The sequence below is a fragment of the Takifugu flavidus genome, chromosome 3 (genome assembly GCF_003711565.1).
Source record: "Takifugu flavidus isolate HTHZ2018 chromosome 3, ASM371156v2, whole genome shotgun sequence".
Taxonomy (NCBI): domain Eukaryota; kingdom Metazoa; phylum Chordata; class Actinopteri; order Tetraodontiformes; family Tetraodontidae; genus Takifugu; species Takifugu flavidus.
This window is the reverse complement of record NC_079522.1, coordinates 13239600-13496382: the sequence shown is the minus strand read 5'-3', so window position 1 is coordinate 13496382 and position 256783 is coordinate 13239600. Positions and strand designations below refer to the sequence as shown.

Genomic DNA, 256783 nt, shown 5'->3' with positions numbered 1-256783 from the left:
GCCATCAATGCAAATGCAAAACATGTAGATGATGTCAGCACTGCACCGTGGGGCATTTTGGGGCAATTTATATTTCACGTTCTTGCCTTTTAATGTGTGCAAATATAAGCACTACCTACACTTTTCCTAGCATGGTTAAAATAAAGGTTAAAACGACAGATGGTGTCAGGAAGGGACAAGGAAAGGAAAGAAGCAGAAAGAGGGAGGGTGAAAGAGGGAACGAGAAATGAAAGATGAGATGCAGTGGAGGGAAGTGGAAATCAGCGAAGAGAGAGATAAAGTTTTAAAAAAATGTTTGGTTATATTTGCTGTAGTCAGCATGCAAAAAAGCAAATGGGGGCTGACTTCAAGTCTGATTCACCATCCCTGAATCATCTGTGCTACGCTGTGGAGGTAACCATAACCAATCACAAATCAATCAACTACCACATCCACAGTGTTGGAGCTGCTTGTGCTGGTTCAAAGCTGTCATGGAAACGACTTTAGCACCATTATGATGTTGACAAACGCCCCGCAGCCGTAAAAACCATCCCGTCACACTGTTGCATTCCTCAGGGATCTGGGATTCATTTGGATTTTGCCTTCACATCGACCATCCCAATTCAGTCTTACTCGAGCAAGAAGTCGATAAAGAATTAGCTCTTCTCGGGGGATAAAACGTCCTGCCCCAGTGCCAAAATATTCTGGCATAACTTGCTAGCGCTGCCACAGCTTTGGCGGTAAATACCCCTGGGTCCTCTGAACAATCCTGGCAGCAGCGCTACAATCACCCATTCATGTAACATCTGTCCGTCGCCTCAGTGAAAACAGGAACACTTAAGCTGAAGGTCTGAAACACACGATCGCGCTGTTCGCTTCACGCCTTCACACATCAGATTAGTTCCCCCGCATCTGTCAGAACACAAGGAAACAGCTGGAGATTCCTTCCATCAGTCATCGATGTTGGAGGTCCTCCAAATGAGTAGAGTGGGGGTGGTGTCAGCAGGTCCAGGCCTGTCGGGAGCTCTCCGACTGCTCCATCACATACATCTCACCTTTTTAGACCTCACATGTTCATAGGCTCCAGAAAACTTCAACTGCATGCTTAGATTCCCTCTGAGGAACTCACCAGCCTGCTTAAATCCAGGCCCAGACCGCTGTGTTGTGGGCGGCATCTCAGCCTATTCATGTGACTATTTGCCTTGTGACCGGATTCCCTTTTTCCCCCCTACAAAGCTGCTCTGCGCTGTCACACGGATTAAGTGCTGTAGAACTTCGGAGTTCTCGTATCCGCGTCACAGTCGATCAGGCCAGCAGCTGCAGATGGGACACACAGTTGCATACACACAGTCATGACGCTCGCCTGTCTGCTAACCACCATTCAATGCAAAATTAAAGCCCAAGAAAGGAGGAGAAACCTTCACAATGACTGCATTCAGTGCAACAAACGGCAAAAAAGTCTCAAGACAAACGGTTCATCTGAAGGAGATTACCACATAATAGCAGTGGAACAGCGGTATTTAGGACAATTTTGCTCTTTTATGTCCACAAATAATTTAGGAGTTGTTTATTTTAAGCCGTCTTTCTTCCCCTAATGTAAGAGTGAAACTGCTTTGAAGAGACATGATTTGCATCCACCAAAAGGATTATGTGTGACTGGGCACATGCACAAACCTTTACCCACCAGGACACCAGCATGTGTGTGTTTGGCGAGTGGGAGATGTAGGTTCCAGGCTATTTGCGTCTGTCTGCCTGCCACATAAGTGAATGCCACATCATTTCCCATTCCTCATTCAGCCGCCACAAATAACGTGGGCGTCTCTGGGGCCTGAGCTCACTGAGAGATGGAGTCAGAGGGGAGAAGGCGAAGGAGCAGAAGCAAAGAGGCGGGGAAGACTGGACCCTGGAGGAAAACGCAGGGAGCAATAGTAGAGGATGGCAAAAATGAACAAGGCCACATGATTAACATTAGAAATGTAACCCTGAAGCCTCCAGGAGGGAGTGAAGGAGGAGAGAAAGATGAGGAGCTGACACAAAGAAAGGAGGTCAGAAGGTACGGTTCCTTGAAAGACAAGGCTCATTTAGGAGTTACTCAAAAGGAAGGGGCGGATCGATATGCTGATAAAGAAAGATGAGACTGGCAGCGTAAGGGCATCCACAGAGGCTTCTGCTTCATGGCCTCAAACCTGTGATGGCTGATTAGGGTCTGGAGCCAGAACTACCTTCCAGCTGCGCTCACTGATCAAACCCCAACAAACTGGTTGTCACAAGATTATCATATGTCTTTTCATAAAAGAAACCAAAAAAACAGGCTGTCAAATGCTAATTTGGGAGTTTTACAGATACATTTATTGTTTCTCACTGTTTTAGTCCATTGCTATGTTATATGGCGTAGACATGATAAAAATAAGAGACAAACGTGAGAAAATTAGAAAACGTTCGATTTTTATGAGCAGATTAGTCTGAGAAATCATTCCTCAAGGTCAAGTGAATGACAAATAAGCGAGTCGCTTCCTTTGTCCTCTGCAGTTTATTGTGCTTTGATTTTGTTTCATTTGGCGCCTCTTTCTTTAGACTCAAGAACAGCTACGCTTGTTTATGTGACTGAATGGGAAGCATAAAATCGGATTTGTAAGAAAACAATGGAAATAAAAGATGAGACGCTGAGGAAGATGGAAGGAGCAACAGGGAGGTGATGATGAAAAGAGGGAAAGCAGAGGAGGAATGCATGGAAGGAGGGACTGTGAGGCATTCACTGTGGGAATTAAGGAGAAGGCTGCCTTACAGTGGGAACACAGGGTTCTGAGCAGAGCATGTGACAGGTAAGGGCTCCCCTGATGTCTCTTCAGAAGGCAAATGCCCACTTTCTTCCTCTTAAACTGTGTCCCAGGACTGCGGGGCCTCTATGCAAAGCTGGCCGTCAGCTTATTGATGTTTCTGTTGCATCATCGATAACACGAATCTCTTCATCACTTCCACTGTGTGCCGAAGTGACAGCGTTCCATCCAGAGACAGCTGACAAATGCGAGACAGGCAATTCCCCCCCCCCCCCCCCCCTTGCTTTGTCTGTGGTTTCCAACAAAGCCTTAAAAAATGTCTCACGACTTGTTTAAATCACTGTTCTGCTTCCGGCTGCAAACTGTCTGTGGTGTGTGCTGAGCTGGAGGAGAGCTGCTGCTGCTAAGGAAACCAAGAAGATTAGATTTCTATTAATTATGCATTTTATTATAATTCAAATCTGTCATAGCAAAATTTTGATGAACCCCAAACTGACCAAATAATTTAACATTTTATCCCTCAGAATTCCACAAAGAACATTTGTTCTCGGTCCAGAAAAAAGACATGAAAGTAGCTTCAAAAGACATGTTGTTTCACTTTTAGATGTGACAACCACAACGGTAGCCAAATCCCTGAGCAAGGGAGCTCATACTCACGTCACCCCAGTTGGTGTTTACAACTATATTTCTGTTCCATCTTCTCTGGATGTGTATTTTCTCTCACGGTCCAGTTAATTAAAGGCCCTGCTGTGCGTGCCAAGCAGGACAGATTTCTTCCACTGATTGAGGTATTAAATGATCTGCCTCTGCATGCATTGCAGACATTTTCTGTTGTTGGGCTTCCAAGCAGTTTAACCCATGGACAACCATAACCGTCAAATCCCCCAGTCCTCAGTTAGTTTTGTGTCTGTATTTTAGGGGAATCATGACAGAAAGCTAGGCTGGTTACTACTGACATTTGATTGTCCACACAAATAACAAAAGATGCATCTAACAACTACAGGTCAGCTGAAAGCGGCTTTCACCGGGCCAGAACATGAAAAATGAGCCCACAAAATAGAATGATTTCAACAGCTGGCACACGTTAATCTGCAGATCTTGCATAAGTTGTAATACCTGTGATCTTACTGCGTACCTCAAGCATCGCTGAAGCATGAAAAGACAATTATGCAGCCGCGATCTCTTCAGTTTCACGTTATTGTTAAAAGAGAACCATCACAGTGAGAGAAAGGGATCAGCGAAATTAACAGAAACCACGGCTTTGGAGCGACTCCATTAAGTCCTGAAACGAGCCGAGGGAGCTGGCAGAGGCAGGGGAGTGGTTTATTTTAGGACTGGCAGTACGTGTCTGGGTCTGTCTGTATATGGAAGGCAACACACACACACACACACCACACACACACACACCACACACACACACACCTGTCGCGTGAGGACATCTAATTAGGAAGGAAGACTGGATGTGAAAGAAAGGTATGGCCATAAATTTTGCCATTGTGTGTGTGTGTGCCTGTGTGTGCCTGTGTGTGTAGTGAGGTGCAGCAGAGATGTAACAACAGAAAAATCAGAGTGTGACATAAAATATTCAGCTGGGCTTCAGAGGAGACTGTCCAGAAATAGGTCAGCTTGACGTGCTTGTCTCTTATTGGCACACAGACATGGCAATTTACACACACACGTACAGAGAGAGAGGTAGAGAGAGATTCCTTGCCTGTCACATATGTTTCAGACTCGAAATGATTGACAGATGTTCAGTAAAGACCACATCTCTCTTCAAGAGAAACACGAATGATCTCTGAGTTTCCTGGAAACCCAAGATTGATCGCTCCGCTCCAACGCTGCAAGCTCTCTGCAGAACATGACAACGGCCAAATGGAAGTTTGATGATAAGGAAGGAGGTACGGGTGGAGCTGGACAGAGCCAGCCTCTCTTTCTTCTCCTGCACCGTGATGGTAATTGGGCACATGTGGCAACACCCAGGAGAGTTGAAAGGCTATACTGTGAAGGCAGTGACAGTTCCTAGCATTAATAACCTAAAGAGTGATCATTTGCTGAAAATACTTCATTTTTTTTCTAAGCAACTACAAACAAAACCTAAGAAGCATTAATAAAAATTCAACAGCCACATTTTTGATGAGCCATTTCTAAATTCAAAGTTGCCAGATTCATTGTAAATGTGATTTTAAAATGTTTCTGTCTGTGAACAACACTGCAGGGTATATTTAAGCATACTAACAGTATTGAATGTTGAATATTTGAATCCTTACAAACTCCATAGCAGACACCATTGCTGACAAGACCTTCTGCATTTGTATGTATCCCTTGTTTATTCTTTTAATAACAGGCATCCTTCCGTATTGCTCACAAGCCTCCCTTTTTGTTTTTGCAAATGTTTCTGACATTTTCTTTGACGCCTGACTGGTGACACTTCATCTCCGCACGAATAACCTGGAAATCCCTAAAACGCAAAACCACTCATCAAGACAATCCTCCTGCCATGCTAAGATCATTGTCTGGGGGGGGATGCCACTTAGGAGATGAGGATTCCTCCCTTAACACTGAGTTTCAGCATCATTCACAAAGATTCTCCAGACGCGGCACCGCGCGTTAAGCGTCCCATGCGCCCCGGACATGGACTCAGTGGGACTCGTTACCTGATCCCAGAGTGCTGCTGCACTGCCAGCTCTCCGTGCTCGCCGGCTTCCAGCAGGACTCCCACAGGGACAGGTAGTACTGGTCGTCAGCAGTCACCCATGCCGGGCTCATCACGGCTCCCACATCCAGGCAGAGCGCCAAGAAGACGCACACCAGTCCGACCAGCTTCAGCGGTGTCAGCGGGGAGCTGCGCGCCGACTCTTCCGTCTCGGTGACAGCGGACATCATGGCGTGGACGGAGAAAAGGAGGAAGTGTGGAAAGCAGATCGGTGTCCTCCCTGCTGAAGGGAGCCTGACAGTGAAGCGAGAGCAGAGTTTTTGTTGTTGTTGCCGCTGCAGCCCACCGCGCTGAGACGCTTCGCCAGTGAGCAGCACCTCCGCCGCGCACCGGAGGTCTCCGCCGTTTACAGCGTTGACGTAAAGGCTCCAAAGGATCAGCGGGTGCCACAGGGTCCTAAAGAGAGAAAACAATCCAAACCTGCTCGCCCAGGTCCGTTGTTGAAAAGTGAAATTTAGGTCCCCCAAAAAACTGGTCTCAAATCCTTCCAAACCCTCATTGTGGAGATGTTTGACACAGCCATTCACACTGGTTCCATTCTCCAAAAAACAGTTATTAAACTTTCTTCTTCTGGAGTCATCAACATGAATCTTGTCATGCAGCCATCACATTTACAACCAAGAAGACTGAATGGAAAAGCCTTGGAGAAATGCTTAGGGCACGATAAAAAGATTCATCCGCATGCTAATGACAGCTCCATGGGAGCAGAGAGGACGCCCAGGCAGGAGGCCTCCACAGCAGAGGAAAGCAGTGCTGTCTGCATGTTTATTCAACCAGAAAGAAGGGAGGGATGGAGAGAATGATGGAAGGCTAATAATGAGCGATGAAGAGGGAGAGGCGGGAGGCAGCGTTGGAGCAGAGAGCTGATGAGGAGACAGAGGAAGGGCAACACACAAAGGTGAACGTGATGGAAGGATGGTGTTGGATCAAAGTTAATGAACAGGCTTGGAGCTGATCTGTCAGCTCCTCGTGGCTTAATAAGACAATGGTTTATAAGCCATTGTCCTATTATAATAATAATAATATAATAATAATAATAATAATAATAATAATAATAATAATAATAATAAAATAATAATAATAAGACAATACCTCCTGACAGAAGCATCATCAACATCTGGCTTTTATCTAATAAATGTCGATTAATCCCCAGTTTCAACTTTCTTCAACTACAGACTTATTAAAGCTGTAAATAAATTCCTAATTTCCTTATTTTAGCCTTTATCATTTTATCTCCCTATATCATTTCTTGCTCAGCTGTTTATGGTAACCCTAAGACTAAATTTACAATAAAGCTCTTAAACTTTAGTGCAATTGAAATCACAGTGTAACCTGATGACAGCATTCGAATGGGTTTCCTGCAACAAGACTCAGATTATCAAATTAGATTACCTGTAGTTAATTGCATTCATCTATAAAAGAACATCTTCCCAGACAGTGGCGTGTCGGGTGCTTCATCTCGACCATGTGATTCCCGTTAATGGTCAATGTGGATAACTGTGGGGTCAGGAGGTCCTGACTGCGGAGGAGATGGTGGCATGAGTGGTGAAAGAACAAATGAGGAGAGGATTAACATCTTGAACCATGGAAATAATCGTTGTGGGTGAGCGCACAGGGAGAAACACACTTACAGCAGTGTTCCTCACACAGACTGGGGGAGAAGCATTAAAAAAAAGGCTGAGTCAGCCGAAGGTCAGCGTGCACTCATCAGTCTCTCATACAGACGCAGCAGACGACAGAAACAAACCCAACCTGGCACAGACGTGGTGAAAAATCACCTTTAGTCCATCAGGAAGGGTTGGAGACAATTAGATAAAGGTGATTAACACCAGGATGAATTGACAGGTGAAGCAGAGGGGCCAGCCAGATCAGAGGGGAAGGAAAAAGAAATAGCTGTGTGAGCTACAGAAGATACATCCTAACATGGCTGAGGGTCACGGTTCCTCGCAGGCAAACTGGCTCAGGCAAAGGTGCTCTTGACAGCAAGGACGGCTCTGGTGGGACGGCACTCCCGGGTCAATGCTGCTCCAAGGACTGGTGTCATCCCAGTATGGCTTCGTCTCCCAGCAGGTGTGGTCATGAATCATCGCCGCGGTCGCGGCTCAGGGCGCAGAATGCCGACCAAGGGAGCGTGGGGGCCACAACCGCTGGGAGCAGCACTTACTTCCACACCAGGGCTGATCGACTGTGACGACTGCTCGATTGTTATCTCGCCTTTTATGGCCTGTTGTTAACATTCCAGATGGCGGCGTGATGCACATCGGTGTAATTAACGACTCTGATACAACCTAATGAGAGTGAATTATTCTTGAGAAGGAAAAGAAGAACCACAGTGCAAGACAAATATATTTTTCTGAGAGCTCCAAATGGCAAAACATAAAGGAGGAAAACGATGAGGGAAGTCTCTCACCTTCCAGCAGCTTCTTTGCATTTACAAATGTGCCGTTTGCAGCCTGCCGTGCTGTTTCCTCGCAGGTAAACGGAAGCAGATCGTTGTGGCATCAGCCAGCGCCCAAGTCGAAATGTTATGTGCGAGGCGCGTGGACGCAGATGCAGGCGTGACACGGCTCAGTGCACACAACCCAGATCGATCACGGTAAAAGACCAACAGCACACAATTAAGTGTGGAGCCTTGACGAGTGCTGCAGCGCCAAATAAATCCCAACAAAGTGGTGGAGGGACGCAACGTTACACTGGTGACAAAAACACTAAACGCCCTGCTTTGAAATGACCAATTAATGAGGACACACGGGACAATACTGAAAGGGCACCAAAGGGAACTTTGACTTCTCTTTGACCTTGGAAAACTCGTCCTTGTCCAAATCGCATCCGTCCATCATGGCATCACGATAATGTTTGAACTCACTTTGTCCAGTGGTCAAACGTGCACCTGTAGAAGATTGCAGGCACAACATATTGGTGCCATTTACAGTGACCATACACGTTTTCTTTGACCGAAGAGCTGTGAGTGACGGATCTGCCTGAGGGAGAAATGAGGGCGAACCAGTTAAGCAATCTTATGTGACCATTTTGTCAACATGTATGAGAACAAACTGAATCACGCTGAGCGGTGCGCATCGGATGTGGCAGCCTCTGGTTTGATTTATGCATTTGCAGTGAGAACCGGGGGGCTGTTATTTTGTTCGGATAATCCTTGAAGCTGAAGACTAAGTGTTATGTGTCCTACTCAGCTGAGGTAAAGAAAGAAATAAGGCGCAGCTGAATACAGAGTAGAAGATTTTGATGTCTTTCTCAAGGACAGGTAGCATTCTTAAGGCCGTGCTGCCGCACAGTTCCCTCACATAACCGATAATGAAATAATAAAGTATTGGACTTATATACAACAGCAAATAAATGTATGAAATGAAAGACTAAGTGCTCTGTGAGTCTTGTTATTCACGATGGTGTTTACCAGATTAAAAAAACAACACGCTTGAATGAAACTGACAGTGAAGAACGAGCCCTGGCTGCAGCTGCTGCCCAGTTTTTGTTTAACGGGAATTTAACTCTTCCATTGTCTTTGAAGGGACCACAACGCGGAGCCGCAGCGCTCCACTGAGCATCGATAATGAATCCGACGATTCTTCAAAAGAGGAAACGACTCTCTGGGGGTCTGCAGCAAATGATTTGCTTAATAGCGCCTTTTTTCATTTGGCACTAATTTAGCTCGATGCAAGAGTGCAGAGTATTTGTATGCTCGTTTTGTTTTCCAAGGATGTGATTGAAACTGCTGTAGTGGTGTATCAAATAAACTGCACACAGACAGCGACGGTCCCACAGGTGTTCTTCGATCCATTTTGGCCAGGCTGAAAGTCATTTAGGAAAACTTAATGGTTTATTTGTCTTTTGTTCGCGAGAAAGAGGCGTTCACTTCACCGAAAGTGGATTCAAAAATATATACATCTACTGTCGAACACAACAAAGAGGAACAAGGGAGTGGAAATGTTAACCTAAAGGCCAAGTGCAGTGTTCCACAACTAGAAGATGCAGCTGGTCAAAGCGAGGAAATGACAGCTGATGAGGAGCCCGCTCGGAAAACTGCAGCCTCAGTCTTGATTTCAGACCTTTTGACGCACGTTATGGGATTGCATTGGTTGACATATTCAAGTGAAGTTTTAGTCTTCAGGACCAGTGGACATTGCCGACTCCTCCGTGTGCTGGGCGTGATGCTTTTGCCAAAGATCCCAACATAAAGTGCTGCTTATCAACGCCCTCTTTTGCACTTCATAGGGCTCCGCTTGAACCCTACCTGCTCTGACCCCTCAGGCAGAACTCATGTTATTACGAAAACTTTGCAGACCACATTACTCTTAGGTCATTAGGACAAACCCCCAATCATGTGGTTCTTTCAGTGACCTTTAACTGTGCTGTTGAAAATTGAATTTGATGCATTCTATGACATCACGCCGTTGCCACAGCTCCCTGGTGAGTGACATTTGGAGAGGGTGGAAAGCAGTCCTGCTGTCCATACATATTCACAGAGAAATACAGGAAATTGAGGCAAAATCTGAGACAAGTTTGCAGGAGGGAGCACAAGGTTCACTTCGCAGGCAAGTTCAACCTCATTTATTTGGGAGGAGCGGAAAACCCAGCAGACTTCCTCCCTGTGCTTAACGATGCATGCTGTTTAAAAATAATGCAGGTTTTAAAGGTAATTTAAATCTTATCTAGGCTGATCGTAACAGCCTATGCATGAGGACAAATGCATGAGGACAAAAGCCTGTCAGCTGCATATTACTCCTCGCCGCTGGATCTGTGACACCATACCGGCGCCTCGTGCGCTGCGGGAAGAAGCCCAACACACCTGGTATATATCTCAAAACTATTGTTGATGTAATTCCAAAGAGTCGTTATGTGAGGGTCATGTTTACAGCCTGCCCTTAAACATAAATCACCAGTGACTGCAATAACTTGGTCCATGCTAATGTCCCTCAAAGGTCCCCTTTGTTCAGGCGGAGATCATTTAATTTTCGTTGGAAAAGACAAAAGCCTCTTTCAAATTTTCTCCTCTGCATGTGTGATGATGGGTTATTATTATTACAGCGGATCATTAGCATATTTCATATCCTGCTGCTGAGCGTTTCTAGCTCTGTATCTGTCTCCATCGGCAGTGGAGTCAACACGCAGGTGATGCAGCAGAAAAATGAATGCAAAACACACAAACAAACACACACGCACACAGTAACAGCAAACACTGAGACGACACTGGCTCGTCACTCCCTGACACGTGCGTGCAGCCATCAGTCGCTGTATAAGCTGCAAACTGAATAATAATGCATTTAAATGAAAGACACACGTGGGTGTGCACGCTCGCAGCAGGACAGGGGCTTGTACACAATCTGTCATGTCACCAAAGCTGCTTCCGACTCTGTCACAAAGCATTAACACAACCCAGACAAACACATCAAACAAATGCTCCTTTATTAAACACTCCAACGCAAGCACCAAGATAACTCTGAAAATCAGCAACATGAAATATACAACAATGTTTCTGACAAATTCAGGCGCGGGGACACACACACACGCACACACACACACGTGATGATTTTTCATGTGTCAGAGCTGGAGTTTTCCAGGCAGTTAAAAGGGGGAAAGATGAAAGCGGGGTTGAGCAGCTTGTTCTTTCTCCCCATCTCCTGTGTCATGTTCATCAGAGGGAGGTTTGATAGGTGTGCACAATCGCGTGCACTCAGAGGCACAAGTGGAGACACACACCCACCCACGCAATGTTAGGGGAGAAGCGCTGTGGCAATAATTAGATTTTACTTCAAAGAAGCGTAGGCTTGTTTCTGTGGGAGATGGGACTGATGCATGTAAGTCAAATTTATAGATGAGGGACCGAGGGTGGACCGTTCCCCTGAGTCTCAGTCTTCACAGTCTGGGTGCCTGCGTATCTGTCTAAAATTTTGACTGGCAAGTGAAATATCACTCATCAACAAGCAGGGGGAAAAAACAACAGTGCTCTCCTCTTGCCCCCCCCCCCCCCTCCCCATCAACCCTCATCACACACACACATATAGGGGGATCTGTGCATGTGTCAGACAGAAACAGCCCCGTTTAATTAGCGCCAAGCTAATTGAATCCCGGTGTGAGTGATGCACGGGGATAGGACCCGCCGTGAGAGAATAGAAATGAAACAGTATTAAGCAGCTGAGTAGCTAATCCATTTAAGAGTGTGTGAGAAATGAGAAGGATTAGATGCTGTGCCATATGGTCTGCCTGTCAAAGGACATCCAAGTTGTTTTAAAGCTAAAATAATTTCCGTCTTTGGCTGTTTCTAATTCTTCTACATTAATATTTTAGTCTCTAGCAAATGAAACAATACAGAGCACTGGAATGACTTGACCTGAGCTTTGCGAAGGCGGCCTTACAGCACAAACAAGCAATTTAAAGTACGAGCAGTCTGTTATAGATACAGAGTAGATAACACATTAGAGACCTGACACAACACGTACATTTAATTTGTATTATTTCTGATTCGCAGTGTTGCTCGGAAGTGCAAAGAAGCGTAGCCAGAGGTCGAATGGAAAATAGCGTCGTTTGACGGCTGTCAGTGTGGTGATGAAAAGCACTTTTCCTTTGTGGACAGGGAATAATTAACAACTCATTAGGATGGAGGACAGGTGATGGGAAATAGCCGAGTATGGCCTATTTCATTCAGTTTAGACCTGCCATTGTGTTTCCACCGTTGTGAGTCACCATTTTATAATGGTTCAAATCGTCTTACCTGCAGTGGGAGGCAACATGACAGACACCCGACTCCTGAACCCACTTCCTGCTCAACATCAAGACGAACACATGAGAAGAAAGCAAGTTCCTTCATCCTCAAACAAATACCCTCACGTTTTACACTTCTCCCATGTTTATTCAGCCCCCCCCCCACTATTTTCACTCCTTTCATCATCCAATCCTTCAACCACATCCTCTGCTTCCCTTTCCATGCCCTTCACTCTCCATCTCCTATCTTTTGCTGCCTTCCTCCAGTTTTCCTCTCTCGTGCCATCCTCCTGTACGCTCTTACCCCGGCAGGATGCAGCCGCTGCTTAATGGACGCTCCACTGAGTGTAACTGCTTTGTGAATAATTCCACAGGCACAAGGTGAGAGACAGGGCAGCTCTATAAGTGGACTTCCTGCCATCATATACCTGTGACTGTGCTCTTTCTTTCCACTTCTAAGTTATTTCTGTGGTTAACTGCTTTAGAGTTGGTCCATCTTCTGTTTTAAAACTGGTGATGTCGTCCTGTACTGGTGGAAACTGGTCTATATTATTGAGGTCCCATCACAGGCTGTGATGCCCAACAACATATAAATCTCGGCCATCAATCATGACATTTCACCCTGTTTATTCCCGTTAAAAAAATAGCAAGTAGCTAAAACTTTTTAGTTTTTTTTTTTTTTTTAAACTTTTGTGTAAATTTGATTTAATGTGATTCCTGACAGATTGCCCCAAGTACCAGGATCTTTCCTGAAATTCCTGTTTGGTCTTCTCCCACCGTGATGCTTGTGCCTTCTATAAAACAACGCGGAGGCTGTTCACAGATGACGGCACTGGAAACTAACTTATTTTGTGATTCACAGAAAGTCATTCGGACCAAATTGTTACTGCCTTAGTGTGGCAGAACAGGCAAACTCCCTTTTTTTAAAAAACAGGTGCTGTACATGTTTGAAAAGTGGGGACTCTCCTGAAACTTTAAACATCCACTGAGCCCGCTGATATTTCTCTTATAGCCACACGCATTTAGAGCTGGGATGTGTGGGCTACCTTTGCAGACACAGCAGCTCACAATGACAACCCTTTTAAGGCTCATGGGGTTTGATTTATTAAATGTAGTTTAGCAAGCTTTTCAGGAAGGTTGCTGTATATTTCAAGGTTGGTCCGGTTAGTGTTCTATTATGTGGAGCAGAGATTTAAGTGCAGCAGCACTTTGGATGGACCGAATTTATGAGCACATACTCTATAGCTCATATCAGAAGACCAGGGAACAGGGGATATTAATAAAATATAGTGGATTATATTTGACTCTAACTAGAATATAAGGCAATGCAGGGAGAGTAACCATTACAGGCATTTGTTACTTATACTGTATTTGATTTTTGCTGAATATGTAAATCTGGAGACACAGGTTCATGTTTCATGTCAAATTCATGCGGTGATCGCAGAAAACATCATTATCCTCGATGGCTTTTGCATAAAATGGATAGCGGATACAGAAAGGACAAGGAGATGAAGATGAAGGGGAATCAGCTGAGCTCCAGAGACGTCTGCATACAGCATTTAGAACTGACGTGTCGTTCAGTGACTCGACACAAAATGTATACACATCTGTCACATGTATGATAATAATACAGGACAAGAACTATGTAGTCAACAACAACTTTCCCTCAGTGGCCCTGTTTATCAGAGGACAAATTGGCTCAATACATGAAGACTACTGAGGAAAAATAAGTATTTTTAACATCAAAAGGAGAAACAATTCATTTTAATCTCATGAAGGTATTCAAGGTGACAGTGTATTGTAAACACTGCCAGATAATTTAGACAGCAAGACTAATGGTTCCAATACAAGAGCCAATTCTAAGAACCTTTTAGAGTGTAGCTTTTTACTCATACTTGCCCAATAACAGTAATAATCTAAGACACCTTTGATAATAAAACAATGAAGCAAATTGATGTTTTGACACCTATAAAAAAGGGGGTAATTGAATTAATTTTCAGCCACAACAGATCCAATTTAAATGATTAACAGTAACTATGTTATAAATAGTATGATTTATATTCACAGTAGAGAGCATAGAGCACCATAGTGTGACTTTACTGATGAACTATAGCATCTTTCCAGGAGGACCTACTCATTGTGGCTCGACAATGATTACCTATGGGGGAGGGTTTCCACTAGAGCTATCAGGGCCAGGAAGGTACTTTTTTCACATAATATTTAGTATTATTAATGTTACTGATGAGTCATGAGAGCATCAATTTGCCACGGTGATGCACGCTAACGGTGTCACGAGAGTATCGGACCGCTTTGTTGACGAAGGTCCCGCCCACCTCTGTTCTTTATCTGCGGAGTTTGAGTGGGGAGGAGTTAGCCAGGTTAGGAATCCGAAGATTCTGAACAACAAAGCTTTTCTTTTCTTTGCTTGGACGTGGGGCGTAAGTGTTGCCATTGTCCGATGTGATATAGATGGGTGGAGACTGTAGGACTGTCCCTTTCACCTCGAAGGTCTGCTGCATCAGTACTGCCTGGAACATAAGCGTGCCAATACTCAGTGAAAGGACCCATGGCCATGTGAGATGTATAACAGTGGCATGTTGTGATCAACCCCATAAAGATAAGAATCAAGAAGTGGATCAAAACAAAGGCGAGGAGACCAAATAATGAATCCTGTAAATACCTGGATGGTCAGTCTTGCTGTGTGCTTGCTATTTGCTGAGGTTGGTGTGAAGGACACAGTGATGAGTTTTCCTGCAGAGCCAACGGGGGGTAAAAACCCCGAGGACGGAGTCACTCTAAAGTCTCTGCTGCTCCCTGGAAGGAAGGCTGCTGAGAACTGCACTGACCTCCTGCACACAAAACATCAAATCCTACATTTTAAAGCTTCGCCTTGTTTCTTAAGGGCAAACTTCATGTTGAAGGCGTAATAGTGCAACTTTTATATCAATTATAAAGGAAACTTCAGAAGACAATAGAACAGACACAAACCTGGTGGTACTGGTGAGACGGATGCCCACAGCTGAAGTCTTTCCCACCTCAGTTGATTCAATAATGATAGCATTGTCCTTATGTGGTTCGGTGGCGATGAGATCGATGGGGCATTTCCAGATGGTGCCGGAAATGCAATGTACAACCAGAAAGACTGAGCGCCTAGATGGTGACACAAACTTAGTGTAATTTAGGCGGCATCATGTAAGCTTTTTTCAAAGATGTCATCTTTAAAAGAAGCAACAAAATAGACCACGTGTTAATCTTCATCGACTTCCTTTAAAAAAAAAAAAAAGCAGGTCACCATCTGTATTTTTAACTTGAAATTAGATTTTTTAATAGCTCTTGCAATCTTTTTATTGGAGTTGTTATACTCTCTTCTCTTGACCCCACACCAGAGAAAGAACATACAGATAATTAGGTCTATTAGCAGTGCCAAACCCCACTATCGTTTTCTAATGGAGACGTCATTAGCTCTGTGAGGTAGTGATTCTAGCAGGACACGCCTCATTAATGGACCACACAGATGAAGATGGTAGCAGATAAACGCACTCCCCACTCAGCAGGAAGCAACACACAGAGACGACAGATGATAAATGGGAAATTCTGACTTGTGTTGATGACTATTAACATTGACATTAAGCTCAGAAAAATACTTTGAGAAGATGTAAATGTGTTTTCTGTGTCTGTGTGTGTGTGTACACATACATACACACACACACACACACACACACACACATATATATATATATATATATATACACACACACAAACATATATACACACACACACACACAAACATATATATATATACACACACACACACCCACAAAAACACACACAATATGTTACACATATGTTTGTGTGTGTGTGTGTGTGTTTATATATATATATATATATATATATATATATTATATATATATATATATATATATATATCTCTCATGCAGCACAGAAAGCAATTAAAACAGGGAAAAAGGCAGTACTACAGAAAAGCAAGAGATAGGGGAATTCAGTGAGTTTGCAAGCAACAAACAGATGTGTTTGTGCACCTTCCTGCCTCCTTGCATCTGTGATCTGTGTACGTAAGGTGTCTGTGCTTGCTATTGTTTTTCAAGTTAGGATTGCCAATCTGGTACCCATCTCAGATGGCTTGCTACCGCCTGCCTGTATTTCTTGATGTTAAAGGAGATCTGGGACTCTCTTAGATTTATCATAGTCCTATTTTTATTTTTAGCAGTTTCCCATGTGGTGTGTGCTGACTTTAGTGAGCACCTGGTGTGCAGCTAGTGTTAAGAAAAGCAAAAAACCTGCCTGAAATGTGCATTACCTGCATGTCTTGAGGGGAGTGTAGACGATGTGAAGCGTGAGCGTTATGAGGCTGGTCTCAGGGTCCCTCCTTCCAGCCGTGACGGAGGCTGAGAGGCAGTCCTCCGTCTCTGCTTTGCTGTCTGATTGAACCGTGCACACAAAGTCTTCAGCTGACACCTGGAAGTCTAAACACAAGGGGGGGAGAAAAAAAAACAATATTGAGTTTGATTTATGATGTGAAAATCTGGGTGCATCACTGTGTGAAAAAGTAGAAATACTATTATATGATGCAACAGAAACTATCCTCAATGCCAGTTTGGTATACACTGGGACCTCTACTTACGAATTTAATTCGTTCCAGAAGTTGCTTCGTAACCTGAAAATTACGTAAGTAGAGATGTGTTTTCCACGTAAATGCCCTAATCTGTTCCAAGCCCCCAAAAATTCGGACATAATTTTTTTTATAAATCATAAAAATGCATCAAAACATGTAACAAATACATGTTACAATTAGATTACCGCACAATAAATGTAGGAATTCAGTGCAAGGCTTCTCCAGGAACAAAATGAACTTTATTACAGGCTAATCTTACATTAGCCGTCATTAGCAATGAACGTTAACACTTGTGGTAACACCGCCATCTAATAGACAAACATACGAACACACACAATAAATAAAATTGAAACGAAGGCGAAGCTGGGATACACACAAACTGATACAGACTGACGTCCCTCCTAGCCAATGGGATTACAGGAAGATGCTAGGCGATAGCCAATGGCAGAGCAGCTACAAGCACGTTTGTGTTCACTAAACTCCGCGAGCTGCGAGTAGCAGCGGTAGCGTATTTTTGCCTTTCGTATCCTGAAATTTCCTTCGTAACAAGAGGAAATATTTTCCCGTTGAGACGCTTCGTAAACTGAAAAATTCGCATGTAGAGACGTTCGTAAGTAGAGGTCCCATTGTATTTCGATACAAAACTGCACTTTTTTTGATAGTATCTGTGCTCACTTCCACAATGTGCACCAAGCAATAAGCTCCTAACGTAGCATGGCAACAACAGTCATTTATCATCACTGTTACATTGTGATTGGTCCTGTCTACTTGGAGAGAACAGAGCAGTGAGACTCATCTTTCCCTGCCCTCCACTCCCATCTCAGTCCCGTCCTGCCTCCTCACTGGTTCACAGGTACCACAAAGGTTTTACTTACTGTTATTAGTTATGCTGCTGATAAAAATTTAAAAAAAGACGATAGCTAGCTATCTAAACCATACGTGTCTGACAGTATTCATACATAATCTATGATGGCTAAAATCTGGTTATGGCTGGAAGGTCTTTGGCCTTTTAGTTTTACCCCAACTTACATATTTGTGCCACTTCAAATGCTCTGAATACAGTGAAGCCAACCGACATCAATCAATCACCTATTAAGTGAACTCAGACACATCTTATCACATTTTATACTGTTAGTAGTGAGAATTCAAATAAACTCTTCACTTTTTATCTTTATATATGGTTTTCGATCAATTCATGCAGTCAATTGATTACTTGATAAAACACATATATAAACACAAAATATTAACTTCAATAACTGAAAATTTAAAAGGCTTGCAGACACCTTCCTGTCCCATCTGTTTGCAGCTCCAAGGTATGTATCCAGCTAGCTGAATATCTACAGTCCTTTCCACTTTTTGACCTGCTTCACAACAGACCACCCCAAGTCTTGCAGTTTGATCCACAGGAATTCCAAACAAATGATAATTCCAGCAGACAGCTGTCAAATCCACCTCTGCCCTAAAATATGTAGAGAAAAGAGAGGTTTTATAAAAGCCGTGTTAATAAAACAGAAAACAGAATTTTTAAAAAGTATGAAGAAATAATTATATTGGGCTGAATAGAAGAACAGCAATTTGTATTGAGGCTATTATACAAAACAGTCAAGCCAAGACTATTTGAGGGCAAAGGGACAAAAGAAATAAATTGCTCTACGTTTTCTAGCATAGATGCCCTTCAGACTTTCTACAGTGCCAAAGAGGGTATAAGATGTTTCAAGATGTGAAAGCAAGTGTAAATGTGTCAGTACATAAAAGAAAAATGTGATAGACAACCTGTCCTAGATGTCCCATGTCAAAAGCCCAGTGACCCAACTATAGGAGGTATTTTATGTGGATGGACAATATCACATCACATCAGTGGCATGCAGACATTTTCTTCGGGAGGGTGGGGGGTCATGTGCACAATGAAACTTTAAAACGTTAAAACCTGGGTAATTCGCCTACATGACAGCAGGTGGCGCTGAGAGTCACTCTAAACCCTGCTATAAACTCATGTTTTATCTGGTTTGAACTACATGAACTGGGGGGTGCAGCAGGTGGTTCAGCAGGACGGCCTGGTCAAGCGAACCTTCTTGGGTCCTAATATGTAAGACAGTGAAAGCGTTAGTATCGGCGGAACCCAGCTCACGTAGATCATAAGTATAGGGCCACGTGCAGTACACTGGAAAGAAAAATAAAACTTTCAAAAGGGCCCTTGCTTGGTCCAGAGGGCAAAGGAGAGGTACTATAGCCCAACCTTGAGCCTATCGACGCACGTGAATACATCACATAATAGAAATACCATGTTTGGAAAATACTATTTTTGTCTCATTAGTAGCAGCAGGCTCTACAGAAAGCTCCCTGTACGTAGGCTATAATGGGCTTTGAATAGCTCAAGAATTTAACAATAAATAACAGTGCACCGAGTTTAAAACACATACCTCTCAGTCTCTGTACTGGCAAGACCGTTGCTGCAGACATGGGTCATAGTGACGCTGAGCCAGGCCTGTTTCAACACCGCATTGTTAGGTCGAAACACCACGGGTACATCAAAACTGCCCCCTTCACTGACCAGTATACCTGCAGCAAGACAGAGGGCAATGGCGTTATGCTTGAAATACAATATCTGCTGCTACCAGTCAGGGACAGGAAGCATTCGTTTCATTTGATTGGTTTTGTCTTTAGCACTACCAAACCCTGTTTGCTAAATTCGCCACTATATTCATGCACTGTCTGCAATTGTGAGCTGAGCAGTGTACACTGGATAGATCAGAGCTTTTTATTGTTCTCTAAAAATAGCTATTTTGCTTAGCAATATGACAATAATAAACTCTTCATTGCAATGGGGTGAATTTAACACACCGTCCATGTGACTTAATGGAATTGAGAAGACCTTGATGTCTGTTATGACCTGACTGCCAGCAGCTCCAGATGGGTCCTTATCTGAGACAGGGAAATAAAGAGTTTAAACATTTAAAACACACTTGAACACATCGAGTCGATGCGTCAGGAAGTGAGGGACTGCAGAATGACAAGAAGTTCATGTGACCTGTGAGTGTGACATCAACCATGACTGGGAGCTCAGTGGGGTTTGTGAAAGGAATAGTGATGGAAGTGCTGGAGCCCATCAGAGATGAGATGCTCACAGGCTCCATTCGCTCTGGATTGAGGCCACATCCAGTCAAAACCACACACCATTCCTGCAACTAAAGACAGAGACTGATTAATACATGCAAAATGTCCAGGAGGGAGAGAAAGAGAAAAAGGATTGTGAAAGGAGAAAAGATGAGACCAAATAAAGGTATAATGAAATAGGAAAATATGAAATTGTTCATTCTGTCTGTATCTATTCTAAATTGCATTGGTACTTGAAACTCCCCTTTAACTTATCTGATATATTTTCTCATCATTCTGGTCGCACTTTGGTGATAATTGATCTGATTAATTTATTCCATTTGGGTGATTGACAGTGATGATGTGGTAAATAAAAGAGCACCGGCTTAAATCACTTCAAAAGAAAGAGACACTCCAGTGCCTGCATGTGTGTTTGTATACACCTGAGGGCATGAAAAAGTCATCTTAGAGATGCGGTTCCCCTGTCCAATGGAAGATGGTCGAAAATGGACAGCAACCTGGGTGAAGGAGTGGGGCTCCAGGGTAAGCTGGAACACAAGGAAAAGCTTTCCTGTGAACTGTTCACATGACAAACACACACTCGCAATGGTACATTCTTTGAATTGCACCGCTATACAATCTATAGCAGTTCAGGGGAGCAAGGTTAAACCAGCTCTATCGTGACAGGTGAATTTAAATAAAAATACAGAAATAAAGGGGATGAGCTGATAAAACACAATCTGATACGAGGAGGAGAGGTTGTGTGCACATACAGTATTTTCTGAGTCCATTTCCACTGTGTAATTTCTGGGGTTGGTGTTTCTAACAAGCAGCTGTAGAGACTCAGCTGTCGGGTTAACAAAAGGAATAGTCTGTCTTGTCCATCTGGCAAAAAGGCATAAAGACAAATCTTAATTTTTGATAAACATTCTACTAAAAACACAATAAACATCTGCACTGCTACAGTAAGGTTAATTGTGCATCCAATAATGCATGCAAATAATCATTTGTTGGCCATTAGCTTATAATGTGTTAGCGTGTCTCCACCTACTTGCCCAGTGGACAGTAGATCTGAGGTAGAATGAGGACTGGAGGAGGAAGAGCATACAGGTGGAGTTGATACCAGAACTCTCCAACCAGCTTTGAACGGAACAAGACACTGGCAAAATAAATAAATATATATAAACATTCAAATGCTTTAAGGATACACAGTAAAAAAAAAAAGTTGGATAATGTCCACAACCAGGTATATTTGCATTAAAAGGCAAATTCTTTGTTCCCTATTATCCTTCAAAGGTCTTTGGAAATAATTTATTTACAACATCAACAGCACAGCCCTTCAGCTGTCAAACTTCAATGTTTTTTATGTCTGAACTCAATAAAGTTTCATTAGGTTTTCTTTGGGTGAAGACACACTGATGTTGGTTTATTTGAACATACTCATAAAAGTCAAACCTACCTGCCTGTCCACTTCCCCATACTAATGGGGGAGTACGTAGCTCTGTATATAAACGTATCCTGTGGAGAAATTAAAACCCAACTTTGCCCAGAAAGATCATCTCCTTCCAGGTACACGTTTAGTTTCAGAGCCTCTTTTCCTGGGTTACTGACAGGAATCTCAATGTCAACTGAGCTCTGGGGAGACAATGTTTTAAAAAAAAAAATAAAAATTCTTAAACCTTTGCTTCCAGTACTAGTACTTTCTATACAGCCGAGGTACGTGAGGTAAAAATTAGAGGTTAAGTTCTTCAGAAAGTAGTTGTGATTATTCACATCCAGTTAAGATTACCTCACTACTGAAAAGATTTGTCTTAGCTAAAATACAGTATTTGGTTTGTGTATAATTTATGTTCCACAGAAATGTGATGCAGACAAGGATGTTTTCAAGGCTTACCCCAGAAACACACTGCACATCTATTATTCTGACAGGTGCTGCAGGCTCACAAAATATTTCAACAAAGAAATACACCATGTAGTGTCCAAGAATATCTGCAGTAGGACAGGGACAAATGCAATAAAAATGCAACGCACACATGCACATTTACACAATAACACGTATCCCCCTGAAGAGTGTCACAGATTTTAAAGAAAAATCTGTGATACATGCTGCCCAGCTCACCAGTGTCTTTGTCTTCTTCTTGCATGTCATCAATTTGTTGAAACGACAGAAATCCTACAGGAACAAAAGAGGTATTGTGCCTTTAGAATCATTAGAATCATGCTGAACTGCGGGCATACACAAGATGTTCAAATCACACATAAGTAATATGTACATCAAATGACAAGCAAAATCATCCTTGCAGCATTGCTATAGACTAGTAAAAAGTGGTTTGTACATTTGACACAAAAATGAAGCAGGGTAAAAACACCTGTCTGTTTTCCTTGTTTCCATGGTGTGACAGACAGAACATATGGAGTGTTCTGTCCAGGGCCAAGTTCTAGGAATGGGGTGCCGCTGACAATAGGTAGGTCTGTCTCCACCTGCATATACAGACACACACAGGCAGAAGGAATGAATTCTCTTGAAAATACTTTTCTATGTTATAGAATTATTTTCAACTAGGAACATGGTGTTGTACTGTATATATCTTTTTTTTCCTGATCTCCAGCCTTTTCACTTCACAAATATTAAAAATCTTTAAAACCTAACCTCCGGAACATCCAAAAATCCTCTAAGAAAGAATCACAACAGTTCACCATTACTTGTGGCAATGATTTCCATCTGTGTATGTACCTTGACAGTGAGTTTTTTCTGGCTGTAGTTGGGGACATTCAGCTGTGTATGTGTAGTTTGACCAACAGGACAGTGCAACATAGCGTGGTCCTCAGGCAGGGGATGCTCACCCACTCCTCTTAGGATGAACACGCTGACATTTCCATTGCACTCATTATTTAAGGCCAATTTGCCCTGTGGAGGTAAGTACAAAGTTAAGAATTTTGACCATAAACATATTACGTAGAAAGAGTGTGTACGGGTGAACAAGCATAATCTCTACTGCAGTCAGATCTCATACTGCTACAAAGACGCTTTCAACATTGCACAGGTTCATCAAAAAATCTAGTTCAAGACAGATTTCATCATCAGAAGAGAAAAGGATGAAAGTTGAATTACAAAATAGATTTCTGTCAACATGTTTGACTATGCAACGCCTTCAATAATTATATTTTATATAATGCAACAGTTATCTGTCTTAAGGCAATCCTACACTTCTGCATGTATGCATTGGTGGTTCAGTGGCAGAATTCTCATCTGCCACTAGGAGGTGTTATGTGGAGCTGGATCTCAATGATAGCTAGTTAAGTTGCAGCTCCCTGGAGATTGCCCATAGTGCTCGACCACCACATGGATTCATTTTTTAGTAATAAAGAATGATCAGCTAGATCTTAGTTAAATTATTTGGAAAGAGGAAATGTGATTATGATTTGTTTTTCACCTTTTATTATATTGTATAATATAGTGTAGGGTCGGAGGGATCAGAATATTTCAATAATATTTCAATATTGCCAAATTTCCCCTGGGGACATATAAATTATTTTGGTTTTGATCTGATGAGATATAGTATTTTCAGTAATTAGGTACCTTAAGAGCCTAATAGGTAGTGTACACAAAAACATTATTTTAAAGATAATCAAGTGGTTTGATCAATTAACTGACTGTACCGTAATTTTCTTACTTTTCACTGCTCACTGTTCACAATACAAACAGTAACAACATATTCAGGCAGTACTGATTGAATATGTTGTACAACTATTTCAAAGTTTATGGAAAGTGAAGACCATAATGAGTTCCAACTAGACACAACCAGCTCCTGCAAGGCCAGGGTTCGATTCCAGGTCATTTTTAAAAGGGAAAAGCAACCCACAAAGTGTAAGGCAAAAATATTTTAGCATGATGAATAGTGGAGGAAAAAGTGTAATGGTAATGTTCCTTGACTTCTCCAATGCCATACGCCATAAGCCTCAACATAATGGAAGAAAAGCTGCCGCTGATGCAAATGCATCTTGGGTCATTGATCTCACTGGGCAGCTGCAGTATGTCACAAAACTTCCATTTTCCCATTTCTTTTTCTCTACATGTCAAAGAACTGAGTGGGTTGTAAAAATGCTGTGTCTCAAAAAGGGAAAAATGAATTGCAATAGATAAAAAAAAAATCTCTGCCGGGCTTCTTGCAAAAAGGGATTGATTGATGGCATTGTTGGCCACAAGAGAAACGTAGTTGGGCTGACTGTTCCCCGGGAGGTTAAATGAAAAAATGCAAGTGAGAACAAAGAAAAACTAAAATGAATATAACAGGAGAAGCTGGGGTTTCTGCAAAGTGCTGATTCTAAAACAAAATCAAGTTTTATACCAGACTTAAAGGTCTCCTAGAAAGTGTAAAACAGGAAGGGAAGCAATTAACCATAGTAGATATACATTACCATGACAACACACTGTGCAAGAGGATGAAAGGTGAGTGGGTAGAAGGTTTTTGTTCCAGACGGTACATTCACAAACTTTGGCCCAGAGAATCCTTCACCACACATTACAGCCTGGATTTTCCAGTCTCGCTGAGTCTCATTGCACTGTAAAAAGCACATGGGACCAGTCGTTTACAGCTAAGAATAAGTCTTTTTCAATTATTTTACAATAATTGCTTTTAGCTCAGCCAGTTCAGTGGCTGTTACACAAACTAAGACAGCGCTTTCTCGTCCCTCACCAGCGGTATGTCCTGTGTGACTGAGTGATGAACAGCTGAATTAAAGTTTAGATGGATAGTTTCTTTCTGTAAACATTAGATGACAGTAGAAGACAACATTGGCCACAAATTGAATGAACCATGAGCAAACAAGCAACTTAGCATTCACGCATGATTTTGTACCTGTGCAGTAACTATTGCCTCTATTTCATAGACCCTGATGTCAAAACAGGAGCTAAGAACCAGCTGACATCTAAACTGTCCAACACAGTCTGCCTGAAACTGCAACGGGATATCCACACAGCAACGGTCTGTCATGCAGAGAACATGAGTGAATCTATTACATTCTTATGACATATTTATTGACTTGGCAATGGTAAAACTGATCCAATAGCATTCTGAACAGCTGGCTGCCGATCGCATGACATTTGAAGCTATGGATGAACAAAAATCCATTATTTTCATACTAAGTATACAGTGAAGATATAAAAATGTGGTTTTCACTACCAATGAAATTATTTAAATCAAGAAAATAACTGTGGTTTCCTCATTTTGTTTTCTTTCTGCTAGTCTTCAGCATTCTGCTGCATGTAAGGACATTTGTATATATTAGCTGTGGTCTATTCCTACACACTTGTGTGCATCTGTACCTGCAAGACTCTGCTGTGGTATGCCGGTATCTTTGTTTACGGGAATGTAAACAACACTTGGCAAAACATAGTACTGAGGCAAAGAAACCTCAACTTTATATTCTATGCCATTTCTGAGCTCGTTTCTCAGAGATATGATCTATCAGAACCAGAGAAAAGAAACGGCATCATAGTGACAGAAAATGGAGAACAAATACCGGTAATCCTGGTGTGTGTCTTCATAAACAAAGATGTGCTTTGTTTCCCTGTTTTTACCTGTTTGAGGAGCTTGTGAGTAGCGGCTTTTGCTCTCACACTGCTACTGTCCAGAGAATGTGTCAGCGTTCGCCGCCTCTGTTCTTCAGCACTCATGCCATACTGACCCCAGATGGCTAAAGCGTTCTCCCATGCTGAGTTTATCTCTGGCACTTGGACCACCTCCTCACACACTTGTCCAATTTCACACTGGAGTCTGAACACTAAATCGCACACAGCAAAGTATAGTGTTGATCATATTTGATTACTAATATATGGATTTACTGGTATTTGAACCAAGACCAACTAGATACACGTAGGGTTTTTCCACTCTAATTAAATTTGATAAATTCCTTGATGAATAATATTTAAGTGACACTTTTCCTACCGGAGGTGCTGTCGACCATAAATATATTTTTACTGGGTCTGGCAGTGAGAGTGGAAGGAAGAGGCAACTCTCCTGTGGCCTTTATAACATAGACCATATCTCCAACCTAACAGAACACATAGACACAGGAAAAACTGTAAACAAATGAGAGTCAAGCTTTTGAATTGTTTTCAAAATAGGTATGTTATGATGTCAAATCTATGATGCAGCCAATAGATACACCTCTGGGCACACTAGCAGCACAGAGCAGTACTTGGTGCCTGGGAAGAAGGGAAGGTAGTGGATGTTCAGAGTGTCTTCCTGCTCTGATGTCAAAAAAATGCTTCTCACTGCACTGTGGAAATCACTGGCTTCATTACCTAAGTGAGCAAAATCAACAATGAAACAGAGAAGAATAAAGTTAATATACTACCTACTTCTACTTAGACAACAGGCCATGTACATTGTATGCATGTTTCCACTTACTAATAGCTGAGTTCTTATCGTCTATCTCCCTATAGCTCTTATCTGAAGCCATCTTCTCAATACTTGAGTGGGGAGATGAAGGAAAGGGCAATTTACAATAAGGTATATTAGAGAGAACAGGTGAATCAAGGACTTTATTCTACATGTATTATGTGTGCGTGTTACTTGGCTTTAAAGGTGACATCATGAACGCCAGGCTTCCTCTTCTCTATAGACTCCAGTGGGTTAAATTCAGATTCCACCAGCATGACCCTGTACATATTCATAGAATATTACATGGAAACTTTTTCCTGTGTGGAGGATTGAAAAAAACAGTCTGTGCACTAAAAAGAACAAATACAACTGACATTTACATGAGGGGATACATAATGTATGTATAAGTGGCGAAAAGCATACCTAAATGTGGCCTCTTTGTTTAGAGCGTTAGATATGGGCACTTGGATCACTTTCATTTGGTAGCACGACGACTTGCACTTGACAATGTTCTAAGAACATACAGTAAAAAGCAGTTAACTATGGTCTGTGGTTACCTGCAGCACACAAAGCATGCTTGGGAAAACATTTTCAGCAGCCAGCTTTATGGATAGTAAAGTAGAAATATTCGCCAGTTTTAACTATACTGACGGTGGATGTGATACGATTGATGCAGGTCGTCAGTTTGAATGCCAGAGTGCTTCCCTGTAGGCCAAAGGGAGAGCTGGACACAAGCAGTAGGTATGCCTCCTTTGGCTGTATGAAGGAACAGTGGTACAAGATGGTCAGCCCAGCACTTGACCTGTGAAAATAACCAACATTTATCTGATGAATTATTCTGAAGTACAGTAGCGTGAATGCTCACAATAACCAGCTGTCTTCATTTTGAGGTCACAGCCAATCAGAAGGTTGTTCAACTAAATATTGTTACTGAACTTCTTGCATCAAACATGAGTTGTCATTGATGGGCTAAATGATTTGTTTTATTTTGTTATACATGGCGCATGTTGACCAAAAACCGTCTTGTAATAACAACAGATGCAGCACATCTCTCTACTTAGAATAACAGCATTAAATGCACTCTGCACATAACAGTCCGCATATACAGTAGCTTGATACTGTAAAACATACGCTGAAGGAACGGTAACCAAAGGTCCATTAGGAAGGGAGAAAAGGTGGGCAGTCGCTCCAAAAAGGCAAGCCTGGTATTTGACAGGCTTAGGAGATGGATTTTCCAGACGCACCTACAACACCCACACACACAAAAAAGTGGCTGACACAAACAGAGAAAAGCTGCTGACAGAAAATACCTGAGTGAAAAGAAAAACACTTTCTACATGACTGATCAAATGAAATCAGCTTTTTATGGGACTTAAAGATGCTTAAGCTGACAGTGATAATGTTTATGTTTTCTTATCCTGTCAGAATGTGTAATCATACGGAATAATCCGATGTAATGTAAATCTGTCTGAAATTGTGTTAACGGGTACAATGCATGTTGCAGTGTCTGTGCCAAATACCAGCTTAATATTATTAATATAATCCAAATCATTCAACCACCTTAGTGCTAATAAATGTGACTTTCAAACAGAAACTACTTTCATTAGATAGCTGGAAAATATACAAATATCTGGACAAATTTTGTGGATATAATCCACACATAAGAAACAGAGCGATGGTGTGTGAGTCCATAATGACGCAATCACTCTCCTCTGGATGATACCCAAGCTGACAGGAGTTGAAGAGTTGTCCCATGGGGGAACAGTCAACTGTCTCGGTCTGTAAGACAATCTGAAAAACTGCCATTTCTCTTTCTCTCTGGTGTGCTGTGTGCGTGTGTGTCACCTGTTTGTAAAACGTGGTGTGCAGTCCTCCTGATAGCACTACAGTGTGCTGAGGGAAGTACTGAGGCAACCTCTCATGAAGGTGAACACACAGAATTAATATTTGCACAGGATTGGGGCTGCACAAATCTGTCAGCTAAGAACAAATATCAAACATATAAACGAAACTATTTACCTGTTAATATGTATTTTAAATGTTATTTCAGTTTCCTGCATAAGCAGTTTCACATGTGCTCTACCTGAATATCAAAGTTGAGATTTAGTGTGGTTAAAGCCTGACACACAATAATGTTGTTGTGTGTAGTCTGCTCGGTGCTGCTAGGTCTCATGTAAATCCTACGAAAGTGACTGTGCATCTAGAAAAAATGAGATAAACAAAGGTTTATTCCCCAAACCAAAATTTCAATTTAGCCTTACATGTACATGAATAAATTGGATTCAATTGGTATTTGTCACTGTACATCTTGCAGACATTAACATGAATCCATAATTACATCTCCAAATATTAATAAGGTCCACACAAGTCAAAATGAAAGAGCCACCAGTTCTCACCAGGTAAGGACAGTAGGCAGCGAGCAATGCAGCAAGCACCAGTCCATCTTTGAAATCAAGGTCAAAATTCACAATCCACCGTGCCAGTGGGCCACCATCTGAGAACCATTACAGCCAAAACCAGTCAGTAATAAATGCAAAATACATAGAAAAAAAACTGTATATATTTAAAACTTTTAACGGCTTTAAATAGAACACAAGCCAAGGTTAATGTCACAAACGTGATTAAATTACATTACCAATTTCCTCATAATTAGGAGGAAGAATTTCTTATAACAGTGACTATTATGTATTATGATAGTGCACATGATAATGAATGAAATATATTTTCCATAACAAGATTATTGAACTAATTTTCAACAATGAAGAGGTTACATTCAGACTAAATATTACTTTCTCCTCAATTAAATACATTTGTTAAAGAGAAAAGTAAGTGTACACTGTGACTCTGCATCATTACACCATTTTAATGTAATGAAATATGTGTGCATGCCGCGTGTCCTACCTTTTTTCCATAGAGTCTCCCTTGAACTTTGGTAGTGCATGTTGACCCATGAGAGTAGCTGTAGCTCTCTGCATGAATAAATGTTACTGGGCAATGATTGTGGGCTGAACTGGAGGATTTCATCTATGATTTTATGGTCAAAGCTATTGTTCATGTTGCTCTGTGACACACGCGACAACACCAGCACCTGGACATGTGCAGAGGAATAGTCAGTGGTGGGACTAAAAAATCAGTCGAAATGAGAGAGGACAGAGAATTTAAAATTTTCCACCTTGTAAATTTGCAGTAGGACATCAGTCCAAGATCGTTTGCTCAGAGACTCATAGTCAACACAGCTGTAATCGAAACTGTTTTCTTCCTCATTCAACTGTAAGAGCAGAAGAGTGTATAAATGTGTGGGTAAAGGGCATCCATTTATCCATTCAATTTCATTTGTATATAGCACAGATACATCACCAGTATTCAAGCTGTGAAGGACAAAACATACAAAACATAATGTAGTCTGAGCATGAAAAGCTCTACCTGCAGGGAACACCAGTGTTTAAACTCCTGGATGTCAAGCAAGAATGCTGGTCTGATGTGACAAAGGAACGCTCCTTGCACCCTGAACACATCATTGCAAATATTTTCTTCATTAGAATTAGCTTTTCATATAATCTCACTTTTAAAGTGACACTATTTTGCCATTTAGGCCATTAGTGTGTAAATCTGTTTATGTCAATTACAATTAAGGAGCCCCAACAAATGATGACTCATTTGCCTAATTTATCAAATTTGCAAGCTACAATTAGCATTTTCACATGCAAATTAACAGATATGGAAGTTACATTAATTGTTGAGAGGTGATATTGGTCTTAATGTGAAATTATTTTTATATGTAGCAACAGCTGGGTATAATAAAATATTTTAGAAAAGTTAGGTTTGGAGTAAAATGTCAGCATAGTCATTTTTTAAGGCCCACCTGAGAAATGTGAGCACAGCTTCATTTTGTTGCAGCAGCTCCCTGGTGCGCTCAGTTAAATCACAAGAAAAGGTCTGAAAGCGAGAAATTCCAGGGACCTGGTGGCCGGTCAGGTGGTGAACCATATTCAGTACAGATCTACAAAAAACAATAATCACGTCTTTTGTGAGAGGGGACGGGTTGGGTACCCCCACCGATCCGGGCTATTCTTACTAATACAGTACAGTATTGTCTACCGATACAAACCTGGTGTCTCTGCTTAGAGTGACTCGTTGACTCTGTTGACCTCCAATATTAACTTGTATTTTTGATACAACTCTGAAGGAAAACAAGAGAGCACAGTCACATGTTATAGAAAAATCCTTTTTCCAACCATCTTGGTTACCTTCTTAGCGTGTGTGGCACAGAGATTGGGTGTGGTCCACCGGGCCACCCAAAGAAGCTAAACCATCTCTTCATAGCCAGTAACACTTTCTCATAATATATTCCTTCCTCTGAATTTTCAGCAGGGAATGTTGGAAACCCAAGATTTTTTGAGGTGCTTGGAATTGTGTTCCTGCTTGTCCGGTTACTCAATCTGTCACTGTCAGAAGTATCTGAAGAACACCGAAACCCACACTATATCAGAGAGGTATACCAAAATAAGTTAATTAGAAATGCATATCTGCAATCCTGCAACATTTTTAAGACCTGAGACTGAGCTGCATGTTGAAATGCTGTGATCAAACAATGAGGATGACAGGCCAGAAACAGGTGTTGAGCGGTGCTGACTCTGGGGTACAACCTCAACAGCTGTGAGCCCTTAATATATGACACAGAAAGAAAATATTAAAACTTTATTCAAGCACAATAGGTTTTGCCATGTGTTAAATATGTTCAAGAATGTGAATAATCACACATTGTGAGTGAAAATAGCTGGAAAAATATGATCGTATAACTTAAAATTGTTGAACTTGCCCCAAATGTATCATGAACACATTGTGTAAGTTCGTTTTTATACATTACCAGGCTGAAAGACGATCTTTTGCTGAGAGTGATTCAGGGCCAAGAATGGCCAGACTGTCAGTAGACAGCTCTCAGTGTTAGCGCACAATCTAATTCTAAACCTGCGGTAGGAGAGAAAACAGGAAATATACCAAGCAATTTCATTTGCAAGAGTAAATCCACCTAAAAAAAATCATCCAAGAAAGATTATTACAACAAAAAGACTTCATGTGTCTGCTGATGAGACCAGCAAAGTTAGATTTCATATTTTAGTAGGTACCCCTTAATGATTAAAAAAATAAAAATGTTCCTAAATCTAATGTTCTCAATAGTATTGGTCAAAGTTGTATCCTAAATGCTTAACTGCCAAGACAAGTGTAAAAAACCAGACCTGTTTTGGAGGTGGTCGATGAAGGTGAGGTGAGTGCAGAGTGATAAAGGTTTGGAGGAGCAGAAGGTCACAGTGCAGATTAAGGAAGTCTCTCTGGGTCTCTCATTCCAAACACTGACTGGCTGTGACTATGGTTACAGAGATTAGTAAACTGTAATCATTTTACAGGTCATAGTGCTACTTTTTTAGTTCAGACTGCAGCAAATTGGAATTGTATTACAAGAACATGAATGTTGCTTTATCTTGTAAAAAAAAAAGTTGGACAGAGCAAGAATGTAGGGGCTAGGGCTTTATAGATAGGTTCCCAAGGCTGTACCTCATCCAGTGGTTTGGGAGGGATTATGTTTCCATTTGGGAAAACCACAGAAACAGGCTGGATTTTCATCCCATCCTCTCGTTCAACCTCATCCACTTCAGCTGATACGTTAGTTCCTCTGCTCACATTGACAAGATGGATCGATAAAAAAAACAGCTGATGGTTCTAATTTTCTTCACATTCTGAACTGTGTGACAGGAAAGTAAAAGTGGGATTGTGAAACTTTACACGCACACCAACCTTGGATATCCTGAGGCATGTAAAGTGAGTGTTGCAGTCACTTTGTTTTCCAGAGGTACAGGTATAAAGAGGATTTGAGGGGGTTGGAAGGTAATGAACGGACTCTGGAAGGTGATAGTGATGAACAGCTCTCTGTAAGGTTCATTTTCCTTCTCATCCATCCAATCACCTCCAATATATAAAGGGAGGGACAGTGTGGTTGTGGTCACTTGTCCTGTCCCTAGAGAAAATAAAACTCAAAATGAGGGCTCTAATTACAGTGGTGTGTTCCTGACATGAGACTCCGCATCAGGGATAGTGTCATCTTCATTACCTTGTACTTATTAAGTGGTGGTTGGTATGTTTTCTATAATTGCATCATTCTCTAATAGGAAGTAAGACTCCATCCTACCCAGACCCAGTTTTAACCAACAAAATCATTTTCATTCAGCTTTTTTTTTTTTTTTTTAACATTACAGCCATCTCCTTCTTAGAGTCACTTATATAAACTCATTAAGTTGACTAAGACCCAAGAAATCTAACGATTAACTACAAAAGCAATATCTTAGCTACTGAAAGATTTAATGTCCTTATAAAGTGTATATGATTCCATAGTTTCTCACTTTTTTTGAGAGCATTAGGTCTAACCCTAACTTCCAAGCAGATGGCCTGGCCACGCCTCAAACTGCCTGATGATGGAGACACTGTACAGAGGACCCCTTCTCGCTTGTCTTCTGTTGATACCGTTGGTGCAGGGCAGTTAAACCACCAGTTCACCTCCTTCAAACAACTATGCCAATACATACTCTCTTCACCAAGTGCTTTAAGAGTCACTGTCTGGAAAGGGAGACAGAAGAGACAGATGAGACAAACCACAGGATGTCAAGTGGGGTAGAGTGGAAATGTTGGTAGGCAGCAGAAGAGAACCTTTTTTATAATATAATCATCAGACTGCTTTGTCAAGTTTTCAATGTGGAATTCCAGTGTTGAGGGAGACATTTCCAATGGAGCGCACAGAGCTAAAAATAGCAAAAGAAGAACATTATGTGGCCAGTTTGATTGCAACAAAATGGAAGAAATTATTCAAAATATTAAATCACTATTTAATTCCACCTGTAGCCTGTATGCACGGTATCTGCAGAGTTGCCATAGTGATGGGCATATGTTTGACAACATGTATACTGCCTCGAGCTGACAGGGAGGCAGAGGTGGAGGAGGTGGATGGTGTTGAGGACAGAGAAGCAGCAGACCATCTCACTCCGCTGATTTTCATTGGCATTTCAAAGTCATATGTAGCAGCCTAAAACAGGAAACATCTTTGAATGTCCTTTAGTCTTATTTATGTAGCTACACTAACTATGTAAGTAGCACGATAGCACAACACAGGGTAGCTGGGAGTAGAATGATGAACCTAAAGTTTCAGTTTCTGTTGTTTCTCCAAATGGTCCAACCTCTTGGCCCTGATTTGACTCCATGTGATAATACATTAAAATAGAAACACGGGTCATTCTAAATTCAATGTTTGCAACCACAGATAAAACAAACAATATTTCCAACATTTTTCAATTTACGGTATAGAACATAAACAGTCAATTAATTTCTTGCACTCTTTACTTTTCTCTTGAATAGTACTGTTTCAAAAGGTCTGCTCTGCCAAATAATTGCCAGCAAAATTACTTTTAAAATCTTTTTGGAGTGGGGTTTACAGGAACGTTCTCTTGAAATTGGTCTGATCTGGAAACTGTATCTTCACTGAAACATAGTATTTGACTGAAACTTTACCTGGGTTGGGGAGAAGATAAGGAAACAATCCATCGTCTTCATGCTCTGGATCTCTATAACACTCAAACCTGGTTGTGTCACTGTTAATTAAATGTAAACAAATATCAAACAAGAGCAAATACAGGCTAAATCTTTAGTATTCAAATATAACATCCTAGCAACATAAACAGTGTGATAATGAAGTCACTACGATGTCTTATTATTGCCTAAATGTCAGCTCTGTACAAACCTGCAGAGGGCCGAGCCAGCTGCAGAGAGAAGTCTGTGTAGTCTGAAAAATCAAAAGTGACCTGGGTGGCAGCTGACGAGCCATTTGTCAAAGTGAATGGTATTGCTCTCCTCGAGCCAGCATGAACTCCATTAAACTGGAAATGGGACTGCAGAGAAAGAAAGATTCCATACAAGGAGATATAACAGATATGATCTGAAAGGCAGATAAATCAAATCCTGGAAAAATTTGCATGCATCATAAAAATGTAATGTATACGATGGATCAAGTTGAATGAAATGGTAAATGTCATTTTATCTATCTCGCTGAGACATCTAATAATTCAATGATTAAAACTTTGAATTAAAAATAAAAATAAAAAAATAAATAAACTGGACCTGATTCATTCTGCACCAAGAGTGAATCTAATTAAAATGTAAGAAACTCCTGAAACCATTTGACCTGTTATGGTAGAGCAGATAATTTATCGACAGTTTCCATTCTGGATATTTCAGAGAGAAATAATCATGTCTGAAGAACGTTATTTATATATTTTCCCCATCTCTTTGCTTCCTTGTATAAAAAGGGTTATCACCATCGGTATGGGGCCGAGTGATGATAAAACCGTGTAAATTATAAATTTACCACTTTAAACTCTGATGGTTTTCAACAACAACCAAAAGTTTAATGAAATCACTGAAGAAAAACATTTCTGTAGCCTTTTCATTTAAGCAATTAACTGTAGATTAGTTACACTTTGATTAACAAGGGACAGTTGAAATACACTCACCATACTGATATCTAATTTCGGAGGCTCCACTGATCCAACTACTCTAACCTCAATGGACTTCATGTTCCTCAGTGCTATCTGTAATAAACATGTTTCACTTACATCAACCTCTTTCTTTAAAGTTTAATGATGGTGTCCCTCATTTTTCCCTTCTATCTCATTCTCACCTCAATTCTGGTGTCAAATTTAATGACAGAGTCGGCTTTCAAATGAATACTGAGGGCAGCGTTCCCCCCACAGGGTATAACACCTTCTGATGGGCTCACCACCATGCCTGGCAGAGGGCAAACATCTGGCACCTGCAGGGATAATACAAAGTCTGGATACAAATGAACGATCTTTGCACATACATGTATATGTGTGTGCATGAGGCGGCACCTTGTAGTAAGTGTGGTTTGGTCCGGTGTTGTGTACCATTGCAATTTTAGTGAAATCCATATTCAGAGGCACTGACTTCATGGACATTTGTGTCTCTTCCAACTGGACAACTGTGGATGCAATCTGATACACAGAGAATCAGTCAGTGCCAAGTCCATTTAGAGCCATAAAAGCTTAACTGAAACATTCCAAATATGAAGGGCATGCATTTAAAAAGTGGGAGTGTGAAGACTCAAATAGTATTGAATAAATAATGTATTCATAAAAAGGACGATAGAGGCGAATGAGGTCAGCAGTGAGTTTTCATTTGCAGAGGTGAGTTTAAAAGTTGATGGAGGTTTGGAATCCTCAGTACTGAAATAAAAAGTACTCAATAGTGGAATAAACCTTATGGTTAAATAATCCATCCAACCAACAGTATTCAAAAAACAAAATGTCAGAGAATTATTTTTCAAAGCAACAAATAATAATGCAGCAGTTCATACAAAAATAATTTTATGATTGTCCTGCCTGACCTTAGCAACACAATGCAAATGCTGCGCTGTGCCCTCGTATACCCAGAGGTCAAAGTCTCCTTCTGGAGGGGCGGAGAAGGAGGGATGCCACACAACCTCACAGTCCAACTCACTGTATGGCTCCACTGTACCTGGAAAGGAGAGGACATGTTTTATTTGTGCACTGCTAAATAAAGATAATAAGTTGATAGTGAGGACTGCTTTAATCACATTACTGAGGGGAAGTGGAGGTAAATCCTTGACATGATGGATTTCTAAACAGCCATTGGAATCAATGGACACAAAAAAGCTGCAGATTTTGTACCTGTAGTTGGTTGCACTGAAAACAGATTGCGATTCCCTGTGACTATTCTCTTCCATGAGAACTCTGCAGCATGGTTGCGCTGGTTTCGGATAGTTATGAAGCTCCTGTATTCTGACGTTGCGAGCATAGTGGAAATGGGGAAGAGCACCAGTAAGGGAGTAGATAGCTCCAGAGCTAATGGGACCACCTGGGCCTGGACCACTATCTGTCCAAAGTGTTGCTTGTTTATAGTGTAACACATGGTTCTGCCGAAAGAAGCACGTTAATGTTGGACTTAAAAATATCTTGATATGAACGATCATTTTTTTTCCAATACTGCTTTCGGAATCAACCTGTAGAAGCGACCCAGTTTGCTGCTTTGAAACATCAGGAGTAAGGAGTTTTGGGAGTGGGGCGGCAGTACGTAGGAGAGGGGAGAAGAGACCTGTAGATCAGAACAGTCCACTTCCAACTGCACCCAGACAAACACTGATAGATTATTGGTCATCTCCACCTTCTGGTGACAAACTGACTGCAGACACACCTCCCCAAAGTCGACAAACAAGGGACCTAAGGAGGAAGAGGGAGATTTCTAGTGTAGTGTAGACATATTTAACAACCGCCATAACTAAATGGAAATATTTACCGATTACTTTCTTTTTGTGTGATAAGTGAAAAAAAGAACACCTCTAGAAATATATTTTCTGTTTTCTTTTTCTGTTTTAAACATGATAGTGACTTTACCCTTTATGAATGAAATGACTAACCGATGTCAACTTGGTAGAGCTCCTGAGGAGTCAGTGTCCTGCTGCAGTCTGCCACCTCCTGGCTACTAGAGGGAATGGCACTATTTTCTTTAGCGCTATGAAGCAACTGAAAAAAGGGGGCGAATCATGTGTTTTCATAAATTCTTTAAGCAGAATTCATCAAATCTTCATTCTGAGCTAAATACTGACTTTTGGGGTGACAGATGAGTCTTGAAAGCTTTTTCTGGTCCCTGAGAAGACAGTGCTGTGGCATTGCCTGGAATCTGAGAATTCATTGACTTGAATGTCTTTAATATGAAGTGTAGGCGGAACAAGTCCATAAGCAGGAATCATCCCAAGGTCCACATCAGTAATTTTATCCTGCTTGCTAAAAAAACAAACCACAACAAAACAGTGAGACAAATGTACACCTAGAATTTAGCCTTCAGGAGGTACAGAAGACACCAAACCTCTCTTTGATCTTCTGCAGATATGTCTGTCTACGCCGACTGAGAAAGTTCATGTATATCTGTTTATGCTGCTGTCTCTGCTTCTCCTCTTCCTCAGTGAAAGCAAAAGTGGTGTCTATATAGTGATATCGCCTTACACCAGTAAAGATTGTCCTGCATATAGAAAACCAAAAAACTAATAAACGTACCACATTTAACTGGCACATCGCTGTTGCAGAAAAAGAAAAAATATGCTCTTTGAAGCCGCTGAGCACACCTGTATTCTGTGTCTGCATCGGCAGGTCTAAGGCTTGTGGCTCGGTCATTAGGAAAAGCCAGAAACACCTTCTCGTTGGTATTCTGACTCTTCCTTTGATGTTCATGAAGTTGTGTTTTGTCAGCACGGAGAACTGCAGCGTGAACCATCGTGTAGCAGCGGGACAGCTCACTGTAGCAAACATTAGGTCGCTGGCCAGCTGGATTTGTAACTTGTGGTGTGAGGCCTGCCGAGCAACAGCAAAGGTTGGTCAAGCCAAAATATAAACAGCAAATGTACATATATGTTTGGTTTTTTTTTATTTTGTCTTAGTATCTTGTAGGATTTTTTCTTGAATATTTACACTACCAGGATTTAGTTTAGGTGGAAGCTGTACGGTCTGACTACAGCAGACTGCAGACAGGTTTAAAGTGATGGTATGAATACAGCCAAGCTTCAGTGGAGTAATATCTTCAGTCTGTTGATTGCCATCCCTTTGAACAAGACCTAAAACATCTAACTTCTGATGAACTTTCAGTCTCCCAGTTCGCCGTGCATCAAAAGACAACACTACATCCTGGGGAAGACAACAGAGTCAAAATGTGTCACTGCATGTACAGCTTCATCCATCACCACAGCACCAAACCATTAAATGGCTTTACCTGACATTGCCCAGGTGGGATTTTGCCCGTAGATGGTTCAGTGCTGAAATGTGCTAACTTTCGAAAGCGGAACTTGACGGGAAACAGAGGGCAGAAATTTTGCAGTACACAAGGCAAGTTCACTTGTTGGCCTTCGATACAGTGGCCAAAATCAAAATCATGAGAGGGGTGGGGCACTAGAACCACAGGAAGACCAGTTCCTGTGACTGCCAGCTCCACATTGCTTTTACCTGGAGACAAAAGACATTGAAACCTATAAAACGTGATTTGAGAGCAGCCAGTCCAAATGAGCAGCATTCCAGGACAGCTGAAGAAGCTGTCAATGGCTACAGAAACATAATACACTGATATTATGCGTTATGTAATGTGATCTGTAACGTGTATTGACTACCAATATGGTTGGTGAATCCATGTTTGCTTCCCACAGACTCAAACAGCAGAAACAGGCAGTAGTCTTGTCGAAAACCTGACTCTCCAGTTGAACTGAGAAAATTTAAGTCACAAAGTTGAACACAGATAACAATTCTTTCATTATCTTTAGACACACTTATTTTACAGAGCAAAAATGGACAATTTACCTGTTGGATAATGGACTGAAGCGTACCGCCACAGTGGTTTGTTCATATGGTGCAAGTCGTCCCTGCTCTGGGACACATAACAAGCACGGAAAGCTGTCTTGTGGGAATGAACTGCACTTTTCCATTTCCTCCAGCAGGGCAGCCTCTGTGCGCTTCTGGAGATCTGTTCCCTTCGGGGTCAAAGTAAGTTTTTACAGATTTCATTTAGAAAACCTGGCTTCCATCTTTACTAGCTTTTAATTACATTACTTACCACTTCAGTCCCAGCAGCATTAAGTTGTAGCACACATAGCCAGTCACATGCCAGAGGTCCACTGTTTCTCAAAACTACATTCTTAGTAGATGAGGTTCCAAAGTGCAAAGGTCCAAATGACAAATGGGATAATGGAGCTCCCTGTAAAAAAAATTCATCTCTTTATAATGAACATTTCGGATGGAGAAGCAGGACTGTTGTCGACTTTAAGAATAAACGTTGGGAAGGAAATTATGTCAACAATTTAACATACCTGCAGGTCAAATAACTCCAGGCACTGGTCCACCACCTCAGCCCTGATGCTAAGAACAGCAGGATGATTTTGTAGTTTTACTCTGGAACAAATATTAATTTTTTTTTAAAAAACAATTTTTGAGGTTAGTGGAATGGTAAATTGAGTTGAACCCTCCCAGGCATGTGATATGATTCACGAAAAATTATCAAAATGCATCAGTTAAATTCATGCAAAGCTTTCACAGTCCAGTCTTTCATAGATACAGTCTGCATTCCTGTTTACATAAACTGCTGTTGCAAACATTGCTCACATGGCTTTCTCAACTAAAAGCCTCGGTTTATCAGTGCAGAGTTCCACTTTTAACCACGTGGTGCCGCCAGGAAGAATAACTCCACTACAGGGTGAGATAGTGACAGATGGATCTCCGCTATATTGCACATGAAAATATCCTGTAAAGAGGAAACACAAATATACAGTGTGTAGCGATAGAACTGAATCACAGCAATACACAAAATGTGGGAGGATTGTGAGAATTAAACTCTCTAATAAAGATGATGCTGCTACATTAACAACTTTTGTAAAAAAAAAAATCCTAATTCTGATGAAAGAAATATACAAGCATTGTTGAGAATGCACAATACCTGGTAAGGAGCCCTCATTAGTTATAGCATGATGTCTGATGATAACCTGACTGTTGGCAGCAGTACAGCCAAAGTTGACTACCGAGTCCATTAGAAGGGAGCAAGCTTTGGGAATCCTAGTGCCAAACACACCCACACACACAATGTCTCCATCTGTCTATAATTAACATGTATGATATTGCCTTATAGCATATTTATACTCACCCCAGAAGTGGGATTTCAATTGTCTCTCTGTCATCTACATGAACATTGAGGCAATCTCTAACCTCTTCATTTTTCTCTGGGATAAACTCCAGCACTCCACCTACAGACAGACCAGGAGCCACCATCTCTGCTTTGCCAGATGGGAGCTTGAATAACTGCAAAAAATGAATAGAAAGTTGTCAAATATGTATGTATGTAAAACAAAACAAAACAAAAACTACTTTCAAGCTATTGCAGCATAATAAAAATGAACTAGACAATTCTGCAGAATCTTGTGTAAAGACGCACAGACTCCAGTATCTTTTTGTAAATACCTTACCTTGCATTTTTTATTTGCTTCCATAGATGACTGGTTTAATTTGATCGATTTAAGAGCGATTTATAGAGCGCTGCCGTGCAGCAGCGGTGATGGGGGATGTAGCTTTGACTCAAAGTTTCTTTGATCTTTGGTATCGACCATCAAATGCTTCTAGTGAATGTCTCTAATGCCCCCAAAACTCAGGCCAACTGGCACGACAGCCGGTGGGGGTTTGATTAAGCCAGTTCCGAGGCTACGTTTTAGTCTGAACTAGACTAGATGAACACAAGGGCCTGAGGGGCCTCGAACAAGGGTCAAACTGTTAGAGCAGCCTGTGGAAATTACAGAAATTGTGGTGATTATAGTCTTGTATTTGAGGCTCACAGAATGTGACCACAGGCGTACTGTATATCAGTGCCATGGACGGATCGAGGGAAGTTAGGTGGGTCAAAAGGTTAAAAAAACAAACAAACAAAAAACAACGATTTACTTAACAATTGACATAATTCCATTACTCTGTTCTCCCGGAGTATAGCGTACCTTTGATGCTGGCTTTTCCATTAAAATTTTCTTTGTGGTTTTCCCCACATTAGCTGCTGTGACTTTCATGCCGTAACGTTGGCCGACATTTATATCTTTGAACTTCACAACTGGTGGGTCCACGCGAACTGAATTTCTAGCCATGTTAGGATTTTATAATAGACCATTAAAAGACAAACATAATGTTCTTTTCTGACTCGTTTGACTTCGCCGCTTGATGGTTTCTATGGTGATTTGAAATCGACACCGCGTGACGTTGTGGAGGAAGTACGTGACGTCAGGTGAAGTACCGAAACTTCCGGGTTGTTTGAAAAGGAACCCCAGAACTCCGTGCAACGGCGACTTGGCGACAACTAGTGTCTAAATTCTGGGAAATTCTGATTTGCTCGAAAAAAAATACCCGCAAATCTGAGGTTTTTTCCTGAACCTCGTCTGTCAACTTTTTTTCCTTGGCCTTTATATGCAGCCATATATTCTCGTTATAAACGTCCTCTGGGGACGAGGAGCAAGGTAAAGATAAAAGGCTGTAAGATTGGTGGTCACCTTATTCACCTTCTTACACATGAACATGACACGTGCTCATAAACAGAACTCACATATTTCAGCACACTTATATATTCACGTCAAATTACATACCTGGCTGCTACTCAAACCCATAACACCTACAATTACAATGTAAATCACATATTTTTAGCATATCAATGAGGTGAGTTTATTTTAAACGGAATCTTTTTTTTTACATGGTTATAAAAATATACAAGAGTTTGTTATTCAAACTGGTCACATTATGAATTTGATGGTGAAAATATATAACAAATGAGAGTTGAAATTTCAGATTTCACACTGTAGCACCAGAACTCTCCCATACATCATCATCATAAATATTCAAGGAAACTTTATCTGTGGATGACAACTTAGGGCTTTGGTAGGCTTTGACATCAGTCTCTTCAGGATTTAGACTTTTTGCCTCCTCAATACTTGCTGGTGAGTCCACTAAGTCCCAGGCTTTTACCGGATATACATGATCAGGCTTTAAAGTTTGCTCCGAATACATTTCTTGAGAGGCAACACTTTCACGCTTTCTAATATCCTCCTGATTAACTTCTACAAGACTTTTCTTTCTCCACACCAGAGAACCAGACTGGGAGTTGACCCCATCGCCCTCTAAAAGTTGGCTCCCATCATTCTCTGTAGTTGTGGTAGTCAGTACAGGTCTGTTATCATTCCTCTCACCATCCAGGCCAAAGAAATTATTTCTAACAACATAGCGCACACACTGTAGGAGGACATTTCTCTCGTGGCGGATATCTGGAGCCAACAGCTAAAGAGAAGATAAAAAAAGAAGATTAAATATACTCATTCATCAGTGTTTCCACATAATTAACAATGAAAACTGATTTACACATTATAAAATGCAAATTTTTCATTTCTAAAGTGTGTGTGTGGGGGGGAGCTTTACCATCTCCAGCAGAGTCGGACGGCGTGATTGCGGCGTATCTTGGTGTCCCCCTCGACCGCCCCTTCTTCCCCTGCCTCTACCACCTCTTCTGTTTTGGGTTGTGTTCGGAAGTGCATTGTTCGGGTGAACTTGACGAGTGTCTGTCTTCTCTGAAAAGGGTTTGGTGTTCACAAAGAGACCCGTGTCTTTGTCGGTTGGTGGCACTGAATGTAGAAGAGCCTGATTTTCTTGCAGAAGCCCTTTGTTTCTTTTAATTGGGATGGCTGAAACATAAGAACAAAGATTCATGGGATTATAATGGAATGCAAAGGCAATCAGGTATTTTACCAAAATCAAAAAGGAAATCCAGTTCAACGAAGCCTTATGGATCGAGTCTAATTAAATATAGGTGAATCATTATCGTAATTTGGTTGAGAGTAGATGCAAATTTACCTTCAGGCTCATCATTGCTGTCACTCTCACTCATGGAGCCATAGTTAGCCAACAGAGAGCCCAGGGCCGAGCTCATCTGTTTAGGGGGCACAATCAGAACATCATCCTTGGACTCAGTAACTGCAGCTTTTCTGTCAGAATCTGGATGGGAAACACATGCATTATATTTCATTTTGAGTCTCTTTATTGAATACAAATTAATAACTGACCATGGTCACAGCTGGCAAGTGCTCCCAGTGGATCACCATCCCTGCAGTGCTGTTTCGGGAAAGGATATCTCTCCGAGGGGCTGCTTGATTGGTGAGCCCCTCTGGGGTGTCCGGCATGGAACCCACTGTAACCCCGTCCGCGACCTCGACCACGATTATGGCCTCGACCACGACCCCATCCCCTACCTCTGCCTCTCATTTGTCTGTAAAGTGATTTTTTTTTAAAAATAAAAATGCTGTGTTGCAGATGTGGCTCATTTGTGTAAAGGACACGTGAACTTATATTTACCCAAACTGAGCTGTATCTAGGACTGCTCCGGTCTCCTCTCGTAGCTCCATCACCTTTTTCTTCTTTTCGATATTCTGCAGCGTTGGATAGTGCCTTGGAAGCAAATTAAGGTTCACTTGCTACACAACTACAGCTGGACGTAGTTTAAAAGACATAACAATTTATGAATTAATACTGACTTTCTTCTCTCCTCTCTCCATTTTGCAATCTCCTCTGGTGTGTCAAGCTTGATTCTCTTTGCTCCAGATGCATGGTTCTGTAGTCAGGTTAAAAAAAAAATAAAGACGATAAAAGCAAAGGGAAATCCGAACAACTACATGTTCATGCACACATGGAGATAATCCACTTACATTTTTCCAGTGAATGTTGACTATTTTTTCGTGTGCCATGAAGTTGCAGTCTGGTACTGAACACTGAAAGGTAAGATTTAAAGGAGTCATACAGCAGAAATGATGTAGTACAACAAATGGCATGAAACACATACATTATCTTGTAGAGAGAACAGAATTACCTTTACATGCTGAGAGATATGCTCATCATATTTTTCTTGGTTTTTGAAGCCCCGATCACAGGTGTCACAAAAGTGGGAATACTCTGGTTCCTTTTTGTTTTTCTGTGGTAGGTTTTACATAGAACAATTAACTATGTGTCTATTAAAAACATATTGTTATTTTAACACACAAGGGCCAAGCCACAACCAAGTGTGATCCAACAGCTACCTTGTGCCCTTGATGGTTGCTCGGTCCATAGTTGTGTCTTCCCCCTCGATGTCCAGCAAAATGTTGACCTAAACACAAGATTGAAGATGCATGACAAAAAACAACAGATGGACACTGTCTATTAACAATCACACTAAATAGACAGATAAATAACATTTATAATATTTCAAGCAAATGATCCTGTAGCATTTGTGAGGTCTACTAGGCAATGCCACTTATAACTGCACAGCGTTATATTGCTGTGCAGATGTCTCTGTATAACTTACCGTATGGACGTCTTGGTGCATAGTGTCCACGGTTTGAACTGAAACCAATCCCAGCTCCTGCTCCCCCCTGCCAGCCGGCTCGGGCGCTGTCCCAGCCGGGCTCTCTCGGTGCGTCAGCCCAGCTCCACATGCTGGGCTGGAAGCTGCTTGTGCGGGGCTGCTGTTGCTGGTGGAATGGCTGAATAAAGTCTGGAGGGGGCCGGGTGAAGTCCGGCGGAGGATAATGCCTCGATTCGTTCATTTCGTACGTTCAAATTAACTTTTGTTCGACAACGACGTCTACCTGCAGTAAATTTGTGTTGTTGAGCATGCTGGTCTCACATGTCCGTGTTTTTCTACGTTCGCTACAAACGTTCGTCACTTCCGTTACAAGCGGAAAAAGTTTTTAAAAAAAACTGAAATAATTTTTAACGTTGTAAATCGTGTTCGACAGCAAAAGCGTTGTTTTAATTTTGATTTGTATCCAATTTGGAATATTGTTAAATGACCTTTGCGAAAGCCTTTTTTGGATGTGAATATAACGTAAAGTTTTGTGACGCTTTACTTGGGTTGCCAGGTTGAGGGTTTAAAGTCTTGTACTATGCAGAGGGAGAACAACGCACTACACACACACGCACACACGCATACATATTTGTGTGTGTGTGTGTGTGTGTGTGTGTGTGTTCTGTATAATATGACCAAAATCTATTTGACTCAATATAATTTTTAAATCATGTCTTCCGACACGTCATTTGGCTGACAATATTTGGCAACCCAGGAGTTTCCGGCTGCTGCTTCCCCCGCGTGGACCGGAATTCTCGTCCAGCAGCGTGGTGACTGGAGGAAAATCAGGAGCTCTCTAGTGAGAGAGCGATCAAATTCATAAAAACTATCGACACATCTGCAAACATGCTTGTTTTGTTTGAGACCGCTGCCGGATACGCAATATTCAAAGTAAGATTTATCTTTTCCTCTCATTTAGTGGAGCACGACCATACTTTTCTATAGCGTGCTAGCTTTAGCTACACAACTAGTTCATATCAGTACATACCCGTTTGGTGTAGGTAATAAGAAAAAAATAGATCTGTAAAAGTGTTTTTTTTTTCAAGATAACAAATGTGCTAAAAAAAACAAATGCGAAAACGTGTGGTAAGAAATGCTCGTGTAGACTCTAAGCTCGTTAGCCTTCAGCAGGCCTTGTAACCACGTGTACAAGTTCAGACTTTAGCATTTCAAACATTTGGGTGCTTGTGCATTAATTAAATGACATTTTGTTTGCTTTTCACCCCTTTATGTATACACCAAATATCACTGTAGTTTAGTATTTTACTTTAAGAGCATGCACGGTTATTCATATATATATATTCTGTATACTTGCAGGTTCTCGATGAATCCAAACTGCAACAGGTCGACAGCCTGCATAAAGAGTTTGAAACTCCTGAAAAGGCGAATAAAATGTAAGTGAAGTAAAGTACCAATATTTATTCCACTACTTAACCTTTTTTGAGCGGCTTTTTATGTACACTAATTGGCCGTCGTCATCGATTGTTCTCATTAAATGATTGCTGCTGTTTTTATTTTTTTTAGTGTGAAACTGAAGCACTTTGAGAAATTCCAGGACACAACAGAGGCATTAGCAGGTAATATACATTTTGTGCACTAATTCTGATATCTGTGTGGTCAATGAGGTATTTCATAGCACTCGTCACTACCACTGAGACTACATTATGTCAGTAGATAGTAAAGATAAAGAAAAAACTATTAATGATTTCTGCCCTTCAGTGTATTAAATACTGTAGCAGTTACAGGTTAATAGTATTATACAAATTCTGCAGTCATTTTCTGGCATTTTGTGAGATAATTCTTACATTTGTTGATAGCTGCCACTGCCCTCGTTGAGGGAAAAATTGGCAAGAACTTGAAGAAAGTGCTTAAGAAAATTGTTGCCAAGGAAGCTCATGAGCAGCTGGCCATCAGTGATGTGAAACTGGGTGGCGTTATAAAGGTAAGTGACACAACAGTTGTTGTTTTGTTTTTTTTAGTTATACACAGCTGCAAAGAATCATACCTCTAAATGCTACTGTTTTCAGGAAAAACTAGACCTGAGCTGTATTCACAGCCCAGCAGTCTGTGAACTAATGAGATGTATCAGGAGTCAGGTGGAGAGCCTCATCACTGGACTTCCTTCCAGAGAGATGGCTGCCATGTCTCTGGGACTTGCTCACAGGTAAATGACTCAAAAAAATGTGCTTTGTAGCATCCAACTGCCCATGATTACACTTGCTGTCTGAAACTTCCCTGTGGATTTATTTCAGCATTCGTCACTACCACTGAGGCAGTTGCTCTCACTACTGATTTGGAAATATCACTTTTGAGTGTGAAATGGCTCAATGACAATGAAATGTTCTTTGTGTTTACCAGTTTATCCCGCTACAAACTGAAGTTTAGCCCAGATAAAGTGGACACAATGATTGTCCAGGCCATCTGTAAGTCATTTTCCTCATGCTTACATCCATTTATCATGCTTGGTTTAACACTTGCAGAAATTAAGTTGTCTTTGTGGAATAAATATTTCAAACTGTTTAATCGTGAGTCCAAAATATACATTTTCAAGTCAGTAATATTGTGAAAATCTTGACGATTTGTTAACAGTGATTTTCCTTACTATTTATTGATCAAATCTGAAATCTTTGTCTGGCTTTCTTTGTTTTCTCAGCCCTTCTGGATGACCTGGATAAGGAACTTAACAATTACATTATGCGCTGCAGAGAGTGGTATGGTTGGCATTTTCCTGAGCTGGGGAAAATCATCACGGACAACCTGGCTTACTGCAAATCTGTCCGTCATGTCGGTAAAAACCTGTTTTACAATTGTAGTGATATGATTAACCCATTATCACATTATGGATAAGTTGTGAACTACTGTATGCCTTTTGACAAGAAAATTAAATATATAGATTAAGGGTATGGCTTTTTAAATAAAGTGTTTCTGGCTTTTAGGTGATCGCACAAATGTAGCTACGACCGACCTGTCGGAGATTCTGCCTGAGGAAATTGAGGCTGAGGTTAAATTGGCTGCTGAGATCTCCATGGGAACAGAGGTGTCAGAACAGGACATTAACAACATCATGCACCTGTGTGATCAGGTTTGTTTTATTAAACTTGTGGTTAAACTTAAGTGACAGTGGTGATGATGATGACATTTGTCTCTATCCTGAAAGCTAATGTGTAGGTTTTCAGTCACTACCTCATCTGAACTGTCTCAATATTTCAGGTTCATGTAAGAGCTTATTCCATCATTTATCCACACGATTTAATAAAACTGTCCATCTTCATCGTTTCCCCAGGTGATCGAGATTTCAGATTATCGCACTCAGCTGTATGACTACTTGAAGAACAGAATGATGGCGATAGCCCCTAACTTAACATTAATGGTGGGCGAGCTGGTTGGTGCCCGTCTCATTTCTCATGCAGGTAATTTGCAGATAGAGTTAATGGAGCTAAGACCCCTGCGGTGATGATGACGACATTTCTGTCTTTTTTCTGAAAATGATTGATGTTTTTAAGTCACTACCTCATCTGAGCTTGTATTCTTTAAACGTCACTCGGGTGGTGCTGATGAGACCATCATATTGACCTTTTCTATTTTACTTTTTAAGGCTCCCTTCTGAATCTGGCCAAGCATCCAGCCTCCACTGTGCAGATCCTCGGAGCAGAGAAGGCTCTGTTCAGAGCCCTGAAGACCCGCAAAGACACACCAAAGTATGGTCTCATCTACCACGCTTCCCTTGTTGGTCAGACTACTGCCAAGAATAAAGGCAAAGTAAGTACAGGAACAGTGGTGACCATTTTAGCTAATGCCCATCTAATCAGAAAATAAACAAAAATTATCTTATTTTTGCTGTGACCTTTAAGATCTCCAGAATGCTAGCGGCTAAAGCGGCACTAGCTATTCGCTATGATGCCCTAGGAGAGGACACCAATGCAGAGATGGGAGCAGAGAACCGTGCTAAACTGGAGGCCAGACTTCGCCAGCTGGAAGAGAGAGGAGTAAGTAAAACTAAATATTGTTAAGCAGTGCCCAAACCTCACTTAAATTATCCGTATAAAGTTCATATTTATCTATTTTGCAATTTCATTTGAATTTGATGTTACATTTCATAAAGCTCAACAGACTGGTGCATATAATACACACCCCTGACAGACTACACTTGACTTTACTTTGAAGCTGTTGTGACGTTCTCTTGCCTTTTGATTTTGAAACACGATTCCTCCAGAACTCATTTTTCCCCTCCTTTCAGATTAGAAGAATAAGTGGAACAGGCAAAGCCATGGCAAAGGCAGACAAGTATCAGCACAAGAGGTGAGATCATACACTGAAATCCGGTCATCATAATGAGCTTAAACCTGTGCTTTTTAGTTAAATTTCTTTTCTCTCTACAGTGAAGTCAAAATTTATGATCCGTCTGGTGATTCCACTATTCCGTCCACTTCGAAGAAACGGAAGTTTGAAGAGGTAGCAGAAGATGAGCCAGAAACACCAGCCGCCAAGATCAAAAAGCCCAAAAAAGAACCTGTAGAAGGTGTGTGTAATGGGGGGGACCTCAATATTTAATGCAGTTTGTGATGCTAAAATTCTCTGTATTTTGAAGAAGAGGAATCAGCTGCACCAGCGGTGGAGACTCCAAAGAAGAAAAAGAAAAAGGAAAAGAGAGCAGCTGAAGCTGAGGAACCAGAAGAAGAGTCAACCGTCACAGAGGTGATTTCTGGTTCTTTTTTTTTAAAAAAAAGACACTTGTCTTTTTAAAAAAACATTTTGAGGTGCTCATTAATCCTTTCTCTGCAGTCAACAGAAAAGAAGAAAAAGAAGAAGAAAAAGGTCAAGGTTGAAGAAAATGATGAATGAAGGAGTGAAACTTGTATATATTTTCGGTTTTAGTTTTTATGTAATTTTAGTTATCTATCATTCTGGATCAGAAGTCATTGGATCTGCTATTATTGCTAAATATGTGGTCTCCACACCCTCTATATTACCAGTCCTATATGATTTCATGTTAAATTCTGTTTTCTTTTTAATGTGTGTAAAACATTATCTACAACTATCCATTAACATGAGGTTCATATGAAAGAATCTTAAGTCTTTTGTTCCTGGCTGGTGCCCCTTGATAAAATAAACACATCTAACAGTAATTAGTTTAAGGCTGGTTTTTATAGACACATTTACAGTCTGTTGTTAAGATGCTGTGCATGCTTTGTGCCAATGGTAGTATCGCCCTGGGTGGTGTACAACCAGTGTCCCCACATTGTTTAAAAAGATGAGATAGCTGGACCATAATCATTTGAAAGCCTAGTTTTAATAAACAATTGCTTGTAATGCTAGGTATTACAATTTAATGAAGTTAAATTTGGATAGGCTGACAAAGTCCTAATTTTGTGCCTTTTGTGATTGTGTACACCTAAAATTAAAGTCCTGTTAGTGCACAAGTATAGCTTGTGTATAACGCACATGCAGGAGTCCGTTTACTTAAAGTAAATGGGCCTCTCAAATATTCAAAACTGAATACAGTAGTACCTAATTCGAGATGGATATAAATTTTTGCATTAAGATTTCTATTCCCTTACATAAGAATTGCAAAGGTGAGGACTTAAAAATGGTAAATTTGGTTGTGATTAACGTGCCCAATTGCAAAGGTAATTCTTGTATAAAACTATTATGATTGTCAGTGTTTCGAAATACGTTTTTAGACCCACCTCTCGCCCTAAATAAATCGACTAATTCCAGATTCAGAAATAACGTGCTGGTGCAGACAGACATTACTAATAGAGCACAGATGCTCACATCGCTTGGCTGGATGCATCTGAACTCGATTAGTTTGCCTTTATTTCGCACCACATGGCATGAGCAAGCGACGTGAGATTTAGACGTGTTCAAGAAGGAACAGACTCTTTACTTTTAGCACAAAATATCTTAGATTCGCGATATTAGTCGTTAGTAGAAATATACCCGTGAAAATGTCGCAGTTACAAGTGAGATTCTTCACTGAGAACAAAAGGTGGGTTATTTGTGAACAACTGATAAAATTGGTGACCTGGAAAACAATCATAAACTTGGTTCAACGTACAGTAAACGCCACATTATTATGGCTGAGGGCACCTTTTGTGACAATTTGAGAAAACGTATCTTTGTAGCTACTATTTTTAGGAAGTGTCTTTATCCTGCTAATGCTAGCATTGCTCATGACGGACTCCCCCAGTCCTGATATTCACCATGTGTTTATCTTGGGCTTTAGGTTTTATGTTAAATTATAGATCTTCTATACATGTATTTGGTGGAATCAGTGGATGCATTGCGGTGGCACACACGAAATAAATGTGTTTTACTTCTACAGGTATGTTGTTGATGATGTGCCGTTCTCCATCCCTGCTGGGTCGGAAGTGCAAGACCTCAGCAATGTCGTCAACAAACTGCTGGAAGCTAAAAATGGTAATAATTAACCAACAAAAACACATACATATATTGTTAAGATAAATATTTCAACTAGTATTATCACGTAATGGTTTCCACTCATTTGTAAAATGCTCCATATACACGCAAATTAGCTATCTGACAATGCTTAAGAAAATATTGCTTTTCAGTGTTATTGTGGTTTTCTGTGCTTCTTATTATATACAATAATGTATAGATTTCTTCCTGTGCCACACAATTGGATTCATTTTCCTCCCACAGCTTCTCACAGCAAAGTTGACTTTGACTTCCTGATCAGGGGCCAGTTCTTGCGAATGCCACTGTCCAGACACATGGAAAATGAAGGCATATCAACGGTATGAAAACAAACTTTTCTACTTGAAACTTCCCAGGAATTTTACCATCTGATTTTTCTCACACCATGGCGAGTGATTGGCTTATCGAAGACCATGAATATCAACTCACCCATCAGTATTACCGTGTGTGTTTCAGGAAGAAGTGGTGGAGATAGAATATGTAGAGCGAATCACAGCCCCAGAGCCTGAGGAGTGTATGATGCATGATGACTGGATTAGTTCAGTCGCTGGAGATGCTGAATGGTAAGATGGTGACACGGATTTTTAGCAGCATTTATCATATAGCATTTTTTTTAAATCACAATGCAGGTCAGTGATTCTGTGATCAAAGCAAGTCAAACATTTAATTGGCTTCATTAATGAGAAGAAATTCATCAAATTCATCATTGAGACGATAATTTTGTTGTGCTGCTGAAGGGCACGAACAAACTTTAATCATATTGTCAGGAGTTGGCTCCAGATGTGCATATTTTCCCATTTACATGTTCAATTGAACCCTGTTATGCTTCCTGGTCAGCTATCAATTTTATTTAATGTTTTGTTGTTTTGTTTTTCAGGATCTTAACTGGATCATATGACAAGACAGCCAGGATCTGGTCAGTAGAGGGAAAGGCGGTTATGACAGTGGCAGGACACACAGATGTAGTTAAAGATGTAGCCTGGGTTAAAAGAGGTAAGCTGGTTTTAACAGTAGACAACTGCTCTGCTAATCAGGACAAGGATCTTTTATAAACCATTGATACTGTATCTGTGCAGATGGGCTGACCTCTCTGCTTCTGACGGCTTCTCTGGACCAAACCATCCTGCTGTGGGAGTGGAACTCAGAGAGGAACAAGGTGAAAGCTAAACACTGTTGTCGGGGGCACACAGCGAGTGTTGACTCTGTTTCTGCAGATCCCAGTGGCTCAAAGGTACGAAAAAGGATTTACTGTTGATCAGGACTGGCAGTTGATAAGTTTGGGTAGCATCAAATTTAATTTATTTCTGTTATTTCTACACAGTTCTGCAGTGGATCATGGGATAGAATGTTAAAGATCTGGTCAGCAGGTAGGCTGTCAACCAAATTCTTTCTTTAAAAAAAGTGAATCTCTCAAAAGTTGCAACCCCTATTTGTGTTGTCAGTGCCCACAGATGAGGCCGATGAAATAGAGGAAGCTGCTGACAGACCACGGAAGAAACAGAAGACTCAGCAGCTTGGCCTCACCAGGGTGAATGTTTAACATGATCTGCTGCAAACACAGATGCTATCAAAGCCACAGCGAACGTTAAAAGGATGATGAAATTGTTATTCTCTGACACTGACTCAGACTCCGCTCATGACATTATCTGGACACAATGAGGCTGTATCCTCCGTCCTTTGGTGTGACAGTGATGAAGTATGCAGTGCATCTTGGGACCACACAATTCGCTTATGGGATGTCGAGACAGGAGCAATGAAGACTACACTGGTGAGGGAAACACAATGCAGAACTTAATGCAGAACTTTACAGTAGTACACTTTATTTTCTCTGAGTTATATCTCGTCCTACGTTTGAACCACCTGTTATTCTGTTTACCACAGACTGGCACGAAGGTGTTTAACTCTATTTCCTACTCGCCCCTGTGTCGACGCCTGGCCTCGGGGAGCTCAGATAGACACATCAGGTTGTGGGACCCTCGCACCAAAGGTACCACCATCCTTTAGCATATCACAAGATGGGGTTTATATTTCTTTTTTGTCTTATGTCCTCATAAACCGCCCACTCTTATTTCCTCACTGCCCAGATGGCTCACTGGTGCTGCTGTCTCTTACCTCCCACACTGGCTGGGTCACTGCTGTGAAGTGGGCCCCATCACACGAATACCTGTTGGTCTCTGGTTCTCTGGACAATCTGGTGAAACTGTGGGACACCAGAAGGTCTGTGAACTACATAAATGCATTTTTTTACTTAATTTCTATCCATCATTAAGTGCTTAAATTCTAACTTTATCTGGGTTGTTACTATTTCAAAAAGGTCACTTGGGCAGGCAGTTTCAGTACATGTCATTTCTGTATTTTTGGCTTTAAAATGTCTGCATATTCTTCTGTCACAGCTGTAAGGCCCCTCTATATGACCTGGCTGCCCATGAGGACAAAGTGTTCTGTGTAGACTGGACAGAAAATGGGGTAAGATTATTTCATTCATTTTTTTCATATATAACATAGTTCTAAATACTTCATCATTTAGACTTAGTTGTATTTAAGTGGATATTTAAGAGCGTATGCCAGTATAATTGTTTATCATTGCAGCGTCTTATTTTTCCAGTCTGCCTTCCTAATAGTGCCTTTTCCATAGCCCTTAAATCTACGTGACTGCTAGCTTTTTCTAATTTCTTCAGCAAAAAAAATTTCAAGACTGCTTTTGATGCATTTAGATAGACTTAAGATTTAAATCTTTCTGAGCTATGGTTTTTCTACAGATGTCAACATATAACTTGTCCTGTTTATGCATTTGTTTTCAGCTGATGTTGAGTGGAGGCGCCGATAATAAACTGTACACCTACAGATACTCAGCCCATCAGACGAATGCAGAGGCATAGGAGCTATTGCCAACTCAATCCTTCACAACAAATGCATATATAGTATACATATACAAAGAAGAAGACAGCAGTGAATTTTGTACAAAACTTTGTTCACTTTGTTTGCTGTGTCCTATTTTTTCAAACACAACTTCTATTTTTTACAGACTTTTTTCCTCGGCGACATCTCTTGTTTCTTTGTTTTCCAGAAACATAAATTAATTTCACCCCTTTATCTGTAGACCAGAAAATAACTATCTTACAAACTATAATAAAGGCTTATTATTGTGGTTCTTTAATTAATGCATTTTAACTATATTATTGGTATACATACATACATATGCATATATATCTGCTTAAAAGTAATTCTGTTATTAGATTACAATGTTTTTAGAATATATATTTTTCAACTTTATGATTTTTTTCCCTGTTCTGGTTTCACAGATTTTAAACTAGCTATGATTGTACTTCTTTGCTGTTGGAACTGTCTTAACCAGGACATTCCAAATAATTGGCAATCAAGAAATCTTTTGGACTATTCTTTCAGCTTATTTCACAGTAAATTAATCAACCAGCTCACGGGTATCATAATCTTTTTTTCTAAATTGCCACGACACATTTTAAAAAATTCTTCAAAATTACTTTTGCAGACGTTTCAAATCATTTGTTTAATGGACGATCTTTGGGGGGGAGGGGGTGGCTCATTTGTTTAATGGACGATCTTTGGGGGGAGGGGGGTTCTGGAAACAACAGCGCCCCCTCGCGTCCAAGTGGCGCCACAACTGCTTTGCATATCCTGTTTCTCTGACTCACTTTAGGATGACGGCGATCTGGACAGGAGGCTAAACTGGACTGCACTTCGCAGATGCTCGAACTGTCCATCTAAACTAAAGCCAAGGTAAAGACACACGAAATATTTTGACCTATAGTCCGAAAATATTTAAAAGAAAGTCGCCCTTTGGAAGGTTGACATTTTTCCTGGCCTCGACTCTCCAGGCTAGCACAGTTGCGGTTAGCACACCAGCTTCCTCCGTCGACTACTGTCATGTTTTGGTAGTTTCTCCTTACATATCATATCACTTGTCACCGTATTAATAAATATCAGTCGGCATCCTGGGCTTTATTTCCATTTCCGTGTCACTGAGGCGGCTTTCGCGGTTGCTGAGCACCTGCTGGGCAGACAGCTGGCTGTCAGGTCTCGCCTCACAGGAGTGGCAGGTGTCTGATCCCTGCTCCCAGAACCATATTAGATTAGTTAGCTTTATGGCCTCTAGCATCTCCGGGGCTGGTCCTGCACATGAGAAGCGATCCGCCTGTACCTGTTGTAGTCCAGTATGGGGGGTGTTGCTGCTATACGTGTCGATGCCTACGCTAGATCACTCACGTAAATATTTCCATCTCTTTTCATTCGTTTTTTAGACAAGAGTTTCTCTTCATTGTATTGTGCTGGCAAAACGTGAGATCCAGGCGATAGTCCCGAGTTTCCCCACTTTTTTTATTATTTACAGATCGAAAACAGTGCTATCCAACGATGGACGGGTATGTATACATTTCATTGTCGATCAAACATCCATCATCCACGTGTGGCTACGGTAACCTGGCACTACCCACTGTGGGCCAACAGTTTTGGGGGGGACATGCTGAGTGGCAGCCGGGCCCTGCTTGGTGAGGACAGCTCAGTCATGGCTCGGATGCAGAAGAAATTCTGGAAGACCAAGCAGGTCCTCATCAAAGCCACGGGCAAGAAGGAGGATGAGTACGTGGTGGCCTCTGACGCTGACCTGGACGCGAAGCTGGAGGTGGGAGACCTTACGCATGCCAGTTATCTGTCATTTGTCCGTCCTGTCGTGGGATATCCTGCCCCATCCTTCCATTCAAATGAGCACGTGGAACAAATGATGTGGGAGATTTCTACTCCGATTCTATTCAGAACGTGTGACTGTGTTTTGCATTGACCTCCAGCATCTCCTCGCTGCCCTAAAACAACATGTCAGGTGACGTAAGCGTCACCGTTTTGGGTGGGGGTTGGGGATTGTGTTATTTTTGCTCAAGAATGCCGAGTGACACATTTCCGTGTGATGGTATGATGCAGCCAAGACAAGAAGACTTTGTCTGTTTATTTTAGATCGTGTAAACACCATATGGCTTTAAAATAAAGAGAGAGATCTGTCATACTCATGTATATTTGTGTACATTGTGTTTTAAAACCATAATTGTTGACTCAAGGTACATGGCTAAATACTGTAGCGAAGGCTGTGAGATGACACGGTGGTTTGTATTGGACAGATCTGTCTGGTAGAGTCGTTGTAACAGGTTTGGTATAGTGAGAATTCTGTCACGATAGCAGACACCGCGGACTGGCAGGATCCTGGCTGACGTTTAGCTGTGACACTCTGTCTGTTGGAGGGAAAACACTGAGCAGCCATTGTTTGCTGTGGAACAGGATCAGTCCACTGCTCATCTTCTGCGTCCATTTAGGGAAAGGAGATGAGGAAGAGACTCGATGGATGAAACGAGAACGTTTTCCTGTGTTCTCACACTCCTTTTGGAGGCCTCTCTGGGCATATTAGATTAGGCTACTAATGAACCAATCTGGATGAGATATTTCTGCGTGTGTCCTTCGTGTCTGATGAGATTCTGTCCAGATACATTTGAAACAGACATTGGTCCACGTAGATACTGTGTTTTATTTGTTTTCATCCTAAATGGCTTAAAAGTCTGTATGTTTTTGCCGTATTACTGTAGCTCAATTGGCTCGTTTGCTTAGATTAACACTAATTTGATAATCACAGAATGAACAGAGACCAAACAACAAAGAGATGCCCGTATGGGAGCCAGTGGCTCTTTATAAATAGTATAAATATATAGCATATAGCATATAAATAGTAACCTCTTCACTGTGGTGCTTTTGAAAAATAATTTACATCCACTACTGTATTCAGGGAATTGTGGGTAATGAGAAACATTATTGTTGTTTTAAAATCTTTGTCTAATTAAACCCATCAATGAATCATGGGGGGGAAACGTGTCATTTGTGTGTTTTGTCTCCAGTTTTTTCGCTCAGTTCAGTTGACTTGCACAGACCTGCTGAAGGTGATCGAGAAGTACCAGCAGAGGATCATACGTGAGTCCAAAACCTCCGTACAGGAGCTCTTTGTCGTTCAGTTCCTGCCAAATATTTGATCTGAACAGAGCTGAAATGAACTATTTAAAAAGGTCAAAGAAGAGACTTGACTTGAGTAACTTGATGCCGTTGAAGGTCATTGGAGCCCTGTTTCAATGGCACGAGGACCTCACGCGACCTCACCTTTCTGACTTGTGTGAAATTGATTGTGTTTCAAGCCCATTTGATCCCCTTTTAAATGAATCTGCTGCCTGTCCTCCAGGCCTGTCACAGGAGGAGAATGAGCTCGGCCTCTTCCTGCGCTTCCAGGCGGAACACGATCGCTCAAAGGCCGGTGACATGATGGACGCCACCAGCAAGGCCCTGTGCACCTCAGCCAAGCAGAGGTCAAGCAACGGAAAATCACTTTTAAGTGTTGCGTGATCCTAAAGCCAAATTGTACTCAACATCTGGTGCATTGCAGGATGGCTCTCTGTACGCCACTGCACCGCTTGCACCAGGAAGTGGAGACATTCCGAAGGCGGGCCATAGCTGACACTTTTCTGACGGTCAGCCGGATGGAGAAGGCTCGCACCGAGTATCGAGGAGCTCTGCTCTGGATGAAGGACGTATCCCAAGAACTGGACCCAGATACCTACAAACAGCTGGAAAAGTTCCGCAAGGTGGAGGGAGGCTTTTATAGGTTGATCTTGGTAGATAAAAGAGGATGTCACAAAGAGGATCTTAGTGAGAAATCTATTTACATCATAGGGTTTTGTTTTTCTCTTTGGTATCTGAAGCAGCGGGTGGGGAGGGGCTTGTTGTCTTACTGGAGTCGGCCAACAGGGGGTGGTAAAGAGCTGCTGTGTGCTGGTGTACTCTGGGAAAGATCATCTCCCGATCTTCACGGTCTTTCTAATTCCAGGTCCAAGCTCAAGTCAGAGGGACGAAGGGCCAGTTTGAGAAGCTCAAAAACGACGTGTGTCAGAAGGTCGACATGTTGGGTGCGAGTCGCTGCAACATGCTGTCGCACTCGCTCTGTAACTATCAGGTCTGCCTCTGTCCGTCTTCATTTTTCAAATCAAAAATGCGCATGCGTCTCTATGCCAGTGCGCCTGAACACATGTTTGTTTCCAATCAATGTTCCAGACTACTCTACTGCACTATTGGGAGAAGACAGCTAACACCATGTCAGGGATCCAGACAACGTTCCAGGGACACGTCCAGTATCAGTTCACCACACTAAAAGTAGTGGAAACCGCACAGTGAGAATAACACGGATGTGTTTTATTTGATTTAACTCTTTGCTTCGACCTCTCCAGGACCTGCGAGATCCGTTGGAGGAAATAGCAGACTTAACAAAACAAGAGAAAACGAAGGAGAACTCTGCGAGCAACACAGACAGGTAGTAGAATCAGGTGCTGTGCTCCATGTGTTGCTCCGTGCTTGAGAGAGTGAAGCTCTAAACTGCATCCTCTCGGCTGCACTTTGGCTAAAAATAGCCTGTAGTCTTGCCAACTAGATAACCTTTGTTTTTTCTCTTCTTCCACAGCCTGGTGTCCTTGGATGATGACAAACATGCTGACGCAGGTGTGTACCAGTACTTCCTCTCTAGGCCGAAGTCTAAATTCAATTTGGAATTAAATTCTCTGCCACCCGATGGGTTGAATGTAATTGTCATGCTTCTCCTTCTTCTCTTTTCCAGAGCCAGCCAGCAACAGGGATGGACAGAATGACACCCGTGGTAGGTCTTCCTGTTTTTAGTGTCTACATCCATGGGTGTTTCCTGCTGTCAGTATTTGTGTCAATAGTGCCAGTGTTTAATGGTTTGCTGTTGCTGACTGTGGACTGGCTGTTCACTTTATGAACCCAGCCCATGAAAGCATTGCCGCTCCTCCAGCAGCAATGGGCAGCAACGATGACCTAATGCTCATGGACTGTGACGTACCACAGTTCCCACAGCCAGTGAACGCCCCCCTGCTGCCCCAGCTCCCACTTCCTCCTCCTGCTGGTGACCCCACAGAGTCCCGGGGCTTCGAAAGCCTCCCGTCCAGCCTTCCACCACTGCCTGGTAAACTGGCTGACCCTCTCCCATTTCTGCCACTGGAGAAGTCCTAACTTCCAACTACCTTGCTCTCTTTCTTAGCTTTCTGATCTGCTTGGTTGCGGCAGGCGTTTCACATTTCGGCTTTTTTCACTTTCCTGAGCCACTGTTTTCACTCTTTGTAAGTCTGTGTTTTTCTTTCTTTGTGACTTTCCGCTATTTTCCTTTCAGGACCTTCCTTAAGTACTGGAACAATGCTGCAGATGGAGGAGGATGTTGAACGAGGTGAAATGGCCTTTCTCAAGGACCTCCTCAGCCCAGGCGTGGGGGCCAATGATGGGTTCAGCAGAGAGTGGCAGGATGCTTTTGGAGTTTTTGAACCTTCCAACACTCCTCAGTCGACTACTGAATCATTAAATAGTGGGGCTACAGCAAATCCTCCTTCTTCCAGCCCCACAGGCTTCCTGCCATCCCAGCTGCTAGACCACAGTCTCAGTTCTTCAGGTCAGCAACAGCGCGCCCTGTTGGAGAACTATGGCATTGCATTATTCATACAGCGACATTAGAATTGAGGGAACATATTTAATAGTATGTTCTCCTTTCTCCTTTTAGGCTGGTCCACTCCACCAATGTTTCAGGCTCTGCCCCTGCAGCCTCCTTCTGGTCAAAACCCATCGGCTGAGCTGGCTTCAGGTTCAACAGCTAATGGTGAGCAAAAATGAGTCGATATATAATTATGAATAAAAATACCCATAGAGGTCAACGGTGAGATGCAATGGGACAGAACATGGTAGAAGAAGGAGGTGCTAGGACACTCTTAGAGCACTGCTGAGGTACCCTTGAGCAAGGTAGTGAACATGCTCACATAGGGTCCTGCAATGAGCCGGGCGCCTCGGGGTGTATCCAGGCTCCAGCTCCTGTTGTTCAGGAAAAAGCCGGGGGGGGAAGAAGAAATGCTCCATATTTGCAAATAATGTTACTTTTAGCTAATGTTAATTTGAGAATTTTTTGTCTCCATAGAGGTTTATGTTGCGACTTCTTTAGGCATGACATGACTTGTCTTGTGTGTATTTATAGCTCCTCCAGGTGGATCTAAAGACATGTCTGCCTGGTTCAACCTGTTTGCTGATTTGGATCCTCTCTCCAATCCTGACGCTATAGGACGCTCTGCAGATGAGCTGCTAAATGCCTAATTGTGTGTGTGTGTGTGTGTGTGTGTGTGTGTGTGTGTGCGTGTGTAAGTTTTGGAGAATTTTTGTTTTTTCAAACAGGCAAGTAAAATAAGAAATATTAATCTTCATTTTTGGTGTTTGAAATTATTTGACGGCATTATTTTATTGTGAGGGACGTGTTTGTTACACTGGAAGAAGCCAGCAGGTCATTGTGCTTGGCCTCCTCTGTCAGCAGCTGTACATGACTGTTAAGACACAGCAAAGCTGCATTGTGTGTTACCGTTTTTGTTGATTCAGCTCCAGACAAGCAGAGAAATGTTGGTATCGTGTGTATTTATGTCTTTTTATTCATGTTTGCCTTGTATGGGTGTGTTACAGTTTGTCGTGTGTGTGCACAATAAGGGATCCAGGATGTTAAAATATCTATATTTACTATTGCAATATTTTGGACTTATGATGAGAAACCCTGAATTTTTAATGAATAGCATAGTTAAAGATGAGCGGTTGTAGTTGGACAGGTAGATGGCAGTGTTATCTGGCTTAGTCAGGAATAATGAAGCACGTGTCAATTCTTAATCTTTTTAATATCACTATCATTTAACTACATCATGCAATTACTGATTTCTAATTGTATTGTGGCAAATACGGCCATTGTTTGGGAAACACATCTCGTATGATGTAAAGTCTCCTTTTTTTTTGTTCATATGCAAATTCTATGAAACGGTAATAACACGGCGCTTTATTGAGCTCTGGATTCTGTTGGACCGGACGATGAGCTGCTGTCCAGTCACCCGGCAGGACTCGGAGCATCACTATGACGACCTGAACGCCCTTCTGGCTCCTAAAAGCATCCTCGCGTTTGAATTGGATGTTTGTTTTGGTGTCTCGAGCAGAAGGCCAAGAAAAACAAATGTGAAAAAGGGAAATCGAATGGTCTCTGAAAGGCTGAAGGCCACTGAATTCTGTTTAGCAGCGCACCTGTCGACACTAAAATGTACCTGTACAGTATATAAGCTTTTCTTTTGCTTCTTTTTTAAAAACTATTGACTCCTACTGTATGTTGTTACCTGTTATCATACAATGGCTTTATTCAGGTGTCGATTGTTTAAGGAGGGAAGACGAGACCAGGACTGACATTTATATATTTACTGTTTGACAACTTAAGAATGATATCAGCATCTTTGGCGGCAGCCAAGTGCATCAACTGAAACCAAATCCGCAGTTATGACATTTGTGTGCCTGAGAGAGACTTTATACAAGCTGCACATATTTCTTCTGCTTGTGTGCAGTGGTCACAAGAGAAACTGCATTGCTGTATTTATAGTTAATCAAATAAGAATGTACTTATCAAGTCAATCACAGATGCTTTATTTAATTTAACTATGCCTTTTTATTTCACTTGGGTTTAATAGATGAAAACTTGGAATAAACTGGACAAGCAAATGTGTGTGTGGAGCCTCATACCAAAATGCTAAAAAAAAAAAATAAGTGGGGAAGGGGTATTTGTTGTTTACACCTAATCTGAAACAAATGTGGGATTGATTGTGATGAAGCAACCAGACCAGATGCTTCATTTGGAACAGAACTTGTTTTCTTTTTTACAAATCGGGTCATTTTGAACATTCATTTTCTCTAAAGTTTCCAATCTTTTTTCTGAAAATGGAAAGTCTCTGCAGACGCGACGGCACTCCTAATAAATAAATACAGCGTTGTTATTCACAATGATGAGAGGAATTCACAGTAGTCGGCGGATAAAAAGCTGGAGGAGGAAGGGGTTAAACAATTACTGGCTCATTCAGATACATAATTGTAGTCAGCCTATATTACAAACACGGTACCTCTTGTATTTACAGGTCCAGTACATTCTTATCCCACCACTGCAGGCACAGTCGAGCAATAACGACACATACTGGAGGATTGGCCCTGGGCATGGCGAGGCTGAGGCCCACACGCTCCACTCGCAGATCCCAGAGGCGGAATGTCGCTGAGCACATTTCCTCAAGTCCTTGAGAGTTTCCATGTTCTTCAACATTGAACTTCCGTCGCTCTACGTTTTGGAGGCAGATTTTATTTCCATGTGCTTTTGGGAACTTCCAGAACCTGAAAACTGGTCAGCGTTGTGTTTGGGGCGTGGTCAGACCTCTCCATGCTCAGAGGGAGCGTGAGCCTTCAGGACGAGGCCCCTCTGCACACGTTTCACGAGAACATTGAGCAAGACACGGGAGATCTGCAGTTACAGTGGGGGGGGGGGGATAAGATGGTGAAGGGACGTGAGGTGGTGCAGCGTTCTGAGGAAAAGGCTGGCGCTTAAGGGAAGGAGGAGGTGCAGGCGGACACGGGTTGAACACGCTGGACACATCGTAGCCCTGGCCTGTGTGTACATACGCACCGCGGAGCGGGGATCCAGGTCCCACCTCTCGGTGTGTATCTACGGCCATCATAGTGCAAACACCAGGTCTCCCTCGGGGAACAAGATCTGAGCACTATGCTGGTGGAGCGACACTGAGCGGTCTGAAAGATCAGGCACATTTCTTGAATTCTCCTTGTGAAGACCGTTCAAGCGTTTCCACAAAATTCATTCTCAGCACCAAAATTAGCATCTGTGGTCAAACTCTTGGTCACCAAGGAAACCAGCAGCCTTTTTTTTTTTTTCTTTAATGGAAGGCATATCTGATATCAAGAGAAATAACTAGAAAAAGAGATGTCCTTGGAAGGCGCCATGGTACATAGATGATCAAATCAAAAAGTTATTTTTTTCCCTTTTCCTCCATAAAAACAGGAACCTAACCAGAACTAAAGGTAGATAGAAAGCAGTGAAATGTTAGCTGCAAATATCCCGCTGTGGGCTGCAGGGTGCTCATATTGTCATCATCTGAGGAGAGGCAGTGGGAAGAGCTTTTTCACCAAGATAAGGACATCAGAGAGCTTAGCTGGCATGCTGAAGGCATGATCTTGTTTCCGATGTTTTCTCTTTTTTGATTTGCTTTTTTGTGGTAATTTGAAGTGAGGGGGGACGTGGTTACTAAAAGCCTTTGGGGATTATCAGAAGCTCTCGGGCTCCTCCACGAGGCATGGTTGGGTGGACAGAGGCACCAGGGACGGGGACAGGCTGCGGAGGCCGACCCCGGGGCGAAAGCTGAGGTCAGGGGCGGGCAGTAAGGGCTTGAGAATGCTGACAAAGCAGAAGGCAGAGCCGCTGTTGGGGATGAAGTTGACCTTGTTGCGGTCGGGACACAAGAAGGGGGGGATCTCCTGCAGAGGCTTGGGCCTGGAAACACAACCAAGAATATAATTATTCTTCATTTCAAACGCACCAATACTGACTCAGTTGGTTTACATCCTCTTAGCATATTTCAAGTACTATACTATATTTACTTCTCAGTCTCCACATCGGAATCATCGGCTTTCTTACTGGGTGACTTCAAATTCTGTTGGGGGTGCGGAGAGTATTTATACGAGGCTTCGCCTCGGTTCAGGTTAAACCAGTCTAATTAAACTCTTATTAAACCCCCTTTAACCTTTAAGTCCCTAAGAAAATTGATGGGAGTTCACCCTTTTGAGTCCACGCACTTTGTTACTTCCACTCTGATAAATCATTTAATTGAACTTTGCTCCAGATTAAAGCTTCAGTAAAAAAAAAAAATCAATAGACTCACATGCCCTCCTCGAAGACTTTGACCTTCTCACAGCCCTCTGGAGGTTCTCTCTTGAACATGTAGCTGTTGTTTGGTCTGGGAGAGGCAGCATATTTAGGCAGTGGGGAGTAGGGGCCCAGCTCTGACAACAGGGACAGACGGGAGGTCAAAGGTCAGCATCATCAACAGATTGACTCAGTCAGGCTTTGGCGCGTGTGCAACGCGGATGTCGGTCACCTTTGTCCTCGTACGGGCTGCCTCCCCCCATGTCATTGACTACAGTGAGGTAGGAGGGCGAGATGGAGTCGGGGCGGCTGCTGCAGTTACTGTGGCTCCCGCTCAGGCCGCCCCCCGAGGGAGTCTGCGTGTCGATGCTGCGGGTGCTGCTGCTGCGCTGCGGAGGGACGGGCGGGGGCGCGCGGTGCCCATCTGGGACGTCCTGTGGCTGCACACACACACGAAAGAGGTCAGAAACACAGGGGGCTTAATCCCCGAGCGGCGCGCGTCAGACGACTCACAACAATGGCGTCGTCCTTTTCCGTGGAGTCCTGGATGGTGATGCGCTCGATCTCCTGATTCAGGCCCTCCACGCTGTTGCGGAATCGAGGAGCCGATGACTTCGAAATGGGGATGGGAATCAAAATGGTTTTGGGCATAGGCGACTACAGAAAACACAGGCGGACGCCAGCGGTCAGTGTTTATGCCGCACACGCGGACGTGCACAGAGTTTTCGCTGTTGTCAAGAGTATTTTATTCACCGACAGAGACTAAAGAACTGAAGACACAATGACTTCAGAGCAACCTTTGCAATTACAGGAAGAGTCTTTTGGATTTAACTCGCTGTGTGAAACCTACAGCTACACGGGGACGGCGAGCGTAAGCTCCCCCACATGCGTTCCCTGTCCAGCTAAGATCACCTGGGACTGGATGATGGTGTGACTGCCATTGAACGGGGACTTGCGGTCCTTATCCCTCCGGTGGCGGCTGCTGCGTTTGCTGCGCTGAAGCTGCTGACGCAATTTCGCAATCTGTTTCACAGGCACATGCGACGCAGATGTTACTGATGTTAGCGAAAGCGTTGGAGAGAGGAGCTCACGCTTCAACAAGTTCGGACTTTGGACGGATCCAAGATGTGTGGCTGCAGGCGAGGAACTGACCTCCTTGAGCTGGTCGGTGCTCCCACAGGAGGCCGAGCGTTTATGAGAGCCTCTCCTCCTCTCATCTGCCCAGGCCCTGGGGGTCTGGTACAAACACATGCTGGTTAAAGCTACAGTCCGCACACAGACAACTATCTCAATAATGATCTTAATAAAATGGCATAAATTAGGGATGAAGGCATCTGCTTTCATTAGTCTGTGTCTTGTGGCAGATGCACCTGTAATTTCTGTTGTGCTTTTGGTTCCTGGCTTAATTTTTTGTCAAAGCCCTGTTTAAAATGCATAGAAATAATTCATTACTGAATTATAAAAAAGAATTGCAAGCTTATGTTTGTTTCTGTAACGCTGCCCTTGAATAAGCAGAGCCGAACCCACGCCCGGGGCTGTTTCTCCAGTCTGTTTACCCGCCTGAGATGACCTGCTCTTAGAGAAATGACATGTGACGGCACTGAAATGATGCAACGGGCTGCAAATTCCTCCCAACCTTCAGCACCAGAGGGGCCCATGTGTCCAGACTCTTAAAAAAAGTTTTATTTTGATTTGTTTGCTTCATTTACAATGTTTGTTTTATTGAAACCAGTTAAATGTCACAGTTCTCCCCCCCCACACACACACACACACAGAGCACTCACCTGTGTCGCTTTGTCCCTCATGTAGGGAACGTGTTGCTGCTGGCTGTCGTCCTGAGGCCCGGGACCTGTCAGGTGAGCGCCAGCGTGCGCACCCTGTGAGGGCCACAGCTGGACGCAATGCTGGGGGCCGAACAGGAGAATGAGGAGCAGGAGCGCTCAGGCAGAGAGGAGGAGGAGGAGGACGGTGGCGTGACAGAGGAGAACCAAAGGGGTGCGGACGTAAGGCCACGGTGCAGTCTGGGGAGGAAACAGTCGGTAAACGGGTTAGGCATCAACAACGCGATGAAATGTGATACGTCAGCAGCCCCCGGCGGGCGGCAGGATCAACACATGGCTGCTCTGTTCCGCACGTCTCGGCGTGCGCATGTGTCTGCGGGTCGTGTGTGGGTTTCCACTTTGATGTTAATCCGTCCTGCAACGAGCCAAGCGGATGTTCCCTCCCCCCAAACCTCACACAGTACCTTTAATGGCATTATGGCAGCTTAAAGGGATGATGGGGGAGGTGGGGGTGAGTCGTTGGAGTGAGTAAAGATGCTGCTTCTGCCCCACTGACCCTGATTCTGTGCTAGGGCCACGGGACACCCCTGCGCCCCCGAACAATGGAAAACAAATACAGCAATCTTAATTTCATTCGAAATGATAAACATGATATTCCTCTTATTTCCTCTTATTTATTTTCATGTCTAAGTTATTAATATTCATATAAAGAGGGCTTTCTTGTGGACAGTGATGAATGTAAAAACACTTCATTTCCAGGGGTGTGATCACAGGTCACACATGCCCCTCACAAGCATCTAAATGAAGGCAAAGTAAAGCCATAATAACACTTCAATATCTAATCACCGACAGTCCAAAAAATTCTGAATGGCAGGCACCGCCGACCCTCGGGCTAAATCTGGAAGAGATCTTCTTCAATGGTGCACATTGCTGTTGCTAGGGAACGGAGGCTGGCTGATCCTCACACATTTATGCATGAATGTGCATGTGTGTAAACAAGGGTTTGGACTCCACTAGACCAACAACATCATGTTTGTTTTTTCTTTTTTTACTGCTACTTTTAGAGCCTCATTTCAAACACATCAGCAGCCCATTCTGCATCACCACCACTAATACTAGGAGTACTACTATTATTATTAGTGGTGGAGCAGTTAGGCCTGTTTCTGTCATAACAAACACTCACTCGGTTGTTTTCCTACGCATGCTTATGGCACAATCTAATGTTTGTCTTGAGCATGAAGTGGAACTTTGCAGGAGAAATCTGGCCACCGGAGGCCACTTTAAAGGAAAGCTCACGACACGTCACGATCAGCGAGGGCAAAAGGGTGCACAGACAGCATTCAACAACGTATACATCTTCAACTTTTGGGCGTGTAAATGTGTTTACAAATACAAGAATTGCATATTAGTGTTAGCTCCGAAGGATGATGTGACACTTGCCTCCTGCAAAGTCCAAAATTAAATGAACAGAAAATCCCAAAACAACAACAGCAAACAATAATCACCATGACCAACAACTGCTGTATGTAAATCCATGTTATTCAATTTATACTGATTAGAAAGACTCTGGAATTTGCATTGTTCACACGTAAAATACATTTTGGGCACAAGCATCCTTAACTACACATTTGTTTATTTATTTATTAAAAAATGACGACTGTGCATGAATGGCCTGCACAGTGTAATATATAATTTGTTTACAAGGAGAAAGCAGGAGCTTTTCCGCATGCATTTGGAGATTTTAAATGGCATGGAAGGGCGAGAACGCTCACCTGCAGAAATGTGGCCGGGGCGCGCTGCGTGCAAGGCGGCATGGAGCGATCAACCCTTGTTCAGATGGAATCGAAGATGCCGACGAGGCGACGGGAGAATGTAAGAAGACAGCTCACAGCAGCGATTAGGAACGTCGTTTGAAGCAAGCAGACGTAGAAAAATATGCTAAAGCTTCTTCGTGAGCACCGTGGTGATACAGCAGGTGTCAAAATGGGCGTTGCTGTATTTTCTCCCTGCCTTCTGGTCGTCGTGGATGGTTGTTTTTCATTTCTCTTCTAATGCGACACGACGGCTTGACTAAACGTGAGGAATACTCCTCCGATGGACGAAGAAAATGTATTATTTAAAAGGAAAATGTGTTGTGCGCCCAGATTAATTGGCCAGATTTGTAAAAATGGGGAAAAAATGACCGAAAGGAAGGACACAACATACAGAAGGGATAGAAAGAAGAATACTGTGTAGCTAGCGGGGATTAACAATACAATTTCCGGGAACGGCTTTCAACGTAAAACATATTTGTGTACACTTTCGCCCAAACCTCCTCGAATATAACGGCTGGGACAGGTAACATTTTAGCAAACAATTCATTTGGCATCATGTAGTTGTTGCTACACGATTCTGTTGTTAATTACTTGCGACAGAATTGCCACAATAATGTTATTGGTTGCTACCAGAGGTTCAGTACCGTTTCATGAGTGCGAAAAACATGCACGTTCAGTCGATTTGAGGAACGTAAGATGTGTTCTTCTCTCTTGATCAATGACTGTGACCCCAGCCGACAATAACCGAGAAAAGATAATCTAGTGATACGCGCGGACGTTTTATCGCGCGCTTTAATTTGAAATTAAAACCGGCCAATTTCCGGTGATGCCATCCCAACTATAATCAACTTGACGAAGCCAATGGGGCACTGTGACGTAGCGTACCAGCGCGTGCTACTCGCGCTGATGCTGCAGTTGCTAGGGCGCGCGGAGCAGACGATGGAGAGGAGTGAGGTAAACAAGTGGAGAAGGAAGGGCTCCGCCTAGTGGCCACGGACGCGAACTCCAACCAAAAACAAACCAATTTCTTTTTTAATTACTTTTGTTTAAATACCGATAAACTCCTGCCGGTTTCCTACGCATATAATAGACACAACTTTGAAATAAGCCGCGACTTGTGAATCACTTTTATTCGCAGCACCTGTATTTACCAGATTTTATCGCTTCATCATGTGTAGTTTGGCGTTACTGTCTACTTTTACAGTACTAAAAGACACAAGCAACAAGCATTTGATACATTTATTGGGAACTTTTTCTTTTTTTTCTCATATTGACCAAAAAAATGTCTACAGGAACTGTACCGGGCAGACGGATAGCTATGGAATCAAAGGCCATGTCCATTTAATGCAAAACAGAACTCAATCAAAATGATGTAAATTTCAATGCAATACACATACATTGTTTGTTTGTTTTTTTAATACAAATTACAGATTACAAAAACATAAATGAGAACTTTTCATATGCCCTGAAGCAGCACTGAAAATACATGACTACAGTGGTTTTCAGCACGCCTGTACAGCAGTAGGCCCCAACCATTCTGATGCTGGCTGACAGAAAGAAACACAGTACATGCACACGCACGCACGCACACACACACACACGCACACACCCACAATCAGTCAGGTGAACACCTAAAGATGAGACGAAATGAAACAATATCCAGCGTGCTTCAGGGAGGTTGAGGGATTTATATAAGAGTTATTTCTTTTTTGTAGTGTTTCTGCTCTTTGAGTTATATATATATATATATAACAGCCCACAGAAAGCTCAAGGGATGGTGGCACAATGGCTGCCCACTGTAACAGATCCCTCCGTGATTAATATTTGTGATTGCAGGGTTTTAAAAGGAAAATTAGTTGTTCCTGTTGAAGTTGTGCAAGCAGAGGAGTTCCAAGAGAACCTGGAGATGATTGGTACATCCAGAAAAAGCCAGGATCACCATCCGGTTTCTCCTCTTCGCTCAAAGGTTGATAGTGTTTGCGGTGGATTGTTGAGGAAAAAAACGATTGTGATTACTTATAAGTGCAACAGAGATTAACATAGCAAAATAATAACCAAGCCAAAGGAAACAAAGTGATAAAAACATCAAAAGCGTCTAAAAGCTAACTCCTATTGCACAATTAATAATTATGATACAAAACTGATGGATACATTGTCAAAAAACAGACAGAAATTTATATTGCATAAAAAGGGGAATAAAAAAAATAAAAATAAAAAGTTAAAGTAGTCGGTTTTGCCTTTTAAGACTGTCAAATCTTTTTTTGGAGCACACTATTGATAGTACAAGGAAAGAATGCTCTAAGTGTTGATTGTTTTTCATCGCTTTCGTTTAGAGACCATCGTGGTGGTCGGGACAGGCAGGACTTTTCAAACACTGATTTCAAAAGGACTTAAAAGTGCACAGAGGACTGGAAAATAAAAGGGGAGAAGAACAGACGCATGTTACGGTGACATGTTACAGTCACGAGGATGGAACGTGAAAGAGAGGAAAGTGAGATTACTAAAACACGGGAACAGAAGCGGACGCGAATGCTGCATAGCTGGATTCCATTTAAAGCAATGCCATCATCATAAAGACAGAGGAGCGAGATGGATCTAATTACTGTACACGGTCATTCTCGACTGTTCACGAGACACTCCGTAGCTTCCTGTTGCTGATTCAGACCAGAGAGGCAGGAACCCGATCCGTCTCTGGCATTTCATCTTTTTGGATTCGTCTCGAGGATCCGAGTTCAGACCTGCGTGTCGCTGGGCTCGTTGGCCAAGCTCCCTCCACGGAGATACACGGCCGAGGTGGACTTGGGCCGGTTGTGACTGTGACCGTGGGCAGAGCCGTTGTTGTTGACCTCTGGCCCCCTGGCGTCTGTGGAGATGACCCACGTGGTGGGCCGCCACTTCTTCAGGGAATATGGAGTTTTTACTCGCTTCTTGATCTTTTCTCCTGCGCCTTCCAGGACTGCATCAGGCTGCACTCCTGGGAGGCAGGAAAGAACCTTGATAAGAATCACATTCCTCACAAACTATTCATCAAGTATCAACAGAACTCTCTGGAACCCTTAAGAGACTCATACAATAACGTATGCTGATGACATCAGTTCGGACGTAGTTTTAATCCACATCAAATTTATATTTTTTCTTAAAACAGGGTTGAACAAAGACGGTGTGCAAGAAAGTAGCAGCGAAACTGCTCGTTTAAACAAATACTTTTGCCTGTCAAGTCCCTGAATGATCATCGTCTCCTGTCGCAGGGCGCCGTTGTTGCTCGCCAATGACAAAAAGCACATGTAGAGTGTTGGTGTTACACCTCCGAGAGCACACGAGGGATGCAATAGTTAGGACGGGAAGGTGCCATTCGTGACACACGGGGGGCAACCAAGCCAAAAACCTTTGGCTGTAAAGAGATTAGCCTGTTTGTGTGGCGTTTGGGGGCGCGCTCTGCTATCCTGAATGGAGATCATGATTTAAAGTCTGACTCTTTCTGCCGTTCTTATTGTTGTTGGATCCAGTGGATCCAATTCTTTCTCGATGAAATGGCTCGTTCCACACAGAACGCTCGCAGGACACAAGTCACCGCGAGCTGACGTGCATTTTGTGATGTAATTACATGGTTTAGGCTGCTGTGACACACTTCAAAGACTGACAGACTTCCTGCTGGCTCACACGCACGCACACTCACACACACACACACACATTTTTCCTCAACTTCATAAACACTTGCGTGCTGTTGTGTTGCATGCTATACTCTGAAAATGCCTAATAAATCCATTATTTGCTCATATTTGATAAATGTCTGATAAAACCAGAACATGTCTTGAATTAATGTTTGCTTTGACCTTACGTGCTGCTAAATTTTGATCAATGTCGGTACGTGACCACCCCCCCATCCCCCCACGGGCGGTGTAAGACGTTACCTAGTGAAGCCAGGTCCTGTGTAGTGAACGACAGGTCCAGCGAGTTGGGCCTCTCAGGCCGGCGTGCTCTGGGCTGTCTGAGGAGGGCCTCGCCTCTCATAACGACCAAGGTTTCGCCCTGGGAGTCAGCGGGGGCCGATCCTGACCCCGAGCTTTCTCCTGCAGACGCCGTGCCTTCCCTGCTTCCTCCTTCTCCTCTGCCCTCGTCCTCTCCATTGTCACTCTCCCCCCCACTCTCCCCACCCCCCTGGCCATGGCCAGTGTTGCTGTTATTATTGTTAGTGTTGGGCCGGGCGGAGCGGAGAGCGGCGACGCTCGACGGCGCGTCCCTCCGATCCAGTTGTTCTCGCTCGCGGCTCAGGAGCGGCTCATGTTCGTCGGGGCTGGCGGTGATGGTACCGAGGCTCAGGTGGCCGTCGTCTGTCCTGGACGACGCGGGGTCGCTCTGCGCCGTGCCGGTTCCTCCAAAGCTCGCCATTCCACCCGAAGGCATCGGTGGGACGCCTGCGTTGGCGTGCCCATTGACGACACCATTAATATTACCATTGAGGTGGACTTCACGCAGAGCGGGCGTGTTGTTTGTGCTTGAGCTCTCCTGAGCATCGGCAGCCACGTTTGTTCCGGCTCCTGAGCCAATGTTGATCTTTGATCCCTCCACCTGCCGCAGGTTGGACTTCCCCGAACGTCCAAATTTGAACCTGAGAGACGATGATGACGACTCCTTCTTGGTCGGCTTGGTGCGCAGTTGCAGACTAGACGGCCTTTTGGGTAGGTTCTGCTGCTTAGGCAGGGGGAAGATGGTGGCGGGCATGGAAGCGGCAGGGTCCGACACGCCCGAGGCCTCGGTGGCCATCTTGATGAGAGGGTAAAGGAGGCTGGAGCTGCCAGGGCTCAGTGGATCAGGGGAGCAGAACTGCTTCTGTGAGTGTTCCATCAGGTTTTCATCTGAGCTCTCCTTCAGATTCTTGTCCACTTCTTTCGGGTCAAGCTTGGTAGTCTCCAGGTCTTCCTGGGTGAGGTGGAGGCAGGCAGGCACTGTGGCGACCCCCACTGGACCCTCGGACTCAGAGATGATAGTGGTAGTGGTGGTGGAGGTCGAGGGGCTCCCCCTAAGGCCCATGCTAGTGCTGCTGCCCTCTGGGCTGGGGAGGCGGGCATTGGCTTGCTGCTGCCGCTCCTGGTTGATGGAGTTCCTGTTTCTTTCCCCAGTGCCAGTCCCAGCACGACCAGTGACAGAGCTAGTGTTGTCACCCTGCGCGTTCTTCGCCACGCCGTCATGCTCTTCGATGTAGGTGGAAGGATGGTCCGTGTAGGTGCCGGTCTTTGGCGTCATCCGATTTCTGGCAACAAGCAGAAATAGGAAACAGTTTGTAAAAACGCAATGTCTCTATAGATTTGAATAAGCGTTGCATGTTGGTGTCCACCTTTCATTGTGCAGGGTGGTGGACATGGGGTTAAGCGTGGGGCTGACGGACTTGGATCGGTCCCATATGAGGAGCAGCTCTGCGAGACGCTCCTCGGCACACTGAGCCGTGAGGCGGGCCTCTGCATCCTGGTCCCAGCAGTCCTCCATCGTCTCTTTTAGAGAGCGCACCGCCTGCCAGGACAGTCACCGTGTCAAAGCTCATACATCTGGAACATCTGAAACATCTGGAACCATCTCGTTCAATACTAAAGCACCGGGTTATTTCACGGGAGCTGAACAAATGATACGTGACGTGAAACATGAGCCGTCGGATCAGATGGGAACTTCCTATAATCATTTTCTTTTTATATGGTTCAGGGAATTATCACACTGGGAAAAACATGTCTGGAGTCTGTCTAGTTGATTTCTGTAAATTGCAGTGAAATTACAACTCCCTAAAGTAATTTTCATACGATTGCCTTTTGAGATGTGAAAATCAATTACAGCCTGTAGACCATTTCAAAGCACCTTAAAAAATACAGGAAGTGTTACACTTTTAAGCCCGCTATATTCCTATTTTTGCCTGGACCGTGACTGATTCAGGCAAAAATAACCCAAAACACTTTTTGAAAGGACAAAAATAAATGCAAGACGTCTCTCCGATAATTGAAAATAACTTGATTTATAAGGGACAACACAAGCGCCGTGTTTATCTTTAGCCACTCACACTCAAACGTACCAAACTGTTCTCTTTCCAGGCCTCTGGGAATTTGGGCCGTTGCTTCTCTCTGGATACAAGGACCTGCATATCCTCAAATGTGGGGTGGTTCCCTGCCTCTGTCTCTGCCTGGAAGGCCATCTGGTACTCTGGCACGGCCTCTCCTAGAGGTAGGACAGGAGGAGGGACAAGGTGGAGCAGAATGAGTCATTTAACTAATAAATGCACTTCCCTGCTTCCCATTATGATTCCAGTAAAAATCCAAAGAGCATTTTCCTTTTAGATGTAGTCCTTTAAACAGTCCTTGTTTGTCTTACCTGGGAAAAGGTCAGTGCACCTCATGAAGGTCTCCCAGTAGAGCAGGCCCAGAGCGTACATATCCACCTGCTTCAGGGCAGACTCACAGTCCCTCAGGTTCACCGCCCCCTCCAGCACCTCTGGAGCCATGTAGCGGATGGTTCCCACCTGGTGGGAAGGCGGGGCCGGAATCATTTGGTGCATAATCTCAAAGCACGTCTAGAATGAAAACTTTACACAGAACTGTGGCCCTGACTGGACTGTTCTAAGCAAACTCTGTGTTCTGATATGCTAATTGAATAACCTTATTAATTAATAATAACCACCATAATAACTTATTTCAAGGCAAGAAACGCCAGTCAAGATTTTCGTGGCTGATCAGAGATGACCTAGACATTAACATTTTTAGACCAGTGACTAGAAGGAATGTAAAGAACTGTGTGATCTCACAATGGTGAACCCTTGGAATATTCATTTCAGTTCAGCCAAATTCCCATTAGACTGAGGAACGTGTCCATCAGATGGCAGATCAAAGGAGGAATTAAAGGAGTGTTCCAGTTCTAGTTCTTTTCTGAATCCTCACCTCACTTATAGCAGCGTTCTCTTCTTCTCCGTGACGCGCGGGCCTATTTCCCGTCAGCTTCATGGACAAGCCAAAATCAATGATGACGCAAGTGCCGTCAGCTTTGACCAGAACATTTCGGCTGTTCAGATCTCGGTGTGAAACGGCGGGCTTGTACAGGTCTAGGTGAAAAGGGAGAGGATGGCGACAAAGAATCAGGAGAGTCGAGCGGGGAAGAAAATCTGAAATTATTATCAAACATTAAAGCCTGTGCAGCACTGCCAGAATTTCAGAAATGACACACTTCTCACGTGGTATCGTCAAATAGATGATAATAACCAGGAAATCCCTTAATATTAATTTTCCATCCCCTCGTTTATCATTGTTCGGGAAATGAAGCTACACTGTCAACAGACAACTACATCATCTAATCTTATCGACCGCAATGGGATTAGCAACAAATCAGTCTGGCCTCTGGCTGAAGCTTCTGACCAACCACCAGAGGGTGCAGTGAGGTGAAGGGGCAGCTGCCAGTTTATTATTTTATCTTAGTACTTTTTATTTAGTGTTGCCTTCAGGAGGACAAGGACAGCTTCAAGGACAGGGATTCTGTTAGCATCACGGGCTGAGTGCCCGCCCAGCTCCTTTTATACCAACAGTGAGACAAACCGAAGGAGACACTGTGTTTATCACAGGCTTATTCAAAGAGAATTCTTTTAATTCTTGGAGCTAACTTTCTACGCTCCGCATTCTGCAGTTTTCTCTATTCCGATGCTTGTTTGAGGCTTATCCGCACTGATGAAGGAAGAACAGTGACAGGCCCTACCACCGAGGTCGACTCCAGTTGTCACTTCTGCCTCTTATGACTGATTTTATTAAGCCACAGGCACCGTCACATGCCTTTGGAATCCCTTTATAGTCCCCTGTTTATATCCACCATAAATAAATGCAACTTGGCTGGGCGAGCGTCAAAAAAGTGACGATGTGCAAAGTGCTCCAGGGAAAACAGCCACGTGAAGCTCCAATTTTGTTCCCATTAAAAAGCACTAAGTGCTCAGAAGAAAGATGTTGAGCCCCGGTAAAATGTGAGAAGTGATGTGACGTCTGTCAGCTCACTGGGCTTTACGCACTTTACGATTTTTGGACCAATCAACTCGTGGGAGAGCAATAAAATTTAAAAAGAAAAATCAAAACCATAAAAAGAAAAGATCTGTAAAAGAGCGCAGCAGTTATGAAGGCAATAAGAGTTAACATTTAAAGACCTGTTCCCAGTCTTTGCTTTAGCTGCCTGTGTCAATAAGTACACAGTTTCTTGTCAAATTAGCATTTTAAAAAGTCTTTTGTGCAACATAAAAGAAGAATTTGTGAGAAGAATTTTTCTGCCTACATTTCTGATTATTGATGGCTTTCAAAACAAAAAAAAAACCCTCTGAAAGCAGAGAATTGTTTTGTCTGTAAGGCTCCGAGATTCGCCACATCCAACCTCTTTTTCTGAGTCTGATGGGAAAGAACCAGTGCCTGCGTCTGATAAGGCACAAGGACAACATGCTGAATTTAACTTCTCTCTGAAAAGGGATCGACCCATTCTGAAATGCAGTTCTCATCAGTGTTTCAGCCTTGGTGCATCTATTCCAAGGGGAAATTTAAGCTCTTATCCAAAGTGTTCTTTTATTGTATACCCTTTTGTAACGTTTACCAAGTATTTTCTTAGGCCTTTTTTTTGTCAATGGTTGACTATTTTTTCCTTAAACTGACTGAAAATGTTAGTGACCTGCAGAGGGCTCATTTCTACTTTCATTTGACTCCTTATTTCAGACTCCAGGGTCCACAGCAAATTAAATGTTAAGATGGAATAAGTACATTTTTTCTAAAAAGATATCTCAATATTCAACACAGGCCTGATAAAACCTGGGATAAGAAATAATAGGCGCTACAAGTTAACCTGCTATAACTACAATGCAATGAAATTATTCTTGCTTTTGTTTGTATCCATCATATTGAAGATTCAAAAAACTTTATCTATCATAGACTGACAAGGCTTAAAACAAATGCCACAAAGACATTAAAAAAACATATTCAAAACAATGACACACATCTAGTTTGCTTTGTTTAAAGCCCCCCCCCCCAAAAAAAACATGTTTTATTGGTTTGAATGTGTGTTTTATGTCTCTGTTGCGCAATAATAATGTGACAAACATAAATCTTTAGCTAGCAACGTCGTCACTAGCGAAAAAATATGTTGAAACTTCTTTGAAGGAGAAGGGGCAGACAAAACACAAGACATCTGTGATGTATTCAGAGAATCCGCAAAAAGTTCCCAAAAAGATGCCGTCATTGATCCGCCCCGTGAATTAAGACATTAGGGAGCGGTCACAAAAATGGAACAAAATGGAAACTATCAGCCAGCTCGGCAGAAAGCCAACAGCTCACCTCCTTTAAAGAGCTCCGTGTGCAGGTACGCCAGGCCGCGGGTAACAGAGTGAGCAAGCCGGCAGCTGCTGACCCAGTCGTTGGTCTGGACGCTCAGGTAACGATTGAGCGACCCCTGAGAGGGATTGATAATGGGTTAAGAGAATCGAGAGGAGAAAAAGGAGTGACATAAAAGCAGCAAGATTCGGGGTTAACAGAAAACCAGAGAAAAGATGGGAGACCAGATATTGGGCAGCATCACGTAAAGCTTCAGCAACATACTGTAGACTGCTGCATTTTACGAACAGACCAGAGCAACTAACAAAACTCTTATTTCCTCAATCAAAATGAGGATATATTTATATTTAATGTAAAAAAAGCCTTATCAGGGATCTCGACGGCTTCAAGGCAACAAACAAATCGGATCGATGTTGTGTTGCAGTTGTCCCCATCAGCCTGGAGTTCATTAGAAACGCAGCCCTGATGCATCCACTCACAAACACACGTTCACTGCTAGTTTTTTTTCCTTACATAATCAATCAGAAAGCAATTTGTGCATCCTCTACACAAGAAAATTGCATTACATCTATTTGTTTTAAATAAATTACATTATTGTTTATGTGAATGCATTAGGTGTTCTAGACCCCTGTCCTCACTTGCATTATGTTTCCATGGCGATGCCTAGTCGGACAGGGATTAGGATGTACAAAAGGCACATTTAATAGGCTGGGTTGGGGTCAGCTGACACGTAACTGTGCGGTTCATGGATTTGACAGTAAACATTAAGTTTTATGGTGGGTCCACCTGAATATTGACGAGCTCCTGAAGGGCCGTCTCAACCCCAGCGGCACGGCCATTTATCCAAAGGAAAACGGAGATACAAACTAATACTGCACATACCAGGGTCCACCCTTCCTGCACTACACTCAAATATGCTTTGACAATGAAATGAAGTAATGCAGTTTAAAATGTCCGATGGACATCCGCTTCCCCGTTTAATTGTTTCCACATCCTTTAGTTGTACTTTAGGATCTACTCGTTCCAGGCCCATCACGTTGGGCCCTATCCATTGGTAACTCACGTGTGGGTAGTACTCCATCACCAGCAGGTACTCGGTGCGCCCCTCTGAGCCCGTCCTCTCGTCAGCAGCAACAAACCTGGCGATGTTGTCATGCTCCAGCAGCGGCAGCCGGTATATGGAGCATTCGTTAAGAAAATTCTGCCGGTTGGTTGCCGTGAACACTTTCACAGCTACTGGCCGTTCATCCAGAGAGCCACAGTAGACGGTGCCGTATCGGCCCCGGCCGATGAGCTGAAGCAGTTATGGGAGGACAGAAAATCAGATTAGACCTTTGTTTTTAAATAGCTTGTCAAAAAAATGGAAAAAAATTAAAATTAAACTTGAAGATTTACAACGGCAGCACATTTGTTATAAAAGAATTGAGTTAACATTTAAACACCCGTTTCCAGTCTTTCCTTAAGCAGCCCGAATCAATAAGTACAAACTGTGGTATTGTTGTCAAAAATCATTTCAAAAAGTCATTTGTGTGACTTTGAGGGGGGGGGAATGTAGCGTTTTTCAGTTTCGTCTTCCGGCTACGTTTCTGCCTATCGACGGCTATTTTACAAAAACAAACCAAGGAAAGCAGAACGTTTATTTTGTCTGTAAGGCTCCATGATTCACCACATCCCACCCCTTTTTTCGCGGAGTCTGATGAGAAAGAACGTGTGCCCGCGTTTGATAAGGCCCAAGGACAACAAGCTGAATTCAACTCTGAAAAAGCTACCACTCCAAACATTTGCAACTCCAGAACCTTTTCAGTAAAATAGTCAAACAAATACCAAAATCCCAAGGTGATCTGATACTTTATTTCAATGTAGAAAAGTATTCAGACCATCATAAAGAATAGCATTGAGGAGGAAAGACTAAAGTAAACAAAGCATAGCAAAAAGTAAGAAAAGCAAATTCAATCATTTCCCTCTTATTCAAGGAAACAGACAGAAGTGCTTCAAGCACCCACATAAATGTTTTGAAGCAGATGTCTGCGTAGATTCTCAATCATCCAGGTCCTAGTTATTCAAGTTAGGTTTTCTGTGTCACCAGGACTGTTTTGCTTCTCTTGAAGATGTTTCACCTTCTCTCCAAAAGGCTTCTTCAGTTCTGAACTGAAGAAGTGGATGTTTTGAAGCCCATTGTCTACTAAATTTGAAGAAGAACACACTGAACCACTAACTCCCAAATGTTTAAGTAGAGTGGCTGCAAAACATGTCTAATAAACTAATTCTGATACTTTTATGAGGCTTCCAATTATAACTGAGTATGGGGATTTTGATTAAACGACTAATTATTTTGGCAGGAAAGCAACCTTTAAAGCATAAAGATGGTTATTAAATGGGGTCCTAAAGTGATGTTGCTCATTGGGCCATAGAGGGAGGAATAAGTGGTGTCAATTATTTACGTGAATTAGATATTTTCAGAGGGTAATCGTGCCGGATCTCCTCTAGCGCCACTCTGAAAGCTCCAGTTTCAGCTCCAGTCAGTGTTACTTGTTCTTGCCTCGTCCTACTTTTATTGTCACTCAGGATGAATATCGACTCCACTGACAATATCAACGCTTCATCCTCCATATCGGTTATTATAATCATCTGTCAGTGTAAGCAAAATCCTATTTTTGTGCACCCTGACCCGTCATTTGATGTGTTGCTCTGAGAGAGGATGATAAAGGTCACTTTGAAATAACAGAGGAAACCAGAAACCTTGATGTATTTCGGGCATCCTTTTTGCCTTGGTTTGTCCTTTGTCTTAGTTTTTTCTTTTCTTTTTTGAATGCAGAGACACTCAAACCCTTTATAAGCCAAAGGTATAAATCTGCATTTTTTTTTTAGAGTTTAGAAAAGTACATCACCAAAAACATAAGACAGGTCAATCGATAACAATAAAGCAAAAATGCTTCGGGTGACTGAAATGTTACAACACTGTATAAAATGAGCTCTCTGTCACTGACACATGGTTAAAACTGACCTCCAGCAGCTTTAGATTGTCCAGATCCAGAGAGCTCTCGGATCCGGCAGCCTCCATCATGTTCAGATTGTGGAGACCTTGCTTACCGTCACCTGAAAAACACACACAGCAACACACAAAGTGCTCAGACACTTAACAAATACACAGAAGCGTTAGCACAGAAAACAACTCTGACTCCATCTAGCAAATTGCTTAAAATCATTCCAAAAACATTTCACAACCTTGAATAATGGATGTTCTTTATCACAGCGTGGAGCCATGGTAACTCACCGTGCATCATGCGGTAACCAAAGAAGGCTGCTACAGCGAGCACGGCCAGCACGGATACTGTTGCTACGGTGATAATTACTGTCTCTTCGTAGCCAAGTGTCCGAGAGTCTGTGGAGAGAAGGAAGAAGTACAACACAGAGGTATAATAAAAGTGAGCTGTTTATGTGGGAAGAGCAAATGAGTGAAGTGAAGCTCCGGCTCCTGATTGGTGGAGTCAGAGGCCTACGCTCACAGTGCCGCTGCCTTTGAGCAAACTGATAAAATACTTTAGTCTAAATATCAATTTGTAGGACCCTGTCTCAAAGGTCTGATGCGACTCAACGCTTTGGATTCTTTTTTCAACCAATGAATTATTTTTATTTTATTTTTTTAACTTTAAGACAATATGAGTGTTGGTTCAAATTAAACAGAGTAATAAACACAGAAGAACCAGAAATGACGTAATTGTGTTTTACACACTTGCATTTGTTTTGCACCTGGCTCAGAGTGGAAAAGAAAGGCTTTTGGTAAACAGAAATGGGTTTCCACTAAGCTGAATCCTTCGCAGGTCTCCAGCAAAAAAGACCGCCATTTACTTTGGGTGTGTGGTGTCTTTTTTGTGGATCATCAAGCAAGCTGTGAAGAGCAGGAGGGGGAAAAATGACACGAATGAATGCAACTGAAGCGCAGTCAATGGACTGGAAAACGCTAACGCAGGGGGAAATAAGCAGGAAGTAATAAACTGGAAGTGTGGGAAACAGTAAATGTTGGAAGAATAAGAGAGAGAACAGAACTGGTCAGGTGGAAGGAGGCTACTTATACCTGTATGTGATGGAGGAAAGCACGAGTTAGAAAAAAACACACACTCAAATGCAGTTTGTCCCGCATTGTTAGACCCGTCAACACCCCAATGCTACCACGAGACACCAGCTCTACCTAGAACTGATAGCTTTGACTGATATGCTTCTGTACACAGTCCTGATCCACTAAAAGTGCACAAGCTGATCTGCTAACAGTGTCCAACACACGCTGTCCTTTAGCATCTCTGCCCAGGTGAGCAAAATACTGGGAGGAGCAAATGCAGATTAGAACTAGGCAGTATGATTTACTAAACCTGGTAGTGCGTACGGTGGCACAACGGCTGCTGTCTTTCATCAGGAGAAACAAGAACAATGAACAAAGATGTGTTCTCATCAGAATGTTTGGAATGACAGAAGAAAACCTTATTTCCTAACCAGCCATGCCATCCTGGATCTGCTTGGAGGGTCTCAGATGTATTAAATGTTGTGATACGCAGAACAGGCGGGTACAGAAAAGTTCCATCCACCTGGGGAGCACTGAAGGAACCAAACACAGGTTCTGTGCTGCTGCTGTCTTCCAAGACTAATGGGCACAGTTGACGAGGCCAGACATGGTGCTGATCAGCTGTGTGGTGGGTGCAGCAGTGGCCCGAGTGTCCTGCCGTAGTGCACGGGCCATGTTGGACACTGTTCGCACCTCCCATGCAATGGATGATAGCCCATGATTGAGGGCTGCAGGCTGCTTTTTTTCGTTCAGCCAGCACCTTGGTGTCAGGAGGGTTTTTCCTTTGTTCTTTGCCTCACCGTCCTCCTTTTTACCTCGAGACTGTTTTCTTTGTTTTTCTGACGGCGTTTACTTTGGCACAGATGTGGCGCCATATCAGATTTCTTTTTGTGATGTTTAGATTTCCCTTTTGGTAATGGTTTTGCTGTTTGTCTCCTCTACACGCACCTCCCTCTCAGTTGAATAGAAATTCTTTCTGAGTTTTCGCTCTTCCTCTACACTCGCCATGGTGGGAAAAAACATCAGTTTTCATTTAAATACTGCTTTTGTATCATTTGTCTAAGTAGCTCACCCGCAAAACACACACACAAACCAAGCACGCAGAATGCAATTTTCGTGTTCCTTATCGGACATCTTAGAAATTCGGGCCCTTATATTAACACAACTGGTGGATAGCAGACTGCCGCCCCATAGGCTAAAATTAGCGGGTTCATAATCAACAAGAATGCTGCACAGGAAACAGCCTGACAAACACAGGCTGTGGGTGCACAAACAGAAACACCCAAATATGTCAAAAAGACATTTAAATTCTCCATAAATCAGCCATGCTGGCTATTCAAAATATTTAAAATACTTGAGAGTTTGTCCCGATAAATCAAAGATGTGTGGTTAAATAAACACCTTCAGATCTATTTGTGAGAGGTTTATACTGTTCAGACGAACTAACGGAGTGTGCACAAATCAGGGTCACATTCTAAATCTTAATTCATGTATCCTATCAATGATGTTATTGTCATTTTGAAACTTTTTGTGGATTCTCCCGTTTCCCCCGTCTCCCGGGGTTTTTTTCACTAGTGACATTGTTGCTAGTCAAAAGACTTTATATTAAGAAACAGGCTAACAACAACATAAATGTCACAAAGACATAAAACACACATTTAATACAATGAGACAATGCTTTAAATAAACCAAAAAAGGTACACATCATTCTCATTGGTTTAAATGAATTGGGGGATTTTATGTCTTTGAGATCGGCCCTAAAAATCCTGATCGCGTAAAAGCTCATAGAATCTAACTGTTAAACTTTTTTGTACCCACATAGAACTGCCACATGTCTTATCTGTGTTCACACACTGTCAACAAGTTATTTGGGACATTCAAAATGGAGAGATTTTGTCAGTAGCTTCTATAAATCTGTAAGAATGTTTCTACACTAGGGCACGCTTACTTAACTAAATAACTGGAGGGCTTCTTCTACCATCAAACCCTGTTTGTCTTCATCAGTGGCTGTTGGCTTCAGATCACTCAGACAGCCAAATGACTGTTTCCTTCCCTTAATAACGCTAGAATAAATCTGCCCGGGCATGTTTGGAATTAACTGTGAAAAACACTCACCGTCCAAGTTACAACACAAGCTAAACACCTACCATCTAATTCAACACATCTGTCCAATGCCAAATGGTTATTTTTGCCCCCAAAACTCAACCTGTTACAAACCGTTTGATGGCAGAACAGTTTCTGGCACACCTGTAGCCATACAGATAGAGCAGACACTCTGTAATCTGGAGAATGCAGAATGACGGCACGGTAGTGTGTATGCATTTGTGTTTATGCCTGAGAGACAATGAGCCGCCGTCATCCTCCCCCCACCTTTCCTCTACCTGAGCTATGCTCAGAATTTGGTCCTTGTCCAAGAGAAGGTCAAATAACGTACAGGAGCATGGCCTCCTCCTCAACACTAGGTGGCGATATGCCTCGTTTCAGCAGGTTAATGTGGCCCTCTTTCCGGTTGACCTATTATGTCTCATAATAAACAACTGAAGTCAGATGGCAGACTGGCAAAAGGAAGATGGATAATCTTGCAGATTTTTTCATATCTTACACAATATATGTTTTAATTATTGTGCAGATAAGGTGCAGATTTTGCCTGTCTGGGATTAATGTTGACTTTGAGAGGCCGACAAGTACGCCCCATGCTACTGCTGGCTTTCTTGATTGTTTGTGTTCCGGGGTCATGCAGCATGATCGATCTCTCATCGCATTATCTTTGCTTCTTACTCGGACAGCAAACGCACCAATGTCAGTCAGACTAACTTGTTTACATGCACTTCCGTTGTCCAGATACCTTTGGATTGAGGCAATAATTCATTTTTTAGCATCATGTAAGTGTCATGTAAACATACCACGTCACACCAGTTGTCATGGTTTTTCAGACCCAATCTATTACAGTTCTGGGTAAAGATGCTACGAAGCTATTTCATCACCAAAACAGTCACGATTCCAAAATGAACAAACAATCAGAGCGCCAAGATTCCAACTGTTGTGAAATAATGAAGAGGACGAGAACACAGAAGTAGCAACATGTGGGTGTAGGTATAACAACTCTGGACGCTCTCAGCCATCCTTGTATACTTACTGGTTGTATTTACCAGCTCTATGTGGGCTTGATTTGTTCCGCCCGTTAGTCATGTTTCTTTCAATCACCTCCTTTTATCATTGCGTAAGAGACTTTTTTTTGTTTTGTTTTGTTTTTTTTACAGCATATGAATTCTGGAGGCAAACAAAACCTCTTAAAATAGACAAGGCTGAAAAAAAGAAGAGTTTGCAGTGGTAGTGGCTTCTATTCAAGTTGACTTTTAGATCCTGCCGTTCATTTTGTAACAATAACTGAGCCACTGATTCCGAACCATAATGCTTAAAAAAAAAAAAAAAAGCTTCTTACGCTCAGACACATCCTTGCGAAATAATGAGTTACATATTCTTTCCAGACTGATAACAGATCTGACTGTACTGCAGTGGACGTGTAGCAAATATCAGATGAGTGAATCCCATAGACTCACTTTAAAACAAATGTTTACGCTTCAAGTTTTGAAATCTGAGGAGATCTCTGTATGCCTTTGCTGTGGGGTTGGGCATCGAGTACAGGGCTCTTGAAAGCTGCTTTACATTAATACTCTCTGGACTAGAAATTAGCATAATTTTATGTAATGTTTTATTTAGTAACCAGCAGGACCTGACTGCATGTACTTCATCCTAATGCAGTGGTTAGCGAGCCGCGTTCTTTATTCATAAGGTGTCTGTGCTCACTTACAGATGGGCTGAGCCGTGGTGGGGCTGGGCTGCGGGAAGTCCTCCGTGAAGTTGACGTTGCACATGTCGCTGCCACAGCAGCAAAAATGGTACGTCCCATTTTGGATCTGCGGAGGGAGGTTCGTCACAACGCAGCGGTCATCGCGGCAACCCTGGTGGTCACCCAGGTGGGTCCAGCAACCTGAAAAAGAGGCCCCAGAACAAATCACGTATTTAATCACTGCATCCTCACTGTGCACACCCGCTAGGAAAAAGCTAATAACTGATGCATTTTCACCTACAACACTCCCGTTCGCAATGGTCACGTCAAAGGTCTCATACCTTGTTTCACGAGTCGCACCTCGCCTGGGGGGCTTTTCTCCCACAGACCAAAGCAGTGGCTGCCCTTGCCACATCTGACAGTGGTGTTCTCCGGTGAGATCCGACCTTCACCCCCTGCCATTCGCTCCACCTCCCACTGCTGCTGCTGGTCTGTGAAGGCACATTCACGTTCCTCACCCTGGGCTGCTGGAAAGACAGAGATTTGCGCAGAACTTCAGTTTATCTGGAAAAAAGAGCACTTCGCTTAAAAAAAACAAGCTCTTTATGCGTGATAAAGCAGCTATTGTTGTGCTGCATGAATGTTTTGAGAGATTTAAAAAAAATTGCAGCTATAAAACCATCTACCTTATTCAAATCTAGCCCGAAGGACAGAACCAAGGCACACAGAGGCAGATTTGTGCATTTAGGAATTCAAAAGAACCCTCTTTATTTTTTTAAAACCAAAATCAGCTATTTAAAGTGCAGAGAAAATGAAATGTCAGGAGATGACAGATGGACATCAAATATGATCAAATATCACACCCCGTGCCTTCATGAAAACAACTGATTTGTGGCCCCTGGTGTGTGCCTTGCATGTTTTTCCCATCCTCGACTTATAGCACACATAAAGAAACGGAGACGCAAAATGTGTTGCTTATGAAATGCCAGGCTGCGTGCCTTTTGACCTTGCAGTTGGGGGGAGCAACCCTGGCCAATGTCAGAGCCTTTGTGTGCATAGCTTGTGTTGTGGGTCATTTCAGATAACAGAAACATGATGTGGCAGTTTGTTTCCCTCTGACTCGCAGCTCCTCCCTTTCCTGCTTCATGGGAAGACTGGGGGTGGGATTTCTCGGGAAGGGGGGGGCGGTATGATGGCACAAACTGAGCTTTACTCTCTCTTGCTCTTATCTGCAGCTACCAACTACCAAACTACCAACCCTGGGCTCCTGTTCTACTGTTCTGTGGGTCTGTGTGTGTGTTTTGTGAGCTCTATGATTAATCCAGAAAATTACTGGTGCAATGGACATTTCATATCTTTTAAATTACTGCAAGGGGACAAAAAGCTTTGAATTTACATTTAAATTAAAATAACCTCTGTTTACTGAACAGTTTTGTAAATGTTGCAGAGCATAAGCACATGTCTGAGTGCTCCCTTTATTTTCTCTACTTTCTATCATAAAGCCTGTTTTTCCTGTCAACAGCAACAATATTCCATTATGACATTAAGTTAACATCTGCCCACTGAAGATGCGAATTATGCTTTAGATGCAAAGAAGACAGATAACATTGGTTATATCAGACTAGCCGCCTGTGTAATATAGGGTCCATTTGAACTAAAAGAAATCTGACCCAGTTATCATTGGAGGGTGAAAGGATAAGCTTTAAATTATGGATAATGTTAACAACCTTTCACTATTATTTCTGTTTTAAAATTTTCAAGGGAGTGGGTGATGGATGTGTGAAACTGTAGTAAAAACTGGGAAATCATAAAGGAACAGTTGGAGGAAGTGCCTCACCAGTGAAAACACCCAGTTTCCAACCAGGATTCAGGAAAGAAAAAAAAAAGGAGCAAAACAAAAAATCCATAATGCAGAATATCTTATTTCATTCTCCAGAGCAGACATTTTATCCAACATTAATAATTAACATTCTTGCTATAAGTCAAACAGGCGAAATTAATACCTGATAACTGACCGAGAGGTCTGAGAAAAAAAGGGAAATGGTTTTAACAGCTTACAGACCAACTACGAGGTGTAGTTAAAATGATACATACACATTCTTACAGGGCAAATTAAAACTAAGAACAATAGTTTTGTCTCAATAGGATTAAGAGTGTGAATCTATGGATTCAGGTGAATCACACTAATCATCATCATCGTTTCTAATTTCTTGAATTTATTTTAAAGATCCAACACACTGATAAATGAAATGTAACTAGAAAAATGGCAGAGTGGCGTGGAGACGATGCTCGGCCCCATGTAGTCACAACAAGGCTGGGCTCATTCAGTCTGAGCCATGGGAGCGCTCCTGCACCCAGACTTCATTGGCCCGTCTGCTGGGCAGTGGTTGCTCCTGTGACTGAGAGCTTTCTTCCTGGATGCCAATCTGGGTGTTCATCTCTGATTGGCCCAGATGGGCCCTGTCACTGGTTCTGCTCCGTGGAGCTTGCTATGTAATTCTGGCTTGCGCTGCAGCGCTGGATTGTGGGCTGAGCGTGCAGGCATGGCCAGTGGAGCGAGGAAGATGTGAGGGAGAAAGCAAGTGAGAGAGGGGGAATGTATGAAAAGAACTCAGTGGATTTCTGTTACGAGCCTGTTCATTGGATGGTGACGAGCGACGCTGTGTGTTTACCCATGGCCCAGTTTCTTTCTAATCCCCCCCCCCCTTTCGAACCCTCCTCTTCCGAACGGCCTTCAGTGCACCCTCCTGCCCTCCCCGGGCCACCCTCATCCCCTCAGCCTCGCTGGTAAAAACAAGAGCGATCTAATCTGGCTCTCTCCTTCCTACTGCCAAGGCCTACTGGAGCAATGCAAGACAAGACAGTCCAGGACTTGATTAGAATTCACTGTGTGGTGCAGTGTGGTGTTGAGTTTGCACTGGTTCCAAGTTCACATTTGAAAATGAAGGCAAAAACTTGGGGTGTGGGTGCAGAAAAAGGGAGGAGCCACTGTAAAGTTAAGGCTTTCTGTCTTATGCCCCTTGGTCTCGTCTCTACTGCATTCATGGATGAACAGCTCTCAACCACTGCGACACGTCAATTAAGCCCTGGCTAGTGTCTGCATGAGTAGCCTTGCTGTAGCCTGCACATGGGATTTCATTGTATTATTCACATAAATCCAAGTATTTATCTGGAGCCCTTGTCTCTGTGCTTCAACTGGACATGCAGACCCTTTAAACCACTACCTGCCGGTGGAAGTAAAACATTAAAATTAATGGATTGGTCAGGGAAATAGCAGACAATTTATCTGTGCCACAACCAATGGAGGTTGTGAGGGACTGCTCACTGTTTCTTGCAGCTTTAGCTATTCTTGAAACAACAGTCTGCTGAAATACCATTTTTGTCACAAAACAGCAAGTACTGGTTGCCCGAGTTGCCGCAGCGCACTCATGCACTCAGAGAATTGTGCTGGGTGATTGTTACTCACGTGGTGAACCATGTTTGTCATGTTGAAGGCCTGAGGGCACCTTGTATTGCATTTCATACTCCTGTACTTTTCCTAGGTGATTGTCAGCCCCTCCACAGGGATAGTCTCTATTGAATTTAGATACTTGAGTGCTTTATTCTTGGTTTAAACATTGTTGTCTACTGTCCTATTGTCCTAAGTGTTCTGCTTGAGCTCTTGCAAATCCTATTTTGATGCAGTACCTCTTCTGCTAACAAACTGACTGTGAGCACTCTTCCTCCCTAATCATACCTGCTGCTGTTTGGGTGCACGCGTGATGCTGAGGTAGGACAGAGGGGTCTCGAAGGTATTTGCCAGCACCCCCAATTTTCCAATTCTCTGCTTAAGTTTAAAGACATGGGGTAAGGGTGGGCTTTAATCTGTCCCATCTGTTGCCTTGGGACTACCCACCCCCTCAAAAAAACACCACTACTCAGCTTGTGTCTGTCTGTGTCTGGTACAGTTATGCTAATCCTCGGGCTTATACTGCCCCGAAAGCTTAGAGGTCTCCATTATTGACCACAATGCCTTTTTACCTAAATTTGCCCCACCCATACCTTAACTTTCCCAAATATGTGACAAACAGATGACAATGACCATGTGTTTATTGTCACACCACAGGGGGTTCTAATCTCAGCTTGTTTATGAAACAGCAAAAGTTTATGAATGGGCTTCATATTTAGTCTGGGATTTCTATAACATATTTCCTTGTTCAGCAAACAGCAGCTATATAAATGATGGACCATGTGCTTGTATAGAAGGTTAAATTTCCCCTACCTGCACAGAAACCTGCGATTATATGGTGTTCAAGGAAGTCCTCTTTAAAAAAAATTCAATCCATTTAAGTGATTATTGAGGTCTTTTTTAAAAGCTAGAAAAAAAAAACACCCAGTTCTGAGTTCCAGGTTCTGAAAAGTGATGTTTTCTTGCTTTTACACTGTGTTGGAACAATAAAACCATCAGATATCTGAAGGTCTAAGCAGGCAAAACATGAGGCACAAGCTCCATTGCTATTTTCATATCTTTAAGAACCCTAATGATTAATGACTTGTAACTGGAAATGATTAGGAGATCATATATCATAAAAATTAAAGTTCAGCATTATCATTAAGCAGATGAAGAATTGAACACCAAGCTGACATACGTACTGCAGCGTACATGACAGTGACTGCTGGACAGATAACACACCGGAGATTAAAAAGTGCTTCCCCGAATCCCATTAGAAAACCCAAAGCAAAATCAACATTGTGAAACTTGGTATCGAGTCCCCCCCAACACATTTACACAAATGAATGCAGTTATAACACATTAGACTTATAGTCTACTGCTTAAGGAGAATATTTAGTTGTCACTCTGTGTTACCATCTGCATCTTTTCTTTTCAGAAACATCCACTAATTTCTTTTTGCCAACAGAGAACACTCTTCTATGGTATCTTGCTTTGCACTTTTACCAACTCTCAGAACTGTAAGATACTAAGTGCATTTACAGGCACGCGAGTAAACTGAATTCCTGCGGTAGTTTGATGACACAAAATGATTGTGGACGCCACAGCTCAACTAGAATTGGCCCATATGAATGTAGCCGCACTACAACGCGCATAGCTTGGTTGTGAGCCGACTCATGAGTTCATGTGAACAGTGAACCAGCCTACATGATCCGCGCACGCACTACATTTTGCTTACCGGTATATGTTGTTGATCTGGAAGCAGAAGCATCCCACCGAGTTGTTTACAGTCTGCTGTTCACGGTAGCATCCGACTCAGAACCTAGTGAGGCCTCACCAAATACTGAAAATAGTACAGCGCTGCTGTTGTTTTAGCCCTAGCTGCTACCTCGCTGGCTAACTACTCAATGGATTATCATGGTCTCAGGTTAAAAAAAAAAAAAAAAAAAGTGAAACAGGGTGACCAAACAACAAAATAAAACAGTGCAAATCACCACCTAATCTGACAACTGCAAATTTGTCTGTAGACAAAAAGTCCCATTGCATAAAATATTCTCCCCAAACCCGAGTGAAACGTGTAGTGTGATTGTGATGCACGTATAAACTGGGAAACAACAACCCTGCAGCTAATACACAGCATCTTGAGAAACAGAAAGACCTTCCTCCCTTTCCTTCAGAAGTTGCAAGCTGATCTCCAAGAGTCTCCTCTTTTCACTCAAATTAGCAACGTGGAAGACAGCAATTTATATGAAATGTTTGTATTGTGGGAAAATAAGCCCTCGCAATATTTTCTCCATTTTGGCTTTGAGGAAACCTAACAACTAACTAATACCTAGTAAGAAATTCAGAGATGTTGCGAAAACCTAGGTGTTGACTCAGAAGACAGCTGCTGCTCGCGTCTTAATTTGGAGCCATTTTGTTAAGCAAACCCAATTTCACATTTTATGATTCATTGAAAACCAATAGCATAAAAATGTAATGCACATTGATCTACAGACTTGTTGGTCACTCCTGTTGTAGGGGAGCTGGTTTAAGAGGCTGTTTTCCTTCCACTTCAATTTTAAAAAATAAAGAAAAATGGCAGTAATAATTAGACTAAGGACACATGCATACATTCAGGATCGCCTTCACAGGAGGAAAAATGTACTGTTGTCCTTTTCACTGGGTAAAAACACAACAATTATACTTCACTGACAAATTAATTTTCTCCATCACAGATTGGATCATGTGAACCGGGTGCATCCGCTCCAATAGGAGACAACCATCTTGGTTAAAAAGCCGTCTCCCCAGTATTCTGGATGAATGGTACCACTTCAGCCGTGCATTAAACACCAGGACTGACAGCAGTGTTTGTGCCTGCCTCGCCAATTCCCCTGTGCAACAACAAGAGCCACCCTGCAGCTTAAATGTGCCCTCGGCCATTCATAGCAGGTGCAATCTCGGACCAAAAGCTCCACTTTGCACTCATCCTCTGACGTGACCACAGAACCAACAGTTTCTGGGCTCCCCCCACGCCAGAAAGGATGGATGGATGCGAGCATGGTTAAAGAACAGTGGGCCTGTCAGAGCCGCAGTATGGGGCTGGAGAAACACAGCTTCAAAAGGTGGACGAGCGAGCAAATGCCTCTTTAATAATACAGTTGAATAGGTCTTGGCTAATCCTACTGTGGAGCTGTACTGATCTGCCTCACCTGCAGCAACAATAAAATGGTCTGAACGCCAGGGTTGGCACGAATTATCAGCACACATGCGTAAGCAGAATCTTATTTTGGGTTGAAGTGTGCCCCAATCTAGCGGTGCCACTAAAGAACACCTGCGGTTACTCAGCACAGGTAGTGCCTGTGGGCTTGTTGGGAACGGATTCTACTCCAGATTTTGGAGCAGCAGGCATACACCCACACTGATTACCCACAAGGGACGGGGAACGGAACCATGACCCGAGCACGGCTGCAAACGCGGCATATGGAAGGAAATGAACAGTCATTTGGAAAAGGAATTCGAGAGTTGTAGGAGGCAAGCTGGGAATAGAGGGACTCAGAAGAGTAGCTGGAGCTGAGGCAGAGGGGCCAAGGGGGAAGGATGGGTCGGAGATGAACACTCATTATGATCATTACAAGTATCATCCTAAGAAGCAGACATTGGGGAGTCTGCTGAACCAGCAGCAAAGACTGTCTCATGTCTCTACATTTATTAGTCAGACTGCAGGCCTATTTCATTTTACTCCCTGCACCCATTTAAATTTATGAGATGTTTACATGGCACGTACGCATGTAAGAGACCATTAATCGTCCTTGGGCCGGTTATTGAGCGAATATGTCAATCCCCTTCCAGTTAGTGTATCATTAAGCAGCTCCTGGGAGCAGTCGTTTACATGTCCTATTCCATAAAGGTGAGCTTTATCAAAGTAACGACGCTTCGCAACGACGACAATCCCTCAGCAGGACTGATGAAATCAGACCTTACATCTTTAGAGAGACGCTGCCGAAGACTCCGGATTTGTGATGAAAAGTGCACCCACCCCCAGCTCACAGCGAGCGTACGTCACGACCTGACAACCCATCCTTCAGTAAATGCTTTATATCCTCCCCTCTCCCCCTCTCCTAACTTCAAATCTGAAGCAGCAAGCATTTTGCTTGTTTTGCCAGTCCAAGACCACAAAAACGGAGGATTACAGAAATGCTACAAATTCCACAGAATTTTAAAAAGAGGCCTGTAGAGACAGCTAGGGGGGGGGGGGGAATAACCAGACGTGAGCCTGGATTTGGAAGCATCGAGATTTGCACTGTAAGAGCGTCTGTAGAATGCAGCTATTATTGTTTTAAACAAAGGGGAAAGGAAAGGTGTAACTGTGGTGTGTTGGAATGTTGACAGGCGTAGATTCAATCTAAGCCTTCCTTGTTTTGTCACTGAAGACAATCAGATGGCCTTTTCCTTGGCTGGATGCAAGGGTAAAATATATTTTTTTTAAAACAATAAGAAAACAGACATCCCCTCTCTAGGCTGCTGTAAAATGACGAGTATATGCTCAAATTGGATTCCACACTCACCTATTTCCTCCCGAAACAGTAGTTATTACCGTAAACTTGTGATAATACCCCGTCTATAAATGGATAAAGGAGCCTCAGCAATAACACACACGGCTGAAATGATAACACATTACCAGAGCTAAGAAGTAGTTTATACCGTCACACCCACACATTCGGCTGCAACAACGGATGTGAGAGACCACCTACTTCCTAAAGCCAAAGCACCAAAGTTGAACATTTATGTCCTAAACTACCCATCTTGTGAAATCTCGTCCTCGGCTTCCCACACATCCCCCCCCCCCCCCCCCCCCCCCCCCCCCACATGCACCGTTTCTCCATCTCCGTGCAGCCCAGCCACTATCTTATCATGCTCAAGGTCTTACAGAAGCCTGGCTTCAGCCCAAAGTCTTGAACAGGGGGCACAACTTGGCAGACAAGGACTGCAGTATGTTTGGCAGTGTTTTTCCAGGGCTTTGTACACAGTGATTAAAGGGGGGGTAGGGTTGCAGTGGCTCCTCTGTTTAATAGTAGATATCTTAAAGTTTTGAGACGGGTCACATAGATCAGCCACCAAAGGAGTGGACAGACAGCCAGATCCAAGGGCAGATAAGACAAGCCAGCATATTTGACAGATACAGAGAGAATAGGATGACTTAAGGGTTGTGTCTGAAGTCCATCAAAAAGAGCGTGTGTATCAGGGATATAAAACTAAAAAACACTGGATCTATTCGCGTCCAAAACACAGGAATTGGGTGGAGGCTAAAATAGCTTATTACTATATTCAGGCGACCACATCTGCGCCAAAATTGCCTGTGTGGGGCAGATACAGAGGGCAGACAATGGTTAAATATTTAACGAATGCACATTTCCGTCATTTGACAAATCAATCTCTGACAGCCACTTACCAGCCACGGAAGTGAAGAGAATCGCCATGCAAAACCCAAATTTGGCGAGTGATTTCATCGAGATTCGGGTCACAGCCATGACTGTGCGTCGACTCTGCTCCCGTGATTCTGATCTCCTCCGAGCCTCGGCTCGCTTCTTCTGTTCCGCTATCGCACAAACTACTTTGTTTTCGTCCTCTTTCCCTCCTCACGTCAGATCAATACATTGAAATGATCTACTCGAGCATATTGATAGACGACCGAGGGGGAAAGGGGGGCTCTAATTTTGAGGCTGGATGGGGTGATTTGACAACCAACATCCACTGCAAATAACACTTAACTTTAGTTCTGCTTGCACGTAAAGCAAGCAGCTAACTTGTTAGGTGCGTCTGCCACCTATAACCAGCCTGGGAACAACGTCCATATGTGCTAGCTAACATGTTAGCTGCCCGGGGCGACTGTCTGGTCCTAGAAAACTTGGAAAAAGTAAAACAATACAAAAAGAACGAGTCACTACAGAACCAGTTCCAGCTGCTCGCTATGCGTAAACATCCGGCATTTCGACGAAAAAGGCAGTAATTTGGTAATAATCGGTGAATAATGGTCAGCCAGTAATCTCAGTCTCACGCCGATCGACATTAGCCAACAGCTAGCCAGTTAGTCCTCCGCGTCCCCCTCTCATTTCGCGATCTTAGTTGAAGAAGGGGGGGTAAAAAATCTCCAAATCGACGGCGGCTTCAGTCAGCCTGGTTTACAACAGACGACTCTTATTGCTCCCGTGTAGACAGACGGCTGGATGGAAGGAATGGGCTGACTGATCTTCCCCGAGGCGGTCTGCAGCGTTTGGCATTGACGGTCTGAAGCTCCGCTCGGCAGACAGACAGACAGGGCGGCTAGGAACGCCTCGTTTGCAGGCTTGTCTGGACCGCTCGTCTCCGGTATCAGGTTGCTGAGGGTTGGTGTTGTTGGGTGGTGGATGTTGGTCTTGCGGAGTCCACAGAGCGCCACCGCGCCGCAGACTGTGGGTATAACACCTTGGGAACTTGCTGCATTCAGGTTCCCCTGCAAATGTCCGACTGCGAAGCCTCGACGTGCGTAAACACTGAACGCACATGGGCGCAGCGCCTGCTCCTCGCCCCTGCTTGGAAGTTTGTAGCATCACACCGATTGCTACTGTAATATTTGTGTTTGCTCGCGACCTTTCAGTGGCTGTGTAAATAACCGTACGCGGACTTTACAACGCCGCACGGTGGATGGATGAGAGACTGACAATTCCAGCAGGTGGCGATGTTATCCTGTGCTTTTGAGTAACGCTTTTGTGGCATTTTATTGTGTCGTCATATAACGTCAAGGTAGTATACTGTTATCTGGTACGTTTTACGCCTGTATTGGTGCGACAATCAGGTATGGTACAATAGCGATTACGTAATGATGGCAATCATAGCGGCTAACCCTAACCAGAATAATGTGTGAACACTATCAAGTGGCTGTGGGCGACAAAAACCACAAATAAGATAAGAATCTTATATACAAAAGCCCACACGCTGTTTTTTTAGATACTATTACCGCATCGACGGAGGGGGCGTGTCTGTTGCGAAAGGGCCCCGCACAGACGGGACAGCGTATTCCGGGCTTTGGAAGAATTCGACCAAGATGTTCTCCTCCCGAACCTCTGTTTTTGAGTATTATTAAAGAAAAGTGATTGGAAGTAACAGACTCTTAATGGCAGCGTAACCTGCGCCAGCGTGCGTTTTTACGCACACCGGACGACCCGGGGCGAACCGAACTTCATCCTTTTCATCACCGCTTTGACTGTCAACTTGTCATCTCGGTCTTTTCGGAAGGAGGCTATCCAATGAAAGGTGGACTCCACCATGGCTTGCGCTCCACCCGAAGCGAGGAAGTTTGCCCGGGGTCTCAACAAACCAGGCACCGCCGCAGAGCTGAGGCAGAGCGTCTCGGAAGCTGTCAGGACGTCTGTGATGGTGGTATGGGAAATATGCTGATTTGCTTGTGCCGCTCATAACCACTGAATGACAGCATACCACTGACAATAGTTTTAGTTTTAACTTCCCTTAATTCAGAAGAAAAATTTGCCTCGGTCCGTGCAGATGCATGCTGACAGCCTCATTCATGATTTATTTGAAAATGGTGGCATTTCCATAATAGTAGTCTGTCGCGTCGTTTGTTGTGTGTCTATGCTTACAACTTTCTTAGAGGGGTTGCCAGGTAACTGAAACATACACCCTCAGCTCATTACACCACAAAGAAAGACCTCATGCACAAGGATCAGCACACTTCTGTCGTTGATGCTGTCACATGATCCAGGCTGGTGCACCTTCCAACCAGATAGGTTACAAACAACAGCTGACAAATAACATTGCTACAGCCTATCAATTATTTTATTTTATTTATTTTCAGAACAACACACATGATGTATATGTGGGTCATGGTTGGATTGTGTTTGGCCATCTTTGCTGATTGATGGGATGTTTATCGTCATTCTAATCTATCTAACCCAGCCTGTTGTTACATAATAATCATCAATAGAACATTTTTGTGCCACTAATGGCTTCCGCTGTCAGCTATGGCCAATTCTTTTACAATCCATCAGTGTGATTACAGGTCTTGTAATAGATTCACATTAATAAAAGCCTTAACTCGTTGTGCTAAGTTAATACATATTGATGATTAATAGCGCACCAAAGGAATTTTATCTGTTAACATTTGAAAGGATTAAGTGGACTCAGTATTATAATGTACAGTATGTATTTGTTCTGTTGGTGCATGATAGGAGAAGCTCAGGCATTCTGTAGATAGAATGGTGACCCTTAACTTACTGTGTTTGCTCTGAGGTTGATCGAGGGCCATTACCAAACAATGTAACAGTACAGCTGCTGCATAGTTGACCTGACAGAGCACAGACTGGAATTCAAGCGAAACAATTCAACCAGACAGTAAACGCGACAAACTTGACATAAGCAACCAACAACAGTATAAATCAGACATTTTCTTTTTTCATTTTCTTCAACTTGACAAACCTGCCCATGAACCAGTTCACACAGGCTGATGACTGAGTTTGGGTATGCTGTGCATTTGGTTCCAATTATGTGCACATAGTACGTCTGCAAATAGCATACTTCTCTTGAACCTCTATTTTTGACCACTTAAGGCGCAGCTGTTCCCCTCCACCGTGGAGACTGGCATGCTTTCATGGTAGAGCTAAACATCCACTATATATACTCAACATCAGAGACTTTCCGCCACAGCCCAGCAGAAAGCATGCACACTGGCCTTGGAAAGTGGTAACTCTGATGTGATCAGCTTGATTGTTGGGCCAGAACGTATTCTGCTGCTGTGCAGACATAAAGCATCACTGTAGCACACATGAATGTCCATTATCCAGATATTTACTTCACATTCATTCCGCAGCAGCCTTTTCATTGTTGTCTTACCCACAGTGGGTCGGATCGGATCTCGGGGCTGGAGTTAATATTGAATGAGATGATGGTAGGTGTCCCAGCTATTTTTAAACTGCCCTCTCTCTCCTCTGTCACACCAGAACCCCCGAGGGACCATCAATTATGAATAATTGCATATGTGGTAAATCATCTTAAGGCCAGACTGACACCATATTAATGACTGAGTTGTTCACTTGAGCATACTCATGACAGTTCCTTTGGCTGGCTGGAAGCTCAGTCATAGTTAACAGTGAAGGCTGAGCAGTAAAGACAGCCCCTGAAGTTTTAATAATCACTTCCAACTGTGGGAAATGCTTGCTCAGACAGTTTGTTACCTCTTTTGCTGTATGAGGGAATTTGGTGCACCTTCACAGACGCTATTTAAAATACCTTAAACCTAAGTTTTTCTGCCTTTCACCTTCAGCATGCACATTGACTCTCCTCAGGAGGATTTGGTGTGTTGTCTCTGTTGATCAGGAAAAAACTCTGGCCCAGATAAATTGCAGATTTGTAGTTGATCCTGCGCTGCCGACACATATCGGCCTCATGATGGGGCAGAGATGATGGTGGACCGCCATGGTTGTGGTCGAGTTGTAACTCCTGAGCCACTGCCTCTGATAGCTGAAGAGGGCTTTTCTGTCTGTGCGGTTTCTAGTTCTTCTTTATTTAGCCTGCCTCATTCTCTGTGCCATTACCACCCTTACATTTAAGTAAACACCCCCTCTGTTTTTGGTTCAATGACCAGTCTAGCATGTGAGTGTATACAGGCGGATGCTTTCCTGACAGTTTTGAATTTCTTTTCTTTTTTTAACATGGCTGTGAAGCAGTCTCTGTCCATTGTCAGTTTTGCCATATTCAATAAGCAAAGACAGCTACAATATACTACAATATCATTTTTATCCACAGAAAATATGCTGTTTTTGTGTGAATGCCACACCATTTTTATTGGAGACGAGACTCAGATTGATTCCTCTACAAGCTATATTATTAATGTGACTGCATAATACAATTTCAGGGATGCAAATGAGCACTTCAAATGTGCTTATACTGCCTGAGATGTGCTGTAAAGTCTGTGCACTGCCCCAGCATAATGTTAAAACCATGCCATTGATTTATGGTGACCCTGGCCTTAATTTCTGCCTGATTAACAAAACAGTTGCCATTTCATTCAGAAATGTAGCAGGCCTTGTCTGCAGAAATTGGGTAGTGACCATAAAGCAAATTTTCTGACCCATTTGACACAACTGCACATCCAATTCTCTGTAGTATCTGTACAATATAGCAATCAACCTGCAGGATGGAAATCCTGGTTCCTCAAGAATGCTTCCACATGAAAGGTTAGCCTCATATATACAGTAGTTACAATTGCTAAACTTAAGGGAAAAAAAGACAAAGGCACTGTCAGAGTCCCAGTTTTGGTCATTATTGTTTTTATTAGCCTTTGAGAGTATTGAATGTAGTCCAAACCTCATGCTGGGACACTGAGATCCTGTTCTAGTCTGCCAAACTACCTGCAGGCCTTTCGTGAAACACTCAAATCAGAATCCAAATCACACGAGACCATCCCAGATTGAACTGTTCCATTCATTATTATTATCTTAAATTTAGCTCCCAAATGAAACTACTGATCTATTTGCCAAGATGAAGAAAAATCAGTCGCACATTTAAATCCATTATGGGGACATGAGGGACACTTGTGAAGGACACGTCCATCAATCTCTGCTGACACGCACCGTTACACTGTTTAATGAGTGATTTAATCCATCTTTCATGCCTAAAAATTACAGCAGTCAGTAGACTCGTGATAGGTTGGTGCTGCATTTCTGTGACAGACCATATTTGTTACTGGCAGACAGATGCAGCAACAGAACGAGATTTGAGAGATTGCTATCAAAGTTTGGGAAAAGATGCTACCTGAGGTAATTTATGTACACTGAGATTTATTCACTGATGAGCTAAACCAAACCCACAAAAAAGGGCTTACAATGAGAGGAAATTGAACAGAACAAGTCACCACTAAATGAGAAATTTCAGACTTTTGAAGATAGTAGTGTAATTCCAGAAGTCCTGAACCACTTCCTGAAGAAACCCTCTAATTATGCTGTATACAAGTTCCTCCCCTTTATTTAAATAGCTGCACAGCACCCGAATTGCTTAACATTTATTGCTCAGTTTTCCAAAGGTTTTGTAGAAGAATATATATATATATATGTTCCCCACCTGTACTCCAATGTTACCATTGGAATGAATGAGCAGAGATTTAGAGAAGCATGAATTTGTATTCTTCTAAATGTAAAGTTGAGGATCTCATTCACATAATTAAAATTAGTCAAAATTGCCAGTTTAAATGTGTTTCATGGCAATTCTCTCACTGTCTGCAAAACATTTTCCTCTGCTACTTTTCATTAAACAAATAAATCTTGGCTGTCATGCAATCGCTTGAAACCTTTCCTTGCTGCACATGTTCTCCAGGTCATGTCACAGTATGTGTTTGGCAAAGCTTCCACAGTCACCCCCTCCCTGGGCATTTGCACAGGCTTGCAGCTTGCATGACATCATTTTGTTGTGATTTAATGTTGTGGACCTCAATTTAAAAAAAAATAAAAATAAAAAAAACATGCTGTAAGAGGAATTTTCTGGCTCCTTTTCTAATGAGTCATCGCGCCTCAGTGTTGTTGCAGTAACAAGAGTGACCTGTGGGGGGCAGTAGTTTTGCACAACGATAAGAATTGTTTTTGAGCCCAGAAATGTTCAGAAATCTTCTACTTAGAATGTAACTGGAGTAAACACGCCATAATTGCTTTGGCTTCCAACACTTTCAGTGTTTGTACTTTAGAAAGACTCTTTAATTGCATTATGGAAAATTGATCTGATGATTCTCTTTGCTCTTTCTTGCTGCAGCATCAATTTAAAAAATCTAATTTCCTCAACTGCTGGTCGAGTATGAACACCAGACTTGTGCAGAACCTGAAGCAACTTCTCTGAATAATTTGGATGAATAATTTTATGGATGTAAATCAGCTCACATCTATGCTTCAGCCAAAAGGATCTGAGGATGTTTAAATGAGCTGATGTTTTACAGCATTTGTCCTGGTTGTCCTATGAGGACATGTCACATGACTGATCAGTCCAATGGGTTAAGAGCTTTGGGCAAGCCACAGCAGGTCAAGACAAGTTAAATTATTCCTTTTAATGTCGTGTAAGTGACATCAGCAGAATGACTGCAGAGAGGGAGAGAGAGAGAGAGTGTGTGTGTGTGTGTGTGTGTGTGTGTGTGTGTGCCCGGCTGGTTTTACTGTTGACAAAGCCCATTCAGAGAAATGACTAAGCTGTAAGGTAAGGGAGGGAGAGAAAGTGAAGGGGATAGGAAGGAGAGAGTGATGGAGCGAGGCTGAGAAAAGAGGGAGGGGGAGAAAGAGAAAGAGAAGGAGGGGGAGAGGGGAGCGCCTCAGCATCCTTCAACGGAAAGAAGTAGGAAAGAAGAGTCAGAGAGTCGACGCCCAGCTCTGAATGAGCAGCTTCTCTGTGCTCGCTCATCCCTTCAGAGGACACGACTCAGCTGTCTTTGCTGAAGATAGCGGCTGTGATTTAAGGGGACCGTCGGCGATATGGGAGATTAGAGACCTGGAAAGACCTCTTTCTTTATGTGGAAGAGGTCGAGGTTGAGGGATCAAGAGTAATCAAGGTGGTTTGTACTTGGGCTCTTTTCTCCTGTCGCCGGCACAATGGGATGCACCACTAGCATGGTACTGTTGGAGGGGTTGCGCTCCATCCTTGAGAGAAACTGTGGCTACATTAAGGGGGCGGCGATAGAGCATGGCGCTCTGGAAGAGGAAGAGGAAATACTGAGTCTGAGGGGATCACAGCTCTGGATTCCCACCACTGCTCTGGTAAACCCATTTTGACATTTACGTCCTTACTCCCACATGTTTGAGGAATTTGAAACAAGCTTCCACTTATTTAAACTGAGATTGTATACCTTTAGTTGCATTTCTAATTTAAACCCACAAAACAATTCAGGATATACAGCATTGTTCATACTAGAGCTGTAAAGTAAATAGCGTAAAGAATCGTCAGATAAAACTTGTGTTGCTATAAGTTTCAGCAGAATTTTTCAGCTAACAAGCTCCCCGAGGAACTAAATTGATTATATCCTGCAGTAACTCCTGATCACATGATTACCAGGGTAGCATATCAAAAGCATGTCTAAAACATTGGGCCGTGAAGGAATGTGAAATTACAGCTCAGGCTTTGCAAGTTTACTTTTGCTGAGCATGGAAAAGTGTAATCCTTGTCTTGGAAATTTCCCTTGCCCATTTTGTCATGCTGTCTTGCAATTTCACTCTGCAAGGCTACACTGAGCTAATTACACTGGGTCGGCTCCATTAGCCCACAAGTTGTTATGTTATGTGAGAAATTTAGTGGGCAATCAATAACAAGGATGTTAATTTGGATAGTGAACACTGAGTCAAGGACGGTCAATGCAGCCATTAACACTTGTGAACACAGCATTTCCTCTACAACCCTCAAGCTTTGGTTGGCCTCTAACACAATAAGGTACCTGTGCAGTAGCATTTCCTTCAGTAGATGTATGTAAGTGTTGATTGTGGTATTTACGTGTGCAACTCGTGATAACAAACTGCTTTGGTTTATTTTTTAAACCCTTTACACTATTATACCCATACCAGAGGTTTTGTAAATCACTCAAACGCAGATAAAAGGTTCTGAATCAGAAGAAGTAGGACTGTTTTCCCTCTTTGGGTTCAACATTTTACTCACCATTCTGAGGAGTCAATCTGAAAACAAACTCACAAGTCACTTTTTCCAGCCTGTTTTGTTTCTCTTGAATGTGGAAAAAGTTGATCCCACCTGGTTTAAGAGGATTTTGCATTACGCAGCCTTTAGTGCCCTTGAGAGTTCTTGCATCATAACGAAATGTGTCTTTCATGTCAGATTTGTTTCCTCTTTATTACCTGTAGCACCAGCATAATGTAATTGAGAGCAGAGCAGTGAAATGAATTCTTTGATTCAAAGAAATTCTCCTTTCTTATTGGGAACATTGACTCCAGAACTACTTGTACCTTACATCTTCTAATATAACAAATGGGGAAAAAATATGTTGATACATCCAGTAAACCATTTTTTCTATCTATTCCTAGACAGAGGGAGGAAGAGGGAACTAATGTAAGGGGGAAGTTTCTTTCTTCATTTCGGGCAACACCCTCACACTTTCTGTCCCCTGGGTTCCTGCAGCAATCATCAGCCCCCAAAAATGACATCAACAGGCTCTTACGCAAGTCTCTGAAGGTTGTGTGACGCGCTAGATGTATGTATGTGTGTCCCCTGAGAAGGGCGTGGACAGCACACGTGTCCTAATTGGTTCAAGCTGTGTAAAAACAAATGGATGCTGTAATTCTTTCCCCTCCTACTCCCACTCACCCGATGTAAAACGGGGTTTTCTGCATGTCAGGCTCTGGAGCAGATCCCCCCTGCAAACTCGTTAACTGTCCCATCACCCCATACAGACACATACAAAGTCACACAACCTCGTGGTGCACTTGGCATGGCATCGGGGATAGCTCGAGGAAGCGTGAGTGCTGAGAGTGAATGAAGCAGAATGACCTCAGTGCAGCCTCCCTGGGCCTTTGACAAGAGGATGATTATCACGCCGAGCTGGTGACGCTGTCACTGAGGCCTCTGCAGGACTGCAGGGAGACGGTCCACTCAGCAGTCCGTTACAGAATAAGGCCAGCTGAAGGACAGGAGCCTCATATATTGGACTCCTTCACCCATAGGCTTCTTCTGTAGACTTTAAATGTGAAGAGATATTAGAAGAAACCAAAGAAAGTCCAGACTTTTTGAAGCCAAGAGTTCTCTTCGACCTGAATGGCGGAGAACATTCATCGCTATTTTGGCTCAAGTCCAAATGTTCAAGACCTGGAATCTTAAAAGGTAGCTGACTCCTGTATATATTACAGAAGATCAGTTTAACCTGCAGTCCATCCTTTTCAGTGTCACAGCCTCTGCACAGCTTCCTGTGTTTGTAGAAGAAGTTCTCTCTCTGAATGGTGCATTTCAGCTCGATCCTTTGAAGAGAGTACAGTTAAAACATTATGCTAATTAAGAACAGTGCCTCACACATCAGAGAACCCTGCCGTGTTAGAATGAAACACACACAGACACACACGTCCTTTGTGAGAGTGATGGCCCTGAACGAGACGCAGTGGCCTTTGAAGTCCTCGCTTCCCTGACGTCGCAGCATCCCCCTTTATTCTGTGCGAGAGAGCCCAGCCTCGATTCCTATGGATCTAATTGGATGAGTTTTAATCGCGCTTGTTGATTCAGCATCTCGTAAACATCTGTGTTGTTTGCAAGTTGTGTATAATGTAGCATTAGAGAGGGGGAAAACCTTCCCAAAAACAAGGATTTGCATTAATTTGCCCACAGTAATTCCAGACTGGAAAACTTTAAATGTCATCATTCTGAAATGCACTCTCAGATATGAAACAGCTGAGCCAAGGCGTCTTCTCTGCTTAAAGATTAAAGGCTGGTAATTCTCTGTAGGGACCGACTCTAAATAGATGGAGAAATGAAAGCAACACAAACTGTCCCAAAGCAGCAGGAGTGTGTGTGTGTGTGTGTGTGTGTGTGTGTGTGTGTGTGTGTGTGTGTGTGTGTGTGTGTGTGTGTGTAGAGCTCAATAAGGGGAATTTGTGTGTTTTATCTGACCTGCTGTGGTTGTTGCTGCAGTGCAGGAAGAGTTCAAAGACCAGTCGATGTGGAATAGAACTTCGACGCAGATCAAGTCTTCTCAACGTGGCCAGTACACTTTCCTGTTAATACAGTTTTTGGACACATTAGGAGACACCTCTCAGTAGAAAATCCATAAATTGTAACATTCAGCATTACAGTGCGGGAAAAATATAGGTTCTTTGTATGTTACAGTCTTTTTGGGTTACAGGGATAAGTCACCTTTCCTCTGAGAGTTAAGGCAGTTCAGTTCCATTTTGTCTCCTGGTCCAGATTTGGGGGTTTTGTAGCAATTGCAGCAAAGACAAATAGTTGGGAAAACGTTTTAGTGTAATTTCATATCAGTCACGTTGATGATGGATGAGGTATCAGTAAAAACTGATCCTGGTGTGCAGACATCCACACCCTGTGTCTGCACTGGGCTTACCTGGAATCCAGTGGAACAACACTTTCATGTTTGAAGGTGTGTTCATCTTAGATGATCCAAGTCCAAGGGGAGTTCAGAAAGAATTGCCAGGGTTAGTTTAGGATGAGTTTCCTTTAAAAGCAAAGAAACTGAAATGTGCTTTCAAAAATGTTTGGAGATACCTGCTGCATCGATTTCTTTGCAGTATGGTGACAGAATATTTTCCCTAAATACAGAGACCAATTTTTGACCTGTGGGCTCCCATTTGGTCCTATTTTCATTAGGCAGGTGGAGCAGGCACATTAAATCATGATCACTGGGCCTCTTTTACATTTTTAATGTGGGAGTGGTTGGTTTCATCTCCCCTCCTCTTTGTGCAGAGCACATTCTGTATTGTACATGAAAAAACATCCACACACTCCACAGCTGCACAGCTGCGAGGGTGGGAGGGGCCCCATGCGTCTGATGAGACACGGAGGCAGCAGAGAGGGATCTATTGTGAGGGGATCTCACCGGAGGCTCAGCAGAGCCCTCTTACCATTCACGCTCTGTGGTGTCATGGCAGCTCGGTAGTTGGGAGGTTCACACCTGGTCGACAGGTCAGACAGGCAAGACGGATGACCATGCAGGGCCGCGCGGGCAAGGCTCCCAAGAGGGAGATGGTGATTGAGTCCCCGCAGCAGTACAAGTGCCTGGCTGAGATTGAGGCAGAGGTGGAACCTGGGTCGCAGGTGGCAGGGGTAAGTGAAGAAGTATATCTGAAAACTCCAGTCCAACAAATGTTGGCTGGAGGGTTTTGTGAGTGGATTTAATAGAAATAGCGACTTCAGGGTAGACATCTCCAGGGGACTGCATGCTGATTGTTGTCAGGAAAGTGAAAGACTTGTGGCTCCTGCTGATTATTGACTGCTGCTGGGCATGTCTGCCAGACTGCTAATCTGACTGCACATGGAATCTTCACAGTGACAAAGATGTAATGGCTTGGAATTTCAGAGCAACACTGTCATTTTTATTTATTTGTTTTGCTCGGCCTCTGTGACCTTTCCTTGAAAGTCACCCTCTTCTTTATCAGCCGTGAATGTTAAACTTTCAATAGTTTTTGCGTTTCTCCAACAACGTGGAATAATAATATCCCATCCTGCTCATTATCTTCTCTCTGAATCATCCATTTGCAAACCTGGACTGACCCTTTTCTACTTATCAGATGATCTTTACGTCCAAAAGGCTGAGCGAGATGGAGGGATATTTTCATTACATCATCGGGGGGATTGGCTTGGACCAATGAAAACGTAAATCTGTGTTTTGACATCTGTTTAATTGGCCCGAGTTTATTATGTGTTCACTGGAATCAGACCAAGAGGCTAATCCAAATAATCAGGATCACAGGGCCATGCGTGGTAGACACATTCAGACATGGGAACTAAGACATGCACTGACGAATGGGTGCACACTTTTTATAAGCGAATAAAATCTAGGAATTTGAGCTCAGAGAATTGTTCCCTCAATCTTTCAAAATGTCTATTTTACCAACAATTAAGTGAATTTTCTTCGGTAATTTTGTGTGTTGGCTGGGAACATGCAAGTATGCTGTACTGAAGAACAACAGGACTCTGCTAAAGCTTCGCTTCAAATGGATCAAAGTGTTCACTACTTACTTCACACCAGAATTTCTTGACACGTGTTTGTCATATGTGAAGAAGCAGCTTCAGATATCACAGCCACGGTTGTTTGGGGAGGAATCCCTCAGGTCTTTCCTGTGGAATGTTGGAGCTGACATCTGCTGAGCCGGTGGATTTTATCATGAGCTGGGATCCACTATCTTTCCTTGGGCTGAGAATTAATTCTTACAACGCCCTCTCTGTAAGAATGTAGCCTGAGAAGGAACCACAGGATCCACGTCTGGATGTTATATCCTCCAAGTTTTTACTTTGGAGTTTGTAACTCATGAGATCATGACAGGGTGACTGGTACCAGTGCGTGCACACACTCAAACATGCACGCACTTGTGCATGCATTGAGCGTTATCTCCTCATCTAGTGTCTGCTTGTCTTAATCCACATTCATCTCGGTCTCGGTGCCTGAACCTCGTACTGGTGTGAATAGACAATAGCAACTCATTGTCTGTGTGGTCACTTCCACCCTTTCACTGATACTATTATTAATAGTGCAGCTCCAGTCGATCAACAAGTACACTAGCTATCAGTTCACCTCACCGCAAGAGGTTGATCCCATGTTCTCACCTTTTATTGGAGGTCAAGCCGAAGATCATAGAACCTCTGGACTACGAGAATGTGATTCTTCAGAGGAAGACTCAGATCATCAGCGACGCTCTCCGGGACATGCTGCAGTTCCCCAACGATGACTTCCAGGTAAGATGTGCAGATAATAAGCTTTTACGCCTTAGCTATAAATTATTTTTCCTCTTATGGGTAAAAATTGGACTGTTTTCTTCATCATAACACGATGACCTTTACTTCTGTTCATGTGGAGAAATCATTGCATCAGGACATACTTTTCAGCAGCTTTAAATCCTTGTTCTCGCCCATAGTCACAACTCGTTTCAGTCACATAAACATTTTTAAGTAGGGAAACACTCGGTCGCACAGCGACCTCCAGTTTCCAACTCCTCCCACATGAGCAGATTCAAACACCACATGTTCTCAGTGGGTTGTTCACACTACAGTTGTAATTCTGAGAAATATATAAAGTGGGTGAGATAGAAGTAGGAGGGATGATGAATACTTCTCAGATGGTCTGATGAGGTAGGAGTTAAACCTTATGCTATAAAAGGAGATTTTGGGTTGTCATGATCTGTACCAAGTGGTGCAGCTGAACTGGAGGAGGAATCGCCCATTCTGTCCTGTTGTACCAAAACATCCCAACACACACACACAATGATTTAGTCAAAGGTCATGCAAGCAACAGTGGAGGTTGAAGGCCCCCCCCCAATGGTTTCCATGGGAGCTGCTCAGTTGGATAGTGATAAATGAGAATGGCTGAAGTGACCTAAACTAGAACTTGGCTCAGTTAAATGACACAGCCCAGATTCAAGTGCCTGTTTGTTAATTGTTGGGGGCTAAACCTGTCATGTGTTGATGATTTGGAATCACGGTGGATTATCTTCAGTGGTCTGCAGTAATGCTAGTTCATTGCATGTGCAAGTGCTGCAGCCTCATTGAGCTGATTAATGAGGGTTATATTATAGACACAGATGTCTGTCATCAACACTAATGTTTTAATGTTGACTCGTGCACCGACTGTATGTTATCTTTAGCCCATTGGCTAATAAACACCAATATGCTGTTTCTGTTCGAAGAAATTGAAAGACTTTGTAAACATTGCAGCTCCTTGGTTGACAGATATCATAGGGCTCCACTCGCCTTTGAGAACAGCAGTGAAAATACCAAAAGGCTTGCTTTCATCTTGTTTTTCATCAATTTTACGTAAATTTGGATAAATTTGAAGTGTATTTTGAAATTTTGTGTCATTAACTGTACAAAAGCCAACATATCTCAGCCGCCCTCTAGTGGCTGACTTTGGTACACGTAATTAGCTCCTCCTGTACCATTTTAATAGCAATTTTTAATCAATATCACGTCATAATTGATGGAAGCTCCTCCAACACACAGTTGACAATCACCAGTACAAATGAAAATACCCTTTTTTCCTCCTGTTGTATCCACTTGAAGCCCTCACAGATCAGTATATTTCATACCACTTTTTTATTAAATTTGGGCCAGACTGTGGTGGGAAATCTCCCCATGTACAGTCAAGTTCTCAACTATTTCCCAATCCTTCAATGATGAGTGAGTGGTTTCCTTTGCAGGGTTGTCTGCAGTGCACAGCTATTAGTGAATGTGCATGTGCTCAGGAGACCTAGCCCTTCAATTTGTCTGACCAGCCACATGTTTTACATCATTGAGGTTTGAGAAAAAGGGAGGGGGGATCTGTCCAGACTGGAGAGTCTAGCATGTATGTTTCCTGGACGCACAGTCACACACATTGTGCGTGAAACCTTAAAATACCTCTCTTTTGGGAAGAAAAAGTGATAGCTTAAAGCACCTCATTAAATTAACTTACCCAGCGTACAGATTCATCATTGGACATTGGGATTTAACTTTGATCAGTGTATCTAAAGAGATTTTGATTCACCACAGATCCTACAATTTTTATACATTGTACACATGTAATCATGGAGCGTTTTTAATGTCCTCTCTGCAGGCATACATTCATCCTATCTTCCCTGCGGTGTGCAAACTCCAGTCTTTTTAGAACTGATGGAAATCATTTTAATTGGCAGGCAGCAATTTTTAACTATTAACTGACAGTGGTGGCATGCGAGTGGCTGTTTAAATCTGCATGTTGTCCATATAGACCATTTGCCTTGTGCACCACACAAATGCTTAAGCTGAGGGGAGATTTTGTTGCCGAAGCCTTTGCATTGTAAACCAAAGTGACCTTATTTTACATGAGTTTAATTTCATCTTGACACAGATTATATGACTGAAGTCTGGGCTTCTGGGATACTTTTGCTCCGCTGCACACTGAGTTACAGCAGACAACTAAAGGCAGAGGTCCACTGACTACTCATTAGTGTAAGAGTAGGAGTTTTCTCACTAAACTAGGTCGCTGTGCCGCTGTTTCTAGTCGCTTTTTTGGGTTAAGTTGAAGAAGAGAACTGTGGAGTGGTGCAATAGCTTCTGCAACATTCCATAGCCTGATTGGTTTGCCAGTCTTGATGCCCCGGGGCACATTTGCTCTTCAGTTATGGATATTCAATCTCTTCGTTCTACTTCCATTCTTTTAATAAGGCTAGCAGTAGCAAGATTTTGAACCCAAAAATGACTTTTTCTCTGTAGCACTTTTAATCGTTTTATTTTCACGGTTTAATGTCATTTAAAAGAACCACAGTAGCAATGTTATGTGTGATAACAGTGAATAAAAGTTAATATGGTAAGACTCTTGATGCAGTAGAATTATTTTCTTTGTGGCTTAAACTGCATAGGCTATCCAACTGAGACCTGATGGAAAGATAATGTGACATGAAAACTAGTAATATAAGTGTAGTTCATCAGGAACCGTGCCTCTTTTAAACATGTCAGACAGGGAATTAGTACAAATCATTACTATTGTCATTGATTTTTAAGCTGTATCATTATATGATGTTTGAGCATTTTTCCTTTCTCTTCTCAGATCTCGACACTCAGGCGCCAGGGCCGGACTCTGTTCTCCACTGTGCCAGAGACAGCTGGGAAAGAAGCGCATTCCCTGTTTGTCCAAGAGGTAAAACTAATATATACCTGGCCATAAGCCTGCTATGTCCATTCTTCCCCCATCTAAGGCTCTCTGCAGTGACTGAAGCCCCTCTTTATCCTTTTGTTAGGAGCACGGCCACGTTTGCTCTCCTTTCACCCAACTGGTGCTGCGCCTCGCACAGCCCAAATACCCACCAAAAATGAGAGGAGCCAAGCTAAGAATGGCTTTTTTGTCCACAGATAAAACAAAGTTGATAAGATTTAAGAAAAGGCTTTAGCAGAAAAATGTTTTCACCGCTCTCCTGAGATGGAGATTAAGGAAAATCAATATGTTTTTATACCAAATCATTGCTCTTAGCCCTTAGATGAACCCACGTTTGCGTCCTCCGCCCTCCCTGTTTCCTGACAACGCAGACAAATCGGCCACAGATGGAATCTGCAGTTCATTGGTGGTTCACATCATGTTGTTTCAGAGGAGCGGCGTGCAGGGGTGTTTTAGGAGCTGCTTGATCAAACCTGATAGGGGATAGTCCCCTTTGACTGCAGCCAGGAATTACGTCATCGCTACAGCACATCTGGAGCTGCTGCCTACCAATGAAAATGTATCTTATTTAAATTTACTTGAACACTATTCATCGGCTGTCTAAGCACACACATCTGAAACCTCTGTGGTATTGATTTGACCCACAAACCAAGTATTACGGCTGTCAAACACTATTCCTGCTGATGAGAACATTCAAATCAATTGAAGTCCACAGAAGCCCATTCTCAGAAAAAAAAGAGGCCCTGGATGCAAATCAAATATTCATCCTTTTTTTTTTCAGGTTATACGAGTAACCTGAGTCTGCGTATCTGGAGAATGTACTTAAATACAAGCCTGAATGAGCTGCTGTTAAAATGACCCCCCACACGCTCTCCACCGTCTGTTTCTGCAGTGCATCAAAACCTACAAATCTGACTGGCATGTGGTCAATTACAAGTACGAGGAATATTCTGGAGACTTCCGCCAGCTCCCAAAGTAAGTGCATTATCAACTGTTGTGCTGAAACAACTCTTACTGGCTGCTTCCTGTTGATCCTAAATGTCTTATTGTTCTTTTTCCTTAATCTGTTATTCATAATTGAACCTGATCGTAACCCTTCGCACCCTAAAAAAATCAAGTTCGCTAAATTTAAATGGGGATGATTTGAATTTCATTTTACAATGATGTGTTTTATCTGCCACAAAAAGTCATGGAAAGGACATTTTGAGTCTCACTGTTGTGCACTGCCAGCAGCCTTTGTTTATAGTGGAGAGGCTGCTTTACTCAGATCTCTAGAAAGACGGAAATTTGCAGCTCGGAGCTCTTCCATGACAACAATAGGAGACTTCCTATGTTTTTCCACCGAGGACAAGCGCAGCTATTCTGGTTCGGCTCTTGATTGACGCCATTTAAGTTCAAAGGATATCCCACAATGCCTTGTGTGTCCTCAGTGGAGCGCTTTCCTTGAGGACAGGAATGCTCTTCACAGATGTTGAACCTCATGCTAAAACACTGTTGAGTAAAAACTGTAGACAGGATCTGGCCCTGACCTTGACCCAGTATATCCTGGAAGCAACCCAGAACAAGCTGGGGCTTGTCAAGTTAACAGGCAAAAAGTCAGTCAGAAATAATCCGGAAATCTTTTTTTTGTTTTTACAGATTAAGGCTGTTAAGGAGCTAAATCATTACACATGTTTTCGTAGCATTGTGGGATGTTAATATTGCTCTTCTCGAGTTCAGCGTAATATTGAAATGTGTCTTTTAATTGGCTAAAAACAGACTGCAGTTGTAGCATTAATCAAACAAGGGATAAGCTGATTTCTGTAAATAATCAATGCTTCACTCTCTCTGTGCTTTCAGCAAGGTGTTGAGACCAGAGAAACTGGCTGCTCACCTCTTTGAGGTGGATGAAGATGTGGAGAAGGATGAGGTCAGTCAGCTGATTAGAAACAAGCTAACCTCTAAATTGAGTATTCCCTGCACAGGTATTTTCACTACATAGTCAGGTCCATTAATGCTACAGGCATCCATTTAGCTACAGGCTGGTGAATTTAATGGACACCATCCTGACTGAATATGGGCAGGGTTGGTCATAATTAGGAGCCTTCTTCTCAGGATTCAGCTGAAAGTCAACAAATTCTCATCTGTACACAACAGATTTAAAAGCTCCCAACAAAAACATGTTTGTAATAAAATGTGATATTTTTTCCGCCCCATAGGACACAGCGTCCCTCGGATCTCAGAAGGGAGGAGTGTCCAAACATGGCTGGCTCTACAAGGGCAACATGAACAGTGCAATTAGTGTTACCATGCGGGTAGGTGCACCTGTCAAACTGAAAGAAACCTACACGGCTGCTTTCTCAACATTGTTAACCGTTAGTGACTCTAAATGTGACATCAACTAGTGCAAAAACACAATTTGAATTCGTGTTTGCACGAGAAGTGTCCTTGGGCCTGTGAAAACAATTTCATCCATCCTCTCCGTAGCTGGAAAAGTAACACAAGATGCCGCTAGTTTTATGTAGCGTAGGACTTTTGGACAACTTAGAGGTGGTATCCTTTTGATTTTTCTCCTTTACTTGTGTAATTAAGATAAGATTTTAGGGACGGGAGCACATAAACATATGCTTTCACATGCTCTGGCATTATGGTATTTTTAGAATCAAAGAGTCCTGTTGGAATGTTAACACCCTCTAATTTGAACATCTAGTCCTTCAAAAGAAGATACTTCTATTTGACCCAGCTGGGAGATGGATCCTACAACCTCAACTTCTACAAGGATGAGAACACATCCAAGGAACCCAAAGGAACTATCTTCCTCGACTCGTGCATGGGTGTTGTTCAGGTAAAGGACCTTAAACATGAGCGTGGAAGCCGTTAAAGCTTTAAAAACCAATGTTTGCTTGCCTCCTCTTTCAGAACAGCAAAGTGCGCCGGTTTGCCTTTGAGCTGAAGATGCAGGATAAGAGCACGTTCCTGCTGGCTGCAGACAGTGAAGCAGAAATGGAGGAGTGGATCGGCACACTCAACAAGATTCTCCACAGTAGCTTTGAACAAGCCATGCAAGAGAAGAGGAACGGAGACCTGCACGATGGTGTGTCTCCACCCGGATTTTTCTTTGACAGCGTGCACCTGCCTTGGCAGATCAAGTCTTTTGTGTGCATCGGTTCATGTACCTCACCGCATTCTCGGATGCTTACTGCACCTGCAGGCTTTACAGAGACTGAGGCTAACACATCATTATGTTGTAACACAATTACCTTAGCTAACAGAGCTCATGGTAATCTCTCCAGCAGATGAAGAACATGGAAAAACAGACCCCTCGTCTGGAACTTTTCAAGACAGCTTTCAGGTTGCCTGCTTTTTTCCCTCTTGTTACACTGCAACATGTGAGACCCCAGTTTGACCACACAACAAGCTGCACTTAAGGGATAAATCCAGACGCTTTGCATGTCTGAAGGTGTGACAAGCCATAGGGGGAGTATAAAGTAACTGGAGCTAATCAGACATGTACCCCGCAGCTATGTTTTCCTCTTATTTTAACACATGCAAACATCTGGCATAGTTCGTTTTGTCTCCAAGACTATAGGCCAGATGAGGCTAGCACTTAACAGGAGTCTGGCCGGTAGCCTAAAAACAAACAAATAGAGGTGTGGCCCGTGATTCGCTGGATTTAGCAATCCAACATCAACACAAAGTCTCCCTCGTCAATCATTTTTTAGTGAAAATAGATTCAAAGTGTTTATCATGAACTGGCTGACACACAAACATAGATGGTTACTCACATGACCAATATATTCAGTTGTGTTGCAATTTTAACTTTTAATGTTAATATTGTGTTTTCCAGAGATTCTTAGGAAATAAAGCAAAAGGGAAGTTGTCAGTAGAGTTAACCACATGACTGGATGTGGGTTTATGTCTTTCTATTGGCCTGACCCCTCCTCAGATTGTAGCCGTCACATCTTTAGTTTGTTACAGTGCCACCCAATGGCCACACAGGGCATAACATGAATAAGAACGCAGCTCGTCTTTTGTGCTTCATTGTTTTCCAGACTGCCAGAGATATCGAGTCCAAATTGAGGAGTGAAGCACGCCTGAAACTCTTCATGTTGGATCCAGACACACAGGTGATGATGTCATGTAAAGTCATTTTTGATGATTGATTATACTTTCAGGTACTTCTGCACTTAATTTGTCCATGATATCAGTAGCTTGGAGTGACTGTTAAAGCTTTCCTTGTAAATCATTTCACAGAAATTGGATTTTTCTGGCATTGAGCCCGACGTGCGCCAGTTTGAGGAAAAGTTCGGGAAGAGGGTCCTGGTCAGCTGTAACGACCTCTCATTTAACCTGCAGGGCTGCATTGCAGAGAACGAAGAGGGACCCACCACTAATGTACGCATCATAAATTCATTACAGACTACCTACATCATTTAAAAAAAAAAAAAACAACCAAAAAAAGCAAAATAAAAGGCAAAGTCGCAGTCAGTTAAGACTTTGGCAGAGTTTCACAGTTAAAAGTAAATACTTGGCTGCCCCATCAAAACTAGTGTTGCTGGCAAGAGTGAAGTCCGCCACCATGGCAACCAGTCTGGGTCTTTCAGCATGTATTAGCACCAGTCTGGGGCTGGTTTCCTGCCGTCACTCTCCAAGGTTTCTCTCTCTGTAAACGACTCCTCATACACCCAGCACTCTACTGGGAAACCACAGCTATTAGCTCCACTACGCACACACACACACACACACACACACACACACACACACACACGGAGACAAAAGTACAGACAAATGGGTTTGTGTAATGGAATCCACAGTGAAAAACATCGAGGGAAGTTGAATTATATCAAAGCTGGAAAATTGGAAAATAATAAAGAGTCCATTAGAAAGAGCAGTTATCCCTTTACTTTGTTTTTCTCTCACTTTCCATGATCCATTTCAAACGTTTTCCCTTCCTCTGCTCTGTCATCACAGGTTGAACCGTTCTATGTGGTTCTGTCCCTATTCGATGTCCAAAACAGCAGGAAGATCTCAGCTGACTTCCACGTGGATCTAAACCACCCTCTTGTTCTAAAGATGACATCAGGCTCAAATGGTGGACAGGACTTGCGTATCAATGGCGGCGACGGCAGTCCCCTTGCCAGCCACAAACAGCGTATTGGGCTTCTGGAAGGCGCTCTGCAGTATCCCAGACAAGGGGTGTTTTCAGTCACCTGCCCTCATCCAGAAATCTTTCTTGTAGCCAGGATTGAAAAGGTCCTGCAGGGTGGCATTACGCACTGCACCGAGCCCTACATGAAGAGTTCAGACTCTGCAAAGGTACAGAGCTCTCATCGGCATCTACGGAAAAGATAATGGTGTAATGTATGCAAAGAAGGAGAAGTAAATCCCCCTTTTTCCTGCCTTTATCTAGATAGCACAAAAAGTGTTGAAAAATGCAAAGACAGCCTGCAGCAGACTTGGAAAGTACAGGATGCCATTTGCCTGGGCTGCAAGGTATTTTATTTTTGTGGTTTAACTCTCCAGGACATCTACTGTCATTAACAACAACCTTCTCATCATCAGCAGCATTGATAATACTCAAAAGCTTGTTCCCAAGGTGGTTTTGCAAAACAGTTCTAGCAGACAGCCCTAAACTTTCCCTATGCACTCTACTTATGTGGATATTCTCTGATACAATGGCTCCATACAATGGCTATACAATTGGATATACATCACAACAGTTGCTATAGAAAAGCCAGCCTCAAATGAGTCATATACGCAGTATAGTGGAGCAAAAGTCCTTCAAAGGCAGCCTTTTTAAAAAACTTTACTGTCTCTGCAGGCCTGTGTTCAAAGATGCGTCTGGAACATTGGATAAAGGCGCTCGCTTCTCAGCTCTTTACAGACAGGACAGCAGCAAGCTGTCAGATGAGGACATGTTCAAGCTGCTAACTGACTTTAGAAAGTATGTTTTGTTTATTCTGCACCCTTCAAAATCCCACTGTAATTGATTCGGTATGTATTTGTAAATGCAGCCTGTCTGTCTGGTTTTCCCAACAGACCAGAGAAAATGGCCAAACTCCCTGTGCTCCTAGGCAACCTCGATGTAACTATTGACAATGTGGCCCCGGATGTACCCCGTAAATTCACAATAATATTTGCTGTAAAGTCCTTGCCTGTCTTCATCAGGCATTCCCCCTAATTGGTTGCATTTCCTATCCAACAGATTGCATCACTTCCTCCTACATCCCTGTTAGGAACTTTGAAGGCAACGGGCCTGGCAGTGCTCTCCTGGAGGTGGAGGAGTTTGTGCCCTGCATCGCAAAGTGCTCCCAACCATTTACCATCTATAACAACCACCTCTATGTCTACCCAAAACACCTCAAGTATGATGGACAGAAATGTTTTGCTAAGGTACAAATAACTTCACTGAATTCATCGTCATCATCACCATCCTTGTTTTATTATTCAGCTTAAGTCTCAACTGGCCACTAAGCATTGCAGTGGAATCTGATTAGAATATTAATACTCTTAATGGTCAGCATGATAACAGGAAAGCAAACTCAGTATTGTGTCTGAAGTGCTTGGTTATGCCTTTTTAAAGACAACAAACATTCATTTGCACCATTTCAGGCCAGAAATATTGCTGTCTGCATTGAATTCAAGGATTCAGATGAGGATGGAGCCCGTCCGCTGAGGGTGCGTAAGCACACCAGGGGAACACGTTTAGTTTTTTATTACATCATGTAAAATTTCAGTAAAACACATGGTTTAAGTCAGGCCAGTTTAGTGTTATTTACAGATGGGTTTGAAACACACCCTCTTCAGGCTGTTACAGTGTGAGCTGTGGGTGACGTGAGGGGAAAAAATGTACCATAAAAATCCCCTTTTAACGTGGAAAAATAACCTTGACTTAAATGCATTTACTGGCCTCTGCAGTGCATTTATGGTCATCCAGGAGGGCCTCTGTTCACCAAGCAGGCGTACGCAGCCGTCCTGCACCACCAGCAGAACCCTGAGTTCTATGATGAGGTATATCTGCGTTTGCATTACTTCTCCATAAAACTAGATTGTTTATCGTGCTTATAATTAATATAATTCTATGAAAAGAAGTTGCAGGAAATAACAGGATGCGCTGTATATTTTAGAAAGCATTGACTTTTCCATGCAGAGTTCAGTCCTCACTGGAAATGGTCCACAGGCCTATTTTCACCTTCCTCTGCAAACTTCATTCTGTCTTAGGAAAACATCCATACGCACATGTTTATTTCCTCTCCTCAGATCAAGATAGAGCTACCTACTCAGCTGCATGGGAAGCACCACCTCCTGTTTACCTTCTATCACGTCAGCTGTGACAGCAACAGCAAGAAGAAGGACCCAGTTGAGACTCCAGGTAGACTGCAGCCTTTCACTTTCACTAGATCAGTGTGTGTCTAACCCCTGTTTGCTCCTGCACTTCTCCCACAGTGGGTTCAGCGTGGTTGCCCCTGCTGAGGGATGGCAGGGTCGTCATGAACGAGCAGCACCTCCCCGTAGCTGCCAACCTTCCTGCCAGGTACCTCAGCTCCCAGGATGGTGTCAACAAGGTAAAGGATTAGGAGTGGAGCAGCTTGCTCCAAACTCACCCACACACAACAATTCACAGTTTTAAATCCAAGTAAAATTCCAAAACAGAATTCAGCAAATGCGAGGCATGATTGTATCTCATGGAAATCTTATTAAATCATTGCATTCGATGATTTGGGGAAATCTATCCTCCATAGATGTATTAAGTACCCCCCTCAAACCAATAGGGGCAGCCTTGCCCGTGCAGTGACTCGCTGAACCTCCAGGGGTCAGTGATTGACAGTTGGGCATCACATGAGTCAAATCTGAACTGCAGGGCTTTAGGAGGCCTTAAAGAGGATTGTGCAATTTCTTGTTGTTTAAGAAGGGATTTGTGCAGCATCCACATCAGGCTGTGCTTAATGGATGAAGGTCTTGCTCGCTGCAAACAGGATGAGGCCTCACAGGGGTCTCACAAGCTTCCGTATCAAATGACTGTGAAATGTGATCAGCACCGAAAAGTAATCCATCAGGAAAATCAATGTCGTTTCAGTGAGCTCAGCCTGTGCTGGCGTACATTATTCAGCTAATGGTTTTAGTGTAGAGTTCATTGAAGCTGTTGCGGTTTTGTATTTATAGGACTTTGTTTTGATTTAAGTTTCTGAAAGAGAAGAAGCCTTCTCGAAATAAGCATCTAGCCTGTAAGCAGAGCGGTTTGGCGGGATATCTTTTGTTACACCAGCCACACATAACCTGTCATTTATGTTTTGAACTCTTTCTTACAAAACAACCCTTTGCAAAGGTTGTTCCTTGGCAAACACATGCAGTTTTTATTCAGAATCCAGTGCAGTAATTGTTCCCTACTTGCCATTGCAGCAATTGGGCTCAGAGATTAAATGGGTTGATGGTGGGAAACCCCTGTTCAGACTCTCAACTCATCTGGTTTCTACAGTTTACACGCAGGTATGCACTCCTTTGGTTTATTATTGTCCATGCGCATGCACGTCTACACTAAATGCCCATGGAAGATGAAAATAAAATTCGAAATGACACGTCTCCTTCAGGATCAGCACTTGCACAACTTCTTCCAGCACTGTCAAAACATGGAAATGTCTGAACAGGCTTCAGAGGGGGAGCTGGTTAAATACCTTAAGGTACTGAAAGCTACATTTATTTGAAATGCCCTGAGGAAATCGCAACACACCCTGTTATTCATGTCTTATCAAATACATTCGAGCATCGTGCCCAAGTGTTGCACGCTTTTGTATGTGGCATTATCCATTTTTTTGTACGCTAAACTGTCAACAAATCTCCTTAGCTGCTTCATGAGCACCTCTTGAGTGTTTTAGATGCGATATCTGTAAACATCTAACAGGATCCATGGAAATAATATAACTCTATTTCCTTCTTAGAGCCTTCATGCCATGGAGGGTCATGTGATGGTCAATTTTCTGCCCACCGTCCTCAACCAGCTGTTTTGTGTCCTAACTAGAGCCACACATGAGGATGTGGCTGTCAACGTGACAAGGCAAGCCACACACACTTGCCCACAGATGCACACTTAACCACATGTGCATTAAATTCCTGCTTTCCAGCCACAGCGAGGCATGCATTTTAGCATACTTGAAAACACAACATGTAGAAAATTAGAAAAAAGTCACTTAAAATTAGCCTTTATTTCCAAGTGCTTCCCCATGTTTCAACATAACTCATGCATATGTTAATGTATGGACAGAAGCTGTATAACTGTGTTAGTTTATTCACGTATTTAATGTATCGTTGCTGTCTGTTTGTTAGGGTGATGGTTCACGTTGTTGCACAGTGTCATGAAGAAGGTCTTGAACATTACTTGAGATCCTATGTTAAGGTAAAGTGTGGTTCCAGAAATGCAGATAATGGGTTTGTATGTTCTTATATATTAACGTGCTAATATTTCCCCCCTTCTCTACTCTCAGTTTGTCTTTAAACCAGAGTCTTATTCCTCCACTAATGTGAAAACAGTCCACGAAGAGCTGGCTAAAGCCATGACAGCGATCCTCAAGCCTTCCACAGACTTTTTAACCAGCAACAAACTGTTGAAGGTAACGTACATTTTTTACTTCAGAGAGAAAGAACTTTTGTCTTCATGTTCACCATGCCATCATGCTTTCAGCTGCTAACATACAGCTCTAGTGTTTTGCAGAACATTCTGTAGGGCCCAGTGTTTTTGGACTGTACCAGTGACTTTGTCTTCATGTTGTAGCACTCGTGGTACTTCTTTGAAGCTCTCGTGAAGTCAATGGCTCACTATCTCATAGAGTGTTCTAGAGTCAAAGTAAGTTGTTTTTTGCCCTTCTTTTCTAAACTTCAAGCGCTTTCTTCTGAGTGTAAATCCCAACCCCCTCATTTTTCATCTTGTTTGTGTCTCCCAGCTCACCAGGAACCAGCGTTTCTCTGCATCGTTCCAACACGCAGTGGAGACTCTGGTTAACATGCTGATGCCGCACATCACCCAGAAATACAAGGACAACCTGGATGCAGCTCGCAACGCCAACCACAGTTTGGCCGTTTTCATTAAGGTCGGCGCTCATTTTTACGTCGCAATGGTAGACTCGACTTTAACATGTAGTTCATAATAAAGTGTGTTTAATGTTCTCAGCGCTGCTTCACCTTCATGGACAGAGGCTTCGTGTTCAAGCAGATCAACAGCTACATGAACTGTTTTGTTCCTGGAGACCCCAAGGTTAAACTCACATGCGGCAACATTTGCACTGCTTTAATCAAAAATAGTAAATCTCTGTAAATTCCTTTTGAATATTTTCTGTTGCGTTCCAAACAGACTTTGTACGAGTTCAAGTTTGAGTTCCTGCGGGTTGTTTGCAACCACGAGCATTTTGTCCCTCTTAACCTGCCCATGCCATTTGGGAAAGGAAGAATTCAGCGGTTTCAAGGCAAGTGGCACATTTTACCCGACTGTTTGCTGTTTGTTACTCTCCCCTGACTGATGCGTGCGGCTGCTGCTCCAGATCTACAGCTGGATTATTCTCTCACTGATGACTTCTGCCGAAACCACTTCCTGGTGGGCCTGCTGCTTAGGGAAGTGGGCGGGGCTCTTCAGGAGTCCAGAGAGATCCGTCAAATCGCCATCCAGGTGCTGAAGGGGCTGATGATCAAACATACATTTGATGACCGCTATGTTGCCAAAGTGAGTTTTACGACTGTCTAATTTTAATTTTTAGATCAAGTAGTCAGGCTTTTTATTAATAAGCACACATGATGTCATTGTAGAGCCAGCAGGCCAGACTTGCCACCCTCTACCTCCCACTCTTTGGCCTGCTTCAGGAAAATGTCTGCAGACTTCACGTCAAGGAATCTTCGGTGCCAAGCCACAATGTAAGACCGACACCTAGTGGTGACTACATATATAGCAGTTTGTGTTTATTTCCCGTTGTAACCGAAACTGATTATAGATTTCCATCGTTATGTCTCTAATTATTTTTATTTTGCAGCATGCCAGAGAAGAATCATTGGTTACTCCCCACAAATCTGGTGGCTGCATCGAAAATGCTCTCCACAAAGATGTGTTTGGGGTCATCTCTGGAACAGGTAAAGCATCGCTCTGCTTTCTGACTAATGATAGTACTCGGAGAAGGTGGAATTATAATTTATATTTGCTGTATTTGTTCTGGTAAGCAATATTTTCTTTTTCGGTGAAGCTTCCCCACACACCTCCACTCCCAACGTCTGCTCAGTTCACCATGCAGACTCCAGAGGCTCTCTGGTCTCCACCGACTCTGGAAACAGCCTGCTGGACAAGAATAGTGACAAGACCAATTCTCTGGAGAAGGTAGCCACTTATATAAATCATAATTCACCTCCGCAAAATGGCTGTGTCGCTCCACAAGTGCTGACTAAGCGTATTTTCATTTTCTGTCTGTCATTTTTTTGTTTTTGCTCTCTTGTGCGTTTTCATTGATTCGGGGTTTTTTGACCTGCTTGTGATCCAGTAATGCATTGATTGAGAGGTTACCATGACAACCGGATTAGGTTGCCTGCTGGTGACAGTTCCGGTTCCTTGAGAGCATGAATGTTGAACAAACTCGGTTAAATTTGATTTAGTTTGACGGTATCTCGAAAACCATTGCTCTCCTCCTCCAGAACTCCTCCACCCCCTCTCCTTCTGTAACTTCCCAAAAGGAGAGATTTACCAGAAGGCACACAGTTAATGTGCCCCCTCTCCCTCTGGTTCCCGAGGACCGACTCCAACCTCCCATCCGCATCAGCCAGCGTGTCACCATGGACTTTTCCCTCCTCTCTGTGCCACTGCCTGACCTGCTGCGGGGCAGCGATAATCACAGACCTGCTGCAGGACGGAGGCTGGTGGGAAATGAGGAGGAAAATATACAAGTATTCAGCGTGACACTTTGTGACTGCAACGCTTTGCTTCCAGTTGTACAGATTTCAGCATACTTGCCATTCACAGATGTGGTTACATTTGAAGGACACTGGAGATGCAGAAGTCTGTACAATATGTTCAAAATCCTCCCAAAGTCTTTTTCTGAGTGTCCCAAATGAGGGAGTGTGCGTGCTTTTACCAACAGGGAGGCTGAGTTGACCTTTACCCACTCATTTCCTCTGATGCTGTAACATCACTGTAGCCACTGCGATCTAAAAATGAAGAACTGCTGCCCTGAATCCTCCCTCTGAGGAATATTCTTGACATTTCTCTCCTCTCTGAAGTTTGGGTCATTTTAATGACGTCTTTTAACAAATATTCCCTGTGTACCTGATAACTCAAACTGTCTCTTAAACTGGTTTTCTGTCTCTTCAGAACCATCACGCAGCCGCTCCTGGCAGCAGCGTGCTGCGCTGCGACAAACTAGACCGGGACGAGATCAAAAATATCCTTATGTGTTTTCTGCATATCCTCAAGAGCATGTCCGAGGGTAGGGAAGCCTAGCTCAGTCACTGCACCTCTGCCAACCTCTTCATCTTATTTACATACGTTTTGTCACCACAGAGGCCCTGTTTGCATACTGGAACAAAGCAGCTCCCTCAGAACTAATGGACTTCTTTACCTTAATAGAGTAAGTAGAGAGCTTTACATATGGAGTAAATGATATGAGTTTAATTCAGAATTAAGTTTTGCAGTGGTACCGTTGCAATTCGTTGAGCCTCACTGTGCTTTGTCCATGTGACAGAGTCTGCCTTCATCAGTTCAGATACATGGGGAAGAGATTCATTGCCAGGTAGCGTTCACACCACTTTTCAATATACGCTATCTGACATATTTACTATAAAACCTAATTATCTTCCTTCTTTGCTTTAATGCTATAATAAGACTGACACCTGTGGCCACACTTACAAATTCTTACTGAATTATTTAACCCTCTGCTTTGGTGTGTTCTCATTTGTAACACTGCTGGGAAGTTATTTTGCTGTCATTGTGACGGCCCCTGGCCCCTCCTGCACGGGTAAGAATTTGCTATTCTTACTCTGCTCCATAACAGGCATGACACTGCCATTAATCATTCTGCTTACAGGCATACAGTAGCCAACCCTTCCCCATTTCCTGCGTGTGCATCTCATTCTACCATATGAATACAGTTAATCTGACCACCACACATACAAGTGACTATGTTTGTTCTCTCCCAACAGGAGCCAGGAGTCTGCGGGGCCTGTAGCTCCAGACAGAAAGTCCCTAACTATGCCTGTTTCTCGTAACAGAGCAGGGATCCTGCATGCCCGTCTTCAACAACTGGGAACTCTGGAAAATCCTCACACCTTCAACAGTAGTATGCCCTCCTTCTGTCCTCAAATTAATACTTCACCCTCCTACAAATTGCACAAGTTGTTCATCCATATTATGCCTCCAATATAATTCAGTAATAATATGTGCATGAACTTGAAAACAATTACTCAACAAGTAATTGTTTCCATCTACCATCTCTTAGCAGAAAGGAAAACCTATTCCAATATTTATGCCCTGTCTTTTTGCCAATGTCTCTATTGCCACCATGAGTAAGTCATTTTCTGTATGTGTTTTGTCTTATTCCTTCTTCTCAGTGTACTCTCATACAGAAGCAGACGTAAGCAGTCAGTGTCTTCTGGAGGCAAACGTGTCTACAGAGGTCTGTCTGACTGTTCTGGACACACTGAGCATCTTCATCATGGGATTCAAGGTAGCAAAAAGGACAATTGATAATAAATAACACCGTTACAAAGCCATTTACATTTGACAGTGCGGCACCTTTCTCTCAGATCCAGCTGACTTCAGATCTTGGTCACAACCCCTTGATGAAAAAGGTTTTCCAGGTCCATCTGTGCTTTCTGCAGATCCCTCAATCTGAAGCTGCCCTCAAACAGGTCTTCACCTCTCTCAGGACCTTCATTTACAAGGTGAAAGCTCTGAAAGCCTATGGCAATGACACCATTTGTTTCAGAGCTTTTTTGTCCTGACGCGTGACACATTTCCTGCCGAATCCTGCAGTTTCCCTGTACATTCTTCGATGGCCGGGCCGACATGTGCGCCTCATTATGCTACGAAATCCTCAAGTGCTGTAACTCCAAGCTTAGCTCTATCCGCAGTGATGCCGCCCATCTCCTCTACTTCCTCATGAAAAGCAACTTTGACTATACAGGACGCAAGTCTTTCGTCCGAACCCACCTGCAGGTGTGTGCTGACTGGCTTTAGCTGTAGTTTTTAGATTTGTTTTCTGATGTGGCTAAACAGGTTGTACATTTGTGTTAACTCCTCTCTATTTGTCTAGGTGGTCATTGCTGTCAGTCAGCTAATTGCTGATGTCATTGGTATTGGTAGTACCCGTTTTCAGCAGTCTCTCTCCATCATTAACAACTGTGCCAACAGCGACAAGACCATCAAGGTGGGTGGGGCTATGGTAAATGGTATGGGGCATATCTTGTCAAGAGTCTAATTTGCTATTATTGTAGCACACGGCGTTCCCCTCAGACGTAAAGGATCTGACAAAGCGCATCAGGACTGTGCTGATGGCCACCGAGCAGATGAAGGAGCATGAGAATGATCCAGAAATGCTGGTGGACCTCCAGTACAGCCTGGCCAAATCCTACACCAGCACTCCAGAGCTCCGCAAGACCTGGCTGGACAGCATGGCTCGCATCCACAACAAGAACGGGGACCTTTCAGAGGTATTCTTGGAATATAACCCCTTTTTAAATGTAGGTTTTGCAGGACCTTGTAGATGTTAAGGACAGTTTGACTTCTTCTGCTGCAGGCTGCCATGTGTTATGTGCATGTTGCTGCTTTGGTGGCTGAATACTTGTGGAGAAAAGGTGAGTCGGTGATATTGGCATCATACTCATTTGCTTCTATTTGCTCATAATATAATATTTTATTTTATGGTTTTTCTAACCATTTGCATCATCTAGTATTTAGAGAGAGATGACAACCACATTTTATGACTAAAATGTTTCCTTATTAGTTTCTAATGCACATTATTGAGGATATACTGGGCTAAATCCAACAATACCAATAAAACAATTAGAGAATAAATGCCCCCCTTTTATTTTATATTTTAAATGGTTTCTCTCACTTTTTTTCTGTTACTTTATACTCCATTCCTTCCTTAGAGGGAGCCTAACACAAAAAGCTTAGTCATTGTGTTATTACATAATTTTCACATTCTAGTTGTGAATTGAGGATCTGCATCTGTCATTTAAAGAAACCGCCACTATCCTTCTCTGAGTAATCCAGGTTCCACTATTTAGGTGTTAAAGAAGAGTTTCAGATAAGAACCCCCCCTTACTGACTGCATTTTCCTGTTTAACAAATTAGATAGACTTTGAATTCAGTTATGTGGCGTGCAGTATATTTATCATACTTTATTTATTGTTCAGTCAGGTGTGTTTGAGAGTTGATCAGTCTCCCCTTAAAATGCTTTTTACTTGCAGCATTAGGTCACCAGATGTGCTCTTTTCTTGGATTTGTATGTTTTTAGTGGAATGGAGAAATTGAGTGTGAGGTCACATTTTAAACTGATATAATATGTCAAATATCCTAAACAACTGTCTATAGACTACCTACAGTTTCCATTACAAATACTCAGAGCCTGCTTCTTCCACCTGTATGTGAAGGTATGTTCAGGCAGGGCTGCTCAGCTTTCCGAATCATCACTCCAAACATCGATGAAGAGGCAGCCATGATGGAGGATGTGGGGATGCAGGATGTTCATTTCAATGAGGTAAAAACAAGAATGTAGTGGTCATACAGTGCTTTACATTATCCCCGATAGACACAGTTTCTTAGTCTAGCATTCAGGATGTTTGTCTCACTGTTATCCCTTCATATAATCTAGAGGAGCTCTTATCAGTGTTCCCAGTATCAGCTGCTTATTCCAGGAGAAATGGTGGAGACTTTGAACCAGGGCTTGGTCCATGTCTTACTTGGACTTACCTGTAAGCTGGGAGATGGGAGGGAAGTGTAAGAGTCAGACTTTCTGATAAGCCCCGCGCTCCTCTGCCACCTGATTCATTAGCAGGATAATGCTAAAGGTGACATCCTTTTGCCTGTTGCAGGCATGTGATGAAGATTTGGTCTGCATGTGCAGACAGTTAAAAGCAGGTGAACCCTGTACCAACTCTGAAAGTCTTTTTGTCTTGATGATCTCTCTCGCCCGTCGGAGCCATTTCCACCCACAGCATCTGCCTCTGAAGGGGAGCAGAGTTTGCATTTCTCCTCCTGTGTGTGTTCAGGAGGTGTTGATGGAGCTGTTGGAGGAATGCGCTGAAGGCCTGTGGAAGGCAGAGCGGTATGAGCTCATCGCTGACGTGTACAGACTCATCATCCCCATTTATGAACAGCGCAGAGACTTCGAGGTAAAGTGCTGCCATCTGGAAAGTTAAACAAAGAAGATCCTCGTTCTCATCATTTACTGATGCAATCATTTGCGTCAGCCTGCGGGCCCAACGCAAATAGACTGATGATAGAGCTGTTGCCATATCCTGATCTTGGCTTACTAGATTGTCAAGGTAGCTAATGTTGGCAAACGCAAGCCTCCCTGGCCTGTTTCACTCAGCTCAGCCTTGTTGTACAAATGATGGATTCGTGCGTGGAATTCACTCGCATAATGTCTCATTAATGTCAAAGTGGTAATACCCCCGGAAACCTCACCTCTCCAAGACCTTAAAGCCAGTGAAATTAATGCCATTTGTTGTCTTTGCAAAACAGAAACTGACACACTTGTACGACACTTTGCACCGTGCCTACACCAAAGTGATGGAAGTGATGCATACTGGCAAAAGGCTGCTGGGAACATACTTCCGAGTGGCCTTCTTCGGACAGGTGAGCATAAACAGAACAATCGGGCAGATTGCAGGAGCATCTTACTGCTGTTTTTGCATAGCATGACTGCTAAATCTTACCAAGAGTTTGAAAAACCTTTTAAACAGCATTTAACGGGGGTGTCTCTCTTTTTCTCCCTGCCTCTCTAAGGCTGCGGTAAGTGTGGAGAGCATTGGCCTCTTGATGCCCTCTTCCACCTCCTCTTATAGTTTTGTTATTGTAGCTGGATGTTCTTTAGAATTAGAGTCACAGGCTAGTAGCAAAAGTCTGTAAAACACACACACAGGCACACACACACAAACGTTCTCTGGTGCACACACACACATGCAAACATTTTAAATTAGCGAGAAAGCATTAAAGAAGCAGCAGCAGAGTTCATGACTTCCTGATTCGCCTCTGCAGGGCTTCTTTGAGGATGAAGATGGAAAGGAGTACATCTACAAGGAGCCCAAGTTCACTCCGCTGTCTGAGATCTCCCAGAGGCTTCTCAAACTCTACTCTGACAAATTTGGACAGGAGAATGTCAAGATCATCCAGGACTCTGGGAGGGTGAGGTCATAAATCTTCCTTTTTATGCCTCTGACGGTAAATGGTGTTACATGGCAGCTGTGCTGTGATGTCATTAGTCCCTTTTCCACTAGAGGGACTTTTGACATTCCTACAACCAAAGTTTCCTATAACCTTTCTCCTTTGCATTCAGACTGGATGGATGTTTTAGTTCCTATGACCACAGTCCCTATAGCTCTTTTAGCTCCTACCTTAGAGCAGGATCTCCGTCCTTCGCCTCCTCTCAAGGTTAAATAATCAAGCGGGATCCTTAAATACCACCATTCTAACACCATTTGCCCAATTAAGCATCTACACTGTAGCAACACGATATTTGACCAGAATTTCAACCATTTCTCCGGTAAATTGAAAATCTGCCAGACACATTGTAGTGCCATTATTTTTTAGTGGAAACCCTGATGGCTACACCGGTCCTGAACAATTCCTACCACTTACTCTAGAACTCTGGAAGTGTTCTGGTGGACTGGTGTGGTTGCGAAATGTCACGCAACAATCAGATGGTTTAAATACGGTCAGTTTCTGAATGATTGCCTTTGGTGTAGCTTATCTCATCTCAGGGTTTATCAGATTTCGTACAGCAGCTGCCATTTATCGGACAAACTGTCTCCTGTTTGCACAGGTAAATCCCAAGGACCTAGACTCCAAGTATGCCTACATCCAGGTGACCCACGTCACACCTTACCTGGATGATAAGGAGCAGGAGGACCGCAAGACCGACTTTGAAAAGAGTCACAATATTCGCCGCTTCGTCTTTGAGACGCCATTCACAGTGTCGGGCAAGAAGCAGGGCGGGGTGGAGGAGCAGTGCAAACGGCGCACCATCCTCACAAGTAAGTGATAAAGAGTGGGTAAATAAAGGCCTTCCCAGGCAGCCTTATCGTGTTAACGAGCTGCTTATTAGGCTTTGCTGTTATTTACTCCTGACGCAGTCATCAGCTCAGAGCAGGTGGAAGAGCACGCACCTCCGTCAGCTTTATCACAAAGTTCAGTCCTTATCTCACGCTGATAATCACTCAAACGACAGATAATGTGCCCGCGTGTGCGTGTCTGGGGGGGGGGCACATTGGCAGCAGACACACTGGCAGCAGCCACACTGGCAGCAGACACACTGGCAGCAGACACACTGGCAGCAGACACACTGGCAGCAGCCACACTGGCAGCAGACACACGTGCGTAAGGCGAATTCCGATTGATGGGGGGAGACCGACGACGCCCCGTGACAAGAGAAAGGTCCTCAACGACTTTTGGTTTTCTCTGTGAAAACATCCCCTGTTGTTCATCTTGTATCAACCAGTTAATGATCAACAATGGGACAGTTTTTACACACTGATAATCTTTCCGAGCAACTCCTAATTAGCCGTTTAATCATCGTTGCTCTGGGACCAGCACACGTTTCAAAGACTCCCGTCAGAGGTAATATCCACACAGATTGTTCCCATGGCAACCCCATTAGATCCATTACAGCCTGTTTGCATCAAAATCAAATCATCTTTACTTATATAGCGTCTGTTGCAATCAGAATTGTCTCTAGGCGCCACCCAGGGCCTGACCCGCACCAAGCATTATGGGATGTTTACATGCCTCGTTGTCCCCTGGTTGTTGCGGCTGCTTTTGTGTAATTTATGTGACGTAAAAATGAACATTTGTCCGGTCTGTTGCCCTTCAGCCACCCACTGTTTCCCATACGTGAAGAAGCGAATAGCCGTCATGTACCAACACCAGACCGACCTGAGCCCCATCGAGGTGGCCATCGACGAGATGAGCGCCAAGGTGGCCGAGCTGCGGCTCCTCTGCTCGGCCACGGAGGTGGACATGATCCGCCTGCAGCTCAAACTGCAGGGCAGCGTCAGCGTTCAGGTACGAACCGCTGTGGCCTGAGAAACAAAAATCCCGTGGCGGTGTTTGAAATCCACCTCTGTGCCGCCGCAGGTCAATGCCGGGCCCCTCACTTACGCCAGAGCCTTCCTCAACGACAGCGGTGCCAAAAAGTTCCCCGACAACAAGGTCAAGCAGCTTAAAGAGGTGTTCAGGTACTGAGGATTCCATCCTTGTCCCGGTTTGCTACTCCAGGAGCAACCTTTGGGCCTTTGGCTCAAACCGCCTGTTTTTTCTGTGCCTGTTTTCCCGTCTGCAGGCAGTTCGCGGACTCTTGCGGCCAGGCACTGGCGGTGAACGAGCGTCTGATAAAGGAGGACCAGCACGAGTATCATGATGAGATGAAGGCCAACTACAGGGACCTGACGCGGGAGCTGTCCAGCATAATGCATGAGCAGGTAGTTAGATAGTTGTTGTGATCAGTGTGTTGGGCACACGTGTAGACAGATATATAACATTTATGGGTTGTTTCTCCGCTGCTGCTCTATTACTAACCCCATCCCCTCTCTCCTGCTCTCTCTCTCTCTGCTGACCTGAGCAGATTGGATGGTAATGCTCATTCCACAGTTGAATGTTTCATTCTTACGCATTTATGTGTGAGTTTCAGGCAGGTCATTAAGCCGATTTTGAAAGTATCAGACTCCCCATCTTCCTGTTTTGTTTTTCTCAGATAAACCCTGTGGAAGACAGTCCCAGGAGCCCCCTGTCTGACTCAGTGGGAATCTTCCATGCCATCAGTGGCACTCCAACCAGCACCTCCACCACCATCGTCTGATACAGATGACCCGGTCCTGCCCTTATCCCCCTCTTATGGTTGTATCTGCACACCCCAGGACTGGAAATAAATGATGTGGGCTTCTTGTTCCTGTTTCCTATGGAGACTCCCATCATAAGAAGAGTGCTCATACATTCTAAATCTGTTTTTATTGCTTATTTTATATGTATGATAAGGGAAGCACATGATCTGACTAAGCAAGTATCTAATCTAATAATGTGACATGACGTTATCTCGATTGTTCTGGGCTCTTTTTTGAAATGAGATAAAACAAATAGGAGGGATTTCAGTATGTAAATTAGACCAGTTTTTCCAGTTTTTTAGCTGTAGAACTCCAATAGTATGTACAGTGTTTGCACAAAGTTTGGAATTGCATATTTAGTGGCTACTTTTTCCATCACAACAGAAGAATCAGAGTTTATTTTCCCTCTATTTTAGATCAACATACGTGTATAGAATCTGTCTGAAGCCAAGTGGACTACGGTGTTTCAGCCTGTTAATAAAGAAACGTGCAATATTTTCTATCGTAACAACCTACTGCACAGTTGCCAAAGAAATTCTTAAGAAAGTGTGCAATGGGACTCGATGCATGTGAGTTCATGGGTTTGTAATTTAGCCACTTTGTTTACTTTTTGTCACATAGGTGCATTTTTACAAAAAAGTACTTGTGTAAATATGTTTATGCTACATCCATATAATAAAAACTGTAATGCTGTTACACCTTATTTTTTATTTAGTTATGCCCTTTTTTTTATCAAAATCTGATACGACACGCCCAAAATGTTTGCATATGAAAATGTGTCAGTTACTCAGTGTTTCGACAACTGTTCACATCCATGTGACTAAGCTGTGAATATCTGAGAGTCTCACAGCAGAGGTGACATTTATTCTTTTCTTGCATGTTTTGGATTATTTTTCTCCGGCTCTGCAAATGTCAGTTATATGTAATGAATAATCTGTATTTGCATGAGTAAATGTGGAGAAGCCAAACACTCCAACTGCCTGGTCCAACTGGAGTGCACACAAGCTGGCAGCTACAGGTAGGTTGCTAATGCTAACCTGCTTTTAAAGTCCAAAATGAACGTTCAGCTTTAGTTAGCGCGGTGTTTTCAGTTAACCAGTTTATTTTGTTGCATGATTTTATCTTTCTCCAAGTGTTTAATTCTTATGCAGGTCAGGCGGCACCTTAACTTGATGGACAGCTGACAAACATCTCGTTGGTGTCTAACATTTGGTAGCAGCTATGGATTTAATTTATGAATATTAGTCTTTTTGTGTGTATTTTGGCATTTTGTAAAAATTTCTGCTTGGCATTAGTCATGTAAGCATTAGGATTGAAGAAAAAAAACATCTGATTAATCTTCTGATTAATCTTAAAAAAAACACACACAATGTGCTAACATACTAGTTATGTAGTTCTGTAAAATGTTTAATCTAGATATTTCATTTTATCCATATTATTTGATGTCAATAGCATTTTTAATACTATCCCATATGTATTTATTATTTATTTATCAAATATTTATTTAGTTAGTTGTTTGTTTGTTGTTTTGTTTTTAAAAAGCTAAGAGCTAAATCATCCTATCTGGTAGCTTCAGCTAAAAGTAGTGAGTAAGCTGTCAACATCCATTTAAAAAAGCTAAAGACTTGTTATTTTGAGTTGATAAGAAATCAAATTGAAATCCACTCTTAAGTAAATAAAAGCAACAAAAGGTAGTATAAACATGATAATGTTGTTACAAAAGACAAGCTGTGGTGGTGTGTTTGACAGCCAACGTGTCACTATCACAGGGACGCGAGCCAGGCATCCATTGAGGGGGATGGAGTGAATTTGGGATGCTGACGGCTGTAAAATCCCCAGGTCCTGCAAAAGACCAGCTAATCCCATAAGTCCCACATCCACAAACACAGGCTGTCACTGCACATCAGGGATTTGGGCTGCTAAATATAATTTGTCTTGCGTGAGTCACCTCATATTTCATGCTACATGTTTGTTTTTTAAATTCATTATTTGCTATGACACCCTAGGAGCCAGGATTTATGCAAGTGTAATCTCGAGTTTGTCATGTTATACATGAAAAGTTAACGCAGCACTGATATGCAGGTGTGTTCTTTGCACATAAAACGACTTTGATATTACCTTTTTTCAATAATTGTGTAAAACTGGATAAACAGATCTACCTTTTTTGTTCTGTAATGTTAGGACAGCAATGGCTCTAACAACAAAACCCCACAAAATACTGCAGGGACCAAATATGTCATGGTGTACCTCTACCGTCCCCACTGAGCTGTTGGAACTTCCTGTTCTAAGTGGGAAAGTTCCTGGAGTTATAAAATAATTCCTGTCATGGTTGGAGGAGTAAATAATTATAAGAATATTGGGAGGTGACTGTGTAGGTGGGTGGCTGAGGGGTTGACTGGAGGTTACATAAGACACTGCAGTTCCCTTATCAGCCCAGTCTTCGTGTTGTGGATGTGGACTGTCACCACTTCTGATCTTGTGTGTATTACTTGAAGGATTCTGTTCAGAAGAGCAGCCGCAGGTGACGCGCAGCAGCCATGGGTAAGTTCCTGTGACACTCTGAGGACGCTCCTTTTTTGTGCTTTTCTTAAACGTTCCATTAATTTATCTCAAAATATGTGACTTTCCACAGACAAAGAGACAAAGAAACCTAAGTCTGTAAGTTTGCCATCGCGCTTTTCCCTTCACATTTGCACAGGAAGTGAAGTCCACTCTTTTATTAAAGAAAAGATGCTCGGCAGCTGAATAAGTGCTGATGTTTTCCCTCCCTGCAGCAGAAGACACTGTTGGGTTACCCAATAAGCATCTTCTTCATCGTGGTGAATGAGTTCTGTGAGCGGTTCTCCTACTATGGAATGCGAAGTGAGTTGATTTGTTCCAGATGAACTTCTGACCTTTGTGAAGGACAGAGCTCGGCGTGCATATCTGACCGCACAAAATGAGCACACACAGCCTCAACAACTAGAACGCTGCGGCTTCCTTTTGTGAAGGGCTTCACTCAGGTTCTCAGAGTCAGAAACAAAAGAGGTGAAGCAGCTTTCAGCTACTTTGCTCCTCACTTGTGGAACAAACATCCTGGTTGCTGAAGACAGCTCTCACACTCAGTGCTTTCAATCAGGCCTTAAAACATTTAAAATCAGGCTTAATATAGCTCTTATGATCTATTTCTAATTGACTCTGTTTTAATGTACCTGTTTTTTAATGTGATGCCTTTAAAGCACTATGAAAGCTGTATCTTGTTATTATCAATAGTGTCGTTTACACAGTGACCCCCCCCATCCCACCACCACATTAACCTTGTGCCCCCCTCCCACTCCGCAGCCGTGCTGGTGCTTTACCTGAATTACTTCCTGAACTTTGATGATGATTTCGCCACCACCATCTACCACACGTTTGTGGCGCTGTGCTACCTGACGCCCATCCTGGGGGCCATCATAGCCGATTCCTGGCTCGGCAAGTACAAGTGAGGCTTCTCTCCCTTTTCATCTGCAGACAAATATTCTTTGGTGGTCAAAAGCGGACGCGTCGATGATATCTCACCTCGAATTCTCCCCCCCTTGATCGCAGGACTATCGTTTACCTGTCCATCGTTTACACGGTGGGTCAGGTTGTCCTGGCGGTGAGCGCCATTCATGACATCACGGACGCCAACAGGGATGGCATCCCCGACAACATGACCTTCCACATGTGAGTCGAACACGCTCAGGATGGAGGATGAGAGACGTACGACACGGATGTGTGTGATCCAGTGTGTGTGTCTCTCCAGAGCACTGTCCATGCTGGGGTTGATTCTCATCGCCCTGGGAACAGGAGGCATCAAGCCCTGCGTGGCCGCCTTCGGTGGGGACCAGTTTGAAGAGCACCAGGTTAGACGCACGTCCGTATCAATTGGATTGCCTCCCTGGCATCTGCCAGCATGAACGTTCCAGGCTGATGAATCTGTGAGAGGGATGCGTGGCTGCCATGACCCCATTGCCACGCGTGCGTGCACACGGCACATGGTCAAGGCCCACACGGCAATTATCAGCATGACATACACAGTTATCAGCAGTTCCTGTATCTCTGTTTTATTCCACTGAGTTGTTAATTACCTAATAAAAGTAGGTCCGTATGTGCGTTCAAGGCCGGGGTTAAAGGGCGATGCGTGTAAATGACGTCGCCGCCTGTCATGTTTATCTCTATTCTCTCTGCGCAGGACAAGCAGAGAAGCACCTTCTTCTCCATCTTCTACCTCTCCATCAATGCCGGCAGCCTGCTGTCCACTCTCATCACCCCCATCCTGAAAGGTTCGCTGAGGCCGAACACGCAACCGAAACTTTGTAGTGTAGCATCACACACTGATTGAATATGTGTGTGTTGCTCCGTGTGTGTGTGTGTGTGTGTGTGTGTGTGTGTGTGTGTATGGGGGGGTTACAGCTCAGGAGTGTGGGATTCACACCCATCAGCAGTGCTACCCTCTGGCCTTTGGCGTCCCTGCTGCTCTCATGTTTGTCGCTCTGGGTAAGTCCGCACACAATCACTGCACTTATTAATACAGCAAAGAGGTTTCCCAATATGAAGCTACAGCATTTTGACATTGGCCTTCTCTGTGCAGCGGTGTTCATCGTTGGAAGTCCTCTGTACACCAAGACGGCCCCTCAAGGCAACATCATGGTGAAAGTCTGCAAGTGCATCGGCGTAAGTGTCTCCTGGTGACAGCGTCTAAGGTCGTGAAGCATCCCAGTAGTGGTGGAGAACCAGCAGTATATCAGCGTCCTTTCTGCCTTCTCTAGTTTGCCATCAAGAACCGCTTCAGGCACCGGGCTTCTCATTACCCGAAGAGAGCTCACTGGATGGACTGGGCTGAGGAGAAGTATGATGTAAGTGTTGCTACCGCTCGCGGACGAGCACGCCAGGCAGCTGGTAACCTCCTTCTCTTCTATTCTTTCCTCCAAGAAACTTCTGATCGCGCAGGTCAAGATGGTCCTCAAGGTTCTGTTCCTCTTCATTCCTCTGCCCATGTTCTGGGCGCTCTTCGATCAGCAGGTAACCACCAAGGTTCTCTTTGGTTTCTGAGCTTGTAACAGCAAACGGTAAAAGAAGGCTGTGCTTCCTGCAGGGCTCCAGGTGGACGCTGCAGGCGACCACCATGGATGGCAACTTTGTAAGCCCCCGGCACCGTTCTCTGTCACTCCTTCAGAACTGGAGTGTTAGAATCAACCTTCACACTGTCTTTCTCCTCCTCTTTTGTAACAGGGTTCACTGGAAATCCAGCCTGAACAGATGCAGGTGAGACCCTCTGTTGCTAACGTCTTCATCTCTTTGTTGCACGCGTCTGTGAAAGCGTGTTTGTTGCTGACTGGGCATTTTCCCACCAGATCGTCAACCCTATTCTGATCCTGATTTTGGTGCCGATCATGGACAGTATTGTCTACCCGCTGATCAACAAGTGCAAGTTGAACTTCTCGTAAGTTCTTTTGCTTGTGTACGTGCTACTGGAAAGCAGAGGACCAGCAGACTGACTGGTATGTTGTGTGTTTCTGCAGCCCGGTGAAAAGGATGACCGTGGGCATGTTCCTGGCTGCTATGGCCTTCGTGGCTGCTGCTTTGGTCCAGTTGCAGATCGATGTGAGAACAACAACAATAGTGTCACTGTTTGTGCTTTATAGTTGCGCCTTTCACTAAAATGCCACCGTATGTCTTCTAGAGTACGCTGCCAAATTTCCCAAAAGGCCAGGAAAGCCAAGTGAAGTTCATCAACATGCTGAACACAAAAATTGATTTCACGGCTGGAAATAAGCCCTTCTCCATGGAGCCATTCACGGTACACCTTGAGAGTTATGCTATCGCTCTAATGGAGCAAAGGTTCGTGCAGTTTGGAGGAGGCACTGATAATATGTCTTCTTCTCCAGGGCAGAGACAATTATACAAGCTTTACCGAACCCTTTCGGCTGGATCTGGGGCCCAGCGCCTCAGAGGTGGTCACTTTAGAAAATGCCACCCGCAACACCTTGGTGATCATTCAGGAGTGGGCAGCACCGGCGTATATAACGGTGCGTGTAGCATGTGGAGTGACACATGCAACAGCTCTTTGGGCCAGGATTGATTGAACTCTAGATTATGTTTTTATCCCCAGTTTAAGGACATCAATGAAAAGCCAGCAAAGGCTGCTAATGCTATCAGGTATGTTTGAAGTTAATGCAGAGATGACGGGTTTCCTAAAGAAAAAAGAGGTTGCTCATTTACAGCTGCACATTTGAGTATTTTATTATATGTTACAGCGGTTCTGCTAGACAGATGCACAACGCATACATTTGAAACTCTAAAGATGTCCTCTCCTTTCCCAGAATTTTTAACGGCTTTAACCAGACTATTAACGTGACATCGGGTGAACTCGACTTTGGCTACTCTGTCCCCAACAACATGTCAGAATATAGGCTGTTACATTCTGGACAGTAAGTGGATATTTCCTCCGTCTGTGAGACAGTGCACATATGAAACTGCTTTATTTTGATGGCGGTTTGTTTGTGATGGCAGCGTAAACTATAAGATCATGACAATGGATGGAAGTTCCTGTCTATTCAGTCAAACACTCAAGTATGGCAGCTCTTACACATTGGTCGTCCAGCCAAACATAACATTTGAAGAGCAGGTAACTGTGTGTAATAACATTTTTAAAAATGAATAAATAAAAATAATAAAATTGTGGTGCCAGTTGTAATTGTGCAGAGTGTGTCTTGCAGTGCTCCAACATCCTTGTGTTGATGGACATCAGTCCCAACACCCTCAGCCTGGCCTTGCAGATCCCTCAGTATTTCCTGATCACTGCAGGAGAGGTGGTGTTCTCGGTCACCGGCCTGGAGTTCGCTTACTCACAGGTAGAGGGCGCTTCACCCACACGTCCAAGATGACAGACAGTTTAGAAACAACAGAAAATAACAAAATGGCTTCCTGTGCAATTACACAGGGCCTACATTTTAATATGTCACCAGTGAAAAATGCGAGTAAAAGAATAACACTAAGCAATATTGTACATTCCGTGTAAAAATGTCTGTCTGATAAATACAAGAAGATCCCATTGAAAACGATAACCGATAAGTTTGTCTCCACCAAATGATGAGAAAAACTTGAAATCGGAGGACTGAAGTTTGTGTCTTTGTGCTCTCCAAGTCACCAAGCAACATGAAGTCCGTGCTGCAGGCTGGCTGGCTGCTCACTGTTGCTGTCGGCAACATAATCGTGCTCATAATCTCCCAGGCCGCTAGGCTCGAGGAAAAGGTGGGTGGATTCTATTAGTAGGAGCAGCCTCACTGAATGGAAACGCTGTCGAGCACATTTGTCCACTAATCAAACTGGGTGTGTTTTTGTTTACAAGTGGGCGGAGTACATCCTGTTTGCCGCGTTGCTGGTGGTGGTCTGCGTCATCTTTGCCCTCATGGGCTACTTCTACACCTACATAGACCCGGTCAAGATAGAATCCCAGTTTAGCCAGTCTGAGTCTGAAGAGGAGAAGAGGAAAAGTTTGGAGATGGACCACAAGGACAGGTTCGGCCGCCGAAACGAGGTCCGGGAGAGATCCAACTCACGCTTGGATGAGAAGAACACCAAGGAAACACGGATGTAACCCAGCCGCGGACTGGTTCTGATTCAAATGGTGACGTGTCTCTGCTGCGCTGCAGATGAATAGAAGAAGTGTGTGAGGTGGCGCCGGGACACATCATTGGTTCCGCTTCTGATGGACAGCGAGTTGGATCTAAAGATGAGTAGACAGGTATAATCAAAACCCTCCTTCCAAACCCACGTGATTAAATGATCCGGACGTCTGTTGGTTAGTCAAGTGCACTTCAGCTGTCGGGAGACACTTGATTTACAATAATTTATTTTGCACTGTGTAGCAACTCATTTCTATAATTTTGTTTTCGTGTGCCTTTGTATTTTGTACTGTTGCCAGTATTGGAGCGTGCATGTCTTCACATGCGCTCTGGGTTTAAAACTCATCTCGCGAGAACGCTGGTCAGTGATGCTAGCAACTCATTTTTGTCTATAAAAATAAATCATGTCAATTTCTAAAAGGATGAACGCTACCAAAGGTACCTGTGTGGTTAGGAGTGAGTGAGTGGTGACGCACAGCTGTTAGCATTAGATCTTTATTTCTCATGTCACTTTGAAAGCTTACATTTTACTTGAGAATTCTCAAATGACACAAGCAAAGATTATATACAGTACTATAAACTGTCAGCTATGATAAAGGAGACCAAATGTACACATTTTGTATTTCTTTCTGCAGCATGTTTTTTTCTGTAAGGTATAATTTTGCCAGAGGCAGGTGCCCATACTCATAAAGCATTCCATATTTCCATACATAACTCTTTGCAGTTATAAAAATATCACATTTCTTAATTTCTTTCAATCCCTGTGTTGACAAGTGATGCAACTCCTCAACATTATTGCTGCATTAGCACAGTAGTAAATTCTGTAACTCTTTAAGTAAACATATAGTAAAACATGGCTATCAGCAACTTTTTTTTTCTTTTTTTATCCTCTTACAAGTTTCTTTTAAATACTTGAAACACTTTCAAACTGCAAAAAAAAAAAAAAAAAAAAAAAGAAATTGGGGAGGGGGGTTGCAAATCATACTACAAACATGTAGTAAAAGTGTAATAGAGGACATGGCACTTCTGCTTGCATGGAGAGGAGGCGAGAACAGAAATGTTGGTATTCTGCAGCATGGCTCGTCCTGATCTGCGGAATACTGTCAGAGAATGTGGCGTTGAATGATTGCCCCGGGGGGGGGTCATCAGCTTTCATAGGTCTGCTTGCCAGAACCCCCGAAAATAAAACTTGAAATGGAGCCCCAACTGTCCTCATCTCCACGCCATCTTTTAGATCCATGGCCATCCTCACCCAACCGATTTTAAAATTGTCTAAACACGCGTACGGGAGGCAGATTCTCACACCCCCCGACTACAAAAACGAAGGGGAAGCTTCTGCCTCTACACAAAATAAGCTTAGCATCAGAGTTAGTTCTGTGATTCAGCAGGTGATTGAAACGGAAGATTGAGGTTCAGTCAAGGGAGCGACAAATAAAAAATGGAGGAATATTGAAATTCACCTACCGACGAATAAAAGAGAACGTACGGAACGTCTGGATGGAACACCAGAACAGATGTGTGTGTGTGTGTGTCTCGAAAAAGGCAAGGCATTTTCTGTTCTTTCTGTTCTGTTTCTGAACCTTTTTTCCCCCTCTTTTTTTTTTTGAAATCTTTAAATATCTACTTTTTGAACATCATCAGTATCTACAAAATGCACGTGACCATTTTGTACACAGTGATTTGTTTCCTGCAAACTCAAAAATCACGTGCAGCCCCCCCTCCCCCTTCCTCGAAGTCCACTTAAAGCGCTTTACCTGAGGGTTTCATTAAGAATGCTGCAGTTTGCCTTAACAGGGAGGACACGCATGCTCGCAGCCTGGACACGTCCGTGCTCGTGAGCACGCACACACGCAGCTAGCACGCCAACATAAAATCCCTGCAGGTTCATCAAGCATGCCGTCAGTGGTTCTGGGAATATGACACCTGCATTGAGGGGGGACTGAAGTCTTTTTCCGTGGTGTTGGGGGGAGGGGGGGGTCTGGTTCAGGCTCCTGGTTGAACGTATTCAAAGCAGAAATGGTCACAAACAGTCCGGAGTCTGACTTTTTTTTGTCTTGTTCGAGCTTCTTCTGCCGGGGAAAGAAACCAGCTCCGCAGTCTTTATTATCCTCCACTGGGGAGTTCAGTCATTTTTACAGGACTAGGTTGGACTCGCCCCATACGCCCGGCCCAACGTGGTCAGCTGGTTTTGAAGGTCTCGACCCTTGGCTTTTGAACTCCTGGCCTGGATGCTGCTGTTGAAAGTGGGCGACAGGGAGCTGGCTGAGCGTCTAGGGGGAGGAGGACGAGGACGACGTCCTGGTCGTGGAGAAGCTGGAACAAAACCGGAGATTCGTTCAAAATCTGCAGCGCCGAAAAACGGACCGGCCGGTGCGACTGCGCGTCAGCTCGGGCGGTACCTCTGCAGCCTGTGGACCATGTGAGCCACCAGGGAGTCGGAGATGCCCGGGAAGGCCTCCTCTGCCAGCAGGATGGCTGTCCTCAGCTCGTCCAGGACCAAGGGGTTCCCGTTCACCTGCTCCTGTCTCGCTTTGAGCTGGAAACACGAGGAAAGAGAGGCCAGGTGAGCAACAGAGACCGTCTAATATTCAAAGCTGAACTGCTGATAAAAACATTTTAATATGCAAACTATCAGCAGGTGGCGTCCCCCTACCTCAGCTAACGCAGGAGAGATGACTGTGGCCAGGCTCTGTGAATAAGGCCTCTTTGGAATGTCTTTCGTCTGTGGAACGAGACCAGGGACGTGATACACAAGCTAAGATCTCCCATTTCCACTGAGAGGTTACAGTCCCACCTGCTCCGCTCCCGACTGCCCCTCTCCGTTCTGCAGCTTCTTGGGGTCCTTCTCCCGGATGGTGAAGATCCAATCGTCGCTGCCGAAGTCGTTGCCGCCCGACGCCTGCCCGTCCTGTTCTCTGATTGGACAAATTTGAAGAGACTTTACGGCTGTGTATTGTCGTATCCACCCCCCAGCGATGCTGCGGGTCTTACGCAACATTTAATAAAAAAGGAAATAGAGGCTGATCTTACGAGTCGGACTCGTCAGAACTGGAGTCGTTGGTTCTGGACTGCTCTGCCTTCCACCTCTTGTACTTGTCCACCAGCTCGGTTAAGTAGGAGGTCTTCTTCGCATGGCGAACAATCAGCTTATGCTTCAGCAGCTCTTTAGCGGTCGGCCTCTGTGGGGAGTCGAGCATGCGACACGGACAGGTGAACGGGGAGTCTGGGGGGGGGGGGGGGTCACAGATGTCTGTCAGTGCAGGACTCTTCTTACAAAACTGGGCTCCTTGTTGAGACAGGCCTCCACAAACTCCTTGAGCGGTTTGCTGTAGTTGCCCTCCAGCGTGGGCGGGTTGTTCTTTGGGATGAGGAATAAAACCTTCATGGGGTGCAGCTCAGAGTGGGGAGGCTCTCCTTTCGCCAGCTCGATGGCTGTGATGCCCAGAGACCAGATATCCGCCTGGGATGGTTGCGGATGGAAAGAACGGCTTTAATTGAGTTGCACGTATTTCACAGTCTGTTAGCATTAGCAGCTAGCAACGTCAGAGATTAGCCCGATGACGAAGCCTCGGTGAAGTGCACAGTGAGGTCACCTTTGAGTCGTAGGCCGACTGCTTGATGACCTCGGGGGCCATCCAGAAGGGCGTGCCAACAAAGGTGTTTCGCTTGATCTGAGTGTCGGTGAGTTGTCCCGCCACGCCGAAGTCTGCCAGCTTCACCTCTCCCTGCTCGGACAGCAGCACATTGGCAGCTGCGGAGGAGAGAGACTTATGAGCATCAGCTATTTATATTATAATAAAAGCTTTTAACGGCTTCATCTTCCAGATCGCTCCCTCACCAGGATAGATGGAGCAGGAAACTGATATCAACACTTAAGGAGCAGCCTGATATTTGCATGCGTCACCTTTGATGTCTCTGTGGATTTTCTTCTCCGAGTGCAGATACTCCAGGCCCTTGAGGATCTCTCTCAGGATCGTGGCGATTTGGGTCTCGTCCAGAGCTCCGGGCTCCATCTTTAGAAAAATCAAAAACAAAATGCGAGTAAAGAAGCAGCGGATTGTCAGCTTAGCGTCCATGTTGATAATGACTAATTCTACAGGGCTGACAGCAGATAAACGAGTTAAGGCTAAGTGACACATCTGAGTCACATTTGGAAGCTGAAAATAGACAAAATTGCATTCAAAAACTCTCGTTCTAAATGTCACTGCCTTCTTTGGAATCAGTGTTGCGGCGCGTGCGTGCACTTCCTGTTTACAGCATTCAAGTGCTGGTGCGCTGTGTTTGTTTCTGACAGGCAAGGCTGCAGTATCGTGAAGGAAGCAGCGATTTTATCCTCTTCCTACGCGATCACGGCGAGACCGTGGCTTCAGCTGGAGGCAGCGGTAACTTACCAGATCTAACGCAGAGCCCCCACCTAAGTACTCCATGATGATCCATAACTTGGTGCCCTAGAAGAATCGAGGCAGGTGTTAAAAAGCCGTTTAGAGTTTATGGTGCGTTTCAGAGGGCCCGCTGAAGTTTTAAACAAGCCTGGATGGGAGTCATCAAGGCTCGCGGGCGTCTGTAGACATCTGGGGCTAATCCACTTTTAATTTGGGATTACTCAGAGGGGGGGAAAGTGAGCAGAGGAAGAAAAATCCTTTTATGGCATTCAGTCTAGTGAAGGGTTCATTTACGGGGGCACAAAAATGCTACGCTCCAGATTCTCAGTGCGCACAATGTGGCTAGAACGGTGACGAACCTTCAGGTACGAGCCGTAGTATTTGGTAATAAAGGGGCTGTCACACTGGCTCAGCACCGTGATCTCCTGCTGAATGTCTTCTATCTCATCCTCCGCCTCCTCCAGGTCGATGATCTTGATGGCCACCACCTTCTGCGTGCGATTATCGATGCCTTTGAAGACCTCGCCGAACGAACCCTTGCCGATGCGCTCCAGCTTGGTGAACAGCTCCTCCGGGTCAGCTTTGCAATTCTGCACGTGGCGGAAAAGGTGGAGGGGGGGGCACAGCACAGGAGGAAAAGAAATGTGGGTTTTAAAGAAACAAAGCAAAGGGGGGAGCGTCTGTAACACAGCAACACATCTTATTTGTGTACTTGGAGAGAGGTGTGCTTATAAGGATTTATTCGTTTTACTATATTTCCAAGTTAGACCCAAGTCAACGCGACAGAAAATGACATAAATTAAAGCCTCCAGAGGCTGTTAGATGTGAAAACCAGAGGCAGGTGGACGTGAAAGCAACTTGCAATTTTTCTGAAAGCGGGTGAAGGAAAGTCCTGCACACACGGTCTGACAGAAATTCCAAGAGAGGAGATCAGTCAGGGATATTTAATTCCAAGATATGCTGGGTGGCTTCCGAACAGATAGGGATGAACTGCGATTTACTGATTTGCTGCAGGACTCGCAGCTCTCCGACAGCTTCACGCTGTAAGTTATCGCTGCAAAGTGTAAAACATGCACGATCTGAATCTGCCTCCATTTAATTCCACGCCACAGTTGTGTTGTGCTGCACGGGGCCATAACACACGGAGAGTAGACATCTCCTCTAGATACCTACCCAACACAGCTATCCTAAAGATAGCAGCAGAGGAACTGCGTTTGCATAGTCGGGATCTGGGATCTGGGATCTGTTGCTCACCCCGCAGCTCGGACCTGATTCGGTGTGGATCTCTGCGGAGATGTGGCGTTCAATGACAGAAGGTCAGCGCGACACCAGCATCCGTACATCACACGACAGCGACGCGGTTCGAACCCCCGGGGCGCTCTCGGTCGCTCTCACGCCACCGACCCGCTTCTGCTGCGGCCTCGCGTGAGTTAGAAAGCGTTTCGATAAAGTTTGGGAGCGACGCGGGTGATGCGCCACGGACATCGCTCCGAAATTCGGATGCGCCCTGAAGCCCCTCTTCGGAGCGCGAGCCCTCAGCAGGAAGTCAGAGGCTGCGTCTTATAGTCCGGTTGCGACTTTAGTGTATTAGTGTAAAGCTGATTCATGTGACTCACCTGCATCCCCGGTAGGTTCCCCTGAACAGGAGAATGAGCCATGGCGTAGCTGAGCAGATCAGAGCGCCGTCCAACAACGCAGAGATGAGGTCTCGTCGGCTTGACTTATGTTTACAGCCCTGGCTGCGGTGCAGGTTCGCGCTAGTACACCTCCGGGACACCGAGACCGAGGGGGCCCGACCGCAACAGCCACGGCGAATTTAACGTGGCAAGGAGAAAAATGTCATTCCGCACACGCTGGTGTCACAAGCTCAAGTCATCCAAAAACAGCTGAGCAAGCTAACAGACGTAGGCTAATGCTAACTCCGAAGCTGCAAACAAGAAATCCGCAGTTAGTTCATTAGCCAAACTTACAGGCGTCAGATTGAGCGTTAAGTCCCAACATCCATCAATGTGAGAGTTTGAAAGCTCGGAGAAATGAAGCGAGGCCGTACCGACAACAATTTGTTTTGTTGTTTAAAAAAGAAAAATCACCCAACTGTCACTTTCTTAAAGCGTATCCTCTCGCTAACGGTGTTGTCAGCTAGCTAACATGGTTAGCCCGTTAGCTAGCTAGCCAACAGAGAGCCTGACAGCGAGCTGGCTTCGACCACCATTTGACCGCATTCCGCAGATGTCACTCGTGGAGCGAACTTTAGAACGAACCGATCACCCAGCTTTTATCCTTTCCTGTCCCCAACGGCCGCGCAGGTCTGGCATCTGTGGCAAAGATTGTGTTTTTGTTTCCTCCCTTACTTTCGCCCGACACTCTCGGCCATCTTGTCCGTGCTCTGACGCCTCGCTGGGCGGATCCGTATCGACAACAACATCCTGGCGGCCGCCCCTCGCTCCAGGTGTCGGTACCAGGTGGAGCGATGCTCTCCGCCTTTAGTTTGCTTTGGATCGGGTAAATCGGGTAAATCGGAAAAATATCCCCCCATCTCACCTTTAAACCCTAAACCGCGCTGTCTGTGGAAGTTTCATCCGAGTTTTCATTCCACATGGTTACGCGAATTAATTCTGTGTATTACCATTTCTTTACCCAACACTCTTTATATGAGGCTCTTGATAGCCGTCAGTACTGATGAACTATATTTTATACTTTTTTATCTGTGCGTGATGGATAAGGAGGGAGGGTCGACGTTATTTCAGCTGGACATGTGTGAGTTTCGTTTGCCGCATAAAAAATCTGGACATTTAAAGATTTAGAAGAGTGCACACTCCATTGGGCGCAATGTAGATAAATTGTTCACACAAACTGAATTTGAGGGAAATTCAATTTTAAGCCAGTTCAGCCATTCAGCAAAAGCGGTCACTTCCGAGTTTGACCAGACGGGGGCGCCAGTGTGCCACCGTGAGCGCCCTTGCGTAAGCTGGAGGCCGGCGCAACATCGGCTGATACGGATGGAAACAGAGGCATAAAAAAGACGACCCGGGGCTTTAACACAGCTCGTGATTTATTGCTTGTAATATCAGATAAACCCATATTTGTTCAAATGTTGGTGAAAGGGCCGACAGCCATTTTACTGTCGTGTGCGCAGCTGCTTCACCTGCTCCCGTCGCGGGCCTGCATGGCGCAGGCTGACAATTTCCACCTGGCTCGTTCAAATAAGGCACCTTAGGGAATATAACAAGGTTGAGGCAACAGAGCATTGTCACCTGTTTCCCTAATTTAGCGGATTTCAGTTTTAGGACGGCTCAAATCAGTATAAAGTCAACTGCCAAATCAATAAGGTTGATCTAAAAGAGCTGATCCGCGTCCGCACAACATATTCCCGAGAGCGCACACATCCATGTAGCTTTTAAAATGATCATCCGATGACGGGAGCACACGGAGCCGCCATGTGTGCCTGGAGCGCCCCTGAAACGCGTGTGAAGGGAAGCGCTACCTCCCTTCTTCGTGCGTAAATTATGTAGGGCAGGAACGGGAACGCTGTGCTACCTCCATTTGAGAAAACCCGGCCGGTGAATTGGAAAGGAGGGGAGGGAACTGAGCGAGGGGAGGAAAAATCACATAAGCCAACCTCATCTTCAACCTGTGTTTGACAGAAGCGCAGCGGCGCATCTCGACTCGTCCTCTGAAGCCAAGGAGAAGAGAAGATGGACATCACCGATCAAGGAGCTCAAATGGAGCCGCTTTTGCCGACGGTAAGACCAGGCAGTCGCGCTGCTGTCGCTCTCACGTGCACATGCATTTCTAGTGACCAAATTTGCACTGGTGGGAAGAAACTGCGCTGCATTATGTAATTTCTTTTTATTCTGAACCAGGCGATTTGGGGAGAAACGTCCCGTCAGTGCGCTTCCCTGGATATCACGACAAACATGGATGCTGCGCACTCGAAATTGGCAAACTGACCCTGTCGCCGCTAATATTTCACCGTCTTCGTCCTCCGGTGCGCTGTGCGCATTAAAATGATGCGCATTCCCCGCGCTAGACCTATTTTTCTCTCAGTCTATCATCCAAACCTGTTCACACGCTGCTGCAGGCCTGACATGACAGCGTCGTGCGAGAAGACCTTGACGTGGATGTGCTCAACAAGCACCCTTTCAGTCATGACCTTCAACAAATGAATTGCTTTTAACGCAGCGTAAAACAGAGAGAGTCCGTGCGGGATTCTGAAAAACCTGGGATATAATTCACCAGTTCTATCGCCTATTGGGGGCCGAATTTCGCTTCTTTTCCCAGCAGATCTCAGTGAAACTCCCCTTGGCTGAATATTAAATGTCTCAGGCGTAACACACACCTGACGCCAGACTCCGCCAGCAGCATGCCCTCATTAGTATTCAGGTGAGACAGTGGAGACGGATGTAGATCATATTCTGCTTTGGGCTCACCTGCATCCAAAAGCAGCATTTGCTCGAGAGGCAGATCGACAGTCTCCCTGTTTACTGTATCTGTGGTCGTGTTACACAAGGACCCAGTTTGGTTGGTGTCTGATGTGGCGTGGGACAGCTCCACGCTTTCCCCTGCAGTCTCAATGCAGTGTGGCTGCTTATCCAGTTACCCAAGGCTGCCCCCCCCCTCCCCACTTCTCCTACACAGCGAGCAAATGCATTGTCATGGTTTCACCAGGATATGTGCAGGAATTTGTAGGTGGTCGTGTGGCGACACCCCTCACTGCTCGTCAGTAAATAAATGGGCCGGCTGTAGTCGGGCGTAGCGGGTTGCCAGGTTCAGCCACCAAAGCGTCTGCAGGCTGGCAGGCTGCGTCCGAAGGGGTGACAGTAATAGGTTTACTGCAAGCCTCCTCCGCAGAGCATCTGGAGCGACTGTAAAATGTCCTCCGGCCTTGCTTTTACCACGTGACTAATTTTTCTTTTTCTTTGGTGTTTGTCTTTGCAGCAACAGAGCACCCAAGAAAATAAAGATGTGGTGAGTACATCTCTCATGTCCTACATAGGAGACACAGACAGAAACACAGACAGAAACACAGCAGTCACATCAAAACGTTAAAACCCGGATCACATGAAGTGTTATAAGCTGAAAATGATTACACGGCTCAGCAGCTTTGAGATTTTAGCCACAAAGATATTTTTGCCCTCTAAGCATCTCACATGGTTTCACTCCTCCTGAATTCGATGATCTGAGATACTAAATGGCCAAATCTTCCACTGTATTACAATGAAAACTTACCGAGCTAATAATGCCAGGGTTCTAGTTTCCTGATTCCAGTGACATTAATGTGATTGCATTTTACTCTTAATCCACCCTTTCAGTAAGCGCTGGCCTGTTATGAACAGCTGCATTAGGCTCGTGTCTTTAATTAGCCCGCTCGGTTAGCAGAGACCGTGTATTTTTAGATCCCAATTGTCAAACATGTCCATTTGCATCCTGTGGCCTCTGAAGACCGAGGTAAATAGTAATAGATAACAGGAAGTACGGCCCGTAGGCTCCAAAGAAAGCATCAGAGGGGCAGTTGAACAGCGTGCGGGGCAGAGTTTTGATGCATGTATGTCATCTAGTCTAACAAAGTATTGCTTATGCAACTTCAGGCCGGGAGCCAGGCTGACTACAAGGCTGAGTACAAAGTTTCTCCCAGGGGCCCAAACTGTGAAGCTTCCATTTACTGCAGCCAGGGGCTCCCGACTCCTCAAATATGATGAGGTGGAACGGATATTTGGTGTGGTTTGATCGTCTCTGCCACTTTTATTCCTGAGAGTAGAAGAATGGAGGGGGCGGGGGGGGGGGGGGGGGGGGGGGGGGGGGGTGGGGTTGTGTTGTGTGATAAGAGGAAAATCTGAAACAAATCTGTCACGGGTAAAATTTTGATTGAAAGAAAAGACTCAATTCAGTTGTATCTCGTGTTCAATGTGACCGTCTTCACGTGGGTCTTACACAGCTCCACTCGGTCACTCTCCCAAAGGGACGAAGCGCTAAGGGTTTACGAGTTTGTTTTGGTTCGTGGGTCCGTGTGACATCACTTGTGTTCCGTTTGAGTGAGCAGGTAAAACATTAAGCTTTCTTATCGTTGCCACGGTGAAGCAGCAGTTTAATACTTTGAGCATTGATGCGCTGTGATTAAAATGCCGACTGTACACACACACACTGTTTGAATAGCCCCATGCATGATTCTAATGAACACCCGATGCTATCGTCTGTTGCTATAGAGTTCCACTGGAGTGGACCTGCTACTGGAGTTGACTTGGTTCTGGCTGGTGTGCTCCTAATTACCACCCTGATGTAACTGCAGGCCCTCTGCCAGGCTGTCTAGTTAGGGCTGTTTGACTGGATGGGTTTGGCGAAGACGCTGAGGACAGATGGAGAAAGCCTGCTCGCGCGATCTGGGATCACTGCGAAAGCTCTGTTTGACTTAGTGATCCAACTGTGCAAACCCGGCAGGCTGGAAGTCTCCCCACTTGGCCGTTCGGATGCCTTGAGCGGCTGTGCTCCTTTTCCTGGTTGATAGTAGCAGCACGGGTGGACAGGTGGATGGCGAGGCCACCGGGATACCTGCAGTGTGGGGAGAAGATACAGACTGATACACAAACTGTTCCTTGGCTGCCTCTCATGAGTTTTGACTATTACAAAGGGATTTTAGGTAAAAGCAGCTAGCATAAGGTAGACCACCCAACACGCCATCTCTCTGTTAAAGTTTTGCTGACACTAGCTCAACCACATAGCAGCATCCTTCACTCTGGTCTGCATGGGAACGCACACACTGTACCTAAAGATGTGCATATGATCAGGCTGCTTCCTGTTCGCTCTGCTGGGCGTATCGGGCAGCTGCGGTATGCTCAGCTCGGACCGCTAGAATCCCCTCGTGCACAATGGTGCTATTTGACTCCTTGCAACCTAAAGCTCGTCTTAGGTAACCGAGCTACAGAGCTCGGAGGCTTAGCGGAGCATCACTGTGCACAGCAGCAGTGATGTCAGAGCGCTAATCTCTCTGGGGGATTGGCGGATGGACGTTTGTCAGAAACATTTGATGCTACCCTGGATCAAATCCGTTGGAGGCAGAGACAGAGTCGGAGCTGTGCGGTTCTCTCTGCTTTAGTTTCCCTGTCGCGTTTGGGACTTTGTGCAGTGTTCAGCCATATTCCGACATGGGGAGAGCGGCTGACAAGAGCGGCTGAGGAGAGGAGAGGAGAGGGTTGGACCTAAAGCCCAACAGAGGCACCGAGTCGGACTTTGTTGGCTATTTTCTCGGACTCTCGCATAGAATCAACCACCATTACTCTGAGTTCAGAGTGGGGCTCTGGCCCTGAGCCTTAGCCTCGTGTCTGAGCGTTGTCGCAAGCACAAGGGGAGTTAGCGGGCATCCTGCATCTGTGCAGGACAGGCAACATGCTCTCTGTGGACCACACTAAAGGATTTATGTATCAGGTAGGTGACACTGAGTATCTATTGTCCTTGGGGAGATTGCCTATACTGTTAGCCATACGTAATGTTTTTGATCAGGAAAAAATGAATCATTAGGTCATTGTGGAAATATATTAGATCGGTGTTGTGTTATGAATGGCACACTGTGAACACATTATGCTGCAGAAAGCTTGTGTCTGAGCTGCAAAAGAAAAGTGCAAACTGAGCTGATGTGCATGTGAACGGTCCAGGAAAGGTTTGCTGACAGATGGACCGTCATTCTGGGTCGAGAGAGGAGCTTATTCTCAAAGTACTGACCCTGTTAATTGTTTGTGGAGAATCTCCATTAGTTTTCACTACAGTAGAGACTACTCTTCCTCAGGTTCAACAGCACACTGCATACATACATACAAAATAACACAAATTTGATCAAATTATATGTATTTATATTTATATAACAACTGTGATGATGTTTAAGCTAACCGATTAGAAAAATATTAAAAACAATGTTTTCTTTTTATCATCAGCATTTTATCGTCATTTTGCTTTTAAGTGCATGTATAATGCCATAAGCAGCCGTTAATTTAAATCAGGGTCACAGGGTGACGATGTAGCAATGTTTTCATTATATTTCACATATTCTCTCTTGTGATGCTGATCATGCTGCCACGGTAACCAGGCCATCTGTAGGAATGAAAACCATGACAACAGACTACCCAACAGCCAATCACAAAGCATGTAAATTTGTTGCTAATCCATTCCGTTATCAGCTTTAAGCCTTCGCTAGCTTAAGCTGTCGAATACTTCTGGCTCACTGCAAATGAAATGTGCAAATATGTACCATTACAGTAAGTCGAACTTTAGACATACAAACCAAAGCTCTGGGATATTGCTCAAAAAGTGGAGAATGGATTTAAATAAACATATATGATTTCTGAAGTACAGCTCCTGGTCTAGTTCAACGGATGAAATCATGTGAAGATGATGGCGTTTCTGCCTCTGGAGAACCCAGAAATGAGGTCACATCATTTGCTTCTATATCTGTTGGCAATATGATTACAGGCAGGTTCCTGGAAAGAAAACTGTGTTCATCATTGAGAATCAATAGGTCTGTAATTTACTGCGTGGCCGCTAAAGAAAATAGAAAAAAGCAGCAAAGCACCTTTTGACTCTGGAAGACTTCCTTTCTTATATGTCTGGAACTCGCCATCTGTTCATGCTCAGGTATTGTTGCTTTCCCCTACATAAGCCATCATTGAAAATCCTGAACACTGAATAACCTGAAACACAACAGACTTAGCATCCATTCCCACCATCTGGAGTTCAGCAGACCTGGCTCCAAAATGGGAGTCCGACTCTTTAATTTTATATTGATAGGCATCATTTTTGACTTTATCTGGGACCTAGCAGACACAACAGCACAGCTTCTACGGTCGCCAGGGCACTCCATCCCCTTCTCTCCACACCTTTCCAAAAGGTCATTATTCAGCCTGCTTGTACTGCAGCTTCTCTTTAAGGATGACATCATCAGAGTTTAACATTCCTGTTAGAGCAAGGGCAGCTATTCTGGTTGCACTGGGTGGGGATAAAATCCATGGCGTGATAATATGAGTAAGCGTGCACACTCCACCATGTGTAGCCAGACAGAGTATTATTCAGCATCATCGGGCTCTCATTGATCCTGACTCCAGCGGCCTCGGGCCGCTCTCAGTGATGACAGTTTTACATTGGCCAGCCTGGCATTCGTCTCTTCCTGCAATCCTCACAAGAGGTCAAATTCACAGGGAAAAGAGGTATGTTGTCAAGGATGCTTAGAGGCTGCTGACCAGCTGAGGTTTTGAGGCTTATGTTTGGATCCTATCCGTTGAAAATAAGAAACAAAGGATTTTTATTTAAATTAATGCAGTTGGTTATTCTTGTAAAAGAGGCCTGGTTCAAATGCACTCATTAGTTAACTTTCCCACCATTTTCTTTTACCAGTGGTCACCAGATGTGTTAATCTGGTGACCACTAAAGTGATGGCACTGGGATACCTGGGCTTTGTTGGTCTTTCAGGTCAATAACGCGATCCTCCAAAGGCACAGCGAAACAATGTCAGGCATGAAACTCATCATGAAGAGTGGCCGGGGTTGAACAGCCTGTGGTATGTAATCAGGTTTGAAAGGTGGCAGATAAATTGGTTTAGAAATGCCTCCAGTGTGCGTGGGTGGCCAGTGTCAAACAAAAAAATGTATTTTAAAGTGTAAATCGATTTTGTGATTTTAAGTACCGGTACAGTTGGTTTGAATGTGTGTGAGTTGACTCCCCTGATACATCAAGGCTGTTAGGGACCTATGTATCTCTCTACCCAAAAGCTTGTGAGAAATCAGACAATATACATATATTAAAAACAAGATGTCATCATCACCATCATATTTGACAGGCTCAGAGGTGTTGAGATAACAGTGGCTAATGTAGCATGGGATAATTAACAGCTAATCGTACTATGCTACAATGTCAATTCAGTCTCCTAAAGTACAAGATCATCTTTGCGGCGTTGAGGATTAGGTTGCCTCGACTCCAGCTCCCCAAGTTCTTGACTTCTGCTCTGTAGGCTGACTCGTAGTTTCTGCGGAATCTGCCCACCACAATGGTGTCACCTGCACACATGATGATGGCCTTGGCATCACAGGAGGGTTTGCAGTCGTGTGTAGAGGGACAAGAGGAGGGGGCTCAGCACACACCTCTGCGGTGCTCCGCTGTGGATTGTGATGGAGGGGGAGATGAGCTTTGTCATGAGCACAGACTGTCGTCTTCGGGGGGGGGGGGGGGGGGGTTGTGCACCCAGTTATACAGGTGTGTGAAGGCCCAGGAGGTTCATCTTTTTGGGCAGTGTTACTATGGGGATGGTGGAAGAAGCGGAGTTCTAATCTATAAATAGCATCTGTATATAGCTGTCACATTGGTCCAGGTGTGTCAATGTGGTGTGGACGGTCGGGGACACAGCCAGTGTTTTGTCTTCCTGGACAGATTAATCAAAGCTTTATTCATAGATGGTTTGTGGTTGGGTGGGCTTGCTTACTTTTTCTGTGGTGCCAGTGTCTACACAGAGAAGGTGTAGATGTTTAAGTCTGTGTGATTATTGTGTGTGGCGTTCTGTTTAAAAATGTCCCAGTCTGTCTCTTCAAAGCAGTCTGGGAGTCTGGCCAGATCCTGAAGGTTCAGACTTTAGGTTTGATCCTTGCAATGAGATGCTTGTATGCAGGGGTAGGAAACAGGCAGACACGATCAGACCGGCTGAGCTGGAGGGGCAGGAATCGCTTTGTCACCCCTCGCTATGCTGCAGTAAATATGGTCCAACGTGCTCTTTCCTTTTTAAAGTTAAAGGCTGAATCAATGCTCAGATTTAGGCTTAATTCTCTCAAAATATCCTTGCGTTCCAGTAGGGGGTTCCAGTTTTGAGTATTGAACTTGGCAATTTACTGCCTCTGACCTGTGGATGTAGACTCTTGTGTTTGACCTACTGCCTTGCCTGGCTGGCTTCAGGTTGGGAGCTGCCAGCACAGCTGTTATCAGGGCTGGGCTTAATCTGGATTGGATCTGCACCTGATTTGTGCCTCTCTTTAACAAAGACACATCCCCTTTTCTCTTGATTTTCTGTCCCTATGCAAAGTGAGACTGTTGGGTCGCATGTTGAGATTGTGCTGTGGTGCAAGAATGTTTTTGGACAAGATAAGACTCCCTGCTCATGGCAGGACTATTGAATATCAATTGGATGATGTCATGTTTTTTGATTTGCTCTTCAGTTTTGAGCACGTTCACTATTTGTTTATATTGATAATGTGGAGAGCCGCCATATTGCAATTGTGAAGAATTCAGTTATGTTCATGGTTCTTGTGAAGAATAAACAAGAGAGTACGGTATTATTTGTATTTGTTTGTTTCCTTCTAATGCAGCCGCACCTTTTGAAACACAAAACCCTTTTTCCACATATATTTTATATCCACCAATGAGGTACTGTAACAACATGTGGTTGTTTGTTTATTTGTTTGATTGACTATTAGCAAAATAACTCTTTTTTAAATAAAAGGAAATGTTGGTAATGGCCAAGGAAGGTCTGATTGATTTAAATCTTGTATTAAGGCTGCTTAAGTTTACTATACTAGGGATGTAAATCACAATAGGCACAGAAATGACCTGCTTGGCTTTGTTGAACGACCTCCAGTAAAAGAAGACAATTCATAATCTGCCACCTCAGTGAGCAATCCTTTCACCGAGGCTAACCCTCAGATACAAGATGAGCCACATATGAGGGCAAACAAATTCACTGAAGGTATTCCACTTAATTAGAGTATTCGTTTTTATACTGTAGTGATGTTTGAGTAGCAGTACTCACTGTTGAGTCCGCACCCTTATGATGTATATATCTCAATACATCAGGATTTTTGGAGCTGAGAACCAAGTTCAAATAAAATGTTAACTGATTAGGCGAGAGAACAATTTGTCTATTTAAATAACTTGTTTATTTACTGTTTACACTTGTTCATTGTTTACCGAGTATCAAAAAAAATATCTTTAGGCATTGTTTGACAATTTTGTTTTTCTTTCTTTCTTCACCACTTTTTTCCTTTCCAAGGTCACGGGAGGGTACTGGCAACTTTCATTTGCAGAAATTTACTCACACAATTGCAGGACGAATCCATTTCTACATCTTTTCCTCTCTGTACATGCAGTGAAATGGTCACCAGTTTGAAACTCACCAGGAAGCCACTTTAATTTTAATGTCAGGATGGAAGTGTTGACTTGAGCCGCACTGAACAACTACTTAACAGATGTTTAGTGTGTATTTATCATCTTTTTTTGATTCCCTCTCATGATTGCCTACGTAGTTGCCTGGCTGTCAATCATCTGGAGTGGCACCTGAGATGTCCAATCAGGTTACAGAGGTGGCCCGCGCTACCTCGGTCACCCCTGTAGCTCCATCCCTGTATTTATCAGTGTGCACACGTATACACGAATGCACTCATTTACATGCTGCAGTCTGCAGTCTTTCAGGGCCTGCAGCCATTTTCTCCTGTGCCCATGCATCCCTGGTGCGCCCCATCACATTACTCCCAACAAAGGCACCATATGCATTAGCAGACACATATATGATGTTTGCACAACATGCGACAGCAGGCTCAGCTTTTGAGTGTTTAGAATGCTATAAAATGGAGGAAATCGAGCAAATATAACTTCGTAATAGTCATAGTCTTTCCATATTCGCCATGCCTCGTCACATGTGTGCCCCTCCTCCACCTACCCGTCCTGAATCCCCTGGTGTCTTGGTCACGTGCTCTCTACTCTCATTTCCTTGCCAAAGCTTGCCTCAACAGAGAAATGCCTGGTGTAATTTTTTTCACCATGCAAGGCCCTACATCACTGATGCAGTGGTCAGAGACAAGGTTTTATCCTACCTTAGAGGCCGGCAGATTAACTTGAGTGCAGACTGTTGAGCAGTGATGCAACTCTCTGGGCTGGTTAGGGTCCAGCATCATGCAGTAGAGAGACCAGCATCTAAAAATAGAAGCCAGGACCTGCGGGGAGTAGATTCTAGCTCGTCTGTCATAATGACCAGAGTAAAGCTTTTTTGGGGGCATAGCATTGTTTAGCTGCACATCAGTCAGAACATGGCAAAGCTTTCACCTCAGTTGCCTTTGGTTGTCAGCTACAAGCTTCTGGCTCAATTTGTAATCCCTCCTCCTGAGAGACTGACTTCACATCAGCTAAATTTGTAGTGTACATATACAGTTTTTCTAGTATTGTACTTGTTCCCAAATTTCACCATTCTAATGTATTTGCTCAAACCTCTTCTGTTCCCCTATGATCCAGCCTTTTGGCTGAGAACTTTAGGTTGCCCAAAGAATTTAGGACAAATCATCCTTCGCTATTCTGACTCTGCAGATTAGTCCCACAATCTAATGCTCTGCAGAAAATAAAACACAATTATGAAGGGTGGTTTATTTCTTACCTTCAGTTCTAATGAATTTTCTTTCAAGTACCACAGAATGCTTCAGACTCCAATTAAAATGATTTAGCAAATATAAGTGAGAAAAGCTTTAAATCCCTTTGAGCAGAACAGACAGGTCTGTCTTCATTCCAATGATGGTTTCCCGATAACATTTATTTAAATCACTCTTTATTGTCTCTGAAATATTACGTCACTTTCAATTAGACAACATAGCATCCAGGATAAGATGTATACAATATAGAAAACTCAGTGAAAAGACTTAAAGAGCCCTAAAGCAGCATTATGATGCTCACTGAAATCAATAATAGAGCTTCAGCCAACCTGTAATATAGCATACTGCAGTGACCACTGCAGAACTGATGCAGAGGAGATGCGGGGTAGATACGGGCGGCCTTGAGAGATTTCTATTACAGTGTTTATTAGCCACGTGTTGGCTGAGATGCAGTGCTCAGGTTGCGCAGCATTGAAATGCTATAGTTGTATGTATGTACAGTATCTAGCACTAAAAAGTCAAGGATGGGGAGAAACAGTGTGTTGCCAGGGCTGAAGAATTTCCCCTAAGGAGCTGCAGGGCCAACCAGCAGAGCCATCCCCCAACTCTGCTGCCAGGCTTGTCAGGAACATTTACTTCTCTGCTGTTGTTGTCAGCTAGAGGACAAGAAAGGAGGAAATTAAGCAGTCAAAGTTCTACTTAGCTGATGATTTATTTTCTTAGATGTCATATAATTGAAATATTATGTCTCGGTTCTGTGAGAAGAATTATTGTTATTGTTCTTATTAGTATTATCTTTAAATGCTATTGTATGTAGATTTTGAGTGTTTGAGGAATGTTGATAAGAAAAGAAGAACATGAGGGTGTTTCGTAAAGGTGCTGAAGTTGCTGACAACCAAGCCCAGCACCCAGATGTATCCTGTTGGTCAAGATTAGAGAAGTTTGTAAAGATGTCAGAAGACAATGAGTTACGAGATCCTGTTTAGACACCCATTCTGTTTGCACCAATAAAAGAGGTGAGCGAGCAGCAGATGAACGGAGTTGACAGAGGAAGCTTGAACTGCTGCTCGGCTCCCCCTTGCAAGGAACTCTTGTTGTTTGCGTGGTTACTCTGAGTCTAGTGAACGAACAGCGCGGGTGATCAAAACTTCATCCTCACAATTCTGAATGGAGATGGCATGATTTGATGCACGGCCCCTATAATATGAGTGGAGATTGTGGAGGGTTCGGATCACCACAAATTAGAATGCAGAGACATGTACGAGGATGTAAATAATGCACTGAGTACAACGTCCTTAACACCAAGTCAAGGGAACTCTTGATAACAACCTCCATCTGGGCCTGTGTACACTCTGAGTTTGCGTGTCTCACTCCACCGTACAGTAATGTCATCATATCAGCTCCCAGCAGCTGTCCACACCCTCCTTTAAAGCTTTGGCCTGTTTGTCACATGGTGGCCCATGTGCATGTGCGTGCATGTGTTGCTTTTACTTAATCTACCAGGATCAGAGATTGATGGCTCGGCATCAGGCACCTTCATCTTCTCACATCACTGTATATATTCCACCACATATATACCACGTTGCAGTTTAGCTTATTTCTTTTCTTAGAACAGGACCTTATAGATTTTTTTTCATAATCTGGCTTTTGCACGTGTTTGTCACATGGATATGGAATTGTAGGTGTTTTATAGCACTGACACATTAGAGCTCAATTAGCTCTAATGTGAAGGTGATTAATCAGCAGTGGGTACTTGAAAGTGAGGGTACATCCAAAGGACTTCATTTAGCAACAAGGTTGGTCCGACCGTGTTTAAAATAGGCTCTTCACCATCAATCACAACCTAATGCAAGACAGACATACTGATAAATGCAAATTCATAGAGGATGTATAGAGGACAGGACAGGAAACGATGGTTTGATGCTTTATCTTGAGAGTAAAATTGAGTCTTATTGTTTGTTTTGTTGTTTTTCTGTTTTAAATGTAATAACATATTAAAAAGCAGAGTAAGCACCCGTGCCCTCTTTTTTTAGGTCAGGGCCATTTATAGCAACAAATCTATTAGCGGCAGTTCCTCCTTCACACTTTCGCAGCCGTTTACTCCAGTGGCTGTGAAATTCGTCTCGCTACTTTGTAGGCTGCTGCGGCGTTCACGTGGTTCAAGGCACGACAGTGCACTCGTGTCAAAGCGGTGACTCAAAAAAGGTGTAATCCTGCACTCAGCAGATGTGTATGGGGGCTCCTTGTTGCTACGGTGACATTTGGGGGGAGCTAGACTTACGTTGAGTTTCTCTTTGTGCTCCTGTTTTCTTAATTGAGGACACATCCTCCCACCGTGCATGGCGGGGGTGCATGCTCTTAATATGCTCTTACATAACAGTAGTAGAAATTAGATGAAATATAAAAATATTTTTTTGCCTGGGAAAGGACTTTGTAAAATGACTTATAAATATCATGTGGTAGCTTTATATCTTCCATGTGTTGTATATGTGTATGAGACTTGTAAATTCTCTTCATCTCCACGTTCTCTTTTAGAGAACCGATGAGGAGGCAGTGGTGGACCGCGGTGGCACACGCTCCATGCTCAACACCAACTTTGAGAAGGAAGAACTAGAAGGTAATTAGCATTTGTATTCTCATCAATACACATGAGAACAGATTCAAATCTTAGACTAAAATATAAACATATGACAATAATGACAGCAGTAATAGCACAGGTGCTGTATATGTGCATGTGTTTGCCTGTGTTAAACATCACAAATGTATGTGTTTGTATGTAATGTTTTATTCAGTATAAGGAGAATGAAAATAAATGTTTGAGCGCATGATTAATTTATAAAGTGCTTTTATTATACCGACTAAAATAGAAGAAAGCACTTGTAACAGAGTGCGCTCTGGTGTCTCCTCTTGCCAGTCCTCTGTGTTACAGTCACTGCTGTTGCTGTCCCCATCTACACGTGCAGCTGCATCAAGGTGAACTTAAGGCACATTGCCTCTGTGTTTCTGTACCGAGGGAAACAGACAGAGGGTTTGTTTCCTATAAAAGGGCTGTTATGATAGAAGCATAACAGAGGCCTGGCTCCTCCTCCATCTGCATCCATGTTTATGTTGCCAAGCAACGTTTGCTCCAGCATAGATGTCAGTTTTTGTGTCTGAGGCTCTGCTGATGAGCCATTTCTTTCATCTGAAGGACCCTCTTCCTCAAAGGATGATTGCTGTAATGGCTAGTTCTCTGCAGCATCACAGACACTGCCTCAGCACCACACAGGAACATATAACTCACACTCTTTTTGACAAATTAAATGTAATACTTTATATCGTTTGGAAGATTTCATCGCGTTCTATACTTGTTGTTTTTTCATGTGTTACAAAGCCATTCTATCTTTTTGTTTCCAATTCTTTTTTAACTTACCATTTCTAATCCACTTATATATTTATATGCTATTAATTAGTTATATATATATTTTAGCTATATATATTTGCATAGCGGTGTTGGATAATCTGTGGAGAACAGTATGTAATATGCACTGTGTTCTACATCATTGCTGAAATGATTTAATCCTTATAGCCAGTACTGTGTGTATTATGATTCATCTGCACCACAGAGCAACATTGTTGTCCGGATACACTCGAGAGACTTTCTACATTAGCACAAACCCACACACTTTTTTCACTCAGTCATGCAAACGGTTGTGCCGCTGCTCAGAACACTCTAACTGAGGATTAATCCACTGCAGAAAGCAGATCCCAACGAATGTGGGTCTCTATTTTTAAGAAACACAATGATATACACTGACCTCCTATTGTATGGAACTCTTGTATTGTCAAAAATCAGACTACAGTATATATTTTGGAGGGATAAGCTTGATATTTAATAGAAGCTTTGTATGTAGAGGTCATCGCTCCTTTCCTGCAGCTACGAGGATTAATCATGACAGTTTAGCGAGTCATACAAAATGATTGCACAAGCTTCAACCAATGAAAAAGCAGTACTTGCAAAATACACACAGAAAGACTCCAGGTTATAGAACACCAGAACACAAAATGTCACACGCTCTGCCGTGTGAATTCAAGGCACTAGAGTCACTGAGATGTTGCGGCATCAGTAGAGAGGAGGATCGACATTCGGTGACGTCAGCAGTAGTTTAGGCCTAGGAGCACAGAGCTATTTTTAATAAGGCCTCCACTCGTGAGTCAAGCCCATCCACTCAAGTCCTGACTCAGGAGCTCTGAAGCTCTCATGCGCAGTGTTCTTTACAGGCCTCACTGTGCAGGTTAGTCTCTGCTCTGCCTTGCAGATGCATAATTTATAGGAATGCTAACAGCAATTTGTTCCGGATGAAAACATTTACAGCCCTGGCGATTAAATCCAAGCCGATACAGTTTTTTTAATACATTTAGTTTCCTTATTATCTTGTTTAAGAGCCCCCTGAACCCCTGCGTGGGAGGTGCTCTTTTTACAAATGGCAGTGTACCCTTAGATGACTCATGCTATGTCTGTGCTTTGCTTAAATCTGATTATTTCTCTATAAAGTGATTAGTTGGAAAAAGCGTCATGGAAAAAGCGAAAGCACTTCAAGGAATTCATGTGGGAAAGACAAAATGAAAATATTCTCATTACAGCCTGCCAATAAATTTACGTCTGAATCTGCACAAAAGGCTTTACGTGAGCTTAGATTTGAGGTGGTAATGCGGTTCCCTGAAGGCTTTCTGGTGCAGATTAGATTAGTTCTGGTTGTAGGAGAGTGTAACTGATGTAACTGTGAAAGGTGTGCGCCCTGTGATGTCCTGGTAACCTGCGCAGGTTGTATCCTTTTTTCTGCTTGTTTTTGCTCAGAGGGCTAACATATAGCTATAATAAAACACTATAATAGCTATAATTAAACACTATATAGTAAAATATTGGTTATGGATGAATAATCCATAATTTGCAATAATAGCAGCAAGTTGTCAGTGTACTTACTCTGTTGTAAAGAGAAGAGGTAATGTATGCGAGATCCAATTTGTTTGTGCAGTCATAGATCAGTTTTTGTAGCTCACTATTATTAAGTTGCCACATTACATTAGGATGGACGCCATGGTGCCTCACACTGTGCTGCCCAATGTTCTTGTCATATCTGGAAGGAAGCAGCTTGTCCGCGCATTACAGGAGACGGTCAGCTCAGATTATCTTCATGCTCCTGCCCCGTGGATACGTGCCCTGCACAGTGGCCCTGCCGCTTCTTTATTGCTCTAAAAAGAAAAACACTGCAAATGCAGGAATACGTAAGCCGTGAGGGAGATTGGTGATTTTTCTGTTTCCACTTTAAAGCACATGCTACCTGTGTTTCAATAGTCATTGTCCTGCTTTGTTTTAGTGAACAGACTCAAACATTCCTACTAGCTCTGAAATGTTATTCCCGGTTTGTTGACCTCATATCGCAGACAGGGGATGAGGTCAGGATTCTATAGTATGTAGCCATCCCGCACTGACCGGCTCACACCTTTCAAGAGGATGTCTTATATTTATTTTTCTTTTGGTTTGTTCAAAGTTGTTGGATTTATCTTGAATGCAGCCTGATAAATGACACCCTGGGGAACAAAGACATCATTAAACTGAAGTTAAAGGAGAAACAGGAAAATCTGATGGAGCCTTTTGCCTGATGTCTTCAGGTCACCGCACTCTCTACATCGGGGTTCATGTCCCTCTGGGCAGGAGGTCACACAGACGTCACCGTCACCACGGACACAGACACAGGAAGAGGTCCAAGGAGAGGGACTCCACAGCTGAAGATGGAAGAGAATCCCCCTCACACAGTAAGATCCAAAACGAATAAAAGCACGATGATGGGGCATTTTATGTTGTTAATATTTGGTTGATTTTGCCTTTTTTTTTTATATAATTCATTTGCTGCAGCAGATACCCCAGCTCAGAGGGTGCAGTTTCTGTTAGGGACAGAAGACGGTGATGAGGAACACATTCCTCATGCCTTGTTTACTGAGCTGGATGAAATCTGCCTCAGGGAGGGGGAAGATGCCGAATGGAAAGAGACAGCCAGGTACACCGCCAGCCACATGGGCTGGGTCTGGCTCTCTGTCACACTTGTGTGTTTCATTTTGTCTGGCTGTAGTTTTATTACAAACCTGATGCTTCAGGGCTGTGCTGTGTAAGATCAGTTTTATATTAAATTACAGAAGTAAATGAAATAGTTAAAGATTGGAACCCTCCTTTAGGTTATGAAATAATACGTTTGGTGCAACTGTCTATGTTTATTGATGATTTGTCTGGATTATTTCTGTTTTCATATGTGCAGGTGGTTGAAGTTTGAGGAGGATGTTGAGGATGGTGGTGAGCGATGGAGTAAACCCTACGTAGCCACTCTGTCTCTACACAGTCTGTTCGAGCTGCGCAGCTGCATCATGAACGGTACCGTGATGCTGGATATGAGGGCCAGCTCGCTGGAGGAGATTGCAGGTGAACATCAGATATAAACAACATACAAATAAAACGGCACATAAACTACACAATTATAAAGTTAGTTTCACAGACTCAAGCCAGTGAGTCTCAGTTTCAAACTAAGATTCATAAAATAGTTCTGGGAAATGTAAATAACGCTTAAAGAAACATATATTTTATTTTTCTAAAAGTTGAGAAAAAACATGTATGGAATAAACATAGAAAAAGATGAGAATGATGAGAATATCTTTGTGTTTTTAATCAGAAATGGTTTTGGATCAGCACGAGCTGTCCGGTCCTCTGGGTCAGGATGCCAGGAAGAGGATCCGCGAGGCTTTGCTCAAACAGCACCACCACCAAAACCACAAGAAACTGGCCAATCGCATTCCTATTGTACGCTCATTCGCTGATATTGGAAAGAAACAGTCAGAACCGCACTCCATGGACAAGAATGGTGAGCAAAGGGTTTGAAAACACATGCCTGCGCACCTCTTTTCTGTCATTTAACGGCTCTAATGTCTTGCAGGGTGAATATTGGTACACATACTGTATTTTATTCCCAGCGATCATAGAATTCTTTGCATGCTTTTTCCATTGTGTCCATCTGTGACGATTATTGCTGTTTGATATTTCATTGTCTCTTCTTCTTTGTGTTTTTTTCTGTGTTTGTGTATGTTCTCTGTGTTACTGTCACATTGCACATGCATGTCATACACCTAACCAGTAAATATGCTTTTTTGTCAAACCATGAAACCTATCAAGCCTAAAAATAAATTCCTCAAGAGCTTTCCTTCCAGCAAGATCCCTTCCTTTTTGGCATGGCCACGGTGTTTCTGTTGCATGACATGTCCCTCCACCCCTCCATCACCTCCAAGTTCCTCCCTGAGTGGCGGCCGCATGACCACAGACGTGTCAAGTACCAAACGTCTAAGTGTGCTTCAGGCAGTGGCCCAAGGCTACTGCCCCATGATGCAGAAGGATACTGAGCAGGAATTCTGCAAAGGCAACCAAAACTCTGACACTTTTACTAAGTTTTAAAAGCAATTAGATTGTAGCTGTGACACTAAGAGATTAAATATTTAATGAGGAGAGCATTATTATTAAGGATTGGAAATGGGTTCAATTAGAAAACATTTTAAAGTTCCTATTAGAACAAAACTGCAAACTGAACCGGTTCCTGTATTTGCGAGTCTAAAAGTGGGATATTAAAAAGACAATTCGGTAAGTTTTAAGATATTTTATGATAATGCTGTCTTCTAGTTGTCACCATTAGAAACCACTGAGATTCTAGTTGATCTAGAGCTCTTACTCTAAGCCTAAACAGCAACTCGTCGCTGTAGCATTGTAGATTTTGTTCATGGTGAGTTGCCTGAAAGGAGCAGTATGTAAGACCTAATCCTAAAATGGCCTGTGGTCCAGCCAGAATGTTCTCATTTTCGGAGCAAAGTGTCAGCCTGTAAATAATTTTGGTGTTTTGGTCTGTTGCTCCGCCCTCCACCGATCTACCAATCATCAAGTCAGTAGTGTCTCGGCATCCAGGTTGCCAGTTCACGCTGAACTTCTGCTACGACTGTTGCAAATCACAAATGTCTCATGTTCATAAATCTAAAAGACCTCGTTATAATTCCCAACATCCGGAGAAATCCAGGAATAAAACAAGCATCTGTGTAGGAGATGCCTTTAAAAGGTGGAGATGGCTGAAAGATAACAAAGTTGCTAATTTTCTCCAGTAATTTTCTCCTTTAGTGAACTATGGCTAACGTAATTCTAGAGGAGGCGGAGAGATGCTACGCTCCACAGTATTTTGATTGTCACTGCTCTACCAGCTTTGGCCACAAACTTACATTCTGCTCCTTTATATCTGTCTTAATTTTTATATATGTGGGAATTGTCCATTTCCCATGATGTTGAACATTTAATTTGACACTTGGAACTTTCACTCACACAAGACATCTTCCTTCAGTATATGTTGCTACCAAGTGCTGTCACATACTGTACATTAGTACAGAATGCCTTGAAGATACTAAAGGAACAATCTTGAACATACTTTGAACTCAAAGTAAAAACAAAACGTTCCAAATTTAAATAGATGAGTTGTTTCACTTTGAAAAACAAATTGAATCTCGCCCTTCTTTGGGATTACTTTGTAAAGTTGAAGATTGTTATGAACAGCACCTGTTGTTGCGTTTTCGGAGAACATAACCACACGCTAAAATAACTCACTGGAGAACTCTGCCGTGTGGGAAAGTAGATTTCTGATCACGAAAACTCTGCTCTGCCTGACAGGCCAAACGGTTTCGCCTCAGTCCCAGCCAGCTAACACTGAAGGCAAACAGGACGTCAGCCGAGAAAACAGCGCGGTGGACTTCAGCAAGGTGAGCAGCCGGACCCACCGCTGATTCCGGTGTTTGCCTCTGAGTGTGGAGAGCAGGACGCATCACCAAAGCTGTATATTTACCCAAGATTTGGTTACACCTCAAGTGTTCACGAGTATACTCTTACACTGGGAAACTGACTCGAATGTGTGTCTTCTGTGTTTCATGCGCCTGATTAGAGTCAGATAGAGGTTTTGTTGATTGTTATTAGGATGGTTTGCTGTAAAAATAATTTAATAAATCACATCCAGTGTGTCTGCATCAATTTTTTTTCTTTTTGTGCATATGTACCAGATTGATCTCCACTTCATGAAGAAGATTCCTCCCGGTGCTGAGGCCTCTAACGTCCTGGTGGGGGAGCTTGAATTCCTGGATCGCCCCGTGGTGGCATTTGTCCGCCTGGCACCTGCTGTGCTCCTGAACGGCCTGGCTGAGGTGCCAATCACCACCAGGTAATAAGGGTTATTGAAAAAACTGACCCGGGAATTCCACAAATGTTTCAAACCCTTGTTCTTTGTGCTGCAGGTTTCTTTTCATCCTGCTCGGTCCTCTGGGCAAAGGACCACAGTATCATGAAATTGGACGATCTATTGCTACCCTAATGACTGATGAGGTGAAGTGCAACATTTATATTGACACAGTGCAGCTAAATTCTCACCACATTTTTTAATGATCCAGAGCTGACCCCTAAATTTGCAAAAATATGATAAAGCTGGAAAACATGACTCAGCAACCAATAAATATCTACTAAGTTTGTAAGAAACAGTCAGGAAACCTTTTGGCAGCAGATTAAAAGAGTGGGAAATTTATCAGGGTGAGAGACTTTAGTGTGATAAAAGGAATCAGTCTCAACATACTTAATCAAGTTTTAGACTGCCTTATCTGCATGACCCTAAATCTTTTTATCTGCACATACAAGATGACACGGAATGAAAAAAATACTAAAACATTTATTTTATCCCAAATACAATCTCTGACGAGCCATCTTATTGTTCATTTTATTAGTTTTTTTTATGCTTATATATGGAAATAAGTTTGCCTGGGGAGAAGGAAACCACCCCGAATTAGTCCACCTAAACCTATTACTCCACTGGAAGGCCACTCTTAGCTCACTTTTCCATGATTGTCCTAGACTTTGACCTCAGGGGAAGTCTTATGGGATTGGCGACTGAGACATTCAAAACTGTGACAGGATTTCTCACAGGGCAGCTATGAGCTGATGTTAGTGCCCATCACAGCAAACAGATGTGCTTTGCTTCTCTTGTAGCTGGTAGTTGTCCTCTGGGATGGGTGAAAATAGAAGCACGGGGATTGTCAGTCTACATCATCATACATGGGAAATGATTTCAAACACCATCAGACATGCCTTTCAGTGACTCCGTCCAAGAATAATTTTCCCTTTTCGGAGACTTTTTATAATGACTGTAGCTGAAAATGGATGTTGAGGCTGGAGACTTCAAATGACGTATATGTGACATAATAATGGGTCCGATATTTGTTTCACCACTCCCAGGTTTTCCATGATGTGGCATACAAGGCCAAAGACCGTAATGACTTGGTGGCTGGCATCGATGAGTTTCTGGACCAGGTGACAGTATTACCTCCTGGGGAGTGGGACCCCTCCATCCGGATAGAGCCTCCCAAAAATGTGCCCTCTCAGGTAAAGCAAATCTTTCTTGTGCTGTTGTTGTGCGTTGATGCCTTTTCCGAGGTTTCTGTCTAATCCCCTCCAACACATTGGCAGTTTTTCCCCTTCATTGTTTATTTTGATCAACTTTGAACAGCCATTTTGAATAAATCAACCCATTTTCATTTAAGGATTTGGTTTGATTTGTCAGAAGCGACACTCCTGTTTTTCTCAAGATGCCATCTAATGACTGTGATTTCAACATCACAGGAAAAGAGGAAGATTCCCCCAGTTCCCAATGGAGTAACAGATCTGGGAGAGTCAGAAGCACACGGAGGGCACGGTGGCCCTGAGCTGCAGCGCACTGGGAGGTAAGTGTGAGAGAGCAATGGCGCAATTGGGATGAGCAGCCCTGAGATCTCTAAGCTCCTCTTTGTGCCTCCTGTCGCATGTTTTCCTCCCACTGAGCTTTAAATTTAGTTCTTTAAGAACGCAGACTGCCCTACTGGTCCATCATTCCTCACACTTTAGCACCACAACGACTTTTGCTCTGAATTTACACTGTATCTCCCTCATGACACGCTCCATTCTTTAGAGCAGCAAGTCAGTATTAATTTTGACTGACAGTTGCATGTAGTGTCCTTCACTCTTGTTCTGCAGTAGTTTAACAACACCTGATGTGGAGAAATAGCTCCACCTACTGTTTATCATAATGTGCCCAAATTACCTCAAGCTGGTGACCCTTGCAATAGTCAACAACCCATATAGAGATTCTGAGGCTGAAGTGAGTTAAAAGTCACATTTTAGCAAAAGCGTGTCAGAATCTTGTTTTGAGTTGTCTTATTGTGCATGTTATCACATTTACGATGCTCACAAAATGAGTTCGATAAGACAAAATCCTTTCTTCGTAGCCACTCCCGATCATCATATTTTCATAACTCAGTAGCCACGCAGGCTTGAAAGTCTAGTGTCAGATATCAGCTTTCTCTTCCCTCACATCTCCTCCTCAACCACCACCTCCACACTGCCAGCCATGGTATAACCAGCCTGCTCAAAGTATGATGTCCTCCTGCCGTTGCCTTAGAAACCACCTCCTGCTATTCAGTATGGTCCATGTTTTTTTCATAGGAGTGAGTCAAGGATGGTGTGCATGAGTCAACAAAATCCATAAATGTATTTCTGCTCACTAAGACTCAAATGTATCGATGTATGAAGATCCCAGCTGCAGTACTTCAATCGTCCTCTACTTCACTGCAGGTTCTTTGGAGGGTTCATTTTGGACATCAAGAGAAAGGCTCCTCATTACCTTTCCGACTACACAGATGCCATCAGTCTGCAGTGTCTGGCCTCTTTCCTGTTCCTCTACTGTGCCTGCATGTCACCTGTCATCACCTTTGGTGGGCTACTGGGTGAAGCCACAGAGGGGAGAGTGGTAAGGGGTCATAATTGCTCCCAGTGATTACATGTAAGTTTTAGTTTCGTCCCTAGCTTTAACACTAGCACCCGTTTGTTTGTTTCCCACTTTTAGTTCAGCAGTTGGAAATTAAACCAGCATTTTATCTTAGTCACGTTCATTCAGGACCTTATTTCCTGTGTTTCCAGAGCGCTATTGAGTCTCTATTTGGAGCTTCAATGACTGGAATAGCCTACTCTCTTTTTGCTGGTCAGCCGCTCACCATCCTGGGCAGCACAGGGCCGGTTCTTGTCTTTGAGAAAATCCTGTTCAAGTTCTGCAAGTATGCTGTTGTGACGCGTTACCTGACATGCTCCTGGGTTCCTGGGCTGTCTGCGCCTGTGTTTTGATTAAACAGGGGTGCTTACTGCCACACTCCTGTTTGTTTTGGTGTGTCCCTGCGTTCCTTTCAGGGAGTACGGCCTCTCCTACCTCTCCCTGAGGGCCTGCATCGGCCTGTGGACGGCCTTCTTCTGTCTCCTGCTGGTGGCCACAGACGCCAGCTCGCTGGTGTGTTACATCACTCGCTTCACCGAGGAAGCTTTCGCCTCCCTGATCTGCATCATCTTCATCTACGAGGCCCTGGAGAAGCTGATCCACCTGGGTGTCCACTACCCCATCAACAAAAACAACAACTTACAGAAACTTACGCAGTACTCGTGAGTACTTCTTTGCCCCTTTAAAGTACTTAAATCCACTTCTAATCTTTACACATTTAACAACTGAACAAATGTCTTAATGTTTTTTTCCACGTTGGTTATATCATTTATGCAAGTGGACATTATGAAATCAGATATTTTTAAAAGACTCATGTATACACTGTTAAACAACCTTTACTAGTTATGTACTGGCAGCTAGTTTTTAAACCACCCCACTAAAACCCATGATAAGCATGTTTGTGTACACGTGTCCAGCCACTTTAGCTGCATTATCATGTACATTTTAACTGCAACATCTTTTGTTTGGCGTTAGGTAATCCTTTTGTCAGGAGCATTGTGCATCTTCTTGCACTGTTTTTGTTGGTGGTTGTGTGAAGCGCTCCTTCTGTGATGTTCTGTCCTGATAAAGTGGACAGCAGGGGATGCTGGCATTCCACTTCATAAGATGCCATCAGAACAAGCCTTTTCATGCAGATAGTTTGAAGTGTAGAAAGTGCCTTCACAGAAATGCAGCTATTGTGTGTCGTGCCTATCAATGAGAAGAAAAATCAAAAAACAGCTTTAATTCCAAAGAGCTCATCTTGAAGGACATCTCTCCTCCAGGTGTGCATGTGTGGAACCCCAGAACCCCAACAATGAGACTATTCAGTTCTGGGAAGACAGAAACGTGACGCCCTCCCAGGTTAACTGGACTGCGCTGGAGGTCGCGGTAAGCATTCCTTGCCTTTTGAAGTCTAGTCAATGCTGCATCTGTAGCCTTACATGTGCTTAAAACTCTTGTGATTGCTATAGAAGCTCTGACAACAATCAGTAAATTGTTATATTCTGGCATTTAGATTTTTTTGAGAAGCAGCTTGAGTCCAGCCAGGGATTAGGGACGTGTGGGCAGGATTTCACAGGATTTAAGCGTGCAGATTGAGCATGCCGATTCCGTTTGGGGAGAAGATTCTCTCGCTGTCAGACACAAATCAGTACTGGCAGAGGTGGCGGGCTGTGACACTCCCACGCACGCTTGTTAAACAGGGAGGCTTGGTTCAGATCCAGATAGATATTCCATGGAGTGTGTAGATATTTTAAGCACCCTCTAGTTTAGTTTTTTTTAAATTCATCACTGACATTTATCACTGCCACTGCCTCTATTGTCCCTCTTATCACTATCTTCATCCTTCACGCATCACCCTCCTCATCATAACTGCGTGTCAGTAGGAGTGTGAGAAGTTGCATGGGGACTTTGTGGGCAGTGCTTGTGGCCCCCATGGCCCCTACATCCCGGATGTCCTGTTCTGGTGTGTGGTCCTTTTCTTCTCCACCGTCTTCATGTCAGCCTTCCTCAAGGAGTTCAAGACGAGCCGCTACTTTCCCACCAAGGCATGTATAGAGTCCCACAGAAGTAACACAGTAACACAGAAACATTTCTTTGTGCAGAGTTTGCAGACAATACAAGGAAATTGAGTCTGCCTCATTTGTTATAGGCTCCTTTTACTTCTCAATTTACCATAATTCTGTTGCAACAAATTATTTTCAGTCTCTTGACTTTTCTTTCTGACAGTTTAACAAATACTGCCATCTGCTGGTGGATCTAACCCAAGGCGAACGCACTGCAGTGATCCCACATGTACTTTATCATTGGGACGGTTCTTAACGAGGGTTTAAACGTCTGTGTGACGCGGCGGCTGAACAGTGGTGTCGTACCGCCATCTAGTGCTACAAAATAATAATGCAGCCTTCTGTCGGGCAGACAATATGATTTCTACATGATAAAAGAACAATGAAGATTAGATGTGGTACATATACGTTTGCAGATATGTTGTACTCGACTTTTTTTTGTGTATGGTCTGGAAAGTATGACCACCTTTATTCCCTGTAGGTACGGGCCATCATCAGTGACTTTGCTGTCTTCATCACCATCCTCACCATGGTTTTGGTCGATTATGCATTGGGCATCCCCTCCCCTAAACTACAGGTTCCAAACAAATTCAAAGTAAGTCTGGTTGAAGAGCTGGAAATAAAAGGACGCCCCCCCCATTGAAAAATATCTACTGCTTTTTCCTTTCTTGTCTTGTCCTTCACCATTTGCAGCCAACCAGGGATGATCGTGGCTGGATTATAAACCCAGTGGGGCCCAACCCCTGGTGGACCACCATCATCACCTTCATCCCCTCTCTGCTCTGTACCATTCTCATCTTCATGGACCAGCAAATCACGGCGGTCATCATCAACAGGAAGGAGCACAAACTGAAGGTTGAGAAATCGTCTTTTTTCAATAACACAAAGATGTCGAGGGTTTGTGAAACCGATGGTGTCATCGACCCCCACTCTGCAGAAAGGCTGTGGCTACCACCTGGACCTGTTTGTGGTGGGCGTGATGCTGGGCGTGTGCTCGGTGATGGGGCTGCCGTGGTTCGTGGCGGCCACCGTGCTCTCCATCTCCCACGTGAACAGCCTGAAGCTGGAGTCAGAGTGCTCGGCCCCGGGGGAGCAGCCCAAGTTCCTGGGCATCCGAGAGCAGCGCTTCACGGGCCTCATGATCTTTACCCTGATGGGCTGTTCCGTGTTTATGACATCCGTTTTGAAGGTCAGGGAGGATGGTTACGTGTTTCTTTTCAATAAAACAAAAAATAAACAGTCTTCATTTTAATCTTAAGACCAAATATTTGTTTCCAGTTTATCCCCATGCCTGTGCTGTATGGAGTCTTTCTCTACATGGGAGCGTCCTCACTCCGAGGCATTCAGGTAAAAAGCTTCCTCCTCTTCCTCCCCTTCATTATTTTCCTTATGACTGGTTAGTGGATGCTTCTTAAACCTCTTCCTGTCCAGTTTTTCGACCGCCTAAAGCTGTTCAGCATGCCAGCCAAACATCAGCCGGACTTCATTTACCTTCGCCACGTCCCTCTGAGGAAGGTGCACCTCTTCACCATCGTCCAGCTCAGCTGCTTGGTTCTGCTGTGGGTCATCAAGACTTCCAAGGCAGCCATTGTGTTTCCAATGATGGTAACTGCAGTGCTGGAGTGTGACTGCATGTACTGTTTAACAGGCGTCTCGTTGGCTGACAGAAGCACTTCCTCTCTATCAGGTCTTGGCCTTGGTGTTCATCCGTAAGCTGCTGGATTTCATCTTCACCAAACGAGAACTGAGCTGGCTGGATGACTTGATGCCAGAGTGGAAGAAGAAAAAACTGGAGGACGCACAACAAGAGGTGCCACAGAAGTATTCAGCATGAGCCAGCTGACAGTAACTTTGCCACCGCTGTGACAAACCTTCAACAGTTTGGTGTCTTCCCTCAGGAGGAGCACAGTATTATCGCCGAGGAGGAAGGCATCGTGCAGGTGCCAATGGAGGGAAACTACAAGTAAATGACGCCGATCTCAAATCATTCCCAGTCATTTCTTCACAAAGTGTCATGTGGTTGTGGCCTGTTGAGCCCTAGTGTTGATATTACTAGTCTCCCAATATTTATGTTGTAGTGCTGTGGAATTCCTCATCTAATTTAACAACCCCAACTGTTTACTCCGACCTGCGGCATCAGCTTTGATCTTTCTGCGTGTCGCAAAGGTTGGCATGGAAAGAAAAGCAATCGTTGTGTTTTGTCTGTCTGCGTGTGTTTGTAAAGGAGCGACCCGGCGACGGTGAACATCACAGACGAGATGTCTAAAGGATCTTTTGGAAACGTGTGGAAGAGCGTCAACCCGGCCGAGCCCACCAAGAAGGAACCGAACGCTAAAAGGTTAGCCTTCCCTCATCCTATAGCTTTAATGTGTTTGGAAAGGAAGTGTTTATTATTGAAAGGTTCTATGGAAGTTACATGTTTTTCCAGGAAACTGAGGAGCTGGCGTGTTTAGACAAAAGCAGCCCTGCCCTCTTTGATATCCCACAGTGTAGACTAACATGCTGTCTCCTCCTTGCCTCTCTCATTCCATTCCACCCCTTAGCTCCCCTTCCTAACCTCTTAGAAGCTGATTTCCCAAAGGTAAGTTGTTCCCATTACCCTTCAGCAGCATGGAGATTCTGGCCCTGTAGTTGGCTGGTTGATGGTCCCGCTTGATTATGGCATTAAACAGGGAAAAAAGTGCTTATCCTGCATCAATGATGTTAGATAAATCAGCATGTCCTGTGTGTGCATGTATGCTTTTTGAATGCGTGTTACTGGACACTTAATCACTTTTAATACCATAAAAGATGTGGAAACAGAAAAATATTGGGATTCCTAAAAACAACAACAATTTGCATGCTGTGTAATTTAGCTGTACGGATCGTTCACGAGTTCCAGTGCACGTGCAGGTTTTATTTCATTTAACATCCAAAAATGTCTTCTGTTTCTGCAGTAATTCTGGTGGCAGTGAAAAGCGACACAAGCGCCGGAGGCATGAGAAAAGTTTGGACAGGGAGACGAGTTTGTGATGACACATACTGGTGGTGCCACTGTGCTGTCAATCACTGCATAAAAAAAATCTCTAAAAATTGCTATACCGTGCCACACGCCACCACCTTTGTACTGTGCTACACTGTGTTTTTTGTCATGTACGTCTGTGTGCAAACTGTGTAGAACTAGAAACATTGTTAGAACAGTATTAACACCAGAAAATGAGACACATCTGCGTTCCTCTTTGTATGGAATTCTGCATTCGGTGATACCAGCAACAGAAGGAAGCCACAGTCACACGATGACAAGGTAACTGCTGTTTTAATGGGCCAATGAAAACCATTTTATGGATTTTTTAAATACACTTTATTTGTATTTTATATGTTTTTTGTATTTTTCCAACAAATACTGCAAGTTTGTCCTTTTAAATCCTCCCACAAAAGTGTGGGTTTAGCACGCGGTATTTAATGCTGCTATTAGACTTTAAAAAAAAACCTGAAGTACATATTTGCCAATAATAATAATATTATAATAATAATAATGATGATAATAATAATTTGTCCACAGGTGTCTAATGGGATTTCACTTCTTTTGAAAGTATTCAATTTTATATATTCTGTACATTTAAATGTTTATGTGACAGTGAAAGCTCACATCACTCCAGAGTCGTGTCCATTACATTTTTACGAATAAAGGTCCGGAATGGTTGTAAGAAATAGTCTGGAATTTTGGGAAATGCAGTTGTAGGTGAGAAAAATGCTAACGCTAATGTTAGCAACCTGCTAACTTCAGCCGAGCACAAAGATGAAAAACGGCTGATCAGAGGTCAGTTAGTGGTGGAAACCTTGATCTTGTACATTTTGAGGGAAACCGTATAGAAACACAATTTTAAAATGTCAGCCATGTCGTGGTTGAAAGCTAGTGACACCTTTAACCTCATCACTTAGATGTAATAGGTATTCATCATCACATTTTAGTATCACCAAGAAATTTAACATTATTTTTCCTAAAATGCACTATTCTTTTGTGGAAAAACTACTACTAAAGCTTTGGGGTTCAAGTTAGCATGTTGGCATATTTCAGTTACATTATGTATCTGCAGCTGCTTGGCTTTAAAAAATAAAACAAATGCAAATCCCGGGTTTAAGGTGACTGTACAGAAGGTTGTATGTTTTCCACTTTCATACTCTTGTCAGTAAGTGTCATCCGTCAATATCTGCTCTCCTATCCGAATAACCCTCAATGTGCTAGCATCAGAAGCTAATTGTTTCTAAAACTCCTGCATGATGGTGGAACAGACGTGGCTGTCTGGCTGCAGGGACATGGTTACTTCTAGAGATGCAATAAAACCCCTTTTCTGGGAAGGGCAACATGTAATAAATGGTAAAGAGTCTTAACAATGTATAATACATAGTATATTTTATTCATGTAAAATGTTACTAATATATTGCTAATATAAAATCAGTGTTTAAGGCAGTTTTTTTTGTTGTAGATGTTATTTTCCCATTGTCTAATGGATGGTTCCTAGTTGATTACAAAACTATTACCTGGGTCAAACGTATATCAATATCAAATATTTTGACCACTTCTGTGTGGAATTCTGCCTTAAAGTTGGTAGTGATAGCTGTACACTTTCTGTTCAATAATTTAAGTCACCTGTAAAGAGAATTCTCAGTTCAGATCTGTTGTTATGTGACTTGTTTCATGAGAGAGAGAGAGAGAGCATAAATAAAGATGTTCAACAAAATCCTGCTTTACTCATTCCTATACTCACTCTTGGCCACACAGAGGTCAGAGTTCAGGGCTCTACAAATGCTCCTACTGTGTATTGGATATACTGTATTTCCCATCTTATTGCATCTATTCCATGGCAGACATTGTAGTCCGTGTTCTTTCCCCAGAAACACATATATACATTGAATAATCTGCTCTATTGCCTCTATAGCAGATGTAATTCACGACCAAATAATTAACGTTTGAGTAAAAACCCCGGAAGAACTTCCGAATATCCAAGTCAACTTGAACGCACCACGACCCCTTCACCTCTTTCTTCTGGACAGGCGTCATCGCTACAAACCACACAGGCTAACAAGCTAATTAGCTGGGGGAACTGGCTGCGACCTGCTTTTGAAGCTACCAATTACAAAAAAATTAGAGAATTAAAATGTCTATGAAGTCAGCTTGTTTGTGTGTGTGTGTCCTTTTTCTTGATTCTCTTGTTTTTATCCTTTGTGCTACCTAGTGTATGAAAAGTGCCATATAAATAAAGATTGAATTGAAAATAGTCGACCCTAACGACGAAAGGGAAACAACACGTTGCCTCCACGTTAGCGTCAGCGTAGGTTCGTTTATATTTTGACCAGAGCAGCAACTTCCAATATTTCCGCATTTAATTCTATTTTAACTTCAAAAAGGGCGACCCGCAGCTATTATAATTATTCTTTATTTTCAGTCCGTCAGCAAATCACACTTGGGTCGTAATTAAGGGCTAAAGGCTTCAGGAAATGCGACGTTTATGACGTAGCTGATGACGCAGTTGTTTACTTTTGTCGTTGGAAAGTTTGTTTGTTTGTTTCCTTTTGTTTCGACGTCACATGTCAAACTTTCCTGGCAACTTTGTCTTTGTTAAACTTGGTCCTTTAATAATGCCCGCAACATTTTTGCACAGTGGATTAATAATATTCTATCTCATTATTTCTTACCTATTCCTATATTTTTAACTTTTGAAATTTTTGAGTATGTTTTGTCTTTAGAAAACATCGAAAATTCCTTGATTTAAAAAAAAAAAACTTCCCTCACTTGCACTGTAAAAACTGGAAGAGTCGCTTTTTTTTGGTATTTTTATAAAGCGGTAAGTAAAAAAGACATTTCAACACACATTGCAGTATGGCTTTATACTCCTGTGTATGGCTTTATACTCCTGTGTATGGCTTTTGTATGCAGCACTCAACGGAAGGCCTTGGGGATTGTTTTATTGGTCAGCTTGTCTTTTCTTCCTGCAAAAGAAAGAGAGAAATCAGGTCTTTTGTGGGAACAGAGGGATCAGATTTATCACGGCGTCTTGCTTTACCTCTCCCCCGAAGGTTTGGAGGCCATCACCCACAGTAAATATTCTTTGGCCGCCATGGAGTCCAGCACCTTGTTCACGTCGCTGGTGAAGGTTCCATCTACATGCCTCCTGTTGAATGCTTCCACTCTCCTGTTTGTCTCAGATCTGAGTCTGTATGATATAACGGGCCATTTAAACCAGTGTCTGACCCCCACCCCCACAGAACCAAGTGATTGTGTCTCCGTGATCATTTCGTGATCGGTTGAAATGCTTGTAAAAAAAAAATAAAAAAAGAATAATCATCTCACGCAATCATCACATATCAATCAACAATTTAAGGGGATTTATTTCAACACAGCCACCAGAAACATCAAGAAAGTTAGCAAAGAAAGGAGGGAAAAAGAAGTTATGAGGGGATGGAGTTGATTAGGTCTTTGACCCCAGATCTCTCTGGTCATGGTGGAATCAGGGTTTCAGGAACGGCACCGGAGGGAGGAGAACGGAGAAGGAACAGCCTACTCTCTTCGAACTTGTCCAGCTTTGAGCCTGGCCACAAAGTCTTTGATTGCCTGGTCCTTGAGGTAGGAGCTCACGTCACTGGTGAAGGTCCCGTCAGCGTGACGCTTTTCTGCTGTGCTGAAACTACAGAGTCACACCCACTGAGCACCATGCTCTTTTTTTCTCATCAAAGCAGTCAGTAGATCAACAACAGATTTTTTTATAAAACGTAAACCCCCCCCCGCCCCATGGGGTTGCTAAAAAAAAACAGATCAATCAATGCCATCCATGCGCCTATGTTATCAATAACCACATAACAGCCAACTTTAGAGAATAATGCCACACCAGAGACTTTTGGCTTTAGGTGGTGTAATGAACAACAGGAATGAAACACCACTGACCCGCTCCTCTTGTTGTTCATCAGCCATCGGACAAAGTCCTGCGCCTTCCTGTCCTCCAGATATTTGCTGTAGTCGTTGGAGAAAGTCCCCTCCGAGTGCCTCTTCATGTTCGACAGTTCCCTGGAATCATCCTGTAATGTGTCATCAGCAGCCAGACTGCCAGAACAAGAACGGGAGTTATTTCTCCGCAGAAATACACACTTTAATTCTCAATTGTTCTCATGAAAGTTTAAAGTGTGTTACACAAAAGGTGCACACCTGCACCTCCGCAGCACAACTGTTGACTTTTCAGAAAACTACAGCATCATGTTCCCACACACACACATGATATTGTGTTTTAAACGTCATATCAACCTGGTTCGCTCAGATATTCTGTTTTGACGAGTCTAACCTCGAGCTGTCGCCGGTCTCGAGCAGGGGAACCTGCCAGCTGTTCTGAATAAAGCCAAGAAGCAGGAGGATACCAGCCAGGGAGCTTCTCATGATTAAAACCTGCAGTCTAGGCATCAGGGTTTGAAAATCAATTAAAAAATAAGGTAAATCTGTCGTAAACTCTTCGGTAAAAGAGAACTTACGGTCCTTGTTCCGTCCCAAAGAAAGATGCTGTTAGTTCCACCGCGTCTGCATCTGTGGGCTCTCCTCTGAGGTCTTTTATACGGCCATCGGAGAGGGACGGGACCGGTCAGGTGGGTCTCTTTTACCACTCCACCAGACCCACCTGTTACTCTCGACCCATTAGTCGCTGCCACTGGCCAAATCAACACCAGCCGCATTTGTCCAGAAAGGGAAGAGTTCATTCATGTGTGATGCCAGCTGGTACTTAGGTGTCAAGATCAAACAACCGTGGCTCATCCTGTTAAACAGAGAGCAGGGAAGATGCTCTAATGTGCTACTGTGTCATCACGATGGCCAGTGACCCGGGGGCCGTGCAGCACTGCAAGGGACTATTGAAGGATTCTTTCTGATGACGTTTAGACAGTGGGAAAAATTGGCAGTGTTTAATTTTCACCCTTTTACCTGGGTCTCAGATCAGTTGTGTTGGTGCAGGACTAATGCAGTCGGAGCAAACAACTACCAGAAACTCTAATATTGGCATGTTCACATATCCAAAAATAACAATTATTTTCATATAATTTCCATCAATAAGCTGTTTTCTTGTTTCTGTTATTTCCATTATTATGTATAATTATAAAAATCAATTACTTTCAAGTCATTTTTTAATAGTAGTGACAAAGTTAAATGATTAACAAATTGCAGAAAAAAGCTACATTGCTTTCGCTAATCATTAGCAACGAGCTAACCTTTTAGGCAGGATGATTGAGCATTATCACCACTACACATAACAATAATAAGGGACTCATTTCAAATAATAAATTCAGATATTTTATTTTACAAAGCCATCATCATGTCAAATCTTCAACACACAAAATCAGGGACACACTTTGTCAGAAAGCATAATTATGTACAGTTGCGTCACAAGTACCGGTAGTCTAAATCACATTTGCTTGAATCTTCACATTATGACATACATTCTTTCATGTAAAAACTGAAAAGTTCTCTGGCAGACGCAGAGCGACGCGCCCGCTCTCCCACAGATGATGTTCGGACATTTGAAGCCGTGCATTTCCTTTCCAAAGCCTTTGCCTTCGTAGGACTCCAGAGCGGCTCTCATGCAAAGCACCTCAGTAGGAAGTGAGTCATGTGGGTGTAGACGTGTTGATAAGCAGAGTCGGACAGCGCATGATCCTTGTCTGTGTACCACTGACGGCAGAAGGGTAAAAATAGGAGTGCATCTTCACGCACATGTACTGTCTTATCAGATCAAACTGTAAAAAGCGATTTTACAGACGTCTTACCATCGCTTCAAAGTCCACCTGCTCCTCCACCAGTGCCTCGGAGATCTCAGCTGCTTGTTGGAAGTGCACATTATCTACGAAACAGTTGGGAAAACGTTTAATAACGCAACGTTGAAATACTGTTACTGTTGGCCCACGTTAGAAAACTCACCATCGGCTGTTCCGTGTACTAAGAGATACTTGACTGAATGGAAATTCTTGGCCCTCTCCGTCACTGTGGAGTTCTGCACACAATTTGTGTTTAGAGTCGCCGAAATAGGTTTTACCCAGGCAAAAGACAAGCAGCTTCTCTACAGGTGTGAAACTTACGCTGTAGCCGAGAGAGTTCTCCGAAGGCTCCATCATGTAGCGCTCTGTGTAGATGCTATCTGCAATAAAGGCCCCATAATTACACACACACTACATTAGACCTAGAAACATTCTTGCAATGAAGATGGTGGAAATTACCATAATAGACCCATTTAGAGACGGGTGCGACTGCCATTCCACACGTGAAGACTCCGCTTCCAGACCCTAATGCCATTGACGTCACGTAGCCGCCATAAGACTGTGAGACACACGCAGGGCTTTAGTGTCCCTAACCTTTGAGTAAAGACCAATTGCACTGACAGTGGGGTTAAATATTAACTTGTTTCAGACATTTACTGCACTTCCAGCAACAAAATACCACACGTGACAGGAATTTTGTGTGCTTTCACTCTTCCCTCTGGTTCTTAACAACGTACCCAGCCCCAGATAGCAACTCTGTCTTTGTCGACGAAGCCCAGCTCGATAAATTTCCTAAACACAAAAAGAACTCAGTCAAGGTCCTTCCAAACCACTCAGTGATGCTGAAAGGCATTTCCTGTCAAGGTTTCCAGGACTTTCCAGGCACAAAGTAGCCAGAACCGGTTCTGTCAAGCTGTTCTGGGTGCTGTTGACTGAACTAACCCGTTGTCACTTTACTTACCTGGCTGCTGCTATCTGATCTTCCACCTCATAGGTTCCCAGACGTTTGTAGATGGAGTGCATTAACTTGTCGCCTTGGTAACCGCTTCCCCTTCCATCGAAGCTGGCAACAATGATTTTCTCAGTGCTGGCGAGGTAGGTGGCCCAGCTCACCTGGTATACGAAATGTACCTCCTGACTGCACGGCCCGCCATATCTGCAGGACCAAATTCATCAAAGTATTTATGCACAGTTTAAAAAAAACAGAATATTTTTACTGGATGGATGATTTCAAATAACGTACACATCTATGAGTAAAGGATACTTCTTGGACTTATCAAATCCAGGAGGTAGAACCAACTTGTACCACAGTTCTGTCAGGAACAGAGACAGATGTAGATAGAAACATGTTTTAATGGTGGAAAGATACAGAAAGAGAATGTTTCATGTTCTTTGTCTGCTATAGTGGGATATGACCGCTCCCTTGGCAACCACATTGTGGACCATATGCTAAAGGGAATGGCTAGTTTAGCTCTGACATCATTGGTGTGCTGGCCCAGTATCAGCAGAAGCTAATGTAAATAACTATGGAATATCTTCTGTCGTGGGTTCGGCTTATAAAAACGTCTACTTACTGTATCCGTGAAGATCGAAGGTGTCCCTCAATACTGTGGGCATTTCAATACCAGCTATTAGGCTGCTGAACCTGTCGTTGTTCTCCAAAACAAGATCAGGTTCACCTCCATTATCAATAGTATTCACGAGAGAATAGTAAGGTATTCCGGGACCTGTCGTGTACAATGGAAGACAAATGAGGACAGTTCTTAATTTTAATGTGCTGTGTGAAGAGAAATGAAGCAGAGATGTCAGGGACTGACCTCTGCAGCTCAGGAGGTAGAAGGAGGCATTGTGGCTGAGCAGGGCCGAGTTATACTGACATCTTTCCTCATTTACTGAGCAGGTGAGACAGGTCTTTTTCAAGTCTTTGGACAACCTGAGGCGTGTGAGCACAGACACGATCACGTTCGTGCTCTTTCAGATTTAAAGGCTAAACATTCGAGCGACAGCCTCACTTGTAAACGTTCCTTCCCCCTGGCCTGTCACCATCTTCGTTACTTGAATAATAGCTGCAGAATGAGGTTGTACAGTAGTAATGAATTAGTAAAGAAATGCGTTCATTTGCTCTTCATGAAGGTGAGCTATTAGCTTACACGCTGTCCTCGGTTACTTTTAGGATGTCGACGACCTCCCACGGTCCAGAGGTCACGGGTGTAGCCGTGCCCTGCAGGGACAAGCCAGCACAGATCATGCGTGTGTGTGTGTGTCAGAGCGGTGGATACACACTGCTGTCCCGGTGAATAAACCCACATTGACCACGTGATGGAGGTGTTTGTACCCAGAGGAGTCACTCATCACAAGGTAATAGCTCTCCCCGCCTGGGACGAAGACTGGTTCCGCTGGAGAGAACTGTGGACGTGGGTTTGGTTACACAAGATGTGAAGAGGAAATAAAGCGGCGTGTGAAATGGCGTTTCTGTGCCTCACTGCAGTCATTTTGTAAGCTCTCTTTACATTAACACGTGTCTATAAGGACTTAGAGAATGTGCCATACTCACCCGCCCAATCCACCCACTTTGACTGTTAACTTCCAGATGCTGAAAAAGAAACAGATACTTTTTGGTTTACGTTAATCCTTATGATGGCGTAGCAGTTCTTGTGTAAGCGTGCACGTGGCTAAAGAAGGTTCACAGGTAGCAGCTGCTGGTGCCTCAATAACCACATGATTTCACCTCAGCAGGATTCCAGTGGGATCCATCAAAGCTGTAGATCTGTAGGATGAGGTGTTGTTGTACTCTCTTCAGCCACTGAACAGCGATGCGCTCATCCGTCACCCAGGTGACAGAAGCCAAGTAGTGTTCACTGAGAGTGAGAATAAAGAGCGATGGAATTTCCTACTGTGTGCCTGGTTTCCATCTACGGCGCCCGGATAGAAGCTGATAAAACATATTAACAGAAGCTGCTTCGTTACCTCAAGCGGAATGGGGCTGGAACAACAACCTCAGAAACACGCGTTGTGTTATCAGTATCCACAATGAAGAGTTTTACAACAGGATTGGGAGTGCCCGGCTGCACATAAACAGGAAAATACATCAGATAATACAAATTACACCACTCATTATAGCCGTGATAAAAACTAATAAAACAATAGAAATGCACGCTTGTCACGGTCAAGTAACCAGTGACTGGATGTTCTACCTTCGGATAGGGAATGGAAACAGTGGTGGGGTACTGGGACTCCCCAAACCAGGTGTACTCGATGTGATGGACCTCGGTGTCATTGGACTCAATGTAAGCCACATGCTTCCCTCCAGGTGACCACCAGAACCCCTGGCCCGATGAGAACATCTCCTCTGGAAGGAGGGCAGGTGTGAAGGTAAATGCTGATGTTGACAGCTTTTACACCACAATACTCCACTCACCTTCATACACCCAGTCTGGGACCCCATTAAAAATCAGGTTTTCCATGCCTGTGTCGGTGACCTGTTGTGGTGGAGCTGTAGGACTGCTCTTAACATACACATCGTTATTCCACACAAATGCCTGAAAACAGAGTGAGAGGCTGTCATCTGGAATCGCCGCCTCAAAGATCGTTTGGTACCAGATCGGTTCTCAGTCCAGGTTTTACCATTTTGTTCCCCACCGGGGCCCAAGCAAAGTACTGGACTTCATCAGGAATGTCTGGCATGAGGAATTTGCTAAAGCAAAGGTACAGAGTTCAAGGTTAAAGGCAAACACATCTCCTTTTCTTTGCAAAATCCAAACGCAGAGTTTGTAGGTTGTAGGTGACTAAAAGCAACTTTGAGGCACAAAAATGAGGAAAGCAGCGGCACTTACTTGGATTCTCTGTCGTAAAGTGAGTATGTAGCCGTGAAAGAATGCCTCCACAGCTAATGAGGGACAACAATCGAAACGTTACAGGACACGGTGGCAGAATCTTTTGCATGAAAGTGAAAAGAAAGTACCTTGGAATAGTTGCTCATGAATGCCACATATCTGCGATCAGCAGACAGCTGGTAGTCATCGGCCTCTTTTTCTCCCTGTGGGGGGTGGGGGGGGAAGCAAATCTGTCACCCACAGCCACACCGATTTGGGAGCTTTTGTTGTCTTCAGGCTGAGCTCGTGCTCCATATTACTGAATGAAACCTTACAAACTTGTCTTTGCTCAGGAACTCTGTGGAATTCTTGGCAAGAACATTGTGCAAGAAGACAGAACCCTGGGATTTCCTCAGATACTCGAAATCTGTGGAGAAGGATGAGAAAAGCATCTGTGAGATCTGGCAACATTATCTCAATGCTAAAGTGGAACTGCCACACCCGTGGGCTCACGTACCAACAGCTCGCTTTACACACACTGTGGTGCCAAAGAGCCTGGATACAATTAAAATCTGCAGTTGGTCTAATTCTGTTGACTGTTTACCTTACGACTTGTCCTTCAGGTTTAGAGTAATCATCACAGGTTAACTGGAGAAGGTGGAATCATTTCCTGGGCTTGCAGAGCCCTGTTTTTATTTATTTATTTATTTATTTTTGGCCCATCTGCACCTTATCAAACCCCTGCCATGTGTTTTGTGTGGTTATTACATTATTAAATCATCCCCCTACATATCTATGAGCAGCATTGGGGTTTCAATAAAAGTGAGAGAGTAGTGACGCAGAATGCAGAGGAGTTTCTCGGTGCATCTTGAAGATCAAGCAACATCCTGCCCTGTTAGGGTTTCACTCTGACCTGATATCCACTTCAGGCTGTAGGACGTCGGCTTCAGGGAGGCGTTGAAGACGTCCTGCAGCCTAAAATATGTCCCGCTGTCCACGCTCTTGTCCTCTGAAACACACGAAACGCAAGGAAACGTGCAATCTGTCAAAGGAGTAAAGGGCGGTGATGGGGTCATCTTGAACATATGATGACACGCCGGGCAGCGCGTGTAACTGGAAAAGTCAGTCGTGTGAGATTGTTATGTAATGCAGCAAATACACCACATAACCAAAAATATTCGATTAAAATGGACGTTATCAGCCGATCGTGCGCAATGACGCGTGCGTCCTCGTCTTTCCGGACGCCTTCATCTTTGAAAGAGAGAAGAATGAAGGGAATTTGAAGGGAATAACTGACTCACCGTTCAAAAATATCACCGTAGGTACCGTTATCAGCACAACGACCACAGCAACCCCGAATACCCCCAGGAGCACCTTCGCAATGGACACCTGCCCGAGATGAGAAGTGCCAAAAGTTGAAGACCCTGCACCCAAAGTGACGCCGGCAGGTAAGCGCAAACAAGCCCCCACAAACCATTGTTTTCTGCGCGTATCCGAAGTGCGTAACCAAAGTTCTTCAGCAGTGCAGCAACTTCGACCCAGCCGCCGGCGCCGACTCCACCAAAGTTGTGAAGACAGCGGTTTGGCAGTTCTCTATTATCTAAGTTTCAAAGGTGGGACAATAATTGTCCGGCGGAGTAAAGTTCGTCTCACACATTGAGTGCTGCTCCAGCTGTTTCCAGCGTAGTGCCTGCTGGCTGCTTTATTTACAGACATTCATTCATACTTTAACACGACAGTGAAGGTCCTCCTTATGGTAGTGTTTCAACCCCAGCACCCGCAGATGTAGAGGATTACACGCAGAAATGTTCCTAAAAGTAAAACCAAACCAAAAAGTCCGTTAACAGAAGTTAATGATTTATGTTTTTCAGTGCATCATTTCAAGATAAAGCTGTTTAACTTGTTGCAAATTGTTAAACTAGTTTTTGTGCTCTCCAGAAAGGAGAGAGTTGAGGACAGAGGGTCTGAGTCGCCCCTGGTGGGAGGCTGCGATAAGAGAGCAGTTTACATGGGTTTCAATCTGCGAGAGATGCAAATAGTGCTGTGCACAAATGAAACAGCTGCAATGCCCCTTTTTGTGCAGAATGAGTGTTTTTACATAAACACCTTGTGTCACATTGTTGGCAAATCTGTGTATCTGTTAAAAAAAAAAGTACAGCCAGCCAAGGAAACTCTGACCATCCGGGGAAACAGAACAATCATTTAGTAGATCAGATTTACGCCATGACCCTATCATACAAACACAAAAACAATACAAAGAATACAAGCACTGACACAACTTGGACACTGAACAAAACAAACAAGTTTGAGTGTCAGTGTGCTGACTTTAGCATTTACTTTGCCTAAAGATCAAATCAATGTCACTCCGTGTTGCAGTGACTGTTGAAGTTTTTTCTGTTTGTTCATACAATAAGTGCTAAGCAGTCACAGTAAAAAGCCTGTTAAAAGCTTAACAAATACAAGACTGTGCCTTTATGGAGAAGAGTCATCATATTCCGCACTTGTTACCCTCCCTCCGGACATCCGCAGCAAATAAACACGCAGGAGATGTTTCCGCTTATCTGGCCTGGTTTGTTTGAAGAGCATCACTTCTATGTGTTTCTGACACTATCATCAGTTATAGTGTCACTTTGAACACCTCTCTTCTTATTGGGTAAGGGATGTTCTGTACACCGAAGGGTTTTTAGGTGCATATATAGAGGCATATATATAGAGAGGTGTATATACAGTCTTTCTGGGTCTACATTTTTAAAAAATATTAATTATTATTATTATGTTCAAGGAAATAAAGAGGAATCAATGATTATTATCATTTTGTAGTCAGGATTTTATTAAATGCTTGAGAGAAACTGCTCAGCACAATTCTAGAAGTTCATTTAAACTAATGTAAAACCAAGATACTGCTGAAATGACAAAGAATTTGGGGTTTGGCCTTTCATTAAATGACATTAATGGGTATATTTTTGTCTCTTCTCTTCAAAAATGCAGATCAATAGTTTTGTTGCATAATAATGTAAACTAGTGAGGAGCCAAACCTCTTTTGTAATTCTCCTCTGTTAAACTCTCCTGTGTTTATTTGCAGAAATAAACATGGACCTGGACCGCAGGCTTGCATTTCAGCAGAGTGTGTTCTTGGCTTGAGAAGTAGAGGCATTCAAGTTGGGAAATCATTGGACAGCTGACAGGAAATCACTGGAGATAGAAATGGCGAGGTCAGTGAAGTTTGTCTGAAATGGCTGCACTCTCCTCATTGAGTACATGCGCTCTGAAAACTCTTCCAAACTCAAACCAATATGTAGAGATTACAAAACAGATGCTGAGCAATGGTATTCAAATGTAAACAGGTCATGTCATCTTGTCACGTGTCTTACTTCTACATCACACATATTGAACGTGTTTGCTTCCATATCTGCCAGTAATTTTGCTCTAATGATTAACTCCTCCAACAGTGTGTATTTCACTAAAATGTCACTCCACTTGAATGCTTCATTAACTCTGTGGCCAGAAAATCAGCCCCTCCCAGTCCAGATGGTTTGAGCATTGAGCAAGAACAATTTTCCACAGGAACTCGAAGCATTCTCTGAATTCACCACTGGCTTCCTTTATCACTTATTTACTTATAGTAACAGTTCAATACCTCATAGTCTCGCTAATTGTGAAATAGCTGTGTCATCTTTTTCTGTTACATAAATAAAGCAGATGACTGAGAAGAAATCGAAACCGATAGCAGCCTAGATTTGTTTCTAATTTGGGCACTGTATATTCTCTACGTCCGTCATTTCTGTATATTAATATACAAGCAAAACACGATGCTGCCTATGTTTACAAGTTGACTGTGCGCTCTTCTAACAATTATTGGTTCCCAGAACGTTCCACTAACACTAGCCTTTGGTAGTATTAACATTTCCTGATGGTTCCCTGAGGTTCCTCCACCTATAGAAAAAGATAAAGGCAAACGCCCTAAACGCCATCTAGTGTTAAGTGATATGTTTGCAGGAGCCAAACATTTTCTTAAAAAAGAAGAAAAGGCCACAGAAATAAGTCAAGCGAAGAACGACAGAGACAAGTTGTAGAACAGTATAATTTTAATCTAGTAATGATAAAAACATTGAATTACTCAGTTTTAAGTTCACAGGATGTCAGGACATTCACGATCATCACGGGAACAGTACGCAAGGACATTTTTTAGTGAGAGGTTAATTTACGGTCTGGAAAATAGAGTTTAAAAAATGTTTTATTAGTAAAGCTTAGCTAAAACAATACATTTGAGCAAATGTTAAAGGTATTTCACTAACAGTATTTTTTAAGTGATTCGCTTTTGTATTTCTATAAGTTGACTTTTTTAAAAAAAATTTCATCCTGAAAATATTTACGGAGTCTGTAAATGCCTCACACAAGAGCGGGGTGACAAGAGATGGGCGGGTCTTCTTTTACTACTCCTCCATCATTTGTCCGCTGTGCAATCAATCAAATCGGTTCCGGCATCTTCGGGCGCCCGGAAATTACGTAGAGGCTGTTGGAGCTAATCGGAAGTCACAATCGTTGAACACGGCGTTCCGCGTCAATCCTCTTTAGAGATATTTTAGGTTGTTATTTTTTTGTTGTTGTTCCAGTTTATTGTCTTCTATCAAATGGCTTATCCCGGCTACGGTGGCGTGAGTACATTTTATGTAACTGCTTTTTTACAGTGTCAGACGAGCTAGTCATGTTAGCTGCAAAAGCTCGCGTGTTCAAAGGTTGAACGTGATAATAGTCGCCTCCTATTTGTATAAATGTCTTTATTTTTCATACTGCATACTTTCATACTCAACCATTCTTGAATGGTTTAGTTGTATTTGAAATAAAACCAAATGTCGCCGCCTACTTTATTGGGGAATCGACATATGCTCGGTCTTCCGGGATTATGGTTGAGTTCAAAAACGATTTCTCTTTGCCGTCCGGGAGTTTAAAAAGTCGATTAGAGAGACCGTTAAATTATTCCAGATTAGACAAATACAATTTTGTTCGTTGGTTCCATTTATTAGAAGAAAATAACAAAGACGTGGTTGACGTGAACGGCCAAACGAACCCAGGTGTCCCTCATTAACTCAAGGTTCGGGTTGGTTTCTTTTCTGGCAACAACAGGCAGCTAATTGGTAAAATGGCCTTAATTAATACTGATAGAAAACCAACGTAACATAACATTTTACATTTGTTTATTCACTTCATGAAAAGTGTCAAACGAAATATATCTATACATCGTTTGTATTCATCCCTGTGTTTAAAGGCGGTCTTTGTTTTACGGGTGTAGTTTGTGACAAATGACAGTTTATGATGTATCAAAGTTCCATGTGATAATCTTGGACACTGTCGGCGTGACTCAGCAGGGCTGAACAGAGTCTTGCCTTGAGGTGGTGTTTGAAGTATTAATTCCATGATTTATACTGTGTTGCAGTATGGAGGTCCCATGCCAGGGGGTCCCATGCCAGGGGGTCCCACGCCAGGTATGCCAGGCATGCCGGGGATGCCACCTCAAGGGATGCCAGGAGGTCCCATGGGTGGTCCCATGCCTGGACCCATGGGTGGACCGATGGGAGGCGCTCCACCCCAAGGGGGATATGGGTCTTATGGCGGTTACCCAGGTGCCTATGGTACTGCCGCTCCTGCTGCCAATGACCCAATGTGGGGTTACTTTACAGCCATAGCAGGCCAGGTTAGTCTGACTAAACTGAGCTCTTGTGAATCAGGATGAAGCCTCAGACACATGCCCCCCCCCCCCCCACACCCAAAAGAAGAGCCATATGGATTTTTTTTTTTAAAATGTGCTGAAATGTTAGAGTATTTACATGTTCCTCATTTTGAACTTGATCAATGGCTTGAAAAAATGTAGGTCAGAGTGTACAAACATGTGTACAAAATTCCTGTCACAGTGGTCACACTGACAGACTCATTCATCTGGAAGTTACTCAGCCCTCCTGATACAAAAGGTCTCTATAGTCCATGTGTGGACACCTAAAACACCCATCAGCATTGCTCCTCAGCCCAAATAATGATCTGCCCTTGCTATTGCTTTTATACAGTCTTAAAGTTTTTTTTTTATTGCCGCTGAAAATCAGGTTTTCACTCAGTTGGTGTGACAGTTGGCTTTATTGCCTTTTCCATCTCTCCCCACTGAACTGCCTGATCTCCGTTATTCATCCGAGAGCCCCGCAGGCTGACTGACTTGTTTTGTGCAGGATGGTGAGGTGGATGCTGAAGAGCTCCAGAGGTGTCTGACCCAGTCTGGCTTCACTGGCAGCTACACTCGTAAGTTCACCGCCGCTCGCTCCTGAGGTAAACATCGTCCACTACGTGGGTCTGTCAGGATCAATGACGGGCTCGGCTCCATCTTTATTGTTTACAAATGTAGTTATTATGTGTTTGCAAAGGGCCGATTGTTAGACCTCCTAAATTAAGCCTGGAACTTGAATTGCCCATTGACCTCATCTGCAACGTACGGGTGTGTGTTGCACTGAAGGTGAAACAAAAGAAACTTCCTCTATAGAAAGAGGATGTTGGAACAAACATTGGTGCAACAGGTGGTTGGAAATTCCAGTGGGGGAGAAGTGAAAAATGTCATCTGACTGAATGAGAATCAAGAGTTCTGATGGTGATGGAGACGGTTTATGTTTAAGTGCAGTCCTGTTGAAGCTCAGACAGGTTGGTTGTGAAGCAAAGAGCCTCGGTTCTTCCTTCGTGCTCTTAATTATTGGCATAAATGAGGCGGGGGAGGGGAGGTCTTTTGTGGTTGCTGGAGTTCCACAGAACAGATGTATTTATTTCACTTCCGCTTTACTTTCACCAGTTGCATCTTTGTGGTGTCGAACTCGGTGTTGCGATCTGCCGTGATCGTGGGGCTTGTTTTGTCCCCCTAAATTCCCCCTGAATTCTCTCCGTGGTAAAAGCAGCGTGGAGAAAAGGATGTTAGTAACTGGCCCTGGTGTGGCAAGTTAGAACAGTGCAGATATTTTCATCTTGAATAACCCCACTAATCTTTTCTTCCTCTTCTTCACAGCCTTCAGCCTGGAGACATGCAGGATCATGATTGCAATGCTAGACGTATCCATTAAAAGCTTTGGTGCACTCATTCACGCTGTCCCACGTGTTCACACTTGAACCTGTGGCGCTCTGCACTCTCCCACTGTTGAACCTTAACCAGTCGTCCACCAGAGGGACCACACGGGCAAGATGGGCTTCAACGAGTTCAAGGAGCTGTTCGCAGCTCTGAACGGCTGGAAGCAGAACTTCATGATGTTCGACCAGGACCGGAGCGGAACGGTGGAGCCTCATGAGATGAGCCAGGCAATTAACAGCATGGGTGAGACGGAGCAGTGACACCTGCTCATTGCTTTGGTTAATTAGACCTTCTAGAACAGGGGTGGGCACCGAGGGCCGTGTCCAAGCCAGCCTTTCTGTCCTACAGGTAAACCCTTTCACCTGGGGTTCCATTTACCTTGGTGAAGGCGGTTTCTCCCTGGTAGGATGCAAAACCTGGCTGGATTCCCGCCTTCGTGGATTGGACTTGCCCATCAGAGGAGGTCAAATCCATTCCTCGAGGGTTGAATTCAAGCCGGGATTTACATCCTACCAGGCAGGAAATGCTTTCACCAAGGTAAATGGAACCCCAGGTGAACGTATTTACCTGTAGGACAGAACGTCTGGCTTGGACACGGCCCTCGGTGCCCACCCCTGGCCTAGAGCTCCACTCTCATGCTAATGTTACTGGCTATCCAGGACTCGCTTAGATGGAAATAACGATTGGAAAATGGTGGTAACATGATTTTACTGCTCTAACATGTACAGTATTTTCCCCAAAATATCACAATTATCAATATTTGGTTTGTCAAATGAAATGATCATTTATCTGGCTATTTCTTACTTCATGGAAGTGAATTGACTTCTTTTCTCCGCTGCGTCAGGCTACCGTGTCAGTCCTCCGGCTCTGAACGTCATCATCAAGCGCTACAACAGAGGAGGGAGAATCTACTTCGATGATTATGTGGCCTGTTGTGTTAAACTGCGATCTCTCACAGGTAATCCAGCCGCCCCAGATTAGGGATGCACTGATTAACGATGGTAAAATCCCCAATAGTTGCTGTTGCTTTAGTTTAATTGTGGGGTTTTTTATGTCTTTGTGACACTTATTTGGAGCTCTGTCACTATGTGTTGGACAGGTTTTTAAAATCTTGAATACAAACTTAAAGGTAATTTAACTACACTAGAATTATTAATTCTTTCCATCTTAAATTATTTGGATTTGTCTTCATTTAACTGTAAACTTGCACTGTTTGCTGTGCTACGGACCCAGTAATGGAGTCTAAATGGCAGATCTGATTTGAGCGAGCTGCTCAGTGCCACATCCTCAAGCGTCGCTCCCTCAGACGCAGGTGTGCACGGGCAGTTTGCAGCCGCTGGCCTCTAAAAACACGGCAGAAGGCACCACCCAAACCCCCCCCACCGTTATTTTATTCAGTCTTTCCAAAAATCAAACTTGGCTAAATGAATGCAATACTGTGAACATAACCATATCACCGCTCTCATATCATTGCATCCCTCCCTCGGAGGTGCTGATCTTTGCTCTTCTGTCACAGAAAACTTCAGGCAGAGGGACACCATGCATCAGGGATCTGTCAACTTCCAGTATGATGATGTAAGAGCAGCTGTGTTCCTTTTAGCGTTGCCCGCTCTGCCACATGGGTTTAGATCAAAGCACCTTTGGACCATTAGATCTACATATGGAAGCACACATGTGTAAACTGCACCAAACTGTTTTGGTTCTGCTTTTTTAAACTGACCTCTCTTTGTCTGGACAGTTCATCCTCTGCACAATGGCGATCTGAGTGCCGCCAGATCCCCCCCACAGGGTCAGGCTGCTAACCCCAACCCACCGGAGGGTGGCGAAAGACCGTGTTGCAGGACTGCAAAGTGAGGCCCCTGTGTTAAACTGAGGCGCCGCCACAGGAAAGTACTCATTGCTTGTAATGCTTTTTGTGATGCTTTGTGTACAAAGGGACGCACCTTCCACATATATATAATTATCCAGTATGTAACCATGTAACAGACGACGGCTACCGTTAAACAAAGAATTTAGTCCCGGGTGCATCGGCCACTGAATTGTGCCATTGAATATGGTCAATAAGCTAACTCAGACATCAGTGTCAGTCATAGATCAGTCAATCTCTTAGCTGCCCTTAATGCCAGTGGAATCTAACCGATTGTGCCATTATAATCTCTGAATGTATTCACTAATCATATAGATGTAGGGTTTGACGACTGCATTGAACCGTTTAGTTAACGCTTGTACTTATTCATGTGTATTTCAGTAGAGAGCTCCAACAGATTTTAACTCACCAACAAACCAAATGGACTGATCTTACCAGATATTTGGAATTTTGTGTAAACTTTGTAGAAAAATTGTGACTCACATTAAACACTTTAATCAGTATACATTCTGTTTATTAATTTTTTACAACGGGAGGTTTTCCCTCCCCAGATTATTTACATTTCCTTTAAATGTCTTTAAGAACGTAAACATTCAAATGAGCTGTTAAGTGTTGCATTGTATAAAATACGGTGGCAAACATTTAAAAAAAGCATAAAAAGAACGAAACGGCACAAGATTTCAAAAGTGACATTGTTATCCAGTACAGCAAGTTTTTTTTGTTTTTTTCTTCTAAACTGTGCAAAAGTTTGCAAATCCCACTAAAGGTTCCGCACGCTCTTGTACGAGTTAGGCTTTAGCAACTTTTGTTCTACATCTATGCTTGAGAAAGAAACGAAACACCCGGGAAATGCTTGAACCGCCCTCTTGGCTCCTAAAATTGTATGAAACGCGAGCTGCTTCACGCTAACTACCCACCCGGCTCCGACGGTGCTTCAGAACCTTTAAAGTGTCTCTGACGTCTTGCTACATCGAGAGGCTATGCGTTGCATTCGTCGTCTTCTGCAGTAGTCGCTCCATCAGGCCGTTTGTTTTCGTAACCAATAAGGTACATAGAAAAATAATAGCAAATAAAATACTTTATTTTAGAAAAATATGTCTAACTGTTATTTCTAGAAATGTGCTGGCTTCATGTCGCGCACAGCTGTTTGAGACGTGTGACGTCAGTCTCTATGCAATATATGAGCTTGTGTTAGATTCCAGTTAGAAAAGGAGTCATGCAGGCAACTTTATAAGCGTAGAGTACATGTGAGGGGGAGAAGCAGGTTGGTTGTCTCATCTGTCAAGGCTAGTGCAGGCGTATAAAGCTAAGGCTACTGAAAGCTGAGCTCTATCCTCAGCTGTGTTTTTTTTTTTTATCTAGTCATGTTATATATTTATCACATAACGGAAGACCTAAAGCATGCGGCCAAACCCTGTTGCCTAGAGCCGATTCCCTCCAGCTGTCTGTCCTGGGGAGTGACTTCCTGTCCAGGAAACATTAGTGCGTGCGACTAAGAGAGGTTGTCCAGGAAAGTCGGATTAAATTTGTTCCTCCTCCATGCTGCTTGTTATAATCGTTATGCAGGGGTACTAATCATTCATTTTGCTGCCCTGACCAGTTAGGTAAGCAGTCATGTTTGTATGAAAGCAGGGATATGCTGCGTCCTGCAGGCTGTGTGATATTAGCGATACTGGGCAGTTTAATCATTATTGCTCTCAAACAACGTCGAGTGTGCATCAGTAACCTGGAGCTCAGCTCTCATCCCTTTGTGCCATTATTGTGAGAGTCTGGCTGCTAGTTTGGAGCTGTGGATAGAAAATATGCTGAAGAAGAGGTTTAGTCCCTGTGGTGAGGCGGGCGAGTGATTGGCAATAGGTGAGAGCTACAGTGGTGTGTGTGTGTGTGTGTGTGAGAGGGGAAATCATGCTCTTGGTAAAGAAAGTGAACATAAGCATGCATCTTTTAGAAAGTGCCCATCAGGTGCTTCATGTTTGGTGGCAGTGCTCTTTTCCACATATGTACACTGTAGGTGACTACACGGGTGTTAGAATATAGCGTATAAATTTATAAACATACATCTGATAGGGGGAGGGGCATTTTTCTAAAGAGGAATGGAAGAAAGTTTGTTTGCCTTTGCATATTCAGTCTCTTTCTTAGACCCTGAGTCGAGCTTGAGAAGACCTCCATTAGGTGTGGGAAGCGTGCAGAGGCCACCTACTTTCCTGGAAGCCCCGGGTCAGAAACTGGCCTGTGGAGTCCCAACATTCCTGAGGTGCTGGGGACGTCGGGTACAGAGGCTTGCCGGCCAGAGGGGAAGCCCGAGGGCTGCTGTTGGTCTGCAGAGTCCTGGTCTGGAAGAGTCTCTGTGTGGACGGGGACTGAGGACGCTTCTTTGGATTTGTTCAGGGCCGATTCGGGGCTCTGAGGAGACGGTGGAGAGAGGCTCGTTCACTCGTTTTGAGAATAATCAGCACATTTGAATGACTTGAAACAAATGGATGAAAATGTGCAAGAAATCTGTAACTAGAACTTTATTTAACCCAGAATAGAGAGAGCAAGAGCAAGTGAGCAGACAGATGGAGGTGCAGAGAGACAGGCATGGAGAGACAGATGGAGACAGCTAGAGAGAGAGACAGACACAAACCTGTGGATGGGGCTGCCCAGGGGCCAGGCTGAGATCAGGAAGGGGGGCAGCCTCAGACTGGCCCCTGAGGGCTGCTGTCTGGTAGTCTGGGCTGGAGGTGATGGTGCTGTAGGCAGGGGGTCCAGCTGCAGTCTGTCTCTGGAGGAGCTGCAGGATGGCTTGGATGTCTGAAGTCATCTGGGACTCCAGTCTGAGGAGAGGAGGTTGCTGTTGGTTTACTTGTTTTATTTTGACAGACTGAGTAACCATCTGCAGAAAAACCTGTCTGACAGGAGCGTTTTGCTGTTGCTGAATGTCTGTTTAGTATTAATACTAAACACCAGGGGGCGACGGAACACAGGAGCCCAGCTTCTATTAATGAAACTAATTTCAAAAGGTGGATGTTGAAGTGTAACCACAGCATCAGATGAAAATAAAGGTTTCCTTGCTAAAAGACTCTAAGTTTAAGGAACTGAATGGGGAGGGGGGGGGGCTTCCTGCCTGCGCTCAATGCAGCAGGTTACATCACAGGCTCTGCTTGTGGTTCTGAGACGTTTGTTCTCTGCACTGTATCTCGAGGCAACACAGTCACGCTGGGTGTGAGCGCACCAAGCACAGAAGATTCCCCACCTGGCTGCACAGGCTACATCGGCTACATGTAGTTCCTGCTGCTGGGAACGAGGTAGCCACTAAAAGCCCATCACCAGACGACAACAGCCTGCAACGCTTCTGTGCTGAACTATAAATAGACTGTCTGCCTCCCTCATCTGGACCACGGTACCGGGCGAGAAGCACGCCAGGCCGCTCTTACGGCCAACTGCAGGCAGAGCGGCTGACGGAGGAGAGCGAAGCCTTGTGTAATTACTCATGTTCTGAGGATGGAGCGCTGCTCTTCAGAGGAACATAGTGGAATAAACACTTGGGTGTAAAGGAGCACTGGCATCGGCTCAGTGTGACCTCTGGCAGGCAGCGGTGCCGAGTAAACACGCCGTCAGGAGTTAATGAACGTGATAAAAGAGCTTCACTACGCCACCTGATTTCCTGCCAGGGGAGGGGGCACGGAGGTGGTAACAGACCTACCTGAGCATCCAGTAGCCTACAGCCACTGATGGCCAGCTCGTACCTGTTGAGGTGTTGCTGCAGCAGATCCAGCCTCTGCTCGACCTCTCCGTAGGTCAGGTCCGTGTCGCTGTCGTCCTCCCGAGCCGCCGCCGCCGCCGCCTTCTGCCGCTGGCCCGGATCTTCCGCACCCCCACTGGGACGGGGCTGCGCCCACTCCTCCGTGCGTGGCTCTGGAGAGACGGGTAGTTGGTAGGTTAATGTGCAGCTCGTCTGAGCTACTTCAACACGTCCTCCTCAACACTAGGGGGCAGTACGCAGGTTTCTGTCAGGTTCTTATGGGCCCCGTCTGGGTTGGCCCAGTATGTCATATAAACCGACTGGAGTCAGGTGACAGCACGGCATTTTTAACAGCAGGAAGATGGATGATCGTTCAGCTTTGTTCCTCTAGTCTTCCCTGGAAAGCTTTCTTGGATATTTCTGTTCTGGGATTCCTGCGCCAGCACAGGGGTCGTCTAGTTTCACTCCCATTAAGAATTATAAGTGCCGGAGAAAACCAGCTTTCCGAGCTCCTTGTTTTAGTGGGACGCAGACAGCTCGATGGTCGTCGGACTCTTCGTGTGCGTTACATCAAATTTTAAAGCCAATTACAAGTGCGAGATAAAACTCTAGAGCCAAGTTAGCAGGTGTACAGGAACCATTGTTGTCTAATCCAGATAGAGTTCAAACTCAGAGGGGTTTGCTTTTACATTAGAGCCACACTTTAAAAAGAGGAAAGTTCTGCTCACCTTTGTACGACTGGTTCTGGGGATCATCTCGGGCCTGTGCGTCTGGAGCATCACTCATCCGGACTCCCAGGGCGTGGTCCCGCACTACTGGGAATCTCAGCACGCCAGAACACAAGGGCCTCTGTTCCTCCCCCTCGTCCTCATCCTCATCCTCCCTGCCTTCCTCCCCCTCGTCCTCCCTGTCCTCGACAGACTGGCTCCTCTCCGGGGACACGTAGGTTGTTGTGTTGCAGTAGGCCATGTGCTCCTTGTTGGGGGAACCTAATGGGAGAAATGGTAATAATGAGGAACTGTGCTGGGGGAACGCCGCGTCCTCCCCCTCCAACATTGTCCCATTATCAAAGAGGCAGCAGTGGCTGTTTTGCTTTCAGGTTTGATCTGAGGACAAGCAGCATTATTTATTGTTTTAAAAATGCATCATTATCCAATGTGAAGGTATTTACAGTCATAAGGTAGGGAAATAAACGGGATTTCTACACAGCGGAGGGTCCGAGCACTGATCTAAAGTGTCCCCCCCGTCTCCGCTTGTGTTCCATTTGGAGATGGTGACAGCGTACGGAGACGGCCTGTAACCTTGGCGACCAATTAGATTTGCCTGACTCGAAGCCAAACTGCCGAGTGCTGCTGTGAAGAGGCTGGCTCTGAATCTGCCGGCTCCTTGAAGTCAAATTACAACCGCTCCCATGGTGAGCAGCACACTAAACGCATCAAAACAGTCTGTGCCGACATGTGATCTGAGGAGACCCACAGGACACGGGTGGGTGTTTCATTTAGGACACTCGTACTGTGTCTCTGAGGCTGCATCTGATGCAGAGGTATAGGATGATGAAAACATGCACTCTCTCCTGATGTAACCTGGTCTGACTTGTACTCGCCCCGTTCTCTAATAACAAAGGTGATGTGGGCTGTAAACCGTCAGTTTGAAGTGACACAGACAGCTCCTATATTACCACTGTGCCATCCCATCTCTGCACACAACAGCTCAGCAGTACACAAACAAAGGGCTGCAGAATAAACCTTCTTGGGCCCTTCATTCCAAACAGATGGAAGCGGTTTTTGATTTTAGCAAACTGACTGTTCTGAGCTTAAATATAACCAGTCTCCTTTAAAATAGGTTTATCACCATCATCGCCAGACGGGGGGGGGGGCGCTACAGATGCGCCACCCGAGTCTCCAGAGCAATTTACTAACCAGTATTTATTATCGTTTGCTTTGCAATAACCTCCAGCTTTTTAACGTGAAGCTCCATAAACTCATCAAGCCGAGTTGGTTATTGCGCAATTTTAAAGTCCGAGGGAATGTTTCTGTAATAAGAGTGCAGATGGGCGGGGGCAGTAAAAGATGCTGCACCATCACCACAGCCTACCTGTAGAAGACCTCCTCTTGTAGGACACTCTTTTTGGACACGCCACGTTTGAGCTGGATTCCTCGCTGCTTGTCTGTCAACACATCAGATCAAACGTACATATGAACAAAGGTTCCGTTTCCTATCAAAGCCTGGAAGTGCAACATTCTGCGTGAGCCTTGGTGAACACGGGAGCAGTCGGAGCTCTGGTTTGTCCCAAAGATCTGACATTCAATTTGTCACAATTACAGCTCCATCAGCAGGGCCTGTGGGCGCCCCCGCCCTCACCAATACGCTCTCACTTCCAGAAAATGTCAGAATCAGACCGCTCGTTCCCATCACAGATAAAATGACACACTGCTACAAAAAAGCTTTTCATCAAATTGAAAATGATGTAGCAGAGACGGGGAGCCGATCTCTGAGAACCTTCCTGCTCCAACAAGAGCCAGATCGATTTTTCTTTTTTTTTTTTATACACACCATGGCAACGAGGTGGATGTTTACCTTGGCATTTTCATCCCGGAGGTCAAACGTCAACTCCAGGTTTGTAAAGAAGTGGTCGGCAAATTCTGGATACATGTCCAGCACCTCCAGAATCTCCTCCCTCTGAATGGTGTGGAGGTCGCAGTAGCTCAGCGCTCGCACATCTGCGCAGGACTTCCCGGGCTTGGCGAACAGGTGGATCATCTCACCGAAAATGTCGTTCTTACCTGAAACAGAGGCCGTCGTTAGCGAGAGCTGTTCGTACCCATAAAAGGCTGAACAAACGCAGTATAAACCCAACCCTTTTGTTACTGCTTTTCATGAACAGAACTCAGAACTAAGACTTCTTCTACATCCATAAAAGACCCAATTCTCTCAAATATTGTTCACGAATGTGCCTGCAGCTGTGGAACCATTTATCTGAGCATAGAACACCTCAACACCTCCGTCAGTTTGGGCAAAGATTCCTTGGTCACGCAAACTGATGGTTGCAGCAGCCGTCCAGTTGGGGGGTCTCAGATGACGGAGATGCTGGATCTGGAGGTCATGGGTACGGTAGAGAGGTGAGCAGTCAATCCAACGGCAACTGCACGCCCCCCCCCCAAAAACCTGCGACATCTGTGGCTGTGCTACATTTAAGTGGCCTTATATTGTGGCCAGCCTAAAGGCCAGTTTAGTCTTCTGCGTCTGCAGTTAGGGAGGGGGTAGGTAGGTAGGTATTGCATCATCAGCGACCACCGTAGAGACGCGGCACCTACCTCCCAAAACCTGTAACAGACCAGGGGAGCCGTGGTTTGTTCCTCCAACTACATAATTTCCAGTGGTTGCTTTTCCTGTGCGTGCCAACTTTTATCATTTTGGCCAAGGTGACATCAAGGTCACATAGACCTTAAAGAGACCCATTTGAGCAACACAACAAATGGAACAGCTCATGGCTTTGAATTGCTCACTTATTAGTGTAGTTTGACTGTTTCTTCTATGATTTTTTACAAACCAAACACTTTCTGAATGAACTCTAATTAATTGGCTGCAAATATAAGTAATGGACGTGGCCCCTTTTCACTCGTTTGCATCTAAACTTGGAAGTTGCATAGTGAAGCCAGACGGCCGAAGCATCGCGACGAACCCCATCTGTGTCGGAAATGCTTTCATGCTGCCGAGAGGCTAAATTTAAAAAAAGAAAATGTAATTAAAGGTCTTAGATCTCTGAGTTCAGCTCGTGAAAAACGGCAGCAAAAACGGTGTTGCATTCATGTTGTAACTGTATACAAAGATGTTCTAGAATTGTGGTATTATTTTGGTCCATTTACACTTCTGACAGGGATGAAATCAATGTTTCACCTTGTCTCCAATAAAACCATAAATGGCCAGAATTGTCCATGCAAAGTATAATAAAATGCACCGAGACAGTGGTTTATAGCCACAGCAGAAGGAAAATGGAGTAATCAGCAGTTCTGCTGAGGCAGAGCAAAGGTGCCGTGTGTTTTGTAACCTACAACTTGCACAGCCGTGCTGCTCGCTCATAATGACCCTATTGTGTCACCCGTTCCCTCCAAAACTTTACTGGCTGCATGAAAATGGCCTTTAAAGTGTAAAAGGAAGGACAATGACGATTTCTACAGCGAGAGCATCAAATTTAACAGCTGAGTTTCTTTATTTCACACTCTTCTCATCCCTTTTTCCCCTCCTACTCTGCCCACTCAGCTCTTTCTTTCTACTTTAGGAACCAATCATGTTTTCTTTTTTTGTCAAAATAAATGCTTAGTTACTCTGACTCCCACTGTTTAACTCCCACTGTTCTCCCATCCCTTCATCCTAGGAAGCAGCAGCAGCAATCAAAATGTCTCTGAAATACGTTATTATAGTTCACCCAACAGGGACGCCAGTAACAGCACACCCAAACCGTCATCCTTAGCTGAACTCTTTCTCAATAAAGTTCAACATGTCTGATGAAGTGGGCATTTAAACTGGACCAGGTCCAGCATCAACTTTTAGAGCATTTCTCAGCGTGAGGACTCACCCAGGATGGCCACCACGATGTCATGTTTGAGGATCTCAATGGAGCCACGGGAGACAAAGTAGAGCACGGTCAGCACGTCTCCGCTGTGGACGAGAGTGTCTCCGGGGGGTGCGTGGGTGGTCTTGAACCGCATGGCCAGGGCCCGCAGGCAGCCTTTAGTGGCTCCTTGGAAGGCCTTGCAGCCCTGGAGCAGGTTCTTGTTGAGGTGAAGGCAGATATCTGCTTGCAGGCACTCTGGGAAACCCTTCAGCACCTAAATATGAAACACGGGTCGAAGCAAAGGGATTGGAGTCAGGGGTCGCGTGGAAGTGGAATTCTCTCCCGCGTGGCTGGGTTCATGTTGAATTTTGTTGCCGATCCAATTGAGAAAATTTCCTTAGAACTATGATACAGTTGCCACTTGTGTTCTTTCCTTCATCTCAAAACCTTTCAGTCGTGTAACAGCAGCGGACGAGAGACAAGACGCACAAACTCGAAACAGAGGCGCCGCATTTCATTTCATCTCTGTTTGTGAAAGAATACAAACTATGGTTGGTTAATAAGCCCCACAACTTGGTCAACTTCAATACAATAAAAAGAAAGTAGAGGATTTACCATTCAATTCATTATGAGGCATGAAAATAGACTTTATAAACTTACCCTTCAAATACAAACACTTAGAGACACAAAAGACTCACACACTAACAGATACCAGAAGGCAAGGACAAGGGCTTTTGAAGACATAAGGGACAGTAACAACAAAGAAAATAAAAGCACATTTCTTATCTTTGTACACACATTAAATGCAATGTGCAAAAAGAAATGTAGTGTTTTCTGGCTCAGGAAGTCTTTTTGTTCACTCAGAACAAAAACCCACAGTAGATTGGGAAAGGAAAGACTGAACAACATTTGGCAAGTGCAGGTGCTGCCACGGAGCGTGCAGCCAAGCCTCCCACAGTTGGAGGGAAACCTGGCAGCGCCTGGCAAGCCTGTGCTGTACCCACTCTCACAGCCGTGATTCACTCTGTCTCTGCTACCAGATGAAGACCGCGAGCTTGTTTTTGAATACACAGATTTCATGCAAAAAGAAACGCCGAGGCAGGCCACGTGCAACTCCACCTGCAATGGAAAAATGAATGTGGCCTGTGGGAAAGTCTCAATGCTTTGCGTGTTCTCTGCTGTAACTGGCATGCAGACATGGAAAGTTTACACCATGTGTTCATGTATGTGGAGATCAGACAGAGAGGGGACGTCTCCTCCGAGAACATGCACGTGTGGACGATAACTCGGCTGCATTTTCAAGCTAATGCTAACTGAGAACATCTAGGCTATTGGAAACAACTAGATGAGACGCTAGAACTCAGGAACATTCAAGTCAACATTAGGTGTGATAACACATGTACCTCCTGCTCTTACCAGAGTGGTGGGATCATTCCATTTGACATGAGGCAGACATGGAAAAGACAAACTTATATAAGTACCATCAACAGAATCACGAGGAGGAAAGCCACAGTCGCTGAGCGCACAAGCAGCAACGGTGGCTTTCATTATACATGTGGCTATGACGGAACACTGCACAGTATCTCTAACACTGTGGTATCCACATAGCCAGACTGAGGGTAGAGCAATTTGTTGGGGCCTAAAATTGGGCAGAGGTGGGTCAGATGCCACAGGAAGAAGCAGCAAAAGAAGAAGGCAACCACTCGTGGAGGTTTTCGAATGAAGCACCACGTCCCTCTCGTACCATGTTCATGTCGATGCCGTTGGTGTACGTCCAGGCGTGTTGGAAGTACTCTTCCAGCCTCTGCCTCAGCGGGTTTGGGATTTGGTGGAAGCGGATGAATTCTTTGACTCGCAGCATCTGCAGGTGGTATCTAGCTGTACCTGAATACAACCTCTGGATGATAGCAGACACGTTCCCAAAGATGCTGGCGTACATCAGAGCTGGGAGAGAGGTCACAGAGGGGAACCATGAGCCTCAGAGGTCAGAGCCATCTTGCTTCTCAGGACATATACATCCGTTATATACTGCATATACAGATGGTCATATCAGCAGGAGTATAGTTCTTACAGCCAATTAGCATGACACAGATGGAGAAGATCTTCTCAGAGTTGGTGTTGGGGGAGACATTCCCAAAGCCCACGCTGGTCAGGCTGCTGAAGGTGAAGTACAACGCAGTGACATACTTATCTTTGATGGAAGGGCCTGAGCTGGGGTCGCTGTAGTTGTATTTCTTCCCTGAAAGGGGAAAAAAGAAAAAAACAAAAATGTGTGGTCACTGCTCCACTCTGTTTAACACAACCATGAATGTGAGTGAAAGTCACCTATGGAGAGGCCCAGGTTGTCCAACCAGCCGATGTTATGTTCCAGGTAATTCATTTCCATGTTGCCGATGGCATACCAGATACACGCCAGCCAGTGGGCAATGAGAGCAAAGATGCACATGAGCAGCATCAGGACAGCAGCGCCGTACTCCGAGTAGCGGTCGAGCTTCCGCGCCACTCGCACAAGCCGCAGGAGACGGGCGGTTTTTAACAGGCCAATAAGAGTGGTGGTCTGGAGTGGGAAAAAGGGAGAAACAAAGGATTATTCCCCCGGAAACATGTGAAAGCCCGGCTTACGTCTAGATCGTTCATTCAAATATGCTTTAATGTGATGATTCACGTGCTGCTGAGAATGTAGATTTTAACCACAAGTATCAGTGTCTTACATCCTCTTGCAACAACAATTCCTTTATAAATTGGAACAAAGCGCTGCAGTCATCAGAGACGGCCTACACGGGTTTCCCAACACATGGAAGGACCTGCCTGACTTCTGCTGTGACCTACAATCAAGTGAACACGCCGTTTGTCTTCATTCCGAGTCTGGGGTCAAGAACTATTACTGCGATCTGCTTGAGGTCAGACTTGTAAACACACGGCGTGCGGGAATGCTTGATCAAATTCACAGATGAGAGTGTGGACGGGCCCAAGATTACAGTGCGGTGAAAATGACCTGAACTTGGAAAATTCACATAGAAACACAAAACAACATAGACCAAGACTTCTGTTTAAACCTGAACACTCATCTCCCCTCTCACCTTATAAGGCCTCTCGTAATGTGACTTTGGATATACCACAAGAAATGGTTTTTATTTCAGTATTTTGCTTTTTAAAAAAGAAGATGATTCATGGGGGGAAAGTGCATCTCTGTCGTAGTAAGGAAGAGAGCGGTAGCAGCTTCTGATAGGTCCATTAAACAGCCTTCGTCCTCACAATCTCACCCCTAAATCACTGCCATCAGTCACTGCTACGCACCCAGCCAGCACGGCCTTTCCCTGTCAGCTGAGAGAACAGTGAATGAATCATATGTGGAAACAGAGTCCTAAATTATCCAGAGAGCATCACCTCGGCGCATCAGCCTCCTGAGGCACAGTGCAGCCGAATGGGCGGTATAAGTGACGCAGAGTCAGTGTAACCGTAAACCAGAGGGACGCCAACCTGCTCTACAGCACATATTCACTGACCCTCTCTCAGACCATCTGCTGCTGTGGATTTCACGCTCATCTGGCTGAATCAAAACTCTGGAAAAGCCCAGGTTGGATGGAAGCCTCATATACTTTGTGTACATTATGGGGGTATGACGTCATTGTTTCCCCTCATGCTGTAAAATTACCAACCGCATGAGCAAAACTGAAACAAATGTTGAGAATATTTACTCCCCAATGGTGTTGCAATCTTGTGTAGAAGTGATCAACTGCAAAATCAAAAATAAATAAATAAAAAGGTTTTCTGATGTGACTGCAAACTCTGGTCAAAAACTTGCTCTCCACAGGGGGAAAACCTCGCTGTTAACAGCAACATCCATTCCTCCATGGAGTCTGAGGCTAGTGATATTTTCTTTAGCTTCCCACAGAGAACAGCTGAAAGGTGCAGCAGGAAACGGCACAGACGACAGTCGGCCTAAAGTAAAGCAGCACAAAAACCCACAGCAAGGTACTGAAAGATAAGAAAAAACTAGATAACTTAGCCTAGAACTCGTGTATGGCACATTTAAAATACCTACCTTACAACTGTACAACAATAAAAGAAATGACTCTGATAGTAAACCAACATTCCTGATATAAACAGATATTAGTGGGGATATAAGGTTAGCAGGGAATTTCACAACACAAACAGCTGAATGGACATATTCCGAGCTGTACAGGTCACAGAACAAGTCAACACTGTTTAGCTTACTCATGAGATCGGACAAGGAAACACACTGTGCACAAGTATATTTTTGTCCCAGCAGATCAAATCTGGTCTCCTCTGCCTATGTGCATAATTCCAGCAGGGCAATAGTGAGACTGCGGGGGCGGTTCTCTGCATTAATCCTGCCTCACTTACTGCCTTGTTTAGCACACACGCTGCAGGTTTTTGCAGCTCAAGGCAGCCAGAGCCGACTGCTGCGACCAAAGGCAACAAGCATATACACCACAGTCAATACACAATCCACTACTGGATTCTTCAATGGAAACTCAAGTGCCATGATTCTCATGATTGTTTAGGATTGCTGAACAAATACTTCTCAGTGGCAAGTTTGAGTCGCTTAAATATTCCTTGCTTCAACTCTACCCCGTCAGATGAAATGGAACATATTTAAATTTTGGGTTTAGTGAAATGTTCAGAATGAACCAGCATAATTTGCAATCACCTCAAATTTGAAAACTGCGCACACAAGCTCGTGAAGGTCGTCGGTATGAAAATGATGCAGGGGCAAATGACTTCTGTAGGGAAATGCAGCACCAAAGCTCCACCTCACTCACCAATCCCCTGAAACCGGCACTGATCCAAAATGTCTCGCAGGTGACTTCAACCTCAGCACAATGATTCTCAACATACTGTCTGTGATGGTTTCCAGGCAACACAGGTGCATGTGATTATATCTAAAAATAGTCCGTATTGCTGCAGAAAGAACCAACATATCCTCTTTAAAACAGGAGTTAAAAGTGTGAAGGTTGTCTTATTTCCAGTGTCTGGTGATTAAGAAGCTAAAAATACATTCTTTCTGCTCTCCGCTCTGCTGTGTGTGCTTTAGAGGATCTTCACCCGGCACCTCACACCATCGCTGCACCAGTAGTGCGGCCTGTATGAGGGCGTACAACGTGCTCGGCTGTCTGCTCTTTTCTCTCCACCTGCCACTCGCTGCCAGCCTCCAGCCACACACTTCCTCGCTCCTCTCCGACTCTCAGGAATAAACAACTAATGGTCCATAATTGCCCGAGAATAAGAGGACCAAGACCGAGGAGCACATCTGGAGCTTTGTGTCATCCTGGCGGTGGTGTTTTAATGCATCCCAGGAATTTGAAAAGTAAAATAAGAGCTGCCAACCAGCTACCACAAAGAGGAGCTAAATGGTTTCACAGACAGTGAGGGTTGACGAGCGGAGACCTTTTAAACTCATTTCGATTGCCTGGAGACATTCCCATCTGGCAGTGACGGGAAAAAAGGAAAAAGAGGGAAGCAGATGTGACAGCCGAATGTCGTATTGGTTTAGTGGTTTGAAGAATGGAGAAAGCTGTGAGTAAACATGGTTATGTTATGACAAGGGCAGTTATTTGATTAAAAATTTAAAAAAAAAACAAGTAATAACTCAGATGGAAAAGCACGAGGATGCTGCAGTATCATGCAGTAATGTTGACAGGTTGTCCCAACTCACCTCATCTGATCCTGAGCCAAAGATGAGCAGGTCAAATGGGATGGCGGCCACCATGTCTATAAGGAACCAGCCTTTAAAGTAGTGGATGGCGATTTTGCCCGGGTGACTCACCACCTCCTCGTTTGCATTAACGTATGTGGTCCTGAAGTTTATGAGGATGTCCACAATGAACATGATGTCCACAATCAGATCCACAACGTTGAGTGGTGAGCAGGAGTATCCACACTGGCGCCTCTTTCGCTCCTCGATGTCATTGAGGAGGAAAGCAGCAGAGTAGGGAGTGAAGATGGCCGTGTAGATGACCAGCAGCAGAATCAGCCAGTCCCACACCGCTTTGAACGGGCTGTAGTGGAGGATGGTCCACCTGTGGATGCGTGGCGTTTGGAGCTTGTACTCTGGCAGAACATCAGCACCCAAAGAGAGGACCTGGGAGAGAAAATGGAACATTTACCAGCTCATTCAGCATTTAGTCAACCTTTAAATTAGATCTGCTGGCTGCAGAGTTTCCCCACTTTCCACAAAAATGTATTTTGTGGGTCTTTTTTTCACATAACATCATAAAACATGCAATATGACAAACCCTTGTTGGATTATTGCAATAATGTGATGAATGACAGGACAGATATCCTCATATTCACAGCCTTTTGTATAACAGAATAGTACAGAAAACATAAAGCAGTTAATTCCATTGAGTACTCGATGATGTATCTGTTAATGTATCTTAAATAATAAATTACATTAAGCATAAATTTACAGCTCCAAAACATAAATCATTCATCGGTATAGTGAGAGATAAGAAAAATGCTTGCAGAGGAGATGTGAACCTTACACAGCACATCATTAGAGGAGCCGGCATTTAAACCCTCAGCATTACAGTTACTGCTATTTTGCACAGCTTGGACTCAAAACAAAAAAAAAGTGCTCAAGGGAAAGACTCAAAACAGAAAAGCTGAGTTATTAAGAAAAACATAAATTGGACAACATCAAGACGACTTCCTCCGAGATGGTGGAGAGTAAGGCAACTTAAGTTTATAGTTCAAAGTCGGCCCCAAAAAAATCCCATTTACAAGCTCAACTCGACATATGAATCTGGTAAATTACAGAAACAAAGGGGACAAAAAAAACCCCAACACATAAAAGCAGGCAAGAAAACACCATGGAAAATAATCCTGAGCTGACAACAAACAAAGAACAACAGAAACTCAGAGCCATGTAGGCAAGCTAGAAGGGTGGAACACAGAAGCTAACGATCTGCTGCACAAAAGGGTTTTAAAAACACTCCAAATGCAAGACAAAACTAGAACCAAACCAACGGAGAGGGCAGACCAACAAGCAGCTAACTTCCCACATATTGTGAATTCCACCCAAAACTAACACTCCAATTAAATGGAATACCTTCAAAGTTTGTCTCCATATGTGGCTCGACTTGCATGTGAGGGTTAGCTTTGGTGAAAGGGTTGTTGGTGCGGCAGCAGGTTACGACTATGAATCCGATTAGACAATCAAGGCACTTGGAGAGATCTTCCTTTAATAGAGGTTGTTCAACTTTCACTTGGATTGTTAGGTAACTTTGTTAAATAACAGTTATTTTTATAGATAGTTTGCTAATGGGAAAAGAAAAGGGGAAACTTGACAATACTAAAAATATATAGAGGATTAATCTTTATGAGGAAAACACCAGGGCCCTCACAAAAATGCTCAGTCCTGTCAGAGAGCTCTTAACTTAGCAACTTAACTTAAGCAGTATTAGCTTAAGAGCAATTCAGGAAGTTTCTGAGAGCAACTCTGAGCAAGGAGGGGATGAAATCTTTAAACTTAATGAGGATGGATAAATGCACCAAAGGCACAAAGTAAGCAATTACATTAAGAGGCATGGAGAGGATGCCGATCATAACAGGCGTTTAGAAAATTATATATAAAATGCTAAAACAAATAGTTATATCTGAGTCCTAGAAATTGTGAAATACTTTATTTTTGTAATCTCACTGGTGAAAGAGCAAATGCAAGTGATCGATACTTGGTTAAAAATGTGTTAGTTGAAGGTAAAAAGGCTATCAGGAGGAACAGGAAAGACGGATTCCAACATTCCAACAACAGGTGACGAAATATAAGAAGGGAGAACAACCGGAGCACTAATGCAACAATTCAACAAATCCATAGAATAACTCTACAGGAGAGGCAAGTATATAAAGAGACTAAACTATATAATGCCTACCGTTTCTTTTTGCCCAGACTGTTTAATTCTTTTTTCTTGTTGTTTACCTTTGTAATGTTGCATTGTCTGTCTATCAGATTTCTCTGAAAGAAAAGACAATACAATCCTGTACATCAGCAGGCGTCGATTTTAAACGTTTTTTGCATGCAGAGCAGGGATATAATTCATTCTAGATAACTCTGATCTCAATATCCTTATCTCTTATCGCTTTTACTATATATGGGCAGATAGCTTTTATCATCAATATTAATGCAGCATTCATGGACGTTTTCAGATAAGAGGAACATTGACTTGCAGGTAATTATAGGTGCAGGCAGAGGATGTGTCTATCCATCCAAGTGTCTGACACTTTAATAGTCAGGAATTTTCAGGCCAGGGCTTCCATTGAAAATGACTGCAGCTCCAAGCTGGAATACTAAGCGAAAGGTGTGTGAAGAATATGAGTCAAAAGGGCAGAGAGACAATTACGGGGTCCCAGTGTAGAGGCTCTATTTTGGCATCTATCACTTAGTGTGTGTGGCCTGACGGCTGCCCCGGTCACCTTCTCAAAGCCCATCTGTGAGAGAAAAGAGCAGGGGCAAGAGGATGATGTACAGCACAACTAATAGCTGGCATTGATAATTAAATGGCTTATTAAAAACTCTTGCCCTCAGCATGGTGGAAAGGGTTACACACCTTTATCCAATGATGCAGGGAAAAACACGAAGCTCAATGAGAAAATAACCCACAAAAGGAATGTGTTCAATGATTAGCTGCCACGTGCTTAAAGGCAGGCATTGTTGCGATGTCAAAGCACCGCCAAGTAAATTGTTATTTCATATGCATGGAGATTGTCCCTGCAGACTGCTGGATTGCTGAAGCCATTATTTGCAATAGAACTCTGAATTAACAGTTCTAATCTAACTCTTCCTCAATAGCAGATCCCACATTAATTATTTAACTTGCCGATACCGAACCCTCTACTGTGGATTAATCAAAGGCTCGTCAAAGACTCGCCGTATGTTTGGCTTGGCCTCAATTATATGCAAATGAGCTATAGCTCTTTCTTCAGTTCTTTGTTGCCCACATCACTGAGGCTGGGGTATTATTTGTAGGGCTAATAGTGCTGTTTTATTTTCCTGGGCATAAGCAAACAAATTCAACCATCAAAAATAAACTCCAGGTGCTCTTTTAAGAGTGTTTTAAGTGAGAAATGCCTTTCATTAGACCCTCCCTGTGCTTATAGTAGCTTAGTGTGAAAACAGCCTAGGCCAAAATGACAGCACATCAGTCCAGAAGCATCCAGTACACAGATGGACCCGGGAGCTTGGACCTGAGACATCTGCTGCTTTGAGGTGGTCATTCAGTGTTTTGCCTAATCCCTAATCTGTGAAAGAATTTGCTGCACAATTCTAAATATTAATTTGATAAACTTAAAGCAGCCTGTAACTTACAAGCCAGAGAAGTGGGATTTGGTTTCAGATCCACTTGTCTGCTATCTCACACAAAATTACATTAATGGCAGATTCACCCATCTGTTGCCTAATAACTATGAAAAAGAACATCTCTGCTTCAAGTTCATGTCCCAACTCTGAAGCTGCCTTTTGACTGTGAGCAAGGGTTTGTGCCGTCTGTTGAGCCATTAATGATGTAAAGGCAAAAAAATAAATAAATACATTCTAATCCAGGAATACAGTAGTTTATATCTGATTCCTCATTGTCTCAAGCTGTGGCTGAGCAGGGCAGAAGGACTGCTAACCCTGCTCCTAACTTCAGAAGTCCAATATGTGCTCTGGAGTGAGGCTGGTAGTGTAATACGCATTCCTGGTAATCTGCTCTAAGTAACCGATCCCTCGGGCTTCAATTACTAACCCTGAGGCAAACAGAGGGCATTTGGGCCGAGGGCGGGGTAATCGACTGACTCCAGCAGCTGCTTAATCTACACCAACATGATTTACGATGACATTGTAATGAGCATGAACACCCCCCTCTTCTGCATACCCGTATTAATCTCCTACATATGATGGAAAAAATTAAATAGGTGTTAGCAAGCCAAGTAAAACATACCCTTCCTCTTCAATTAGTCTTCTAGGAAACCTAAAAAAAAATATATACCTTAATAGATCCCTTTAAATCACTGATTAATTTAGAGTCAATGGCATTGGCCAAAGCTCTCAGATATATGCAGCAAATCCATGGTGCTGTCCATGGTGCTGAAGTGGCAGATCGGACACTTTAACCTGCTCTACTCTATATTTTATACAACCCATAAAAAGGAGCATCGTGAGTTACGTGGAAATTGACTTATTTGACTTGATGACTTATTTCTCAACAGAGATGAAAATGCAGTGTGCTCATACCTGTGTGACCTTGTCAGTGACATTGTGCGTGCGGTCTTTGACCTTTGGAGCAATGATCGTCTTCTCCGACGATGGTGGGGAGGGACACTTTTTCTCATTATTCGCCTCAGAGAAGTTGAGTGCAATGAGGGGGATCTTGTTGATGGTGCTGTACTTGTTGAGGTTGGAGTCGGAGGTGGAGCCCAGCAGGCTTGATTTAATCTGACTGAGCGGTCCTGAAAGAAAGGGAGACATGGTGAATGCACACATTAAAAAGGTTTCCATGTCTTTGCACAGCTGTTGATTTAGACCCTGGACATTGAGAGAATGACCTATTGTCCAATTGTGAGATGGGTTCTGAGCATGAAGTGGCTCCAACTTGTGGAGTGAGTTTAACCACGGCACAACACGACAGATGCTGAAATATGATGCATTTGGATGCCCTAGCAGAGTCAACAGTTCTGTCAAAGATTCTCATTAAAATCAAATAAGCACTGCTGGTGAATGACCAGAATGATTAAATACATGGTATTTCAAACCATCTGTCTGATGATTAGAGTGTGGAGAATTACAAAATATTTCTGTGTGTCCTTGAAAAGTTTACAGCAGAAATTGAAATCCCTGAGTTATAGTGAAGGTAGCAAAATTGTGATATTTGACAACAAATGAGAAACATCAACATGTGTCCCAATGAGAATGATAAAAAGTGAAAAGTAGGATTGCTGATTCAGCTTATTGAGCCAGCAGAAGGGAGGTTTTGCCATTCTTTGCCCCTTGTTAATAAAATACAGTAATTTAAATTCAAGGAAAGAAGCAGACAGCTGAGGATGAGAGGATGCATGCACAGCGTCAATACATGCCACAATAAGGAAACAGAGCAGTTTCAAAAAGGACTTAAAAAGGAAAAGCTCAAGCCATACCCCCAGCCATCCAGGAGCGAGATACTAGCAAACCAGAAGAGAAGAAGAAATAGGAGGTGTAAAATGGGAAATATGCCAAGGGGGTTGGATTGGTGGGTCAGCAGTTGTGGATACAGATGTTACGGCATTTGGCAACTCTGAACTTCTCCAAAGTTTGTGTTTTTTGAAATATCTTTTTAATCCTGTGATTACATTAGAACCTCAGAAAGGATTTTATTGGATGTTTTATTGTTGGGAACCGTTTAGATTTGGATCTAACTGCAGGTTTGTGTAGCTGAGATAGCATTGCAGGATATAAAGGGGTTTAAAAAAGAAGATAAGATTTAAACGGTCAAACAAGGCTTTCTTTTTCATTATGACATAATTGCCTGGAACAAAAGGTTGCACAGAAGAGAACAAAGGTTGCAGAGAGAGGATAGCATTGCCAAGTAAAGCTCCACTCATATTTCTCTATAAGTAAAATCCGGAAAAATTGATGCAATGTTGCTTCATGCAAGCACGTGCAAAGATTCTTTTTTTCTTCCCCTTGAGGTTGAGCAGGTCAGCTGCACTCAGAGTCACTGTTTCAAGGCTCCAGCCCAAGATAAGACACACACACTTTCAGTCACCCAGCACAGCGTTCGCATTCAGCATAACCCTCAGTCGGGTGGAAAATGCATGCAGCAAGCAAGATTTCTGCAGGATGCATGGTGCATCTGTTCTTTTGAGTTGAGCTCAAGATGCAGCAGGAGGCTTTTCGTTACCTTTAATATTGCGGCCATTGTCTGTGATGGCAGCAACACACCATTGGAGAGGGGAGAAAAAGAATGGGAGTGCAGGTGAGAGGGGAAGAAAATTCTCAGTGACTAATGGCATCTGGTATTAAACGCCCACATCTGCACCACTGAACAATTCATTACTGTGAAGTCGACATATTACTGTGTCAGCCAGTGGTATTGAATGAGGGCTGGAGATATGGGATACAGGTATTGGCCTGGAAGGAACTAGGCCAGCTTGGAACATCATCCAAAACCTTAACCAATGACAGAATAGGTAACACACAGTATAGAAGGTGACTCAACATGATAGTAATAAAGACACTGGCAAGCCTCACCTCATCTTTTTTGGGATTAATTGAGTTAGTTAATATAAAAATATTGTTGGTAATTATGGTTATGATACAAACATTCCTTCAAGCATTTGCGTTTCTACAAAAGAATGTATTTTTCATGTTTGTAAGATGTTCCAAGGCGGAGTTAAGGCAATTTTTTCGGCAAAGTTTTAACGCACCCACAGGGAAAGATGTGATCCCGAGCCAACTGGTTGAATCGATTTAGGCTTGCATGTGAGCACATCTCCAAATAAGGTGTGCTCATTATCACATCCCAACTCTTATAATTGGTCAAGACTGCTGGTCTAGCCCCAGTCAAACAGGACAGCTTGCCAAAAGTTAAAAAAAATTCATTTGTAATAAATTGCATTGCATTTGAGAAACCAGCATTTCCACCCTCAGACAAATCTGTTCATTTCTTTGTAAAACTCAAAGTTGGGTAAAGATAGAGACATTTAGTTGAGCAGCATGTACATGTAAATGTATAGCTAATACTACAGTTAGAATGAATCATACCTTCACTGGCATGTCTGTCCCTGAACACCATTTTGGAATTGGATCCAAACCCTTCCATATCATGCACAGAGGAGGCCCGTCGGATACTACACACACTCTCTCTAGAGGCAGTTGGTGTGAGACCTGGGATAGATGGAGCTGCATTGAGCGTGTCCTCTTGGCTCTGATGCTGGGTCTGGGCCACAGCTTCGTCCGGGTATATCCGGTCCCAGGGACTCTTAGGTGAGGAGTGATCCAAAGGCCCAGATATGGGGGCAGAGTAATGGGTTGGGGCAATAAGGGCACGGGTGTCATTGGCATAGGAGGGGCTGCAGCTCTCACGGGTTGTGGGAAGTTGGTAGTCGTGTGTTGCCACTGAGCCATCGCTGTGGTGAGGAGAGTCCACCATGACGGCGTCAGGGTCTTCTTGGGGCAGAGACTGCTTGCTAATACCCAGAAGAGGTAAGGCAGGAAATCGGAAGCGAAAGAATCTCCCTTTCCCTGAGAAAAGAGATAAAACCGTCAAAAAGAAATAAATGAATCACTGTATTCCTCTGCATTAATAATTTATCAAGATGCGGTAACAACTGTTATACAAGCGGAGAGAGAATTCACTCAGTTATTGTGAAGGGTTGAAAGAGTTGCCATTTCATCTGGTTTGACACCACAAACTACAAAAAAAAAAACACGGATTGCTTATAATGAGCCTGTTGGATTGTTAAAACGAATCTTGTGTTTGCGGCAGAACGTCCGCACAGACGTCAAGATCCCTGCTGATGTCTCAATTGTTTGAAAATAACACTGAAAATGCTGCCAATAATGCGATCTAAAAGAGACTCTGGCAGAAAACAGAAATGCTCGTTACGCCTCAGTTACTTCTTTCAATTATTTATGGAAGAAGACGTTTCTCTGATGTTACAAAGTCACTGCCTCCAATAATCAGTGCAGCATTTTGACTCATAGCTAAGCTCCTTGAGGATAAGAGATTGGTATTTATCAAGGTGCAATAGATACAAGAACAAAGTTTGACAAAAGGTATGTAGGCGATGAAATACACAGGCAAATATAGCTGCATCTCAAAATACATGCAAACTTTAGATGAAGACACAAAGATTCTCCATATGGACGGTAAATGGAGGCCTGTGAGTAATAAATCATTCAGTCGGGAACATATGTCATAATTATCAAGATATCTTATTCCAAGGAGTGAAAACCAAGCCATGAAGCAATTCCAGAGAAAAAAAAGAATCTATAGAAAACCCATCTCATGCAATGTCAATTTTCTTTCTATACTTCTAACAAGCAGGCACTTAGGTCGGGACATGTGCTAGATATGAACATATAGTGAGGCGCAATACGCGATAGCAGACAAAAAGGATTTATGGTCAAGGCTTGTGCTTGAGACGTGCTTGGATTGCTTTATTGTGTTCACGTCTTTGTGGCATTTATGTTTTCAGCTCTGTCACTATGTGATGGACAACAGTTCTTGCATCTTGAACATGATGGATACAAACAAAAAGTAATTTAATTGATTAATGCATTTTAATTACAGTATGTTAAGTAACTGCAACTATTATATTGTGTCTTCATTTATTTTGGATTGTCCTAATTGAACATTGAATCTCTATATGTGCAATATTGAATATTAAAATAGATTATTATGTATTAAAGTTACAGATATGTCGTCAGGGAGGTCTCCAACTCCAATCTATCTCCAGGAGGCTTTGAACAGATTCCAAGGGAGGCTGGAGACAAGTGGCTCATATTTTCCATTTCCATTGACAGGACTCTTTGGAGCTATGGCCATGAGGTCTCTGGTGCCAGTCCTGGCAGCGATCCCTGAAATAGGTGGTGGACATCGGACGTAGGGATGATGTCAAGCTGAAGGGGGGGGTCCTGTTGAGCTTGGTTGACTCAGAACTCCTGAGGCAGCGGATGAGTACCCGCAGGCCAAGCGGGCGGCAGAATTGGGCAGTCACGGAAGACAAAAACAAGATTCTGGTAAGCCAAGGAGGAGGACTACCTGTCGGCCTCAAAGACCATCCAGCCCCTCGGAACGGAAAAGCAGTACTCCACCAGCACTGTTGACAGTGGAAGTGGGGAGCTGTTAACATGGTGACGTGGTGAAAGGAATTCTTCAAGGATCTCTTCAATCTCTGACATGCCTTCCATAGAGGAAGCAATCTAAATTCCTTCCCTCACCTAACCATTAACTTTAGGTCATGACCAAAAGAACAAGATGCTGGACACAGGCGGCTGAAATTATTTGCCTCCGCAGGGTGGTAGGGCGCTCCCTTAGAGATAAGGTGAGGAGCTCTTCCAGCCAGGAGGAGCTGAGAGTAGAGCCCTGCTCCTTCACATTGATGGCATTTATGTCAGATACCCCTGGACTCCTCCCTCGGGATTTGTTTCAGGCATGTCGGCCCGGAGGAGACCCCGGGGAAGACTGAGGAAATGCTGGAATATGTCACAATCAGCTGAGTGATGTCATATACGTAAATACTTATTTTGATTCTTGTGTAAATGGTACACAAGTGTATACAGTAAACTGATTTAAGCTAATTTAAATGGACATATTGCATACTGTGATCGGTTACTGGTTTATTCAAATTCACCGATGTGCAAATAGCCCCAAAAACCCTGATCCTGTAAAGCCTAATATGCTCTATGAAATCTAAATATTTGCTGGGAATGATCACATACAATTTATTAGTCAACCAAAAACTGTCCTTATGTCATGACATCCGAGCAGAAAAGCTTCTGAAAAGGAGTAAATTGCATTCGTATTTGTTGTTACGCAGCTGACCAAAATATCTCAGATTTGTTGTTCTACAGATGGTCCCAAAGTCGAAAATCCCATTTAAATGCGAAGAAAATGCAAAACAGCAAAAAACAGTTTATAAGGGGCTTCCCCGCTTCCCCCACACAGAGAATTGCACACACGGCAACACTGTGCAGCTGAAGCCTTTCATATCTCTTCTGCAGTTTGAATTACATTGACACAATAAATTATTAAAGGTTAGCTCACATAGGGCTTTGATTTTAATTATCTTGCCTAAAGGATAAACATGAAACCAAAAAAAAATCTTGAACAAATCTCATCATTAGCTCGTAGCTCATTCAGTCAGATAGATGGGTTAAATTGGCAGAATGTAACTATATTATTTTTACCTGTAAAGAGCATAAACAGGCATGATTACAGTGCTAGAGACTGGCTCCGTGTTCACTCTTATCCCCTCTCACTCACATCAGCAAAAATTCATGAGCAGCTTTACTCAGCTACTGGACCCACAATAGCCCCAGTTGCTATGATACCAGATCGTAATATTTGCATTGAATATTAATTTGCCTCTCAGATTCTCACACTGGTAGGGTAATGTCTCCGTAGGGTAAGCATCGCTGGCGAAAAGAGAAAAATATCACCTTCATCCCAGTAAAACGAGAACAAAAATTTGTCCCCTCTTACGTTTGCTTCCTGCTCATGGTTCTGTTGACATGAAAATAATATTTGCTCATAGTTATTTTACCTTGAGGTGTGTTTACCCGAGTTTCCTGTCCTTTTACCGTCTCCAGAGTGTATTCAATGTCACAAATTCCTTCCCCCACTTTGTCTCCTACTAGTCATCCAGAACTTTAGCCAATTCATATAGCAAGTTTACGCCACACATGAAGAGAACCCAACAGTATATAAGTAGGGCATAACCAATATGTTGCCTTTACACGCCTGAATAATGAATCAGAAATAAAATAACCAAGATGGTCATCAAACAGTGTGGATATCAATATTAAAGTGACATCTGCAATAGTTTGATCATGTGGGACGTCATCTGACACGATACAGTTGTGCATTTAGAATAATTTCCAAACTGTTTTAAAAGAGCAGGACCATGTGTTTGGAGTTCCCTTGCAGTCAAAACACTCAGTAAAACACACATTGTCGATTTATGCTTTTTAAGAAAAATGACATCATTCAGTTCTTATATTTTCAATTTGCTAAGAGCATCTCCAAAACTCAAGCTCACTAGGTGCTCTCTGTTACTTTTGTCTTTGTTACAGGGACAATATTATGACTATATATTCACTATATACTTCAGGGGAACTAGTTCTCCCTGCAAGACAAGGACTTCTAGGAGGCTTGTCCCGTCTACCTTGGGATTGTTCATGGCAGATGGGCGTTGAGAGGTGTGAGCTCTTGTGAACATTGCCGCCTGCTCCGAGGCTCAACCGTGGAGGAACAGGTGGGGCTCATGGAGAGAGTACTTGGTGAGGCTACAGTGGCTTGTAGGAAACCCTTTCTACTACATTATTATAAATTAAATTTCTACTAATTTATAGATTTTCTGCTTACTCCCCTAAATTTATGTTAGGGGCCACTGTGCTCCAAACGAAGCCAGTTTGTCATCACTATAAACTTTTGTTCCACGTTATTATCTGGCTGTGACAACCCCTTCGGTCACTCACCGTCGTCTTTTCTGTTGATCAACGATACACTAGCATGTTGAGATTTGACTCTAGTTTGGTAGCTGTTCTGCGGGCTGTGTATAGATGTCCCATACAATGTGTTGTCCCAAGCGAATCGTTTGAAAGGGAACAAAATATTATGACTATATATTCAACTTTAAGGCCACCACACATACATCATTTGACTAAAAATGTGTACATAGAGGTGTCCTGAGCAGCAAGGGTGTTATATCCCATACAACGCTGCCACTTTTACACTAGTGTCTACTTAGCATGACGCGACACAATGTGGTTTGGGGTATTTTCCTCCAGCGGTACCACAGCCGAGTGGGCTCTTATTTAGGACCTACTCAGCTGAGGTTCCAAGCATGCCAAATAGATACCACGGTGTAATGGGAAACCAACCGGACAACCCCTGTGGCAGCAGAGGAAAAACAGACCTTGTGATCAAACCTGGACCATGACGTCAAATTTGCAGGGATGCCCACCCAGATATTCAGATAGGCAGGGTCAGACTTTTATAAAGCCCTGATCATTTGGGGGCAGCCCTTTCTGCTTGGGCAATTATTTGCCATAGATAAGTAATAAGTGATAGCATATATGTTCACACGTGGTGTCACAGCGCTCGAGTCTGTACACAGACAGACATTTGCTCACACACTCGGCACACGTATCCCTGATGTTTTCATCACATGCCCCATGAGGCAACTGCGCTTGTTAGCAGCTTCGTCCAATTACAGTCAATCTGGAGGTGACCTCTGGTCCAGCAGGCTGCCGCTTTATATGTCAGTAAGCGGGAAAGGACCACACAGAAATGAGAAGAGCATATCTGAGAGCACTGTAGGGCATTACACTGTACTTTAACAACAGCTTTTTGAAAAAGAATGCCCTCCAGAGATGCTCCAGTAGTTCATCAGGACATTTTGACAGACGCACAGTTATAATTAGGCCAGATCTTTGAGATGATGTCGACCTGCCAAAGGAGCCGAGTGGCAGGGACAACCTGCACAGCACCACTGCACATAGAAGGTGGAGCTGGACATGCATGAAAGCATCCATCAGAATGATCTGAATTGTATTGAGTTCATGGTGAGAATGCATACATGAAGGGATCTTTATACTCACAATGGTCAGCTTTCGATGGCGAGGTCTGGCTGAGTCTCTCCAATGAGTCACTGCTGGCTTCGTTCAAGATGTAATCGAAGTTAAGGATGAACATAATCACCACACCCTCCTCGTTCTTTACAGGGATGATATGTGTTGCGCACAGGAAGTTGGAACCTAACCAACAGGAAATTAAAAATGGTGAGAAAAAGAAAGGTCCCCATCACAATTTTTTGCCCCCCCAGTCAAAGTCATTCAAATTTGAGTGTATGTCAAGACCGAAGCCCATTTAGATACTTTTGCAATGGAGTAAAAAGAAAAAAAGCTAGATTTTCATGCTTGGTGAGGATCTCTGCAGCTGTAAATGTGTGACATTATTAACACAAACAGATACAATTCAGAAATTTTCTGGTCAACTAGTAGGAAGCAACAGATGTTTTACATTAACAGTCTGTGACATCATAAGAACTCCAGATAAAGCTATAACCAAAAATAAAACATGATTAAGAAATGAGGGGAAATGTCAAGCTTCTGCATACGTCCATTTCTTTCTAATTAACATTAAGCCTGACTGAGACTAATTATCTATTCTGAAACTATGTACTGAGGTATCTTCTCTGAAATACACCAACACAAATATTTATTTATAGGGTACGAAAAAAATAGTTGGTTGCTGATTGCTTTGTAGTGTAGGAGATAAGTATTTATAGCCAAGTCAGTCATGTCTTGAGCCCAAATGGTCCTCATTTATTAAAGTGCTGGCATTAAGTTAACAGGAATGAGACAAATGTTGTTCATTTAAAAAGAAGCCACTTTATGCAAGCTTTAAACTAAACACTTAATTATCACCAGACTGGGCCTCACACATACATTTTGACTTACGACCCGAGTCCTAGAACCCACATTTCAAAACTTAAATACACGTTAAAGACTTTAATGTCTGGAAAACGCCCTCTGAACTTGGGCTTGATATCAGCACTGGGATGTTCATAATTCACCCCCCCACCACCACCCAGACTACTGTATTTAAGCTAATACACAGTCCAATTCACAGGCACAAAGACCAATTCTTGTCCCTCTGATTTTCTTGGACTATCCTGCTTCTAGAAGCCATCATACAGTGATATCACTAGGCTTTTTTCACATTTTATACTATTGATTGATACTACGATTGCCCATAATGTCTTATTCAATGATCCATTCAATGACTATCATTTTAAAACTTATTGCAGATTCTCTTGTTGCATAGATCACCGATGGCTTGTACTTTGTCTGCCTCTTTGCCTTCAAAGAAGGTTCACTGCACCAATATGTTTGTTTGCTAGTGATGATGTTGCTGGCCAATGACTCAGGTTTATAAAATCCTTACTGTCCGTCACATAGCGACTGGCTAAAATCATAAAAAGACCTAAAAAACACATTTAACTCAAATAGACTTTTGATTTAAGGCATAAAATCAAGCAAAATAGGCTTGTATCAATTGTTTAAATCTGGGGTTATTTTATATCTTTGTGGGAATTATGTTTTGAGCCCTGTTACTATGTGATGGACAACAAATGTTTTGAATACTATATGAACAATACAAACAAATGTAAATTGCATTTTATTACTTTGTAGTAGTGCCGTGTGGATTAAACAATAATTGTCTCACAAGTGCAGGGTTTTAAAAGGAACACTGCCCAAATTGCTATAAAATTGTATCACTAAAGTTACAAGATTAAAGAGCAGGAGAAATTCAAACTATATAAAGTGGAATATATGTGGATCATTTGTGAGGAGATTGTTGACAAATGATAATACTTGACTGAACTAACCATATTCAATAAAAATCTGAAGACTACAGAGTGGAAATGTGTCCTTTTATCTGTTTTCAGAGTCATGCACATAATCTTTTTTCTTCATACAATAAGATGACAAGTAAGTATTTGAAGAAAGTTCCAACCATTTCTAGAGAAGAAAATATATTTTTATGACTTAGGTTAGTTGCTCCATGACTCACATAATTCTGTACACTATTTTTATTTCCTTATGTATTAGAGACATGAATCCTGCATATATATTCTACAAAAGAAATGAGCTTCCTTAAAAATTAAAGGAGTACTTAAGCAAAAGTCATCTGTCCCACAAACATTTTTTAAACTAAGATTTTCGTGTTCATCAAATAGAAATTAAGTGAGTGACAACCCTTGGTATACATAGTAGGCACATGCACATAGCGAAACACATATTTGCACATTCAAGGGTGTGTTCACACGTGATGCAAAGCAGATTCTAAACCAATATGCACACCTGTGAAGAAACACAGGAACAAGCCCAAATGCATGGACACACAAATCAAGTTGTTGTTGTACCCTTGCCTGGAGAGGGGGTGGACTGTAACCCCACGCGTGTGTGTGTGTGTGTGTGTGTGTGTGTGTGTTTGTGTGTTCTAAAAATAAGCCACTTGGAAACCAGAGGCATTTATAATTCATAGGATCTAAGTATTATGTTCTGGAAAGTATAATGGATTGTTTTGGAATAATAAAGCCTGAGAGAAGTTGTTTGTGTTTAAGGCCTAAAAATGACACCATATACATTCACAGGAATGCTATGAATTTCACCAAACTAGACAATGACTGTTTGTATGGACAGTGTTATATTGCATGACGACCTTTACAGCTTGCTCAACACCAAATTAAAGTTTATAAGTAATACTGACTTTGACGACTATTAAAAAAAATTAACACTTGTTTTAAGTCTCCCATAAAAGACACGGTCACGATAAAATCTATTACCTCTCCAAACTCTCATACTCCCTTTCACTATTCGCGTTCATTACAATTGCTCTGTATTTTTCTCTCTTTTATCCTTTCCTCCATCTGCGATTCATCATATCTGCTGCTACAAGGCCTGGTTTATTTTTGTTTTTAGCTCCTCTCTAGCATCCCTGCTTCCACTAGATCCACCACAGAGGATCCTCCTCTCTCATTTCTTCTCTGTCTGGCTCCTGTCTAGGTTTGCTACTGGCAAACGTTTGGTTTGCTACTGGCAAATGTGCCTAAAGTGGACAGATTAAACACATTTCTGGTGGAAAGTGCTGATGCAAATGTTCCTGCCCGTCTTTCTTCACATCCAGGGTCAAAGACAAACACAACACACGCACGCACACAGGAAGATATTTATATTCTTCTGGCTTGTGCAGTAATAATAATTAATAAGTACACACAGATTGCTGACAGCAATAATTAACAAAATGGTTTTTGTCCATCTAAAAAAGATGACAAGGCATTACATTCTCGGACGTTATTGAAAAAAAAAGTTATGCTTCAAGCATCGATAAAGAAAATGTCAAAGAAAGAAATCTGAATTTTTCAGGCTCTAGCATTTACGGTCAAAAGTCAGGTCAAAATCTTTCAGCTGGAGTGGAAATGTGGGTCTTATGCATTTAAACATCGTCCCCTTGGCTTCATTTCGTCCCTGACGTGGTGCTGCGTACCTGGATTAAAAGGACTAGCTGGTAATCTTTTGCTACACAGATGGCTCTGGAGAATGGCAGCACAGTGTGCGACCAAGGGCAAACACTGAATATGCCAGAGCGCAGCATTCAGAAGGACCTCAGTGTTGTCAAGACTGGATCTGCACAGTTTAGCGTCAGCTCCTTACATCTACTACCGCTGCTGCGATGAGTCTAATGGGATTGTAAAGATTTTAAAAATTCACCCGACGTTTATTTTTGGGCTGGACTTCTGTCCTTGTAAGACGTTGGATGATTTACGTGACTTGAGTCAACACTCATGGCGTGTGCTGCCTTTACCTCCCTGCCTCTAATTTATTCCATTCAATTAGAACACCAGGTTAATCACACTTCCAGAAATCTGCACAACATATGCTTGTTAAATTTTGGTTTTTGTGGTTCTCTTTTGGTTAGTCTGAATTTTGTATCAAGTCAAACTTTGTGTTATTGAGATTTGACATAAAGAAGCTAATTAGAAATCATTTTATGACTCAGAAAACATCTCCGTTCATTATTTTATGCTAAAGAAAAAGAAAATAGTTTAAATTTCTTTAGTGTGTTGGCATGTGCGTGTGTGTGCTCATCGTGAGCGCAGTGCAGGAGTTCTGGTTTCAAGATGCTGGAAATTTCATTAGATTGTATTTCCACTATCAATAATTAAGACAATGCTGCTCAATGTCTCTTCATGGTTGGGAGTAAGAGGGAGACTCAGAGAGGAGCACTTATATTGATCACTTAAGTGAAATTAATATGCAGCCAAGTCCTTTCCCTGTGCGTCTCCACCTTCGACTCTCACAAAGACACACAATGGCTCACTGGTGCATGACAACAGCTGTAAGATGGTGGCAAGAGCTGACAGGCCACATTTTGAGGGCTTGCTGTCAGACCTATCGCGGCCATTGTAAATTGAAGCCATCGTTTTCTCCAGCTTACAGGGACTGCGTATCTGTGCACAGCTAGGCGCATCTGATATGACTGACTTCGACATGAGAAGCTAGAAGCCGTTACATTGATAATACATCACTTAAAAGGCTACAGTGACATCTCCCTTCTTATTTTTCTCCTCTCTAAATGTCAAACGTCCGTACGACTCGTCAACAGATAAACTCACAGTGTCACTCTTTGACCCAACGTGCATGTCTGAGTGAGGTGCTGACTCCATTACCATCTTCTGACTTTGGTACATCACAAGGTGAGAGGAAAAGGTCGACCGAGGTAAAACACTCATCGTACAAGTCCTCCCTACCTTGTATAATTGATAGAAGTATTAGAGTATTTTTCTAAATATAACAAGTGAAACAAGACAGTTAAGACTTGTTTTTGTGAGAATTGACTTTTAAGAGGTTGAAAAGCTTATTTGTACCTTTCATTCCAGTGAAATTTGATCCCTTCCCCTTGTAAGAGCTGTTTAATTCTCTAATCCAGAAAGGAGAGCTCAGCTTTATCCCCAAGGATACAATATCATTGGCAGCAGTGGGCTGGACTGTTGGTTCTATAACTATGAGGGTCACCTGTCAAATCACTGTAATATATCTGGCCTATAGTCACTGCTGAAAATGTCCACAAGGAATATATATTCACTTCTTTTATGGTACGTAAACAACACCTGTCATAACACGAGACTTCATGTGTGTCACGTCACAGTCAGAGCTTTAATGCACAGAACCAGTTTGGTCTATACACTCAACAAGCCAATGTCAATACCTCTGCAGCTCCTCCAAATCCCTTTTGATCCTTCCTTAAAGATGAAGACCGTCTGCAGTGCTGTATTATTAGAGACATTAACTAAAAAACCAGTCAGACCAGTTCAAAAACGGATTCATCCTGGTCATCAGCTCTGAAACAACATGCCAGCCGACGCTGACTGGTCTTGACTTTATCACGGAGGAAGACAGTCTGTTATTGAGCGAGCTCGGTTACAGATTTGAGCGCAGAGCAGCATTGAAGGTTGCTTCCATCATCACTAGGCAACACTTCTTATATTGTTGCCGCAACAGACCACTAAATGATCCGATAACAAGACGCCTGAGTTGACCTGAAGCCAGGTGGAGGGTTTGCTTTCCCCAAGTGCTTATTGAGTTCATTCCTGGATTCTTCCTACCCTCAAAAACTAGTTTAAGATGTAGTAGATTTGTATTTAAATCTTTTACACACGTAGCATCTTTAAAATGCAGATATGTACACTGGAGCTTCAGTTGAGCCTCATTTCATTTCTTTCATGAAGAAAAATAGGTTTTAATTGTGTTTTCATTATGTCCTATAAATAAAGTATTTCTGTGTAGTACTTTAGTATTTTTTTTAGTATCTTAAGTATTTTTTCCTCGCCATAGCTACCTCTTATACTTGATTAATTTAAAACTTTGTGTATTCTGTTGCTTTACTGTAAAGCTGCCGAGTTAATCTAAGGCCGGGGAGAAATTCAGGCAATAACAGAAAGTAGTGTACAACAGAATTACCAAGAACAATCTGTGTGAAGCTCAGGGCACCATCCAGCCTCATTGCTAAAGGTCATCTGGGGGAGCATGGTGTGTGATGGAAGGCTCTGCAGACTCTGCCAAACATCAAGCTGTGACCATGCCTGAAATATTGTGTTCATCATTATGAATATGGAGGGGGGGAAATAAAGGCTTGACAGATGGTACAAACAAGCAAGAAACAGCAAATCAAAGTGACTTGTCTGAATGGAAAATTCTACTTTTGGAACTCTGACCATTTGGCTTCTTACTTTTTATAGTTTGCTGAACATTATTTTCTCTTGTTAAAATGTTTAAATGATATAAAGCAAAGATTAACTACTCATGTTGCATTTGCCATCACAGACATAATAAAAAGCTATACATTCCAAGTTTCTATAGCAGAAAGAAAATCATATTGAAAGGTAAAAAGCAATTTCAAGTAATACTCTTTAAGTGCTGAAGCCTATAAGTTGGCTCAAGTGGTGAAACAAAAAGTTTAAGGATATCATTTATAGGTCATTGGCAATATTTAGATTGTGAATATAGTTCAGGTTCATGCCAGGATTGTAGTCAGGGTCATTTCTAAACATTATAATAAGCCATATATCAGGATGCATGATAGAAAGCTACAGAATGAATAAAGTATCCATACACTTTTACAGTAACGTTTAAAGAACTAAAACTATTATTTCTGTCTCCTTTTGTCAAAAAGTAATCCAATATGACAAATATAATACATTTTCTTGCAGAATTTCACAAAAGCAGAAGCTGTAGAACATTGGTGTGTTATCTGTGAGGGTGCAACCGTTTAAAATTAAGATGGAGATGATCTGAATTGCAGTCGGGTGGGAGGGGACTAATCATTCACGCGCAGCTGTTCATTCACAGATGTGCTTATATTCCATTCGTGAATGGCACCACCGCAGGGATTACGATGAAATATTTCCTCAGCGGGGACGGGGTTTGATGTTTACCAACTGCACTTGTGACACGATACATCTTAACAGCAAAGTGTAAATAACCGTGCAGAATAATCCAGCTCCTGGTGTCTCTCACACCGGCAGAATGAAGGATATCTTTTGTACACAGAGAGGGTGAGAATGGAAGAACCACCTTAATGAGAGGGGCAAGGGGAAAGGCGGGGGGGGGGGGGGACTGCACTGTGAAGCATTCGAGTGGCTGTGTGCTGGGGGAGGGGGCTGTCAGGCTGTTGATGGTCTGTTTGTGGCGACACCGTCACATACTGGCAAAATGTGTAGGGCTAATCCATAGATGCTATGTTTACTTTACTTAGCATGCAAGACTGTCACATCAATTTGTTGATGACAAAATCAAGCTTAAACTGTCATATCTGCTTAAAAATGGGCAGAACTGCAGATCAGAAAAGTGTCTGGAGTAAGCACACTGGTTACAAGGCACAAGCCGAGGAGACTTGGCTGTTGAAGAATTTCAAATGTGATGCCTTCAGATCTTAAATGACCTGAAAAACAGGGTACTTTTTTTTTTTTTTAAAAAGCTTTTTGCTTTCAGCCTTGCTGTTCTTTTTAATGTCATCACATAGCCTTTCAGGTACATTTTGCCTGGCGTTAATTAAGTGGATTGTAGAAATTCCCTTCAATTAAGTTAGGGATATTTGATGGCATGTTTTTAAGCCAGTAGGAGTTCTCAGTCAAGTAATCACCAATACCAAGTGTGGCCAAACCCCACCTCCTTGCTTTCCCACCCACCTCCCCCAGGCCCTGAATGTTCCCACCCCGTAGCCACATCCAAAGCAGAAACAGTTCTCTGCTAACCTGCGTTACTAAAGAACTTTCCTTTGTCCCAGCAACCATAAATCTCCTAAACAGGCACCAGCACTTCCCTGTGTGACAAGACAATCTTCGTATATGTGAATTAATATTTGAGTTGGCCCGCAGAAAGCGGGGGGGCCGTGTTCGAAGCGAAGAGTGTTGCAGCGTTGCAAAAAGACAGACAAGGACGACAAATTCTGCTCTGCTGGCTGCTTGCCTTCCTAACTTATCTAGCCGTCTGACTTAGCACTAGTTCAACAAAAATCATTTGCTGGCACAGTTAAGCCCTCGTATTCTGTTACTGTAACATTTGTAAAAATGTGACTTTGCAACAAATACCGTCACCCGTCTCTTAAACATGGGTGAATAATCACAATCTTTGATGTGGCAGCCGTGGTCGTGTCACCTCGCAATTCAGCGGGGCTGCAGCTCCGCTGAACTTGCAGAGATTACAGCTATGTGCAGCACGCAGAACACCGTGTCAATCAGGCCCCGAGGGGGATGGGGGAGAAGGCAAGGAGGCAGAGTTATGGCGTCACCATAGTGGGATTCACAATACTACAAATCGGCAACATTTTCTTGGCAGGAGCAGCTATAGTAGTGCGCTATGTCTATGTAAAGAGGACATTTTCCTGTCTTGAGTATCGGTGACTGCTATTGCTAGCCATTACGAGGCTGGTATCGCCCATTCCCCAAATAAAATAGTTTCAATGAATGTTTTTTATTGTTTTTAATTTGCATGATTGTTCTGTATTTTAGCTGGTAAGGCTTGCAGGTTATAAAGAAACCAGTATGGACGCTCTCCTTAAAGTTTCCAATAAGATCTGAATTATATGGACTGAATATGTTGAAGCTAAACTATGATGGTTTATTTGGGCCATTGTAGGTTAAATAACCTTTCAAATCGAGAGAAAAAGAGCCTTGCAAAAATAAAATGTGATGAAAGACACCCCCCCTACATTTATGATATTGAACAATCATTAAATGAAATATGAAAATGCTTTGTTTTATTATTATACACAGTAATTAATGTTAAAATTAGGAAATATACCAAGATAGTGATTATCATTTAGCTGCAACTCCACTGAATTTTATAGGTATGGGAAGGTGAAGCGAATGGAATATTTGTCCTGCTTAAAATATGCAGATTCAGTTACGTAAACACTAAAATCTATTTCTGTGTTATACGCAATGTTGCTTTTCCCATAAGTTACCAATCAGCCCATGTAGAGGCTTTCCTCTTTTGCAGATGCCATTGAAGAGACCCGTTATAAATTAGATCCTCTGTGAGCAACGAATGCAGAGGAAATCGAAGCTCTGGCTGCAACACAAAAGTGTCCATGTGTCAATTCAGACAGAGTTGGGGGGGCTTGCTCATTACGCTGCCTTCTCCAAGGCTCATGAGGACTGATAAAGCATGCAGGACAGTATTAATCAAAGGTACACACCCTTTCCTGGACATAGCATTTTTAGAGTATTCAGCTGATTCGTTTCCTGTGTACGTACTGTATGGCCGTACATCTGTCTGCCACCTTTATTTAGAGGCAAAGGGTGTAGTCAGAAGCAGGACCATTTGTAATTTAAACTGCTCTCAAGATGCTGGATTCAGGGGGGCCTTCCCTGAGAGAAGAAGCAAACTGATGTTCAGCTTCACCTGATTTATCTCTTCCTGACAACTTCATTTGCACCATCCTGCCTGTTCCCTCAGTCCATCCCTCACAGCGCCCCCAAATGTCAAACTCAGTTTTAGGACAAATGCCACCTCTTATGTTCAGTACACTGTGCATCTGTTTTGTTATTTCATTCCCTCCCTGTTTTCAGGAACATCTCCCATGGAACCATTATTGTTGTCTCAATTATCCTGAGTCAAAACTGCACCCAGGGTGATGATGGCTGATCCAGGAACATCCTAACCTTTAGCAACAGTCCACTGAAATCAGCCTGACATTTCAGAAAGCTTTTAACAAAAGGTTTGACGGGCATAAGTGCTTTTTTTTTCATGACTTTTCTGCAGTGTTTCATTACTGCGTTAAAGATTCCATTTTCACTTCTCATGTAGATGCATCTTATAGGGGAAAATAAAAATCTAAAATTTAAAAAAGAAAGTCACACTGCGATTCCTAATACATATATTATCCCAGTCTTGTGAAGATTTTTATTTTTCATTTAAAAGGATAAAGTAATCTAATCTCAGGGAGCAGCAGCCAACTTTACTCTATTTATAGCCTGACAGTCACAGATTCCTTAATAAACCACACAGAAAGCTATTACTGCAGCTAAAGTTAGATTTAGAACTTAAAGAACTGACAGTTCTGTTATTGCTGACTGGCTACGTGCGGCTCTGTACCGGTAGCACTTGAGTACAATATGCCTTATTTCATGGAACAGTTTTCTGACAGCTTTATGTCTAAATACAATGATTCTGGGGTTTTGCATGAAGATTATTTAAACCATTTCCAATTTTATTTTGCTTTTTGAGACGTCACAGGTGATGTGCTGGTCTCAGCAGCAGCAAAGTAAGCAATATTCAGATAACGATTCATTTGTGGAAAGTAAGACAATTTTTTGTACCTTGCATAATGAAATCACACGGTGGATTAGACTGGATTAAATTTCTGCCTCTTTGAAGACGGCATTCTTTCCTGCAGAGGTCACAGAGATGTGAGCACTGAAAGGCACATATGGGAGGGCACAACTCATAAAGCATTAACAGTATGCCAAAGATTGTGCTGACGAGCAGCAGAATCTCCGTTATGCTCTGTAAAGGACAGTGTGGAAAGCACTTATGCGGACTATGGGTTTGAGATTAAATGGAAGATTTCCTTGGAAAGACCTCAGAGGTGCACCATGAGGAGAGCGATCAGACCACTGCAAAGACATTCCTCCTGAAATCACACTATGAGGCAGATGAGATATAGCCCGGGGGCAGAATGCGTGGGACCAGATGTAAAGAAATTGTTGCGTGTAATCTCATCCTTCCTGCGAGTTTAGAAATTGAAAAATATATATAGGATTTAATTGTCCCTGGATTAAATTGATCAAAGACGCATAACTCATGTAAAGGGATAATCTCTGGTGATTAACTGCCATTCTTCTTTTTATTATAAACTGCAGATTAGCCAGGTCATTTGCTTTGTTGGAACAGGTGGATGACCTTCCCAAGAGAAATTCAGGTCGGGTGCGAGGAAAACAGAGGTAATTAGAAGCACAACATACAGGATGGTAATGAGACCTTTCCCCCTGCTGCAGGGTCCAGTCAGGAGGACTCCGGCTCTTTTATTCAAGTCTCCTGTCGGCCAGCCGGTGGAGGGAGGGAGGGCATTGATTTTCCCCTTCGATGCAACGGTTTTGAAGATCAATGCAACATGAAGGTATTTCTGTCCTCATTAAAGCTGTTTGCTCAGCAAATCAATGTCGTCTGAAGACCCAGCTTGGTTTTAGCTGACAGATAAAGTTAAGAGTTAAAAATGATGTAAACAAGTCACCACGCTAATAGCATACTGAAAATATAGTGTAACGTTTGCATCCTGCACCCATTTAAGATACTAGAGCATCAAACGTGAAAGACTCGTATCCCCTATGGTTGGTCGCTGTCAAATTATTTTGTTAAGTTAATTAGTTTCGGACATTCCCAAAAGAGGACTTCATGGTGTTTCTCGCTGTTCACTAATGATTTGGCTCATTAATGTCTCCTGCATGCTGATTTTAATCAGAACTTCAAAGAACATATGCAGAAAGTCAATCGAAGGTCCATGAAAAAATTCCCCAATAGGTCCTCCAGCATACTTTTACAACCACTCTATGTCCTTGTTGGAAATGGCAACCTAGGCACCTTTGTTAAGATCCATTAAATTGTAGAGTCCTGATGTTGCCAGGTGACATCTTACTGTCATCTTACCAAACACAGAAAAGTTCCCACACATGCCAGTAGCAGAATCAAAAACATAACTCCCTCAATAATCTCTTTTGATGCGAGTGCGAGTGTGTGTCTGTTACAACACAGCACTTTCCCAAAATAACTACCCGATAGCAACTGCAGCAATGAAAGGCAGAGTTGCATAGGCCTTCATATATAGTGGAGAGCAGCAGTTGCTGACAGCAGGCAGAGGCAGGAGCTGCTCTGAAGCTGTCGTGTTGTGGGGGCAGTTGTGCCTTCAAAACTTGTAAGCCGAGTGGTGAGCCCTCAAAGTCCTGATTTCCTCCAGTGACTCCTTATTTTACATTGATTTTTTTTGCCTTTTCACAAGGTATACTTGGTTATCTAACATATGAGTCAGGATTAAATACACAACCCCTTCCGATGTAAGACACTCATTTAAATAGGCAAATTTGAACGATTTTCAAATATTCCCTTATCTGTAATCAATAACAACTGTGTGACTGGATTCTGCAACTAGAACCTCTGCCGTGCTCACCGTCTCTACAGAGACCAGGTCTGACACTTTGCATATAAAACTTGCTGCTGTTGCTCACAGTGGTGTGCTCAGTCAAATTAGGAATCAACGGATCTTAGTGCGAACACGCAGGTTGGGCACGCAACCGTAGTAGGGGTACGGGGCTGTCAAATGCTGTGGTGGCTCCCTCCAGACAAAAGGAAAAACTTGTGGTCGGTGACAGCTGTGGCAGTGGAGCGTTTGTTCGCCTACTGGAAAGCCCACGGCTGACAGTGGGTTTATCCTGAAAAGGGTCACGAACCCGCGTCAGAAAACAGACCGGGAGAGTCTTTGTTTTTATAGAGGCCACATCAACTGCAGATTAAATCTCTTTAATTATCCAAATGTAACACTTTGTGCTGAATAAGCATTCAAAAGGTTATAAGAAAAAGGCAGTGGAGGAAGCCATGCAGTTTTACAGTGTACTCACTAAATACGGAAGGAGTGTGGACTACGTGTATCACTCAAAGGTCAGAAGTTAAAGCACAGAAATATGTCGAGCATCTCGTCCTGCCTACTCCCTCAACTGTTGCAGTTCTACAGCTTTCACCACTGACTCCACTTGTCAATGCCTCCAAGAAAGAATAACTGTTGCGCCCAATCAAAGCACTGCTCTGGGATTTTACATACCTGCCCGAGCATGAATTACAAAAAAAACAAGCAATCTTTTAAAAGCCACACACTAAAGGCTAATGCAGAGTTGTTACACTTCCACTATAAATGCATGTAAGTGACCACAAGATCAATTTTGACCCTTTGATTAGATCATTAGCTTCATGTTCCTCATAAAGCACTCAGATGATTTCCCCTGTGCACTCCCTTACCACGGATGGCGAGTTTGTCATTAGGCGTGATTCATTCAGGTAAGAGCCAACTTTACATGCCTACAGCCCATTCAGCCATATTAGAACAGACTGCTGCAAAATCCTGAACATGCGGCACCCCTGAGGCCCAGTTGGAGTGTGGTTGATGGACTCTTCTTTTTATTTCATTTAACATGGCGGACAACCTTAGTAATCACTGGCAATCCCATCTGATGCCTTTCCTGTACGAGATGATAAACGAGAACCGCTAACGAATTTGACTCCTTGCCACGGAGCTCTAGATGTATTCATCTCCACTGGCATCCCAGTGAAACTCCATTGTCTTCCGAGCTTTATGTGAGGAAGCCTCATCATCTGAAAACATGCCATTGTTAGAGGTCAATACATGAACTGTGGCTGATCCGGCACAGTCTGCACGAGTACGTTAAGCACTCACTCTGGAGCTGGCCATGTAATTTGCCAAAACATGAAATCTATGCATGCCAGAAGATTACCTAACCTATGGGAAAGCAATATGGAGGTAGTCACGGGCAACTGTCAGCTCTCTAAGCATTTACAGGGTCTTTATAGTAATGAATGCAAAGGGGCACGACTGCAGACTACTGTGCAGTTAGTAACTATGCTCCTTTGCAGATGAGAACAGAAGCGCCCGTCTATCTTCACTCCTGCCTGTAGGGAAATGAGCTACATCCTTCCCTGGGTGCCCTATCCAGCACAGGCTAATGAACATCACTCCCAGCCACCCAGCACCTACGTCATTTCAAAACTGGACTTGGCAGTAAAGAAATCTTCGCAGATGTTCGTCCTCCCCCCCAGGGTGCCAAATGGGTGCACTCACTGATTTTCTGTTACAGAATGTTCCAGATAACATTTAGTCACAACTAAGAAGGACCCCCGCTGTTCCAACATGTGCAGAAGCTCCGCAGTTTACCGTCATTTGGTTTGCCTTGCACTCAAGTACGGCGCATTACCAAGTGCTTCACCTGGTGTTGGGGAAAAGGCCAACCAACAGGCAGCATGCATTTTAAAAGCAGCCCATTGCGGCCGTTTTGCATCATGTGATATTCATATGACCCCACGCCACAGCACTCACCATCCTTGCGGTGGTAGGTAATCTCCACCTTGCGTTCCTCAGAGCCCAGCAGCGCCTGGGCCACCTGGGCCACTGCATGTCGGGTGGTGAACTGGCCATGTAAGAAGTCGCAGGTGCACGGCTTCTGCATGACATCCGGCCTGGAGAAGCCCGTCATCTCACAGAAGCCGTCATTACAGTAGATAATAGCACAGTTCTGCACCCGGGCATTGGCTATGATGAACTTCTTATCTGTGGAAAGGCAAATTGGAAATAAGGGAATTTATGTAAGCACGTGAAGATACAGCGGTACAAAACTACATTTAACAAAAATGCTTCATTTAATGTATAGAAACAATCAAAGAATTACGGCATCAAACATGGAAAAGTAAGACAATATAAATAAAAATATAGAAATATAGAATAAAACCGTGTGTACGTGAGTAACTTCCACTCCATGCTTAAATAAAAAGCACTTAATTGCTGGTGAATATATAGAGGGAGTAGTTTTAATCTTTATGAATCACAGGGATTTTTTTGTTTTAACTATTCAGGTCTAAAATTAGATTTCTGGCCAAAAGTGATGTTTTATTAAAGGGTTTCTGCTACTCCGTGCAGCCACATATGGCTGCAAGTAATCCTTAACCACTGAACACGGTGGGAAGAATGAAGGTAGAGGAGATGAACGTGATGAGATCTTTTTAATCCTTTTTTTTAAAAAGAATTTTCAGAAATTGCCATTTCTGCTGGAGCAGAGCCCCACATGGCAACTGCATGATAGGATATCAGCAAAACTGACTTTGCGTGGGGCCTAACCCAGATTTATCCAAATGACAGACTTTAAATGTGCCACAACGCTCTTGGTGGGGATAATGGGTCGAATCCCCAACAGTCAACACGCATCGTTACAGGCAAAAATCAAGGCACCGGCGACCACCATACTTACTTTGTCCTTCGAATTTCCTAATAATTACTCCCAAAAACGTGTTTTGTGGCGCAACATGCCCCCTCCGAACAGGCATGGTTCCCCTCTTAAAAAAATAATTGTGATTAAAAAATCTTTGGCCGCCCGAGTGAGAGCCAAGCGCTCCTCCGTCAAGTTCTCGCGGGTGTCAACCAAAACCGAAGGGACTCCCCGTTCTCTTTGTCACCAGTCAGTCATCCTCGGAGGAAAATCGCCCCCCTTCTGCTTGTGCTTCTCCTCCCCGACCCCCCGTGTCTCCCTTATTTCAACTCCGACGCGTCCCCGGTTGAGCGCATCGCAGACGCTTCCATGCGCTCCTCGCCGACGCCGAGCAGGAAAGAAAGGAGTCGGCACCCGGCAGTTCCACCAACATTTCACCGTCGCTCCTCGAAAGCACCGTGTGTGTGCGCGGTCCTGTTGTTGTGAGGGGAAGACTGATGGTCTCCGAGGCCAATGGCAGAGAACCTGACGGCGCGGACACGGCGAGGGGAAAAACCCACATGGATGCGCAGACAAAGCGGCTGGAGAGGGAGAGAGAGAGGGGCAGGGCTGGCGGGTAACCCGTTACTTCTGTAACGCGCAGTTACCGCACACGCCGGCTCAATTTCGCCTCTGCCGGGTTGCAATTAGCCGCGTAGCCACCAGCGAGTGTCTTGCGGTCCAATTTAAGGCGTAATGTGTTAAATGATCGTCTCTTTCTTCACCACCTGCGTTTAATGGGACGCCGAGGCTAATTGAACTTCGTTGGCTTGGCGAGGGCCGGCTAGCTTAGCGGATATAGCCAGGTCCGGGGTTTTATGACGCGGAGGAACAGTTGAAGTCAACAAACCACAACCAAACAACAACATAGGTGTACATGACAAAAACAAGCACAGCAAAAGACACATTTCCTTACTTATGACACCGTTTTGTTGTCGGGGACTGATCCTGACGAGGTCAGGCCGTCACACAGGTGCGCGACAGGAGTCACCTGGCTGACTCGGACATGACGCAGCAGCCTTTTGGGAAATTGATTGCTTTTAAAGTTCCATAAATTGCTTAAATGAAAACAATAACTGAGTGTCGGCGCTTCACCTCCCAAGAAAAAGGCAGGCGCTGGCCATGGTGCTGCTAAACAATCACACTTTGGGTGATGGACGCATCTTTTCCGGCATTTGTTGGCGTTGACAGCGGAATGACACATTAAGAGAAAATAGTGCGCGTTCTCCTCCGCGAATCTCCTTCCTAACGTACAGCTTGTGTCAGTGACGACGTTGGAGGGATTGCAGAGAAGTTTTAAGATTAATTTCTATTTAGAAGCACCAAACTTGATAAACTCAGGGACGGGATGGACCCTGGCATGAATACAAACACGCAACCTCCCGTTTCAACAGGAACTGCAGGAGATACTTTATGAAGCAGCAGCCTCCGTCTTGAGGATATATTATATATACGTTATATTCAAGCTCCAGCTGCATATATCTGAAGACTAACCTGCATTTTGGTCTGCACAGTAAAATATAGGAATCCAGAAACACGAAGAGCATTCACCACACCCTTTCTTTCTTTCTTTCTTTCTTTCTGTGGACTGTGGAGCATTAAAGGTTAGGCCTGCCCCCAAGTCATAGCCACATTAAAGTGTGACAGCATTAATTATTTGTATGTGTGTGTTAATGTATTTGTGCTAACATTTTAAAATGAATGCATTAATATATAGTGGGGCAGAAATGTGGGAGGTTTTTTCACACAATGGCTACATTTATGATGTGGACTGCAAACAGACCTGTTTGTGTGAAAAGCTCACTGCAGCTCAGTCTGATTAAATATTAATCATGTTTTTAGTTGCAAGACAAAGGCAGTGGATAAATGGGGAAGCTCACACATACTGAATCATAGCCACACATAATTAATAATAATATCATGCGGAGCTGAAACTTACAGGTCCTTTCCATTTATAACCCCATTAGCACCCCATTTCTCATTAAAGTCAGCGGTGGTGCAGCCTTTTTAGTGGCAATTGCTTGTCTGATGGATGCGGAGGCATTTTCTGTTTTATTTTAAGGGAATGCAGCCTTGAGCAGAGGGTTTCTTTCCCTTTTCTTTTTCATCTGCAGTTAGGAGAGTGGCAATGATGGTGTTAGCAGTTAGCTGCAATCGCCTCTGTGATTTAGCCACTCGAGTAGCCACAGACTCTCACTCTTAAGCCCATTGCAAACCTCTGTGTGTCCATTTATAGCAGAGGGCTATTGCCAAAATTTCTCCATTGGAATACAATTAAAGACCATTGCTTGCCTTTAAAAAAGTTCTATCTAATGATTAATAGAAAAAATGTAATGCAAAATCTCTCTCAGTCACTGAACTGATCAGTTAGCAAAGCTAAGTAGCATATTTAAAATATGCAGTTATCCCATGACAGAAATTTGAGATAACACTGGCAAATGCTGGCAGCAATAGTACAATAAAGCACTGAATGCATCTTATTAAAGCAGTGCTAGCTAGAGAAGCTGTTCTTTTTATAGAAACAAATTTCACAGATAAAGTGATAAAACTGTCTTTGCTTCCTGTTAATATGAATGATTACTCGTCTATTTATTCTCTTTATGAGAGCACGCTGACACTGGCTAGATTTATGAGTCACAGTCAGGGAAAGACATTAAGTTTTATGCCAATAAAGCTGTTAAGGCTGTAATGAATAATTAAGAGCTAATTCAACAATGCTAAAAGAATGTGGCTCCTGGAGGAAAAATATCAGGTGTTTTTAAAGTAAAGCGACGGGGAGGTATTAACTGTGCTTATGAGTTTGGCTCATTCTATTAAGCGTAACCAAGGGATTATTTCTATCAAGCTGAAATGCTAAGAACCTTTGCCTCTTGGGAAATACTGTGTGCCAGAGGACTTACTTTGTCAGCGGAACTTTGCCCAACAATTTTATGGTTAAATTAGTCCATGCAGCGCATTGCTGCAACTGTAATAACGAGGCAAATGTTGTTGTAGAAGCTCAGCGAAGAGCGGATGTTATCATAATACTGCTGTTAAAGTGGCATAGCTGGTAAGATAATGGATAACACGTTATCAAGCTCAAAGAAGACCAGTGCCATGGTTACATCCTGATTGTATGCTCCTCACAGCCACTTAGCCATACAGCTGTACATCTGTTTGTTTGAATAATTTAAAAAAAACAAAACTATTTAAGCTGATTATGGTAAGGATGTAGGTAAATAAAAAGTGTGTCATGTTACCAGTCTAGTTATGTATATTCTCTACAATACTATGCATATAAATAAAACTGAATAGTACAGCTAAAGTTAACATTGACATTGACATTCTCAAGTTTTGCCGAACATAAAGTTGTTTTCATAAGGACACGCATCTGTGGATTTAGGAGTGTGGCTGTTAGCTCAGAAATGATGGAGAATAAACTGCCACTTTTTAACTGCTGAGTCAGCTGTGGAATGATTGCAACCATGCCCTCCAGGACGGTCACATCATTATGATGTATCAGAGAAAAGGGAAATAGTCATTACTTAGAGCTACCTTGCCCTGGGTCTTGTTAATTAGATGGGCCAATGACTGATGCCACGGACTCTTGGCAGTTTGTCACTTAAAGGCCTGAGTCAGGCGAACCAGTGCAGGTGGTTCAAAACATGCAGATCTCAGAAAGTGCAAGGAGCTAGTCTGAACACTGTCCTTCAACCTTTTAACACCGGTAGACAGCACACATCCATCCTGCTAAAAAAGAGCGCCATCAGAAACTGATTTCCATCAGCAGAACGTCACATAATTCTCCACTGACAGCACATTTCAACTCGGCTGTCTTGCACAGACTTTAGGAATATCAGCCTGCATTCATTTTATGCGACGTGAAAAGTTAGCACCTATGAAGGGTTCACTCTCCAGATTTCCTGAGCCTCCAAAAGCCAAACATGGTTAATTACATGGGCTGCCAACAAACCCACAATGATTTCCCTCGGTGCATGTAAAGGATTTCTATCGCTGTGATGCAGTTCCCTGACCTCAGCCCACGGTGGCGGCTCACTGTAGCGTAGCATGTGCAGCCAACATTAAATAAACTACCTGTGGATTAATCCAGCCCATTCATACATGGAGAAGAACATAAAAAAGGTGCAGATTGTGTTTTTATGCGTGTTTGTATGCATCCAGAGCTTCTCTGCAAATCATTACTTGTGTTACAACATGTGCTTGGCTCTAAATTCTTCTCAAAATGTTAGGATTGTGCATACGTGACCAAGAAAACAGCACAAGGTTGAATTAAACAAAAGGTTTGCCTCATAAATCTACACTCGATACCTCAATTGTAGGATCCTGTAAGCCAATTTAACTGCAGTTTAGCATTCTAGCATGTACATAATCCAATGTCACACCACCCTTCCATTAGCTACTGATACATCCCACTCATAACAAAACAATTTCATGGCCATAGCAAATAAAAAGTAAGGGAAAAAAAGTGAGGATTTATACGTTTGAGAGTCACTGGAATGTATGCACATTTTCATTCTGCAAAGAGACGAGTTAGTTTACTGAAAATGACAAATGAAGGGGGGGGGGGGCATGCTGTCAAAAGAGTTACAATATTTCTGCCTCTGCAACAATCTGGATCAAACAGACACTTGGGCCGAGAGCCAAAAACCCTGTGGTGGAAAGTCGCCGGCTCTTCAAAATCAACGCGATTCATCCTTCAGGTTTTATTATGCCACGGAGAAACAAAAAAGACAGTTCAGGGTGGGCTCAGCCAATACTTTTACAGTGGCCACAAAACCAAAACAGCCCCAGTATTGATGATTTAAATCTTCCGGACAGTGACGACTAAATAAGCATCATCAGTGGTGTCATAACGGTGCCACTCGGTGTACATCCCCATGACAAAATAAATTGCCCTCTACATTAATCCCCCCACCAGTATCTGACCCCCTGGTGCTGCCAGTACTGCTGGGAGTGCTCGTGAAGGAGAATGTCTCTCTATAAGCCCGAGTCTATCGACCGGATGACTCCATTCATTTCTAGCTTAATCTTTGGTGTGTGAAGCAATTTAGATGGAACAGCCAGGCCGTGGCCCCTAATCCATGGATCATTCTGGGGCAAATCGGTGCCTGCATCCATGAATGGACCCGTGTTCTCTTCATTCTCTGTTTGTTTATTTCTGCCTCCCGTTTATTTCTGCCTCCCATATCTGATTACAGCTGCAATCAGGAGGCCATTTAAGAAAAAATAGGGAAGAGCAACTCTAAGAGATGAAAGTTAAATGACTGGTCACAGAGGGAGACATTTAGGAGCGAAGTAAAAACCTTTGCTGGTTGGACTTTTTGTCCTTTCTGCAGTCTGACAACGTCAGAGACTTTTTCCAGGAGGCCCCAGATAAACGCGTCACCTTAACTCATCTGTTGTGCTATCTTCTAAAAGCCGGACAGTTCAGCCTCACAGTTCATGGGAAGTATGTGGCATGGATACAGTGCTAGCATGTCAGTGATAACCCACACGTCACTTCAAGATACCGCCGGCAGGCCGCGGCTTTGTCTTCTGTCAGTGTCGCCATCACGGCTAAATGCCTTTGACTGCACAGCTCATCACCAAGCGGAGGTGTTCGCCCAGAGATGTATCACCCTGTACACGCCCTCGTCCCTTTACTCGTCTACTCAAGGTGCCAGAGAGGAGTGACACAGGGTGCTGTGTGTCTGAACTCGTGTCCCCGTCCTTGTAAGAACAGATTTGAATTACGGCCCATTGGAGGGAGGTCAGACTGGTGTACTGCGGTAATTTTGGTCTTATTAAAGAAACATGGTCAGATTATTCTGCTGGAGGGCTCAAGGGCAGAACCTGGCTGTTTGGGCCATGCTGGTGCCAGCTTTTCATCAGGGCGCAGTGGTGCAGGAGGACACCTTGTGCTTCACTTTGATTCAGGTGCTGTCAGAGCCATTCGTGAACTTGTGTCATATGCATCATAATACACACGCAATATTTCTCGGCAAATACAAGAGAGTCGACCCAGGAGAGTTTCTGTAATTTCACTGTTTGTATCTCCTTCAGGTACGGCTGCTTCCTCCACTATCAAGGCATTCATGCTGGGTTTATGTTCTAATTCTTTAGTGTCGACCCTGGAGAGAGTAACATGCTGCTCCAGCCTCCAGCAATCCTGCATCGCCTAAACGATGGTTCATGGCTAAGTTCTGTTTGACAAAATGACAAATCCAACATTTTTTGATTAGCACCTTTTCAAAAATAAACATTTCTTTTGCTATTTTGGCAGATGATAGGGCTCGTATCGGATTCTTGTGCCAGTTACTCCCACCAACCCATGAGCTCAGCACTCAGCTCTGTTTCTGCATTTAGCATTACTTTGTCCTGAAATGACTCCTGCTAAGAGACCTCGATGAAGCTGAAATGACAGCTTTGCAGGTGCCAACTTTCCCCTCGCTCAGTCTTCTCACACGTAGCTCGTCCTCTAATGTTTGCACCTGAGATTTGCACTCGGCACGCGCCTATGTGTGTAATTAAATGAAGACGTGATTGCAGATGGTGACAACTGAATCTATTTACGAGAGCAGCTGGATGTTCCTCCCATTACCCCAGTGCAAACAAGTTACATAAATCATCTGGCAAGTGGCAACAGTAGTGAGTTCCTCAGGTGTGACACCCTGACATGGCCTTGTAGAAATTTAACAATGAGGTACTGTTTAATTAATATCTGCAAGTTTAAACAGAATTATTTATATTCCTCTTTACACAAAGTCAATTTCCACAGCACCATTTTCCTCCATAAATCCACTTTAATTACACTTTAGCTAGGATACTTTCAAACATTTAACTATTCAAGACTGATATATGAAGACAAATCGAACAAGCTCTCCACAGGCCACGCATGTGATCACAGATGCTGTGCTAACACACACTTATATAGATTAAAAAGTGCTTACACATGAGTCTGTGGTCCTTCCCTAACCATTTGTGAGGAAAAGCATTAGCTGGTTCAATCAATAGCTCTGTAATTCCTACAATTATCCCACGTTCTCAAAACAGGGAATAATTCTCCCCCTGCACCAATGCTGGGTCTCACATAATCAATTTTCCTTCCCATTCCATAGAAATCTTTAATGGGAGAAAAAAAAATCCTTTTTACCCAACACCAACTTCCAAACCTCGTCCCTGTCGACTGGCGGCGTTTTAACTCCTGACCCCAAACGGTGCAACAAAACCAATTTGTGACAAAACTGCGGCTTTGGACGCCACAAACCCATTAATGGCTTTCAGCAGAATAAATGAAAAAGCTAATGAAAAAGGATGTAAACAGTTTCAGGAGGGGGACTGTGCGTTTCATGTTGCTCAGTTTCACCCTGGGATAGCAGCAATCACCGGTGTGATGCGTGTGGGTGGACCTGAGTGTCTGCAGACGCCTCACCAAAGGTGTCAGGCCGTGCAACAAAGAAGAGTTCCTGTCTGTGGAGCCTCTTATTTACTGTGCGTCCACTTCATCCCTCTTGTTCATTACTATCCTGGTGTCAGAACTTTTGGCAGCGCTCCGACCCACCGGCTTCATCTGGCCTCCTCTCTTTTCCTCTCCTCCTGTCAGTCTGTCTGTCTCTCTTTTCCCTGCTCTCATTCTGTGCCAGCTCCAGCTGGTCTGGCAGAGCATGAGCCGGGGTTGCCATGGCAACCTGTCCTATCCCTATCGCTTGATGGATCATCCCTGGGTCGTGTTCCTTCCTTCACAACTCCCCCCCCCACAAAAAAAGGCTCACGCGGCGGTCACCTTTGCCACCTTCGACTCTTTCGCCATTATTCATTTCTTTAAATTGCGATCGCAACCTTTTCCCCCCTCTCAGCATTCCTCACAACTCCAGATTTACCTGAGTCAGCCAGGTCGGGACGCTGACATTATGAGTGTCAGCTGAGTCGGATGAAATGAGCCTTTCCGTCCAGTTTAAGTGGCGCCACAGTCGACCGCGTCTCTGTGGGATTTGTCACACTGCCTCCTCTGCTGGAAGGAATCCCATTCTCCAGGGAGGAATACTGACCTGCAGACATCTGTGCCACAGAAAGAGGGCTAGATTTCCTCGCTCATACCTGAGTCTGACAGATACACGCTGCAGCTGGATGGGACGTCAGCACTGACTAGATCCACCATGAGGAATAATGTAAAACCCTCTAAACACTGCAGAATTCTGTGTGGTTCGAGATGAGACGGCACCTGGGCTACAGCTGCATGTATTAAAAGCAGCACACGCTCCGTTGGACCTACTGTGAGGTGCACGTGCAGCAGCATCAGTTGCAGTAATTTACTGAGGCGAGCTCAGATGGTCAACACGCCGCTCCTGCGGTCTAAATAAAACCACTTTATCTGTTCCTGGTTGCTTCTGATTAGTAACGTTTCTGGTGAGAAATCTCATCTCGTCTCTTTCTCACACACACACACACACACCCTCTGCCCACTCTCATGTCTTGACAGGGCAATCCATTTAAAAGTTGCCTGCTGATCAATCTCCTCTATTGATTAATGGCTAATGACATTTACAGATGGCTGCAAAAAGCTCCTTCATTTAGCTTATTGAAACGCAAGTAATGAGTGACAGAAAGCTGAATGAGAATCATTTTCCTGGACAGTAAAGCTAAGTGAGTGGCTAATTGACCCTAGAATAAGACTAAAGTTGCAACACATATCATCCAAGGATATTTAGGAAATATTACTGATTAGGTGGATGGGTAAGAAGGTCTGGACAGCGACAGGGGAGACCGCCATTTTCCTGACTGACACCTGCTCGTGTTAGAAAGCAGAGGCTGAGTTAAGCTCCATGTGAAATGAAGCTGAAAATTAGCTCGTGGAACAACGCTCCATCCTGCACATTAAGAGACAATTAAAAGGGAGTATTGAGGCATATTCCTGGTTTTGCAAAGACTCTTTCAGTTGTGTGTGAACAGAACCATCCCTTCACATGCTGTTTCTGTTTCTTAAAGCCAACTGTGATTTGTCAGTGTTCCATGAGAAAAAAACTGCCTCTGTGTGTATGTGTGTGCAAAAACACTCATCACTGAAAGTCAACATTAATTAAAGAGAGTATTTGGGGGGAAATTGCTTTTCCTGTGCTCGTCGTCTCTCCGCTGCAGAAACAGATGATGGAAGGCACCTTTAAAAACGCAATCCTTTCATGCTATTGACTGCTGCTCATGTGTGCACTGATATAATAAACAGTGTGTGCATGAAATGTTGCCTGCGTTTATTTGCAGAGGGGTCCTCATGTCAAGACAAGATTAAATCGTAAAACCTGTTCGCTCCTATTAGGTGCAGCTACATGACAACTTTTTCAGTCCTGTTGCTTTAATGATGTAGATTAGCAACGGTAATGAGGTGGCATCTTTAGGGCCTGCTGTAAGAGGAGCCACTGCCTAGAGAGGGCAAAGGAAACTATAGAAGTGTCCTATAATCTTACAATGAGTGCCGCGGTGCCAGCGAGATTCAGTATCTCTCACAGGGCACCTCCAACAGCACCACGTCCTTATTTGTTGCCCAACAGTTGCAGTGTTGCAGTGGTAACCTTCCACGGCAACAGCTGGCTAATGTTACTCATCATGAGGCCAATAAATATCGGCCTTCCAAAAAGAAAACACACGGCCTTGATTTTATAGTGATGCGAGCTACAATCACATCACTTTATTCCTCTCCAGGTGGCGATAACCTTCCAGCACAGAGCTATTCCCGCTCTGAATATTTGATGATGTCTGTATATGAAATGGAAGTCATGCAGGGTTTGAAAATAATGGCCAGGCTGGATATTATTCACTAAAAACAACACACCGTGGTGTTGTATTCGCTGCGTTTTCAGTCTAATCATTTGAACAGTGATAAAAGAAATGTGTTACTCTTGCTCAGTAAACTCATTAAAAACGTGTTTCTAGCCCCCTCTGTTGGTTCTACTGTTCAAACACACCTATTATATATATTTATTTTGCAAGGGATTTAGAAATAGATTTTAAGAAACCTGGATTTTTTAAAAATACATGCAACCTGTGATATAAAAACATGCATAATGCAGCTATCACATGGTATAAAAAAGTCAATAATTACAACAATATTAACAACAACAATATTAACAACCACAATAGTAAAGATCCCTAAATAAGGTATGCTGAGCATTTATTGACTTTCTTGACACATTATTAATCATTTAATCCATGGCAGTGATTAATAACATGGATTAAACTCACTGCTAGTTATCTTATAGCCCACTCGTGAACAGACACAATAGCAAACATTGGATCTCATTTTTATAATCTCAGACATAATTATATTCATAAAGGCTTTTTAAAAAAATCACCAACTAATGTTTGACTGTGAAAACAAATCAATTAAATTTTCTTCAAAACAGTGCCTCGATGAGCTCTGAGAGCAGTCGAACATGCTGGACTCTGACCTCAGTTGGCCTAATTAGATTAATTGCGATCATTTCCAAGGCTTGTTCTCCCAGGAGAACACAATAAGCCATTACAGCAGCCATTTGAAAGAGGAGCCGCGGTTGTCACGTCACCTGAACGGCCAGACTGCTGAGCACACAGTCGCAGGTGGCCATGAGGTCACGTCTCAGGATCAGTTTGATTTGGTGACAATGATCAGCCATTTGCAGCTGCCAACACGGAGTTTAATTTGGTGTCAATGACACAATAATGACTAAATAGCAAAGCCAGCCCTATTCTCAATCAACAATATACGTGCACGACATCCAGAGGATCGGAATTACTTTTACTGCGAACCAACTGGTGCAAACAATAAAAACAATAACTATATATTTTTTTAAAGAGCAAATATTTTAAATGCGAATAATCATATTTCCAAGTAGTGCAAAGACATTTAGACTCCTGCAAAGTGTTGAATGGGATTGAGGGGCTTAATGAGCAGGACAGAAGGGGAAAAGGAGGGCAGTGCGGGTGGGGGGGGGGGGGGGGGGGGGGAGTTGAGCGTCATGACAGCCTAGTTGATGAAGCTGTCTCTCGGTCTGCTGGTCCTGGCCAGGAGACACTGCATTCTCCCCGTCTGAGGGCAGCAGGTCGAGGTAGCGGTGTGACCGATGAGTAGGATCACCTGCAATGCAGGAACCTTGGAGGTGCTGTACCAAAGATCTTTTCTGCTGTCCCCACGATACTCTGGAGGGACCTACGGCAGAGTGAGGTGTGGGAGCTGTACCGTGCCGTGATGCAGCTGGCCAGGATGCTTTTGATGGTGCAACGGAGGGGGGGAGCTTCAGCTTTCCTCAGCTTCTGAAGGACGTAGAAGTGTCTGTGAGGCTTCCTAGCGAGTGGTGTTGGTGGACAAGGAGAGGTCCTGTGTGATACACCCAGGAACTCGACCACTCACCGAGGCCCTGTAGCGTGACTCATTCCTGATGATGGGATGATGAGACCCACCACAGTTGTGTAACCTAACGAACAATTTGGAAGTGTGTGATGGAGTGCAGTCATGGGTCAGCAGGGCGGGAAGGAGGGGGCTTAGTACTCATCCTTGTGGTGGGGCCTGCGTTGAGTGTGACAGTGCAGGATGTGCCCTGGATTTGAATAAGCTGTCGAGGGACGAGGGTATTGATTGCTTGCACAGTGATGGTCTTGAGCTCTGTTCCACTCTCCATGCATTTGGTGATGTAGGCGGGGACAACGTGTATTCCTGGAGGTCAGTGGAGTCCTCGCAGGTGGCAGCCTGCTTAAACATATTCCAGTCTGCAGAGATTAAAAAAAAAAATCCTTGAGTGCCTATGTGGACCCTTCCGGCCACACACGTACCTGTTTACGGATAGGTTTGGTGACCTTTACAAGGGTTCTGTGTAAAGGTGAGGCGGTCAGAGGTACTGGGGTGGGGGAGGGGGCCCTTGTACGCTCCCATTCGGTTGGTGTAAACACTATACAGTGAGTAATTTCCGTTGGTGTATTTTGGAAAACACAGTCTTGGGGTCCGCATGGTTGAAATTGCCGACCCAGATCAGAAAAGCACCAGGGTGGGATGTCAGCTGCTCGCTGATGTGCAGGTAGTTTGTTCAGTGCGTCACTCCTGCTGTTGCTGTCAGAGCGCAGAGGGATGTAAACAGCACCGAGCAGCATGAGCCAACAGAGTGTGTGAAGTATAGCAGCACTGTGGAGCCAAGTGCCATTAATGTAGACACGGTGTCGTCTACCTTGGGATTTACCTCTATTGACGAAAACTCTGTCCACTCGGCAGCCTGTTAATCCCTCGAGCTGAACACAAAAGCATAGCACTCTCTGACAGTCTTCCTAGGACGTTTGTTGTCCACAGTGCCAGCAGGATGGTTGGAATAGCTGGTTTGTGCTAGCTTACTTCATTACCCCTCCTCTGCCTTTTTTTTGCCTCCACTGTGGGCAAGATGCCGGAGCAGAAGATGGCGCCAGCCCCCTGGAGCACGCCGCAGCCCAGTAACTCCTCAGCGTGTGAGGGGCTTAGCTCAAAAAATATGGATCTGCTGACCTTGAGCAAAAACTCAGGGTTGTATGTGTGCATCAGGACACAGAGCTTACAGCTGAACAGCGGTTATAGTGGCTACCATCTCCCACTCATGTGTGCTCCGCAGAACCATCCAGAACCCAATTGGGATGAGAGGCCCCATCCTGGGTGTAGAGATCAAACCCACTCAGAGGATGAGCAGGGGTCTGAGCTTCCTTCATACATCCAAATGCAGCATTCTGCTGAGGAGAACATCCTGCAGGAGCCCTGTTCAGCCACAGATAGCAGCTAAGTGCCCTGTTAGTTCACTCAATCTCCAACCCTTCAAGCTTGATTCCCACAAGCCTCTTCAGAATGGCTTTGCAGCTTTTTTTTCTGCTCCCAAAAGCAGCTGAGTTCAGAAAAACACATTTGTCACACTGGTGAGTCTCATCTTCACAGACATCGGCTTTAGTTGTAAAGCTTGTAATGACAGGTATACGTGCATGTTGTTACCCAGAACATACCTGCTTGCTAAATATAGACAGGTTGTCAGCACTGTCGGCACTAGCAGGGTTTTATAAAGGGTCTAACGACAACTTCCCAAGCAAAAACGAAATAGTGCTGTCACTTGCTCAGCGTTTGAGCTCCCCTGTAATAACAGAGTGGATCATATAAGGCGCCTGAACTCTGGTATCATCTAGGATCCTCTTGCTTATGGGAGAGAATCAATCAGCCCCCCCCCGACACACACACACACACACACACACACACACACACACACACACACACACACACACACACACACACACACACACACACACACACACACACAGGCCCTGTGCAAGTCATGCCCCTTGAAGCTATAAACACAAAATGAGCTATATTCTCAGTGATGGTTCTGAGAGCACTTCTTTATGTAGAATCTGTGGAGGCAATGTTGCCTTTAAACGGAACAATTTTTGTGTGAGGCATTACGAAAATCAAGATCAGATTCAGTGTGACGACCTATGAAGTTCCACATTGTTTTTTCCACTGGTGAATAGACTCCGACCACAGCCAAAGCCGATCATTTGACCCCAAGGATCACCTTCGACGGGCTATAGGTTTACTGACACTGATACATCCATGTCTGAATGACCAGGGCTTAAAGATTTCAACAGCCATTCCATTCCACGTTGTCACATCTCTATTTTCAGGCTGGACCCATCAGCCAAATTCCCACCCATTGCGAATCCAGTGGCTGATGGGAGGTTGCAGGCGTCCTTTTCAAGAAAGTGGAGCAGGTTCTGAAGAGGGAGGCGAGAGGCAACCTGATCCGCTCTCTGGCTGGGTCAGGTGGAGTTTGTTTGGGTGGTGTGTGTTTGGAATCCTCCACTTAATGAGAAATTTACAGAGCTGAGGAGAGGTTTTATGTTTACTTGGATGTCACTGATGCTAAATGATCAAGTTTACCAGATGGAACAATTAAAACAATGGTTTTAAGCCATGACTAATTTTCCCCAAATTTACTTGAATGACCTCTCTGTCTGACCCTCGACTAATAAGGAATAGTATTCAAGGGACAACAAGCTGAGAAAACAATCACAAAGACAAGCCAAATTATGATATTATAATAATAAGCTCAAAATAGAACACAGAAAATAGCTTCATTATTGTGAATCAAATAATGTAAAAATAAAGAAATTATATTAATCTAATATTAGCATGAGTCTATATCATCTCAATATTTTTATGCCTAAACCAAACGTCAAAGAAAGTTGCCTTATTGTGAGATGACGAATCTGTCATGAGCTGCACAGTGTCGCCTGCAGACATCACCAGAAGGCGGCGCTGTTTTCACATCAATGATGGAGAAAAATGAGAAGGACGTCTTTAAACGGCTCCTATTGAAGGGTCTCACAAAGGAAACCTGGGTGACTGATGAGAAAATCAAAAGTCAAAACGAGCACAAAACCAGCACATTACTCATTCATCAATGATGTGTTTGTTTTATCGTTTTGTTGCTTAAATTATTTTATATGTTCCTGAAAAAATGAAACAAATTCCACATAATGTTGGGACAAAAAAATTATCTATTTGTACTCTAGAAAATAGATATTTTCAAAAACATTTATGCCTTAAATGTAAAAAAAAAACAGAATAAAAGCATACAACAATGATTCCGAAAAAAATATTTGTATATGTGATATGTGGAGGAAATGTAAGTATTTACTGGATAGTAATTTAATAATCAATAAAATATTGATTGTCAATAATGAGCAATAATATTATTTACCATTACATAATTCAGGAACACTGTGAATATCAGCTTAAGTCATTTGGTTCTCAATGATTTGTGATGATCCCTCTTAATCAATAAATTAAATTTCCTTTGACACATTCTGTTTAATAAAAACTAATGAATACAATTAAGCATGTTATTCTTCAGACACGACTATCAATATTTATGTGTAAGACTTCTGGATACAGGCGCATTTGAATAGACTCAAAGAAGCATCAATCAGTCAGATATTAGCGAGGAAAATAAGTAAGCATCTTTAAAAAGTAATAGAATGTTAACAAAATGATCAGTGAGGTCAAAACAGCACTACCATTCATCAACGGTTCATTTGGTGCAACTGTCCGAGCCGTAAAGAAATGCTGTTGCCATGATATATTTAAAGGCATTGGGAGACATAAAGTTGGCAGCACGTGGAAAAAATCTCATCCTGTCAGAACTACAGAAAACTTTAGTTCATTATTTAAAGAAGATATTCAATAAATAAATTATAGAAAAAACACATTATTTTTTGACAAATCTTGTCTATCTATTGTATTCTTTTATGCACTCTTTTACACATTTAGATCCACCTAGATTAGATTATGCACATCCATCCTTCAATTATTTAATTCCTCTCCAGACTCAGGCAGCTTTTGTTTAAACATTTTAATCCACCAGTTTTGGATTAGTTTGGATCCAAATCAAGTTTAAATCTGTATGCATATGAATTTAGACCAAAATAAACCACAAATCTGTCCTTGCTACGCGACGTGAAATGACCCATATGTGTAACAAAGGGCCTTTCCCCTCGCAACCTTTACCTCACCTGTCCTCAAGGTGGCGATAAAGGTCAGTAGTCTCCCCACTGCTCCAACAAATGAGGGAGAGCGTCTATCAGCTGTTAAAAACCGCAATAAATTATTTCCTGCTGTAATATTTATATGTAAAAAACATCTTGATGATATATAGTTAAATGAGAGAAGCAAGTCAGCTGTGGCTGCATTTTAATTAAAACTAGCTTAATGTTTACAGGGCTATAAGTGAGCTTTGTTTTACACCAAGATATATTTAAATTGCATGTGCTGTAAAGGTTAAATGGTGACTACCATAGCATTACCATCACCCTAATGATGGTTTGCAGTGATCCACTTATTCCTGTCTTTCACCAATCAGGCGCAATTTGAGGAATGGTCATATTTATCGGAGGTCATCGCGCTGATTACGTTCTCATTGTCTCCACTTTTTCATTATGTGAGGTTCTGGAGTCTACGGGTGTGCTCTATCTAAGGATGGGGGGGTGGAGGGGTGGGGTGGGGTGGAAGTGAAGGTGGAAGTAAAGTAACAGAATCAATATCATGCGAAATACTGTATGAAGAGCTTCCTCACCGTCACACGCTGTGGATCTCCAGCTGGGGTAGGATACTTATATACTTTTATGTTCTGTACCATGCATATGGATATATACATTACTTACACTCACACACACACACACACCACACACACCACACACACACACACACACACACACACACACACACACACACACACACACACACCCTGGTCTTACGGCTCACCCTTGTTGGAGTGCTCATTAGTCAGTGCACTGATGCAGAGTCACCCTGTCATTAGCTCAGAGGTCTGTGTCCTCCACTCCCTTCCCTCCGTTTTCTTGTTCTTTTCCCAAGGATTCATCTTCATTTCATCCAGAATGCCAGGGGCATAAATAGACTTAAGATCTACATGACAAAGATTTTCCTAATCCTGCTGACGTCTAAATACCCTCTCCGGACAATCTTTTTTAGCAAAATTGAGATCAGGTATCCTAATTGCCTGTGCTGTGCACGTCACAGGTAGAACTACCGTGCACTCGGATTCTTTTTAGATGGATCCCGAAAGCCAAAATTGGACTCGTGACACTTTTATTAGTGGTACTGAAATTTCCAATAGTTGTACTTTTTTTCCCCCCAAAAGCCTAAAAACAGAATAAATCCTATTGATTTGGGAAACAGATGTATTTGTATAACTGCAAGAGCAAAACAGAGGTTTAAACAATGTTTGGGTTCTGGACAGTCAAGTGCGAAGGCTGAAAGCAGAGAATATCCTCACACACGAACAGAGCAGCCATCAACCAGGGGCACTAAACCAGAGGATCTCTGGAAATCTAAAGGATCGTTTACTGGTAGAGACTTTATAGAGCAAACCGTCAAGCAGAGGCTCAACACTGACCTTTGACCTGAAGAAGACGAGTCCAATACATGGAGAAATTCCTGTGGTGTGGACACCATGAACGGGAACATGGATGCTTTAGGATCCTGGTGGAACGTCTTTCACCACTGCTTTCTGTAGAGCTATAAAAGACACCAAGATCTAATGTCACAAACTGATCAAAAACACAGATTCAGCTGTCAACAAAGACTAAATCTTCATACATATCTGTCTTTAATCAACTGGATTTTTTTTTTAAAGTTCCCTTCGTACTAAATGGCAGGAGGGCTAGAAACTGAGCCTGGTAGATGGAGATGAAAACGCTTACTTCCACTGAAACCAACGCCTGCTAAAGCAGCGTTGTGAGGCCTCTGTGGCCTCAGAGGAGGACCACAGTAGCTCTGAACAGATTTTAATCACAGACCGCAGCGGAAGAGAGAGAAGGAAGCCTGTGGCAGGATATTTGATGGATGAAATGTTGTCTTTTCCCATGACTGACTCTCCATCTTTGCGACAGACCATTCAGAAAAGGCTGTTCAGAGGCGACCAGACACTTGGAGGTGCAGACGGGGGTCTGAAATTTAAGGGGAAAACAATCACCATTTATCCACCATCATGTAGAAATGATGAGAACAAATGGCACAATGAATGACAGCCTCAATGTTTTTCAGTAACTACACAACAAGAAATAATACCTCATAAATGGGATTTCTCAAAAATGCTATAAATCGTATATTTTATCTCACCATCCCTAAATACCACCAATGCAGGAACCTGTGGAGGCACATCAGCGAGCCAGAATGGATGCAGTCAGCATCACCCCCCCCATTCCTTCCCTCCATCACTTCCTCCCATGACTCTTATGCTTGGATGTCATGAGCAGACCCCAGGGTGATGAATCCACTGCGAAGAGGAGATGTATTTGTTCTGTCTCAGCGTGCTCAGGCCTTCTCCCAAGTCCTAATTTGTCGGGGCGCGGACGAGCGGACTGATGGGCTACATTGCTGCATACGTGTTGTCCGATCAGTCTTCCTCGCCGCTGCTTCTTATCTTTGAGCGGGCCTCTTGTTTACTGACACCATCAGTTAAACGCAACATCCGCCTACTATCTGTTCAACTAATGACCGCACGGTGAAATCAATCAATCAGCAGGCAGCCGGAGAGAGAGAGAGAGAGAGAGAGAGGGAGAGAGAGAGAGAGGGAGAGAGAGAGAGAGAGAGAGAGCAATAAAACAAAAGTCCTGGGAGAAGGTGTGCCAGGTAATATCCCAGCGAACATCCTCGACAAATTCCACACTGCGTTTCTCACAAAACCCCAGTAAATGTATGTCCGTGGTGTTGCCAGCTACCATCAACAACGCAATTAATGAACACAGTGATGATAGCACCAGGAGCACAATCCTCTCTGCTCATCACGCATTCCGCGCCGCGCGCTATTACAAATGACCAAACACTCCATATAATAGCACATCATTTAGCCGATGTCCTTCGCTGGCTCAGCTCCCCACATACTTTGCACTGGCCATCAAAATTTCTGTGATGGAGCACATTAATTACACCCATCCAGCGACAGCCGTGACTACAATTTCACACGTTTGAATGGAGTGCAGCTATTGGCAACCAAGAATAAATAAATAAATAAATAAATGGAAAGAGGCAGAGCGTTGAATGTAGAAATGTATTTGCGCAGAGGGCTGCAAATGCAGGGTAAGTGGCAGCATGGTTGCTGACAGCTCTGGCGTTTAAGCAATGTGCCGTAATTGCATGCAAATGGGCTAGAATCCGTATCTTAACACATCTTCATTAGCCGCTTCATGAGTGTCTGCGGCTTAGATGGCGGGACAACGGAGGGCTGGAGTTAATTCTTGGTTGGAAGGTTCTGTTTTCATACTGGACAACTAATTAAGTGAGAGATTAAGTTTTGACAGGATGGTCTGAGGCTCTGAATCCCCTGAGTGCTCTCATGAACAAGAGGATGGAATCAGTCAATGGTATCTACTGGGTTTTGAAAGACATCTATAGGTTTCAAAGCAAATGCTTCAGAACCGACTTGACCAGTGCACCAACAGCGGTGTTCCAGCTCCCATCCACAATTTAACAGGCTTCAGCTGTCAATTTTGATATTTCAGTTAATCCCGCCCCAGACGGACCACTGAGTGCCATTAAAACTACATTAAAAAGGGCTGTAAGAATCTACATGGGTAATAAAAGTACCGGAGATAAAGAAGAATATATTAGTCAGTTGGTTAATATGTCTGTGGGCTCCTTTTGAGCGGCCCGGTTGCCACGTCATTATCTGATCTGTTCTCCGTATGAGTCTGCGCAGCTTTGAGCATGAGGAGCTGCTTTAATGAGCAATACCTGCGCCTAGAAGTACGTGACAACATTCTATACATCCTCTGCCATGAAGGGTGTCTTTAAACTGCTGTTTTTTTCCCCCCGTGTCTGGAATTGTTTTGACCTGTAATCCCCCAGATTATAGTGGCTAAACTGCCTACTGTGTGTTTTCATGCTCTTTATCAACTCCTGGTATGCTTGGCTGAGAGGACTGCTGGCCTCTGGATGCCCTTAGCCTGACATTCAGGGATCACAGAGGTAGCTTGCTGTGAGTGCGTGTGAGCGTGTGCGTACCTGAGTGTGTCCACATGAGCTCAGGCGTCACAGATGCCCTTGGGGTGGAGACCAACTCCTAGGAGCTAACAGAAGGTCAGAGGGCACAGCAATTAGGAAGCAGTGGGAACCATTAATTGGTCGACATATCACTTACAGCATTGTTGATATAGATGTGCATTTGAGGCTGGAAGCAACCTCTGAACAATGTCCCTTCCTCATCATATTCCTATTAGGCTTTTGTCAGGTTAATAATTGCCCTCCGCACTATTTTTGTCAGCCCGCCCCCCCTCAAAACAAAACACAACCCATTGAAAGAGAGATAACAAATACGTAAATGGAACCTCAGAGATGACGCCTGGCATTAAGAGGCTCTTTCAACTCCGTGCCCCATCTTCAGGCAATGCGTCTCCTGAATTTACATCATTTTTTTTCTTCCTTTTTTTTTTTCCTTTTTTCTTTTTCCCACCTGTGATCCGAGCCTGCCTTGAGCGGTTTTGATTTTCCTCGCTGTGCCTCCAAGCCAGGCTGTGAACTTTCAAAGGCTGCGAGTAAAGCCAGAGCGGAAACTCAGAGAGGGAGATCTAAGCTACAGGACGGACGGACGCGCAGAGACTGCGGCGGCCATCGAAATGCAACTATTAATTGGGATTGACAGGGCCACCCACGTGAGGGAACAACAGTCGGGCGCGTTTACTTAAGGAGGACATAATGGTGGTGTGCACAGAAGAGGTTGTGCCAGTCGACCTCTTCATAGATTTACCACAAAACTTAGAGTGTGGGTGTTTGCGTGTGTGTGTGTGTGTGTGAGAGAGATTGGTTTGGGGTGTGCTGGGGGGAAGGTGATATCACACATTTCTTTGATTCCACGACAAGGCCTTTCCTGATGTTTCTGTAACACTCTAACCCGCGTCGAAAGGATAAGATAGAACACAGTAGCAGCTCCTCGGGAGGAACAGAGACCATTTTGTCAAGCCACCGGTTGATTGACAGGAGCTGACGATAAAGCGAGAGAGGAGAGACATTGAAGGATAGCGGCCTCAGTGATGGAGTGCTCATGGGGAAGAGTAGCTATTGAATCCTCTTTTTAATCTGTCTGTCAAGGTTATTGAAAGTGCTGTCTTCGTTATTGCATGCCAGCCTTGGACTTTGAGGGGCCATAAGTATGAGAACACACCCTGTTCTGGTGGGCAGATAAACAAGCTGTAAGCCAACACTCACATGAGCCGAGACAGGTGCATAAAGCCGTACACACACACACACACACACACACACACACACACACACACACACACACACACACACACGTTAAAAGAGGTCTTTCTCTGCATACTGAAAGACTGATGCCTTATTTTGATAGGAAACAAGCATGAAAAGAATATCGTATATATTATATTATATATATTGAACCTTGGACGTTACAATTTACCTCATGAAGCCTGGTTCTCATGCACTTGTTTCTGCCCTCAGATAATCTGCGTGCCCTCCTGTGTGGTTAATCGTGCTCAGGTGAGGCTCAGCGAGGCGGCTCCACTGCAGACTGGAACTGGTTTTCAATCAATATTCATCAGTGGGTCTGGAAATAAGTTGTCAATGGTAATCTCATTGGGATTCAAGTATGCTTTTTAATAATGTTGTGTAGTAGTGAATCGCAGTGACAGATGACTCAGTGAGTGGCGGCTGAGAGCTCGTCATGGAGGGAATGCTAATCAAAAGAGGGGATAGTGTCAGGCAGAAATTGATGTGCCCGTAAAAACCCACTGATACCGCTGTTCCTGTTTGGGCCAATAATAATCTCCTCCAGAAATAAACACTTAGTTTATATGCTGTTGTCACTGTGTATCTACCAAACTCTAGTCTCGAAGGGTACCGGGTTGACAATTTTGATTTCTAATCATGCTAAATATTCTTTTGAGGGCGTGTGCCTGGTGTTCTGCTCAGAGGTCAAAGGTTAACACATCACAGTCTGCCAAACTCTTGGAATTCCCGGATCTGACTATGATTTCTTCATTGTAAATCTTAAATACCGACTGACTGCTCTTGACACGTTTTCCTCCGCTCAAATCAAAGCTCTGGAGACCTATTTAGACAATTTGGTTGGCATTTCCAAACCATTTATTTGCTTTAAAACCTCACAGGTTGATTTCAGCCCCCTCATGCTGAAGCCTTGAGTTTAAATGTGACCTGCTACTAGTTTCAACATCTGAAATGTTTCAGTAAAATGCAGAACCCAAAGTGAGTCTCTGGGACCCCGGAAGGTTTCCACAATTAAAATAGTTACATTTCTGACACAGGTCATCAAACGTGACATGTTTCAGTGAGCAGATGGTATTTTCTTTACTCTAAGAATGGAAAATAAACTTGTGGAAGAAGCATCCCTGCATCCATTTGTAATATCCTGAGCTGTGCGAATTGCCTGACCAACCATTTGGAACTAAATGTAATTAAGATCTACTCAAGGTTAATTTGGTCAGTGATGGTATTAAGTATGTATGGAATTGCCTTTTTTCTAAATACCAGTCCATTAAATCTGTTATTAGACACTGGGATGAGACCAAGCATATAGCCTACACATTAAAACAAACATTTTTTTATCCTGCTTTTTTTTTAAGAGAAAGATTGATAGTGTGCGCTTGGCTTTATTATAACTCATCCTAGGCTCCTCGTACACTTTTTTTCCTTTTTAAATTCCTTATCATTATGAACAGAACGTTATTCTTGAGCTTTGGTTAATGTAAGATCCTTGACGTCCACCTATAATTGCAAGTATAAAGACAGCCTTTTTCACAATTACACTTTGGTAAGCAAGTACCGCTCCTTGAAAAAAGAATACTGGCATATGACCAGGAGAAACAATCTTTTTTCCCTCTCCTTTATCTCACTAGAAAAAAAAAACGCCCTTAAAAAATGATTTTCCTTGCTGCTTTGTTGTCCGCAGCAAGGCTGGATTCTGTGGTGCCAAATTACCAAATAGTTTGTCGCGTGCCACCGCTGCCCCAGGTATTCAACCACTCCTGTAGTATTGGCTGCTTTGGCATATGAAAACCTCAAATATTTACTCATTAGAGGCCTCTAATTTGTGCTGTCCCTGAACCATCCAAGGCTATCTGTCAGGATAGGCTGCTGTCTAAGAAACTGCTTTAAGTTAATTCAACAATTCTTTTTATTAACACACTTTGTGTGTGAAACCACGGCTTCCATTTATTCCGCCTCCTTTCATTCATATGTGTGTGCAGAGGCATGCGAATATTTGTTTAAGACGAAGACTGTTATGACCATAACATTATCAGCTCCAGTTTATACTCCGCCAGCAATTAGAAATGTCTGCTCGCGTGTACATGCGCACGCCGTGTGTGTCTGTGCTCGTAACATATGCCGGTTCCAACGGGGGAATAGTTTTCCCAAGAGAGTCTTCCACACAGCCCTGCAGTCAGCACCTCAAATTAGCGAGCGCAGCAGCATAGCTGTGTCTCATCCTCTTTAATAGCATTTTAACTGTTATTGGGGCTCTTTATATATGAGCATTTGCCGATGCTGGTCATGCCGACGTGCCTGTGAAAAGGACAGTGGCACAACAGCCCCCAACTGAACTGTGACAGGCCAATTAATGAGCCTTCATTGGGAAACAGTCGTTACGCAGGTCACCTAAGAAGTGTAATTAGAAGACGTTGTAGATTTTTATTTTTACTGAGCGCATTAAATTGAAAGAGCACAATCAATGGCAAGTCTTTATGATGACGTTGGGTGATAGATTTGGTAAAAAGGGGAGTGTTTATGGTGGAGATGCAGAGCGGCTCGCAGTTATATATTTGCTATCACACGCACTTATAACACACATAAATGTCAGCGGAGGGGCCTGATAAATGTGACACAATGGGGATGTGAATAGGAGCCAATTACATTTATAATGTCAAACGTGGTGCAGAAATTAGCTTCAGTATTATTATGTGAAAGCTAATTGCAGGGAAATGCTAAAATGATTTAAATCACCAGGGCTATTTAAAGACATTAAGACATTCTGAAGATAGCTACAGCGCTAACAATTTGTACCACCCGCTTTATAATTACATTTAATAGGTTGTCTTATCAGTACTCTAAAAGTGGATTTGGATTATCGCAGACGGGTCCGGCCGTCAGAACAAAATTGTATTTTCTTTTTTTTCCTCTACTTTTTAAGTTAGGAGTGCTGTCCATTCCACTCATAAGAGAAAGGAGCGAGATAATGTTCTGGGGTTAAACTCTTGGATTGCCTCTTCAAAAGGTAAAATGGAGCACATTGGTGGGGCCATGCTTTGTATTTTCAAGAAGGCAGCGTGGAAGGTCTACCATTGGCATTCAACGCCATTTAACTTCCCACTGCAATAGATTTCCTACAGTATGCAAAGACACATACAGAGCATGTTGCCAAGCCGCGCTCAGGATTGACCCCATCCAGCGGCACTGACCTCACCATTGTTGGAGCTCTCAGCATTCAGATTGTATGCTAATAAGGGCAGAAGACGGAGGGAAAGGAAAGCAGAGGGATGCTTTGTTATTAAGTGTGTGCAACACTTGAGTTGCTGCTGCTTCATAATTTTCAGGATCCAGCCCTTCATAGATGCTATGAACTACGTTAATTTAAAGAGCAATACAGTAACGCCTATTCAATAAAAGATGACTACATAAAGAGCAGAGGGAAAACTTTTCACTTTCACTGCTTTCACAGCCAAATTCATTTAGTTCTGTGCAGATGAGTGTAAAGGACAAGCAGAACATTGGCTAGGCAGTGCTTCTCAATTATTTTTGTACGTACGCAACCCCCGCCCCCAGGAAGAAGAAAACATTTGGCCCCCCCCCCCCCCCCCCCCCGCCGTGACATAATTAGTATCATTTGTCTATGAATTGTTATAAGTACACCTCTTCATAACATTGTATCCTTATTAATATTAAGAAAACAAAAAAAGAAAGAAATATAGACCAAAGCGGGATGATTGTTGCCAATATTCGGCACGTTTTTGCCGAAAAACTCAAGCGGCTGATCAGCTTGACTGGGGTGTAATGTCTTTAAGTGACGCCTTCATTTATTTGGCTTCATGCTGTCCTGCCAACATGTTTAGACACAGAAACACACCGGTCTTTCCTCGTCTCCCACCGTGGTCGCAGTGAAGCCACGCTGTATATGCTTCGTCATATTTCCTCGTCTTAGCTTTCGGGAGACTTTCGTATGTCTCATTATCTCTCCGTCTCTCTCCGCCTTTCTTTTCATCAGGTTAAGTATTTTTTCATGTCGTCTCTGGTGTTTGTTCACTGCACTTCCTGTCTCTGCTCTGTGGTGTGTGCGCGCGGGATGTGCAATTACACTTTATTCTAGTACGGCAAAAAAAAAAAAAACATGTCTCCGGGGTCACACGCGCCCCCCCTGGCATCGCACCGCGCCCCCCAGGGGGGCGCGCCCCACTATTTGAGAAGCGCTGGGCTAAGGCAATTTACAACCGAATACCACATCTTGACTCTTGCCTCCAGGTTAAATGTGGCAGAACTTGAGGAGATTTGAAGCAAAGCTAAAGGCTGATGAATGACAAAAACATGATCAGAAGAGCATAATATTGCATGCAGATTTGAAGGGAAGATTGGTGGGGGGGGTGGGGTGGGGGGAAGAGATCTGTATTCTGAGAGCGTGGAAGGACAAGGCTGAGAGCTCCTTGTCCATAGCACCTGAAAGCGTTATCCACAGGTGTACAATCAGCA

General features: G+C 43.4%; 16 protein-coding genes and 2 non-coding genes across 35 annotated transcripts in view; 9 read left to right on the top strand and 9 right to left on the bottom strand.

Moving 5' to 3' along the window:
* Nucleotides 1–6035, bottom strand: part of LOC130522100 (transmembrane protein 47-like) — a 13409-nt gene extending 7374 nt beyond the window's left edge. The window contains exon 1 of the mRNA XM_057026126.1: nt 5411–6035. Within this exon, the coding sequence (XP_056882106.1) occupies nt 5411–5639 (229 nt within the window). The 5' untranslated portion in view covers nt 5640–6035. The remainder of the gene's footprint in view (nt 1–5410) is intronic.
* Nucleotides 6036–13538: 7503 nt separating this feature from the next.
* On the bottom strand, nt 13539–41121 carry LOC130522988 (cilia- and flagella-associated protein 47-like). Its single transcript, XM_057027916.1, has 67 exons — nt 40889–41121; nt 40051–40205; nt 39847–39962; nt 39516–39654; nt 39224–39305; nt 38971–39111; nt 38718–38887; nt 38531–38622; nt 38140–38369; nt 37847–38054; nt 37499–37724; nt 37243–37395; nt 36983–37160; nt 36794–36899; nt 36380–36596; nt 36048–36292; nt 35744–35874; nt 35229–35351; nt 35018–35149; nt 34851–34928; nt 34082–34229; nt 33853–33932; nt 33184–33370; nt 32998–33089; nt 32694–32907; nt 32092–32311; nt 31852–31969; nt 31536–31663; nt 31166–31266; nt 30851–30961; nt 30546–30756; nt 30407–30478; nt 30161–30298; nt 29722–29803; nt 29471–29566; nt 29200–29386; nt 28695–28792; nt 28382–28498; nt 28144–28278; nt 27430–27542; nt 26950–27100; nt 26722–26810; nt 26491–26577; nt 26326–26387; nt 26083–26219; nt 25861–25966; nt 25494–25696; nt 25239–25377; nt 24772–24899; nt 24610–24675; nt 24332–24475; nt 22647–22820; nt 22282–22393; nt 22032–22085; nt 21807–21901; nt 21372–21547; nt 20964–21071; nt 20686–20797; nt 20356–20460; nt 19848–20004; nt 19661–19741; nt 19240–19378; nt 18103–18278; nt 16505–16670; nt 15175–15336; nt 14867–15035; nt 13539–14714 (listed from the first exon to the last, which is right to left on the bottom strand). The coding sequence occupies exons 1-67, from the start codon at nt 41030–41032 to the stop codon at nt 14529–14531; spliced, it is 9198 nt and encodes a 3065-aa protein (XP_056883896.1). The 5' UTR covers nt 41033–41121; the 3' UTR covers nt 13539–14528.
* Nucleotides 41122–41575: 454 nt separating this feature from the next.
* On the bottom strand, nt 41576–44629 carry nufip1 (nuclear FMR1 interacting protein 1). Its single transcript, XM_057026533.1, has 10 exons — nt 44263–44629; nt 43997–44064; nt 43789–43890; nt 43628–43690; nt 43457–43533; nt 43278–43370; nt 42989–43191; nt 42780–42920; nt 42348–42610; nt 41576–42209 (listed from the first exon to the last, which is right to left on the bottom strand). The coding sequence occupies exons 1-10, from the start codon at nt 44501–44503 to the stop codon at nt 41727–41729; spliced, it is 1734 nt and encodes a 577-aa protein (XP_056882513.1). The 5' UTR covers nt 44504–44629; the 3' UTR covers nt 41576–41726.
* Nucleotides 44630–45018: 389 nt separating this feature from the next.
* nop58 (NOP58 ribonucleoprotein homolog (yeast)) lies at nt 45019–49430 on the top strand. Of its 2 annotated transcripts, none has more exons than XM_057026540.1 (15): nt 45019–45195; nt 45622–45698; nt 45829–45881; nt 46122–46246; nt 46332–46468; nt 46663–46727; nt 46958–47092; nt 47241–47386; nt 47588–47714; nt 47900–48063; nt 48156–48290; nt 48542–48603; nt 48684–48823; nt 48896–48999; nt 49087–49430. In XM_057026540.1, the coding sequence occupies exons 1-15, from the start codon at nt 45151–45153 to the stop codon at nt 49144–49146; spliced, it is 1575 nt and encodes a 524-aa protein (XP_056882520.1). In that variant the 5' UTR covers nt 45019–45150; the 3' UTR covers nt 49147–49430. The 2 variants fall into 2 exon arrangements, with proteins under 2 accessions (XP_056882520.1, XP_056882519.1); XM_057026539.1 differs by having other exon boundaries at nt 45023–45195; nt 48893–48999.
* LOC130523496 (small nucleolar RNA SNORD11B) lies at nt 47420–47503 on the top strand. The gene has a single exon (XR_008949903.1). It is a non-coding gene; the product is annotated as a small nucleolar RNA SNORD11B (small nucleolar RNA).
* On the top strand, nt 47747–47830 carry LOC130523497 (small nucleolar RNA SNORD11B). The gene has a single exon (XR_008949904.1). It is a non-coding gene; the product is annotated as a small nucleolar RNA SNORD11B (small nucleolar RNA).
* Nucleotides 49431–50115: 685 nt separating the features above from the next.
* wdr12 (WD repeat domain 12) lies at nt 50116–53899 on the top strand. The gene is made up of 13 exons (XM_057026541.1): nt 50116–50293; nt 50630–50724; nt 50968–51062; nt 51199–51305; nt 51620–51735; nt 51819–51973; nt 52064–52109; nt 52185–52270; nt 52370–52510; nt 52624–52729; nt 52827–52959; nt 53136–53208; nt 53544–53899. The coding sequence occupies exons 1-13, from the start codon at nt 50253–50255 to the stop codon at nt 53619–53621; spliced, it is 1272 nt and encodes a 423-aa protein (XP_056882521.1). The 5' UTR covers nt 50116–50252; the 3' UTR covers nt 53622–53899.
* A 452-nt stretch (nt 53900–54351) lies between these two features.
* ical1 (islet cell autoantigen 1-like) lies at nt 54352–61362 on the top strand. 4 transcript variants are annotated; one of them, XM_057026537.1, is made up of 16 exons: nt 54352–54498; nt 55109–55139; nt 55225–55399; nt 56652–56724; nt 56987–57110; nt 57188–57386; nt 57629–57754; nt 57853–57951; nt 58026–58108; nt 58256–58293; nt 58409–58447; nt 58577–58774; nt 58979–59251; nt 59360–59455; nt 59825–59949; nt 59980–61362. In XM_057026537.1, exons 2-15 carry the CDS (start codon nt 55132–55134, stop codon nt 59938–59940), a joined length of 1647 nt encoding a protein of 548 aa, XP_056882517.1. In that variant the 5' UTR covers nt 54352–54498; nt 55109–55131; the 3' UTR covers nt 59941–59949; nt 59980–61362. The 4 variants fall into 4 exon arrangements, with proteins under 4 accessions (XP_056882517.1, XP_056882514.1, XP_056882518.1 ...); XM_057026534.1 differs by having other exon boundaries at nt 54353–54498; nt 59825–61362; XM_057026536.1 differs by having other exon boundaries at nt 54358–54498; nt 55020–55139; nt 59825–61362.
* Nucleotides 61051–67577, bottom strand: fam117ba (family with sequence similarity 117 member Ba). The gene is made up of 8 exons (XM_057026542.1): nt 67113–67577; nt 65344–65580; nt 64712–64795; nt 64472–64582; nt 64073–64216; nt 63792–63999; nt 63576–63696; nt 61051–63187 (listed from the first exon to the last, which is right to left on the bottom strand). Exons 2-8 carry the CDS (start codon nt 65362–65364, stop codon nt 62962–62964), a joined length of 915 nt encoding a protein of 304 aa, XP_056882522.1. The 5' UTR covers nt 65365–65580; nt 67113–67577; the 3' UTR covers nt 61051–62961.
* An 801-nt stretch (nt 67578–68378) lies between these two features.
* LOC130522626 (bone morphogenetic protein receptor type-2-like) lies at nt 68379–94093 on the bottom strand. Of its 3 annotated transcripts, none has more exons than XM_057027186.1 (13): nt 93183–94093; nt 84663–84845; nt 84343–84522; nt 79749–79856; nt 79479–79570; nt 77538–77768; nt 76478–76592; nt 74069–74229; nt 73506–73653; nt 73210–73352; nt 72490–72662; nt 71066–72405; nt 68379–70128 (listed from the first exon to the last, which is right to left on the bottom strand). In XM_057027186.1, the coding sequence occupies exons 1-13, from the start codon at nt 93259–93261 to the stop codon at nt 69887–69889; spliced, it is 3195 nt and encodes a 1064-aa protein (XP_056883166.1). In that variant the 5' UTR covers nt 93262–94093; the 3' UTR covers nt 68379–69886. The 3 variants fall into 3 exon arrangements, with proteins under 3 accessions (XP_056883166.1, XP_056883165.1, XP_056883167.1); XM_057027185.1 differs by having other exon boundaries at nt 84663–84848; nt 93183–94091; XM_057027187.1 differs by lacking the exon at nt 93183–94093 and adding an exon at nt 89490–90187 and having other exon boundaries at nt 84663–84848.
* A 302-nt stretch (nt 94094–94395) lies between these two features.
* Nucleotides 94396–129819, top strand: LOC130522622 (dedicator of cytokinesis protein 9-like). Of its 6 annotated transcripts, none has more exons than XM_057027175.1 (52): nt 94396–95149; nt 106031–106147; nt 108972–109061; nt 109969–110051; nt 110916–110985; nt 111275–111370; nt 111766–111900; nt 111975–112149; nt 112349–112407; nt 113108–113182; nt 113310–113450; nt 114027–114371; nt 114466–114548; nt 114877–114999; nt 115095–115174; nt 115261–115448; nt 115668–115733; nt 115974–116066; nt 116316–116427; nt 116502–116620; nt 117456–117542; nt 117644–117733; nt 117992–118107; nt 118377–118446; nt 118535–118660; nt 118822–118893; nt 118991–119137; nt 119218–119301; nt 119398–119509; nt 119585–119763; nt 119847–119951; nt 120068–120164; nt 120275–120405; nt 121390–121504; nt 121579–121645; nt 121760–121807; nt 122286–122353; nt 122625–122740; nt 122820–122957; nt 123049–123231; nt 123329–123442; nt 123510–123725; nt 123812–123869; nt 124671–124777; nt 125289–125411; nt 125764–125877; nt 126280–126426; nt 127064–127274; nt 128111–128301; nt 128374–128474; nt 128579–128717; nt 128990–129819. In XM_057027175.1, the coding sequence occupies exons 1-52, from the start codon at nt 95036–95038 to the stop codon at nt 129092–129094; spliced, it is 6141 nt and encodes a 2046-aa protein (XP_056883155.1). In that variant the 5' UTR covers nt 94396–95035; the 3' UTR covers nt 129095–129819. The 6 variants fall into 6 exon arrangements, with proteins under 6 accessions (XP_056883155.1, XP_056883153.1, XP_056883154.1 ...); XM_057027173.1 differs by lacking the exon at nt 94396–95149 and adding an exon at nt 100079–100512 and having other exon boundaries at nt 112352–112407; nt 122217–122353; XM_057027174.1 differs by lacking the exon at nt 94396–95149 and adding an exon at nt 100079–100512 and having other exon boundaries at nt 122217–122353.
* A 725-nt stretch (nt 129820–130544) lies between these two features.
* Nucleotides 130545–137603, top strand: LOC130522629 (solute carrier family 15 member 1-like). Its single transcript, XM_057027189.1, has 24 exons — nt 130545–131055; nt 131612–131657; nt 131749–131774; nt 131891–131978; nt 132438–132579; nt 132684–132803; nt 132883–132982; nt 133312–133402; nt 133533–133616; nt 133711–133793; nt 133889–133975; nt 134052–134141; nt 134215–134259; nt 134352–134384; nt 134474–134562; nt 134642–134723; nt 134803–134919; nt 135008–135148; nt 135232–135278; nt 135443–135550; nt 135633–135747; nt 135839–135973; nt 136266–136373; nt 136471–137603. Exons 2-24 carry the CDS (start codon nt 131654–131656, stop codon nt 136717–136719), a joined length of 2184 nt encoding a protein of 727 aa, XP_056883169.1. The 5' UTR covers nt 130545–131055; nt 131612–131653; the 3' UTR covers nt 136720–137603.
* Nucleotides 137227–143527, bottom strand: stk24b (serine/threonine kinase 24b (STE20 homolog, yeast)). The gene is made up of 11 exons (XM_057027191.1): nt 142746–143527; nt 141489–141719; nt 141139–141195; nt 140652–140760; nt 140341–140498; nt 140022–140207; nt 139778–139926; nt 139542–139662; nt 139401–139469; nt 139147–139283; nt 137227–139060 (listed from the first exon to the last, which is right to left on the bottom strand). The coding sequence occupies exons 1-11, from the start codon at nt 142785–142787 to the stop codon at nt 139018–139020; spliced, it is 1302 nt and encodes a 433-aa protein (XP_056883171.1). The 5' UTR covers nt 142788–143527; the 3' UTR covers nt 137227–139017.
* Nucleotides 143528–144541: 1014 nt separating this feature from the next.
* LOC130522625 (sodium-driven chloride bicarbonate exchanger-like) lies at nt 144542–173162 on the top strand. Of its 2 annotated transcripts, none has more exons than XM_057027184.1 (26): nt 144542–144872; nt 146068–146097; nt 157041–157122; nt 160158–160301; nt 160405–160543; nt 160799–160959; nt 161207–161395; nt 163228–163316; nt 163611–163768; nt 163842–163929; nt 164830–164976; nt 165214–165314; nt 166201–166375; nt 166546–166679; nt 166810–167055; nt 167659–167764; nt 168262–168423; nt 168923–169036; nt 169135–169296; nt 169379–169630; nt 169720–169788; nt 169873–170046; nt 170129–170251; nt 170340–170404; nt 170666–170779; nt 171378–173162. In XM_057027184.1, exons 1-26 carry the CDS (start codon nt 144825–144827, stop codon nt 171451–171453), a joined length of 3348 nt encoding a protein of 1115 aa, XP_056883164.1. In that variant the 5' UTR covers nt 144542–144824; the 3' UTR covers nt 171454–173162. The 2 variants fall into 2 exon arrangements, with proteins under 2 accessions (XP_056883164.1, XP_056883163.1); XM_057027183.1 differs by having other exon boundaries at nt 144543–144872; nt 160402–160543.
* A 1630-nt stretch (nt 173163–174792) lies between these two features.
* LOC130522632 (glucagon-1-like) lies at nt 174793–176086 on the bottom strand. The gene is made up of 4 exons (XM_057027194.1): nt 175939–176086; nt 175755–175862; nt 175364–175519; nt 174793–175106 (listed from the first exon to the last, which is right to left on the bottom strand). Exons 2-4 carry the CDS (start codon nt 175844–175846, stop codon nt 174980–174982), a joined length of 375 nt encoding a protein of 124 aa, XP_056883174.1. The 5' UTR covers nt 175847–175862; nt 175939–176086; the 3' UTR covers nt 174793–174979.
* Nucleotides 176087–176723: 637 nt separating this feature from the next.
* LOC130522628 (dipeptidyl peptidase 4-like) lies at nt 176724–182801 on the bottom strand. Its single transcript, XM_057027188.1, has 25 exons — nt 182494–182801; nt 182321–182408; nt 181933–182028; nt 181355–181446; nt 181169–181243; nt 181041–181093; nt 180832–180901; nt 180626–180746; nt 180402–180556; nt 180175–180272; nt 179936–180065; nt 179762–179800; nt 179515–179613; nt 179358–179428; nt 179220–179273; nt 179025–179140; nt 178782–178934; nt 178451–178520; nt 178169–178363; nt 177945–177999; nt 177667–177766; nt 177529–177587; nt 177371–177443; nt 177220–177293; nt 176724–177124 (listed from the first exon to the last, which is right to left on the bottom strand). The coding sequence occupies exons 1-25, from the start codon at nt 182494–182496 to the stop codon at nt 177032–177034; spliced, it is 2232 nt and encodes a 743-aa protein (XP_056883168.1). The 5' UTR covers nt 182497–182801; the 3' UTR covers nt 176724–177031.
* On the top strand, nt 182319–190482 carry gca (grancalcin). Of its 2 annotated transcripts, XM_057027193.1 has the most exons (9): nt 182319–182467; nt 184102–184226; nt 186454–186711; nt 187235–187304; nt 188053–188096; nt 188208–188355; nt 188957–189070; nt 189629–189687; nt 189851–190482. In XM_057027193.1, the coding sequence occupies exons 2-9, from the start codon at nt 184224–184226 to the stop codon at nt 189875–189877; spliced, it is 723 nt and encodes a 240-aa protein (XP_056883173.1). In that variant the 5' UTR covers nt 182319–182467; nt 184102–184223; the 3' UTR covers nt 189878–190482. The 2 variants fall into 2 exon arrangements, with proteins under 2 accessions (XP_056883173.1, XP_056883172.1); XM_057027192.1 differs by lacking the exons at nt 182319–182467; nt 184102–184226 and adding an exon at nt 185514–185674.
* On the bottom strand, nt 190472–232589 carry kcnh7 (potassium channel, voltage gated eag related subfamily H, member 7). Of its 5 annotated transcripts, none has more exons than XM_057027182.1 (18): nt 232469–232589; nt 230631–230861; nt 216563–216718; nt 210998–211477; nt 210135–210155; nt 209392–209415; nt 208493–208707; nt 203939–204364; nt 200584–200815; nt 200330–200497; nt 200002–200202; nt 198280–198534; nt 196281–196486; nt 195798–195870; nt 194432–194692; nt 193708–193876; nt 192606–192795; nt 190472–192382 (listed from the first exon to the last, which is right to left on the bottom strand). In XM_057027182.1, exons 2-18 carry the CDS (start codon nt 230785–230787, stop codon nt 192176–192178), a joined length of 3441 nt encoding a protein of 1146 aa, XP_056883162.1. In that variant the 5' UTR covers nt 230788–230861; nt 232469–232589; the 3' UTR covers nt 190472–192175. The 5 variants fall into 5 exon arrangements, with proteins under 5 accessions (XP_056883162.1, XP_056883158.1, XP_056883159.1 ...); XM_057027178.1 differs by lacking the exon at nt 232469–232589 and adding an exon at nt 231556–232211 and having other exon boundaries at nt 198280–198532; nt 200003–200202; XM_057027179.1 differs by lacking the exon at nt 232469–232589 and adding an exon at nt 231556–232210 and having other exon boundaries at nt 198280–198523; nt 200003–200202.
* Nucleotides 232590–256783: the final 24194 nt, after the last annotated feature.

Excerpts from the sequence above, each read along its gene's own strand:
- LOC130522988 (XM_057027916.1), bottom strand. The coding sequence starts at position 41,032 with ATGGCTAGAAATTCAGTTCGCGTGGACCCACCAGTTGTGAAGTTCAAA. Across the intron at positions 27,101-27,429 it reads TTGGTTACCGTTCCTTCAGC|GTCAAGTGCTGGGCTGACCA; the intron begins GTATGTTTTACA and ends TTATTTTCACAG. Across the intron at positions 21,902-22,031 it reads AGAAGAAGACAAAGACACTG|ATATTCTTGGACACTACATG; the intron begins GTGAGCTGGGCA and ends GTCCTACTGCAG.
- nufip1 (XM_057026533.1), bottom strand. The coding sequence starts at position 44,503 with ATGAACGAATCGAGGCATTATCCTCCGCCGGACTTCACCCGGCCCCCT. Across the intron at positions 43,371-43,456 it reads TGGAGAGAGGAGAGAAGAAA|GCACTATCCAACGCTGCAGA; the intron begins GTCAGTATTAAT and ends TTTGCTTCCAAG. Across the intron at positions 42,611-42,779 it reads CAGCAATGATGAGCCTGAAG|CCATCCCAATTAAAAGAAAC; the intron begins GTAAATTTGCAT and ends CTTATGTTTCAG.
- nop58 (XM_057026539.1), top strand. The coding sequence starts at position 45,151 with ATGCTTGTTTTGTTTGAGACCGCTGCCGGATACGCAATATTCAAA. Across the intron at positions 46,728-46,957 it reads AATGATTGTCCAGGCCATCT|CCCTTCTGGATGACCTGGAT; the intron begins GTAAGTCATTTT and ends TTGTTTTCTCAG. Across the intron at positions 48,604-48,683 it reads GACAAGTATCAGCACAAGAG|TGAAGTCAAAATTTATGATC; the intron begins GTGAGATCATAC and ends TTCTCTCTACAG.
- wdr12 (XM_057026541.1), top strand. The coding sequence starts at position 50,253 with ATGTCGCAGTTACAAGTGAGATTCTTCACTGAGAACAAAAG. Across the intron at positions 52,110-52,184 it reads GTTAAAGATCTGGTCAGCAG|TGCCCACAGATGAGGCCGAT; the intron begins GTAGGCTGTCAA and ends TTGTGTTGTCAG. Across the intron at positions 52,960-53,135 it reads AAACTGTGGGACACCAGAAG|CTGTAAGGCCCCTCTATATG; the intron begins GTCTGTGAACTA and ends CTTCTGTCACAG.
- ical1 (XM_057026537.1), top strand. Across the intron at positions 57,387-57,628 it reads AGCTGGAAAAGTTCCGCAAG|GTCCAAGCTCAAGTCAGAGG; the intron begins GTGGAGGGAGGC and ends TTCTAATTCCAG. Across the intron at positions 57,952-58,025 it reads ATCAGTTCACCACACTAAAA|GACCTGCGAGATCCGTTGGA; the intron begins GTAGTGGAAACC and ends CGACCTCTCCAG.
- fam117ba (XM_057026542.1), bottom strand. The coding sequence starts at position 65,364 with ATGAGGGACAAAGCGACACAG. Across the intron at positions 64,217-64,471 it reads ACACCATCATCCAGTCCCAG|TCGCCTATGCCCAAAACCAT; the intron begins GTGATCTTAGCT and ends TGTTTTCTGTAG. Across the intron at positions 63,697-63,791 it reads CAGCCCGTACGAGGACAAAG|AGCTGGGCCCCTACTCCCCA; the intron begins GTGACCGACATC and ends CCCTGTTGTCAG.
- LOC130522626 (XM_057027185.1), bottom strand. The coding sequence starts at position 93,261 with ATGGCTGTGACCCGAATCTCGATGAAATCACTCGCCAAATTTGGGTTT. Across the intron at positions 76,593-77,537 it reads TGATGGAGTACTACCCACAC|GGGTCGCTCAATCGTTACCT; the intron begins GTGAGTTACCAA and ends AATCCCTCTCAG. Across the intron at positions 72,406-72,489 it reads ACCACCCTGCACAATGAAAG|AAATCGGATGACGCCAAAGA; the intron begins GTGGACACCAAC and ends GCTTGTTGCCAG.
- LOC130522622 (XM_057027174.1), top strand. The coding sequence starts at position 100,348 with ATGGGATGCACCACTAGCATGGTACTGTTGGAGGGGTTGCGCTCCATC. Across the intron at positions 111,901-111,974 it reads CGTGCATGGGTGTTGTTCAG|AACAGCAAAGTGCGCCGGTT; the intron begins GTAAAGGACCTT and ends CTCCTCTTTCAG. Across the intron at positions 113,451-114,026 it reads AAGAGGGACCCACCACTAAT|GTTGAACCGTTCTATGTGGT; the intron begins GTACGCATCATA and ends CTGTCATCACAG.
- LOC130522629 (XM_057027189.1), top strand. Across the intron at positions 135,974-136,265 it reads TGGAGTTCGCTTACTCACAG|TCACCAAGCAACATGAAGTC; the intron begins GTAGAGGGCGCT and ends GTGCTCTCCAAG. Across the intron at positions 136,374-136,470 it reads CCGCTAGGCTCGAGGAAAAG|TGGGCGGAGTACATCCTGTT; the intron begins GTGGGTGGATTC and ends TTTGTTTACAAG.
- stk24b (XM_057027191.1), bottom strand. The coding sequence starts at position 142,787 with ATGGCTCATTCTCCTGTTCAGGGGAACCTACCGGGGATGCAG. Across the intron at positions 141,720-142,745 it reads GGAACCTACCGGGGATGCAG|AATTGCAAAGCTGACCCGGA; the intron begins GTGAGTCACATG and ends CGCCACGTGCAG. Across the intron at positions 139,470-139,541 it reads GGCAGTCGGGAGCGGAGCAG|ACGAAAGACATTCCAAAGAG; the intron begins GTGGGACTGTAA and ends CTCGTTCCACAG.
- LOC130522625 (XM_057027183.1), top strand. The coding sequence starts at position 144,825 with ATGGACATCACCGATCAAGGAGCTCAAATGGAGCCGCTTTTGCCGACG. Across the intron at positions 164,977-165,213 it reads CCAAAAATGTGCCCTCTCAG|GAAAAGAGGAAGATTCCCCC; the intron begins GTAAAGCAAATC and ends TCAACATCACAG. Across the intron at positions 169,297-169,378 it reads GGAAGGAGCACAAACTGAAG|AAAGGCTGTGGCTACCACCT; the intron begins GTTGAGAAATCG and ends CCCACTCTGCAG.
- LOC130522632 (XM_057027194.1), bottom strand. The coding sequence starts at position 175,846 with ATGAGAAGCTCCCTGGCTGGTATCCTCCTGCTTCTTGGCTTTATTCAG. Across the intron at positions 175,520-175,754 it reads GAGACCGGCGACAGCTCGAG|TCTGGCTGCTGATGACACAT; the intron begins GTTAGACTCGTC and ends TTGTTCTGGCAG. Across the intron at positions 175,107-175,363 it reads ATGAACAACAAGAGGAGCGG|TTTCAGCACAGCAGAAAAGC; the intron begins GTCAGTGGTGTT and ends GTGACTCTGTAG.
- LOC130522628 (XM_057027188.1), bottom strand. Across the intron at positions 181,447-181,932 it reads CAGCCTGAAGTGGATATCAG|ATTTCGAGTATCTGAGGAAA; the intron begins GTCAGAGTGAAA and ends CCTTCTCCACAG. Across the intron at positions 179,141-179,219 it reads GGGGGAAGGAACGTTTACAA|GTTGTCCAAAGACTTGAAAA; the intron begins GTGAGGCTGTCG and ends CACACGCCTCAG.
- gca (XM_057027192.1), top strand. The coding sequence starts at position 185,651 with ATGGCTTATCCCGGCTACGGTGGC. Across the intron at positions 187,305-188,052 it reads CTTCACTGGCAGCTACACTC|CCTTCAGCCTGGAGACATGC; the intron begins GTAAGTTCACCG and ends TCTTCTTCACAG. Across the intron at positions 188,356-188,956 it reads CCAGGCAATTAACAGCATGG|GCTACCGTGTCAGTCCTCCG; the intron begins GTGAGACGGAGC and ends CCGCTGCGTCAG.
- kcnh7 (XM_057027178.1), bottom strand. The coding sequence starts at position 231,631 with ATGCCTGTTCGGAGGGGGCATGTTGCGCCACAAAACACGTTTTTGGGA. Across the intron at positions 204,365-208,492 it reads TCACTGACAAGGTCACACAG|GTCCTCTCTTTGGGTGCTGA; the intron begins GTATGAGCACAC and ends TTTCTCTCCCAG. Across the intron at positions 193,877-194,431 it reads CCAGAACCAGTCGTACAAAG|AGCCACGCACGGAGGAGTGG; the intron begins GTGAGCAGAACT and ends CCGTCTCTCCAG.